The 232,860-nt window shown below is 42.6% G+C and overlaps 1 protein-coding gene, 1 long non-coding RNA gene and 1 other non-coding gene across 3 annotated transcripts; 2 read left to right on the forward strand and 1 right to left on the reverse strand.

Annotated features, from left to right (window-relative positions):
• The first annotated feature begins 14,689 nt into the window (after positions 1–14,689).
• trnav-aac (transfer RNA valine (anticodon AAC)) lies at positions 14,690–14,762 on the forward strand. The gene has a single exon. It is a non-coding gene; the product is annotated as a tRNA-Val (tRNA).
• A 24,225-nt stretch (positions 14,763–38,987) lies between these two features.
• Positions 38,988–161,545, forward strand: ptch2 (patched 2). Its single transcript, XM_078560951.1, has 24 exons — positions 38,988–39,334; positions 41,381–41,573; positions 84,567–84,756; positions 85,841–85,910; positions 89,177–89,268; positions 95,038–95,233; positions 95,999–96,120; positions 101,241–101,388; positions 107,822–107,953; positions 109,436–109,591; positions 109,796–109,894; positions 110,752–110,877; positions 113,886–114,004; positions 114,835–115,237; positions 116,716–117,028; positions 126,746–126,888; positions 127,961–128,141; positions 130,340–130,620; positions 138,024–138,161; positions 139,339–139,481; positions 146,733–146,832; positions 150,834–151,109; positions 152,112–152,666; positions 156,192–161,545. The coding sequence occupies exons 1-23, from the start codon at positions 39,194–39,196 to the stop codon at positions 152,664–152,666; spliced, it is 4,317 nt and encodes a 1,438-aa protein (XP_078417077.1). The 5' UTR covers positions 38,988–39,193; the 3' UTR covers positions 156,192–161,545.
• Positions 161,546–178,981: 17,436 nt separating this feature from the next.
• LOC144692751 (uncharacterized) lies at positions 178,982–201,010 on the reverse strand. Its single transcript, XR_013579380.1, has 3 exons — positions 200,963–201,010; positions 190,134–190,395; positions 178,982–179,102 (listed from the first exon to the last, which is right to left on the reverse strand). It is a non-coding gene; the product is annotated as an uncharacterized LOC144692751 (long non-coding RNA).
• Positions 201,011–232,860: the final 31,850 nt, after the last annotated feature.

The following is a 232,860-nucleotide window of genomic DNA, read 5'->3' on the forward strand; positions in this document are numbered from 1 at the left end:
GACAAAGGAATCAATCATAAGCAAAGTTCCCACAACTACAGATGATACCAAAACAGGCAGTGGAATAAGTTACAAGGAATAATGCAACCAGATTCAGAAGGATTTGGATCCTTTAGTTAACTAGACCAATAAGTGACATGTGCAATTAATAGGTAAATATCAGATATGCAAGCAAGAACCCAAACGAGGAAGCCTATGTTAAATGCGATTAATGGTGCAATGTGCTGATTGTCTTTGTCAAGAGAAAAACTACTTTGCTGGCTTGGTACAAAGTTATGGGCATTCTTGTGCTGTGACTTTGTAGCCCCTGGGAAGCAGTTAAAGTAGCCGGGGATCATCTGGTTCTCCAATTAGTGTTTCTGAATTCAATCATCAGTGGAGAGACAAGTAGCACTTGGAAGTTCAATGAATAACTTTATAATGTACAACTGTATTATGATTAACATGGATTTGGCTGATTGGATTTTGTTTGTTGGACTTGGTTCCTAATCCTACATTTCAGGTGACTTTTCACCAAGTACCAGTAAAGCATTCTATTGATTGCCTTATCCATGGAGACATGCCACATCACTCCTTTCTGAGTAGGTCACATGACGCCTATTTGCAAGATTTCTCAGCTCTTTTGAGCATGTTTTCATAAAAAGTGGTAAAACTGTGTGTGTGTGTGTGTGTGTGTGGAGGAAGGGAGAAGTGTTTTAAATGTTGGCAGCCTGGAACAGTAATGATGAGCTGCTGATTCCTAGCTTAGAGTTTTATTTTATGGAGTTTGTTTTATTTATGTTCCTGTCATGTTTCCCCAATTGAAGAAGACAGTCAGGTGTCCTTGAGCTTTTACTAATGCAGTAAAACTTACAATTGGAGAGGTTAACAAAAAGATGATTCTCTTGCCTGTTTGTAGGGAATGGTTGACCTTCCCAAAAGAGCTCAGGCGATTGCAGCAATTGCCAAGCGATTGTTCAATCAAACTGTTGTTCTTAGGCTCCACTGAATATCTGTGTTTTTAAGTTGTTTAGAACTATTGTATAATTACTATATTTGTTTCTTCAGTTTTAATATGAGTAGAATGAAAAAGGCTCGCTTCAGATAGAGTCAGCAATCCTACATATATTTCCAGTTATTCCAGCTCAGCTCACCAATGCTCCTATTGTACCAGACATGCAACAAACATGAAGTTGAGATGCAGGAAATTGATGGATGGAAAGTTAATATGGGAAACCTTGTTAAAATTTATTAACAATATTCCGGAGTTCTAGGTAAATTGCAAGGCATTTTTCCACTGGAGGTGGAATACTTCCATAAGATGTAACACCTGAGTATTCAAACAGCCCCTCATTTCCACCTTTCAACCCTAAGGCATCTCTCTCAATATTTCACCCTCGCCGCCTCCTTCCCTGCCTTCAAAAATTTCCTTAAGATCCACCTGTTTTTATTCCTTTCTGAAATTCACTTTCCTGTTCAATCGACTGCCCTGTGCTGGGACAGTTTTCTATGTATTGAGTAGTATAGAGGTGGTATAGGAAGTTTTAATGGATGTCACTTATCTTTTTATTTTTTAATTACAGATAGGTTGAAAGTGAATTTTTGGAAACAATTTTAACACACCATAGAAGTCTCCAATGCTTAGGATGAAGTCTTCCCATCTGCTGACCAAGTGAGAGGTTCACAATCATGGAGGCCAGGCTATTACAGGAATTCCACCTTCCATTTGAGGATTAACAGTATTGCTCACTGCATGTTAGAATAATGCATGAAACTACACTTTTCTGTTATACCACCCAATTTTTTGGTTGGCCCCTGTCCATTTTGCAATCAGGATGACCGCATTCTAACTGAGGGGGTTGCTCATCCATTTTCCATTACATTTTACAATTAATGTTCCTATTTAGCCACTCAGAAGGGACTGGTCTCTGCCTGCTTGCCTGTGCTCAGAGCTCTGATGTGCAGCTGAGTAGCTATTGGGCACAAATATTTAGTGCCTTCATTGGAAAAGATGATCAGGCAGATCAGGGTAAAACTGGCTGTCGATTCATTATTGCCTGTTTTGTGCTACTGCTGAAGACTAATTACACTTCTTGAAGGTTAAGGCCATCTCTGTGTGCCTGTTCTTTTCCACTTCTAGTCTTGCTTACCCCTGTCTCAAAGACCAGCTTCCTCCTTTCCCTTATTTGAACAAATAAAACTGCTAGAGCATAGACAGAAAACATTTAAGGCTGTGCCATGCTATTGATCATAAGGCAATACTTTTTTGCAACACCATAACAATTGCTTGCAAATTTACAACCCATTTAAAAGCAGCAACAGCAGCCCTGCCTCTTCCAATAAGGAAACCAATGATACTGGGAGGTCATCCTGAATATCAGATTAATACTGATCCTGGAAAATATGTACGGGTCTGAGCATGATTCACATTGGCAGGCAGAAGATCCACCCCAATGCAAGTCCCATCGCAGAGGAAAATCCAGGCCCAATTAGTGTCCCAGCAGTGGAGAATTCCACATAAATGTCTCCTCTCAATCTGCCTTTAACTAGCAGATTAAAGGTTAAGACATATAAGAAATGATAACTAAGAAACATTGAGCTTCAAAATCATTCTATTTAATAACCATTAGGATAGAGGGTAATTTAACTGATTACATTTCCCTTTTAATTTTTCTTCTTTGTTAACATTTGTTTTGATGGGACACCACTGTTGGAATTCTCCCAGAGAAACAGAAGAGAATGAACAAAGTATGTTTCTGTCTTGTCCTGATGGTCAGTGAAGCCAAAAGCCATACAAATGAAAAGCAAATGAGGGAGTGGGAGGTGGGGGGTAAACTACACATGTAAATAGGAGAGCATTAAGGACATAGAGATTATAAGTCAGGGTCATTCACTATGCACAGGGAAATCAGTGTGGATGAACCAGCAGCCCACCCACATAGAGCAGTCAAGCCTAACCGCTGACTCCTGCACGTTCATGCTGCTCTCCACCAATTTGTCTCCAATGTTCTGTTTCATAAATAAACTTTCTCTGCAAATTCGTGGCACTTAAAGAAACATTGACGCTAATTCTCATACTTTTGAAGAGGCTACAGTCTACTAGGGAGTGTCTCCAAAAATTCATCACAATTGCAGAACATTACAGATTAACTTTAATTATTCCTGCTATTTAAAAATTAATTTGAAAGGAAATGATGAATAACTAAGAATGGTTACAAGATTGCAATGTATATTCCTGAATTTTTCCTGAAATTGATAAAAAGAATGCCTCCAAAATGGGACGGATGATTAATAATCATGTATGTATACTATATCAAGTAATTACATTGCAGAGGATATACAGCACAGAAACAGGCTATTTGGTTCAGCAGTCCATGCTGGTGTTTATGCTCCATTTGAGTGAGCATCCATCCACCTTTTCTCATTTAAATCTACCATCGTAATCATCTATTCCCTTCTCCCTCACATGCTTGTCTAGTTTCCCCTTAAATGCATCTATTCACTTGAACCACTCCCTGTGGTAGTGAATTCCACATTCTCACCACTCTCTGGGTGAAGAAGTTTCTTCTGAGTTCCCCATCGGTTTTCTTGGTGACTATCTTATATCGATGGCCTCTAGTTATGTTCTTCCCCACAAGAGGAAATCTCTCTGTATCCACTCTTATCACTCATCTTTCATAATTTAAATGTCACCCCTGAGGCACCTTTTCTCAAGAGAAGAGATTCAGCCTGTCAATACAAAGATTGAGACTATACTAAATATATATGTAGATAATCACTTGATCTACACAGACCTAGGATTGCCAACCCTCCAGGATTGACCTGGAGTTTCCAGGGATTGAAGATCAATCTCCAGGACACTGCTGTGTGCAATCCTGAAAAAAAAATCAAGACATTAAAAAAGACTTATTTAAATTTTCTTTGAACATTTCTCTTCACAGGATATAAAGTATTGAAAACAAGGGGGAAAAAAAGGCTGTTTGCCTGACAGTTAAGCATCATCCAATTGGTTAACGAGTCTTTTTGCTTTCCAATTGGCATAGGAAGACAGTGCGTCATAAGGACGGATGTGTTGGCCGACGAATGCCTGGAGCATGGGGCAAGTCATGTGATGAAACCTCCAGGAATACATTTAATCACAGTTGGCAACACTACAGACAACACTCAATCCATCATGCTTATTTTTGCAGTTGACTTGAATGATACAGTGGGTAAGTTAGACTAATATGCTTGGCAGTTGCTTTTGGGAGAGGGGTGCAGGCCAGGGAGAAATCTCGAAAGTTTTAGCTTCGCCTCTGTCGCGAGACAATTCTTTCAGTAGGGTTGAGGAATATTTAGATAGATTTATTAATGTGATTCAGGAATGCTATGTTTTGTTCACATTGTGCTATTAGGAACAACAATTGTAAATTCAGGTTTTTAGCCTACTGTTGAGGATATTATCATTTGTGTAAGTAGTTCATGGCAGTAAGATAACTTGAGGCTGCACCCTTGTGGAAACTGGTCAAGGGAAGCAGCCCCTCATGAAACTAAATAACATGTAAACTCATAAGAATGCACATGTCTGTTGAAAAAGACTCCTTAACAGGCCAAATATCTTTTCTCCTCCAATACTTTATTGTAATCTTGAGTCTAAAAGCCATCCAGACCACTCCTGGATGTTGGAGACGGAAACCTGAATAGACTCCTGGGGTCAATTTTAACCTAACATGCTTGGTGGGGAACTCACCAGATTAGGTGGAACACTGGTTTTGTACCCAGCCATTTTAAAGCCAGCATTGCACCTGACCCTATGGATTTTCCAAAGGACATCTTAGCTTAAAATTACCTCAATTTCAAAATGCATATTTAGCATTATGCATTGTATTAAGAAATTGTGAAAATGTAGGGCCATAACCTCCGAGCTGCCCAGCATTGGATTTGGGGGTTACCCCAAAAATGCGCTGGGGAGTCCCTCTAGGAAGTTCCCAGGTAAGGGTTTGCATGGCAATTGCTTCCTCTGGACAATTGCGCTGCACTGGGAACCATCTGAAAATGTGGTTTAAATCGCAAACTTCTGATGGTTCTGCTGGGGCTATACCAATAGCTACCCATAAAAAATTAGAAGAATTAAAACCACTTCTAACTTCTGGATAACTACTGTAAAGACCCAGACCAATAGCCCCATGGGACTCCTTCCACAGCTCCGACCCCCCCAGGGGACTCATTGGCTGCACGCCTGTCAGGGTTGGGAGTGGTGGGGTTGGGTCGGGTGCAGGCGGATGTCTGGTGCCTATGATGCTATTTAAAGGTAGTTGATGAAGAGGTGCACTCTGATTGCAAACATCAAACAAGCTTGAGCTAAAGAACTTAAAGAAGGAGTGAGTGGGCTTCAGGATTCTCTTGATGCTGCCCTAGATGCCCTGGTGCAGGCAGGAGAGAGGAGGAAGGACACCCTCTTCCCTCTCTGAGCATGTCAGTGCCTGGAGTACACAGGACATGGCTTTAATGCCACAAGAAATGTTATGATCCAGCCAGAATTATTAGGTAAGAATGCTGCTCTCATACTCACTGCTCCCAGCCTCCTTGGTGAAGTGGAGGTGTCTCATAATTTCATGTGGGAGAAGCGCTCCCTGAATAGATATCACTCCCTGTGCGGGGCCATCTTTCTCCTCCCCCTCTCTCTAATGGCCGCTGCTCCTGCTCTTTGGTGTCTTCCTTGCTGCTGCTGCTCGTCCTCCAGCCCTGGAGGAAGTCCTATATGATCACCGTACTTGCAGCCAGCCTATTTCTCAGGCAAGCAACAACAGTGCATGACCAGAAAAATCTTTCTCGATGTAGACAAAGTGAATTTTCCTGAGTGATAAAACACAGCAAAAAAGGTCTTGATGTCAAGCAGCAGCCCGAAATAAGAAACTGCAACTAACCTGTACATACTGCATTGTCCCTTTAAACCAGGGATTCCAAAACTGTGGGTCACGACCCCCAGTGGGGTCGCAGAGGTTACATTCGGGGTCATGAGCTCCTCTCCCCCGAGACAGCAATGACGACTATGGAGAGCAGACTACCCAGCCTGGAGACTCTGGTGGAACAGCCCTGGATCAATGTTGCCAAACAGCAAGGGATGAACAGAGAGTCCAAAGCACCCTTTAACCTCAGAAATCACTTTTAGTGGCAAGTGCTGAGTGGGCCGGGATGCTTGTGCACCAAATTGGCATGGACAGATAAATGTAACTCAGTGACTGACTGAGTGTGGGAAAAACCGGAGGTCATGCAACTGAGCCAGGAAAATGAGTGGCAGCTTCAAACTGTTTCTGCTCCTGCCTGCCTGTTCTACAGGCTCCTTACCCTGGGATAGCGACTCTGCTTCAGAGGCACTAGCAACTAGACCAGAAGATAGGGAATTTCCCAACAGATGGGGAACTCAGTAGGCCATGTAGTGCCTGTAAAATGGATATTGTGCAACTTATTTCCAGCCCTTCGTTTGTAGGCCAGTAAAGAATGCAATGCATGTTTGCTATCTCTTACGTATGGAATAAGAAATTTGTTTTACATCTGTAAGATAAACTAACTAAAACTGCTTTTTGGCAATTCTGCCTGTTGTCATCGTCAGTATGGATTTGCTGTAACAATAACAACTCCTTCACTCTGATTGCCTCTAAACATTCTAGAGTGCCAACAACTGAAATAAACAAGTTGCTGACACTAATACAACTGACGCTCAAAAACATACAATCTGTAAGAAACTTGTGAGAATACTATTCAACAGAATAGAAGCAAACGAACTTTCCCATTAAAGTGAAGTCCTAATGACAAGCACTCATACATACTGCATCATCTTCAGTGAGTAACCAATAACAGTTGATGATTGCCTCTGTACATTCTGCATTCCACGTGGTTCAAAAAATACAAACTATCAAACTCCACATTTGTCAAAAAAAATTTAACTATACAGCATAGGTATATAAATAGAATACTACAGATGAATTATTGCATGCCATGTTTATTCCATGAGTGAAGCCGACCTGCAAAACTAAGTTATGACCTTATCATTCATTACTCATGAAAATAAACACTACATTCAACAACTTCAATTATGGTATCCATTTTATATATCTTTGTAGTCATTAAGTGATGTAACATTAAGTAATGCAGAATTACTACTGAGTTTGTATAACTTCTCTGAAGTTTTGAGTCCTCTGGTACAATAGTGACCATGTTCAGATTAGGAAAGATGACTAACTACTGCTTGAATGCATTCATAGTTTGATCAAAATTTGAGAATATTGAATGAGTTAGATCCCGCAATTTTCATGACCCTACAAATCTCTTTGCCAACGTAGTTTCTTTACTGTATGTTCTTCTATGTTATTTATTACTGCATGTCTTAATTTTCCTTAAGCTACCAGCCAATACTTACTCAAGTGCATGTACCACAAATCTTAGCTAAATTCACACTGCTTAATCTGACAACATGGTCAAACTGAGTTTGACTGGGATGCACAAGGGTGAGCTGTCATGTAGAACTGTGTTTGTCATTATGGTCAAGTCTGGTTTTGGGGCATAGAATTTAATGGTAAACAAAAAAAAAAACAAAGCCAATTAAAATTATCACTACATCACTTGACTAAGGTCAAGTGGAAAATGGAAATGGAAGGGAAAGAAAATGTTGATGAGGAAGAACACAATTTTGCACCAAATTCAAAGGGAACTTATCTCATTCACATTATTTTACATTTGTTTCAGTGCAGAATATCTTTGGTAGCACTAAAATCTGTAGCACTCAGAATCATCCCAAGTTCATTCTGGATCAGGCTACAGATATGCTAGAATCTGTTTTGCGGAGTCCATGACAGAAATCAGGTTGCCCGAGAAATTGGAAATGCCCGAGTTTTCTAGTGAGAGTGCTAATGGGACACGAAGAAGAATCCAATTTTACAACCATGGTGTAAACTAGAGTAGGAGAGATTATTATGGTTTTACCAGAGTGAGCATATTTTGTGCATCGGGGCACTGCAGGATAACGGGCTTTCCTGGTACATCTACTGTATAAATAAAGCATGTTTCAGGGACTGCTCACACTGCAACTAATCTAAACAACAAGGAGTGGAAGAAACGATCTATTTATGCCAGAATCCATCTGGTGCTGCAATGCACAGTTTAGATTCACTGGAATGTGTCAGGTTTGAAAAATGTTTACACATTATGAGTATGCTAGAATGTACCCTTGTTAACCATTTCACTACTGAAGCCATTTTTACATCAGGCTAAAAATAGAACATTGGACAAAAATCAAAATGACTGAAGTGTGCTGCAATGTAGAGTCATGGGTCCCAGGTTTGGGTCTTCCATCCTCCATGCCTGTGAGTTTTATAGTACTATACTTTAATGGGAAGCTAGATACTTCTTTCAAAGAAAGAAGGAAAAATTGTAGGTAAAAAGTAAACCCTACTAGCCTATGCCTTTCTGTCATGCTTTCACATGCCTCATTATAAAACGGCACAAGATAAGAGAGATAGGAACAGATTTCCAGCCATTGCCTAAACTGTTACATAAGAGGTTAGTGTGCAAAATTAAAACACATGGGATTGTGGGGATAATATATTGGCATGGATTGAGAATTGGTTAACAGACAGGAAACAGAGAGTAGGAATAAATTATTTTTTTTCGGAGTGGCAGGTGGTGACTATTGGGGTACTGCAGTAATCAGCCATTCACAATATATATCAATGATTTGGGTGATGGAACCAAATGTAATATTTCCAAGCTTGCTGATGACAAAACCAAGTAGGAATGTGAGTGGTGAGGAGGATGTTAAGAGGCTTCAAGGAGATTCAGACAAGTTGAGTGAGTGGGCAAATACATGGCAGATGCAATATAATGTGGATAAGTGTGGAAGTTATCCACTTCGGTAGGAAAACAGAATGGCAGATTATTATTTAAGTGGTGGTAGATTGGGAAATGTTGATGTACAAAGGGACCTGGGTGTCCTTGTGCACCAATCACTGAAAGCAAGCATGCAGATGCAGCAAGCAGTTAGGAAGGCAAATGGTACGTGAGGACTTGAGTACAGGAACATGGATGTCTTATTGTAGCTGTACAGGGCTTTGGTGAGACCACACCTGGAGCATTGTGTGCAGTTTCGGTCTCCTTAGCTAAGAAAGGATATATTTGCCATAGAGGGAGTGCAGCGAAGGTTCACCAGACTGATTCCTGGACAAAAATAAAAATACCTGGAAAAACTCAGCACGTCTGGCAGCATCTGCGGAGAGGAACACAGTTATCGTTTCGAGTCCATATGACTCTTCAACAGAACTAAGTAAAAATAGAAAAGAGGTGAAATATAAGCTGGTTTAAGGGGGTGGGGGGTGGGACAGGTAGAGCTGGATAGAGAGCCAGTGATAGGTGGAGATAGCCAAAAGATGTCATAGACAAAAGGACAAAGAGGTGTTGAAGGTGGTCATATTATCTAAGGAATGTGCCAATTAAGGGTAGAAAGCAGGACAAGCAAGGTACAGATAGCCCTAGTGGAGGTGGGGTGGGGTGAAGGGAAGGGATCGAAATAGGCTAAAAGGTAGAGATAAAACAATGGATGGAAATTGATTTAAAAATAATGGAAATATGTGGGAAAAGAAAAATCTATATAAATTATTGGAAAAAAAAGGGGGATCGGAAAGGGGGTGGGGGTGGAGGAGAGAGTTCATGATCTGAAATTGTTGAACTCAGTATTCAGTCCGGAAGGCTGTAAAGTGCCTAGTCGGAAGATGAGGTGCTGTTCCTCCAGTTTGCGTTGAGCTTCACTGGAACAATGCAGCAGGCCAAGGACGGACATGTGGGCATGAGAGCAGGGTGGAGTGTTGAAATGGCAAGCGACAGGGAGGTCTGGGTCATGCTTGCAGACAGACCGAAGGTGTTTTGCAAAGCGGTCACCCAGTCTGCTTTTGGTCTCTCCAATGTAGAGGAAACCGCATTGGGAGCAACGAATGCAGTAGACTAAATTGAGGGAAGTGCAAGTGAAATACTGCTTCACTTGAAAGGAGTGTTTGGGTCCTTGGACGGTGAGGAGAGGGGAAGTAAAGGGGCAGGTGTTGCACCTTCTGCGGTTGCATGGGAAAGTGCCGTGGGAGGGGGTTGAGGTGTAGGGGATGATAGAGGAGTGGACCAGGGTGTCACGGAGGGAACGATTCCTGCGCAATGCCGCCAGGGGGGCTGAAGGGAAGATGGAAATGGCGGAGGATGATCCTTTAAATGCAGAGGCTGGTGGGGTGATAAGTGAGGACAAGGGGGACCCTATCATGGTTCTGTGGGGGAAAGGAAGGTGTGAGGGCAGATGCGCGGGAGATGGGCCGGACACAGTTGAGGGCCCTGTCAACCACCGTGGGTGGAAAACCTCGGTTAAGGAAGAAGGAGGACATGTCAGAGGAATTGTTTTTGAAAGTGGCATCATCAGAACAGATGCGACGGAGGCGAAGGAGCTGAGAGAATGGGATGGAGTCCTTACAGGAAGCTGGGTGTGAGGAGCTGTAGTCAAGGTAGCTGTGGGAGTCGGAAGGCTTGTAATGAATATTGGTGGACAGTCTATCACCAGAAATTGAGACAGAGAGGTCAGGGAAGGGAAGTGTCAGAGATGGACCATGTGAAAATGATGGAGGGGTGGAAATTTGAAGCAAAATTAATACATTTTTCCAGGTCTAGATGAGAGCATGAAGCAGCACCGAAGCAATCATCGATTTACCGGAGAAAGAGTTGTGAGAGGGGGCCGGAGTAGGACTGGAACAAGGAATGTTCCACATATCTCATAAAGAGACAGTCATAACTGGGACCCATGCGGGTACCCATAGCCACACCTTTTATTTGGAGGAAGAGAGAGGAGTTTAAGGAGAAATTGTTCAGTGTAAGAACAAGTTCAGCCAGACGGAGGAGAGTAGTGGTGGATGGGGACTGTTTGGGCCTCTGTTCGAGGAAGAAGTGGAGAGCCATTAGACCATCCCGGTGGGGGATGGAGGCATAGAGGGATTGGACGTCCGTGGTGAAGAGGAGGTGGTTGGGGCAAAGGAACTGGAAATTGTTGATATGATGTAGGGTGTCAGAGGAATCGCGGATGTAGGTGGGAAGGGACTGGACAAGGGGAGAGAGAATGGAGTCAAGATAGCAAGAAATGAGTTCCGTGGGGCAGAAACAGGCTGACACGATCGGTCTGCCTGGGACAGTCCTGTTTGTGGATTTTGGGTAGGAGGTAGAAGCGGGCCGTCCGAGGTTGGGAGACTATGAGGTTGGAAGCTGTGGAAGGAAGATCTCCAGAGGAGATGAGGTCAGTAACAGTCCTGGAAACAATGGCTTGATGTTCAGTGGTGGGGACATGGTCCAGGGGGAGGTAGGAGGAAGTATCTGCGAGTTGACGCCCAGCCTCTGCGAGGTAGAAGTCAGTGCGCCAGACAACAACAGCACCACCCTTGTCAGCAGGTTTGATGACAATGTCAGGGTTGGAACTGAGAGAATGGAGTGCGGCAAGTTCAGAGAGAGACAGGTTAGAGTGGGTGAGAGGAGCAGAGAAATTGAGACAACTGATGTCACGCCGAAAGTTCTCAATGAAAAGATCAAGAAAAGGTAAAAATCCAGAGGGAGGGGTCCAGGTGGAGGGAGAATAATGGAGGCGTGTAAAAGGATCCGTTGAACAGGGAGAGGACTCCTGCCCAAAGAAGTGAGCACAGAGACGAAGGCGGCGGAATAAGAGTTCAACATTGTGCCGAGCCCGAAATTCATTGAGATGAGGGCACAAGGGTATGAAACTAAGTCCTTTGCTGAGCACTGAACGTTCAGCATCGGAGAGGGGAAGGTCAGGGGGTATTGTGAATACACGACCGGGGCTGGGATTGGAAGACAGGATGGGGACAGAGGGACAGGCAGGGGTGGAGGGTCCTGGATGGGTGTTGGTGTCAATGAGTTGTTGGAGCTTGCGTTCCTTTGCACCTGAAAGAAAGAGACAAAGTTTCTTGTTGAGGTGTCGGATGAGACAAAGAATAAAATGAAACTGGGGGCACGCGCAACTTTGAAAAAGGGTGCGGCGGTGCTGCTGGAGGGAGAGGTCGAGTGTGTTCATATGGCGGCGCATGGCACTGAGTGTGGATCTCAGAATGCGATGAGAACAGCAGTCTGAGGAGCATTGTATGTCCCGGAGATACCTGTAATCCTGGGTGGGTTCAAAACATGAGGGATGGAACTTCAGTTGAAATCCATGTGGAGATGGAGACAGTCACTGAGGAAGGAAATATGGCTGTGAAAGCAGGTTTCAGTAAACACCTTGTCAAACACCAGGAGAGAAATGGAAAGCAATGAAGGTGAACAAGGCAAAAGAGAGAGACAGAAATCCTGTCGGAGAGAAGAGCAATACTTCTTCAAGGTAGGCATTCCTTGAAGAGAAGTGGCAGTCAATTAAACAGTAAGATAAAAGCAAAAAGCTACGGATGCTGGAAATCCAAAACAAAAATAAAAATACCTGGAAAAACTCAGCACGTCTGGCAGCATCTGCGGAGAGGAACACAGTTAACGTTTCGAGTCCGTATGACTCTTCAACAGAACTAAGTAAAAATAGAAGAGAGGTGAAATATAAGCTGGTTTAAGGGGGGCGTGGGACAGGTAGAGCTGGATAGAGGCCAGTGATAGGTGGAGATAGCCAAAAGATGTCATAGACAAAAGGACAAAGAGGTGTTGAAGGTGGTCATATTATCTAAGGAATGTGCCAATTAAGGGTAGAAAGCAGGACAAGCAAGGTACAGATAGCCCTAGTGGGGGTGGGGTGAAGGGAAGGGATCGAAATAGGCTAAAAGGTAGAGATAAAACAATGGATGGAAATACATTTAAAAATAATGGAAATATGTGGGAAAAGAAAAATCTATATAAATTATTGGAAAAAAAAGGGGGATCGGAAAGGGGGTGGGGGTGGAGGAGAGAGTTCATGATCTGAAATTGTTGAACTCAGTATTCAGTCCGGAAGGCTGTAAAGTGCCTAGTCGGAAGATGAGGTGCTGTTCCTCCAGTTTGCGTTGAGCTTCACTGGAACAATGCAGCAGGCCAAGGACGGACATGTGGGCATGAGAGCAGGGTGGAGTGTTGAAATGGCAAGCGACAGGGAGGTCTGGGTCATGCTTGCAGACAGACCGAAGGTGTTTTGCAAAGCGGTCACCCAGTCTGCTTTTGGTCTCTCCAATGTAGAGGAAACCGCATTGGGAGCAACGAATGCAGTAGACTAAATTGAGGGAAGTGCAAGTGAAATCTTCTTGAAAGGAGTGTTTGGGTCCTTGGACGGTGAGGAGAGGGGAAGTAAAGGGGCAGGTGTTGCACCTTCTGCGGTTGCATGGGAAGGTGCCATGGGAGGAGGTTGAGGTGTAGGGGGTGATGGAGGAGTGGACCAGGGTGTCACGGAGGGAACGATCTCTGCGGAATGCCGCCGGGGGGGGTGAAGGGAAGATGTGTTTGTTGGTGGAATTATGCTGGAGTTGGCAGAAATGGCGGAGGATGATCCTTTGAATGCGGAGACTGGTGGGGTGATAAGTGAGGACAAGGGGGATCCTATCATGGTTCTGGGAGGGAGAGGAAGGTGTGAGGGCAGATGCGCGGGAGATGGGCCGGACACGGTTGACGGCCCTGTGAACCACCGTGGGTGGAAAACCTCGGTTAAGGAAGAAGGAAGACAGACTTCCTTCATGATATCTTCATGATACCTGATTCCTGGTATGGCAAGATTGTTGTATGAGGAGAGATTGGGCTGACCTAGGCCCATATTCACTAGAGTTTAGAAGAATGAGAAGGGATCTCATTGAAACCTATAAAGTTCTGACAGGGATGGATAGACTGGATGCAGGGATGATGTTTCCTCTGGCTGGGGATCTAGAACAAGGGGGTCACAGTCTCAGGATACAGGGTAGGCCATTTAGGACTGAGATGAGAAATTTCTTCACTCAGAGGCTGGCAAACCTATGGAATTCTCTACCACAAAAGGCTGTGGGGGCCAAGTCAATGAATAGATTTAAGAAGGAAATAGATAGATTTCTAGACTCTAAATGCGTCAAGGGGTATGGGGAGAGAGCGGGAGTATGGCATTGAGGTAGAGGATCTTCCATGATATTGAATGGCGGAGCAGGCTCGAAGGGCTGAATGACCCAATCCTGCTCCTATTTTCTATGTTTCTATGTTTGTGAATATTTAAAGGACGATAATAAAATAAGAATCACAACTTATTTCAAAATTACCTTTGATGCAAACACTAGAATTAAGGACAATTTGAAATCTTGTAATGTCAATGATTAATTTCACTGATTGATACTTGGCACTGCTACGACTGTATGAATGTGTTAAGTTTATATTATTGGGTTTCTTCCATAAGATATTTTCCTTGTAATCATCATCAAGGCCTACACCCATCAGTGAACCTCATGTCACCTATGAACCAGAGTGCAGGGTAGATTTTAATTTATCTGCTACCAAGGTGTCCAAAGATATGGCATTAAATTCCTTTGACTATCTGAGAACAAAGAACATTAAAGTTGCATTTCTGATAACAACCCACTGATACAAAGACATCCACAGCATTTTCCCTCAAACACAGATGCCAGACAAATGTAAAACAGCCCCACAGAATGCTTGTAATTCAGTTGAATGCTGGATGTATGATCAATTCTAACCCCTTTAATTGATCTATGAAATGAGTACACCATCCAAGGGCAGTACAGCAGTTTCTGTAGTGTAGTGGTTATCACGTTCGCCTAACACGCGAAAGGTCCCCAGTTCGAAACCGGGTAGAAACATTATGAAAACTTACTCATTAAATGGTGAGGATAATTTGCATCGTTAAAGCTTATCCAAGGGCAGTGACAGCAATGATCAATGCAGATCAGATCATGTGGTGGCATATCATACAGTAATGCAGATTCTCTGTAGCCTCTGGAAACAGATAAGGCACTAACCATTTCTAACATTGTGTGTGCTATGACCAGCAAAAAGAAAAGTAAGAATCCATAAGGACCTTTAAAGTTTATTTTCATTGACAATGTTAAAAACCTGAATATTTTGGGGTGTTTTTTAAAAACTGAGAGAAAATTGGAGAAAAGTAAGAGTCCAAAAAACCAAGATAATTTTTAAAAAATTTTCACCATCATTAAACCTCAAGAAAAGAAGCAGGAGACTAACATGGTGAAGTTAAACTATATTATAACCCAGAATAATTTTGCAATTCATGGATATCATTTTTATGGTCTCAGTGGCAGTTCCTAAAGTAATGCAAGCTTTCATGGTTATAAATTACTGTTGAGCTAACTGAGCAGTTAAGTACATTTATAGATAAAAGGAAAATACTGCAACTGCTGGAAATCTGAAACAAAAAAAAATAGCTGGAAAAACTCAGCAGGTCTGACAGCATCTGCGGAGAGAAACACAGTTAACATTTTGAGTCCAAATGACTGATGAAGAAGAGTCATTCGGACTCTAAACGTTAACTGTGTTCCTCTCCGCAGATGCTGTCAGACCTGCTGAAGTACATTTATAGTATTTGTGAATAGTCAATGCAATGCAAAAATGTAATTCTAAAATTAATATTTAAAGTAGCACATTACCACCATAGTATCATGATTCAGAAATAATTTTAAAGATGACTGAAATATTAAATGATTGACCCTGAAGTTTGATTCTGCATGGTGAACAGTGATCATTATGTGTGTTTTGACATTATGGATGCGATGTGTCAACTATTGATTGCTTCTGAATTTCAATGTCTTGGTTTCAAGCCCCACTCCAGAGACTTGAACAGACAATCCAGGCTAACAGTTCAACGTAGTGCTGTCAGAGGACCTTTCTTTCAGATGAGATGTTAAATCAAGACCCGTCTGCCCTCGGAGATGGACATAAAAGTTCCTACGGCACTTTTTGAAGATAGCTGTGGGTGTTCTTTCAGTGTCTTGGCCAATATTTATCCTTCAACCAGCACCAGTAAAACAGATTACTTGATCACAATCTCATTGCTGTTTTGTGGGATCTTGCTGTGCACAAATTGGCTACCTTATTTCCCATATTACAGCAGGACTGCACTTCAAAATGTACTTATTTGGTTGTAAAGTGCTTTGGGGCAACCCAAGGCATTGCAAGTGCTGTATAAATACTAGCTCTAGTCTTCCTTCTTTGCCAATGTGTTCACATCTCAGTGCCTAACTATTGTTAAGACAGAAATGGGAAGTTTTGTTTATTTTCCCTCCCCTATTCGAGGCACCATCAGTTTTTAATAATTTGCCATCCAAACAAACATATCTGGAAATTTACTAAACTGATTTTAAAGGCCCCTAATAATTCATCAAGGGCAAAAATGATCCATATTTGTCACAGTGGAGAATAATTTATGTAGACTTACTTTATCCTTTTTCAGTCCAGTCGCAGAGAGATAGTTCTTGGGTCAAATGACTCCTAAATTGTCTAAGTGAAAACTGTGGCCCTAAAAGTTTGCCCAAGTTCTACTGGTTTCCTATCATAAATTCAGTGGGAGACTGGCAGAATCCCCTTGGAAATTGCATAAACTGATGAAAATGGTTATCTACACAACTCCTTGATGATCAAACTGGTCATCCACCAAAATTCCGATGAAAAATTGGCAGGACACACAGAATTTCAGAGCCCATTAGATAATCTAAATGTGATTAGTGAGATATTAAAGATATAGAACAAACATGTGCAAACAGTGGAAGGTGAAAATCATAGAGAGGTCCAAACAAATCAAAAAGTGAGTAAATAGGCAAAGGAAGAAAGAAAAAACTACAACCAGACTAGATCTAAAAGTAAAAGAGAAAATGCAAATGTGGTGGATCCTCCAGTAATAAGGAAGAAAGTGGTGGGTATAGCTAAGAACTGAAGTTAACAAAGTCATTATTTAGTTTTAGTCAATTGGAATTCTGAAATGAATGACAATTGATTTAGTCCATTGGATCTTTATCCAATGCAATCTGTATAGTGTGAATGAATGAGAAGTGACTTAGCCCATTTGAATTTAATATATTAAAGGTTTAGTGCTTTGAATTTCAGTTTAATAAGTAGAAAGCAGTTTAGTCTATTTGGATTTCTATATAATGAATGAAATGTGAGTGTTTTGATCTTCCTTGGAAGTCTCTGTTTAGATCAGATCAGCTTTTAGATGACATGCTTCTGACAGGCTATTTATCCTCTGTTCACATCCAGTTACAATTTGGACAAATCCACATGTATAATTGATTCCTTTATTTGTTTGAAATGAACAGTAGTGTCTAACTTTAACTGTGAAGAATAGTTGTTGTACAGCAACAAGAAGTTATATTTACATAGCGACTTTAACGTAATGAAACATCCCAAGTTGGTTCACAGGAGCGTTATAGAACAAAGTATAACACTAAGCTGCACAAGAAAATATTAGGGTCAGATCACCAAAAACTTGGCCAAAGAGGTTGGTCAGTTTTAAGGAGTATCTGAAAGGAGGAAAGCAAGGTAGAGAAGCATAGAGGTGTACTGAGAGTATTGTAGAGCTTGGAGCCCAGGCAACTGAAGGCACAGCCACTAAAGGTGGAGCAATTATAATTGGGAATGCACAAGGTGCCAGAATTAGAGGACCACAGATATCTTGGAGGGTTGTGGGATTGGAGGAGATTACAGAGATAGGGAGCAGCATGCCATGGAGGGACTTGAAAACAAGGATGAGAATTTTAAAATCAAGACGTTGCCTGACGAGAGGCTAATGATAGTCAGCAAGCACAGCTCAAGGTGATAGGGGAATGAGACTTGCTGCAAGTTCAGACACAGACAAGAGTTTTGGATGATGTCAAGTTTACAGAGAGTAGAATGTGGGAGACAAGCCAGGAGGGTATTGGAATAGTCATGGCCCGACATATCCCCTACTCTACCATTAGCATCAAGCCACAAGATCAACCCTGGTTCAATGCAGAGTGGAGGAGGGCATATCAGGAGCAGCACCAGGCATACCTAAAAATGAGGTGTCAATCTGGTGAAGCTATAACACAGGACTACTTGCATGCCAAACAACATAACCAGCAAGTGATAGACAGAGCTAAGTGATCCCGCAACCAACAGATCAGATCTAAACTCTGCAGTCCTGTCACATCCAGTCATGAATGGTGGTGGACAATTAAACAACTCACTGGAGGAGGAGGCTCCACAAATATCCCCATTCTCAATGATGGGGGAGCCCAGCACATCAGTGCAAAAGATAAGGCTGAAGCATTTGCTACAATCTTCAGCCAAAAGTGCCGAGTGGATGATCCATCTCGGCCTCCTCTGGAGGTCCCCAGCATCACAGATGCCAGTCTTCAGCCAATTCAATTCACTCCACGTGACATCAAGAAACGGCTGTAGGCATTGGATAGTGCAAAGGCTATGGGCCCTGGCACTATTACGGCAATAGTACTGAAGACTTGTGCTCCAGACCTTGTCATGCCCCTAGCCATGCTGTTCCAGTACAGCTACAACACTGGCATCTACCCAGCTATGTAGAAAATTGCACAGGTATGCTTTGCATTCAAAAAGCAGGACAAATCCAATCCGGTCAAATATGGCTATGGGTACCCGCATGGGCCCCAGCTATGCCTGTCCTCTTCACCATGGATGTCCAATCCCGCTACACCTCCATCCCCCACCAGGATGGTCTGAGGGCCCTTAGCTTCTTCCTTGAATAGAGGCCCGAACAATCCCCATCCACCACTACTCTCCTCCGTCTGGCTGAACTTGTTCTCACACTGAACAATTTCTCTTTTAACTCCTCTCACTTCCTCCAAATAAAAGGTGTGGCTATGGGTACCCGCATGGGCCCCAGCTATGCCTGTCCTCTTCACCATGGATGTCCAATCCCTCTACACATCCATCCCCCACCAGGATGGTCTGAGGGCCCTTAGCTTCTTCCTTGAACAGAGGCCCGAACAATCCCCATCCACCACTACTCTCCTCCGTCTGGCTGAACTTGTTCTCACACTGAACAATTTCTCCTTTAACTCCTCTCACTTCCTCCAAATAAAAGGTGTGGCTATGGGTACCCGCATGGGCCCCAGCTATGCCTGTCTCTTTATGGGGTATGTGGAACATTCCTTGTTCCAGTCCTACTCCGGCCCCCTCCCACAACTCTTTCTCCGGTACATCAATGATTACTTTGGTGGTGCTTCATGCTCTCGTCGGGACCTGGATAAATTTATTAATTTTGCTTCCAATCTCCACCCCTCCATCATTTTCACATGGTCCATCTCTGACACTTCTCTTCCCTTCCTTGACCTCTCTGTCTCAATTTCTGATGATAGACTGTCCACCAATATCCATTACAAGCCTACCGACTCCCATAGCTACCTCGGCTACAACTCCTCACACTCCACTTCCTGTAAGGACTCCATCCCATTCTCTCAGTTCCTTCGCCTCCGTCGCATCTGTTCTGATGACGCTACCTTCAAAAACAGTTCCTCTGACATGTCCTCCTCCTTCCTTAACCGAGGTTTTCCACCCACGGTCGTTGACAGGGCCCTCAACCGTGTCCGGCCCATCTCCCGCGCATCCGCCCTCACGCCTTCTCCTCCCTCCCAGAAACATGATAAGGTTCCCCTTGTCCTCACCACCAGCCTCCGCATTCAAAGGATCATCCTCCGCCATTTCCGCCAACTCCAGCATGATGCCACCACCAAACACATCTTCCCTTCACCCCACTGGCGGCATTCCGTAGGGATCCATCCCTCTGGGACACCCTGGTCCACTCCTCCATCACCCCCTACTCCTCAACCCCCACCTATGGCACCTCCCCATGCCCACGCAGAATATGCAACACCTGCCCCTTCACTTCCTCTCTCCTCACCGTCCAAGGGCCCAAACACTCCTTTCAAGTGAAGCAGCATTTCACTTGCATTTCCCCTAACTTAATCTACTGCATTCATTGCTCCCAATGCGGTCTCCTCTACATTGGAGAGACCAAACGCAAACTGGGCGACCGCTTTGCAGAACACCTGCGGTCTGTCCGCAAGAAAGACCCAAACCTCCCTGTCGCTTGTCATTTTAACACTCCACCCTGCTCTCTTGCCCACATGTCTGTCCTTGGCTTGCTGCATTGTTCCAGTGAAGCCCAACACAAACTGGAGGAACTGCACCTCATCTTCCGACTAGGCACTTTACAGCCTTCCGGGCTGAATATTGAATTCAACAACTTTAGATCTTAAACTCCCTCCCCCCATCCCCACCCCGTTTCTTCCCCCTCCCTTTTGTATTTTTCAATAATTTATATAGATTTTTCTTTTCCCACCTATTTCCATTATTTTTAAATCTACAACTAATACCTTGTCAGTGTTTCCACCCCACCCCCACTAGTGCTGTACCTTGAGTGTCCTGCCATCTATTCTTAATTAGCACTTTTCTTAGATAATATCACCACCTTCAACACCTCTTTGATCCTTTTGTCTGTGACATCTTTTGATTATCTGCTCCTATCACTGCTTGCTTGTCCCTACAGCCACCCCACCCTCAACTTCTCTCCCCCCGCCTCCCACCTTAAACCAGCTTATATTTCACCCCTCTCCTAACTATACTCAGTTCTGTTGAAGGGTCATGTGGACTCGAAACGTCGACTCTTTTCTTCTCCACCGATGTTGCCAGACCTGCTGAGTTTTTCCAGGTAATTCTGTTTTTGTTTTGGATTTCCAGCATCCGTAGTTTTTTGTTTTTATCTCCGGTCAAATACTGCCCCATCAGTCTACTCTCCAACATCAGTAAAGTAATGGAAGGGGTCATCAACAGTGCTATCAAGCAGCACTTGCTTAGCAATAACCTGCTCACTGACGCCCAGTTTGGGTTCCGCTAGGGCCAATCAGCTCCTGACCGTATTACAGCTTTGGTTCAAACATGGACAAAAGAGCTGAACTCCTGAAGTGAGGTAAGAGTGACTGCCCTTGACATCAAGGCAGCATTTGACCGAGTTTGGCATCAAGGAGCCCTAGCAAAACTGGAATCAATGGCAATCAAGGGAAGAACTCTCCACTGGTTGGAGTCATACCTAGCACAAAGGAAGGTGGTTGTGGTTGTTGGAGGTCAGTCATCTCAGCTCCAGGACATCACCGCAGGAATTCCTCAGGGTAGCGTCCTCAGCCCAACCATCTTCAGCTGCTTCATCAATGACCTTCCTTCCATCATAAGGTCAGAAGTGGGGATGTGTGCTGATGATTGCATAATGTTCAGCACCATTCATGACTCCTCAGATACTGAAGCAGTCCATGTCCAAATGCAACCAGACTTGGACAATATCCAGGCTTGGGCTGACAAATGGCAAGTAATATTCGCACCACACACAGGCAATGACCATCTCCAACAAGAGAGAATCTAACCATCGCCCCTTGACATTCAGTACCGTCACTGAATCCTGCACTATCAACATCCTAGGGATTACCATTGACCAGAAACTGAACTGGGCTAGCCATATAAATACTGTGGCTACAAGGGTAGGTCAGAGGCTAGGAATCCTGCAACAAATTACTCCCCTCCTGGCTCCCTAAAGCCTGTCCATCATCTACAAGGCACAAGTCAGGAGTGTGATGGAATATTCCCCACTTGCCTGGATGAGTGCAGCTCCCACAACACTCAAGGAACTCGATACCATCTGGGACAAAGCAGCCCGTTTGATTGGCACCGCATCCATAAACATTCACTCCCTCCACCACCAACGCACAGTAGCAGCAGTGTGTACCATCTACAAGATGCACTGCAGGAATTCATCAAGGCTCCTTAGACAGCCCCTTCCAAACCCATGACCACTACCATCTAGAAGGACAAGGACAGCAGATAGATGGGAACACCACCACCAAGAAGTTCCCCTCCAAGTCACTCATCATCCTGACTTGGAAATGTTTAGCTGTTTCTTCACTGTCGCTGGGTCAAAATCCTGGAACTCCCTTCCTAACAGCACTGTGGGTGTACCGACACCACATGGACTGCAGCGGTTCAGGAAGACAGCTCACCATCGCCTCCTCGAGGGCAGCTAGGGATGGGCAATAAATGCTGGCCCTGCCAGCGAAGCCCACATCCCATGAATGAAAAAAAATATGTCCAGTGGTAACAAAGCCATAAATGACGGTTTTAGCAGCAGATGAGCTGAGACTTGGACAAAGTTGAGTAATGTTACAGAAGTGGAAATAGGTGATGGCACAAATATGAGGTCAGAAGCTCATTTTGGTATCAAATGTGATACCAAGGTTGTGAACAGACTGGCTTCATCTTAATGTTGTCATGGAGAGGGATAGAGTCAGTAGCCATGGAATGAGGTTTGGAGTGGGAACCAAAAACAATGGCTTCCCTATATATAATTGAAGGAGATTTCTGCTCATCCAGTGCTGGATGTCATATAGGCAGCCTGATAATTTAACAACAGTGGAGGAATCGAGAGAGGTGGTGCTGAGGTAGAGCTGGGTGCTGTCAGCTTTTATGTGAAAACTAATATTCTGCCTCGAATGATGTTGCCAAGGGACAGTATGTAGATGAGAAATAGGAGGGGGCCAAGGATAGACTCTTAGGGAATACCAGAGATAACGGTGCAGGAGCAGGAAGAGAAGCCATTGTAAGTGATTCTCTGAAAGAAATCAATGAATTGAATTATTTTATCTATAACCCAGGAGACGGCATGGCGAGTGAGTTTAAGATTAGAAGACTGCTGTTGCTATCCCATAACTTGTAATAAAAAAAATACCATGGCAGCTTGAGTGAGCTAAATAAATGAACAAGAGATACTTTGACCACACAACCATAGAGCAGAGAAAATCTATCAGTAACAATAAAGGGATCTTTTAATCAAGAGATTAACTGTCATAGATTTAATTTGCTTTTAGGAGCAGAACGATAACTTTTTTTGTACTTAGTAAGAGGTAGGATATCAATGCTGGGGAATAGAACATAGGCATTCAGGGTCAGCATGTAACAGTCCCATGTCAATGCCCCAGATTTTGTGAAAGGATTGACAATGAAGCTGTCAGGGTTCACTGTCATTACTCCTTTGAAACTGACAGCAACTTCTGAAGCCTGCACATGTACAATTTAAATGTGGGAATCCAGAGACTTCTCCTTAGAGTGCAGTGTAGAAGCCCATGCAGACTGCAATTAATTTGAAATCACTGAACTGACTAGGACCTTCCTTTATACTATTAGCCTTTCCGTAAAAAACCTTGACAAAGCTATACCTTGTTGAATGATGAGTAACTGAGTCTTAAATGGCATACAAAGTTCATTATTACAGCTGAAAAACCTCTTTAGCCCTGAAAAACTATCTTTATGTTTGTGGAATGTCACATTTTTCCAAATGACAAAAAATTCCCTATGTTTTTAAAACAATATATTTTTCAAGGATTGTTTATTATATTTTGGCTTCTACATTAATCCCATGTATATGGCCCAATCATTTATTTCACTCTCTGTAAAATAACCTTAAAAAATGAAGGATTGATAATTAGTGCATTTTAGTTCCTGATTTGCTACCTGTGAGAATACTTCAATGTGAGTGGCTGCTTACCCTGCTTGGTAACATCCCTTTGACTTGGTGCCAGATTCAAACTAAATATCAGGAAGAGGGCAATGTGAACCACAAAGATCACTAGATCTTTATGAGCAACTTTCTTTCTTTCAGGTTAGCAATGAGCACCATCACTTCGCTGCTGAGCAGAAAATCTGGCTATTGAATTGTTACACAGCCAGATATAAAAAAAAACTCCTCAATTCCTTCCCAACTGTTTCATCCCAATCTCCTGCTCCAGCACTTGTACTTGAGCACCTCCTTCTCACCCACTGTAACATTGTAGTTTTTAAAGAAATTTTATACACTCTCAATACAACTTTGCTGCTCCTCCCCTCCCCCAATCCCTTCCCCTTGCCTTCCAAACAAAACTTCTGAATAGGCTCCCCCATGCCATTTCTAGCTCATACTGTCCATGAGACCCTCAGTCTGTTCCCAAGACCCCATTCTCACTAAACTCTGACTATCCAGTTTCCCTTCCAGGTTCCCCAGCCAGCTGACATTGCAAATTGTTGCCTCACCTCTGGCATTGTCGTCCTCCCTTTCAAAACCATCACCATTGCCCACTTCTTCAAAGAAAACACCTTCGACCACTATCTCCTTGCAAGCTACCATTCTATTGCCAATTACCCTTTACTTTCCATAGCCCTTGAACATATTGTCACTTTATAGCTTCCTTTCTCACAACTCCATGTTGGAATGTCTCCAATTAGGTTTCCACCCCTGCCTTAATCAGAGTCACAAATTACATCCTCTGTGACTGGTGTGCACTCTCCCCCTGCATCCTAGAGGTGTCAGCTGTGGCTCAGTTTATAGCACCCTCGCCTTTGAATCAGAGGGTTGTGGGTTCATGTCCCACTCCCGGAAACCAAGAACTGTGATTGTACTCGAAAGAGTTGCAATCTGTGACTGTTGATAACTCAAAAGAGTCTCCCCCTGCATCCTCCCCAACATCTCTGCAGGCTTTGACACAGTTGATCACACCATCCTCTTCCAATGCCTCTCTTCCATTGTCCAGGACTGGTGAACTTGCTTGCTTGGCTCTAATGCTTTTAGTTAGGTATGGAGAAATGAAGCAATATTAGTTAAATTGAGTTGAGGTACAGATCAGCCATGATTGAATAGAACGGCAGAACAGGTTCAAGGAGCTGAATGACCTACTCCTGTTCCAATTACCTTACCTATCCAATTATAGCCAGAGCATCTCTGGCAATGGTTTCTCTTTCCACCTCCCGCACCATTACATCTGGAGTTCTCCAATCATCTATCGCCGGCCCCTTCCTGTTCTCCATCTACATGCTCCCCATGGTGATGTCATCTGAAGTCATTGGGGTGAATTTTGAATCTTTCCACCTGGCGGAATCAGGTTGGTAGCACCCTGAAAAATGCCAGCAAAGACGCTGCTCACTTCACTTAGCAGCTGTCGGTACCATTTTAAGCTGGTCCTCAGTTTCAGTGGCTTAGACGCTGTTTTAACTCAGCAATAAACTAATAATCTCAAAAGAAATTTCCTTGACGTGTACCAGCAGTTCCTGGGGGAATTGGGCTGCCTGCCTACGAGTTATCGCAACTATGGAGAAGTTGCAATCCAGCAAGTACTGCATTCTGAGCAGTGGTTGTAATAATTTTTATTAATTATAATTTATTTTCTTTCACTATTATGCTTCAAGATCCATGGTATAGACAATGTAACTTATTAGTAAAACTGAAGCCCGTGGGATTAAAGGGGCAGCTGAGGGACAGAACGCAGACAATAGTGATGAACAATTGTTTTTCAAACTGGAAGGAAGTGTGCAGAGGTGTTTCCCATGGATTGGTGTTCGAGCTGCTGCTCTTTTTGATGTATTTCAATGACCTTGACTTGAGCATACAGGATCTGATTTCCAAGTCTGCAGATGACATGACACTCAGAAATATAATAAACATTTAGGAGGATATTAACAGACTTCACGAGGACATAGACAGACTGGTGAAATTGGCAGACACATGGCAAATGAAATTTAACACAGGGAAGTGTGCAGTGATCCATTTTGGTAGGAAGAATGAGGTGAGGCAATATAGACTAAATGGTACCATTTTAATGCGGTTGCAGGAACAGAAAGACTCTGGGGTGTACATATGCAAGTCTTTGAAGGTAACATGACAAGTTGTTAAAAAGACAGACAATCTTTGAATGTATAAATAGAGGTACAGTGTTCAAAAAGCAAGGAAGTTATGCTAAAAGTTTATAAGTCACTGGTTAAGCCCCAGCTATTGTGGCCAATTCTGGGCAACACTCTTTCGGAAGGATGTCAATGCCTTAGAGAGGAAGCAAAGGAAACTGACTAAAATGGGACCAGTGATGAAAGATGTCAGTTACGTGAAGAGACCAGAGAAACTTGTTCTAGATAGATCAAAAAAAGGAGACTTAATAAAGGTGTTCAAAATGTTGAACACTTTTGAAGAGTAAATAAAGATAAAGAGGGTTGTGCAACTTTGGAACTCTCTGCCTGAGAAGGTGGTGGAGGCGGGGGTCATTGAATATTTTTAAGGCGGAGGTAGATAGATTGTTCAAGTGAAGCAGCATTTCACTTGCATTTCCCCTAACTTAGTCTACTGCATTCGTTGCTCCCAATGCGGTCTCCTCTACATTGGACAGACCAAACGCAAACTGGGCGACCGCTTTGCAGAACACCTGCGGTCTGTCCGCAAGAAAGACCCAAACCTCCCTGTCGCTTGCCATTTTAACACTCCACCCTGCTCTCTTGCCCACATGTCTGTCCTTGGCTTGCTGCATTGTTCCAGTGAAGCCCAACACAAACTGGAGGAACTGCACCTCATCTTCCGACTAGGCACTTTACAGCCTTCCGGGCTGAATATTGAATTCAACAACTTTAGATCTTAAACTCCCCCTCCCCCCATCCCCACCCCGTTTCCTCCCCCTCCCTTTTGTTTTTTTTTCAATAATTTATATAGATTTTTCTTTTCCCACCTATTTCCATTATTTTTAAATCTACAACTAATACCTTGTCAGTGTTTCCACCCCACCCCCACTAGAGCTGTACCTTGAGTGTCCTGCCATCCATTCTTAATTAGCACTTTTCTTAGATAATATCACCACCTTCAACACCTCTTTGATCCTTTTGTCTGTGACATCTTTTGATTATCTGCTCCTATCACTGCTTGCTTGTCCCTACAACCACCCCACCCTCAACTTCTCTCCCCCTGCCCCCCACCTTAAACCAGCTTATATTTCACCCCTCTCCTAACTATACTTCAGTTCTGTTGAAGGGTCGTGTGGACCCGAAACGTCAACTCTTTTCTTCTCCACCGATGCTGCCAGACCTGCTGAGTTTTTCCAGGTAATTCTGTTTTTGTTTTAGATTTCCAGCATCCGCAGTAGTTTTTTGTAGATAGATTCTTGTTAGGCAAGGGAATCAAAGGTTATTGGTGATAGATGGGAATGTGGCAGTCTGAAACACATGATCATTAGCCATGATCTTATTGAATGGTGAAGCATGCTCAAGGGGCCGAATGGCCTACTCATGTTCCTATTTCTCATGTTCTTATAAACTGTATCCATTGGCAGAAGGGTTGGGTTACCAGGAGGACATAGACCTAAGCTGGCAGGCAAAAAGAAACAGATAATATGAGGAAATGTTTTGCGACACAACAAGCTGATATAATCTGAAATGCACTGCCTGAGAGGGTAGTAAAAGCATGTTCAGTAATAACTTTCAAAAGGAAATTGAATAAATGCTTGAAAAGGAAAAACTTGTTGGACTACGAGGAAAGAGCAGGGAAGTAGGACTAATTGAATAGCTCTTCAAAGAGGCAAGATGAACCAAGATAGCCTCTTCCTCTGATTCTACAAATTATTACAGCCTTGGTTCAAACATAGTCAAAAGAGCTGAACTCCCAAGGTGAGGTGAAAGTGTCTGCCCTTAACATCAAGGCAGCATTTGACCGAGTTTGGCATCAAGGAGCCCTAGCAAAACTGGAGTCAATGGGAATTGAGGAAAACTCTCCGCTGGTTGGAGTCATACCTATCATAAAGGAAGATGGCTGTGGTTGTTGGAGGTCAGTCATGTCAGCTACAGGACATTACTACAGGAGTTCCTCAGGGTAGTGTCCTAGGCCCAACCATCTTCAGCTGCTTCATCAATGACCTTCCTTCCATCATAAGGTCAGAAGTGGGGATCTTCGCTGATGATTGCACAATGTTCAGCACCATTCGCGACTCCTCAGATACTGAAGTGGCCCATGCCCAAATGCAACCAGACTTGGACAATATCCAGGCTTGGGCTGACAAGTGGCAAGTAACTTTCGTGCCGAACAAGTGTCAGGCAATGACCATCTCCAACAAGAGAGAATCCAACCAGTGCCCCTTGACATTCAATGGCATTACCATCGCTGAATCCCCTACTATCAACATCCTGGGGGTTACCATTGACCAAAAACTGAACTGGACTAGCCATATAAATACTGTGGCTACAAGAGCAAGACAGAGGGTAGGAATCCTGCAGCGAGTAACTCTCCTCCTGGCTCCCCAAAGCCTGTCCACCAAGTACAAGGCGCAAGTCAGGAGTGTGATGGAATACTCCCCACTTGCCTGGATGAGTGCAGCTCCCACAACACTCAAGAAGCTTGGCACCATCCAGGACAAAGCAGCCCGCTTGATTGGCACCACATCCACAAACATTCACTCCCTCCACCACCGACGCACAGTAGCAGCAGTGTGTACCATCTACAAGATGCACTGCAGGAATTCACCAAGGCTCCTTTGACAGCACCTTCCAAACCCACAACCACTACCATCAAGGAGCACAAGGGCAGCAGATAGATGGAAACACCACCACCTGCAAGTTCCCCTCCAAGCCACTCACCATCCTGACTTGGAAATATATCGCTGTTCCTTCACTGTCTCTAGGTCAAAATCCTGGAACTCCCTTCCTAACAGCACTGTGGGTATACCTATGCCACATGGACTGCAGCGGTTCAAGAAGGCAGCTCACCACCGCCTTCTCAAGGACAACTAAGGATGGGCAATAAATGCAGGCCCAGCCAGCGAAGCCCATATCCCATGAATGAATTTTTAAAATTAGAAAGTCATAAAGTCATTATGGCACAGAAGGAGGCCATTCAGTCTTTCAAATCAATGTCAGCTCTCTGTAGACCAATCCAACTAGTCCCATTCCCCTATAGCTCTGCAGACTTATTTCCCTCAAGTGGCCATCCAATTTCCTTTTAACATCATTCATCATCTCTGCTTCCACCACCCTCATAGGCAGCATGTTCCAGGTCATTATCACTCACTGCGTAAAATTGTTCCTCCTCATATCACCCCTGTATTTCTTGTTCAAAATCTTAAATCCTTGTCCCCTAGTCCTTATACCATCAGCTATAGGGAACAGCTTTTCTTTGTCCAAACGTCAAACAATCAGATAATATATACTTTGACAAAGATGGCTGTAGTTTCCTTGAACACCAGATGATTAGACCACATTGCTTGCTGAACCTGGCTAAAATACACAGAGGACCTGAAATTCTGCAGGATTCTGCAAAGTCAGGAAATGGTTATTCTCAGTAATGTACACTGTTCCCCTAAGGGTTTAGCTAATCTCTTACTAGAGTTATGGAGGCCAGTGGAACCCCTGTCGAATTTCAGGGGCTATGTTTTTAACTAGTAATGAAGAGAATAATATTGTATATTCTATCAACTGTTTCAAAATCTGCTGAAAGATTTACCTTTTTAATTTAATACTTGCAGATTGTTTCATGATATCAGCCAGTTGCAAGTATAGTGTTGTTATGATTTGCTGTTAGGCTACCAGTTTGTCCACAACAATTCCTAAAATGCATTGTAATTCTTAAAATTTGTCAAGACAACCTTTTTTTTTTAGCCAGTACACAGCAACCCCAACAAGAAAAGGCACAGTTCTGCACTTGATTTTAGGGAATGAACCTGGGTAAGTGGAAAGGACATCTGTGGGAGAGCATTTTGGTGGTAGTGATCATAATTAAGTTAGATTTAGTGTAGTTATGGAAAAGGATAAAGATAGATCAAGAGTAAAAGATTTAATTTGGGGAAAGGCCAATTTTACTAAGCTGAGGTGTGATTTGACAAAAGTGGACTAGAAACAGCTACTTGCATGTAAATCAGTGTCAGAGCAGTGGGAGGTGTTCAAGGAGGAACTAAAGAGGGTTCAGATCACATATGTCCCCAGGAAGAAAAAGGTGGGACTCACAAATCTTAACCCCATGCCCCCAATCCCCCAGATGTAGATGTACAGAGTAGAATAAGGCAAAGAAGAAAGCGTATATCAGATGCCAAGAGCTCAATACCGCAGAAAGGAGTGTAGAAGGTACAGGGGTGAAATTAAAAAGGAAATTAGGAAAGAAAAGAAAAGGCATGAAAAAATATTGGCAAGTAAAATCAAGAAAAACCCAAAGATGTTTTATAAATATATAAAGCCAGAGGATAACTAGGGAAAGAGCGAAGCCCATTATAGCGCATAAAGTGTAACTTGTGTGTAAAGGCAGAAGAAGTGGACTTGGTTCTTAATGAATATGTTGCATGTTTTCACATTGTACTAAAGGAGGAGGAGGGGGAGTGTGAAATATTGGATGGGATAAACATAGTGATGGATGAAACATTAAATTGTTTAGCATCTTGGCTGGAATTTTGTGCCCCCCTCCCCCATCTCCTCAGGGCAGGTCGGCAGGTTTGGGGTCATAAAGCTAGGTGCCATGGCAGCCACACAGTGCCTGTTCCCTTCTTGCCTCTGCTGGAATTTTACCCACTGCAAGGGAGCCATCAAATGGCCCACTCACCGCTGGGCTAATTGAGACCCTGAGGTGGCCAAGGAATGGCTACTTAAGGACCTCCTCCTGCTGCCGCTGGGATTTTAGTAAAACTTGGCTGACTTGGTAATGGGCTGGAAGGTGGGGTGGTGGGAGGGTTTTGCCTCCTGTTTGAATTGAATCTGTGCATTTAACAGTAGATTAATCTGCAGGCCCAGATAAACTGCACCTCAGGCTGCTGCGGGAAGAAATAAAGAATACTCTGACCATCATTTTCCAATCTGCATGTGGCTACAGATGTAGTGCTAGAGGACAGGAGGAATGCTAACATTGCACCTTTACTTAAACAGGGAGGAAAGGATTGACTAAATAATTACAGGCCAGTCAGCCTAACCTCAGAGGTGTGCAAATTATTGGAAAATAATCTGAGAGACAGTATAAATTGTCATTTAGAGAAGCATGCATTAATCAAGGGCAGTCAGTATGGATTTGTTAAGGGAAGATCATGTCCAACTAATGATTGAACTTTTTGACGAGATAACAAGGAGGATTAAAGAGCATGGTGCATCTGATGTAGTCTACATGGATTTTAGCAAGGCTTTTGACAATGTCCCACATGGCAGACTGGCCAAAAAATTAAAAGCTCATGTGACCCAAGGGAAAGTGACAAATTAGATCAAAATTGACTCTGTAGCAGGAAGCAAAGGGTTATGGTAGGTGGGTGTTTTTATGACTTTAAGGCTGTTTCCAATGGGATTCCATGGCACTCAGTACTGGGTCTCTTGTTGTTAATGGTATATATCAATAACTTAGACTCATATGTAGAGGGCGCAATTAAAAAGTTCGCAGATGATATGAAAGTTGGTCATGTTGATAGTGAAGAAGAAAACTGTAGAGTGCAGGAAGATATCATTGGACTGGCAGAAAAGTAGAAAATGGAACTCAATGCAGATAAATGTGCGGTAAAGCGGAGAGGACAACCTACTAAATGGTGGGACATTGAGAATTATAGAGGAAGAAGTATAAAGTAAGTGGTAGAATGATTAGAGGGGAGTTTGAAGAATAATGTTTTCACTTAGAGAAGGTGATGGGGTTCTGGAAATCACTGCCTGAAAGGGTAGCAGAGGCAGAAACCCTCTTTGCATTTTAAGAAAAGTATTTGGATATGCATTTGAGATACTATAAACTACTGGGCTAGGGACCATGATCTGGAAGGTGGGATTAGACTGAACAGCTCTTTTTCAGCCACATGGACATGATGGGCCAAATGACGACCTCCTATGCTTTAAAAATTTCTATGCTTCAACATTTTTACGTTTCTAACAACTACTGGTAGCTCTTAGATGATGAAAATCATCAATTTTGTACATAGGCAACGGTGTCTGCTAATTAGGCAATACTAGTCTGTATTATGAAGAGCCAGGAGCAAAACATGGTTTCAAGATTAATTACCAATAAAACTGAAGATCCTATGTCTAAAAAGTCAATAACTGGTGATGTAACACATTCACAGAAGTAGAGATAGCATGATCAGTTAGCATGTAATTGCACTTCTTGCACTCTTCAGAACTCTCAAGAGATAAAAAAAAATCAATCAGTTCTTCATTCCTACTGACCTTCAGTAGCTCCCAGTTCACCAAAGTGTCCAAATTTTGTTCCCGATTTTTTGATTCCATCCTTTTGAATTGCCTTGATTATATTCATTTAGATTAAATTAACTACATCAAGGGCAGTATACAATTGTAGGTTGTTATTACAGAATTCTACAAAAAATAGGGCCTTCCAACACATTGCTCCCCTCCTTTCCTGACGGCACTGATCTTGCTGATTTATGATTCCATGGTTACTGACAACCTTCTAATACATTACTCAAGTGGCCATGTTTCATGTGTGATTCTTGATCATAATTATTAGTGGACTTTTGAACAATTGAAGGCATCACAGTTGGACTCACTAATTTGTTCTGCTTACTAGCCCAGTGGCTGAGGATAATTGCGTTACCCCAAATGCTGCTTTGCCTGAGCTGCTTTAATCCAAGGGAGAACAGGAGTTGAACTTGATACCATCTGGTTTATATGGCTTAGTACTACATAGATGGAGCCTTTACCCGTTACACCCCAGAGGGTGGTGACCTTTTGTTTTACATCATGCAGATTAATTTCTACTGTTAGGAATTGATTGTGCAATTGTCTGGTTTGAGGCAAGTTTATAGAGAACATTTCTGGCTTCATCTTTATAATGGATGACATATTCCAAGATTGAGTGGTGTTCTGAGATTAATTCGCAGTTTATGATTAAGAGTGAGTCAGCCTCAGATTTATGAGAATAAATAGTCTTAAGTAAATTGCTAAAAGACTTCTGCCCAAGCGTGCTGATGTGGAGAACTGATGTGTTAATATCCCATTATACTCTAGAATGATGAGGTCCACGTCTTTGCAGGTTCCAATTTAGCATAAAAACAAAAAACTGCGGATGCTGGAAATCCAAAACAAAAACAGAAACAGAAATACCTGGAAAAACTCAGCAGGTCTGGCAGCATCGGCAGAGAAGAGCACAGTTGACGTTTCGAGTCCTCATGACTGTTCTGTTGAAGAGTCATGAGGACTCGAAACGTCAACTGTGCTCTTCTGCGCCGATGCTGCCAGACCTGCTGAGTTTTTCCAGGTATTTCTGTTTCTGTTTTTGTTCCAATTTAGCATGTCACCAATCTTAATTGAGAGAAAGGGGCAGTGAGTGAAAGTACAACATTTCCTCACAGGCAAGGGTGGAGAAAAATCTGATATAGAGACACCCTAGGCCAAGAATGACTCAACAGCAGCACTGACAAAAGTTGATCGATCCTTTTTTGATTGAAGGGAGTATATCTAAACATAGATGAAAATAACTTTAAAATGATGAAAATTTTAACTTTCAAAAAAATAAGTTGCGCTTGTACTTGATTATTTTCTCAGAAAGAACAAGGAACAGTGTATTATGTATATAATTAATAAAGATGAGAGCTTAGACGAAGGTTTAAGCAGTGATGGATTTATGGTGTTTGTTTAAAACTTAATCTACCATTAAGTTTGGATGCCTCCAACTATCTAAAGTTACATTTCACTTTGCAAAGATTGCTATTCATTTTCTTAATTCTTAAAAAATCTATTTTTTATCATTCACTTTTCGACTCCATGACTTATTTTATAATCTATCCCAGATCGATGGGATGATAATCTCTCTTTGCAGCTTGTAAATGATTCTGAACTAAATGAGTCTGTGGCAGCCTCAATCCAAGTGGGCATAGGTCCATAGCGCTAACTGCCCATAATTCAGCTCTATTTGGCATTAATTGCTAGTGTTACTCAGAGAAGCCACAAGGATGACTGATGTGGGAAATGGAACTGTCACACTGGCACAGTAGGAGATGCTTCTTTGAGGCTTTGGTTGTACATTATTGAGGGAATTGACCTCCCAGCACTAACCTCCTTCATCTTGATGAGCACACACGTTTGGAGATTCTGTTTCCTTAAGCTTTCAGCCTTGTAATCACTCCCACATATGCATTATTCTATATTTATTTATCTCTTTTATGTCTCCACTCATGTTTCAAGCTATTGCTGATGGAGACAAGATGGGCAGAAAACTTGCCACATGTGCTTGGTGTGGGCAGCTCGAACTGTTCTAAAGTATCCACCATTAACTGCAAACAGGAAAAAAACGATACATTTGCAAAGTATAGTCAGCACCAGTAGGAAGAAGAATTATAATTAATCGTAATTTGACATTGCTTTGGAGCTACCTTCACTGAAACAATCGCCAAATATTGCTGAGCTCAGATACCTGACACCTATTATTTACAATAGCCACAGGGCTCATTTGTACTTAGCTTAGCAGAGAAATACAACACTATTTAGACAGCAGTAGCTCAGTGTTAAGGCAAAATTCACATGTAAATTCAAGCCTATAGAACTTTAAGGAAACATAACCTTTCTGACTGAAAAATGGTTTTCATTTACAGCCACATAAACATTGCAAAATGGCCTAAACAAGAACAAAACTATAGCATAGAATATTCCTATGTATACCAAGAGGACAATAAGTCAATAATCAGAGGTACAAACATGTTTTTGTATGGGGGATTGTGACCAACAATTGGGCACACAACAGAGGTAAGGATCAAAGAGATAGTACCATAAGTTGTAATTTATGAGTTGTTGAGGTGGAAGCCTTAATACTACCCAACTTTAAAAAAATATTGAAATGCAAATGTCAGTAAAGTTCTAATTTACACTACATAGACTTTGAGGGGAGTACATTTACATTGAGAAAGGGAAGATTAATAATTGAGCATATATGATGTAGTTCTGGTGAATATGGTAAAGCAAAGGAGAAGCAGAAACTCAAAGTACAGTAAAATGATTTTCTGGTCAAACTAGAAGCATCATTACTGCCTGGAATCAGTCTTCAGGATTGTGCACAATTCAAATCACTCAATAAAAGTTACGGACACCGTCCAGGACAAAGCAGCATGCTTGATTGGCACTCCATCCACCAATTTAAACATTCACTCTCTGCTACTGAGCAGCAGTGTGTACTATATATAAGATGCACTGCAGCAACTCACCAAAGGCTCCTTCAACAGCACCTTCTAAACCTGCAATCTCTGCCACCTAGAATGATAAGGGCAGGAGACATGTGGGAACACCACCCGGAAGTTCCCTTCCAAGTCACACACCATCCTGACTTGGAAATATATTGCCTTTCCTTCATTGTCCATGGACCAAAATCCTTGCACTCCCTAACAGCACCGAGAGTGTACCTACACCACATGGATTGCAGCAGTTCAAGAAGCTAGCTCACCACCATCTTCTCAAGGGCAATTAGGGATGGGGAACTGATACGCACATCCCCTGAAAGAATAAAGAAAGCACAATCTTCCTTTTATTCAACACCATATACACAATATATTATGAATGTGAAGTATCTCAATGTGTTTAACCAAGTAAAATTGTAACATGAGCAGTTTTAAAATCAAATATTAAATGCTTAATTATAAAGGTTTTCTTTAAATTATTATAAACACGATTTTAAGTGACTTCTTCCTCCTCATTTTTTAAATGTGATCATCAACTATCTAGTTCCAAATTTTTTCCTTCCATTTGCTGTTTACATTAGCTGCTCCAGTTGTTTGATGTCAGCCTTTAGCTGTAACTGTCAGGAAAGATTGGTAAGAGTGAACAGATTGCAAACATATTAAAACATATGGAACTGTTTATTTTGCAGAAAGGCATAATTCAAAATAGATTAGATTTTTAAACCAATTTGAGTGATTGTTAATGATAATAAATGAGACTTGACAAGGCTCCAAAACTTCTACTGAAGAGAGAGGGGCTATCTGTACCTTGCTCGTCCTGCTTTCTACCCTTAATGTCACCTACTAGCACATTCCTTAGATAATATCACCACCGTCAACACCTCTTTGTCCTTTTGTCTATGACATCTTTTGTCTATCTCCACCTATCACTGGCCCTCTATCCAGCTCTACTTGTGCCACACCCGCCCCCCCCTCCTTAAACCAGCTTATATTTCACCTCTTTTCTATTTTTCCTTAGTTCTGTTGAAGAGTCATACGGACTCGAAATGTTAACTGTGTTCCTCTCCGCAGATGCTGTCAGACCTGCTGAGTTTTTCCAGGTATTTTTGTTTTTGTTCTGGATTTCCAGCACCCGCAGTTTTTTGCTTTTATCAGAGAATACGCCGTATTGGGTCCCTTGTATAGAACGTGGGGCACCATCCCATCTAAAAGTCCAACCATGTGCTCCTACCTTGAGAACTCCACCCATTTTCAGCTCGACCCAGTTTGGCCCCTACTGCCCCTTTCAACAGCTGTGCGATCTCACTTTGGCTAACAAAGCCCCCTCCCCACCTTCGCCCCTTTTCCTCACTCTGCTCTGACAATTTTCCACTTACTTTTCCCTGGTGACCCCCCCTCCCCTAACTCTGCCACTTCTATCCTGGCAGCATCTCCGACAAAGCCCCTATAAACCCTCTAAACGAGTACCGTGTGGTAGTCCTGATCACACTCGCGGCGCAAAAGACTTCTCCCAAATGCCTTGTTCTGATAACTTTCCCTTACATGTTCTGTTCCAATAAACCCCAATTACATTCTGACCCCAATAATCTTTCGCACTCCCCTCGTTCCCCTCTTCCGCTCTGCTCCTGGGTTATAACAGCCTGATAGCTTGGCCCAGATAATTCCTCAACCTTATAATCACTCCCAGATAGCTCATTCTAAACTCCCACCACGGGTTTAAAGTTTGATTACCATGTTACCCCCGCAGTGTCGGGAAACGCTTTTTTGACACAAAATATAAATTGAAAAACGTTATGGCTGTGAAAATCTTTCGGAACTGCCCCCCCCCACCTCCTCCGCCTCCGTCAGTTCACCGGAAAATCCCAAATTCGCGCGCGTAACGCCGGCGGAAAGGGGGCAGCTCTGAAGAATTTCTCCGACGATAAATGAATTGACTAAATGATCTGCAATGCCCCGAAGAGGTCGCTGCGGTAGCTGATACAGGACCTTTTAGCTACATAAGAGGCTGCCTGCGATTGAACTCAATCTAGCTGGGTCTCCAGTAAGGTTAACTGGGGAGCATTTGGAGCGGGTCAACGCGTGTAGTTTGTATATAATATATATATATATATGTTTAATTTGTAGCTGGATCATAACTTCGCTTAATGTTAAGCAGTGTGTGAAATCTAAAAGAGAACGACAATTACGAAAAAGAAAAGCAGTTGCTCCAATTTCAGGTTTTATTGAAATAATACAACCGGCTCGAGTTTGACGCTTTTTAAAGCCGTGATTTTTGTTTTGCTCCCAAAAATGATAAAGGCTGTTCACGTAAATGAATGCAGGAGTGAAATATCTAGGAATATTGACAGCATTGTAACACATATGTTCCATTACAAAAGACTCCGCTGAATGGTGATGATGCAGGGGTGGGGGGTTGTAACATAATTTAACAGGGTCTGTGAAACAGCCCCACAGAGGACAAGATTTTACAATAATGCTCCTTCTGCTGTTACATTTTAACACGACCGTGGATTGTGCAGAAGCAAGTTAGGAGTAAACCCACGTCCGGCCGAATCTCCCGTCAAGCCCCCAGTGGAGACAAAGGCGGGTTTGGAATAACCACCTGCTATCTGCAATCCTACAATACATCCTTAAAAGACAAACAAAAGACCTTAAAAATCTTAAAGAAGACCATTCATTAGATCGACAAAGGGGAAAAGAAATAAATTATCATAATTAATCCTATCAGTGCTGGTGGGTGGCATGCTGTGTGTCCTTTAAGGTAATGTTGGACACTGGTGATGTTAACATACACACATGCTTTTGTGGAAACAGGCAGTCAGGGGTTCCACAGGATTTTAGCCGCTTGGTAAACAACCTTCAGGGAAGGAAAAACATAGTGCAGCTGCTGGCTGTAACGAAAATAACATTTTCTGAAGTCATAGACAACGCATACATTTATGTAAGATTATATAGCGTCTCCGCGTATAAAAAGTCTCATTATAATGTCTGAAATCAAAAGTCGCAAGTAATTCTCTGTCTGATTTGAGCTTTTTAACACACGTCCTTATTTTAAAACTCCCTATCACAGATTTATATTGTGCACCTCAAAATCCGTCTTGGACAAGGATATTGATATTGCTCTTTTGAGTAATATTAAAGACTTAAAAGAATGTGCTCTACTTTTATATATGTTTTTAATTGTTTTAATTAAATTGTTGCATTGCAAGATCACCACCACCCCCCCCCCCCCAGCTCCGTCTCTCATTTTCTCTTCATTATTATCCTTTTTTATTCCTCGGCCACTAAAATATTCAGATCCCCAGTCTTCCAAATGCCTGGATGCAGTTTCACTACACGTTTCCCTCATTCATTTTCGCTCCACTTTATTAACAGCATTAGCAATGGCAGATCTCTGGACAACATTTGTTCAAATCTAGTTGCCCTTGGTTTATTTATGCAGCCTCCAGAATTCGACTGGGACCTCCCCTGCGTTTGTTGGGTTTGGTTGGGGTGGGGGGGTTGGGGGGTGGTGTGCTCGGGTACCTCACGAGGCAATTCACGGCGTTTTATATATACATACATACATACCTAATATAAATACACATACACAGACTTGTGTGTGGCTGTGTGTGTGTGTGAGAGAGAGCGAGAACGGCTGTTCCCACTACTTTCAGTTTTGTAAAAAAATAAAGAAACTCTCTAACTATTGGCAAAGATAAAGACCTTTATGTGCCTCTATGCCGAACGTATATATATGACCGTCTTCAGCTGGCAGCTTCAAGTATCAGATGCGAAGCTTGGCATTTATTTTTTTAAAATGCAAGGGTTTTTGGAAAGCTCCGTATGCAGAGGTTCTCGCTACCTCCCATTGATGCTCCTGCAGCCTGGGTGGTCCGTCCACTTTGGTGAGCTGTTGCTTAGCAACTAGTAATAGTAGATGTTTGCTAAGTAATTTGCTTCTTCCTTAGCCAATGGGAATCCGGTCGAGAGGACTTTCCATCAACTCTTTTTGATGGGCTGGAGGCGGGTTTTTCTCTCCAAATGTTGGATGTTTGAGATCAGGGATAGGAGTAAAGATTGAGCTGAAAGAGGGGTTTTCTTTTTTTTTTATTCCGTGGTGCTAGAAGGACGCTTAAAAGGGAGCGAGAGAGAGAGAGAGAGAGAGAAAGGAAAAAAAAAGACTACACGTGGATGTAGAGTCGAGATCCTCAAGGATTTCTGCGCGAAATGTTGGAATGGAAATATCAGGCTTTCGCTCAGGAAGGGACTAGGGATTCTCCAGCTGGTTTTCTTGTCACTTTTGGGGGATTATTACTGTTGTTGTTGAGCCGAACGATTTGCGACTGGTTTCCAGCGACATGGCTTCAGATTCTAACACTCCCCGGAACGATGGAGCTCTACCCCCGAGGTACAGTCACCAAACCCCGGCCGCTTACTCGGATCTGCTGCGGAGACCCAGCTACTGCCACGCTGCTTTTGCATTGAAACAGATCTCCAAGGTGCAGAAAAAAAACCGAATATTCTTAATTGTTAAGTTTCTCCCTTGCAATAGGAAACATATAATAAATAATACAACAATGACACGAGAGGTCAGCAGGGCTCCTGCTAAAGTTGATAAGAGTAATATCGAGCTGGCATCTCTTCTAATTCAAACGCTTCATGTGAGATTTATTCTCTTATTTTAGAAACTGCACGCCCCCCAGCCAAAGGAAGTGTGGTCGGATGAATGAAATTAACTATAGGAAAAGTTGTCAATATTTTCAGAAACTGCGTTCTCTCTAAAGGCGGGATAGGTTTATTGATTGAGTGTGTCTCCAGTTAACAGGCAGTGCAGATGTTGGTGAAGACGGTGCCTGGGGTTTATGAGTGGGGTGTGTTTATTACATTATATGTGTGTGTGTACGTGTGAGGAAGCGTACACAGGTGTGCATGTGCCTGTATGTGTGCCTCCAGCCTGTGAATTTCCTTGTGTGTAATTGACCTGGACATTGCGATGTTGCGGGTCCTGAGAGCTGTTTTTTTTATATTATTGTCTGGCAGTGTGATCGCTGAACTTGAGGAAACCTTGGAACCGTGTCAGCGTTTTTGATTGACCTAAGTGGAGGCTGTTACTCGGGGAAATGGATAACAATCTGTGGTGGGATGAGAGCAAGTTTCTTACTGGGGAAAGGGGGCAGTGAAGGAAGGAGAAGCGAAAAGGCAGATTGTAGAGGAGCCTGACAATTCTGAAGAGCGAGACATGGCTCGAGCCAATGAGCATTTGATAAGAGTTGACGGAAGGAGCAGCAAAGATGTCACAGAAGAAGAAGCATGAGAAAATGTCCTAGAGTCAAAGGCAGAATGGCAATAAAAATGAAAGGATAGACGGGCAGAAGTGAGTGAGGGGCGAAGGGGGGGGGGAGGACAGAAGGAAAACAAAAAACATTAACTAAAAGTTACAAGAAGAGTGGAAACGATGTAACAATTCAAAATAAATAATGAGTAAATAGTGACTAAAACTACTGGAGTGTGAGGTTAGAGTGAGAAAAATAAAGGTAAATGAGGATATAAAAGGAAGAGAGGGAATGAACGAGAACCATGGAATAAGAGGAAATGGGAGAACTGAAAGGATATGGTAAATGGAAAATTGGAATGTGAGGGGAAGCATTGAAGGAGAAGGAAACAGAACACAAGGAAAAGATCAGCAGTATGAAATAACCAATTATAGAAGGAAGAAATGAAATGAAGAATGCAAGAGGCATAAGGGTGATAGGGTGTGAATTGTACTGAAAGGAGTTATGTTTCTCCCCAGTGTCTACTTTGTAAGTGCCACTGACATTTATATCTTATTCCCCATAACATTATTTTCTTTCATTATTTACTAAGCAGATCTCCCTATTTCTAGTTGCTATTTAAGTCAACTCCCTTTTTCCATATTTATGTCAATTATCTTTCCTAATGCTTTCTTTCATTGCTCTTTGCCTTTTTCTGTCTGCTCTTCTTTGCTCAATCACGTTCTGCTTTTTCCCTCATTATCTTTGCCATTTCTCCTCTCGCTTTCTCTGTACCTGACTGCCCCTCCCCTTGCTTGCTTTCCAATATCTCTCTACCTTCCTTTCTTTCCTGTATCCTTGTTCACATTATCTGCTCTTTTCCTTCTTTCTGTCACTCTCTCAGTATCCTTGCTTTCCATTTACAAATTCCTTCTCCTTTTTGCCCTTCCTCCTGCCTTCCCCTGTCTCATTTGCCCTTACATTTCCTAAGCTAATGTTACTTTTTCTCTCCCTTCATTTCACCACCTCCTCATAATTTTTCTCTTTCCCCTCTCCTTCCTTTCCCTCCCCCATTCCTCTCTTTTTGTTTTCCTTTCTCTGTACCCATCTCAGCTCTTTTTGATGCCCATTCCCTGTCCTTCCCCTCCCAATGTCACTTCATCCTTTGCCATTCTCTCACTCCCTGCAGCCATTCTAATCTTCTTTCTTTCTCTGCTTCCTTTCTTCATTTCCTCTTTCCTTCGCCCAGTGAACCCCCATGATCTGACACTGCTCTTGTCTTTTTTTCCCTAGGGGAAGGCAGAGGGGCGGCGAGCTCCACTATGGCTGCGAGCCCATTTCCAGTCCCTGCTGTTCAGGTTGGGCTGCAGCATCCAGCGGCACTGTGGCAAGTTCCTCTTCATCGGGCTTTTGGTTTTTGGAGCTTTTGCTGTTGGCTTGAGAGTTGCCAGCATTGAGACTGACATTGAGCAGCTTTGGGTGGAAGGTAAGTCAAAGCTAAAACTGGCAAACAAATACAGTAAAAAGAAACAAATACCAGTGCAAATAGACTGACAGCATTCCAACATTTGGAAACCCTCAGCAAGTGGCTCAGCCTGACTCCAGTCAGCCCTTACTTTCGCCATTATCTTTTCTGTATTCAATTTTTTCATGTTCAATTTTCTTTTAATCCAAATGCATCTAAACTTCACAGTATTTACATTGTGTTTTATCAGAAATACATTATTTTGTTTGCAGCATTCCTCTGCTTTCCTTCAGCATTTTATGCATTTTCCTCTAGCCTTCTGATTCTTCCATTCTGCTTTTGCCTCCTCTTTTTGATTAACTTTCTTATTGAATACCTTAAAATGATAGTTTACAATATGTAGTTTTCCTCATCTAATTATCCGTCCAGAACATGTTGGCAGCTTCTTTCTCACTATAAATCCCTTGAGATACCTTGCCCAGCTTCACCTATCCTCTTGCCCCATCCTAGTGTCAAACTCAATTACACAAACATGATGCTTGCAGAACCAGCTACATCACCAATACACATTCAGACTGGTTCTTCATTTCACTGCTGGTATTGCCATGATCAACGGTAATCTTTACTTGTAGACATATTTCCTTGATTGTTTATGCGAAGACAGGTAATACTTCAGGTTTTTGCGTGGTGCTGGTTGAGTTAAAACAAAGCTTTATGTATTTTGGTTGGAAGTACAGATGAGTTGAGGAGAACCAGCTCATGCAAGGTTTACATTCACAAGCAAATTGTTTTTATTGATTTGCACACAGAAGCAGAGAATTCTTGATATCTATGCTACATCGGTGAATGAGCTCAGTTTACTCTTCACATATAAACAGCACTGCATAAAAAGCCTGGGCTGTGAACTTGTCCAGGATTTCTTCAGGTTAAAAGAACCACAGGGGGGAGGAAGGGAGTAAATTAGAGGTTATCTAAAAATCTGAGGATGTAAATGTGCAAGGGCCCATAAAATGTTTTTTTAACTGGTTTGCTACTAAAGATTCCATCTGTTGTCACTCCCACCGTTATTCCAGGTTGTGGGAGTACTCCAGATGGTGTCCTTGTTGCAGCTGTGCAAGGAGTTGAATGCAAGGCAACAAGTGACATCAAAATGGCAGAGAATGGTGAACAAGTAATCAGAAATATAAAAAACTTTTCTCTTGTATTTTGAATATTTTTCTTCCCTGGTCTCATTGAGGGGAAATAGACATTTTTCACCGGCTACATGACATGTAATCTCTTCAAATCCTGTTTCTGTCAATCTTGTATCAATGCAGACATTAAACTTGCCTTCAAACCTTAAGCAGAATTTTGCTGCTCCAGGAAAGTAATTCTTGTTAACGGGACATTCTCATCTGGTACATTGTGTCACTAGGAGGTTTGACAGATCAGTGAACAAGAAGGTGGTATAATAAACCATACAATCCCAATGGTAATGCATTGTATATCACACCGGGTGTTATTAATTTATTATTGTTAATCTTAGTTTTAAAGAAGCCAACTTTAAAAAAAAAATGTCTACCACAACACCACATAAAAGGGTGGCATGTTAGTTTTCAAGGCAGTTTATTGAAGTGAGTGGATTAGTCTAAAATTGCTAGTTTGGGAACAATTTTATCATCAATCTACAGGTAACTAACATTTAACACCGAGACACACTGTTTCTCTCGGGTAACCTGAGAAAACGATTTTCGTCAAATTTCAGAATCTTGAGTGTTTTTTTCAGAAATAGGACTTCAGGCTTTCTAAAGACAATAAACATTTGTTAGTTCATTACATTCTTAAAATGAAAATTAAATTGCAATTTTTAACTCAATAACTTGGGGGAAAATTGGATACAGAAATACAATTTTGCCCCTCAAAGGGTTAAATGTGCTTTGAAACAGCCATGTTCATCTTGTGTAGCATTAAGCTTCCAAACTTCATTTACAATAACATAGTCATCTACTGGTAGAAATGTAGCATAGCTTTAGACAGCAGTAGTGAGTGGTTTATTGCAGGCTCTGCTTGCAGCCGTTTCAAGTTGTAAAATGCATCTAATTTGTCTAGTTTTTAACTGTGAAGCTACTTGTGTGTCCCTTTTCAGTCTCTTAACTCCCTTTCCTATTTTTCCGGTCTCTCCCACACTGTGCTGTTTTTATTTTAACATTTGTATGCTAATTGCTACCTTTGACTGAGTTTTTTTTCTCTCCAGGACTTTCTCTCTTCCCTTCCTGTGTGCTGTGCTTCCTGATACTCCCCCACCTCTCTCTCTTTTTCAGACAGTTCAGGGCCATGTGTTCAATTCAGTTTTCACACTCCAACCCTTTCTAAGCCCTGCTTCCCACTCCCCCCAACCCCCCAGTGAAAAAAAATTCTGCTGTTTTGCTCCCAGGAGCAGATGTGGTGTGTGAAATTTACGCCATTTTGAGCTATTGACCCTGCATGGAGTTGTGTATGTATGTATGTGTGTGCGTGTATGCGTGTATGTGTGTGTGTGTGTGTGGTCCCAAACTATTCTTGGACTCCATTCAACAATAGAGGGAACCTCTCTTACGAAACCTGAATGCCATTAAAGTTTACCCACCTGTTTGCACACAAGGTTTTCACAGCAGTTGGAAAAAGAAAAAAGAGGAGACTGATGCCTCTCCTAATTCTTTCATCTAGGATTTTTTTTTAAGTTTTTTTTCTAGAAACAACACCACAGGGAAGAGCAGCTGTTCTTACTTTTATGTTCTGAAGCACTGCATCTTTTTTTTTTCATTTAATGGGCTGCATTTGCAAGAACTGCACAAACTACAGTAAATACATGTTAACCCTTTGAGGAACATAGTAGATTTTTTTCAAAAATAAAATTAAAGTTTATTTCTTTTGACAATTGAAAAAGTGAAAAAAACTTTAAATTTTTTTTTTTGCTTTTTGTTTCTTGTCACTTCAAAATAGTGAAATGAGTAGATGTGATTAGAAAATGTGGCTATTAGCTTGCCATAACAAATGAACAATTGGGCTTTCTTAATATTAGTGTATTGGATTTTTAAAAATAACAAAGTTCTCTCAAACTCTTCATCAGGAAGGTGTTTAATAAAATTTTAAATTGTGGCTGCTTTTTCAATTGAGATTTATATATTTGTTTATGGTGTTTGGTGATGAATAGCTTTTTTGTTTTAAAAAATACTTGGTAGTTGAAAAAACACAGCAGAGAAATCATAGCTGGCACTGTCAGTGGATGAATTTTGATATGTTTGTCTCCCATTCCTGTGTCTCCCATTTTATCAAATACTCCATCAACAACTTGCATTTATGGAACATCAACATAAATGGGTTACTCCTATGTTAAAATAGCAGACAGAGGAATGTCATGCAGAATTGTTAAGCTTTTGTCTGTTAGTAGCAACATTACTTGGTATGCATGTATGTCAATATCTAGCACTCCTTACTGATTCAAATAGACACAGGTCATGCCAATATTATCAGGGAACTAAAGCTGAATTTTTATTTTTGAGATTGTTATTTTTAAAATGTTTGTCCCATGTCATTGGGCTTTTATGAAATGGGCTTGATGAATCCTGTAGCTTCTCCCCTGCCCCACCCCTTTCACTTACCTACCCACATCTCCCCAGTGACTCATTCACCTTGCAGTTCTCCTTTTGTGTGCGTGACTGTGTGTGAGCAATGACAATTTCCAAACGAGTAACTTTTTAAGAAAAGATTTTACATTGGATGAAAGGCTTCAGGATACAAAAAGATTGATAACTTATCACTCATATTTCATATATTTCATATAATTTTTCAAATTTCTAAATGCTCTACAGAAAATAGAAATAGCTTTGCGGTGGCTTATAATGTTTTGCTGCATTTGAGTTATTTTGGATGTATATTTGGAAGCAAAATACTTGTAATGAGAATTATTTGCATTCAGGATGACATTTAGAAAATAGATGAGAGTTAAAAGGGAGAGTTTCTATTAAAGTGAACAGATGATCTATATAGAAAATAAGGAAATATGTTTGCAATGCCATAATCTGTGTCATAACCATGGAGAGCAGTGAACTGCTTCAAAAGGTTAGAGTATAACTTAGCATATATAACATGAGTTAGGAACTATCAATGAAGGAGGATATTAATCAGATTGATTATATAATTGTCATTATGATTTTGTTTGCTCGCTATGTATTAGTTCATGTATTTTAAATTTGAATTGGTGTTTTATCTCATTTTCTGTCTTTGACCTTGTGTAAATTTTCCAGGGTTTTTCCTCAAGTCTTCTCTCTGCATTGTGCCCTGCTAAAGTTCTGACTACTTCAGATCATCCTCTGCACGTGCCTCACCATGTAGTCACTATGTAGTGAATACTATAAGAAGCTGAGGATGGCTCTAGAAAGTGGGTCAAACATCTTGGAAGAGTTTGCACACAATGCCAAAGATTGAAGTAAATTGGAATGTCAACTTATGCACGAATTTCAGTAAACCAGTAACTTTTTTCAAAAACATATATCTATGTAAATATTTCCAACTGAGCTTTAAAACAACACAGGTAAAGACTTTGATGAGTTGATATTTTGCATTTAAGGAACAGAGGCTTGTTTTGGTGAAGCTAGTTGCCCTTGCAATCCCCCATGGCTTGTTCAAAGGGTTGCTATCTGAATCAGGTTTAAGTGGTTCACCAGCCAGTTTCTCACAAATACTGCACTTTTCTGTTAAGCAGTGTTGAAAGGACTCTGGGCAAATCTTTGAGTTGATTACAATCTGTCTGGAAAGTAACCCGTAGTTTTTGTTGAATACGTGCCCAGGAGACCTCAGTGCATTGTGTATTCCCTTGCAGCATTCACACTGCTGCACAAAGTAAGATTTTTTTTTTATTGAGGGCAAACATATTAAGAGAATATTAAGGAGATCTCTTGTCACTTTGGATTCCATGGAGTTTAGTTTTCAATTTTGTTAAAATATTTTAAAAATATACGTGGGAACATTGTTTTTTTGGAAAGACAAGGCCCTATTTTAATTTTAATTCCGATTTTACTTTTAGCCATTAGTAATGCCAGAATGATATTATAATGAATGATCCAGTGTGTTCTCAGGTAGAATGGAGGACAAAACATGAAGGGTAAAAGATCAGGCAGAGGATTGTTATTACTCAATCATTCATTTTGTAGTTAGAACTACAAGTTGCATTTTAAAAATAATTAAAGCTGTAGTCAGGTGATACCATAAACTGTCAGAACAAATTTGGAATGATCGTTTACCTACAAACTGAATTGTGCAATGTTTTTTGAACACATTGTAATTTTTAAAAATAGAACTATGAGGAGTTTGCAGATGCATTGTAATTACATCTTTACTGAAACTTCTCCTTTGCTTGAGGCTGATGTCATGGTGGACAGTAAGAGATTGCAATTATGGTAAACTGATGATTTGAACGAGGGTGCTTTTTTAATATCTGATCTGTATTACAACGATATTGGGTGTTATTTCACTATTGTACTGCAAGTAGCATAAAAATTAAAAGCAGAAAGTGCCGGAAAGTAACAAGAGGTCCATCAGCATTTAGAAAAAGACACGTTACCTTGGAGCATAGCTTGGATGTAGGTTCTTCACTCTGAAAAATGGTCTACACCCAGACGTAAAGCAATCTTTTTTTTTCCAGTATTGTCTGTTTTTTATTTCGGGCTTCTTGCATTTGATAATTTTGTTTATAATTTTAAGCTGTAGCTATGATGACAGGTTATAATTGGTAGAGGTCCTATCATGTACACATAATCATAAGAAATGAGGCTATCCAACAGCTCCAAGAAACTGGCAAAGATGTATTGCAAATTTGGATGAGTTACATGTCATAATTCAGCATCAATCTTGGAAACATTCCTAATGCCACTTGACAGGTTCTTCCTAATTGGTTTCAACTAAAAGTTCACACACAAGCGCATGAGACTTTGTGAAAAGAAAGCTCAATAGTTCAGGCTCTTAATTGCTCAACCTAACCCTTTAGTTTCTTTGCTCGGTTCTAGAGTCGCCATGTTCTGTTCTTATTTTAATCTGAATAAGTATTTTCAAAGTATTCAGATGCTCAATGTGCTCTAAAATCCTCGCTAGTTAGCCATTTGAACTGTAATAACAGGCCTCTCTTTATCATCTGTATTTTAATTGACCTTTACCTAATATTTTGTCTGTAAATGAGGGAACCAGCAAATAGTTCTCATATAAATATCTTTTCTTAACAGAGTCTCAGGAATTGATTGCAATCTGATTTAGATTCCTGATCATTTTGCAGTCAGTTTTATACATAAATGCCCTTCAGTTCATTTGATCTCATCCTTGGGGCCTTCTGGGGGTTCCCTGATCTTTGAGTACAGAGAGGAATTTTTGACATAGGTTTCTGAATCGCATCTCGCAGTGGGTGTTGAAGGAAGAGAAAGATGGGCTGGAATATGGGTCAAGTCTAGTAACAAGTGACACAAACACTTTTGAGTCTGATGATTGATTGTCATTCCTAGTACGTAACATGACATAGTAGAACACAACAGCCCTACCTATCTAATTCTTACGGAATATAGTGAATTACAGTATTTCTTTGATTAGTCTAGAATTCTGGCTTCAAACACACTTCCTGGCAACTCATCCAGCTGTTCATTAATCTCTTACTGTGCTAGAAGTTTGATTTCTACAAGATGGAGGTCCACACCATAAAAATCCCCATAGCTCATTATTACCTTGGAAGTCTCACCCAGAAAGGTAACAAGGTGGCCAGTGTGGTGCTCTTCTGTCTATGCTTGTAGAAGCAACTTAGCATCAAATCTTTGTTGTGTGTGACCTGGGAGTGCAAGTGCTATTGTACGTGGTCTTGGGGCTACCATTTATTTTAAATCTTGGAGCCGGATTTTCGTGGCGTCTTCTGACTCTGTGGACCTTTAAAAATGGCAGGTGGAACCCAGATCTGGAAGCCCTGTGCCCATTTCTGACATTCAATTTTTGTTTATTGGGAAAAGGGGTGGGAGTGATTCACGCAGACAGGAAACACAAACTCAGCAGGGCCATTTGAACTCAGTGCTGAGTTCACACAGACATGATTCTGGCTGGTCTAAGGGCCTTAACCCAAAGTGTGGGAGTCACTAATTGATGGAGTAGATGCAAGCGCTCTTGAAGGGCAGATAAAGTCTATAACTGTCATGATCTGAGTTTTTTTTTAAATGCCCTGCTTTTTAGCTTTAAAAAAACAGGCTGAAGCTGTCAATGAGACTCTCTGCTGGACTGCTTTGACAGGTATAAGTTAGAAAAAAAAAGTAGCATCTGGTCACGCAGTTTCAATAGGGCTCTTTGTTGACATTTACCCAAGGGTAAATGTCATTATGTCATTATGAATGCTTGGCTGAGTTTCAAAAAAATGATACAATTATCTCAGCTGGAGGTTCTGAGCTTGCAGTTTGATTGGCAGCTTAACAAGGCTGTTGAAGGATTAGCTGCCTCTGTTGTGGCTACTGAATTGAAGTTTGTTTTTACAAGAGATAACCACTTGAGATTTGAAAGCTTTGAATGGATTTTATGAATGGGAGTTTTTTTCATTTATCAAGTGTGGAGGAGTGGGAACTACATTAGATTGTTAGAAGTCTATTTCTCATTTCCAGGTGGCTCCTGAGGCCTGTCCATGGTGTGGATACTGGGTGAGTGGCTATTGAAGTGGCACGGAGGGCATGAGGGGGCATGGGAGGTGGGTGGGGAGCATGAATTGGCATGGAGGGTATGAGGGGCCATGAGAGTGGGTGAGGGAGTGTGAGAGCTAGAGGGCATAACAACTTTTAAAACAACTGCGTGAAGACCCAGAAAACAGAGGTAGGCTATCTAACCAACCCACCTTGGAACTCACCCACCCTTGTGCCTGTCTACAATCTGCTCCCAGGGTTGGTGGGTCTGACTGTATCCTGCAGCCATTTCCCACCACCCCCACCACCGGGAGCTACAATCATCTGATTCAAGATACTTTTTACTGAGGCGGGTCCAACATTCCCGTCTTGAGCTTCCTGCTCCAGAAGCCAAAATCCAGCCCTTAGATTTTAAGCCTCCTCTTCTTCAGTTCTCTGTAAAAAGGCAGGTCTGACTCACAGTGCTATGACCTCCACGATGGTTAGGGCAAGGAAGCAGGTCCTGAGTCCACCCCAGCCAGAATGGGAATCAAAACCAGTGCTGTTGGCACCATTTTGATCCACACCAAAAGAGTCAACCAGCCCCCACAAGGAGGCTGTGGCAACATATACTTTTACGTGCATGTTGTAGCCTGGAGCTATAGATAGTAATGGTCGAGGCACCGATTTCTTTCCATCACGAGGCTGACCAGGAATCTCTCTCTTTCTCTTACCACCCGCCATTGGCATAAATACCTGTTTGGCCACATTGTGTATGCACCTTCCTTGGCCATGAAGGCCTGGTGTGGGACTTGAACCCAGAGCTTCTGGCTCAGAGGCAAACGCACCAACAGCGCCACAAGACCTCCTCTATTTCAAACCTATAAGAATGGAATACAATCTATTACCAATGCAAATGTAACGGAATTGACTTCTTAATCAACAGCAAATATATATTTATATATCAATTTTAACATAATAAAACATCTCAAGGTGCTTCACAGAAGCCTTATAAAATGAAATATGATAGCCACATAAGGAGATATTAGGACAGATGGCCAAAGGCTTGGTCAATAAGGTAAGTTTTAAAGAGCATCTTAAAGGAGGGAAGAGTAGGGGAGCCATTTAGGAGGGAATTCAAGACCTTAGGGCCAAGGCAGCTGAAGGCACGGCCAGTGCATTCATAGGGACCACAGTTGGCAGAATTTTGGGATATAACATTTTATTCCATTCTCTGACCTGTGCTTCCTTTGAGCTCAGCTTTCACATTGGAAGTGCAGGATTTCAGAAGAGAAAGAGAGACTGGAGAAGCTGGGATTCTTGGAGCAGGGCAGGTTAAATGGAGATTTAATCAAGGTGTTCAAAATGATGAACGATTTTGAATGAGTAACTAATGAGAAACTGCCATCCACAGGCATCTGATCGGTAACCAGAGGATACAAATTTAAGATGCTTGGAAAAAGATCCAGAGGGAAGTTGAGGAGAAATATTTTTACAGACCTAGTTGTTATGATCTGGAATACACTGTCTGAAAGGATGGTTGGTGGAAGCAAATTCAATAGTAACTTTCAAAAGGTAATTGGATACATACTGTATCAGAAAATAAAATATTTGCAAACCTTTGGGGAAAGAACAGTGGAGGGGGGCAAATTGGATTGCTGTTACAAAAAACAGGCACGATAGGCTGAATATCTCCATTCTATGCTATATGATATATCCAGAAATCAGGCCTATTTTTGGGCCCAGGCTAGATGTTGCAGAGGCAGCATGCACCAAAACCAAGAGGCCCAAGGATTTCTTAATTAATACATGATAGTATCATCAAGATCTGCTAACTATAAAAATCTATATTAACTGTGAATTACACATATTTGTGTGTCTAGTTAGTGTAATACAAAGGATGCATCTAGTGTACACAGAAGTCACACTCCACACGTCACTCTGTTTTAATCTTACGTTCTTCTGAATTACAGCTTCAAAATGACAACCACCTGCCAAGCTTCAAAATTCCTTAACTAAACAATTATACGCTGACTGACCTCAGCCTGTGTTTGTTTAAGAATTACACTTTCTGCCCTTAAAGAGACACAGTGCCACCTTAGCACAGTAATACATTGTGTGTTTCATAGCATAACACTCCTTTCCATATGAAATACTTCATTGAAGTGACTCCGAGCAGCACCCCACACGTGTGTGTATTGACTTCACATTGCTGATTCTCTCTTTTTCCCTTGCTTTTTATTTCTGTCTGTTTCTAGCTGTCTCTCTGTCCCTCTTTGTATTTCTTTCACCCTTTGTCTTCTTATCTGGATCTTTCTTTGTCCTGTCTTTTGTTCCTTTTGCTTTCTGTCCCTTTTCTTTTGCCTGCTCTTCCTTTTCGTTTCAATGCCCAAAGGAGCAAACTTGTGAAATGAGAAGGCTCAGTAGCCTGAAGGTGCACAGAAGCAGCAGCTAATATCCTAAGCGGCAACCTTGGTGCAGAATGGTTGTATGGCAGTGATAGGTTACCTTAATGTCTATTTTCCTTTTCTGACCAGTGCCCATGACAGGATTCCTTCTAATGGTTGAAACTTTCTGAAAAAGGATTCCTTGCTCATTGAATGGAGCTACCAACAAAGAGTGCCTCATATAAACTTAACTATAGATTGTGACTGTCTAAACCATATAGACTGAAACAAGGCCACTTAAAAGGCCAAGAGTTAAAGTGAGTACCTCAACTCCCAACCAGATAGTTAAAGTTTCAAGTAGTATGGCTACCTAGTACATGGTCATATTTTAAATTTTCTTAGTCATTTTGGCGAATTGTTTGTGTATCTCAAGATGAGGGATGTCAATGCTAAGAAACTGAAAAGATGATGTTTGTCTTCTTTTCCCCAGAAATATCAGCAGCATATATTGAGACAGTCGTAGCATGGGTTAGGCGAAGTGTAAAGAAATATGGTTCCAACAATCATTTAATCCCAACCTCAGAAAAAACTTAGAGTGGCATTTCATTTCTCTCTCTCGACACCCATGTGACCTTTGTGAATGAGATTCAGTGATGATTACTGTTCAGTTTAGCTGGAATTCATATTCCAGTTATGCATGCTCTTATCAGGTGAACCGCATTATTACAATATAAAGGCCAATTCAATAATGGTGGACTTGCATTTTAGGAGTACACCTCACTGTAATGGGCAAGTAAGCCCCAATGTCCTGTTCAAGGAGCATCAATGATAGCCAGCTGCACATTTAGCAAATCTTTAGAGACATTGCACAGAACATTTAAATGCCTTATTAATTGCCTCATAATTTTAAGAAAACCTACGTAAATTAGTCCTGTGCCGAAACCAGCAATTCATCTTTTTCACCTGTTCACTCTACCCAGCTTTGTGAAATGGAGGTTTCTGGGATTTCCTTCTTTGGTCTTTTGGAGTTTGATTCTAGAGATGTAGATTAGTTAAGAATATAGCATTGTGTTTAAAGCTCTTTTTTTTTGCTTCTCGTACAACTTTATCACCTTTCATGCACTACCTGCTGATTATAGTTGCAGCTGCATTATGCCATTTAGGACTCTATTTCCAGGTGCCAAAATTAAGTATGATGGCAGCTGACTATTCCTCAGTGAGGCCTCCTGTTGAGGCTGTGGTGCTGTTTCCTGTGCTGGAACATCAATGTCCTGCAACTTCTACCAGTACTTTGCTTTCTCTTTCCCCAACCAGTTGTGGCTGATCCTCTACCTCCCATTTGTTCAATCCTTTGAGGGAACCACTTGGATTGGGAAGACATGGAATCACCCTTTGAGAGAGCTGTTGGAGATTCCATACAGATGACCAGGGAACTGTGTCGAATCAGGCATTTGGCCAACATTTAGGAGTGTAAGCCCATCATCTGGGCTATCTCAGCCGATACTCCATTTCAGCAGAGGATCTAGAACAACATGGAGAGAATAGTGAAAATAAAAGCGTGTCACTTTTAAAAGCATTTAAGGGCATTTTCATGTCAGGATCAGCATTTGCATAGCGAGAATTTGGCAGATTATGAATATATACTTACAGCCAACCACTTCAGCGTTAGTCCCATTTTCCAGGCAATGTGTGGGTTAGTGGGAGGCACGATTGCATCACATCTGTTGGTCCGGAGGAGGGAGCCAAGAATGCAAAGATTAGAAGATCTTTCTTCAATTATTGAAAATAAAGCTGGGAATGGCCACAAAGCAGTAATTACATCAATTCTTGAATTCTCACCCATGTGTCTGTCACAGTGATCTTTCAAGGTGACATTATTCTATATTAGGTTAGTTTTGTGTCAATAGCAGGTATCAATGTTGACGTGTGTGTGTTGTGTGTTTGTGTGTGTGTGAGAAAATACATTAGATCAAAGCATATGTATCCTAATTCCTTATTAGGGCAGGTTTTTAATATATACACTGACTTTTAATAATCACTAAGGAGGGATGAAAAGCTGCTTACAGATGGTCAAGCATTGATAGCATACCACTGTAGTGTTCTGCATTTTAGTATAGGCATACAGAAAGCTTAGGAAAAGTGAGGATGTGCAAATTTAATTTGAATTTGTGGCTTTTTGGCAAAAAAAAAGGATATGTAAATGAGTTGTTGGAAAAAAAACACTGAGTAAGCAAAGAAAATGCTGGCCATCTGAGCCGAAGCATTGAAAGGTTTGGATGGAGGGAATAATAGAGCCAAGGGACCATTGTTAGAGAGAAGAAAAGGGAAGGCTGGAAGAGGAGATGGCTGCACTGAAGCCCAGTTCGAGGGGGTACTTGTTCAGTGTTAGATTTGCAACTTAAAGGAGCTTAAAAAAAGAGATTTCTCGATAGAGGCTGATGGTAGTCCAGTGCCTGATGTTAGAATCATCTACTACTTGGGATGTTTTGAATCAGAAAAATTCCATGTTTCTGCGGGGTGGGAAGGAATTTAATAACTTTTGAGTTTTTGATAAAGCAATATGTTATCTACATAAGATTATTTCATTTTGGCTTTGCTATCTCTATTTTGAATGTAACTAAACAAAATGAATGTGGAAAATGCTGATAATGCATGGCTGTTCAGGTCAGCATCTGTGACGAGTTTTTGCAATTGAACTGAATATTTTAGTACCCTGTCAACACTGGGATGGAGGGAACTAAACTAAGCACTTTTACGTAATGTAAAAGTTGTGTAAGCCTATCAAAAACTGCACTAAAATGGCATGAACTGACCCATGCATTTTTGGCATTGGATATAGAACACATACACAGGTTGTGGAGTAAAATCTCAAATCCATCAGATTTTTTGAAAATCTCAAGGTAAATGAATCCTTAATAAGAACCCTTTCTTCAAAAAAAGTTAAAAATTAGCCCCTTTCAATTTAACTTTTTGCCCAAATGATGTTGCAGCCCTTTAAACTTGCAGTCAAATTTGTCAAAAACGAATGGTCAATGGAAAAAGCTTGGATTCATCTCATGACATCATTGTGCAACAGATACTGCATGTTATACATTACACTAAACATTGTAACATACCATTGAGAATAGACAAACCCAGTGGGTGGTTGTCTACTAATAAAATGTAGCACTAGTCTTTTGACTCATACCTCTATAAAACCCCCTTCAACACAGAAACCAAATATTATCACAAAATTATTGATTACTTGGAAGTTCTGTACCTGCTTTTTATGATATTTCATAAAGGTTGGAGAATAGGTGGAGACTTATTGTCTCATTTACCTTTCAACTGATTACTTGTTATTGCGATATAAGATGCTCAGGACTTGAAGTGTTTCTGTTTTTGTAAGTGAGACTAAGGCACGAATGAAAAAGTGAATGGCTTGTGTTCCCTTGAAGATAGAAGATCAGGGGACCATCTGATTGGGGTGTTTAAAATGTGAATAGGGTTTTTTTTAGGGTTGATGCAGTGAAGCTATCTCCTCTGGTCGGGAAATCAAGCATGAAGGGACTTAAACTTCACATTAGAGCTAGGAGATTCAGCAGTGAAATCAAGAACCGCTTTTCAAAGGATAGAAGACATTTGGAATTCTCTCCCGCAAAAGACTGAGTTAACTGGAGTTTTCAAGACTGAGATTGATAGATTTTTGTTAGGTATGGATATCACAGGATTTGGAGCAAAGGCCGGTGAGTAGATTTGAGGTACAGATGAGCCATGACCTAATTGAATGGCAGAGCATCCTTAAAGGGCTGAATGGCCTAATCCTGTTCCTATCAAGTGTAGAACTGAAAATTATATTTCACAGGAAAGCATTGAGCTTTGTTTTTCATGATATTTAATGTAGTTGAATGCAATTTTCATTAGGATTTTCAAGCAGCATGAAAAACCAATGAAAGTTGCCAGGTGACACCACTTAGTCTTTGTGGTGGAACTACAGGAAGTGTCTCTTTAGTTGCCAGCACACACATGCAATACATGCCTGGATTTTCACTCCTGAGTTGGAAGCACAGAATCAGGAAAATTCTCAGCTCTGCAAACTCGACTTGGGAGAAAGTACCCCGGATAGTCGGATTTTCGTTCCTGGAGGTGGGTGTTAACGGGAGTCGGGTCCACTGTCCACGGAAAGAGTTCGGAGGGAGCCACAGTTCAGGGTGCAGAGGCCTGCCTTAGTGCTCCAGGACTTTGTCATGGCTATTAAAAAAACAATAAAAGAAAAAACAGCCCTCACCCCTTACACCCTATCACCACCCGCCCCCACACAATCTCCATGCCAGCCCATTCTACCTAATACCCCCCACCTGCCTCCATGGCCCCTCCTACCTTCCATGCCAACCTGTGCCTTTTACCCACATCATGACTCATTATAGCCCTTATGCTACCCTATGTCCCTCTGCTCACCCCCCCATGGCCCTTTATAGCCCCTATGCCAAACCATGCCCCTACCCACCACACTTTGCCTTAAACTCCCCATGCCAACTCACTCATATCCACTCTAGGCAGACCTCAAAACCCATGCTGAGATGAAATAAAATAAAGTTCTAAGTGACAATTACAGACTTTATTTTTATAAAACAAACTCTCATTCATAAAAAGCCATTCACTACATTTACATTCTTTCAGCAACATAACTCTTTATAAAAACAAACATTTCATTCAAGTGCTTAATCTCATAAAAAAACAAGCATTTGTATTCATAGCCCCACATCAAAAATTTTATAACCACTTGGGGCTGTTAATCAAACTGTGAACTGAGAGATACCCTACTGTGATGATAGGTTGTGAAATTAGACATGCAGCACAATCCTTATAGTGATAGCCCTCAGGCTTATGTCAACAGTCAGGGTGAAATAGCAAGCACTGATTTTTCAAAACTGCAGACATGTTTTAAAAAATGTAAAGGCCAGGAGATTTAAATGCCTTGTCAGCTTGACAGTTCCAATGAGCTTATCCATTTTTTACACATATTCATGTCTAATTTTAACAATTGCAAAAGGCACTTAACCTCACCCAAAGAGTGTCTTACCTCTCCCAAAGGTGTACCTGGTTCTATCCAAAAGGATACCCTACCTCTCCAAATAACCCTCGCAGCTTTAGACCTTTTCTTGAAAGCTGTAAATCCCACAAGTCATCTCACTAATGAAAGTTGGATCTATTTGAATGCAGCTTCATTTTCACATGTGAAGCAGCCTCTGTGAACCACAAGTGTGCAAACTACAACCCGGCCCATTCTCCTGCCACCATCCCAACCCCAGTGAAAATGCTGGGTTTTGGGAGTAGGACGTCCGAAATTGGGGCTCTAGCCCCATTTTGGCTAAACCTTCTCCATCTTTATGAAAATCCAGGCCAAAGAGTGTCAACAGCTTTGAGATACAATTTATTTTTATTTCTATGTGGTAAGTGAACCTAAATTTGTACCCAGCAAGCACCAAATTAATTATATATTGAAAAGTTTGGAAATACTCAGCAGATCTGGGACCATCTAAGAATAGACAAACAGAATTAACATTTCAGATCTGTGATCTGATGAAAAGTCACAGACCTGAAATATTGGCCCAGATTTTTGTGGTTGAGATGGGTATCAAGAGCTGGGAACTTTCCAGACCTCGCGATCCCGTCTCCGTCCTGGAGGAACCTACATGTTCTATTTTCATGTTGGGGAGGCAAGCATAGGCTTGAGGCGGGCCTGTCACCGCTGGAGGCTGGTGGGAAGCAGAAATGGGCCCAGAGGCAGAGGTGAGCCAATACTGATGCAACCCAATTTTGAGGCCTGTCTTCGTGAATGAGAACATTGACGACTCAAAACAATAAATAAAGCAATGCAGATCAGTTCTATGGCCCCGCCACCCCCTTCCCCCTTCATACCTACGCTCACCCTGTTCCCTTTCCAATTGGGAGCATGAAAATCTGGTTCGTTAACACTTGTTTCTCTCTCCACAGATACTGCCAGATCTACTGAGTACTTCCATCATTTCCCATTTTTCTTTTATGTCAGATTTCCAGCATCCACAGCATTTTGCTTTTGTTATTACATTAATGATGGTCATAAATAAAAGGAAGTGCTGTAGGTAGAATAGACACCTTCTGTTTATTTTTATGCCCTGATTTGTTTGAAGACCATTCTGGAGTGAAAGGGAAACAAAGGCAGAGGATTTTATTTACCACATAGCAGAAAGTTTTAACTGGTGCATTCACATGGGTGCTTAAAAATTGTGGCCTAGATTTCATCCTTTGCCCTTAGTTACATTTCTCTGCATTGTGCTTACCTCACATTTCAGAGGGAGGGCAGGAGACTGAGCTAGATACAGAAAGAAAGAGCTTGCATTGATATAGCATCTTTCATGTCCTCAGGAAGTAACAAAGTGCTTTACAGTCAATGCATTGCTTTTGAAGAACAGTCGGTTGTCATTTAGCAATTGTGTCAGCCAACTTATGCACAGCATGACCAATCAAACAACAGATAAGTTATATGAGCAGTTAATTTGGTTGGTGGCACTGGTTGAGGAATGATTGTTGGCCAAGCCACCAAGAGTATTCCTTGCTTTTATTCAAGACCCAGTGTAGGATCTTACATCCACCTCAAATGTACACAGTGCCACAACATAAACTCTCATCCAAAAGACAGAATCCTCAATCATGCAGTTTTTCCTCAACACTCCACTGCACTGTCACTCTAGTTTATGTGCCCAAGCCTGAACTAGAGTTTGGGACCAAAACCTTCCGCTCAAACTGAAGGAAGCTGATGCTAAGAGGAAGGTTTATGAGAGCAACATGGAGCTAGTGTCAATTTTGATTTTTCATCTTAGTACTTTATGGGGCAAATCACTGATATTTACATTGTGATCTTTCCTGACATGTAAAATGAGGACCGTGAATTCATGTCCTACCACTCTACGCTATTGGCCCCAAAATTCCACAGGTGGGGCCAGCATTTTGCCCTCCAACGTTGACCCTGTTGGAGTTTGCAGGGTCAGTGGGAGGGGAGCTCATTTGCAAGGTACTGGGGTGAGGTGGTAGAAATGCCACTTTGGTACTTCTTTGACTCCTGCTTGCCCCATGCCAGCAGAGATTTGGTTGGCTGTATGCCCTCAGAGGTTGGCGAGAAGAGGGTGTTTTGCTAATCCAGATGCATGCTAACAGAACTCCCACTTCAACAGTATTCCCTTTGACCCTCAAGCAAGAGAGCTAATCAAGAAGCTTTCAAAAAAGTTTCCATCTTTAGGGTTCTAGGGTGCTTGCCAGGCCTGTGGGGCCCACATGCCCCCTTAGTGAAACTAATGCACCTCACCTCCCTCAGAGTATTGATATGCTGGATCCACATCCAGGGTTTGGAGTGGGAGGTCCTGGTTTATGGTGTCCCTGTCCCTGGCCTATCCTCAGCCTGTTAATTCCTGTGTAAGGAGCTCACAGAAGTTCAGTCTCTCACAAGACAATCCAGAAAGCTGCAGAAATCATGAAGAGTCGATGTAACCAGTTCCCTCTCATTTCCTATGGGGTTTTGTCGATTTACTGCCAAAGCTAGAGCAGGATACTGGAAGACCCCCTGTGGAATTTTCCAGCCATTATGTATCAGAGCACCCCAATATGTTGTGCCAGCTTAGTAGAGCTTATAGCAATTTTCATATTAGGATAAAGATACAGAAAGATGCTGGTCCCTCTAACTCAACTAGGAGGCCTTGTTCATGCTAGTGTTATTAACACAGGTTGTAGCCATGGCCCATGAACTGTGGGGCACTAGCTACACAAATAAACTGTTGCTGAGGAACTGCATACCTTAGTAGCAGTAAGTATAAACAAAAAGTGGCAACCGCCTTGGGGGCTCCAGATAAAGATGCAATGAGGGGTTTCGAGGGAGTGAGTCCTTTGTGTGTTAGGAAAGGGATTGGTGGTGGCGATATGGTTCATTTCTGCTTCTGAGAAACAGCAAGAGATTCCAGCTGGAAGGCAATAAAGTAACAGCATATTACTATATGATGTGGTACAGTTAATAAACTAAGATTTAGGCCCTAACATTACCAGCACGTCAACAGGTATCAATTTGGCAATAGAGCTGAAGATGTGCATTCTGAATTCTGAAACATTTTATGCTACATGATCTTTATCAGGGTTGCAATGTACATTTGTTCATTTAAAAACAATGCAATCAATAATCAGGGTGGAAATTAAGCCAGATAAAAGGTAGAAGCTTTGCATTTTTACCTGTTCAATTGCATTCATTATTGGATAGCAGTGCTGTTTTTAAGGGGTAAGCTGTATTTTCCAGCTTTAAAAAATATATTTTATATAGGCATTTATTACCATTTATTTGTTCTCTGAAATGCAAGTGATGATCATCAAATACAACTGCCTGCCTTGGGATTTCACACCTGATTTTAAAAGGTATGAGTGGAGGTGTCGGTTATGAGAACTTTAACAACATATATAAAGATAAAGGTGGAAGTATAGGCTAGTCCAGCAAAGATCTCCTTGAACTGGAATGATCAAGTGCAAGATATGTTTGTGTGTGTGTGTGTGTGTGTTAAATAAGAGACCACAGATGAATTAGTTCTAAGATGAAGGGCAGAGTGCTCTGAAATTATTGAATTACCGTGACCCAGTGCATGAGATGGTGTCAGTATTTGGAACTACTGGCATATATCGGATTCTTGTCCGCTGATGAAATCCGGGTAGCACTCTATATATTGGGAACATACTGCAAGCTGGTCTGCTTAGGATCAGCTGTTCTCTTCTAACTGAGACTGTTGTCTGCCTGTGCATGTGGGTGGGACGACAACTTTGTTATTGCTTAGATTGTTTGACGTATCATCCTCTTAATCCCCCCCCACACCCATCCCCAATTCCACCCCTCACCATTGACCGTGTCCATCCAGAAGCGTGATGATCACATCCTACATCTGTCCTAGATTTTTAGGGTAAGAGTGTTGAGTTGCTGGCTCCTGCCTGATACCTGTTGTAGCTGTCAGATTGTCCCATCAGCTTTTATTTTTAACATGAGTTTTTTTAATTCAGGCATATTTTGTTTTAATTCTTCACCCCAGCATATTAATTGTTCTTAGGATGGGCTGGTTAACTGTCCATTACATCCTTTTTAATGTTGAATCCCATAACCTTTCACTTGGCAGGGCGGGTTTAGAATGAAGGACGCTATTTAAATGGAGCCTATTGGTCTCCTAATATGAAGTGAGTGAGCTTGCTTGAAACAGATTGTTTGGGGATGATAGGGTGGTTGACAGAACTGAGGAGTTTTCCTTCCTATTGCAAAGCTCTGACTGTCAGAAGATCAGGAAGACTGACTGGCATAAAGCAATTTTATTTTTTAATTCATATATTATTTTGTTAGGTAGTGGGAGTATCTTGGGATTTAAAAAAAGATAGTGAGAGAGAAAAATCAACTGTAACTTTTTATTTTAGCCAACATTTCACTTGCCTTGGTGTAAGGAACTGATCTGAGTTCAACAAAATCATTTTTTTCCGTGAATGAAGCCAGCAATGTGGAAAAATTTTGCCTTTCAGAGCAGGATGAATGTATATCTCAGCCACACATTAAGCCGCATTAGCAGGCAGTGGAGTGCTTAATGTGGCCATTTTTCACAGGAGCCAACAGAGGAGATGATTAGCATAATTAGTACAGGCAAGTCTATACATATGGAAATGCCAACTGCGTAAATGCCAGCACCAGTGGAAATTTATGTCAAGGCTGACAGGAGTCTCAGGGCTCAATAGTTCCCAGCTGTACCTCTTTGGGTCACACTGTCCTCAACCCAGTCAGGGTCTTTGGTTTCTGAATCTAAGTATGGGGCGGCTAAAGCCAGATGGAATTGAGTGCTTAGGCTTGTAAAACAAACTAGACAGCAGCACTTTACTTGCACCCTTAATCACTCAACTTCTTCCTTTCCTTCACAACTTTGCGAGATTTTAACTGCTTTGTATATAATCTACAACTCCCCAGACCCCGTCCTCCCCCCTCACCAACATACACCTTTTCCTTCTTTTCTCAATCCACTTTCCCTGTTTTTTTTTTATGTAGAGGCTTTGGTCTCCTGCTTTTGTTGTAGAGAATTCTTTTTCTCCCTCTGTTTGTTACAGAACATCTCTGACGGACATTCATGGTAGTGACAAAGCCTTGCATTCATTCAGTGAGGCTCGGTGAGACCAGCCTATTGGGCCTGAGGTGGAGCACACATCTGCTACTCGATTCAGGGAATGGAAAGATTTATTTTCAACAAAGCTTGTCCTAAAGGCCTCTCTCTCTCTCTCTCTCTCTTTCTTTCTGTCTTCTTCCCCTCAAACTGTGCCCCCTTCCCCCGCCCCACCTCCTCCCAACATTAGTCCCCTTAAAAATGTAGAAGGTGGTTCTGGGAAAGGCCCTGATTGAACAATAATGTAAAACAAAAAAAAAACATTCTGGCCAATACATGTTTTGACAGCACTTGGCTGGAGAGCACTTACAAGCCTCTTGGGTTTATTTCTCTCCGCCCCCCTCCCCCCTACCCCTTCTAACAGAAGGCAGGAGTGGCTTGGACAGGTATAAAAAAAGGTCTCTTTCAACTGGTCCACAGTGAGACTTCCTCCAAAGCAGCATGGGTCTTTTCAGTGAAGCCCTAATCCAGCTAATCCTACCCACAACACTTTGAAGGTGGCCTTAGCCATGTACACCATATGATTGGAAGAAAAGCCCGAGAGCAGGGCATGCAATTTTTTTTCTTTTTCCCGATGCTGCTAGATGACAGAGACACGCTTGTTTTTATTACCAATTAAAATAGATGCATAGCTTTAAAATAAAAGCTCTTGTGTCACTTGAAAATACTTTAACTGAGCAGTGTGGTTTTCCCAGTGACATATTCAGCAGTTCCTTACCACAGTAAAAGGGAAAATTCTATAAATGCACGAGAGAGTTATAATCCAACATGGGGGAGTGCCGTTAGTATATGCGGAACTCTGATCTAATTCACTTTAGGAAGGACACGAAGCCTTTAGAGAGGGTGCAAAAAAGATTTCTGAGAATGGTTGCAGAGATGCGAGATGATTGAGAAGGAGATTCGACAGAGGTGTTCGAAACCGTGAGGCGCCTGGACAGAGTAGGTAAAGATAAGCTGTTTCCCATTGATGAAAGTGTTGTGAACCAGAAGACACGCCTTCAAGAAGGTTGTCACAAGAAAAAACTTTTTTACGCAATGAGTGGTTACAAATCTGCAATGTACTGCCAGAAAGGGTAGTGGAGGCAGTTTTAATTATGACTTTCAAAAGGGATTTGTACCTGAAGGCAAAGCATTTGCAGGGATTCATGAAAAGGGCAGGGGAGTGGGACTACCAAAATGTTCTTGCAGAGAGCTGGCATGGACTTGAGGGGCTGAATGTCTTCCTTCTGCTCAGTAACCGAAACCATTCTATTACCCACTGATAACTTTAATTATAGTCATCTCCAGATTATTGCTCAACAGACTTGCACTGATCACAATAATAAATCTTTCAACAAGGCTTCCATATCCCTCTGGGGATTTGTTCATTTTCGGGCTGTCTGTTAGTGTTATCTGGATTGGTATGGAGAGCTCTGCCTGCTAATCCCCACCCAGGAGTTCCCAAGAAGTCACATTGGACACAACATGTTAACTCTGTTTCTCTCTCCGCAGATGCTGTCAGACCTGCTGAGTTTTTCCAGCACTACCTGTTTTCATTTCAGAGAAGTGCCTTGGTGTGTTCTTTCTCCTCCCACATGGGTGATTGAAGTAGCAGTTCTTTGGTTGTGGGCCATTCCCCCTTTGATAAGAGGATAGCAAGAGTGAAGATATTCTGTGCTATCATGAAGAATATAATTCAGGTTTGAGAAGGCATCCTTTAGTGGCAGCTAGGTGGCTGCTTAAGCCTCCTCCTTCCGTGAGCTAAAAATCTGAGCCTTTATTGGTTTATAGACAGTAACACATCAACTAAAGTGCTTTTAAACTTAAAGATTTAGAGTTCTGAAGTCACATCAGCCGCAGACTTTTTGACATTGCGTTGCATAACATTTACTACAGAGAAACAGGCCATTTGGCCCAACAGGGCCATGCTGGTGTTTATGTTCCACATGAATTTGTGAGCTATTTTGTTACCAACATAAAATGGCTGACTTGGTCCTGTCAGTTATGATAGCAGCACTGGATTTACATAGTTCATTTTTATTCAACCCAGTTGGCGTTCCATGCAAGCCTTCTCCCACTTTACTTCATCTAATCCTATCAGCATTTCCTTACTGTCTATAGGGGGTGCTAAAAGCACCAGAAATGAATATGTAATGAAGACAAACTGAGGAAAATCAGACTGGTCCTGGAGGGTGTTATATAGGGCTGGATTTTCATTGTCTGGGTGGGGGCAGCTGTGGGCTGCACTTGGGCCAACCGACTTGGGAAATGTTCAGAGGCCGCCACAGGCTGCCAGGTGCGGAGTTGGCTGATTGAAAGGCCCACCTCGGCGTTGTTGGGACATCGTCCCAGTTATAATAAAAATAGGTCCTCACCCCCTGCACACTAACCATGCTCCATCCATGCCACCTCATGCCCCACACCCACCCCAAGGCCCATGCCAAACTATGCCTGCCAATCAGCCATTATGGGCCCCATGCCAAGGTATGCCCCCGCCCACAACCTATGGCTCCTCACACTCCCCCTTGCCAAGGCATACCCCCCCAGACAACCCCTATAGCCTCTCCATGCCCTCCTTGCCAAGTTATGGCACTTACATGCCCATTCACCCACTATACACTGTATAGAAGCAATTAGCCATATAGTGACAGTAGGATGTGTAAAAAAAACTTTTAAAAACCACAATCATTCATTGATAACTTTTCATTTTCTTCAGAAAAATCCTTTTTAACTACAGCCCAATAAAAGTGTCAAGCAGTCAGCCCCGATAAAGTATCAATAGCAGAAACTGTAAGCACTTGAAACTTCTTTATTTAGTGTAAATAAACATTGTGAAATTGACAGCATAGATCGGAAAGCTAGAGCTGTCAAACAATATTTTCCCTGGTGCTCAATAGGCTAATGGATTTCTGGGCTCTTAGCGTACATAATGAGGCCTGGCATGGGGGGTATGAGGGGCCATAGGTAGGTGGGAAGCATGGGGGGCATGAGGGGCTATTGGGGTTGTCTGGTGTGCATGCCTTGGCATGGGGACGTGAGGGGACATAGGGGCTGGGGGGTGGGGGGTGGGGGGGCATACCTTTGCATGGGGGATGAGGAGAACCTTTTGAACTTTCCTCTCAAAAGGTTCCCTCATGCAGACTATGGTTCATGACACCTCTGATCTGCCATGAACCACAACTCTTTGAGACACTGGTCCAAATCCATGAAAATTATGGAGGACTAGGGTGTGCATATTCCCGCAATAGAGTTCGCCAGGTCAGGACCCCAGGGTGCAAGCTTGTGACTCAAACCAGCCTGAACCCTTAGAAGACGCTCCCGAAAATCCGAAAGCCTGAGAATGAGGTTGGGAATCCCAGAAATGGGACCCGTCTGCCATTTTTAAACGGCTCCTGGATCATCCTGACTAGGTGAAAACCCTGCCCATAATGATTGGCAGAAGTACAGCTCTGGTACTATTTTGGTGCTAAATTCAACACAGGAGAAAATACACCCTGTTATCTCATATAAACTGCATAGCAAATCCTGGTAGTACTTGACAATGGAAAATCAAATGTAGCAGAAATGACACCTTCATGTGTGTATTTAAGAACATGAGGCTGGATTTTATGGCCCCTCTGGAGACAGGAATGAGGGAGGACCTGTAAAATGCTAAGGACAATGTCCCCACCTCAGCCCCACCACAACTTTGCCTGTGACGGGGGAGACATCAGGCAGCTCGCTCACCTGTGGGCCAATTAGGGCACTTTAGTAACCAATTTATGGCCACTTAAAGGCCTCATCTCGCCACCACTGGGAATTAACCAAAGGGGAGAGAGGGCCACGCCAAGTGTCCAGGCTGTCAGTTTTCCCTGCACGAGCTGGTGGTGGGCAAAGGAGGCTCGTAGCAGAATTCATCAGCAATCCACCCCCCCCCTTCACTCCCCTGTCATTCTCCAGCCCCTCTCCAGGTTCCCTTCCTCCATGGCCTGTCTACCAGGGTACTCAGCCCCCCACCACCCCCCCACCTCACTGGTGCCCTAAGCCTAGCCCCAGCAATGCTACCACACCTCACCCCCACTTACCTTTCACACCAGCTTCAGCTCCTTGGCATTGGGGACCATTGTAATCCCAGCAGTGCCCACGCTCCTGGTGATGCTGCTGGGACCAGAGAGCTGCCAGCTATTTGATTGGCTGGTAGCTCTTTGAGGCAGGGCTTGCTGCCCAGATGGGGGCATAAGTCCTACCTTAACCCGATTAGCGCCCCTCCAAGCATTAAGTCCCTGTGGGGCAGGCCACTGGGACTTTTTTGCCGGGGTGGTGGGGTGACTAGGCCTGGGGACCCTGGCATTCCATTAAATTCAGCCCAGGAGTAGATTTTATTTTTTTCATATTTATATCTGGGATTAAATGTGGTTAGAAGCTGTTTGAGCTTTACTTTTGCGGTTTATGAAATCATTTGAACCCCTCAATGAAATTATAGCCTTACAATTGCTGTCTGCTACTAATATTGCATTTAGGAAATGCTCTAAAGCCATAAAACTGAATGCATTGCTACAATCACTGACTGAATGACCAACTATACTTTTAAAAAAAAGAGAAAGAAAAGGAAAACCTGTGTTACCACCTGAGGAACATTTAAACTCTGACTACCCAGGACATTCGTGCCAGGAGGGCAGGGTTAAGATGAACCATCTAGACAATGGTTTTGAATAGATAGACTCCACTTTTGCAGAATAATATATTATAAATACTTATAAAACGGTATTATTCAATATACCATGAACTCATGTATGGCAGTAAATGTATTTCTGATTTCATGAAGCCATTGGAACTTTTTGCTGCTAGCTCTTTTCCCTCAAATTCATTATTTCCAGTAAAATAAACACTGTTCACTCAATCGGTAATAGTGTCATTCATCTCTGAGTGTGGATGGCATTGTGCTTCAATGATACATTGGAGGTAACTTTCACTTTGGACAATAGTATAAAATGGCCAATGTTAAATCGATCACCTCTCTCCTACTTTCAATATCCATGACAGTACAAATGAATAGCATAACTTCCCAAGAAATTGGATTCCAGGATCTGAGTCAGCTTGAGCCAGGAACGCTAAAAGAAATGTTTAAAATTAACTGATTTATGCAATTTGTATCTTAACACTACACAATTATTGGAAAAAGAAGGTAAACTGTTGAGGAGTAAATTTATATTGTGTAAGATTGCTTGTAAGCAAATGATGAGTGACATGATGGACTGACATTGTGTTATAAAAACATTGGTAGTTGAAGAATAGTTTGTGGTAGCAGTTGGAATTCCTTTTCCGTGTTCTGTCTGGACTGGGAATTTATAAGTAAATTTGGAGGGGAGTGGTTTGGCGCATTACAGTGTTATGTTTGGATTAGAATGGACAGCAGCCACCTGTGTTTGGTCTAGGATAGCGCGGTAGGACTGTCATTTTTATGTATCATTATGCTGTGCCATGGAGCAATGGGATACAGGCTCATGTGAATAGCTCCCCGGTCCCCAAATTCTTGATCTTATTTCTCCTCCCAGTGAGGGTGTACTGGGGACAAAGATAGCAAACTGCTTGAAACTTCCCTACAGGGCGGGAAAAAAGGTCGAATCACCTCCTTCTCCTTGCAATCCCTGGCATAGAATTTCCAACATACAGCAGTACAGCATTCCAAGAATCCTAGGAGCAGGTTGACTGCCTTTTGCATATTTCATGGTGAGGAATGTAATGCATGGTTACATGGTAGGGACAGAGGCTGAGTACCAAATGAAGGAATAAGATTCAGCTGTATGGTCTCCCATATAATCCTCAACAAATATAACAGACTCTTAGCAGTTCGATTAAACTCTTGTATCCTCTTCACTTACATTGACAGCTGTCTACTCTAAAGCAGTTACTGACAAGCCTGATTGGTTTATGGAAAGGATTGGAATAAATTGTGTGTGGTTGTCAGCAATTGTCTTAAACACATGAAAAGACTAATTCTTTGCAGTAGGTGCTTTGGTAATTTTGTTGTTCATTTCAGAGAAATTTTCAGGAGCTTGCCCCTGGAGATATTTGGGATTGAATTGTACTGAGGGACTAAAAAATCTGCCTAGAGATAGGCATGCCCCTGTGCCCACAAGTTCAAGGGACCAAACTGTGGATTATATGATGTGATAGAATGACCAGATTTTACATCAGATAGATGCAGTGCTAAAGAGGCTAACTCCAAGTAAATTAATGCCTCTACCTGGTTTAGAAATCCCAATACACAAACCATTCATTACTGTTAGTATAGAATTTCCAATTCTTTCAAAATACTAAATCCTGATACAAACCATGAATATATTAATTGTCTGTACTAAGTATTGATTCCACACTGCCAAATTCGCCACAGCAGCATATTAGAAGTCTAATCAGTGTTGTATGAAGTAACGCTTTTGTTAAATGTTTTCTGTTGTTTTTATTTAAATGAATTGCTGAATGAAAGCTTTAAATGAGCTAACATACAAGGATCTGCCAATTGGCTATTTTTATCTGGAGTTTGTAGAAATCCTGATCCAAGTGCAACATTTCTTGGCACAAAACAGTTCTATGATTATTAGGATTCAGCAGCAACTGTTTAATTTCTATGGTCACAGTGAAGGAAAGGCGGGGTCGGGGGAAGGGGTTAGACCGAGTTAACAAAAAATTAAAATTTCCATAGATGGTAATATCATATCAATGCAAAGCAGCAAGCAATGGGGAAAGGTTGCTGTCTAAGGCATAATACACCAAGAGGCTGGAAACTGTGCAGAACCCCTCGGGCTGTATGCCTGACAAGGAATGGACATTGTGAAGCTGATTGCACTGCCACTTATATTAATAGAGCTATGATTATTTATGTATTTTAACAAAGCCATACAGTCAAAGGGTTTAGCATTTTATTTGGTAAAATTAGTGACTACAGTATCAGAAAAAGCCATGGAACTACAAATCAGGAGAGATATAAAACAGGCCGTCACTTCACTATTACACAAAGTTAGAATTATCACCGAATAAATAAAATTGGATGAGTCCTGTAGAATTTGCTCATTCATAATGCGGCCAGATAGGTTGATTATCAACATTCAAATCCTTACAACAAATGCCAATGGGAGACAGCGCGGGAGAGATTCCTGGTCAGCCATGCAATGGAAAGAAAGTTGGAGCCTTGACCATCACTATCCATAGCTCTGGACCACAGCATGCATGCAAAAGTGTATGCTGCCACAGCATTTGGACTCCCTGCGTGAACTGTAATGCCCCACCAGCATAGAATTTACTGTAGCTTGCTAGCAGCCTCTAATGGCAGAAAGCAAGCCCTGATCTAATAAACTGGGAATGCAGTTCTTGAGAATTTGCCTCTGAACCTATGCCTTTTGAAACAGTGCAATGCCCATTCAAGTTTGTCAAAAAGTCTGAGCTGATGAAGGTGCATCTAGTGTCCTCAGACTCATAGACGTTTATAGCACAGAAGGAGGCCATTCAGCCCATCATGTATGCATGGGTCAACGAAGATCTGACTATACTAATCCTATTTTCCAGCACTTGACCCATAGCCCTGGAGGCTATGGCAACGCAAGTGAATATCTAAATACTTCTTAAATGTTACGAGCATTTCTGAATCAACCACCAGGCAGTGAGTTTCAGATCCACCACCCTCTGGGTGAAAAAATTTCTCCTCAGCTCCCCTCTTAACCTTCTACCTCTTACCTTACATCTATGTCCCCTCGTTATTGACCCCTCTACTAATGGAAAAAGTGCCTTCCTATCCACCCTACCTATGTCCCTCATAATCTTATACATCTCTATTAGGTCCCCTCTCAACCTTCGCTGCTCCAAGGAAAACAACCCCAGCCTATCCAATCTTTCCTCATAGCTCAGACCCTCCACCCCAGGCAGCATCCTGGTAAACCTCCTCTGCACCCTCCCCAATGCAGTCACATCCTTCCTATAATGTGGTGACCAGAACTGCATGCAGCACTGCATTTATGGCCTAACCAGCGTTTTATAGAGTTCCAGCATAACTTCCCTGCTCTTGTATTCTATGCCTCGGCTAATAAAGGCCAGTATCCCGTATGCCTTCTTAACCACCTTATCTACCTGCCCTACCACCTTCAGGGATCTGTGGATATGCACACCAAGGTCCTCTGATCTTCAGTACCTTCCAGGGTCCTACCATTCATAGTGTAATCCTTTGCCTTGTTAGCCCTCCCCAAGTGTATTACCTTACACTTTTCTGGGTTGAATACCATTTGCCACTGTTCTGCCCACCTGACTAGTCCATTGATATCCTCCTGCAGTTTACGGCTGTCCTCCTCACTATTTATCACCCTACCAATTTTTGTGTAATCTGTGAACTTCTTGATCATACCCCCTACATTTATGTCTAAATCATTTATGTACACCACAAACAGCAAGAGCCCCAGCACCGAGCCCTGCAGAACCCCACCTGGAAACAGACTTCCAGTCACAGAAACATCCCTCTACCATCACCCTCTGCTTCCTGCCTCTCAGCCAATTTTGGATCCAACGTGCCACTTTGCCTTGGATCCCATGGGCTCTTACTTTCTTGACCAGTCTGCCATGAGGGACCTTGTCAAAAGCCTTGCTAAAGCCCATGTAGACCACATCAAATGCATTACCCTCATCAACACTCCAGGTTACCTCCTCAAAAAATTCGATCAAATTTGCCAAACACGACCTTCCCTTAACAAATCCATGCTGACTATCCTTGATTAATCCATGTCTCTCCAAGTGCAGATATATTCTGTCACTTAGAATTCTTTCTAGTAACTTCCCCACCACTGAGGTTAGACTGACTGGCCTGTAATTTCCTGGCCTATCCTTCATTCCCTTTTTGGTGGCCAGAGAGGTTTTGAAAATTACTGCCAGGGCCCCTGATACCGCTTCCCTTGCCTCCCTCAACAGCCTGGGTCCTGTCTCATGGTCTCAAACATCTCAGCTGTAAAGCTTTTTTTAGGGATACTTAGGTTTTTGAGTTTGCATTTTCACTTAAAACTGGAACCCTAGATACTGCTGTCTTTTACTATAAAAATGTGTGCATAAGTTGTAATATAATTTTATATGTTATATAAAGTTTAATTTCTGTAAAACGACTCAAGTGAGAACAGGTTCATGTTTTACTTATGCAGCACACAGGAAGTCTTTTCCATTCATTGTATCCTGTAAACCGCTATGCTCAGATGCTTGGTGATTGTTGAGGTTTTACACTGACCAGTTTGGGTAATCTTTTAAAGGGATAGAGCCGCTGGGTCAGGGAGTTGTTCTGGAAGGCTCAATTAATTGAATACCTTTCCGCATCAGAATTGGTGACAAGTGCACAGCTGACAATATACTTCAGTGCTAACTTTCCCAGCACAGTTTTTGGATTGCTGTCTTTCCTTTAAAGCAAATTTCTTTAAATGAATTAGTTTCTGGCAGTAGAGAGGATAAAGCACAAATTCCCTAGGATAAAAACAAAAAACTGCGGATGCTGGAAATCCAAAACAAAAACAGAATTACCTGGAAAAACTCAGCGGGTCTTCACTAGGATGTTGCATGGTATGAAGAAAGGCTTAAACATAATTTGCTGCTTTCATTAGACCAAAAGAAATTACAGTGTGACTGGATAAAGTTGTTTAAAATGATGAAGGTGTGGGATGGAGTAGATAGACACAGACTGTCTTCAGTAATTCAGGGGTCTAGAATGAGAGGACATATATATAAGATTAAATGTAAGAGATTTATGACCCAGAGAAGGAGAAACTTTCCTACATAGTGTTTTGAGGCCATAGAAAATACTACCAGAGTTAATGATTTACTGGAGACCCTGACATCATTTAAGAAAAGGTTGGATAGTTGGCTGAAAGAAAGGAGGATAAATGAACATGGGAACAGAACAGGTACATGGGCTACGTACTGCTCATGTGAAGCCAAATGTTGGGCTAAACCTATGTTCATGTTATCATTTCAGTATAGTTCTGTGTCTGAAGCAACTGGGAATCTGTTAATGCTGTCAATCAAGTTGCTGTATTCACTACTGTTTTTTAAAAAAAATCTCACAAAGCACTATCTGTGTTGAGAGGAATAATTTGAAGTACAGTCACATGTGCATTTTTGATAAGTTTGTCAGTAACTGTCTGGTTTTTGTGTCATTTGGTACAGGAACCACAGTTGGGACTTTTCCAGAATTGCAAAATTAAATTTTAAAAGCCATATAACTTGTTGGATGTGCAATAGTTCCACAAAATAAAACACAGAACTGCCTGGTCTTATGTCAATTCTGGGATCAGAGATGAGTTAGGACTTCTGAGGCTGTAGCACAGTTTGATTGACACATTTTACAAGCAGCCTTATCTCTTCCTTCACACATCTGGTTGTAAATTTAAGAGGAATTCAGGTTATTAGAGGTGACGGGGTGGGGGCAGGGGCTGGATGGTGGTGTGAGTAATCCTAGACCCACTTTACACTTAGCTAGTGGAAGTACTGTCCTGCAGACCTCCAGGAGAGACGAGAAGAGATGCACTGAAATTAATCTGTAAAAAAGTTAAGGCAATCCTTAAGAGCTAAATCCACAATTTGACCATATTATAATACAAGAAACTCATGGCATATTAGTACTAGCAAAGATTAGTTGCCCAAATAGCCTGTTTCTCTGCTGTATATTTTGTGTAATTTTGAGCTGGACACTATTATATGACCATAAAGATATTGAAAAATCTTTTACCTTGCTGTAGGAACAGGAGTAGGCACTCAGCTCCTCAAGCCTAATCTGCATTCAATTTGATCGTGGCTGTTTTGCACCTCAACTCCATTTAGCTTTCATACATCTAAATGACAAAAATCTTAATTGATTTTGACAGCTCAAGCTCAATCAGTGTAACTCTATTTTTGCGCTTACCTGGAAAGCACCATATGACAGATTTGAAGAGTAAAATTGCTGTATCACTGCATGGAGCCAATATAAATAAACCAGATGTGTGGCAACTTTGTAAAATAATTACCAGCTATTAAGCAGTCCAATGGCACATCAGATTTCGTGCACCACTGTGTCCTGAACTACTGATTGATAGGGTGCCAGATCACATATGTCAACTTTCTAACTGTTGGGGAAGGTGCAAAGCAGTGGCTAAGTGCTTACCCACAGGAAGGAATGGAAAATTTGGCAGAGCAAAGTTCCCAGGTCTTCTCCTGTGTGCTATCTGACAGCTGCTTACTGAGCTGAAATGATAGTGCTGCTTGCCTATTTAATCAACTTCAATATAATCCATGGGGTTGGGGACTGAAAAGAAAGGGTCGGGGTTGGGGGGGTTGGGGAGGGGGTTTGGAGTGAATGGAAATTACTAAAGTTAATGTGTCAAAGCATAACAAAATTATTATAAACAGTAATAATGAGGGGGTGAATCAACATTCCAACATAAAAGCTAGAGCTTAATGCTGAGTAGAGAGCAACATCATAAGCAGCTGGTCAAAGCGCTTATTAAAAAAAAAGCTCAGAGTTCATTTTTGATTTCCCCAGTACAAAATATTTTTACAGCTCATTTGTCTATTGGAAAAGTAAAGATGCTGCCTTGTGTATTTGTCTTGGCTCAGCGACCCCAAGGCTCGAGTACAGCTGCAGTTACATTGCCGGCTTCATTAAGTCCCAGTGAAATTGCCAGATGAGGATTTTTGGTACTGTATTTTCAAAATTGACACCATTGACTTAAAAAAAAGTAAAAAGGAAATAGCAAACTGGGGAGTCCAAATCTGTTTAAGGTATCTGACTGAACCGTAATGAAAAGGAAAAAGAAAGGAGTAATATGTAGCCAATTTTTCTTTCTTGTGTACAGAGGAGGTGGAGTGATGTAAAACATTAAGATAAATGGCTGGCAGGAAGACAGAAGGCAGTTATTGCTTTCAGGGGTTTTGCTGGCATCATAAATGTCATCACTGCAGCACTTTTGGTAATATTGTTATTCAGTGCTTAGAGAGTGAGATTGAAACTTAAAATAGGCTTTTATTTTTAAGATAGGTAAGAGTAATCAGTTATTTTAGTAATGGCAGAATTCTTGAGAATTGAATAATACCTAAATCTCGTTCAGCCACTTTCCATTCTTTACAGTTGTGTACCAATTGGAGGTTATGTTTTTATTAACGCCTGCTTGCTTATTCATGTCAGCTGCTGTTTGTTTGACAGCAATGGTGATAAGAATAGGCCTGCATGGAGATACTAAATGTTAAAGTGCCCGCACTTAGTCAGAGAGCTGGACCAGTTTTGATTTTTACTCCATTCGGGTCCCAATCTGAGCCTCCTTCAGTGCAAAGCACAAAGCAAAGGTTGCAATCCTTCCTGGTGAGAAGACAGGGGCAGAGATGGGGTGAAGGGAATCATAGGGAACATGCACACATGGCACTTTCTGGTGGCTAATGGCAGGTGGAAGAGGGAGACTTGGAAGAGGTCTGGAAGCAGTCTGTCCCTGATAACACTGAGGCTGCAATGCTTGGAGAACTGAAAATGAGAAATTAATGAATTTAAAATAATGAAACAATATTTTGTGAAAACAAGTTACTTTTGATCTAGAGGCATGTAGTGTTGCAATAGTAATAGCAGTGTTTTTACATTGACAGTTGCAGGTGAAGGTGTAGACCAATCCAGCTGTTGGAAATGCAAGGGGTAGCTAAATGGATGGGCACAGCCCCATCCCCCTCCCCACCCACCTTTCCCAACACCAGCTTGCCTAGTAAAAGCTGCCAGGCTTCCCACGTGGGCTTCCTCCTGCCCCCGTGGGGAAAATAGCAGAGGGGGTGGGAGATGAGGCACTTAAGTGGCCATTGATTGGCCCAAGGGCGGGCGGGTTGCCTACACCCCTGTCCATTATAAACTGGGAGACAGTCTGGGGGTGGGCGGGAAGGTGCTGGGAAGACCACATGCTACATTGTATACATGATCCCAATCACCACCGCCCTCCCCCACCCGACCTTCAAACACACCATAAAATCCTGCCCAAGGACACAAACTAGAAACCTGCATTGCCTAGAGTAATTTCGGGACTGTAAGCATAACATAACTTTGGGCCCTCAGATAACAAATATAAACCCACTTGAGCTTAGCTGAACCCCTCAATTACACTACCACTTTGAATTGTCCTCAGGTATCCATTATTATATGCATAAACCATCTCATTCCCTTAAGTAGATTGCAACCTTTTAATCATTCCCAGACACCCGTTATTCTATATATAAATCATCCAAACATCTCAATTAGTCTTAAGCCTTGTAAGCATCCATTATTCTCTACATAAATTATGGCAATTATATCCTTCAAGCAGTAAAAATATTCCGGTCTCGCTGGTCATTTCTGTTACTTGATGTTCCTCTGGATTCTCATCTCAGCATTGTTAAAGCTTCCACTACAGAATATGATAACAGTCACCCTCTTTAGAATCTGTTGAAAGCACTAGAAAATCACTGCCTTTTGTCGATGGTAATATGCCGGTGTCCATTTTCTTATATTTTTTGGGAATTTATCAGTTTTTTGCTCATTTTCTTGCGTGCTTTCTTGCCTTGCTGTTTGCCGTTACTTTCATTTCTTTCCAGACTAGGTTTGGGGGTGGGGAGTTATTTCTATCACATTTAGTAGTTAATTATTGAGCAAGGCCTAGAGTAGGGGGTAAGCGTTGGTATATTTTTTGCCAGGGAGTTAAATTTGATATAGAATGGGTGAAAGAAAAATTGTTTTTGAAGGGTGTGATGGTGATATAACATTTTGGATCTTGACTCACTACACTGTAAATTGATAGATCAAAAGTTTGTATCCGTCATCTCCTAGCTTTAATCAAAAGTGGCATGGAAAGACACAGTGAAGTCCAGGGACTTTCTCCACAGAAAAGGACGAATGGTCACCTCTGGGATTATACTCTTGCACCATCTAGTTGGTGGAATGGAGCAGTATTGGTGGAGGTCTGAGACCAAGGGTTGAATTTTTCCTACAGAGGCAGGAAGCTGAAATTAGGACTGTTTCTACAGCCTGAACCTGCCCCCGGCCAGGGCAGTTGGCGGGGGGGGAGGTGGCGAAGTGGTGTCAGTCATCGGCTCAAGTTTCATGGTGGCACCCCCTTAATTAGCATGGAGACAGTTTTGGCAGCCAATTAAGGACCGTGAGAACAGGAATGGAGGTTGGAAACCAGCAGGCTGGCCCAGCAGGCACCAGTACTTTCATCAGCTCTCCACTCCCTCCTCAATCTCCCTTCCCGTCCCTGACAGGAACTGAAAATTCAGCCCGAATTCTCTAGCATGTTCATTTTATTAGTAGGTGAGCCTTCTGTTTTGTCGTTTGGTATTGCCTGTAGACAAAGAGGAGGAACCAGACTTGTCTTAATGGTGTCATAAACCACGCATTGGAAAATAGCATGTGACTGCAGGAACTAAGCCATTATAAGATAGGACCAGCTTCTCGTCACTCGGTTGGTTTTTAAGCTGGATACTGTCTCGCATTTGGTATGACAGGATGGGGTGTCAGCAAATTTTTATGTTTGGGTATTCTGGGTGGCCCAACTGGATGAACAGGGGATAGTAAATAACAGCAATTTTGTTCAGCCACCCAGTAATTAAATGGACAGCCTCCATTTTGTTTGCCTACACAGACTGCAGTTTTCAAAGTTACTAAAAAAATTCAGTTTATAAAGGCTTTACTGGCACATAATTCTTCTACAGTGTGGTTTTGTTAACTGTTCCAACCATGCTTTTGGCGAATTTAAACAAAAAGAAAGTAATTAAAGACAAAAAGTTTTATTTTACACAATCTTGGCAAAGTTGTATGTAATTTCCTTAAGTATGGAATTCTAAGAAGTGGCATGGCAGTGCAATGTGTATGGGGCCCAAAAGACATTGCCACAGACCTCATGCAGTAACTTCCCAAGTCTTGGCCACATAATCTTTGAAGGTGAGGGGTACATTTTCTGTGGTAGGAGGATTTGAGGTGGTATCAGTTGGAGGTCATGCACTTTAAAGCTCAAAAATGTTTTTCCTTCGGATGGGAACAAGTCACCTCCCAGTTTTGCCAAGCTATGATTGGTGCATGATACCCTGATAATAGCGCAAACTCCTTGGGCTACATCTTCCGGTCGGCGAGCGGGGGTGCGGGGCCCGCTTTCAGACATGTAAATGATGCGGTGTGATGTCAGGCGGGTGTCCCGACGTCACCCCGCGTCATTTACATTTCCAGGTCGGCAGGCACTTAAGGCCATTGATAAAGTAATTGACTCAATCAATGGACCTGCCTGTCCAACCTCAAGGTTGGCGGGCAGGCCGGGAGCCCTGGCGGGCTTCAGAAAAAACATGAAAATCTCATCCACAGGCAGGATGAGGTTTCATGAGGGTATTAAAATTTGTATTAAGTGTCTAAATAAAAGAAATTCACATATCCCAGCTCATGTGACAATGGCACATGAGGGGACATGTCAGTAATTTTTTTTCTCATCTTTACTCAATGTTTCAAACCTGAGCCAATCTCCCTGAGGCAGCACTTTGCTCAGGGAATACCCACCACCCCCCGCCCACACATGGAGCGCATAGCGCTTCCTGGCGGACGTCAGGCTGGGCGGGCCTTAATTGGCCCACCCACATAAAATGGCAGCGTGCCTCCAAACCGGGGGCGCCGATTGGGAACCCGCCCGCCCGCTCCCGCACATTCCCCCCAATGGGGGGAAAATGTTGCCCCTCTTTCCAAATTGAATACAGGGTCTTGATGGAAATTCCTTTTGTCAAATAGAAGCTGAGGATGGGCTCATCCTTTGTTAACAATAACAACTTGCATTTCTGTCATGCCATTAATGCAGAAAAATGTAGCCATGGCAGGAGGCCTCCACACTCCTGAAAATTCGGGTGTTAAAATGACAGAGTGTGCAAGAGTGCAATGGGTTCTGCCCAGACTCCATTTTAACCCCCCTTGCCCATCTGCACTGTCCCTGCAAGATGGTCAGGGTTACAGTCGGGGCTAACCTCCTTAAAAGGAGTCCTGGTAAAGGAATACTGTTAACAGGGTCTGATGGTAACCTGCCAGTTGATATCTTTGTTAATTATGAAGCAACTTGCTCCAAAAACTTTGTTTTACCCTTGTTACAGGGGTAATAATAGTTTGAAATTGTCTCGGTCTCATCAAACGAGGCTCTCTCCTTTGATGTGTTGCTTTTCAGATGGTTAATTTCCATCTTGCTTTGTCATGTTTGGTCTAGTTAATCAACGTTTTGAATTTAAGGATTCCTTCCTTTTTTAATTTGTAAATGTACATGCAATTAATTTTAGATCATATTGCCAAATTTAAACTGAAAGAGACTTCTCTCTCTCTCTCCTTCCCATAGTGAGCTACTTTTGATCAAAAGCGATACACAAAGTACCCATTATTTCCAGCATTTCTAATAAAATTAAATTGAGCTTATATTTACATGTAGGTCATTTTAAATAGCACACTTGAGGCTCCAGTAAAATAGAATGTACTTCATTCAGGGTCTGACTTCTTAGTGTGGCCTTGATTCATTTTCTGTACCAGCTGAAAAAAGAAAGTTATATTTGATGTGTATTTGTTTAATTGTAAGATATTTTATATTTCATCTTCCCTTTCCCCCCCCAATGCATGTCTTCCACAGCTGAAAGGGTTAACAGGGGACCTGTTCTCAGATCAGTGTCACTCTACGTTTGGCTGCTACATGTTGCACGACCACTGTCCCTGAATTTGACTATCCCTCCGATTATCCCTCGATTCCCCCTCGGTGTCACTCTATGAAGGGGTCAATGGCTCCCCTGTGAGGAAATTGGAAGTGCACACTTGTGTCCTGGCACTGACTCCGAACTCGGCTGGCCTTTTACAAAATTAAGCTGAAAATAACATGACTTGTCCAAATTTGAAGCTATTATTTTGCCCTTCTTTAGTGCCTCAGGTATCAATGCAGGTCCAATTGCGGAGACTGGGGACCCAATTAGTTGGGGGGGTGGGGGGGGCGGCAGTGCAGTTAAATTGGTGGGGGGGGCACAGTGGAAGATAGGGAGTGGCATGTAGGTCATCGTCCTGCTGCCATGCCACCTTGCCAGGAGCAGGGAAAGTGTCAGACAGCCCTCCCACACAGAATCCAACTGAGCCACTTAAGCAGCAAATTAAGGGCCTCTTCCCAATGCCACTGGTATTTAGCCAGTGGCGGGGGTTCCTCTGCCACAAGGGGAGACCACCAGGTAAACCCTGGTAGCTACCCAGTGGCTCGCTGGGGGGTGTGAACCTTCCTACTCTGGCAGACTTTGGCTCATGGAGGGGCTCCCAGTATCAGTGGCTGCCTCCTGTAGTAATGCGCTGTCTGCCCTTACCCCTCCCCCTCGCCAGGGCCTGCCTGACTGGCCCCTGCATCCTTGGGCACCACTTACCTAGCTGTCCATCGATGCACCCTCCTCCCCACGTGCAGTCCCAGCAGTGGCCCTCGATCCTGATGGTGCTGCTGAGCTGCTGGCCCTCTGATTGGCCGGCAGCTCTTGGGAGCAGGTGGCTGTCCTTAATAGGAATGCAGGCCCAGGTCTTGCTGACTGCCAAAATCAGGTTGCTGCTTGCATTCGAGCCCGCCACCACCACTAAATTCTGGCCCTCTTTTCTTTTGTAGAATTTTAAAAAAATATTCCTTCATGCAGGCTTCGCTGGCTAGGCCAACATTTATTACCCATCCCTAATTGACCTTGAGAAGGTGGTGCTGAGCCACCGCCTTGAACTGCTGCAATCCATGTGGTGTAGGTACACCCACAGTGCTGTTAGGGAGGGACAGTGAAGAAATGGTGATATCGTTCTAAATCAGGATGGCATGTGGCTTGGAGGGGAACTTGCAGATGGTGGTGTCCTCATGCAGATGGTGGTGTCCTCATGCATCTGCTGCTCCTGCCCTTCTAGATGGTAGAGGTTGCAGATTTGGAAAGTCCTGTCAAAGGAGCTTTGGTGAGTTACTGCAGTGTTGTAGATGGTACACACTGCTGCCACTGTGCGTCGATGATGAAGGGAGTGAATGTTTGTAGATGGGGTGCCGATCAAGTGGGCTATTTTGTCCTGGATGGTGTCAAGCTTCTTGGGTGTTGTTGGAGCTGCACTCATCCAGGCAAGTGGAGAGTATTCCAATCACATTCTTGACCTGTGCCTTGTAGATGGTGGACAGGCTTTGGGAAGTCAGGGGGTGAGTTACTTGCCACAGAATTCCCAGCCCCTGACCTGCTCTTGCAGTCACAGTATTTATATGGCTGGCCCAGTTCAGTTTCTGGTCAATGGTAACCCCCAATGGTAATGAATGTCATTGAACCAATGTTGATCCCCCCAGCTTGATGGTAATGGTAGAGCGAGGGATATGCTGAGCCATCAGGTAGTGATCAAATACAATTCTGCTGCTGCTGATGGCCCACAGAGCCTCATGGATGACCAGTTTTGAGCTACTAGATCTGTTCAAAATCTATCCCATCTAGCATGGTGGTTATCCTCAATGTGAAGATGGGACTTCTCTCCACAAGGACTGTGCAATGGTCACTCCTACCAATACTGTTATGGACAGATGCACCTGGGACAGGAAGATTGGTGAGGATGAGGTCAAGTAGGTTTTCCTTCTTGTTGGTTCCCTCACCGCCTGCTGCACACCCAGTCTAGCAGCTATGTCCTTAGGACTCAGCCGCTTGGTCAGTAGTGGTGCTACCGAGCCACTCTTGGTGATGGACATTGAGGTCCCCACCCAGAGTACATTCTGTGCCCTTGCTTCTTCCAAGTGATGTTCAACATGGAGGAGCACTGATTCATCAGCTGAGGGGGGAATGGTAGGTGGTAACTAGCAGGAGGTTTCCTTGTCCATGTTTGACCTGATGCCATGAAACTTCATGGGGTTCGGAGTCGATGCCGAGGGCTCATAGGGGCAACTCCCTCCTGACTGTATACCACTGTGTTGCCACCTCTGCTGGGTCTGTCCTGCTGGTGGGACAGGAAATACCCAGGGATGGTGATCATGGTGCCTGGGACATTATAAGGTATGATTTGATGGGTATAACTGTTGCTTGACAAGGGGACAGTTCTCCAAATTTTGACACAGAGCCCCAGATGGGGGAGGACTTTGCAGGGTCAGCAGGGCTGGGTGTGCCATTGTTGTTCCCGGTCAATTCCGGGTGAACCTTCCAGTTTCATCCTTTTTAAACTTCATGGCAGTTTGATACAACTGAGTGGCTTACTCAGCAATTTTAAAATTCTTTCATGGGATTTGGGTGTCACCAGCAAGACTAGCATTTGTTGCCCATCCCTAGTTGCCCTTGAACTGAGTGGCTGTCAATTTCAAAGGGCAGTTAAGAGTCAACCACTTTGATGTGGGCCTGGAGTCACATGTAGGCCAGATCAGGTAAGGGTGGCAGACTTCCTTCCCTAAAGGGCATCAGTGAACCAGATGGGTTTTTATAACAGTCGACAATGGTTTCGTGGTCACTGTTATTGAGACTAGTTTTTAATTCCAAATTTATTAATTGAATTTAAATTCCACCAGCTGCCATGGTGAATTTGAACCCATCTCACCAGAGCATTAGCCTGGGCCTCTGAATTACTAGTCCAGTGACATTACCACCTCCCCCTTGGGGAATGTCATAAACTCAGAAGCTAGGATTAGTGGGTGGGTGCGTAGAATTCCGTGGGTGGCCTTTCCACCTCCTGCCCTTGACCTGCCCACAATGTTACATTGGGTAGGTGAGACCTAGGACCTGCCCTCTCTATTCTTGAGACGCCTAAGTAGTCAACTGTCGGCCACTTAAAGGCTGCATCCTGCCTTACCTCAATTTTGAGGCCAGTGGGAGGAGTTCATGGGCAGGGGAAAGCCCAACAGGTTACAGAGCTCAGGCCTCAGGCCGGGAGGTTGTGGGGGGCACCTCCCTCAAGGACCCCCTTTCCAATTCAGACGCACCTGTTCCAAAGTCTGCCCCCTGCAGGCGCTCTCTACCACCCCCTCCTCCCCACCCCCCCAGACCTCACCTCCCTTCCATGCCATAAGAACCCCCACAATTACCTGGTCCTGGATTCCAGGACTTAGAATCTAGAGACTGCTTGTAGTCTCAGTCATGGCTACTGCTGCCACTCGTGCTGTTGTGGCCACAGAGCTGCCGGCACTTCTCTGAGGTGGGACTTCCATCCAAGTGAGGTTGGAAATCCCACCTCCAGCCAATTAACATTCCTCAGAGTGTAGTGGGGTTCCTGTGATCAACGGGTATGCATTCCTAGCCAACTCTTTGTTGGCAGGGTGAGAGATCCCACCATCCAAAAAATCTTGCCCTAGATTTTTGATCCTGTATGAGAGCAGTGACTGATTGGATAACAGTCTGCGTTTGATAGTAAGGGGGAATCTCTCGGTGAACATCTCCTCTATTTGTATGTCACGCATTACATCTTAAGAGATGATGAAGGAAATGGAAAGAAATATTAGCTTAGTATCACTGATCCTGCACTCCCTTTGGGAAGACCTGCTTAACAGGATTGTGCACTGGATTGCTAGGGTGCGATACTATTGCATAATTCTCTGACCTGTTGTCCCTTCAAGCATTGAATTGGCAATCTTGCTCTCTATGGATGCACCTCTAATACCTTCAAACAGATACTTTATAAAAATGAAAAGACTGATATTTCTATTTCTCCAGAATAACCGAGTGCTGCTGTACAAATGGAAGGTTTTGTTTAGGCTGTGATATAGATATTCATTGAGTAGGCCCTACCACCCCTCCAGGAGCCCTAGCATTAATCTGCCAATCAACAGCTCTAAGCAGACAGAGGTGTTTGGCTAGCCAACAGCAAGGCGAGGGAGCTCAGCATCTGTCAGGATATTAAAAATAATGCTTTATAATACTCGCTGTTTGTGGTCTTGCTCTATGATGCTGGTTTACCTCACCTGGACCTCTGCCAGCCCTTCAATTTGGACTGCATAGCAGACGAAAGCATGTAGGAAATGGAGCCGTACTGCGGGGAAGTGGGAGCCGGGGTAGTTATCGGGGAATGAAAGTGAGAGACATGCACCACGCAAGCCAGGAAATGTTTTACGCACTCCAGGCCAAGAGAGGCTGTACTATCTCAGTGTAGATTTTTATGAGTGAGAAGACAGCCCATTAATGTAATCAAGACTTGGACTGTTCCTCTTTTAAAGACACAGTGCTTTGTTTTCTTTGATACTTCTTTTACCATCTCGAGTTCAAGGACCCAGTACAAAGTGTGAACAGTCAATAATCTCACCACAGGGCTGAAAGAGAATTTGCAGTTCCTGATGAAGGACCAAGCACTGTGGGAAAATTACCAGTCTACATTTCTAATTCAAGGTCATTACAGGAAAAATATTTTATCTCTTGTGGGTAATAAACTTACGTGTTTGGAATATCTTTTCTCATTTTATGATCTTTTCTCTGCCTCATTTTACTTTACTCCAGTTGACCTAGTGGGAGGGAGAACCAATTGGCCTGGAACTGCATTTCAGCATAAATTATTATTATGCATATTTTTTAGAATACCCTCTAGAGGGATGATACTCTTTCGAGTTATCAACAGTCACAGATTGCAACTCTTTCGACTACAATCACAGTTCTTGGTTTCCGGGAGTGGGACATGAACCCAAAACCTTCTGATTCAAAGGCGAGGGTGCTATGAACTGAGCCACAGCTGACACCTCCTCTAGAGGGATGATGGTGGACAATATGCCATTGTTCAAATATAAATTATAAAATAGTCAAACACTGTTCAGGTCAATATGGCAGTCTACTTGAAAGAGCTTCTTTACTATTGCTACCTATAGTGTCATTTAACAGTTCAATTCTTCTTTAAGTGTTTTAACCATTCTGAGGGTACAAGTATGAAAAAAAAGAGAAACTAATTTTTTTATGAGTGGATTAAAAAGCTATGAAAGTTGCTGTAGTCCCAGAGGACCATAAGCTGGTCCCTCATTAGAGAGAGACGACTGGTGGTGAGTTTAACCTGAGGGTCACCACATGGATGACCTCAGCCAGTACAGGAATTAAATCCACACTGTTGGCATCATTCTGCATCACAAACCAGCCATCCAGCCAACTGAGCTAACCGACCTCCTGCTCATATGTAGGATGTCACTTTCCTCTCTGGATCAGGTGGGGGTGGTCAGGAGTCATTCCCGTCTCTAGATGTCCATGTTTTGCTGCTTTGGGCTGGGCTGTTGACCATGGGTAAGAACAAGCAGCAGTTCTGTAAGCTTAGCCTGCGGACAGCCCAAATGGTAGCTATGTAGTCTGCAGCAAACATGATTTAAAGAAAATGAAGAAGGGCGAATTTCGTACTTAAAAAGATGAGGAATGTTAGCAATGGGTGTGGAATATTTTTCTCCCAGTGTCACCATCAAATGTTCCAGGTCTTGAGTTAAATGCAGGGTATAATTCTTTAAATTCCATTCCACTAAATGTGTCTTAACCCCAAGATGAGGAGAGCTTCCCCATTAAATCATGCAGAATTTCTTTTTCCCACGGCATCCATCCATACCAATCTCTTCCATGGATTCTTGCCCACTAGGAACTGGATCAAGATTGTCTTAGACACATTTTGTTTAAGACTCTTACAAAGGAGACTTCCATTCTGTCAATCTAAACTAAATTTGATCCTTGTTCCCAAAGGTGAAAGTACAATTTTTAATCATGTGCACTCCCCTGACCCTAGCAAACATTTCTTAAACGAGAACTGATAATTGTTGACATGATTGATGCTGGAGTGAATGAATATCTTGTTGAAGAAGTTTCTGAGATTTATTGTTACAGTAATTATATGTCAGTCATATTATCAATAATATTATCTTAAATGTTTCTTTGTGTTTTTTTGTGCAGTGGGAAGCAGAGTGAGTCAAGAGTTAATGTACACACGGGACAAACTGGGCGAGGAGACGATCTTCACGACACAGATGTTAATTCAAACCTCAAAGGAAGAAGGGGAAAATATCCTTACTCAGGAGGCATTGCTTCAGCACCTGGTTGCTACGCTGGCAGCCAGCAAAGTACAGGTCTCACTATATGGAAAGTAAGAAAGTTGCTCCCATCACTTATTGACATGAAGGGCGGGTTTCAGGTGGTCAGAGAAGGCAGGACAAGTGTGAACACGCTTCTAATGAAAGGTCATCGACCTGAAACGCTAACTGTTTCTCCCTCTACAGATGCTGCCAGACCTACTATGTATTTCCAACATTTTCCATTTTTATTGAGGAATGCACTAGGTAACCTGGGTTTTAGGTATGGGATACTTGAGCTCATTTCAAATGTCACCAATGCACTTCCCGTCTGCTCTGCTCTGGGAAGGAAGAAGGTGCACAGCAACTTGTGGCAGGTGCTCAAGGGCCTCCTGCCATCTTCCAGATATATGGCAAGTGTTTTGGGAGGGCATGGCTCCTCTTGGCCCCATAAAGAAAATGTTTTCGCTAGTTAGATAGCCTCTTCATCCTTCCCACCAGTTGCTGGCCAGTTTCAACTGGACATCCTAGGACCCCAATTAGGATTTTGGCATGAGGCTCGAGCCTGAGTCCAATGGCCGGCTAATCCACTGTCTACCCCAGCAGTGTTGAAATCGAAGAATGGCAGGGTTTGAACAGGAAATGGAGCTGGTCAATTTTAACTCTCATCTGTCCATTCCTGCCCACCTGGCAGGGAGACTTAAAATGAGCCCCTCCATCTCCTTTTCCTATTTTTTTTTGGGTGGGGTTGCCAATCTGATATCATCCATTTACATGGCCACTGAAGTTGAAAATTCCACACATCATTCTGGGGACAAGAGGATGGCAGGTAGCCTAGTCTCAGGCTTTTGCTCTTCACTCAGTTGATTTCATAGGATAGGGATGATGTTCTTCCCTCTCAGTCATTCTGTTCTTGCCTTGACTCAGTAGCTGATGGCACAAGTGTAAACTTGTTCTGTTTATCTATATTTTTGGGGGGAGGCGGTGATCCTTAAACAATGTCATCTACAGAATATTTAATTTCAATTCCTAGCAGTACAATGTTCAAACACCCACAATTGTAAATAAATGTATATGCGCTTGCACTCAGTAATTAGCATTGCTGACTCCGTCAGTGTACTGTTTAACCAGGTCATTGCCCTTTAACCTTTCTTTCAGGTCCTGGGATTTAAACAAAATCTGTTACAAATCTGGAGTGCCTATCATTGAGAATGGGATGATTGAACGAGTGAGTATGACGGAAATTATAGTTTACTATCTCAAGGGTGTCCCTTTGCTCGCTGGAGCTTTTTGTTCTTATTCACAATACTCAGAACTTTCTGGTGATTATCAGAGTGAGTAAAATCAGTGCTGGGGAACCATTCTTTATCCACTGAATTTCAGCATTACAGTCCTGAAGTACAATGGACTTTCCCCTGCTCTATCCCAAAAGTGTGCCTTGAGCCTTTGTTATGCCCTGAATCGATGACCACATTGAAGTAAAGTTGATATGGTTCACTTTAGTCAAGTCATTTCTAACAAGAGGCAACTCAGAGTGACATTTAGCAGTAGAGTACCATTTGTTAGCTCCATATAACATAAGGCGATAAAATCTTCCAGAATCCAATGTGCTGGAACTATCTTTAGACTGTGCAACTATTAGAGCTAAAATAGAGAAAATCCTCTACCTTCCTGTACCTTGTCCAAATGGCTGGTATTCATATGTCAGCTTGCAAATTGAGTATTGACAGGCAGCATGATCACAGGGCGCATTGCAGGTGAACTCAATCATTTCCCCATCCAAACATCTGCACATACGTCTACTTCCAGCACAGTTCACTGGATAAGAGTCAAGTGTGGAAGCCATGGCTCATTTTTGCTGCCCTAACTCAAGGGTGTGAAGGTCAATTGTAGCAGTCTTCTTACTATCCCATAAGATCAGCTAATTTAGCAGTTACTGGAGATGAGCACAGTCTACCTTGTTTGTATAGTTGAGCTACTCACTAAATAAGCTTGCTGAACCCATTGGAAAGCCATTTAACCTCTAAACAATATTAGCAAAGCCCATAACTCTCAACTATATACCCAGAATCCCAGAATACTTTGTTAAAGACCCTGTGCCCTTTCTCCCATACCTTATGGCTAGCAATATCTTTGTCTTGAAATATAAATTTGCATGTATATTATTTATTATGCTGTAGGGCAAAAGGGTTAATTTAATATGGTGAAGTGGGTGGAGGGGAATGCAGACTTTTTTTAAGAAATGCTCCCATGTGGAGATGCTGACATAATATGACACTATGCTCTGTGTACAATGGAACTTGCATGTTGCTGTCAGGGTTTCAAAGCCAGCTAGTATGATCGAGACGTAGAGGCAGAAGGCTGATGACAGGCTGCCCTGATTTATGGCTAGCTAATGGTTTTGGAGTTCAACGTGGTCTCTGCCAACATAGCCTGTATATGCTCCAGCGGAAGAGGATGTTTGGCACAGATGGTCATTAATTATCTCCTCTGTGTTCTGTTCTTCCTCCTCCCCAACCCCCTCCATACACACACAACACACACACACACACACACACAAAACACACACACACATATTATTAAACATCATTCCAGCACTAATGGGTATAGTAGTTTACGAGGATCAGAAATCCTCTTGTTAGAATCACAAAATTAATACTTCACCATGTCTTCTCATATGCAAGGTCACTAGAGATCATTGTGGCCAGTTATGCCCAGATTTGACACTCAGCCAGACAGCTTTTGGCCAAATTCAAGACATATATAAAAGTGCTGTTAAGTAGAGATATCTCTTTTTTAGTACTCCTTCTCTTCCATGTCTAGTCCCATACCACATGTGGAAGAAATCTTTTCAAATTTCACCACCATTGGAAACAAATGAAGAGCTGAGTCTGTGTGTGAACAAGTTGCAGTGTGTGAAGATCCAGGTCTTGTCACCTAGCTAAAAAGGGCAGCTCCTTCAGACCAGAATAAGGTCTAGAAGTTGAAAAGCAGAAATTGCTGGTTATGAGCACATGTATCAAGCTCAACAGTGGTCTGTATTAAGGACTGTTCGAGAGTCTTCTGAGAATTTGAAAGGATCTCCCTTGCGGCCCTTGGGATGTAGCATGATATTACCGGAATGTCAGGAGGCAGTCCCCCACACTCGCACTGATACAGTAACAGTGGAAAATCAGGCAGCAAGTATAATGGATGGTTGAATCGCTACCTTTCACTTTTACACCCCCACTGATGGTGAGTTCTGCCCCATGACTCCTGCATTCTTCAAACGAGTGCAGAGTGATTGCCTCCTGGTTTCAAAGTAAAAGAGGATAGTGACAATAGAATAAATCATTTAAAAAGTAAAGACAGACATTCTGCCATTTTCTGTCAGTAAAGGAATTTCACCTAGCGCACTGATAAATTTGTTATTCGCCAGTTCGCTTGTTATGATGCTGGAGAGTGTAGTTGACATTATTCACATCCTTCTGCTGCGAGCCCAAAGTGGGTGTAAAGAGGCAGCTATGTGGTTGCCAATGGACAATGATTTCACATGGTTGGGGTGGGGGGGTGTTGTTGGTTTTGGGTTTGAGAGGGTCATAGCGGGTGAGAACTGGGGAGTCCAGGGCAACAGAGGCTCGGGCTTTCCTTGTGGGGCTTGGAGGAGCTCCCCAGCTCATTTCTGGCCCTACAGAGATCAATTTAAAACTTACCTTTTAGGGCTTTTGCTTCCTCTGTCGCAAATAATTCTGTTAAAAAGCAAGGTCCCCAAAAGACCGTGGGTAAATGCGCCACTTGCTGTGTTAACTGATCCATAATCTAACCATGACAGTCACACGTTCAGTCCCTGGCTGATGGTGAGTCAGTTGATCTCAGCCGTAATTGATACAACAATGGGCTTTGGCGCCCCTGGTGGAAGGAAGGGAAAATCAGCCAATGATGATCATTAGACATTGATCCCCTGTTGAATTACATGTACTTGGGCGAGAATTGGATCAGGTTCACCCGTGATGGATCTTCTGATTAAACAACTTATTGACATTTCACAGTTCAGGAAACACAGGAAAAATAATTATTTGGGATTACCATTGCATTGGAAGGGTACCTCTTTGTATTAATAATCTTGGACAAACTTGAGTCTGCCAGGATATATCTTCCACCAAACCTCAGTCTTCAACTACTGAGATTGGTTTAGCACTTTGGTAGTGCTATGACACTTTATCAAGTTTTCCCAGTCTTTGCAATTTACTGAAAGACTTAAGGTCAGTAAAGGCATTACATCACCTTAAACCAAACGTGCCAATGTATCACCAATATTTATGGATGGTATAATGTCATTTGCCTCTCCCAGTCACTAAAAATACTTTCCCTCAACAGTAGACCCCAAATTAATGGAAATCAGCAATCAAAATAAGTCTAAATGAATTGTTTTCTCCTAATTTTTCTGTTTCTATTGCTTTGTTTATGGTAATAATGTAGTAATATTTGCTCACTTGCTTTCCCTCCACCCTCTAGATGATTGAGAAGCTTTTTCCCTGTGTTATTCTAACTCCCCTGGACTGTTTCTGGGATGGTGCCAGGCTTCAAGGAGGTTCTGCTTACCTACCGTAAGTACAACTGCGTTAATTATTATGTTCTGGGGGTTTTAGGGATTGGTACTCTAAAAATGACACGCTGGACATTTCTCCCAAGTTTTTGGTCTGAATTAAAGTGGTGAGAGACTGAACAATGGCTTGCATTCTTCCCCTGCGATGTGGTTACTTGTCAGGCAGAGCAGAGAGACCCATGGGAATTCTTTGTCAACAGACGGTAACTGAAGTTATTCTCATGCTAATCTGAGCCTTATTGCTGCAAGTTGCCCAACAAATAAAATGTACACATTATTCATGCCACGGGCCCTATTTAAAAAATGCCCCTGAGAAGAAAAAGGCGCTCTTTCGATTAAAATCAGCTCACTTGACAGCATTCCATTCTTGAAAGATTTTTCACAGCTTTTTTTTTGTGTTTACTCTTTGGTGTTAAACCGACACTGACTCTTACTCTCCCAAATGCATCTTTTAAGTAAAACACTGTGGACGTGTGACATATTCAATATTTAGCATCTTTTTCGTTTGTTTCCTCTCTCCTTCAGAACCACAGAACTTTCCCCAATTCACTACTCCCTCCCCCACCCCACCCTACCCTACCCCCTCCCCATCATTGCCGAAGGATAGTCTGTGTGTGCCGTCAGCTTCCGCTTCAGTTCAGCCAGTTCGAGAACGCGAAAGAGAAAGAGAGAGAGAGAGAGAGAGAAAGAAGGAGAACAAAGAATGGCAATCTATTCTCAAAAGTAGAAAAACAAAAGGGCTTGAGAAGACTCACTCAAGCAAAAAATAGGAGATAAAGGAGCCTCTCTTTGGTTGCAGTAGAAGGGGTCGCTGGTATGTGGGAATCAGAAAGGGCTTGCTTCATGCGATGCCTCGCTCATGAATTATTGGAGTGTCATTCTGCCAGAGTTGGACTTTTTATCCCCCCTTGTCTTCTATTTGAGATGTCCTATACACTCGAGTCTCTCTTTCTGACAGATTTTTTTTAAGACCCCTTCACTTGGGGGAAAAAAAATCAAAATCATGGGCAGGCTTTAATTATGAGAGACCAATTGAAAAGCAGCAAAAAGAAAAGTGATAAAACAAGGGAGTGCCAATATCCAAAGCACATTATAATCATTTCATTTCAGATAGTTGGAATTCTGGTTTCAGCTTGGGTGGTGCTTTAACGCTCAGGACATCTCATTAAAGTGACAGCAAAATTTTATTTTGTGTTAAGCGAGTGTCCGAAAAAACACTTTACAAATTTCCTTTACGGACATATGGCCAACATTGAAACATCGAATTGCTTATAATCAGTAGCATTTCATTGCCATAGTGTCATAGATTCTTTGCAAGACCACTGGCTTACAGTTCTCATGGAAAAAGGAATGGTATTTCAGAATTCAATCCCCAAAACGCCCATAAACCCACAGAATTCCATGCAGTAAAACAGAGTTTGACTTATTCAGTTGTCTAGTTTATTTGCTACTAAACCTTAAACCTGTGGTGATGATGTCAGAGATTGTCAATTCTCTTGTGCAGCCATCACCAGGCATTATTAAGGCACAGAGGTCTCCCACCAGTCAGCATCTACTGACAGCCAGTAGTAGCAGGGAAATGCAGTAAAACACCTCTCCCCCTAAGTATCTCCGCGCCTTCATTTCTTTTAGTATATAGCATATATTTAAGATATTAAATAAAAGCAGATGGTAAGGAGCAAGTTTAAGATTGTTACCGGATCTCAGTTGTTAGATGACAGTTTGAAAGCTTTTGGGCGTCACTCTTTGACTTTGCACACTTTTATGCTTAAAATACTAGCATAAATCACACTGCAGTGCCTATAGCTCATCAAAGTAACACTTTATATTATTTACTTGAGTCACCAAGCATTTTGGTTTATTTAAATATTACAGAAAAAACTGAAATAAAAAGGACAATTGATTGACTTAATTCTCCCCACCCCCCTCCCACCCCACTTCCAGTTAAGTAACCAAGAGAGACCTGACAGTTCTGAAGAACTTTATTAGGTCTTGTCGAAATGGAGCGAGGCAGTCTGGGGAGGAGGGTGCGAGCTCCATATAGGAACCTCTTCTATCCTGCCTCCCTGAGTCCATTTTTCTGCTCAGCTCCCAAATGGTGATGAGCTGGCAGCAGTGGGTATTGAAATGCACTGAAATGAGAAGAAAGAAAGAGAGAGAGAGAGAAAAAAAAGACACTCTTTGTGGTGGCGGGAGAAAACCGTACAAAAGGATATTTTACAGATGAAGAGATTAATGATTTAATGTGGCTGAGAAGAGAGCTGTTACATGGTGAGTGGGAGGAGGAACGAGCACAATGGGGGAGGGGGAGAGACACAATCAAGAGTGGCAGCTAGCGTTGGAGACCGCAAGGCTCTGTTTGTGGGGCGTAATCTGATTATTTAGAGGAAAGACCTTTAATGAAAAATTAATTTGATCGGGCCTGACACATAGCCTGGATATGTGCAGGTGGAGAGTGCCCACTGAAGGAAAATTGGTTTATTAAAATGTCACCTAATAGCAGCAGAGTTTGAGATCTTAAACAGGAGGACACTAATCCCATCTTTAAAGAAACTCTAACAGTGGAAAAAGGATCCTAATGTTTTGCCACATCAGATAACAAAATACTTTACCAAAAGATTTTTTTCTGCTCTTCAGCTAATTGCCATGCATCTATTACCTTCTATAGGGTGATATTGTGCTGTGTAAAATGTTAGCATGTCTGTATGAAATTCCTCTGTTCACTATTTTAACAGAAACTTTAAAATACTAGATACGGCAATTTCATACAAGCACATTAGTGCATGTGCTTGCTAATTTTGAATGGTGAGATATGGCTCTGTTGATGTTTTATTTGTGTCTATATTAAGATTAATTTTTGCTTTTGATATTTCATTTTTTGATTTTTAATTAGTTTAGTTTTCCAGTGTTTTTATAGCTTAACACTCCAGTGAGCCTATTCCCTTAAATATAAAGCCTGCAGACAGTAAAGCTCACAAATGTAAGGCAGCCTTTTAAAGCCTCCATGAAGGGTCTGTTCCTCTCACTGGCAGGTTGCTTCTTATTGCAGTTTAGTCAGTTCTTCAACTAACAAGTTTACCTCATTAACTAGCCCAATATCATCAAGTCAGAAGAGGAGGAGACTGTCTCTTCCTCTCGTTCACTGCTTGAATTTAAAATGACGCAGGACAAACCACACGCCAGTAATATCAAGACATTTGAGAGTTCTCCAGTAATTGTCATGTCTCACTGCACAAAGTTAAGAAATACGAGTGGGCACCACGGCCTGATCAGGCTTTCCCTCACTTTGTTCCTCCATAATAGGATAATACATGGTCTTTTACTCTGCATCTGGCAATGATATAAGCTTAAAGGAGAAGGTACCACCATGGGTAAGTATTGTCAATAGGAAGCACTTACCCATAGATCACCTGTATGTATGTTGTAATATTTTGGGGGGAAATTAGAAGTGAGAAAACAACATTTTAATTTTTAAGAATATTTGTATTTGTAGAGTTCCCTGATTTATTTGCCCACTTTCTGTAAAGGCTGGGGCAGGTGTGGTTGGATGCTTCTGTAAAGTATCAATATCAGCAGTGTGCAAAGTGTCTTTAGAAAGTGATTGTGGGCTGGTTCTTTTCAGGGTAAACAGTCTCCATTGACAGAAGTTACCTGTCAAGTAGCTTTCTCCGTTAAGACCAGCATTAGAAAAGTGAAGTAACTGAAGCGAACAGAAGAACTTGCTTGGGGGTGGGGAGTGGCAGTGGGGGGAGAGCAGGGGAAGGGGGAGAGAGATTTCTGTTGGTTACCATTTGTAACCAACTTATATGAGGGGCATAGATAGGGTAGACAGGAAGGAACTTTTCCCCTTGGTGGAGGGATCAATAACCAGAGGGCAGATTTAAGGTAAGGGGCAGGAGGTTTAGAGGGGATGTGAGGAAGAATTCTTTCAGTCAGAGGGTGGTGGGAATCTGGAACTCACTGCCTGAAAGGGTGGTAGAGGCAGAAACCCTCATAACATTTAAGAAGTATTTGGATGTGCACTTTCGATGCCATGGCATACAAGGCTATGGGCCTAGTGCTGGAAAATGGGACTAGAATGGTTAGGTACTTGTTTGACCTGCGCAGACTCGATGGGCCGAAGGGCCTTTTTCTGTGCTGTAGACCTCTATGACTCTATATAAATGCATTCTTCATCCATGTGTTTTTGATTTCACTATAAGTAGTGGACAGAGGAAATCTTCCTGCACAGTAACTTAAACAGATAGTATCACTTCCATAAAGAGGGAGTCCTGTCATCAGTATAAATTGAATACTTAAAAAAATTTATGATTGGCAGTAATATTTCTTTCTGCAATGTCTGTTTTGTTGGTATTTTTGGCAGTAGGTATTTTTATTCACACATTAATTGGAATAACATCATCAGCGGAATTGACTTGGAGTAGCTGCTGAATTTTCAGTGGGGAGGTAATGAATTAATGCCCACAGTTAAAATGACAACAGATAAAACAAAAAGAAACAGAGGATTTCCTGGGTTAATGATAATTCATTTCTCGCTTTGTAATTCCTCCAGCGCGCCACACACACACACACTCACACACACACCCTTTCACTGATTCACAGTTTAAATAGCATTATCCCACAAAAATCAACAGCTCGACAGAAAAACAATTTTTAAAAGGTTTTGATGGTGAGACATGCATTAAAAGAGATGCTTTTTATTGAGACTCTCTGTGTAAATAACATCTGCTTGGTTATATTGGAAAATGTCAAAAAGCAACATTAGCAGAATCTTTGAACAAACTTGGCACAGAATTTGTAACCTCTGGCCACATATTCTGAAACTATCAATATAGTTCGCATGAGGATGGGCGCTAGGTACAGTATCCAATTGGATTATTTAATAGAATGTGGACAAAGGGCTAGTCAAAGGCTTCACCACTTGCCTACCTGTGAGGTGGGTGGTCATCAAGCAACCCAGAGCCCTCAACCCAATCGACATTCAGCTATAAAAAATATTTTTAAAATCATGGTTTTCAGTGTTCCATACACCTTGTGGATACTAGTACACCTCAACTCATGAAGCACGCCAGCCTTCGCTGATACACCAGGTCCCACTGGAGCTTGAGCAGTGCAGCTCCTTGGGAATTCACATTTCCTTTTCCATCTGACTATTATTCTGCAGGAGTCTCCCACACTAGACAGAGGCCTCATAGAACCAGGTTTAAAATGTATTCTTGGAGATCTGCTGGTCTCCTGTCAGGACTGTGGTGGGAGACCACCAGAACCCCCCAGGCCTTTTAGATCCATTGTCACTAGTGAGGGTAGAGGTTGGTTCTATGATGTTTGTTCTCAACTGAAAAACATAAGGGTTATAATGATTAATATTTTTTGCAATGTTGATAACTGTGTTTTCAGGAGAGTAATTATTTTTCTCTCTTTTTGAGTTGTCCTTCATGAAACTCAGTGCAGCACTCCATCTACTGGCTTTTATAAGAACCATCAAAGTTGACTTTGGCAGTCAAGACTGCTTTTTGAACTTTTAGCCCATTGGTTGAGCATGCAACAAATTGCCTATGACCTGTCCCATTCAACTTGAATGAAGACTTAAAGAGAGTTCAACCTGTGTGATAATTAATACAACCATTGTGGGGTTGCTTCCTCAGCCTGTTTCCAGTCTACCTGTTACAGATTACCTCAGATTTGCGCATCACTGATATCAAATGGATTTGGGGAGCATGAATTGGTTTAGTGAAAATTAACAATTTATGGAATGATTTTCTTTCAACAGAGGAAAACCAGATATTCAATGGATGAACCTTGACCCTGTGCAGCTCCTGGATGAACTGGGGCAATTTACGTCTTTGGAGGGTTTCAGGGAGATGCTAGATAAAGCTCAAGTAGGACATGCTTACATGGATAGACCTTGCTTACAACCAGATGACACTGAGTGCCCTACAACTGCCCGAAACAAAAAATCACTGGAGGTAAGCTCTTTGGTAATATATTTCTGTACTTTTGGCCTCAAGGAAAGTTTTGGTCTTTAGCAATTCCAGTGCTGAGCTTCACAGGCAGGGAGTAATACAGAAATTTGGGCACAGCCCCCGTGCACAAGGCAATGCAAATGCAGAAGAGCAGAATTTATCCTATAGTTTCTGACAGTTAGGGCCAGTGAATCTTTAAGTTGCGGAGGATCCCAATATTCAACATGACTTCCTTATTCATTTGAAGAGACCAGATGAAGTTTGTTGAATATTGGTTTCATTTCACTTCTTGGTCCTTGGGTTTTGAATCTAGGGAAGACTGATAGAGTGGAAACCTCTTTCTGACAATGCTATAGGCCTATGTTTGAAACAGTCTAAACCTAGTTTCTTGAGGCTGAGTCCACAGAGAAATCTGCACAAATTGGCAGTTGTGGGTAAGGGCGTCCATTCTGCATTGTTCATCCACTGCATTGAATGCTTGGTGAAGGCTCTCAGAACAAGAATTGGAACAGAAAATTGTGACTCTCCAAAGACCACTCAAATCATCGGCCAGTGCAGACACTATGGGCTGAATGGCCTCTTTCTGTGCTGTAACGTTTCTATGGTTCTATGGTGACTCTCTAGGTGTCTGCTTACATTTTTAAGAAAAGCTGTGGTACCTCTGTTCTCATTGTATGCCACTTGAAATTACAGCCTGTTACATGATTTGAACAATAAAAGGTCACAAGTTACCGATGTGAATTAAGCATGTTTTTTATATTGTTACAGGCTCCTAATATTCCCACAGAATTAACTGGAGGCTGCCATGGATTCTCAAAGAAATTTATGCATTGGCAAGAGGAGTTGATTTTGGGCGGTGTGAAGAAAGATTCTCAAAACGTACTGCTGAGGTAAGGCAAAAGGGAGAAGGAAAATTAAAGGAGTTAGAATTAGCCCTAAGTGGCACAATTAAGTGGAACTCTGAAACTGCAATTTAAATCCTTACCAGGCTGATTACATGAAAGTCTCTTCTTTTTTAAGAGGATAATAATTACGACGGGGATGAATTTCCTTGGGCGTCCTCCAATTGTTCACTGTAACTTCAGCAACATCCCCCCCACCCCCTGCCCTCTGAAAAATGGCCTAAAGGCTGTGTAAGCCATTTTTTCAGGGTGTCTGTGGTTCTCCTGCTAAAGTTACAGTGGGTGAACGGAAACCACACCTCCATTCCCACCTCCAATTTTACCTCCCAGTCATTTTAAGAAGTTTTTGACCATTTCCGAATAGTGCTGCACCTGCAATAGAAAACCATTTCTAATTGGTTGGCAATTACTGGGAACTGGTCGGGAAGGCTGAAAGAGTGGCTGGAGTGAGGAAAGCGTGTGTCACAGTGAGGAAGTAGATGATATTCTTTTGAAATTGCAGGGTAATGTACAGTATTTCTGGAATGCTTGAAAGTGCTCTGCTTTGTAGCTAACCTGTGAAACAAGGTGTTAAGGCATGGACAAGGTAGATGCGCTTTTGGAATGCCAGCATTCTGATCCACTGAAATATGGCCCTCTGCAGAATGAAGCCCCATGCTTCTGTCTCAAGCCAGTTACATAATCATTCCAGAATGACTGCCAGCCTTATCATCCAGGAAAGGATGTGTCCTTTATAACCGAAAATGTGCCCTTCCCATTTTGGGGGTGTTTCAGGAAGGCGCAGTTACAGTTGCCAGGTTATCAGTTGATCAGAGTTGACCCTGAGGCATTGCACCCACTTTGATAACATCCTGAAGAACACGCTGCTTGAATACTAGCCAACTACAAATAACCAGCTGGTTGTCTCATTACGCAAACACAGAATTATTATTTTCATTAATGTGGGCTTGCTTTGTTTTGGTCCCAAGTGGCTCTGAAAGGGTTAAAGTCTAAATCAGGCTGATTTGCCTTCCAATAACCACATTGCAAAGGAATTCCTTGCAAAGGCAATCAGTGCTGCCCTTTGACCTGATCTCTGGAGTAGCCAGCTGCAGTAAGTGGATGGTCATATAATCCTGCCTCTTACATCACTCTTTCATTCTTAAAGAGCGAGTCTCACCATCAGGTCCCTTTTACAGAAGGGAGGGTCTCGTCACTAGAACCCCCATTTAAAAAAAGGAGCCTCACCATTAGGAATCAGTTTAAAGAAAAGAATATCATCACTGGAATTCCCAGGCAGTCTCACCACTATAATTTCTTTTTAAAAAATCAAACCATTTCAAAGAATTATTTTTAACTTTAACATCCTCTGCCACTTTATTTCTGAGTGCCGATAATGTCATTTAGAAGAGATATGGTAAAGCCAACACAAAGGAGCTACGATGCATGGACTGAAATTCTAGGATTCCAACATTAGATGATTTGCAGGCGGTAATCTAGGCTGCCTGCTCCCAAAGACAAAAAGTTCATCTGAAATTGTGGGAATGGAGTCATCTTATAGTCAGAACACTGGGACCTGTAAAGGGGCTTCAGCAGCACCTGTCCCAATTTGCCTTGTAAATTCCTCTAAGATCTCACCAGGATCCCAGACTGAAGAAAAGGAGCTTCTTATAAAAATCTTCAGCTCCAATGGGAACCTTTTGCTCACAGAAGAGAAGTTATTGATCCCTCTGCGACTGAGAAAGATTATTGATCCTCACGGATTGAGAAAGGTTAATGATCCCCTCTGGGATCGGGAAAGACTGTCAATCCTCTCTGGAATTGGGCAAGGTTATTGATCCCCTCTGGAATTGAAGAAGGTTGTTAACCCTTCTGGGATTAACTCAGATGAACTCTGAATCTTGCAACAGTGTTCATTTCAATTCAGCTACTTCATATTGTAGTGTTCAGGAATTCTTCTGAATGAGGCTCTGCTTAAATGTCAAAGCAAAATGCTGCAAATGCTGTAAATCTGAAATAAAACAGGAAATTCTGGAAAAACTCAGCAGGTTAGGCAGCATCTGTGGAGAAGAAATGATTAAAGTTTCAGTTCATTAGATGCCTGACTATTTCCAGCATTTTCTGTTTTTTTTTCACTTAAATATCACCTGTGCTCAGTATTATAACAGTTTTATTTATCATACAGGAATACAGTGGAGGATGGCAAAGATGTTAACTTAATATTAAAAGTAATATTATAACATACTTTAATTTAAATTATTATAGTACCTGTGAAACGCTCACTTTAAGAACAACTGTCACCTTTGAGGCAATGCTAATTATAATTATGCAAAATATTGCTTTGTTTCCATTGTTAATTAATGGAAATAAATATTTTTAATGGAGTAATGGGGAGTTTAGTTTTGCAGTGGCATAGAATGTCACTTCTGTAAAACACTGTGTCAGTCGTGGTCATTTACCAGTTTGCAGCTGCTGGCAGAATCCCGTGAGTTTCTCTCTTCCCAGACTAATTAAGTCCTTTCCAGGGTTACCGTTTTACACCCTCCTGCAACATCTTCAAAAGGACACTGGTAGAAATTGGCAGCCAATCTCCCTGTCTAACTCCACACTGCCTGGAAATAGAGAAACCTAAGGACAGGAGAAAATCACAGATCATTTCAAATTATAAAGAGGAACTACTTTAAATCATAAAAAAAAATGAATGGACTGTTATACAATCCCAGTATTTTTCATCCTGTTTATTTTTCTATTTAAAATCAGTCTGAAATGAATGGGATTACAACAAAGTTGGTCCTTTGCCCAGAAATATGACCTGGGAAATCTCCATGGATGTGGCACAATCCCTTTAAACAGGCCGTGAACAACTTAGAAACATTACTTTGTGATATGATTTATGATATCCTAGTTTTGGTCTTTTGAGTTATGATTGTCAATGTGCCAACCAACAGGCTGCCCAGTAGCTGAAAGCACAAACTGAATTTGCACCTGCGACTCCACTCCTGTGAAGTTTCCATGGTGGAGCTGCCAGCAAATCATGATGCTATTCAGGTGATGGGAGGAGTCCTACTTTCCTGGCCCGCCATTGCCCAAGGCTATTATAGGTTATCTGACCTAAGTCTAAAGTTTCAGGCTCAGTATATGAGATTGTGCCTAAACAACATGTAAAAGAAGCCACAGTGGACCATTGAGAATAGGGACTTGTCAAAACTGTGAACTTGTTGAGAAGAAGAAATTCCGAATTTCAGTTTTCAGTCTGAAGGAGGAATCTTTTAACTTTCCAAGGCAGTTACATCAATGCTCCTTAAAATACTTTTCTACCCACAGACAAGTAAACAAAACAGCAACTTGTATTTATATAATGCCTTTAAAATAATAAAATGTCTCAAGGTGACAGAGACTATAATGAGTCTCCTTCTCTTAATTTGTTTTTCTTGCCCATTTTTTAGTGCTCCAATTCCCTCCTTGCTGGAGCACGCTTTGGGGCCAACAGATGTCCTCCTATATCTCCTCCAAGTTGCCATTACTCATATGCGTTGGCCCTGATAATGAATGTCAGTCACTTAGTGGACTGTGGTTTTACTGGATAGCAATTAAGAACTAGCTGAATATGGCCTATCATTGCTGAGGCTAATTGTAATATGCCTATTACTATCCATGCTGAGATTAACTAACCCACAGGCTTCCCTAGTATGCATAACTCTTCTACTCACTGCAAAAAATCTCAATGAGCCATGTGCAGTGTTTCACAATGAACCTTGAGCAACACCATTTATTTTTAAATTATTTGGAATTGTCCTTTAATTTTGCTTAATTGTCCTGATTGATATTGGCATTGAGTTCCACAGAGATTAGCAGCACCCCCGTACATTGATCAAGAAACAAATCTTCATATATGAGTGCCAATGGGCTTTTGGCTGTGGATGCCATCACATTCTGCCCTCACCTGACATGAGGGCAGGAGGTCATAAAATCCTGAGGTAAATTAATGGGTAGATGCTGAGAGGATGTTTCCCCTAGTGAGAGAGACTAGAACTAGGGGAAACAGTTTAAAAATAAGGGATGTCCCATTTAAGATGGAGATGAGAAGAATTTTTTTCTATGAGGGTCCTTGATCTGTGGAATTCTCTTCCCCAGAGAGCAGTAGAGACAGGGTCGTCAAATATTTTTAAGGTTGAGTTAGATAGATTCTTGATTGACAAGAGAGTCAAAGATTATAAGGGGTAGACAGGAAAGTGGAGTTGAGGCAACAATCAGATCAACCATGATTTTATCAAATGGCAGAGCAGGCTCGAGAGGCCAAATGGCCTACTCCTCCTCCTAATTCACATGTTGGTATGTATCACTGGATAGGGATGAGGAGTGGGAACCCTAGCTGATTTCTCCCTTTCATTGCCCAAGAGCTACAGGACTTTTCTATTCCTGTCCCAGTTGATGTGGGCTAGCTCAGCACCTTAAGTGTGGGACATCTGCTTTAGTACCTTAATGTGTAGTACATTTGCTCTCAAATCCACCAGGGAATGTGTTTTTTTTAACATATTTTCTTCTTGATTTCCCACACCATATAGCAGAGAGGGCTGGACAGGCAATCCATACTCAGATCTTTATCCCTCTATAACTGAGTGAGTGAAAGCATCCATACGAGTGACTCTGCCCAGTTTCTTTCCCACCCTATATGGAAGCATGTTGACCACTCTTTCCCACCCTGCATGCCACAGAACACAATGAGTGGCACTTGCTGTCATGTTGGTGCTCCAGTGTACTGCACCACTGCTGCTGAACTGTTCCTACAAAATGCAATACAATCACTTGACCTTAAGGCCACCCTGACTCTGAAATAAAAATATTGTTTATATCCCCATTATTAATAGAGAAATACTACAATGTTACTCTTTCCCCAAAAATACGGTCTTCATTTTAAACATTCTGTGATGTATTGTGACCTAGCATAGTCTACACATTGTGGCTTTCCTCCTTATTACATCAGTGACTGCACTTCAGAAATACTTCATTCATTGCGAAAATGCTTTGCAACATTCTGAGGCCATGAAAAGCGCTATAGAAATATAAGTCTTCCTTTTTATATATTTGTTAAATACACATTTGTTTGTTCTTTCCCCCCCTTACTGAAGTGCTGAAGCTCTCCAGACCATGTATCTACTGATGAGCCCAAAGCAACTTTATGAACATTTCAAGGATGATTATGAAATCCATGATATCAACTGGAACCAGGAAAAGGCAACGGCTATTCTGGAAAGCTGGCAGCGGAAATTTGTAGAGGTATTTCTCAAAGTGTTCCTCCCTATTCTTTGTTTGATGTGATGCTATGTAGTGGTGGAAATGAAATATGAAATTACTTCCACAAGTAAGGATCTTATCTTGCTTAGAGGTAGCTCAATGGGTCATCTCAATCTCAATAATAAAGAAACCACAACCCATTTTGTCATATTATTCTAATTCTTTACAGCGATCAGCCCAGTTTGGTTGATTGTTTCCAATGGCAGTTTTTAATTTGTTGAAAGATGGTGGCCTCAGAGGACAGTGGCCCTCTAAAGGGGATGGAGGGACAGAGGGACCTGGATGTACATGTCATTGGAAGTGTCAGGACAGGTTGAGAGAGCAGTTAATAAAGCATACAGAATCCTAGGTCTTATTAATAGGGGGAGAGAGTACAAGAGCAAGGAGGTTTTGTTGAACTTGTAAAAGACACTGGTTCGACCTCAACTGGAGTATTGCGTCCAGTTCTGGGCACCGCACTTTAGGAAGGTTGTGAAGGCATTGGAGAAAATTCAGAAAAGATGCACAAAAATGGTTCCAGGGATGAGGGACTTCAGTTATGAAGATAGATTGGAGACATTAGGACTGTTTTCCCGGGGGAAGAGAAGGCTGAAAGGAGACTTGATAAAGGTATTGAAAATCATGAGGGTCTCTACAGAGTAGATAGGGAGAAACTGTTTCCACTTGTGAAATGATCAAGAACGAGAGGGCACTGATTTAAAGTAATTTGCAAAAGAAACAAAAGCGACATGAAAAAAAACTTTTACACACAACGAGTGATTAAGGTCTGGAATGCACTGCCTGGGAGTATGGTACAGGCAGGTTCAATCAAAGCATTCAAAAGGGAATTAGACTGTTATTTGAAAAGGAAGAATGTGCAGAGTTACGGGGAGAAGGCGTGAGAATGGCACTAAGGGAACTGCTCATTTGGAGAGCTGGTGCAGGCACAATGGGCTGAATGGCCAACCCCTGCGCTGCAATAATTCTGTGATTCAGTTGTAACTGATTGACCATTGATCTGCACTGTCGAGTATATGAATAGGTAATAATATACAAATGGACCGGTTATTGCCCATAACTGGCTTTAATTGGTTAATTGTAAAGATGCTAAGGATGAGCCCATGCAAACTGTGTGTTGTTCACCCGCACTGTGAAATAGCTCTACTCATAATGTCAGCTTTGCATTGAGAGCAATGAATGGAATGACGGTGGCAACAACAACTTATATTTATATAACTCCTTTGATGCAATAAAACATCCCAAGGTGCTTCACAGGAGCATTATAAATCAAAGCCTGACACAGAGCTACATAAGGAGATATTAGGTCAGATCAATAAAAGCTTGGTCAAAGAGGTCAGTTTTAAGGAATATCTTCAAGAAGGAAAGCGAGCTACAGAGTAGAGATGTATAGGGAGGGTATTCCAGACCTTAGGGCCTAGGCAGCTGAAAACATGGCCACCAATAGTGAAGCAATTAAAATCAGGGATGTACAAGAGGCCAGAATTAGAGGAGCGCAGATATCTCAGAGGGTTATGGGGCTGGAGGAGATTACAGAGATAAGGAGGGGAAAGGTCATGGAGGGATTTGAAAACAAGGATGAGAATTTTAAAATCAAGATGTTGCTTGACCAGGAGCCAATGTAAGTCAGCAAGCACAGGAGTGAGCAGGGAATGGGAAGTAGCGCGAGTTAGTGCATGGGCAACAGAGTTTTGGATGACTTCAAGTTTACAGAGGATAGCATGTGGGAGACCAACCAGGATGGCATTGGAATAGTCAAGTCTAGAAGTAATAAATGCATGAATGAGGGTATCACCAGCAGATGAGCTGAGACAGCATGAAGTCAGGCAATATTATGGAGGTGTAAGTACACGGTCTTAGTGCAAAATAGAACAACAGAAGAGCATTGTACCATTCCATTATAGTAAACGTTGAGCAGTTTATCAGAAGGCAGTTCTAAGCAGTAATTTAATAAGCTGTTTAAAATGCCAATGACTACTAAGAAATGCTGCTCAGCAGTGGAGCGCATCGATCAGCAGTACACATCAGGAATTGCTGTCTCAATATATTGCTCAGTCAGTTAGAGTGATCATTTTGGCTACCAGCCAAACCAACGGTGCAACAGGATTTCACTGCTGTGGCAGACAGTGTGTATGTGGCTGTAATTTAATCTTGGGATTTATATGATATCCATAAAGTACTGAAACATTGCTTTTAAAGGCCCTCTAGACTAAATTATAGGCAGCTATTACTCATTGCCACCCACCCAGTGCTCTATATGTAATTATATCAGAACAGTTAAATGCTTAACAGAAATATTACAGATATTCAAAGTATGAAATTTACTTTATGAGGAAGTCGAGTGTGTAGGGTGAAGGAATGTGTTTGCAGGCATAAGGCTGTGAGATAGGGTGCGATGATGTCAGGTCGGCAATGTGACATCATCACGCCAGCCTTCCAAATTACGGAAGGCAAGCGGGTGCTGAAATTGGCAGCCCAACCGCCATTTTGAAATCACTACTAGTTAATAAGCAATTAAGTTTGCTAACAACCCAGTCGTCCACAATTTTTCCATGCCCGCTGCAGTTTTAGTGTCAGACGTGAAATAGTGTTTTACGACAGCTGTAACGAGGCGGCACAAGGGCAGAAGAAAAGGCCTGTCACTGGCACCATGATTGAATGTACCAATGGATTCTGCTAGAGAAGGTGTTAGCGTCTGTCTTTTTTTTTATGACATTGTTTCATTTTTTTTATTGAAGGCAGGAAGAAGACTGATACTAGAAGCAGGGGGCTGTTACAATTCTAGCTGTCCCTGACTCCCTGTTTGCAGCATTAGCTCCCTGCCACATGATGTCCCAGCCTGCATTACCGATTGGAGTAGAGCTCCCCTTTGTTCCTACTAATTGGCCTCCTTCTCGCTGGACAGCCACTAATTGACCATCCGACGTTTGATTAGACACACTGAGATGACGGGGTTGGGGGCAGGCGAACACTTCAGTTTCCATTCTGCTTCCCTTGCCCCACTGTGTGATGGACAAAATGGCCTCCACCTATACTGTAGGCTTGTAGACTGTAGCTCAGCTACTTCTTGATTTCAGTAGGAGGATGCTGCAGCACCAGGGAGGTTATTGTGATGCCATAAAGAGTGGGGTTGAATACAACAAAAGGCTTCTTTAATGCCTTTACTAGGACTAGTTTGGATTTAAGTGTCATTGAGAAATCTAGCTGAGAAGCCGTAGCTCACAGGACTCAACACGACCACAGCTGAAAATGCAGAAGTTCCATAGTGGCCTTATGGGCAAACGTGTGGTGTGCCGCTGAACATTTACAAGTCAGAAGATTTGAGTATTAATTCACAATCTGCACTAAGTTACTTGGCTTGAGCCAGAACACAACAAACAGAACTTGCATTTTTGTAATAACTTTCACACAATGAAACATTGCAAGATGCAACTAGGAGTTCTGGAGATATGAGCAGGGAGATGGAGAGAAGTTATGGGCAGTGACCCAGGGGCATGGTCAAAAAAGGCAGATTTTGCAGAAGCCTTTGAAGGCTTAGAGAGAGGTAGCAAAGCAGGAGAATTTGGGAAGAGAATTCCAAAATGTAATGACATGGTGCCTTAAGGGTCTGTCACCAATGATTGTTAGGCGGAGGGTTTTGCATAGTAAACCAGAGTCACAGGAGTGGAAAAGGTATTCTGGGACATTAACCTCTGTGCCCTTCAGTTAGGAGTGGTAAAGGCAGCCAAGATTCTCCATTGCTGACTCCTATTGTGTGACCCCTGCTGAAAAGCATACAAGTATGTACGGGGGTGAGGACAGAATTGTAATTGGTTGAGATGTCCTCCACAATGAAATAGTTTCCTGGCATTCGCTGCCTGGACTCACATTTGACCAATTGGGCAAGGTATGATTTCAGTGCCTTCAAGAGAAGGTTCCCAAAAAAAGCAAAGGAAAGATGAAAGAAATTGATAAGCAGCGGTTAGTTGGATAGATGCCCAACGTAGGTTTAAAATGCATAGAGCAAACCGGTCCTTAAGCAGAAATTGGCTCCTAGCGGAATGATTCTTAATGTGTGGGCTTTTATCAATATAAAGTGTGACACACTGGAAGCCATGTCAGTGTATATCAGAAACACTTCAAATCACCAGGAGTTGACCCTTATTATTAGTTGTATGGTGCGTAATGTTTATACTGAGCACAATAAAAGTAAGTAATAGCACTGAGAGTACAAAATTGAGCTAACAGGTTGGCTCAGTTTAATAAACGCCTCCAAGTGAGCTTCAGGGTTTCATTTCTATGGGAAAGTATTTTAAGGATTTTTTAAATAATAAGTAAAACAAACATGCTTTTCTCCTTTTTTTTTCTTCCATTGGATTCATTCCAGTGTGTGCAGGAGAATTGTTTCTGTAAATGCTGGAATTACTTATCAGGCTGATTTCCATCAGTCTGCAGCTGCATTGTACATGGAGTCAGATTCTGGGCTTCTGACAGATGGAGAGTTATGGGAACAAGCTGTTTGGTGATAACTGACACCCAGATGCTGACTGCAAGAAGACCTGAGGCCTATGAAGCGCCTGCTTGGAAAGGGAATTGGGTTGTGATGGGGTGAATAACAAACGTGGAAGATGTTTCACTGAATCCCAAGGTTGTAGTCCTTTTGGCTCTGTGCAGCTTAGGTGGTGAATGACAGGAACTTTGCTGTTCTCTAGAGACCATGTGATCTCACCTGACCTTTGACCATAATGATCTTTGGCATCTGCAACCATTATTCTAAGCTGTCAAGAGTCAAAAATAATGTATAAAATACATGTTTAAAAGGAGCACCCCAAGAAAAAAGAAAGATCACCGAGATGGATTGTCAAATTTGGATTTGGATAAATCCTGTTAAATAAATTGGATCACTCCATGACAAACCTCAAGTTTATGTTTCCTCTTTTGACAAGACATGATAATCGGTTAAAATCAGAAGCTCCACAGGAATGCGGTATTCTCTGATTTCCTTTTAAAATTCTAGATTCAAATTCAAATTTTCTCGAACTGTTTATTTGCTCAAATTGCAAGAATTTACTAACCTAAATAGCATTCCGTCCTCTATATGCTGTCTGCAGTTTCCATTTAAGCACACTACAGTTGTAGGTTTTTTTATTGAGTTATTCACCCTCCTGGGTACTTGATGCTCTTTTTTTTCCCCCTTAGCTTACTTGTCTTATTCAAGAACAGGCTCCAAGCCATTGCAAGTGGATCTCTTGAGCAATCAGCAAAAGCCAACAACACTGGCCCAGAAAAGACACTGTCAGCAGCACAGTTGATTCTGGGAACTCAGTGGAGTGGAGTAAATAACCCTGCACTGGTATTCCAAAGTGCTGATCCACAATGGAAAAGGACTTAAATACAGCCCATTTAATTGAAGGAATCTAAGAATATTTGCTCTGAACATTTTTCCGTAATTGGTTCCATTTTTTCAAACGTTATACAAATGAGATTCTTTAAAAAAAAAAGGCACAGGTAACTGCACTGTTGTCACAAATGCATCAGGAGAGTACAATTGAGTCTTGATTCCAAAATGATACTCCCAACAGTATTAGTGAGAGACCAGGTCAGGAAGATTGATTCTTTGAAAGAATTGTTGTAGGATTAATTTGGATGTTTGTTTTGGAACATGACACTTCTTCGTCGTTTTATTGATGTTGAAAACTAAAGCCGGAATTTTATGTCGCGACGGGGTCATAAAATGCGGCGAGCCATTCTAAACTCCATTGACTTCAGCAGGGCCGTAAAATCCCACTGTCGTAAAATTCCACCCTAGGAGTTATCATTCGCACCCTTGAAAAGCAATTTTATTTCCATGATGGTTTTGTGGGTGGGTTCAATGTGCAGAGTGTTTCTGAGCCATGCAGAGCAGGAAGTTACCCAAGTTGATTCATGGCCTGTCTTGAGTTAGTAGTGTCAGCCAAGGCAGTAGTGAATATGGCACAAAGAGCCCCAGTGCCCTCCTCTGAGAGAATGTTGGCAGGCTGTTCCTTCATCGTTACCAATTAGGTGTCCAGACATGGACATCTTTCAGCTCAAGTCTTTGCATACAATCAGTGGTGAGAATGCTGGCTGACATTTACCCTCCTTCCAAACCCAGAACATTGAGGTCAATTGTAACATATCAGTTCTTACCCTGGTTTAGCTCAACCAACTCACCAGAGGCCAGAAATTAAATCTGGAACCTTCTGTTGCACATGGCTCAGTTATGCACTTCTTTTACCAACTAACCTTCTGAGAAGCCCTTGCTCCTCGGGGAACAATTGTGAGTCTTTGAATTTTAAAGGGAATTTCTTCACTACCAAGTGAAGGTCTTAAAATATTTGTTTCAAATTTTTTCATGTACATGTTTCAAAGATGCAGTAACACTGCTATATTTAGCTCTCATTTTAACTTTTACTTGCAGGTAGTGCACCAGACTGTGCCTCAGAATTCCTCCCAAAATATCCACGCCTTTTCCACCACCACCCTCAATGACATCATGAAGTCTTTCTCCGATGTCAGCGGTATTCGAGTTGCTGGGGGTTACTTGCTAATGGTGAGCATGTTTTTACTTCTAGATATCTGTTTAAAGTTAACATCAATTCTGACTGTAATGGTATCAAAAAGTTAAAGAAATCCACAGGCATAGAGTGTACAGTTTTGTGGTAACTTGACTTTTGCGCCTGTAACCTAGGTGTAAATTCAGCTCAGATTGATACTGTTAGTGTTGCAAGTTCAAAAGACATTCATCATTTATCAACATCATCTGAACCATTAGATTTGTAACATTCTTAAAAGGCAGTCTAGTCTGTGTATTTATCTTGAGCAATGTATTCACCTTTCATATCAGTACCCTCTTCCTGTCTCAGCTTTCCCATTATAAATTCCAATATCAATTTTTATGATGCAATTACATGCTTCTGCTGGTGGTGGTGTTGCGGTGCCTCATATTTTTGCATCACCAACTCCTGAACCTGTACTTCAGAGCTCGATGCATACATTTGGCTATTTAACTGAATAATAGAAAATGGAAACATTTCTCTAAAAACAAGGACAGATTATATGACTAAACTGGGGATTGAATTACATGTGTGTGCCCTGATCCAATTATCCTCTACTTGATGACCTGTTTCGCTTCGGTCTTGACTTTTCATGTGCCACATATGGGAAATTAACTAGTTTTATGTAGTTCAGGGTCGTGGGTAACATTTTAAAGAAAGCAAGAGCTTGCATTTACAGAACACCTTTCATGTCCCCAATACATCCCAAGGCACTTTGTCATTGGCTTCCTTCCATCTGCACTTCAATGATGTGCATGCAGCAAATCAAATTGGTTGGGGATGGGGTAGCTTTATATGGTGCATTTTTATTTCAAAAGTGCTTCACAGCCAATGAATTACTTTGAGGTGTAGCCACTGTTGTTATGTATGCAAAGGTGGCACCAATCTCCAGACAGCAAGGCACCATAAATAGCAAATGAATAAAATAATCTGTGTGGTGTTGGTTAAGAGATAAATATTGTTTGCCATCATAATCAAATAATATCTTCAACAATGTGGCACTCGCTCTGTACTCTGTTAAAGTGCCAGCATAGATTACACGCTCAAGTCCTTGAGTGATGCTCAAACCCCCAACTGCTGACCTGGAGGTAAGGTTGCTGCCATTGAGCCAAGCTGATGTTTTTTTTCCTATGTTAAGCAAGATATTTGTTTCAACTAGTAATGGAAACCAATTACCAAGACTCTTACCTATAATCACCTGATTTGAATTGAAGCAATATTGTATCATTCGATTTAAATTCCAGAACTTGCATTAATAAAGCACCTTTCACAATCTCAGAACATCCCAAAATGCATCACAGCCAATGAAGTACTTTTGCAGTGTGTTCACCTGTAATGCCGATCCTTACCTGAAACATTAACATGTCTCGTCTCTCCACAGTTCTCCGCTGACTGACTTACATTTATTTCCAGTTTATGTTTTTGTTCTATTCTTTGTTCATTGTACACGCTGATTGTTTTTTTTCTAACTCCATTAGTTGGCATATGCCTGTGTGACCATGCTGAGGTGGGACTGCTCGAAATCCCAAGGGGCTGTGGGTCTAGCTGGAGTCCTATTGGTGGCATTATCAGTAGCTTCGGGACTTGGGCTGTGTTCACTCCTGGGCATTTCCTTCAACGCTGCAACTACCCAGGTACAATAATTCTCTCTCTCACTCTAGCTCTCCCCCTCCCCACAGGACCACAGCTCAGTGTTCTTAAAATGGCTTAATTGTCACTGTTGGAGAGGGGGGGTGAGATAAGTCATCTGCTTTTGTCATTGAAAGAATTAAGTGAATTTTTTGCAGAACAGGATTTATGTGTAATATTATTCATTTCTTTCCATCTCCTGGATCTAGGTATTACCATTTCTGGCTCTGGGTATTGGTGTCGATGATATGTTTCTCCTGGCTCACGCATTCACTGAAACTGGTCAAAATAAGAACATTCCTTTCAAGGTAATGACTTGGGTGTGGGGCCCGCTCGCTGACACGTAAAATGTCACGGGATACGTCGGGCGTGTGTCCTGACGTCACCCTGCGTCATTTAGATTTTCAGTTCGGCTGTGTGCCGGCCGAACTGCCAATGGCCTATAAAGGCCATCAAAAAACTAATTAACCTGATTGATGGACCTGCCCATCCAACCTTAAGGTTGCTGGACAGGCCGGGAGCCCAGGTGGGTCTCAGAAAAAGCATGAAACCTCATCCACGGGCGGGGTGAGGTTTCATGAGGGTTTTAAAAATTTTAACAAATGTTTCAATAAAAGTTATGCACATGTCCCAACTCATGCACAAAAGAGTGCCCACTCCTGCACTCTCCACACCCCCCCGCCCCCGGCCTACATTGGTCTATAAACTGTTGGAGTATGTTTCTTTGAATGGGTTAGTAAATTAGAAGAAATGGAGAATCCAACTTATTTACTGATAGTCAGGAGTACCTTTTATGTTAGCTTTGTAGAAGTGCTTATGCCACGGTTCTGACACATATCTTGCACTTTTGGAGATGGCCCTAATGTAAATGTGCTGAATTCACATGACTGGGCATTCCTATCAAAAGCTCCAATTTAATGAATTGAACAAATTCCCATTGAGATTGTGACTGGATTCCACAGCCAAAATAAAAGCAGCAAAAACTTTAAACTTGGAATTTATTAAAGAGAAGGATTTCTACATGTGAGTCTAAATACAGATGTGAATGTTTATGGTTTTATGTGTGTGTGTGTACACTTGCTTAGTCTTGCCCGAAGTATGATGGAACTTTGCAGTTTGAAACTCTTATGCTGCTTTTCACTGATTATTTTATTTTGTGCTACAGGACAGGACAGGGGAATGTTTAAGGCGGACAGGAACCAGTGTTGCCCTCACATCCATTAATAACATAATTGCTTTCTTTATGGCTGCTCTGATTCCCATTCCTGCACTCCGTGCTTTTTCCTTACAGGTAGGTTAATCCTATAAAGTGCTTTGATTGCATATAAAGTGCCTTTTTATAGATATCTGCAATATGTTTGTGTATTTGTGCTGTGGGGGAGGGGTCTGGGCAAGGTGGGGGGGCGCAGGGGTGATGAGGGTGGATTAGGGCCTCTAAATTCTTTTGCTCCAGGTGTTGCACGCTTCTTTGAATTTATCTTCACCACCCCTGTTGCTTACCTGCAGATGCCTGTTGCAGAAGGGGCTTCACTGCCTGCTAAACAACGAGGCAGTTTGTCATTAGCTGTGGGGGAGGGGTGGGGTTTGGCTTCTCAAAAGTGGAAGAGAAGAAAGTGGTGAATTGATTGAAACCCCTTGCGATGAAAAGAAGAAAAGTAGCAGTTTTGAAAGATTGGCACGGCAGCAGCATAAGTACTTGTTTTCCTTGGCACTGCACAGGATTTGGAAGTTCACACATCTTTATACAAATGAGAGGCTATCAAGGGAACCAAAATCAGGCACAACTTTTCCCGTTTTGACTCCTTCCTCCTACAAAACTAGTCAATTTCCACCTGAGCAGGTCAGATAGTTGGACAGCTTCCCAGGGGATGCCTTTGGATCAACTGCCGGTTAGTTGCAACTTCTTGTTGCAGCAGTCTCCATAAAAAATATTGCCAATATTAATTCTCAAAACATTTAACTTCATGGCAGCAAGTAGTAATCCCCTTTTGGAAACTGGCTACTGCAATTAAACTGTTGGCTTAATTGGAGTCACATTGGAGGCCAATATAAAGTGCCCCAGAGTTAACATAGTTCACTAGATTAATAATGTAATATTTAAAAAGGTATCTATCTACAGACGTGTTCAAAGATGGCACTAAAAAAAAAAGCAAAATATTGCGCTTGCTGGAAATCTGAAATAAAACCAAAAATGCTGGAATCTCTCAGCAGGCCAGGCAGCATCTGTGAGAAACAGGGGTTGTTTCAGGTTGATGCCCTTTCAGCAGAACTGGAAAAAGTTACATGATGTAACTATTTTTAAACATATGGGAAAAGGGGGGGAGTAAAGAGCAAAAGGGAACGTCTATGATAGAGTGGGAGACAGGAGTGATTAAATGCAAAAGGGACGATGGTGCAAGGCAAAAGGTGGTGGTAATGGGGCAAGTAAAGAAGCAGAAGATAGGTCCAGAGGAGGCATAAATGTTCATAAACATTACCGTCACCTGCTGTCCAAGGAAATGGGAGCGGTGGTTATGACCTAAAAGTTGTTGAACTCAGTGTTACGGCTGGAAGAATATAAAATGCCAAATCAAAAGATGGGATGATTGCTTTGCTGGACTCTTCGTTAAATCCACAGGCATCGCCCTGAACCTCTGGTTGCTTACCACTTTTATCATCCGTCCTACTCCCACACTGACTTCTCTGTCCTCGACTTCTTACACTGTTCCAATGATGTTCAGCACAAGCTTGAAGAGCAACACCTCATCTGGCATGATGTGTGACAGTGAACTTTGTAGCCTGCAATTCCGCGTGTGTAGCGATGTCATTCGGTCGCAGGCTACAAGCACAGAAGAAAAAAAGCAGTTGATGTTTATCTTGAGTTTTATTTGAAGGGGCAGTCAATGTGTGAATGATGTGAAATAATTCAACAGGACTTTAATTGTTTTTAAGTTAGATGCAGATTTGTTCTTTTGAAAAAGGGAGAATTCATTTTTTCAAGGGTATGACCAAATAAGTAGTCTTGTAAGCTATCAGATCCTTTTGGCATTGATATTAAAGTTGAATTACTACTTATTTCTTTGGAGAGATTAAATAATGCTTTATTTTCCTTTGTAAAATTGTCCTTGAGAGGAGAACTGGGAAGCATTACTGTCAAATGGTGTGAGTCATCTGTAGACGAAGAGTACATTCCATTTCCTTTTATAAAATTGTTTTTTTTTTGGAAGGAAAGGTTAAGGAAAATGTCATTGAATGCTCATATGAAATTAAATTAAATTTCCATTAAGTAATTGTTTCTTTCTTCAATGTCACCACTGAAAACAATGTATTTGTTTACATGCTAAATGCTGTTATATTGAAAACACAGTCCTACTGGCCAACTAACTGGTGGCTTAGCAAAGCCTGGGAGTCACTGATTGAAAACAATACAATGAGAATTAAGTAGCAAGAACCTGACAGGCTCGAACACTGGGCCAGCCTTTAAACAGGCCTCCAAGTTGCACAGCCTAGGTAGTTGGCATAAATGATGGGATATATCATCTACAAGTCAGCTCCAGCTATGTGATCTGCCTGAGCTTTCTGGGTGGTCCAGGAGATAATAACGTATTATAATGTCTGCCTCGGGCAACCCCACCCCCTCCTTTTTCACTTACATCAGACTGCTGTGACCTTAGGAGTCTCCTTCAGATTAATGTTTATGTAGAGGAGGGGTGTGCAGAAGGAGGCATTTTTGAGGAGGGGGGTGATTTCTTGCTTCGAATCCTTTTACTGATTTAATATTTTCTTTGGCTTAGTACATGGATTTAGTGAGGTCTGGAAGTGGGTTGTAGTACAACTTTCTTAAAACTCAAAATATCTTGGTTAGAAATCAGAAACTGCTGTTCTCGGAACACTTTGCCTGAGGCCTAGGGTCTACAGTGAAGCTATAGGTTTACAACTGTGCTTCTTTCAAATCTTAAAGGGACAATCGTAGCTAGTAAGCAGTCTTGCAAGACAGCATAGCAATTAGTAAGTAAAACAAGAGTGCTCTGAGCAAACAACACCAATTCCATTTGATACTATAGAAATATATTTTACGTAGTAACAAAAATAATGCCAGGTACAGTGTGGAAATACCTCTCTTCCCAATATAGGGGCACAGAAGGGGAGTTTTCATGTGGGCTGCTGATTTGCATTAAGAATGAAAGCCTCTCTCCTCACATCCCCCACCTCATTAATGTCTAAAGCTTTTCAAGGTTCTAATTTTACAGATTTTGAAATCTAACCAGCAGCCTGCACTTGTATTAGAATATTAATATCTCCCATTCCTGCCCCTCACAGGCTGCGATAGTTGTGGTGTTTAATTTTGCTATGGTGCTCCTCATCTTTCCTGCCATTTTAAGCCTGGACCTTCATCGGCGGGAGGATAAAAGGCTGGATATTTTCTGCTGCTTTTCCAGGTGAGGATTCCTCTTAGCATAAAGTTCTCGGGTACGATTGTCGTCCTCTGTAAGGGCTGAGTGGTGGTGGGCTAAGGGACTGAATCACAAAAAGGAAAGATAAGAAAGATGTAGGAGTTTTTGTCTATGCTTACCAAGACATGGCGGGGATGAAATATGTCAACGTCAGTAGTGCAAAATGGACTAAGAGTGAAGCAGCCACCAATTGCACAGTGCTCCTAATTGCATTGGCACCGTGTATGGTATACCATTGATTCACTAACAAACCTTCTGCGCTACCAGTATTCACTTGTTTTACCTCTGCTAAGTTCCTAATGTTGACGAGGTGATCAAGGGAGGGAATAAGAAAAAGCTAACAGGGGCGGAAAGTTCTCTTAACAGCTGATCACTGAATTGCCTGGAACACATTGTATACTTAACCCTTTAAAACAGAGAATGGTATGCAGCAGTATGTGAAGACTGCATCATTTTCTTCTGGTAATCAATATTCTCTTTGTCCAGACACCATTGTGAAACATTCTGGACTTTAGCATCCACCATAACATATGTTATATACTTGTGAAGGGATAAAAATGGTACAAAGCTGCTTTCAGCAACCATAAAATAAATATGCGGAAGTGATTTCCAGGGCAATTAATTAATTCAGGGGATGGTTAGGAACCATTTGAGTTTAGTTCCCATGGCTTATGATGTCTGAGTTTGTTAATAATATTACTAACTCATAATTGTTCCTAGGCATGCATTGGTGCTATTCAATGTATTGCTATATATGATGTATAATAATATAGGTATAGGATGAGCTACATGTGAAAAAGTATCTTGTTTTTCAGTCTCTGCTCTACAAGAGTGATTCAGGTCCAGCCACAAGAGTTTGCAGATGCAAATGATAACCATAATTTCCATCCTTCTCCATATGGTGGGCCAACATTTACCCACAGTACGCAGATCACTACCACAGTCCAGGCCTTCACACAGTGTGATCCCTCCGGGCAGCACATTGTCACCATCATTTCTCCAACTTCGCGGATCTCTTCAACTCCTTCCGTTATCGTGCCCCCAGATCACATTGTCTCCCAGGGTATGGACCCCACTAGTTCTACTAGGGACTTGCTGGCCCAGATGGATGAGGCGAAAGCCAGCAGGGACTGTGTTCAGATGCCCTTCGTAAAATGGAACCTGGCAGATTTTGCACGGGACAAGTACGCTCCACTTCTTCTCAAGACAGAATCTAAAGTAAGCAATTTTCAGCTATGTTTTTATTTGTATTATTTTGAAGATCATATCTCCCCATACCACTGCCCCCACCCCCCAGTGTAGTGTTTACTGATCTATACAGATGAGAAATGGTTGATCACTGGTTTGTGTTCAGTTATCTAATTTCAGCCAGAATGGCAGTGGGGAACCACATTTAACCTGAGGGTCACTGGTAGAAGATTCTCATTCTTGCACAGTGTCTAGTGAATGCCTTTTGGAAAGCAAGCACACAAGAGCTTTGCATGTAGACAGCATTTGGCTCAGCTGGAAGGGTTCCTATGTGAAGATTGGCCATTGGGACAAGGCACTGGAAGCATGAAGAATGATATCTTAGTGTTAGTCACTGCCTTCAGAGCAAAGGTTGGGAAGAAAATCAGGGTAAGAGGGAAAGTGCCTGAAATGGACCAGTTTTTAACAGTTTTGCACCAAGTGTTAGGATCAGGCAATGCCTACCCGGGTTTGTCTGGGTCAGGTACAAGTTTAAGCTTTCTTCGTCTCTGACTCGACAACATATCTTAACCCAAAATCCAGAAAAGCATTCTTTATTGCTCCAACATGGCCTCTCTTGAATGAGACTGAAACTGTCCGTTTAGTACCAATCTACAGCCAGGTGGTTTTAAGCAGTGACCAGTGGCATGGATTTGAGGCTGTCATTTACTGCACTAAGGACTAGCTCACAGCCAACAAAGAAAGATACCTTTTATGACCTGTTTTAAAACACAGATCCCAATGATAAAAGGATTGTACTGCCATATGGCCGCTATATGCTTTTCATTTTCTAAAGAAAATGTATATGTAATAATTATTATTTCTCTTTTTCACATCTCCAACTTGTCACATTACAATTTTAACTGATTTGGGTACAGACTTCCTGTAATGCAAATGTACAGCTTGCAATATGAGAGCTAAACTCATGCCTCACCTTTACTTCCTTTTCTGTCATAGACACTGATATCAGGCACCTGGCATTTGGGGAAATCACTAAAAGTAACTCTTTCTATTAACACTTGATCCCACTTTTTGATTTCATCACTCATTTGTAAATGCCTTTCTCTTCCTTCCTGCCTCTGCAGTGTCTTCCTTTGACTGATAGGGAGAGTGGCTGTAGGCTTCTATAACATACTTGCCACTTCACGCGAGGAATGTGTTCCAAGCACAAATAATTCTAGTGTGGCACCACTACAATTCAATACAATACTCTACAAAAAGCAAAAGACCTAGCTAGTCACACTAGCTTCACTCTGTAAGCTGCTCCAATTGGTTTACAGCAGCTCCCAGCAAAAACAACACTTCATGCACACAGCAGGCTCCACTATTTTTTCCTCTCTCCTAAAAGTTCAACGACAAAGTAAAGTAATTTTTTAAAAATGTGAAACTTTATTACTCAGGATAATGCCATCTGTTGAACATTGATTTGATACTTATTTATTAATTTATGATTTTATTTAACAATCCAGGTTGTCGTGCTAGTCCTCTTCATGGCCTTGCTTGGGATGAGCCTTTATGGAACTACAATGGTTCATGATGGGCTGTACCTTACAGACATTGTTCCTCGTGAAACCAAGGAGTATGATTTCATTGCAGCCCAGTTCAAGTATTTCTCCTTCTATAACATGTACATCGTCTCCATGGGAGGGTTTGATTATCCCACATCCCAGAAGTTGCTGTACGACCTCCACAAGAGTTTTAACAGTATTAAATACATTGTTCGTGAAGAGAACAAGGAGTTGCCCAAAATGTGGTTGCATTACATTCAAGACTGGCTGAGAGGTAAGATTTCAAAGATTCTCATACAGATTTAACAGTGAGCTGTAAAGTATATGAAAATTAGTATACATTGTGTCAATGTCCACACAGAAAACAAAAATAGCTTGTGTATGTGAAATGCAGACAAGCCTCTACCAGTAGCTTAGGGTTAACAGGCACAGCCCCAGTCTATAATAGTCTGTTCCTAATCTTCTCATTCCTATATTCTTTGTCATAATTCTTATGACATGAGCTTGTGTATAACATCTGTTAAGTACCACACTGCATGGGGTACTGGAAGCAAGGGTGGGGGAGGACTGTGCTTGCAAAAGAGTATAAGAATGGATGCAATGGGGCTTTGTGTCGACATAATGACAGTCACTGCACTTCAAAGTAATTCATTGTATACAAAGCATTTTGGGTTTTTTTTCCCCGAAAGACACATGTGCAAGTTTTTCTTTGTGGCATACCACAGCAGTGGGGTATGTATAATGCTGAACTGTTAGAATCCTGTGATGTTTTGTAGCTCTGGCTAATTTTGACTGCTGAAGCCTAGTGATGCTCCTTGTGCTGCCATTGGAGTACTTTGGCCCTAATAGTATGTTGTGTATTATGCAAATGGTAACTGGGTGGCATGAAATGGCACTGGTCCTAGCGACACATCATAGTAATAACACGTGTTGTTGGTCTTTATTTCTTATGTGAGGGTGTATCAAGTAATGCTTTCATAGCAAGAGGCTTTCCTCAAACAAGTAGCCAACAAAAATTATAAATCATAAATGAATAGAAAGCAGCAAAATCTATTTGCAACACACTTACAACATGAGTCCTGCTAACTTACTTGCCAACAAACATGTCCATTTTTTCAACCCACTCATGATTTCAGCAGCAATATTCCATATTCAGAATTACACATTCAATTTCATTTTAAGTACCTTTGCGTCCAGTAAGAAGAATCGCTCCAACTCACTGACACCACAATATTTCACTCCAGTCCCAATCATTTCGCCCATCCTTATGTCTCCCTTATTCCTGGCCAGGTTTTGAGCTGATAAAATATTAGCAAGTTTGCTGCTTGTGACATTGACTCATTCATTGCAAGAAGACTTTCGAAGTCAAGCTGTTGAAAGCCTTTTTTTTAAAGTTGGAGGAGGAGATTTGAAATGACCGTTTTCCTAAACTGCGACACATGCTTGTGATTTCCCCCTTTTTTTATTTGTTCATGGGATGTAGGCTTTGTTGGCTGGGCCAGCATTTATTACCCATCCCTAGTTAACAAGGTGGTGGTGAGCTGCCTTCTGAAACCGCTGTAGTCCATGTGGTGTAGGTACACCCACAGTGCTGTTAGGAAGGGAGTTCCAGGATTTTGACCCATCTTCGGTAAAGGAACGATGATATATTTCCAAGACAGGATGGTGAGTGACTTGGAGAGGAACTTCCAGGTGGTGGTGTTCCCATCTATCTGCTGCCTTGTCCTTCTAGATGGTAGTGGTAGTGGGTTTGAAAGGTGCTATCTAAGGAGCCTTGGTGAATTCCTGCAATGCATCTTGTAGATGGTACACACTGCTGCTACTGTGAGTCGGTGGTGGAGGAAGTGAATGTTTGTGGATGTGGTGCCAATCAAGTGGGCTGCTTTGTCCTGGATGGTGTCAAGTTTCTTGAGCGTCGTAGGAGCTGCAGTCATGCAGGCAAGTGGTGTTGGAGTTTCATGAAGCCTGGCATCTTGTCCAGGTTTCTGTCTGTTGCTGAGTTAAAGCTGTCAACATTGCTCCAATAGAATAACTTGAAAAAAAAATACTGACCATGACTGAACTGACTAGCACAAAACAATACCTGGAGCTTGCAGACTATGAGAGCTCATACTTTGATTTACTGAACTACAACACGGCTTACCCTATTCTAATTGACAAAGGCTATGGGGCTGGTTTAAATCTTTAAGCCAAAATTTCTAAAGAAAGCCCCCTTTCTAAAAACTATGGATTTGTAGGCAAGTCCAGCACTAAGAACAGCCTGGTCCTTAAACCTGTTATGAAAAGTGCCAGGCGAGTTGGTGCCAAGTGCCACTTTATTCTTTAACCCAGTATTGTAGTGGTTTTTGCTTCCTTGGGCACCTTCTCTTCTTTCGTCTCCCCGACCTCTCGTTTAAAATCCTTGTGTACTGTACTCTCCTCATTAATTCCATCAATTTCCCCTGTCCTGTAAAACATTTTGGACGTGTTTTACTTAAAAGCGGCTTTTATTCTGAAGAGGCTTACACTTGACCTGCTGCATCTCAAACTTTGGAGATGTGGCTTTTGCATGTAGATTTTATTTTAATTCTTATAGAGGCTTAAAAGAAAAAAGATCAAGTGGACGCAGATATTGAAGAAATTGCATCATACCACCCATGATTTGCACCCTTGTATAAGAATGTGGTGTTGCAAGACACTTTCCTACGCTAACGATTACTGACTTGTTCTGAATGAATAACTTGATGAGGTTCCGTGCTAGTCAGTTGCCAAGTCTAGATATTTCTGTGTCTAATAATATTGAATAACTTTTCCATCACATAAGGAATTGGCTTGAAAACCTGAGTGTAGACGATTGAAAACAAAAGGCACTTATCTTGACAAGTAATTATTTTTTTCTTTTTCTCATGTAAAATCAAGTGCCATTTTAATTCTATATTTATTGATAATGTAGTTGCATATGCTAACAATGCAAATAGTGATTGTGCTAATGTACAGACAACTATGTAGGTGGTCTAAGTGAGATTGATAGGTCATTATTGGCCGATATAAGTGAGAAAGATGCATATGATGAAAGAATAGGCCTTTTACATTTCTCCTCCAGGTACCAGGCCCTAAGAGGGCATTAATGACCATTGACACCCATTGAATTGGTCCATGTTTATGCTTGGCAAAGTACTACAGTGGTTTACCTTCTGCAGTATGGCTGACCAGGAAACTCTCCTGCTATCTTACCACCTGTCATCAGGCATATTGGAAGGATTTCCAGGCTGCTGATCAACAACCTTTTTGGCCACACTATGAACACACCTTCCATGGCCATCAAGTCCCAGGGTGGGTTTTGAACTCGGAGCTTCTGGCCCAGAGGTAGGGGCGCTACCACTGTGCCACAAGACCCCCTTTGCCTTTTACATTATAAAACCTAGACTGACATTGGATTTACTTGTCTAAATCGGTTGGCTTATCTTGTTCAGGTGACAGCAAAGACTAATTTTTCATGGTTCTCATGAACTGAAGAAATATTTACCAGCTCTACTTTCCCCAGTGTCTACAGAGAACATAGCTAGTTGGAAATATAAATTGGAGTGGGAGGCCCACTCCCCTGACACCAGCACTGTAAATGCAGAAGCTAATAAGAAAGTGATAAACACCCTTTACACACATGAGATTTTGAAAAGCAGGAGAAACATATGGGATGAAAGTTAAACCCCTGCGAAGCACAGGCACATGGAATGAAAGCAAGGCCAAGGGACACAGACCCAGTATCATAACCCTGCTACTACCACCAACCTTTGTTCTAGATGCACTGGAATGAAATGGAGTGGCACTAATCTCTCCTGTGGTCTGGTGGTTTTCTCGATGTAGCCAGAGTCAGCAACAACTTGCATTTATATAGTGCTTTCAAAATAGTAAAACATCCCAAGGCACTTTACGGGAGTGTTTTTAAACATTTAATAAGATACTAGGACAAGTGGCCATAAGCTTGATCAAAGGTGTTAAATAATATCTTAAAAGAGGAGAGAGGGATGACGAGGTTTAGGGAAGGAATTACAAAACTTTGGGCTTTGAGCCCAATGATGGGCTGAAGGAAGTAGGGATGCATCAGAGGCCAAAATTGAAGGAACACAGAGTTCTTAGAGGGCTGTGCAAAGATAGGAAGGAGCAAAGCCACGGAGGGGTTTGAACATGCAGATGAGAATTACAGAATTGGGGCATTCTTGGATTGAGAGCCAGTGGTGTAAGTTATGATACAGGTGGAAGAATTTTGTCTGAGCCCATGTTTATGGGGGGCAGAAGTGGGGGAGGCTGGCCAAGAAAGCATTTGAATATTTGAGTTTGGAGGTCACAAAAGCATGGAAGAGGGTTTCAGCAGTAGGTGGCCTGAGGCATAGGCAGAGAAAGGTGATTTTATGGAGGTAGAAGTAGGTGATCTTTGTAATGGGTTCAGCGGTTGCCATATATGTGACAACGGGCCTATTGGATTTCGTGTAGCTAAAGGGAAGTTGCAGTGGCCAGAAATGAAAACAGTAGTTGCAGCCTTCAAGGAACTGAATGCATACAAGCTTAAAAAAAACAAGAGGGAGTTTGAGACCTACAAAAGCACATAAGTGTGAAGAAGAAAGCAAGAAATACTTCCAGTGAGACTAAAAGGTAGACACACCTACCAGCACAGAGTGAATTTGGGAAAAGAATACACACAGCATGAGAGAAATGGGCAGTGTAAATGAACGTTGCAGGGACAGCCTTTACTTTCAGCTGGCACTGATCCAGCTTGCTTTTAGACTTATACAGAATGCCCTTATCTGCATGCATGTGGTGTTTCAATTCACAGTTTTAATTGTAATGATATACAGCTGTGACTCAACTATCTGAACAAATTTGTGGGTGGCATGTTTTATTGGATTATGAAGGCTTGTAGATAAAGAAGTCCAATTTCTATAGAGTGAGATTCAGATGAGTTGTATAAAATTGCATTGGATCCTGAAAGCTTCTGAATTAATGAGATGTGGCGGAGGGGTTAAGGCCAAAATTTTTCAGTCAGCGTGTGGAAGAGGTTTGAAGTTGGAGCAAGAATCAAGATATTATTAAAGCACTGTATACACAACAAACAGTAAGGAATCACTAGATTTATATTTTTATTTTTCCTATAAATAAACTGCATTTTTAAAAACCTCAACAACAGCCAGTTATCATTCCAATTGGAAAATATGATGCCACAACATTTTCCAGATACATTGGGCAGTCAGCTGATTTAGTAATCTTTTTCTTTTAATAACCTGTATGCCTTAAAAAAGCCTTTGGCTTCAACAAATTGTTTTTATAAAGTAAGAGTAGATCCAATGATGTCTGATGACCTGAGATATCAATGCAATTCACACATGGTTCTGGGTCCTTCACCAACAGAAATCAGAAAATGTGCCTTCTCTGATGTTCCCTTTCCATTTTTCCCATAATAGCACATGTTTTGTATGCGTCGTAAATGTATTCATAGTGAATGTCAAATTAAGAGTAATATAATCAGGACCTACCCTTCTCATTAAAAAGCAGCCCATCTTGGGTGTGAATTTATCAAAATCGACTAGTACTTTAAGGGTTAAGTTCCAAAAAAGGGAATGAACATTCTAACCCATTGATGACTGGACCACGTTTGCATCTGAGAGGGTAAAACAAAATAGGGTCACAACATGACTGTTCAGCAAATCTCCAAACCAAAAATATAGCTTGTGTTTTGAACATTTTATTTGATCATGCAGACACACTCAGAAATGAGTATTCCTTGAGCTGATGCTTGGTAGAGATTCTATTTTTAAAAACACAAACATTACAGAGAAAATGTAGACTTTAAAAGGCTGTTCTCCTGTGTAATTTGCTGATATTTTCTTTGTTTTCCTGCTGCTATAAAATAGATAAATGTGCTGTCCTTTATCCAAAGATTCGTTTGCTTGCAGATCAGATGCATGATTCTTGACATCTGAGATCCCTTATTTAGAAACCTGAATCTTGTCAGCTTTGAAGGAGAGTTATCCAATCCCTCGCAACTGATAGTTCTGTAATATTGTTTGCTGATAGTTGTTGGGAGTTTTTTTTTTTAAGTGCTATGTATCTAATACCGATCCACGCCACCACTTTCTATTCCTCTCCAATATCTTTTGAAGTGTTGTTCATTTTTTTCATGTGTCCTATTGCCCAAAACATGGCATCTCCTCTTTTTTCCTAGCCTATCCATGGGTGAGCTCATTGGTGCCCTCTGGTACCAGTAAACATCATTGTTCTGAGGTGCTCACCAGTATAAACACAGTTGCCTCCGAGCTCTCATGAGTATAGAGCACAGAAATTTACTCTGAAGAGCTGAATTCCCTTCAGGGCTGATTGGGGCAGGGGAGGAGAAGGGAGGGCAGGAAACACAGTGACGCCTTTCTCTTTCCCCAGTAAACTTACTCATATTACATCCTGATGCCTCGAGGGTTTGAGTTGATTGCAGTTGTGAGATTGAATGACAAGGTGTGTGTACATTTCAGCAGAATCTCTGACAAACACCCAACACTTTGCCAAGGACACACATGAGGTGGGATCATTATCCTACCTCAGCCCTCTAATCAAAGATGCTCATCAGAATCTCTGTACAAAGCAGATTAGCAACTTTTAAAATAAATTTGCTTCAAAACTTCCTTCAACTGTTTTGGTATTTGTGTGAGGTTTTTTTTTTAAGCAATACTGTTACCTCAATACAATTATTTTTCCATTCTCCCTCCCTTTCCTCTCACATGCACATACACAAACTTTATTCCCTTGATGAGAAATGCTTCTCCATTGTACCTAGCCACAATTCAGACCTCACTTTGTTTGGTGTAATGTTTAGTTGGAGGAGCCATACAGAGTCCACATCTGGAATGCTGAAGCTGAAAGCACAAAATCCTTCCTCCACCCTCCATTTCAGTCAGCCTTCTGTTGTCTTTTACATTCACATACTGAACTCACCATCATGTGTGCCCTACTCTCACCAGAGAAATGCTTAAACTGAATATAAAGATAACTCATGATACAACTGCGGCCTCCTCATATACATAACATCTTGCTTGATTTAAAAAAAGATAACTTAGCTTGTTCTCTATACTCTTGACCAATTATTCATAGGTGTGCTAACACCGTAGCAAATGACAGCTGGGTGGCTTTTTACTTTTTCCTTGACAGGCACTTTGGTCTAATATTAGGCAGGTACAGTACAGTAACTCCCCCATGCTTCTCTTAGTTCAGACACTTACTGAGTGCAGCTGCAATCCTCTCTGAAGCTTCTGGTAGCCAGAAATGCTCAATTTTTGAAACCCTTGACCCACATCTCCCAAGAGTTGCACCAACATTTTTTTTGTACCTACGTTGTTGACAGACAATGCACGGAGATTCAACTGAGTTTTTTTTTAAGAGGCAAGTCTTTGAGAATCTCTGGCATCCTCCCATCACTCTCTCCAATTCTTTCTATTAAAATCTTAAAGAGTTCAAGCTTAAAAGTGAAGTTTCTGTCTGCCAGTTTAGCAGACACATGCTGTTATGGGACAAAATGGTACTTGGCCATTTCCTTTCATTTTAGGAATCATAGCAAAACTGTTATTGTGAATGCAGATATCAGATTTTTAAAAAATATACTCCATTCTTTTCCACCAATGAAAATGTTTCCATAGTGGAATCTTCCATTCTTGGCAGGTGTCTCACATGCTGTCTAAAGAGTGCTGAGACACCTGCACTGACTCTAGGAGGAAGGCCCGCCATATCTTCTGCCCATCAGGCAGTTTATTGGACAATGGCAGGTCTTCCTTCAGACAGAGGGCTCCAGAAGACAATATCCTGCGCACCAAGAACTGTTGGCAAATCAGAATCTTGCACTCGGCAGCACCACGGAGGAGGCTGTGGCTGTTGCCAGAGCAACACCTGCCCCCTGCCCCCCACCCCCCACAGGGTCCCAGTCCCAGGATCATGGAGCAACCCAGGGAAAAGATGTGTATTGAGGCGGAGGGGGGGGGAGTGTCCCACAGGGTGGAGAGGGGGGCCATGGGCTCGGCGGCAAGGGCAATAGGGTGGCTGTCAGTAATTACATGTCCATGTCCTCGATCATTCACAGGTTAGTGCAGATTGAGGGATCCTCCATTGACTTCAGCCGATCATGCAGTCCGCACAGCTTTACCAGTTGTGCAGGCCACATGTCGGCAGGCCCAACTGAAGCTGGGAAGATTGCAGCGGAGGCGGGAAGGGGCCCTTAAGTTGGCCTTAATTGTCCCCTTAAGGGACTCACGTGGAAGAAGGGTGGGAAGGTCGGCCATGAGCCTTCCCGCCTGGGGCTTGCTTTTGGTAGAGGCGGAAAGGCAACGGGTATCAGTCCTGATGTCAACTTACCAAATTTACAGGCGCCTGCCTCCTCCCTCATCACCTGTGGGGGAGAAGATTCCATCCCATATCTTAGCTTATTTCATGGTATCAGATAATTAACTCATGCTGTGGTTATAGATGGTATGACATTTTTATATGCCTTGAACATCTAATAGGTCCAGGCCTAGCAAATTTATCACTCATGTATAATAAGGATATTCCCTTGGCTATTAACATCAAATTATGCTAGGAGCTATGAGGGTATCCTTTTATCATTACAGTATTTGGGGGAATAATTCTCTGCCACTGAGATCGGGATCTGAACAAATAGTAAAAACATTGACCTATTTGAGCATTTTACCATACTTAGAGAGTGTCAGAGGCACAGACAGAAAGAACTAGAGTGAGAAACGGACACACAGATGCAAAATAAAAGCGAAGTAAAGATTCTTGAATGTTCAAAGGGTTCGCCAGATGGAGTTTACTGGTTTAAAAAAATGCTTTTGTCATAACCGTAACAGATTGAGCAGACTATTGCTTTTTGAAAGACAGTATTTCCTTTTCTGTTGGACCACACAGGGTATCATTCAACGTACTAAAAATAAAAATTAAACTTGCACACAGTGCCTTTTAATACACCCCAGGCATTCCCAGATCTTAATTGTGGGTTTTTTCCAGTGATGTTAAATTACTGCTTTGAAGCGTTTTTTTTAAGTCACTAGATTAAATGGTGGCAGCAACTGAATTGTTCCAAAAAGTTTTGTTTAAATCATTTTGTCATATTTATTTTTACATTTCAGAGAAAATCTTGGTACTTGCCAGGGTAAGGGATGTCAATATTGGAGAATGGAACTTGTCCATTTTTATTACTCCATTTCAGTGCCAAGCATCTGCAGGGTGGCGGCAGTGCAGGCTAGGCACAGGATAAAGTTCTTCCTACACTATCCCAATACAGACAATTAACTGTAGTGCAGTGTGGTGTGCCTTTCTATCAATCTGTAGTATATTAAATGTCTTGTGTAGAATGCACACTTTTTGTAAGTGTTGCAGTTAACTTTCTTTAAGACTTCTCTCCCACTCATTTTTCCCACCATAGTTTGATGCTACCCCTCCTATTGTTCTAAAATAGCATCTCCTCTGACTCATGATGAGATTTGCTAGCATGAGTTTACATATATGTTTATTTTCATATAGCTGGTGCAAGATTGCAGCACATCTATTGTAATTAAGTGGCTGATTCTCTAGTGGGTGAACAATCCGCTCTGCCTGATAACTGCCCAGGCAGTGAAGAAGAAAACCTACCCCTCTGAGATCTATTGGTGCTATCTGAGCTCCCAAGATGTGGTGTAACGGCCTGAGCAACACTGTTATATGTTAGTTTACATAAACCTATACTGAGTTTGGCAGTCAATTCATTCTGGAGGTCCCATTATGGAGATAAGCTTTGATAAATATAAATCCAACAACAATGGGTATAGAGCATTCATCTGGGGATGGGTCAGTTAGACTGCAGATCTACCACATCATTCTATCCCCAACCATGTGCAAAGAGGAACTCTTTGGAAGTTAAGATTAAAAACATTTCTCAATGGCGTTATAGTAGCTAAACACCATTCCTTCTGACTTCTCATGTGCTGTTGACTTCATCACCCAGGTTTACAGGCTGCATTTGACGAAGACTGGCGGACAGGCAAAATCACCAGGGAGAGTTACCGTAATGGCTCAGAAGATGGAGTCCTTGCTTATAAATTACTCATACAAACTGGAAACAAGAAAGAGCCCTTCAACTATAACCAGGTGAGCCAGATTTCGGAGATTGTCAGAACAAGCACCATTGTCATTTTGTAGGTCTCAGTGGGCTAGCTTAAATGGAGTGAAAATTATCTTCACTGTTAGAATGTCTGAATGAAGGCTAGTGTCTTACTTTACGATTTGAATGGCGCAGTTAAATAGTGCAGGACCTGGGTTTGAATCCAGTCCTAATTTTTATTTAATTCATTCACAGGATGTGGGCTTGACTGGCTGGGCCAGCATTTATTGCCCATCTCTAGTTGCCCTTGAGAAGGTGATGGTGAGCTGCCTTCTTGAACCACTGCAGTCCATGTGGTACACCCACAGTGCTGTTAGGAAGGGAGTTCCAGGATTTTGACCCAGTGACAGTGAAGGAACAGTGATATATTTCCAAGTCAGGGTGGTGAGTGCAGATTACAAGGATATCCAATGTAGGAAACATCACACTGGTGCCTTGATAGCCTTCTAAGACTGAGGTCAGGGCATATGCTTGAAGCAAAGTAGAGGGAGCTTTATTCCCAATCTAGTTTGTGATGATAGTGAGTGATGTGTTTCACAGTCACTGTGAGCTTCTGGAACTTGCTTTAATCACCCTCAGGGGTTGGAGAGGAATTTTCCAGATTCCTTCCCCCTGAATTAGAGTTTTCCCTCTGGTTTTTCAGGAGATTACGTGGTTCCTGCTGAGAGTAGGGGCCATGGGGATTATGATCATCATGACTGCAGTGGACAGACTCGATGCATAATCTGTTCTTTTATTGTCCATCATGTTTATATGATGCAAAAAGAGGAAGAATGTTCCATTCCCCATCACGAATATTCCTCACTCTGCTGGGTACAAAAGTAGGCTACTCACAAATCACATATCTCTGTGAACAGAAATAGAAACAGAATTAAACCCTGTCTAGTTCCAGACTTTAAAAGATGAAAGCACCACTATTTGTGAATACAGGTTCACTGTTCCATTATATCATGATCTCTGTGGCTGGCTGGTGTTCAAGAATGCTGGTGCACCATTTGATCCATGTATCACATTAGGGTAAAAGAGGCAATAACAATTTCCTCATCTTCTTTATTATAGTTGACTTCAAGGAAGTTGGTGGATGAGGATGGAATCATCAATCCTGACACCTTTTACATCTATCTCACAGTGTGGGTCAGCAATGATCCACTGGGTTATGCTGCATCTCAGGCTAACTTCAACCCTCACCCACCTGAATGGATTCATGACAGATATGACACAACTGGAGAGAATTTGAGGAGTAGGTATTACGAAGTGTACCAAAGTCTGTGTGTAACTGAGCAAAATGCCTCGTCTCGCAGAGATCTCTAGAATATAACCCAGAGGGTGTGCTGCTAAACCTTCCCTGTAAACCTCTACCACTGGGAGTGTGAAAAGAAAGTTCATGAACAGAGCGAACAGAAGCTCAGCCTGGTTTTCCATCCCCACCTGTATTTCTCTCGATAGCTGTAGCCTATGATTTATTTAATAATGACACCAGCAAAGGAATTTCTTGCTTCCTGCACGCACACTGCAGCTTATTCTCATTATTACTTTGCCTGCTCAACATGCTGAATTTATTTTATGTAAGTGTTATATTGCTGTCAGTGTTACTGTGGGGTGGAGTGACTCAATCCTTGTAAAAACAGTCAAGCTGGCCAACTCTTCACAACCGAACCACTGGAACAATGGTGGTGGCACAGTATATCAATGAATCATTGAACTGCATTCTTGGGGTGATAAGGCACAAATGCTTGCCTGCACTTTCCTTTACAAGAAAACTTAGCCTAGAGGAGGATGAGGTGACTGAAGTAGGGCTAGGAGAATATGAGTTCTCTGAAACAAAAACAGAATTACCTGGAAAAACTCAGCAGGTCTGGCAGCATCGGCGGAGAAGAAATCAGTTAACGTTTCGAGCGAAACGTTAACTGATTTCTTCTCCGCCGATGCTGCCAGACCTGCTGAGTTTTTCCAGGTAATTCTGTTTTTGTTTTGGATTTCCAGCATCCGCGGTAGCTTTTAGCTTTTTGTTTTTATCTATGAGTTCTCTGAGGCTGTTCTGAATAACTTATTTTTAAAGAGCAGGGACTCCAGGGTGACTCTGGTATCGAGATTTAAAATTAGGCTGACTGCGAGGCATCATAGTCAGGAGACAGTGCTGGGTGGCACAAAGAGACCTGAGTGCATCTTGGAGTCTGGCAATTTTAATGAGATTCTATGTAAACTGGTTTCCTGTCTGTCTCAACAGACATCTGCTCCTATCAGTCATGCCCTCTAGGTGCTGATGGGTTTCTCTATTGTTGCAATGCTGCTGACCTTCTTTATCTAATTAGCAGCTAACACCTGTTCTGAGCAGTCACAGCCAGCAGCGAACAACCACATGACCCATTTCCAGAGGTCATCTGGACATGCACTGACCGTACCAAATGGTCATGTCCTGTGTACAGCGTTCAGATGTTCCATATGGCAGTCATACCAGATCTAATCCTTGTCAGCAAATCTATTTTGCAGCAGCCTTGTTCCACCTGCTGCAGTCAATGCATAAGAACATCAGGAGCAGGAGAAGCCCATTCGGTCCTTCAAGCCTGCTCTGCCATTCAGTAAGATCATGGCTGATCTGATCGTGGCCTCCGCCCCATTTTTCTGCCTGCCCCCCCAATAACCCTTGACTCCCTTGTAGATCAAAAATCACTCTAACTCAGTCTTGAATATATTCAATGACCCAGCCTCCACTGCTTTCTGGGTGAGAGAATTCCAAAGATTAATGACCCTGTAAGAGAAGAAATTCCTCCTTATCTTTGTCTTAAATAGGAGGCACCTTATTTTGAAACTGTTCCCCCTCATTCTTGTTTACTCCACAAGGGGAAGCATCCTCTCAGCATCTACTCTGTCAAGCCCCGGTTACTGTATGTTTCACCTCTCATTTTTCTAAACTCCAGTGAATATAGGCCCCACCTGCACAATCTTTTCTCATAAGACAGCCCCTTCATCCCAAGAATCAACCTAGTGAATCTTCTTTGAACTGCCACCAATGCAAGTAAATCCCTCCTTTAACAAGGAGCCCTAAACTGTATGCCGTATTCTAGGTGTGGCCTCACCAATGCCCTAGCTGTAGCAAGACTTCCCTACTTTTAGACTCCAACTCCCTAATATAAAGGCCAACATTCCAGCCACTGCTATATAAATTAATGAAGGATGAGAATGGACCCTGTCTGTGGCTATCTGAAACTAGGGTATGTAGAATCCAAGTGATGTTGCTACAACAACTACATTTCCTGTACTGTATTATAATAAATTAAGGACATGCTATTAACCTGTAACAGTCTTTGGGAAAAAACCCCACTGCAGTATGGGTCATGCTGTACAGCTTCACTATGTATCATGGATGTTCCCATCTATTGTGTTTAATTTTTTTCACCTCATTTTAACTTTTTTCTGCCTCCCTCCTCTTTTACCTAGTTCCTGCTGCTGAGCTTATCGAGTTTGCCCAGTTCCCTTTCTACCTGAGCGGCCTGCAGCAAACTTCAGATTTCATCGAAGCCATCGAGAGCATCAGAGCAATATGTGAGGAGTTCACAAAGAAGGGGGTGCTCAACTATCCTAATGGTTACCCTTTCCTGTTCTGGGAGCAGTACATCGGCCTAAGGCACTGGTTTCTACTCTCCATCAGCATTGTGTTGGCCTGCACATTCCTGGTGTGCACTCTTCTCCTGCTCAATCCTTGGACAGCTGGCATCATTGTAAGTGTGTCTCATAATTAACTGTGATGGTCATCATGAGGGGGCAAAGGTGTTATACATTCTTCCAATATTATTTATTTCAAGATGTATCAATGTTGTTCTGAGATTATTCATTTTGTTCAAACACTTGACCTCTTTAAGAGTTACATTAAAAATTCTCTGACCACAAATGCGTTTAGGTGGTTCAAGGTCAGACGTTGGTCCTTTTCATTCTTGTACATTTTTCAGGTGTTTTTTCTTCCCTCTTCTCCACACTAAGCATTACCCCAGAAGAGAGGTTAGCCAAACAATCAGTTTCTAGGTATCTCCCAGTGTTTCTTTATTACCCGTAACTGTTGGTTGTTTGTTCAGCAATTTCGCTTAGGAACTGAGAATCGCACATTAAAGAGAAAAACCCAAGAGGGGAGTTATTTAAAAAAGAAAGTTACACAACTATATGTCCAGCAAAAAGCACAATCAGAGGGCAGAATCATCTGCTCCCGTTTGCAGTGGGCGTCAGCGGGCAGGAGTGGAAAATATCAGTGCACAAATTGGTTTTATGTTGTCGCAAAACCAGTTTGCGATCATCTGCTTCACCTGTCAATGGCGGGCTGCGTTTCCCGCTATTGCACGTCAGGAACCTAATTTCAATACTTTAGCATCTCATTATGAGCCTGGCTCACTGGAATCATTCCCCCCCCCCACGCTGATCATCCGGGCATGCGGACGTATTTCACAACTGTACATAAGCGATGTGCACCTGGCAATCTGCACTTCACTCGGGACTTTGAGGCTTGTTTGCCTATCTTACTTCGGGCAGCACTCATGGTCATTAGCACCAGGCTTCACATCATTTTTAGGGGGGATCATGGACAGGTCTCTACCTACCAGATCAGCCGTAAGGCAGGGGTAGCTTTTCAGTGGCTGCAGGGCTAGGGCTTACTTGAGGAAGGGGGAGAAGTGGCCTCAGGCAAGGGAAGAGGCTGCAGGGCGAGGGCTGTACTGGGGAAGGGGGGTATCCCAGGGTGTGTGTGGGGCACATGTTGATATATGCAAGTGGCCTCAAGATGGTGAAGGCTGAGGAGGCAGCCTCCAGAGGGGATGAGGCCAGGTGGAGATGTGGGGGTATGTGTGTGAGAGAGTGAGTGGCGATGTCCCTTGAGCTGGCAGTGTGAGATGCCAGTGAATGTGTGATGGCCTTTTGAGTGTGTGAGTTTAGAGTGATGAGATGGTTGCCTTTCCCTGGCAGCATGGACGAGATCATTCACCCTCTTTCTTCACTGGGTGGCCAACCTCAGCTCTGCAGAGTTGGCACTGACCACCCACAGCCACCAGCTCCCAAGGCAGATCGATGAGCTTGCTGGACCTCCTGCAGCCAGAGCTGGGAGTGGAGGACATCACTGCAGGCCTCCAATAGACGGGTCACTGAACTCTCCTTGGCTTTCAGGGTCGTGTCTTCGCTGGAGCAGTTCTGGGCTGCAAGCATTGAGAACTGTGTGCGTGGCTTCAGTTTAGATATGGCATCTGGAGTGAGGAAACAGTGAGGTAAGGGTGTGGCAGGTGATTCAAAGGCCGTCCGCCAATATTTCCTGTGACTGCATAATTAATGAGGTGGAAAGCGGACAATACGGCGCGAAAACCCGCCATTGTGGCTGGCTTTTCACGCCCGCTACCGCACATAGTACAACTCAGGGACAATTCCACTCTTAGAGTCCTAGAATAGTGCAGCACAGAAGCATGCAATTTATAATAAAATCAAGTCAATATTGCCAGTGCTACATAGCTCACAAGCACAACCAGCAAGAATGAGTTGTGGTGGGTTCTTGTGTGTGAGAAAGAACATGTAGAACTCGCCATCACTAGCAGGATAATCTTTCAGATCTATTCGCAAATGGCGTACTGGTGTTACCCTGAGTTAAAACAAAGTCCTAGAACCCTATGTGATGAAGTTTATTATATTAATTGTTCCTATTATGCACATGCAAAATGTTCAATTTGGTTTAAATTTGTTTGCTATATTGATCCTGCAATTGGTGGAATATCCAGATGTGATGAATACCCCTCTCTGCGGCATGTTTGAGTAAATAACTTGCTTTTCACATGGTCAGGGTCCAAAAAATCTTTGCAATTCAGAGCTTGCCCTTGATTTTCTGTAATGGAGAATACAGTAGAAAATCATAATCAAGACTACAACCTGATAAACTTGCAGGGCTACAGGGATAAAGCAGGGAAATGGCACTGGCTAGATTGCTGTTCAGAAAGCTGACATGGTTTCGGTGGGCCGAATGGCCTCCTGTGCCATAATGACTCTATATGCGTTATGACTATGACAACCTTGATGTAAAAAAAAAGGTTCTCTTTTCATAGGCAGACAGAGAAACACAGCTTGGATGGAGCCTTTCCAATAGTTCCTGGAAGGGACAATGATGACACTGGCCATCGTATCCTTTGAAAAGACATATAGAAACTAAATTATCAATATTTGAGCAGCTCGGGTTGCCAGTCAAGATGTTGTAATATTTGTTCATCAAGCACGTTGTTTATTGTTAAAAGATGAACCAAGGCTTGAACAATGAGTAGAAGTTTACAACACAATTCCTAGAGAAAGTACAGCACGATACCTTCATTTTTATAATTTTACTAGTCTCTGAAGAATCGCTGACAATTGCCAATAAATTAAATTGTAAGGGATATTGTTTGAGGTTGATGGAGTACAGTGGGAAGTAATCTTTTAAGAAAACAGTGATAAAATAGTCAGTGCTTAAGGGACCCCCACATCCCTGTCTGTTTGAATTTGGGGAAAGGATTGTCCTTGGCTTGACCTTCATGTGCTAAATCAATCCATCAGCAGCTGACAGGCTATGGCAGCAGAGTGGCTGAGAAGGATTTTATAGTAAGGAGGGGGAGGCCTATTGGCCAGGAGGGGTCACCGCAAGGCATTTTTCCAAACCCCAGTTAATAATACCATGAAAAGCAAACCTAGCTTCAAGAGGAAACTGCCGAAAACTGATTCTTTTGGAAAGGAATCTGTGTATGTACTTTATATTGACAAATGTAGAATGAATAATATTTTGCAAAGCCAAATGTATCTCTGTTCTGGCTCACTGGGAGAACTGTTGCCTCTGAGTCAGATGTTATGGGCTCAAGTCCCACACCAGAGACTCGAGCACAAAATCCAGGCTGACGTTCCAGTATAGTACTGAGGAAGGAGCTGTCTTTTCGAATTGACGTTTAACAGATGCCAATCTGCCTTCTCAGGTGGATGTAAAACATCCCATGGCACTATTCAAAGAAGAAAATGGGGTTATCTCTGGTGTCTTGGTCAATATTTATCCCACAACCAACATCATGAAGAAGAACAGATTATCAGATCATTATCTCATTGCTGTTTGTGGGATCTTGCCGTGAGCAAGTTAGCTAGTTTCCTACATTACTATAGTTTGAATACGTTTCAAAAGTACTTCATTGGCTGTAAAGCCCATTGTGAAGTCCTAAGGCTGTGAAAGGTGCTATATAAATTCATGTCTTTCTTTAGTGTGTAACAATGACAGCAATTGCTCTAACATAAGGAAATCTGCCAAGGTGCTTCACAGAGGCATAATCAGACGTACACAAGTTATACAGTTACACATAGATACAGCTGTGACTCCACCTTGGATTATATATTTTATGCATTATCCTGTAAAAGAGAATATTATTTCTCAGCAAAATCTTTTAGTCTTTTCAGTCAGTTGCTTTGTAACACTGATATAGTTATCATATTGTTGCAAAAGAGCTCCTAATACATGAGTTGGAACATCATGGCGAATTGACAGTGATTACTGAAGAACATGAGAATTTTTAGGAATAGAAACCAGTCATTAGGTACAACAAGCCTATTCCTTTTTGTCACATCAGCCTGATCTATCAATTATCTCACCATAACCCTCAAACACTCCTTTCTCTAATAACATACTTTGTTGTATCCTTTGTTGAATTCCTTTTAACTTTCTGCTTTAACAGCCCTTCTCATTCCACAAATCTGTTACCTTGCTGCCCAATGGCTCAACGAGTCTACCCAGTGGGTAAATGAGCCACAAATCACAGCCCAGTTCCCTTGTCACACCACCACAACTTTACCATCACCTGCTCCCTGTGCTTGCTAAAATACAGAAATTGCAACAAGTTTTTTTTAAGTGCATGTGGTTCATACTGAGTCCAAAAATGGAAAAGAACAAATATCTGAGGTTAAGTAACAAGGATGTAAATGAATTGCGGACCTTTGGATGGTGTTCACAAACTACTCAAGCTTTACATTTGAAATTTGTGATTTCATCTCAAACCATGACCAACACCACTGAACCGCCCCCCTCCCCCCACCGACATCCTTCATTCAGTTACTGCCTTGTATTTTACTCCCAGGGATCTGTTAGATTGCCCCTTTCCTTAGCTGATGGGCTTCAATACAGGTGGAATTGTAATGTTGAAAGCCTCAGTTTGTTCAGTTGACCACGAAACATGCACCAGCACCAAGGTTGAAGGATGACCTGTCCTTCAATGTTCCTCCTCCCCTTGAGGAGCAGATCGAGGCCAGCTTTTAGTTTGACACAGCTGAGATTAGAATACAATAGCGGGGAAAGGGAAGACCAGTATGTCTTGGATGTGAATTTTTTTTTCCAATTTTAAAGTACAGACACATTGCCATGATAATATTTTTCTTTAAAAATCTGTTTTTAAAAAACATTTCGTTGGAATTTTAAAACATATTTTGCTTGTCAGCCGTGGTTCAGCTGGTAGCATCCTCACCCCTGAGTCACAAGGTAGTGGGTTCAGGTCCCGCTCCAGAGATTTGAACATAAAAATTTAGGCTGACAGTCCAATGCAGTTCTGAGGGAGTGCTGTACTGTCAGATCACCGTCTTTCAGATGTGATGTTAAACCGAATCTCGTCTGCTTTCTGAGGCAGACATAAAAGATCCCAGAACACTGTTTCAAAGAACAGCAGGAAAGTTAGTCCATGAGTGTCTTGGCTAATCTATATCCCTCAATCAGCATCAGACATAAAAAAGAGATTATCTGGTCATTAAAACATTACTTGTCATGGGAGCTTGCTGTGAACAAATTGACTGCTGTGTTCCCTATATTACAATGGTGACTACACTTTGTTGGCTGTAAAGTGCTTTGGAACATTGTGCAATTGTGAAAGATGCTATATAAATGCAAGTCTTTTTTCCTTTTTGTTATTTGATGTTTAGTTACAGTCATGATAATGTCCTTTATAACAGTGAAATGCTGGAAACTCATCCATGTATGGTAATCCTATTCAATTTCATTATGAAGGAATTTAGTTATCTATGCTTCCTTTTGCACCAGTCAAACAACAGGGTGTGCGTGACAAAACCTGCCTTGTGCTGACTTCAAAGCAAGAATCTTATCATAACCTAGGTATGGGGAAGCTAAAAAAGTAAAGACAGAACCAATTTTCATACAGGCACACAAAACCTTGGCTGCTCACTGCAGTCATACAGTCAAATGTGCAAGATTTGAATGTGTGGAATAAAAAATAGAAACAAAAGGTTTATTTGTCCCCATATTAAAGGTGGTAGACATTCCCTGTAAACATTGAATCACGGGAGGCCTCTGTAACTCGATACCTAACAGATGATAATGGCAGCAAGGTTCAGAGAGAATGCTTGCTTGCTGCTAACCTCATCTTCTCCAGGTCTGGGCTAGAGGGGACTGGAGGAATTTACATTTAAATAGCTTGCAGCGGAAGATAAAAGCACACAATATAAACAAACCCCTTGCTCCAGCATTTTCTTACAAAAGGGCAACACCTTTCTACTCTCCCCTTTTGAAGTTAACCCTTAAAATAAATCCTCAAACTTAGACAGAGCTTTCTCTGATTCTGTCAATGAATGAGTGCCTTAGCTGTTTCAAACATTCAAAGTATTGAAATGTTAAAACCAACATTATGACTTTCCTCTTGCTATGAACTTTCCACTGGATGATGTAATTAATTAAAGCGATAATGTGAGAATTACTGCAGTAATTCAATCCTTGGCGTCATCAGTAGAATAACCCATTGAAAGCAAAGGGAGCAACATGTTTCTGTCAAATTATTTTACCACCCGCATATGTGAGAAAATGTGAATAATTGAAAATAAAGTACTCCCTTTGCGTCTTGACTTACATATTTGTCATAACACACAACCTATGGATAACCATTAATGAACATTGTCCTCAGATCCCATACTCTTTTTCATCTTATTTTCTATAGTTCCAAAGGACTGCATTATATGCAGGGATAGTGGAAGGAGGGCTACATAGTTTGACAAACATAATATCAGACAGCCAAGGCAAGATATTTGCCTAACCTGATATGATTTTTAAGAAACAGCTCACCACTTTCTCCACCAATTCTATTCTTATGTAGCAGTATACAATCCTTTGTATTTTGTGATGGTTGTTCCACTGATTAGTTCCTCAAATGAAACATCTTCAATTTTTATTCTTGTGTCTAGCAAAAACTATTAGCATTTCTTCTCCATTTTCTTAATTTTTGTGATTTGAATCCTTGCTCTTCATGGAAATTGTGATTAAATGTAATAAATTAGCATTGTCATTTCACTCACCCATCATACATACATATGGTAAAATGTCTTGTAAGGCACTTTACCCCAGTGACACTCACCATTGCAGATGGATATCTTGCGTTCTGAGGTCGGGCGCGTGCCCGACCCCAACGCACGTAAAATGACACGAAATGATGTTGCGTGTGTGTCCTGACGTCATCACACTCGCATGCAGCATTACGGTCATCAGGCACGCGCGGGAGTCGGAAGCATGCCTGCTGACAGTTAAGTGGGCAATTAAGCCCATTAAGGAGGTCATTGTCAGCAATTTTATACAGCCAGTCCACTTTTATGTATGCTGGATGGGCCAAATGGCCAGATGGCCTTCACATTTTCACCAGAAACCACATCCAGGGCGGGATGAAATGTCTGGGGTTAAATAAAATAAAAAAAGACATTTGAGGTTTGATATGTTATGTAATCTGTTGCCAAGTGCTTGCATGTACAGTATTGTCACGGTTCGCTGCAGTTTATTGAGCTCATTTCATTTTTAAATTATTGCAGCTCCCTGAGGCAGCTCCATAGCAGCCGTCAGCCTTCAGGGGATGCGAGCCCACACTCTCCTTTCTCTCAGTGCCCGCCCTCTTCCTGCACCCCCCGGCAGCGCTGAGCCTTTCTCAGCGCGCGTTTCATGCTGGCTGCACGTTAATTGACCAGCCAGCTTGAAATTGCGTTCGATGGCCGATCGCGGGCGGAAGGACATTTCGCATCCGCATCTAGGCCTGCCAATCACGTGCACCCGATGAATGCAAGATTCAGGGCTTGGTTTCTGTGCAAGTCTAAGATCTTCACCTTCTCTGTTTATCTGTAGGTATTTATTCTCGCGATGATGACAGTGGAACTCTTTGGAATTATGGGACTCATGGGCATCAAACTGAGTGCAATTCCTGTAGTGATCCTGATCGCATCTGTTGGAATTGGAGTGGAATTCACTGTCCATGTAGCTTTGGTAAGTAGCTCACTACAGCCTTGTGTATGCCTACTAACAAGAACAACTGCAGCTCTCCCAATGCAACAACTTTTGCCTATAGTCAGGTCTTGATCTGAAGCTTTGACTCTCTCTCTCCAGTTTATCTTACTCCAAACTCTTGTGCATTCCCCAATCCCTTTGCCCTATCATTGGTGACCAAGCCTTCTGCTATCATGGTCATAAATTCCTGGAGCTTCTTCCCTAAACCCCTTGGCATCTCAATTTCCCTCTCCTCCTTAAAACTTATCACTGACAAAGCTTTTAACCATCCATCTTAATATTTCCTTCTTTGGCTCAATGTTAATTTTTGTCTGGCATTACTGCTGTGAAGCTTCTTGGAAGAATTTTCTACTTTTAAAGCACTAATTAAATGCGAGTTAGTGGTGCTGATGAATATGTAAATTTAGACTGGAATAATTTAGCTGCAGAATAGTACTGTGGGTGTTCCTACAACACATGGACTGCAGCAGTTCAAGAATGCAGCACACCCCCCTTCTCAAGGGCAATTAGGGATGAGTAATAAATGCTGGCATAGCCAGTGACATCCATATTCCATGAACAAATAAAAAGAAGATTTAATATTGATGCCCATTGTAGATACAACAATCTAAGAGTAAAGCATTTTCCTTTTGCAGTGAGAGAAGTAATAATCTGGGGTATTTAGCAGATTTATTTAAGCTCATGATAAATCCTGTTAAATTTTAAACAATGTTACATTATTTTTTCTTTATTCTTTCATGGGATGTGGGCATTGCTAGCAAGGCCAGCATTTGTTGCCTGTCCCTCATTGCTCATAAGGCCATTGCAGAGGACAGTATTGAGTCAACCACATTGCTGTGGGTCTGGCATCACAAGTAGGCCAGACCAGGTAAGGATGGCAGATCTCCTTCCCTGAAGGACGTGAGTGAATGAAGTGGGTAGTTGTCATGGTTACTATTACTGAGAGTAGTTTTATATTCCAGATTTATCAATTGAATTTAAATTCCACCAGCTACTGTGATTTGAACCCATGCCTCCAGAGCATTAGCTGGGCCTCTGTGACAGTCCAGTGACATTACGACTATGCCATCATCTCCCCCTAAGTGTTTAAGTGCATTTCTTCATGTTTGTATAATGTGACCATTGATATAAATATGTATTATTTATTACACTATAGGGTTTCCTGACTGCCATTGGGAATAGGAATTTGCGTTCAGCTGTGGCACTGGAACACATGTTTACACCAGTAATAGACGGGGCAATCTCTACACTACTCGGGGTCCTGATGTTGGCTGGTTCTGAGTTTGACTTCATCGTTAGGTACGTTTTGAACAGGGTCCCAGTAGGGTCAAACTTTTCTCTAAGATTTCTCTTTTCCATTATCCACCACGAATAAGAGAGATGGAAGAAATATTTAGATTTTTTTTCAATTTCACTTTTTATTGTGTTTTCCCTGAACCTTACGTTGTTAAATACTATTCCCCAACCAAGAAAGTGCACAAAGAGAGGCAATTTTAACCAACTCACCAACCGAGAGGGCATGCAATGGTGGAAATTTTAAACCAGCTCACCTGGTGGAAAGCTAACAGGGTTGGGTGGAGTGCCACATTTACACTCACCCTCATTGACTTTACTGAAGTGTAAAATTGGGAAGAATGTAAAACCAGTGACATCCCCAATCCCATCGATTTCCTGACTAGTGAGTTGGGTTAAAATAGCCCATTATGACTTTTATCGGGCATCTATCAATGCAGCTTTCAACCATCCATTAGAAAGTAGATTGTTATGGGTTATGTCGATTTTCTTTTTAAGGTTCAGCTTCAATGGGCAGAATTTAATGCACCTCCTGGTGGCGAGTTTGGAGGTGGGGCGTAGCATTTAATCAGGTGGGAGGGTGTGCCGTAGGGACCCCACTACCTTCCTGCCTCCGTTTGACTAAGTCTGTGCAAAATACAGAGGCTCCATTCAGTCTCTCACTTCTACTAATGAATTTCAGTGTGGATACTGAGCATGTAGGAGATTGGAGCTAAATCTTTTCCTCATTTATCAGTGTAATAGTTCAACTGTGCAGATTGGCTGGCTCGACAGGAAAGTAGTAACATGTTCAAACAGTCAGTGAAAGTCAGGTTGACACTGGGGGTTGTTAATGACGTTGTGTTCTTGTAGCACTGTAAAAAAACATTAGAAGTGTTGTACTCTTTTAGCCCTGGGGAAATGTTAATGCCATTGCATTCTCGTAACACTGGAATAATGTTCGAAGTGCTGTGCTCCTGTAACTGGGGGGGAATGTTAGCAGTATCATGCCTCAGTAACTCCAATACATCAGAAAGTGAGAACATAATCCAATCTAATGATTGCGGGAGCCAAATACAGAATTGTTGGCCACTTGCCACCCTGGGGTCAGTGCAGCTCGTTCCTGCACATGGGATCCTGCCTCTTATACTGTTTCAGTTTGTGTTAGTCAATATTGGCTTGTGCTTTTACTGAATGCAATTGTGTCTCCAGATTGGGGACTGATCAAGAAGGTGGATAATTACACCATGCTTGTGATGTTAGAACTGGAATATTCAGGGGGGAAAATCAAAACATTGTATGTATTAGCTCTCTCACCTCATCTCAAAATTGCTATGCTTCCCCCACCCTTCCCCTGTCAGAAAGGGCTTAGCCTTCATCTGCCACCTTCTCTTGCCCTGTGCCCTTTCTTCCTTGGCCTGTTTGTGCACTTGAAAATGGCAACCCGCCATTTGGGAGAGTAATAAGATTGATCAGTGAGATTTACTGTTGACTTTGAAAGAACCAGATTCGTCTACAGAGCTGAAAACATAATGTTGTGGATCAGCGATTCATATTCTTTCAATCCCCACCCGCCACCTCCCCACCAAATCAAAAGGGTGATAAAGATAGGGTGAGGCAAGTGCTTCCCTACAGTGAAGGAAAGTGAACAACCCTGGTGTATGGTTGGTGTTTCCCCTGCATTGCCTATAATAGAGAAATACAGTGAGATTTACACTGGTTTGGGAATAGACTACCTACAAGCAATCTTATCTGTGGAATGGTTGCATTATTGGGACTGTAGCTAAATAGAGAAGAGTAAGAGAGTTTTTAAAAGGACATGTTTTAAAGGAATGATGCAATCCCTGAAATATGCCTTATCCTCAAAGTGATACAGGATCAAACCAATAGAGCACCTCAAACTAATGCAGCACTGCAATCTAACGCAGTACTGCGATGATCATTTCAGGGTTAAATATTCTTTTGAATGTCAACATTAATAAACTGTACTCTTTTAATCATTCTAAAGATATAATGAATGTCTGCAATAGAGTTGCTGAGGTGCTGAAGCTGCCTCTAGTGTCTATAGCAGATTTGATGTCCATATGTGATAGTGATTTAAGTCTTTTCATCACTCCCTGTAAGGGTGATACTCAGCTGTCATTCCTGTTCATTTGATTGATGTAACCTATGACACTGAGTAGATATCCAGTCCATAAGTGCTCCCAGAGCAGAAGTTAGACTGGAACATGCTGTCTTCCGGAGGGGCCTGGGATTAATGTTCTGAGTCTCAAATCCACTGCTTTGAGTAAGATGGAACTGGCGAGGTTTTGAATGTTTTAGAAATTTTATAAGCTAATTATGAAATAAATTTTAAGCTCATTTTTGTTTTCTCCCTGTCCCTCCTGTATATGCTTCCCTTCTTCCTATAACCATGCACCCAGGTAGAGCTGACAATGCTATTTTACTACAGCCTTTCGTCAGATGAGCCTCAGTGGCTACGTGACTCACAGGACCCAAAATTCCTTGAGACATGACTGTGACTCTGGCAGAACTCACTAGGAAACAATGTACACCCAGAGTTTCTGACTTGTTTTGTCAGGAGCAGAACTTCCACCATACCCTAAAGGGCAGATGTTATCTGGGGACAGGGACTGGGTAGGGACTTTTTTGGGAATTTCTGGGAATTTCGGCTCCATTGGTGCAAATGGGACCCAGCATATATCTCTGATGACCAGTACGCAGGGAAAGGAGAGGTCTGAAACCAGATGAAATTTGTCACTCTTAAAATCCAGTCCCAAGCTTTAACGCTATCCGGCTGTCACAGATATCTATTTTAAAGGTTGAAACTATTCCATGTGCCTTGCCAAAGAGAAATGTCAATTAAGATTTTAGGATATAAGGGAATAGCAAAAACAAAATAAAGATAATTTGATTGTCATCTCTTCCTGCATCCACTTTTTAATATGCAGCATGAGTCATTCACAGCATGTTTAGCGAAAGAAAGATTTGGATTTATACACTGCCCTTCATGACCTCACGGCACCCCAAAGCCTTCATGGTCAATGAAGCACTTCTGAAATGTTATAATGTAGAAAACGCAGCAACCAATTTGCAGACAGCAAGCTCCCGCAAACAGCGATGAAATAATCTGTTTTTAGTGTCGCCTGAGGCACACTGGGGAGAACTCCCCTGCTCCTCCATGAAGTCGTGCCACAGCATCTTTAATGTCTACCTAAAAGGGCAGTCGGTGCATAGGTTCAGCATCTCATCCAACTGACAGCTCTTCCAACAGCACTGCACATCCTCAGTAGAGCCGGGGAGTCCCAGCCTGGGCTATGCACAAAGTCTCTGAACATTGTTGATGTGTGCATGAACGCACACCTTCTGAGCGGTACCACCGAGCCGTGACTGACACACACACACCATGGATCCGTATATTACCGCCAAAATAAAACACGAGAACTGCAGGTTCTGCAGTGTAATGAAGCCTGTTAGTTCAGTAAAAGCACATTTTATTCATAAACAGTACAAGTAAATCAGTTGGCTGGTCACAAAATAAATGTTAAAATCAAGTAAAATCCTGTGCCTATTTTGTGGAGGGGAGGAAAGAGGTTGAAATTCCTGATGAGGTTCAGATGGCAGAACGAAAACCAGAATGTGAGTTAATGCAGAGTGGCATTGCCAGAAGATAGCTAGGCAACCTCGTCCCTATCCCCCGTTGATCAGCAAGATCGGCGGAGAGGGGAAGGATCTTAAAAGTGAAAATTTCACACAAAATAGGAAAAAAATATTTTGCACCATGTATCATTCAGAAATGATGAGAAACAGGGAATCTATTTTGGAAGTCCAAACTGTCATATTTCATTTAAACATTGAACTAAATGAACCACAAGGTAGACTTTCAGTCAGGGAGGTCTTGTTTAGAGAGCCAGTCAGATAGCGTGGGTTAGTGTAAAGAAGTTGTTGTAAATATTTCTTCTTTGGTGCATGCACCATAAACAGCTGAACAAACTCTGCATTTTTCAGCAAGCCTTCCTCAGAATGGAAAAGATTACAGAAAGCATAAACAACGAGATTCTGACATGCTGCCTACATGGAGGTCCTGCACAACAGACCAACCGATTGATTTTCAGACTTAAGTAAAATAAATAGAAGATGGTTACTTGTCTGATTGCAGTAACAGGAGGGCCTCTCTTGTTGTTATAAAGGGCAAAAGAGGGTGGCAGTCAAGGCTTCAGTCCTTTTCTTCGTGTGGGGGTGAGGGATATCAGCCAACATGGTCATTTGCCACTGTTAAACACCAAAGTCGAATTTTGTTAACCCCACAGCCCCCAAGAAGGGGTAACACACTGGACTGAATATTGTAGCAATGACCACTCTGGGTACTGCAACTAATTAAACTAACTGAGCCTTAGAGTCCTAGGGAGAGATTTGCACCTTATGATTCTCCAGTGATTTTTGATCTAAATCATCGGGAGTGCACAGGGGTAAGGGAACAGGCTGAGGCAAAGCATTTACTTCTCTCTGTTATCAGTGTCGGCAGAGGGCAAACACTGAAGCAACAATCAATACAAAATAAATAACAATGTGGAAAATTCAGTCCAGTGAATTTTCTGGCAGTAAGTGAGGGAGGCAGTAAAATGAGAGGGAGTTGTGTTTGGATCATAAAATAGAGTGACTGAATTTGGCTTTTCAGCAATATCACCAAGAATCCTCTGCTAAATGATTCACCAGCAGTTTTGGAAGCCAGGACCACAACTATTTTTTTAAACAGGGTGAGAAAGGCGATTGGCACACAGGAGGGACACGTGGATTGGGTTCATTCTGCTTTGACCAATGCTTTTCCTGAAATTAACTGCAGAAATTTGTCAACCCTTGTTAGCAAGATTATAGTTGATGCACTAATGGTTTGAGAAGGGTATTATCTGCCGCTACCACTGGCCTTTACCCACAAACTTCCTCATGAGATGCCAAGGGGCTTTAGCAAATAAACAAGTCGTACAAGAGGTTTCATCACCAACCCCTCCTGCTCCCCCAAACATATGTAAATGTAACCAAGCCACAGTGGAAACTCGTAAGCCAAAAAAAATTGTTTTCAATGAGGCGGGGAGACAGATCCTGAGGCTCCATCGGAGTTGCGTGCCATTCCTGTGAATTCCAAGCAATGCATATTGTTGCTTATCTTACTGTGCTGTTAAATAAACACTTGGCCTTCCTCTGCACACATGGGGCTCAAAGGCTTTAAAGCAGAAAAGACTAGTAGAAAGGTTACTGCTGTTCTGCAGCTGTGCTTGAGTTTCTAGTGTGCAGCAATTCCTGTGCTACAAAAATGGGTTAGGCTCCTGTGCATTTTAAATGATCAAACACTTGAAATAAAAGTTTATTGAGGATAGGTCACTATTAAACCAAACAACAAAAAGGGAGGATATAAAATCCGCCATTGGCTTCATCTGTCTTTCAGATGAGATATTAAATCAAAGCCCTGGGTGGCCTCATTTCACAGGTAGATGGAAAAGATCTATTGGTAATTTCGAAGAGAAGCAAGAAGGCTCTCTTGGCCAATATTTATCCCTCAGCCAGCACACAAACAATAGATTATTTGGTCATTAATTCATTGATGTTTTTGGGAGCTTAATGAACCCAAATTAGATGCTATGTTCCAGCACATTACAATGCATGACCTGAGGTTTTGTAAGGTGCTATATAATTGCAATTTCATTCTCTTAAAAAACAGGCAATCTTGGTCTTGGAAAGAGAGGTGGAAAGGTTTAGGAATGGAATTGCAGAGTTTAGGGCCTAGGCAACGAAGGCACGGCTGCCATTGGTGGGCCAGTTAAAATCGGGGATGCTTAATTGACCAGAATTGGAGGAACGCAAATATCTCAGAGAGTTGTAAGGCTAGAGGAGACTAGAGATCGGGAGGAGTGGGAAGCCATGGAGGTATTTGAAAACAAGGATGCAGATTTTAAAAATCGAGGAATTGCTCAACTAGGAGCTAAGGTATGTCAGTGAGAAAAAGAGTGATGAATGAACAGAACTTGGTATATGTTAGGACACGGGCAAAGTTTCAAATGACCTCAAGTTTACAGAGGGTTGAATGTAGGAGGCTGGCCAGGAATCTGTTGGAATAGTCAAGCCTAGAGGTAACAAAGATATGGGTAAGAGTTTCAGCAGCAGATGAGTAGAGGCAAAGGTGAAGCCGTGGAGTGTTATGGAACAAGAAACAGGCCACGATAGTGATGGCGTGAATACATGGTCGAAGGCTTATCTCAGGGTCAAGTATGATACCCAGCTCCTCCTTGCAACATTTAGAAGGGTCTAAAATGAGGATCCTCGAAAGAAATAGTAGTGAATCTTGGGTTCTGTGTATGAGGAGAGATATGAAAATGAAGGGATGGAAATTTTCTTGAACATAGAACTGAATCTCTCTCCTTCTTTCACACACACGCATGTACTCAAACAGTGCAGGAAGTACCAAGACTGTAATGATAGATGAGCCTGCCACTGGGAATAGGGCTAAGCCTTTTGCTGAGGAATTTCACTTGAAATCAAGCCAAATGTCTTAATCCTTCTAAGTACAGTGAGGAGTTTCTGTGGAGGCCCTTTGCTCTGTAATTAATGAATGCCTCCAGACTAACAGGCCTGAAACGGGAAATTGGCCATAATTATTCACAACTTTTACCAATTTACTTACACAGCAGGAGATGTAGTTCAAAGCTGACCTTGGGATATGCCACCTAGTTTCACAATGCACAGATAAAAGATGTACAATTGCAGAACATTCTAAAGGGGGTAGGGGGGGAGTGGAACGAATGTTTGTGGTACACTGGGGAAGGAGACTTAGAGAATGGTAACAGCTTCATGTAGCAATAATCATATTTTCACATCCCAAGGAGCTGATCATCAGTTTAGTGAGGATGGACGGAGTTGAGCAGTTTCATTTCTCTCCTATTTTCCCACGAACCACCCAAGACGTGATGGCAGCTTAGTTTTCCGTTTAATCACCGAGCAGATTCTCATCAGACGTTTCACTGCTTCTGATGTTTCCATGCTTCCCCTTACCCACTAAGCTAGAGATAACCCCATTCCATCTTCCATTCTTGCTTTGAACTTCCATCTCTTTCGTTTTCCCTTGATTCCGTGCCGACTAAAGTCCTCGTCACCCAACTTCCCTTACTGGTTTGGAATTACCAAGTTTGTGCTGGACCTTGATGAGTGTAAAATATGATTAAAATAAGAAAATTAAAGCAAAATGAGAGTGTTCTAACAGTATAAATTCTTGTTCTCCATTTGCAGGTATTTCTTTGCTGTTTTGACCATATTAACAGTTTTGGGTATCCTTAATGGTCTGGTTCTACTTCCTGTTTTACTATCAGTGATTGGACCCCCAGCTGAGGTAAGCATAGCAAAGTCTTGATTTACTGAACCTCCTTAGATCTATTAACAGAATGAGCCACCCTTGAAACAAGTGCATGAACATGGTCAGAAATTTACGTTCCCCCATTGGAGGGTTTCCAGGCAGGGGGGCCCGTAACATTCCTCAGATGGCCTTTCCACTGGGCTCCCACCTGCCCCAACCTCTCCCCAATTTTATAGTGGGACAAGTGAGGCCCAGGCCAGTCCGCCTGCCCTTGCCCCAATTGAGGCACTTAACAGGCCAATTAATGACCACTGAAGGACTGTTTCCTGCTCAGCTTCAATTTTCATGCTGACAGGAGGAGTTCAGAGGCAGGGGGAAACCTGGAAAGTAACCATGCTCAGGCCTCAGGTAGGAAGCGAGGTGATGGGGTACTGCCATCAACAACCTGCTTTCAACGCTTTCAACATTGGGCGTCCCTCCCCCTCCACACACCCCCAACAAGTTCTGGCCCCTGCGGATGCTGCAACCTCCCCAGCCTGTCCACCAACACTCCCAACCCCTCTCTGCCCTGAGACCCACCGCCCACACCTACCTCGTCCTGAACTCCTGGGACATAGACTCTGGGGAGTTGTAGTCCCACTCCTGTCCATTACAACTAAAGGCGCTGCTGGGACTAGAGAGCTGCTGGCCAATCAGATTAGCTGGCAGCTCTCTTTGGCGGGATTTCGTCCCGATCAAAGTACCATTTCCAGTCAATTGACGCTTGATGGAGTGTTAAATGTATGCGGGACAGCTGGTATCGGTGGGGGCTGCATTCAGCACTGACTCTTCAGATGGCAGGAAGCAAAACCCTGCCATCCTAAAATTCCGGGCCCATAATTCTGGGCGTCATTAATTGAGCAAGTGTTTTGTTGCGGCAAGCACTATCTTGGGGTAGAGTTTAACCCTCGTAGCTAAAACGCACTGACTGACTTACGGCCAATGCCATGTGCAGATCCCACCATTTCTGATTTTCATCAGCGCTCCTGGTCAGGCGGCTAAGGTACCGGCCTAACCACAGCAGGGTCCATGTTTATGTATGTAGATCAGAGTCTGACGATGGCCTTGGCTGACTACAAGTTTAAACTTCAGTCAGAGCAGGAAGGTTGCTATGGCTTTCCTGCGAGGTGAAGGCTGAAAAAATGGCCAGAATTTTCGGGCCCCGCCCCCAAATCGCCGACAGGAAAATGACACAGAATGATGTTGGTAGGAACCCCCTTAATTAATGCCAATTAAGGCCATTGACAGGCTAATTAAGATCATTAAAGACCTGCCCGTCCAACCTTAAGGCTGGTGGGCAGGTCAGGAGCCCCAGCGGGCTCCTGATAATACATGAAACCTCATCCACTGGCAGAATGAGGTTTCATGTCCATTTTTAAAAAGTGTAATAAAGTCTATGTCATTTTCATTAACATGTCCCATCTCGTGTGACATTGTCACATGAGGGGCATATGTTAATAATATTTTAACTTTTCTATTTTTTAACTTTTGTGCACTGTCACTAATCTCCCTGAGAGAGCACTTAGTCTCAGGGTGCATAGTGCTTCCTGTCAGGAAGGCCGCTGGGCGGGCCTTAATTGGCCCGCCCACTCAAAATGGCGGCGGGTCCCGTTTCGGCAGCAGGGGTCGGCTGTCCGCCCGCCGCTGAGCCGATGGGGCCCGCACGCCCACCAAGGGCAAAATCCTGCCCAATAGGATTGGTAGCTGGGAGGCCATTCAAGAAAAGTTTTATATCTTTCTTTATGGGGGCAAAGAGGCGCAAGAGTGCTTCTCCACACAAGGCTTCAAAAGGAAAATTTAGACCCCTCCTACCTTGGATGTTACTCCCCCATCCACTGAATGCTCCCAGAAACCCTGTACCCACATTTATTCGAGTGCCAGAGGGGGCAGCTTGGCTGCCTGATTTTTCAACAGCGACATATATTGGCAAGACTCTTAATATCAATACTGCAAAGTCTGGATTAAATTTTTGACAGTCAGTATTTGTCTTTCTCTGTCATGCCCCACACTCCACTTAGGTTGTTCATACAGCTTTCAGCACTGTACAGTAGCAACTCCTCATTTTGCAGTGGTAGCAGGAGGAGCAAAGGTAGAAGATGTGTGTTCGGATCTGACTAGTGCTCCAAACAAAACATGCAAGGCTCGTTTTTCTTGGAGGCTTGGATATTTCCATCTGCTCTGCATCGGCTCCGGACTTCCCTAATCAGTAATAGCAGGTTTCATTTGGCTGGGTGCACAGAGTTAAATGCAGGAAGCTCGTTTTCCTAATGATTGAAGCCCTGGATTAGGCATGTGCCTGAAAAGCTATCTCTCAATTAGAAATTGCTTGAAACCTCTTTTTGACAATTCATTTGCCCCCTTACAAATAACACTATCTGATATAACACACAGCTCTCCTTTAATACTGTCTGATAGATACCAACCCTGGCCTCACATACATTCCTTATAGCTCCTTCTCCAATTTTCTGATGCTTCATTAACAGCTGTAGAGTACTCTACTTGTATAATACACCCAGTACAGCATCCTGATAAACCGCATGTTCTAAAACCACATGTTCTAATGTAAGAAACAACTCTCTGTGCAACACTATGAGGCATAGCTCACAGCATTCGCCATAATATTTTTATAATACTCTGATATATACAAGACTGTGATACAATGTGCATATATTAGTACCTCAATAATCGAGAAAATATATAAAATACTTGCTTCTTCACTCACTGTGAAAACCTCAATATAGCACTTTCCACAGTTTGATATACTTCAACCAATCTGTCAGCAGTTTCATTATAAGAACAAATCTAGATGAAACATACTTTCAATAGCACACAATTTGTACCTTTACAGATGTTCTAAATTGGCTTCTCTGTGCCACCTTATCCCAGAGTCCCATGCTATTGACTCTATTCAAAGTTTGCCTGAATATTTCCCAAACAGCAAATACAAGTTGTTTTTTAGAAGCAAGTTTGCATTTGATTAACAAGATTCAGGCTCTTTTGCATTGAAAACTGAGTTTTGTGTAATAAGAGCTTCACCCAGTAAAGGTAATTAATATAATTGGAAGCAGGCCCTTTTTATACAAGTTACAAATTCATGTTTGTTGCAAATCTGCTCCATAAGCGCAGTAGTTGAGTAACCCTAGACTGGAATTTTAGTCTTGGGGTTCAGCAGACTGTCCCAGTTGTGACCTTATCTGAACCCCATAATTAGATTAAAACCTTGTAACCCATTCCCGGGTATCCATTATTTTGTATGCAAACCATGTGAAACCTTTGTTGACCCTTTGTTGACATTAATATTCTAATCATTTCAGAGTATCTATTATTCTGCAAGTAGCATAATACCAGAGTGATTATTTTGAATGTGCAATGACTATTCGTTTGACTTTATCACTAGTGGGCTCTCCTTCCTTGAGTAAAGTGTGAACAAGGCTGCTACAATCTTACCAACACAGAACTGGATAAAGAACAGGGACAGAATGCTAGAGTTCTGATGCAGTGTACCACCGCATTGGTGGTATATAGATGCAATTCTCAATACTGCTCATTTCTCAATCTCAGCATGGTCACTGTGGAGTCTTGTGCCCAAAGCACTGACACATAAGTCGGAGCCTTGGGCACAGGCTGCCTATGCACTCTCTTGGCTGCACTTGGTTTGTGGCGTTGGGGCTGAATTTCCTCAAACTTCTTCTATTCCGTAACTGTAAGGCAAAAATTCAGCTGAAACCCAATATGCATGCATGAATGGAGGTTTCCACTGAAGGAGCTTGCAGTACCTCATCACCTCCCTGCCAGCCCTTCTCCCTTCACCACCTCTCAGGAGTCAGAGAAAAGCAAAGACAAAAATAGGAGATGTGTATCTGAAAATCAAAATTATTGAACGATCAGACATGGAGAATAATTAGAGGTCCAGGGACATCTGTACCAATAATTTCTCTTAAAGCTGTCAAGAATGCTTATTTTTATTCATCAATCTTGTTTGACCCCCTTCTCTCTAGGTTACTCCAGCAGATAGAGGCAGTCGATTGCCAACCCCTTCAGTTGAGCCCATTCCACCACCCATGAACCATCATGGCTTCTATGTCCGTTCATTTCCACGTCAGCAGAGTACGTTTTCTGAGTCCTCTGATTCGGAATATTACTCAGAGACTACAGTGTCTGGGGTCAGCGAGGAGGACCTGCCACACTTTGACCAGAGTGCATACATCATCCCACCAACCCACTCACAGATCCTGGTGGAGTCTGGAAACAACCCTAACTTCCCACGAGTCACAGTAAGTACCTTTCTTTGGATTTTCAGTTTCCTATTGGCATTTTGATAGGAGTCAGAAAATGGCAGCCTTTGGAAGTGACTGCATTGGTGAGTGTTATAACTGACTAATCATATTGACCACAGCTTTTGGTAAAAGGCCACAAATAGAATTTAGCTCCTTTTCCACAGGGAGAGATGAAAATTTGTTACTCTCCAGGTTATACACATGTATTCTTGTGTCCCATATTTATTGGTCTACATCTGCTGTCAGTAAATGTGCAAGTACTGGATTCAAAACACCTTATTTCTATTCTAGCTGCTTGTCAAATGAGAGATCCACTAATCAAATTTTTTTGGGGGGTAAGGAAAAGTGACTAGGGTATTTCTCCACCCCACCCTCTGACCTCCTGTGTCACTCATGGCACCTTCTGGAGCAACAACCCATGTGAGCGTTTCTGGTATCCAAAGATATATCTACGTGCTTGACTACCTTACTCTGCTATCCTAAAAAGTTTGAATCAGGGGTTACATTTCAAGTCTGTTCTTGTCAATCATGCGGATATATATATATGTAAGATTGATTAGAATTGCCCATTAATAGCTAGTAGAGCTAGCTCAAGATATCTCATCATGCATTTTACTTTGAATAATTATTGTCTAATAATAAAAAATGTCAGTCTATAAGTTCTGCCTTCATAAGGCTGCTATGGAAAGGATCTCAGAGTACCACCCTCCTTCAGCAGGACAGGTTGCAACTGCAGAGCCAATACAGAGCTTAAAAATCCCAATGACTGATAAGGTCGTGGTTTCAGAGGCCTGTATGATTTTTTAAGACAACTGCATGCAGTACTAGGCTGGCAGCTCACCACCAACACCCTCTCAAGACCAATAAACACTGGCCTTGCCAGCAATGTCCACATCCCATGAAAGAATTTTTAAAAACTGATGGAGTCATTTTTTAAATGTTAAAACTTTGTTTAAAAAATATATGCAGACAATATTGTTTTTTAATGTTCCCCAACAGATCGTGAAACCATACAAAGAGCTTAAGGATTCCTCATACCGGAAAAATCACATAAACTCAAAAGGACAACCTCAGCCTACTGTGGATTCTGTTAGTTCTCAACTAGCCTGGCAAGAACCTAAAGACTTACAACAGGCAGCAGGAGAAGGGAGGCAACAGGTCTCTAACAATGGACTGCACAACAGAGGCACTGCTCAACCCATCCAGCCTGTCAACTCCTCTAGGAGTCAACAAAGGTCTCGGAACAACAGGACTCACCATCCTAGGACTACACTTCCAGCATACTCTACCAGTGTGCCTGGACCAAGTAACCCTTTCACTATGGTGACTGCCACAGCATCAGTGACACTAGCTGTGCACCCAAATGTACCACAGACATTTAAAGGGTACACACATGAAGGGTTCGAGGACAGTGAGTCAGACTGCTTCGAGGAACCGCACATACCCTCCTCGTATGTGAATCATGAAACAACGACAGACTCCAAAGTGGAGATTTTTGAACTTCAGGATGCTGAATGTGAAGTAAAAAGCAGGGAAGCCCCAAGAAGGCATTAGGTGAGTTATTCTACTTTTATTGGAAAAGCAGCCAAATAAAAAACCATGACAGAGTCAAAATTTCTCATTTTGACCTTAAATACAGTGTTGAATATAGGTGCTGACTATACCCTTTTTCTCCCCTAAAATTAAATTGTGATGTTTGGAAAACCAATACAAAGTTAGAATGGCAAACTTATTTTTTATTATGTTCCCATTTCACATCAGCTTGCCCGGCACTCACACGAATAATCTATTTTCTCCCACCTTCATATTGCCTTCCATATGCTTCAGGGAGAGGAGCTAGAGTCAAGCTATGGGAGAGAAGATGCATCAGTGTTCCTTCTGTCTGATGATGCTGATGTCATTGCAGGAACTGCCTTTGATGTCGGGTTATATGTACATCCGGTGTCTACTGGGTTCAAGCCACAAGCTCCCTCTTGTGCTGCTATTCGAAGAGGGAGGGCTCATTTAATGCAGCCACATTTTTTTCTCATGCTAGTGACAACATCAACGACCATTCCTTTGGTCAGGGCTTAATTAGGCTAATGGTCAGCATGTGAATAGGCTGGATGGTCGCAATTAAATTTCTGAAATCCCAAGCTGGGGTGCTGTTGAGAGCATCTATCTAAACCGTCTTTGCTGTTATTTGGAAAGGCAACAATTCCCCTTGGAACCTCTTCCTGATGGGAAGTCTGCTGTTCGGCCACAAACCACAATGTTCTTCATGCCATACTGTACCACCTCCTTCATTGAGTTGCAAATGTGTTTTGACACTTCAAATATCCACTCTCTGAAACCCATAAGATGAAATTGTCTTCACTGCCTGTACATGCTCCCCAAATCACAGATCCAAGAACTTGGCGCACACATACAGACATCCGAGAGTGGGGGCTGCAATGTAGTCAGGAGCAGGAACTCTAGCTGATTCATTTCTCTCTAATCCAGTGGGACATACAAACTAGGAGCAGGGGTAGGCTGCTTGGACCTTCAAGCTAACTCCATCATTCTATCAGACCATAACTGATCTGATTGTAACCTCCCGCCTACCCCTGATAATCTTTCACCTCCTTGTTAATCAAGAATCTATCTACTTCTGCCTTAAAAATATTCAAGCACCCTGCTTCCACTGCCTTTTGAGGAAGAGAGTTCCAAAGACTCATGACCCTTGGAGAGAGAAAATTTCTCCTCATCTCTGTATTAAATGAGTGAACCCCTATTTTTAAACCATGACCCCTAGTTCTAGATTCTCCCACAAGAGGAAACATCCTCTCCATAGCCACTTTGTCCAAGCCCCTCAGGATCTTAAAGGTTTTGATCAAGTCAACCTCCTACTCTTCTAAACTCCAGTGGATATAAGCCTAACCTGTCTAACCTTTCTTCATAAGATAACCCACCCATTCCTGGTATTAGCTAAGTACACCTTCTCTGAACTGCTTCTAATGCATTTGCATCTTTCCTTAAATAAAGAGATCAAGACTATACACAGTACCCCAGGTGTAGTCTTACCAGTGCCCTATACAACTTAAGCATAACCTCCTTACTTTTGTATTCAATTCCTCTCACAATATTTCCTAAGTACTTACTGCACACTAGCCTTTTGTGATTCATGCACTAGGACACCCAGATCCCTCCACATCTCAGAGCTCTGCAATCTCTCACTATTTAGATTATATGCTTCTTTATTATTCTTACTGCCAAAATGGACGATTTCACATTTGCCCACATTATACTCCATTTGCCAGGACTTTGCCCACTCACTTAGCCTATCTATGTCACTTTGTAGCCTCCTTATGTCCTCCTCACAACTTACTTGCCTAACTATCTTTGTGTCATCAGCAAATTCAGCAACAAGATCAACTGTCCCTTCAACCAAGTCATTTATATAAATTGTAAAAAGTTGAGGCCCCAGCACTGATCCCTGTGTCACACCACGCATTACATCCCACCAACCAGAAAAAGATCAATTTATGGCTACTCTCTGTTTCCTGTTAGCCAGCCAATCTTCTATCCATGCCATTATATTACCCCTACACCATGAGCTTTTATTTTCTGCAATAATCTTTGATATGGCACCTTATCAAAGCCTTCTGGAAATCCAAGTACAGTACATCCACAGCACTTGCGACTCCTTCTAAGACCTCCAATAAATTGGTTAAACATGATTTCCCTTTCACAAAACCACATTGACCCTGCCTGATTGCCTTAAACTTTTCTAAGTGCCCTGCTATAACACATTTAATAATAGCTTCTAACATTTTGCCTATGACAGATGTTAAGCTAACTGGCCTGTAGTTTCCTGCTTTCTGTCTCCCTCCCTTTTTGAATAAAGGAGTTACATTTGCTTTTTTCCAGCCTAATGGAACCTTCCCCACATCTGGGGAACTTTGGAAAATTAAGACCAACGCATCAACTATTTCACTAGCCACTTCTTTCAAGACCCTAGGATGAAGTCCATCAGGATCCAAGGACTTGTCAGTCCGCAGCTCCAACAATTTGCCCAATACCACTTCCCTGGAATACCACTTCCCTGGTGATTGTAATTTTCCCGAGTTCCTCCCATCTTCCATTTCCTTATTTGCAGCTATTCCTGGGATGCTATTCGTATCCTCTACAGTGAAAACCAATGCAAAATACCTGTTCAATTCATCTGCTATCTCCTTATTTTCCATTATTAATTTCCCAGATGCACTTTCTATAGGACCAATGCTCACTTTGTTAACTCTTTTCTTATTTAAATATCTATAGAAACTCTTACTATCTGTCTTTATATTTCCAGCCAGTTTTCTCTTGTACTCTAATTTTCCCCTCCTTGTTAATCTTATTGTCATTCTTTGCTGTTCTTAACACTGAGGTTTGTGGTAACTCAGCATTATTGACCTTTTATCAGATCAGACTCCTTCCTGGTCTATCGCTTAATAACTCATCGGATACATTTGCTCAATCAAATGAGGCAGCTTACAAAAAAGAAGGAAAGCGTCCCTTGATGTATCCTTACTAATTTTGTATACTGATTCAGATTTGATGTCTGGGAGTTTCATTCTGTTTTTGGTCTGCTTTTTTTTTTACTGACGGCAGATGTGAATGCGCTGTGTGCTGTCGGTGCACAACATTAAAGGCATTGTGCAACATAATCAGAACCTAACAAAAAACTTTCATGGCTGAGGAAAATTTTTTAAAAATCATCAAAAAGCTTACCTGTCATAATTTTCAGCAACATTACAGAAGTTAACACTTTTAAGATAATCCTTTTAAAAATAATAAGTACACCTTAGCAATTAAGAAATATCCTGGCTATTGATTCTAATATGGAGATTCCATCAAAATCCAAGAGAAATAAAAGTAATATTGTTTTTTCTCTTTGTAAGTCTGTGGTTAGTTTTTAAAAAAAAAAACTTATTTGGACATTATAGTTTTAGTGATTTTAGACATTGGTGAAGCTCTGATTAATATTGTTAGAGATGGTGCTGATTGTAACATCAGTTGTAACATATGTGCTTGGCTTTATGTTACTGATATTCTTAACATTCACCTTATGACCTGCAGGTCGCCTCAAATGAATGTGGCAGCCAAAGAATGCTTACATTCCCTCCACATCCCGATGTCCTCCGGCTCAAGAAACGTGTAAAACTGCCTATGTACATAAACTTCAAGACAGAGACGGGAAATTTATATTAAAATATTAAGTTGCCGTTTAAATATATTTTAATACTAAAAAAAAACAAAACAAACCTATTTAATGATGTACTGTATACTTCTGTATTATATACTGTGTAAAGCACCAGAAAATTCAGAGGCAGAGTTCTAATGAATGGTAAGATGTGTAGTCTGTGTACAATGAAGAGAGTTTTTGTAACGTTTGGTTCAGATAAATGATAATTGCTTGATTATTTTGCTGCTACTCTTTTAAAACTTAAAAGTTGATACAGATTAAATTTGCCCCCCAGCCCCGCCTACCCCCTCCATCAAGACTTTCTTTCTATGCAAATACCTAGTCACCATGAAAGATGTTTTACCAGTTCCAACAAATTACCATGGTTACAGAAGCAACATGCCTTTCTCACAGGCCTGTGTATAGGAATGCTTGGATTATACGATAATGTTATTAAAAATTCATTTAACGGTCTTAAATCCTGATATAGTTTTTAAAATTCTGACCATATTTTTCAAACACAAGCTTAAGATTTTTTATGACAGCTAATGACAATACTATAAAATGATTTTCCACCCTTTCCCCTCCCAATGGATGATGTCAAGAGCGATCAAGCCAAGTGTGGCTGTAATTAAAATGTGACCTAACCAGTGTACTAGACTTTTAAGAACATGGGGAGCAACATAAAATTAAAGTCAGTCGTTGTGATGAGGATTATAGAATGCAATTTCAAATAGGTGAGCTGCTACCAATTATTGGTCATTTAGGATGATTATAACAAACCTTCTTAAAGTTGAATACTGGCACGACTCAGTGAGTAACTGAGCCCTACAGACCAGAAAGGTCCCAGCTTCAACCTTGGCCTGCTGGCCAGGGCCATGGTAGGAGTGGTAGAATTAATCTCAGCACTGTTGAATTACGGAGGGGACCATATTAAGCTTTTTTTCTTCGCCTCTCTCAGGATGTTGATTCCTTGCAATGGCATGGTTCTGTGGGTGCTCTTTAATACCTTCTACATTCTTCCATGTGTGAACAATGACAGTTGAGTTTCAGTAAGCTATTAGACATGGTGATCACAGCTAAGTTTGATCCTCCCCTCGTTCAGTGGTCACACATGTAGAGCTTGCTGAAAAGTTATCCAAATTGGAACCCTTGAGGTTTTTCTGACTTAACTGACTTTCCCCTAGAAAAAAGACTGAGCAATGACCTGATCGAGGTCTTTAAAATCATGAAGAGGTTCTGTAGAATAGATATAGTAAAGATATTTCCACTTGTGGGGGGAGTCCAAAACTAAGGCCTATAAATATGAGATAGTCATTAATAAATACAATAAGTAAATTAGGAGACACTTCATTACCCAGAGAATGATGCGAATATGGAGCCTGCTAACACATGGAATGGGTGAGGTGAATAGCGTAGATGTATTTAAGGGAAATCTAGATTCGTACATGAGGGAGAAAGGAATAGAAGGGTATGTTGATAGGGTGACATGAAGGAAGATGGGATGAGGGTCAGATGATACATAAACTGTGGTAGAGCCCAGTTAGGCCAAAGGACATGTTTGTATGATGTAAATTCTATATAATTCTCTCATTAAGCCAAGGGAGCTAGGATGAATTATATCAGCCTCACATTGATCATAGCTAATTTAACACAAACAGTGAATCAACATTATGGTCCAAATAGCTCATGAAACCAGTGCTTTGATCAGTTCAGCCATCAGGGCAGCTTTAACTTTTCTCCAGTTCTGCAAATGTCATGCATCATCCCTTTCACACACCCTCCAGACCAAGAATTTGGATAGGTGTGTTCTTAGCATCTCAGTGTTAATCAGCAGGAGATGTATGATTCCAGCATTTATAATTCAGTTTTCATTGATCACAACAATTTTATTTAGTGATTCGTTTCAGTTTAATTGGGCAGTTTGTAAGAGTTTATTAGTGATGCCCTCCTTAGATTGAGGACGACTGACACTTGTGTAGATTTCTATCCTGTTGACACTGGTTTTCCCAGTGCCATCCTTTTTAGTCTAATAAAAACAGTTCCATTGGACGGAATTCTACGCTGGTGGGATTTTACAGTCCCACTGAAGTCAATGGACTTTTGAACGGCTCGCTGCATTTTACGGACCTGTCCCCACCGCCATAAAATTCCGTCCATTATGTCTGTGAGAAACTGCAAACTTGCACCCATGACCCACCATGCCATGTGAGTACTTACTTGAGGCTATTAACCGAAACAGCCCCTCAGGTTCTGTTACATCCATATGAGATATACATAATACAGCACTCTTTAAAGGGGCCCTCTTCCAGAATTCTGCTTCCATTCCCTGTTGCTTTTAGCATTTGATCTTCCATTTGCTCAAAGGGTTTGCCAGTCACTGTTTAATCCAGTAACGATTTGCCTAATTTGTAGACATGCTTCTAAACTATTGCCAATACCACATTGAAACCTATTGCTATGATGTACATGACAGCCTTCTCCAAACTTAAGCAATCTGAATTTTCCCTCCTGTCTGATAATGTTTAGAAAGACATTCCCAAGTGAAACAAACAATGATTTATAGCATAGGGAATTTTGGAAATCAACACGCAATCTTCCAAACCATGATTGATTTATTTTAAAAATAACAAAAATATCGACATCCTAACTGTTTGAATAATATTGGTCTCAACAATGGCGATAATGTAAACAGATCTAACTGTAGCCAACTGTTTGAGTGTCCATTAGATCTAATTCAGAAGAAGCCCATCTTTAACACTCAATGGATTAAAATACTGAAGTTTAGTTTCGACCATTGGGGTTTGTTCCATGCTCAAATCATTCATATTGCATGAATTTGATTTAAATGTCACTTGTGTCATGCAGCCTATTGTATTCTCATGGAATATGCAGCTAATATAAGCACCAAGTACTCTGTTTTCTAACCAGACTGAAGAGAATGGAGCCTCATAGCCAGTAAAAATGAATGAATGAAAGTGTTTTAATAGTATTTTTTGTTGTTGCCAGTGATGTTATATTTATATTTTTGTACAATATTGAAAAAAAAACGGTGTTTGTCACAGAGGTATTTACCTGCAAGGCTCTGGATCGTGTACTGAGTCACATGGTTTGAAACCTGTAGGATGTCACAATAAACTACATCAACATAACTTGATTTTGCAATTTGTTTAACACCGGCGCCGACTTGAACTGGCTGATCCCAACTTTGCTGAAATAATACATGCTAGGATTTGTAGTTGTGTGTCTAACCACAGCCAGTTCAGTAAATGCAAATTTTAAATTAAATTGTTATTTTGTTTTTTCTAATTTTTTATGAATATGTTTGAGGCAGAATGGGTGCTTCAATTTTCAACATTTTTGAGGGCCAATTTTGGGAATTTATCTAAATTGTTCTTTTATCTAGCTTTATTTACATTGATTTTACCCTGCTTTGAGGCCAACAGGTAGTGCACCCTCCACCCTGGGTGGCCGTGCAAAGACATGCCAACGGCGGTAGCAGTTGAAGCACAACACGTACTAGAACCCCTTACAAATTTCACTTCGCCCGTCAGTTGCTCACCATTTATCCCATTTATTCTTTGAAATTATTCACTAAAATAATATCTCCTCATTTTCAATTTCCAAGAAGAATTGAAATTAAACAATGTTATCTTCCCCAATAAGGTCAAATAAATGTTTTTTTACTTTGAATATTTTCCTGAGGTAGAACACCAGAATATAACTGAGTGTGGTGATGCAGCCCAGTTTCTTAATGATTTTAATAAAGATTTTAATAAATTTAATCTTTATAAAGTTAGCACAGTGTACTCATTTAACAAGTGTATTGCCTGTCATTTCCCTCTACTCTAGTGGTGTTCAAACTTTTCTTTAGGCAAGATTCCCCCGGAAATACAAATTCTTTGAGACCACCTATCCCAAATTCTGAAAGCTATGTTTAGCTTTGGGTTGCTAAGACTAAATGCTGAAAATGCTTTTAATACAGAGCAACAGCAATATAAACTGCATACCAGTAAGCCATGAATACAGAAATCTGATGATTTTATAATCCAAAGGATCCCTCACTAAGCCCTAGGGTTCCAAGGCCCCAGTTTGAAAAACCTATATTTCTAGCCATCTTGTACTATCCCTGTGGAGGGCTACCCAAGGTTCAATGGCTGCAGAACCTGGAATAACAAGCAATTACCATTCACTGTAGCGCTGCATAAGCAGCTTCCACTCATAGTGCCTTCTCCCAAGAAGGTTTTTGAGTAACAATTTGTGCAACATTAAAGTGCGGGAATGAGGGAGCACTGAGAAACCATGTTAATTGTAAATACTTCATTTTGCCATTTAAACCATAGAAGATGCAGCGTAGAAAGAGACCATTACATCCGCCGATACTAGCTCATGATGTAGCACCGTTCAAACCAGTAATGAGCACAGTTGGTGATCCAGAGTTTTAAGGGTTCATCTCTGTGATTTGTCTAATCACTGCCAGTTCAATAAATGCAGGGAACTTAACTTTTGTTTATTCTAGACTTTTTGTAAATGTATTTGAAGCATAAAGGGGCTGCTTCAATTTAAAAAAAACATAAGTGTACAAATGCTGTATCTTGTCTAACATGTGAGGGGGAAAAGAGATAAACGTGTTTTTTACTGCAGAATCCAGTAGAGAATATGTCTTATCTCTTTCTGTGAAGTAAGAATCTTGTAAATTGTAGTTACTGTAGCAGGAAAGAAAATATACCCTCCACATGAAAAAAAATCTAATCTGTTCATGTGGGCTTTTTTTGGTTGATGGGTATATATAATCAGTTAAAATATTGTATGCCATATAAGTTATTTATATAAAATTTTTATTTTTGTAGTTGTACAGAAGTAGCCCTCTGACTGAAGTATATTTTTAAAGAGTAAATATATATTATTATATTATATATTGTTCATTGGGTTCATTACTAAGGTCTGGTGGCACACTTTCTAGTACACACATCTGCAGAATGAAGGATGTGTACTGAACTGTTACTGTCTGAGTTGTCAAGATGTTTTGTTACGGCTCCCCACATCCTTCCCATTCCTGTTAATTGAGGTGATCATTTGGACATCCAGACGCTGTGACCAATAAGCCTGCTCCTTGTGACTGTTATACTGCCATGTTTAGTCTCCAGCACAATAGGAGATTAACTAACACAATAAAAATAAGCATGAACCATTTAATCTAATGGTTGTCCTGTGTACTTTATTCCATTGTTCATCAGCTAAATAATCCTCAAATTTTGAAGCATACTTGATAACATTCATTATTTTATCCATCAACCTGCATTTTCCAATTATTTTTCTCCACATCTCATTTTTCCTTCATTCTGTAAACCTTTGCTCAATCGAGAACAGAAATGGTGTTATGTCTGCTGGTATTATTTTTGGACTGCCACTGAGTGAGGAGAAACCTGTGGTTGATTGCTGTTTCGTTTTATTCTCCTAACCTTTGGGAAAGACCTTCATGTTCACCCAGCTGCTATAAACACACAGAGGAATCTCAGAAAATTAAGAAATTCAGATGAAAATTGAGGCCATATTGAAATCAGCAACATTACTTCAAAGTTATAAAATATCTATATCTCAGGCCACTAGTGTAGGGCAATCATATATTCATCACATGTATTTCACTCTGAATTGATCCTAATTGTCAGCCAAATACATGAAACAGGGCATGATAGGAATTGGTTATGGTTAAAGCCAAAGTGAAATTCAGGATCAGAATCAATCCAGACGGTAAATATATTACTTAGGCTGTAAACTCCTTGCTCCTGCAAGAGAAATGTGGACATTCCTACTTGCATTCAATCGTCAAAGTTGGTGATTTTTTTTTTTCAGACTCCTTTTGTGAGGTTGGATCATGCCTCTGGGGAACACATCCACCATCTGGTTTTCAAATCCAACAAGATTTTGAGCAGTCAGTAAGATTCTACATCAGTGATGCTCTCTCTGATGGATCTTTACAGAGAGCCCTGGGACAAGTAGCTATTTAGCAGTTGGCAAGAGTGACATTTTCTGTCCTGTCCATATAACTGTATGCTTTAGAGGTGCGGACAGAACAACTTATAGTGCCAGGTTGTGACCATTTGCTTTGAAGTCATCTGTTTGCCAAGTGCAATTCCTAGCAATGAAGAATAACTGAACTTGCATTTATATAGCAAGTTCCACATCCTTGGGATATTCTGAAGTACTACACAGCCTACAAAATAATTTTGAACTTAACTCACTTTTGTAATTGAGGAAAATGCAGCAGCCAATTTGCACACAGCATAATGTAAAAACAAAATACTGATGCTGGAGATCTGAAATAAAAACAGAAAATGCTGGAAAAGCTCAGCAGGTCTGCCAGCATCTGTGGAGAGTGAAATAGAGTTAACATTTTGAGCCCAATACGACTCTTCTTTGGAATACAGCATGGTTTCACATGGACCAATGAGATAAATGATCAGATAATCTGTTTTAGTGATGTTGGTTGAAAGATAAATGTTGGTTAGGAAACCAGAAGAACTCACTGGTATTCTTTAAATGTTATCACTGAATCCTTTATGTCCACCTGAGATGGAAGATTAGGTCTCAGTTAATTTCTCATCTGCAAGACAACACCTCTGACAGTACAGCACTGCAGCAGTGTCTCACGTTTCCAGGTGCTACTCCAATGGAGAAGAATCCACTCATAATTGCTGCAAAAATAAGTAAGCCAAGCTATGACCAGAGTTGCCCATACATTTAATGCCAGATATTCTGTTAAAGGCAATAGATTGTTAAATAATTCTCATGAAAAAAATCAGATGCGACTGACAATTAGTCAATCTGCCCTTTCTCTAGGACACTCCTACCATAAAATGGTTATTAAAAAAGGTATATTATAGGCTACAAAGAATAGTATGTTGGTAAATTTAACATAAGCTATTTAATCCTGCAGCCCTGCTGAATTTCAGAACCTGCTTGACTTCAATATAATGGTTTATAGCTTCATTGAAAATGCTTGATTGGATTATTGGCTCGTAGCTCACTGCAAGGCATCTGTTATCCTTTGACCTTTTCACACATACCCTTTACATACCATCCAATTGTCCAGAACTGCTCCACAGCTGTGGTGGGTAATTACTTGGAAGCATTCTATTAGTTTTAGAAAGAGTACTACAGGATTAGTTGTCATTCCTGGCATACCCACCACAGCTGACATTCAGCCTGCATACATGGTGTTCTTAAACATCAATGTTCCCTTAAAACTATTAGCAAAATATATTGAAAGCAAATTAATCGGAATAAAATTCAGCTAGTCACACTTTTGCACAGCCCTTTATGGCCTATATGGTGTGGGGGAGGGAGGTGTTGCTTCCTGTGTGAATGGGATTCCAGATACATCCTTCGTTCATTTAGATTTTGTTCACTCAACAACAACTTGTATTTATATTTTAATGTAACAAAACATCTCAAGGCACTTCACAGAGTTGTCATGAAGCAGCATTTGATACCAAGCCACATAAAATATTAGGGCAGATTGACCAGATTTTGGTCAAAGAGGTAGGTTTTAGGGAGTGCCTTAAAGGGGGAAAGAGAGGTGGAGAAGTTTAAGCCTGGAATTCTAGGGCCTAGGCCACTGAAAGTGCAGCCACCAGTGGTAGAACAATTAAAATTGAGGAAAACTCAGGAGACCAGAATTAGAAGAGCGCAGATATCTCGAGGTTTGTGGGGTTGGAGGAGATTACAGAGATAGGGAGGGGTGAGGCCATTGAGGAATTTGAAAACAAGAATGAGAGTGTTAAAATTGAGTTGTTGCTTAACCAGGAACCAATGTAGGTCAGTGAGAACAAGGTGATTGGTGAGCAGTTCTTGGTTTTGGATGATCTCAAATTATGGAAGGTAGAACATAGGAGGCTGGCCTGGAGTGTGTTGAAATAGTTAAGTCTAGAGGTAACAAAGGCATGGATGAGGATTTCAAAGGCAGTTGAGCTGAGTCAAAGGTGATGATATAAAAGTGGAAATAGGCAGTTTTAGTGATGGCACAGATATATGGTCAGAAGCTCATCTTGGGGATGTTGTTGGGGGGTTGGCGGGGTGTGGAGAGGGTGGATGCTAGAGGGGCTAGGGAGGGGAGGTTGGAGGGGGAGAGGGGAGGTTGGAGGAGGTGTGGGGCAGAGGTTGGAGGGGGTTGGGAAGTAGGAGTTTGGAAGGTGTGAGGAGGAAGGTTGGAACATATGGGGAGGGGTGAGGTTGAAAGGGGTGGGAAGGGAGGTTGAAAGGGGTGGGAAGGGAGCTTGAAGGCGGGTGTCACTATTAAGGTTTAGTACCACAAAATTCATACTGTACACTTCTCAAAATTCTCTTTTGAATTTAAACCAGCATATAAATGGCAGTCTAAATTTTTTATATGCCCTAAAATAGACACAATTCTGATGACATGCTGTTTTGATGTACCAGAGGCTTGAGAACCTTAGGCCTCATCAAAATAAATGTAAAAAACTAAAAACCAGGAGCTACATTAGTTGCTTTATTATTATTGCCCATTTTGTTACCTTGCAAAGCCTGGAAATGAAGTTTCTATTTGTCACTAAGGGATTTCTTAAAGAAAGGTTTTTCAAATTTCTATTCCAGCTTAGGTTCACCCCACCCTGCACCATCCTGTTTAAAATCTAGCAGAAGGTGGTTGTACTGTGGGGCTAAAATTTCTCTAGGGGTGAGGATTCTTGATAGTCCATTGTAACTTTGGCAAAAAGATCCATTAAAATCCCAGAGAAGCAGCATAAAGGGCTTTTACCATCAAGGGTCTTTACAGAAACCCAACCCTATGACTTAAGTGCTTCTAGAAATTATTTATTTTGGGACTTTCACATTTTTTTGGTGTTGAGTTTTTTATTAATTAATTTGCCTCTTTCTCTCTCACCTCAAACAACAATTAAATTAAAAAATATATATTATTTGCACATTTATTTAGTACAAATGTAATGCAACATCATATGGAACCCATGGGTAGGTTGTAAATTCACAATTGGATGACAGTGGGTTGGTGCCAGAGAAGTAAAAATGTTAAGGCTGTATTAGCTACAGAGTTAAATTGTTTTGTAAATGTAATGATTCCTTTGTAGCCACTTTCCTAACATCAGTTGATTGCCCTGTGATTAAATATCTTTAGAGACTCAGCATTGAGCCTCCAATTTCACCATTATACAAACACTCTACCTACCTTGTGCAGGCCTAATGAAAGAAAGACAAAACCTATATTTATACAGCACCTTTCACGATGTCACAAATAATTTTATGGCCAATTAAGTACTTTTGAGTTGTAGTCACTGGTACAATGTAGACAATTATCAAATGGCAGACCATACTCCAGGGGCTGAATGGCCTATTCCTGCTTCTAATACATATGTTCATGTGTCATCCTGGATGGAGATGAGCTGGGCTAGATGCCCTTTGTAATCCATAATTATCTTGCAAACAAAGGGTGGAATCATGGCTGGAGCTCTGTTTTTTTGCTAATGAAAGTTTATTGTGGGCAGGTTTTGTGAGGTGAAATTGCCAGGACAAGAGTGCATAATGGGCTCATAGTGAATCAGTAACCTGTTTTACATTGTACATCATTCTCAGGAGTCCTTTCCATTGGCTTCAATCTTGTCTTTTTGTCTACTTACCTATTATCCCACTCTATCTGAGTGCTTTTATGAGTTTTTTTAAGTATTGAAATATCATGATAAAGTTGCGTTGCATAGTACATATCGAAAATATATTGTTGAAGCAGCAATCAGCAGAGTCTTCAGACTTGCTGATCAAGAAAACACAGATATAAATGTGAACCATTCAGTGTTTGTCCTCTGGCCTCTTAAAAGTTGTGTCACACAGAGACACCTGAGGGCTCCAATGCTTCTCACTGGCATTGAAGATCTATGTTGGTCAATCATTCCACTTTGTTGCTCAGGAGTCATTTGATCGTTCTACCCCGTGAGGTTACTGACAAAATAGAATCCAATTACACCCTTTGTATGATATAATTATATTGAATAATATCATGTACCAGGCAGAAGGAAGTCTTCTTATACTTCTACAGAATGAAAAAGATCTTGTGCACAAGTACTGAATCTTTCCCCCAAATATGAATTTACTATCACCATATCCACATGGTGCTATGTGCCGAACATGTTAATGAGGGCTGAGGCAGCCACTGAAATCAGTGTTATCATTTGCACATTGTTATAAGTAACTAGTGGGATATTTTCCTGTCAAATTAACAATATTGCATGATGCTGTTAAAGTAAAATTTGTACTCTCTGGTTTGTTTAAAGTTGCGGTGGGATCATCTATAGGGTGCGCACAAACTAACATTGCACAACATCTTTGCTGCTCTTAATATTAATGATCCATATGCTGCATATATGTCGGATGACATTTGTAACTGAATGCCAACAATGGCGTCATCATTTCACTAGGACCTTTCTGTATTTGTCTGGTGAATTGATTGGTGAATCATGAAAGGTGAAAAAATAACATGCATGATTGAGGAGGAGAGTTAAATGGGGCGGGCTGGTGGGGAAGAATAAGGGACCTGGAAACAGGAGAAGCACCAGGGCCCATGATTTCTCTCCCTGGCCCTGATGAGGTAGAGCTGGGTGTCATCAGCGTTCTTGTGAAAACTAACTATGTGATTTTGGATAATGTGCCAATGGGCAGTGTGTAGATGAAAAATAGAAGGGAGCCAAGGATAGAACCTTGAGAGTCACCAGAGGTAACAATGCAGGAGCAGGAAGAAAAGTCATTGCAGGTGATACTCTTACTAAGATTAGATAGATAAGAATAGAACCAGGTGATTGCAGTCCCATCAAGCTAGACTATGAGTGAATTAAGGAAAGCCAGCGTGTATTTGATAAGGGCTAATTGTGCTTAACTAACTTGTTTGAGTTTTTTGATGAGGTAACGAAGAGGGTTGATGATGGTGATACTGTTGGTGTAGAGTACATGGACTTCCAAAAGACATTTGAAAAAGTGCTGTACAACAGACTTGTGAGCAAAGTTAGAACTCAAGGAATAAAAGGAACAGTAGCAACATGGGCTGGAATCTTCCATTCTGTAGCCTAAGCTTGATGGTGGGTGTGGAAGTGGAGTGATTCCCGTTGGGGGCAGGATGGCTGCGCATGCATCTTCTGTCTTTCATCTATGCTCCTATGCATCCATGAGGAGCTCACCGGATCTCACGGCAGGGGTGGGCAGGAAGTTGCCGTCCCTGCTGTTACCTCATGGGTTTGAAGGTTCAGGTACTATATTTAAAGGACACCCAGACAGCCATTCACTCACTTCACTGCAGGCCAGGAGCATCAGTCTGGCTGTCATTCTAGATTCCGCTGAGACCAGAATGTCACAGAGAAGACAACGTGTGGCCCCATGGTTCAGCGAAGCCTCCCTGGAGATTCTCCTCCAGGCTATCCAGGAAAGGCAGGAGGTGCTGTTTCCCCAGAATGGCAGCAGGAGGCTCTCCTGTCTGACCACAGCAGCCTGGACAATGGTTGTAGCAGAGGTTAGTGCCCATGAGGCCCACAAAAGGACCAACCAGCAGTGCAGAAAGAGAATGAATGATCTGCTAGACTCCACCAGTGTAAGTGGCGACATCTATTAACTGCAAACTGACACTCATAAGGGCATCAGGCAGTCTAAGTGTATGAGTGTACAGGGATGGTACACAAGAGTTTCGGTTCCTGCAATCACCGGCAGATGGGACATGTGCATTGAACGTATGCCAGCCACATCATGCTCTCAACTTTCTTTCAGTTGCAAGACATCTTGCTTGTTAATCACTCACTGGGGAGGGCTTAGCAGCTGCCATAGGTATGCATGCTCCTGAACTGCTCATGCAACCAATAGGTTGCTGCACATCCTTCTATCTTTTTGCAGGACAAGAACACCCACAATAAGTGGGAGCGGTACGAGACTGGAGACAGCATTCCAGACATTAGAGTCCTCACCCCGTATGAGGAGCAGGCCAACGAGATAGCCGGGGAGGAGCAGGTCCGTGCCTGTGCTGAGGGTGAGATAGGACTCCCATAGGAAGCCAGTGAGGATGCCTCCAGTCTGCAGTTGTCAGCTGTGCCCACAGAGTAACACATTGGTACAATTAAGGAGCCTGTTTAGGCATTCACTAAATCGTTTTTTTCTCTATGTCAGGTACCAGCAAAAGAAAAGGGAGGCCTATAATGGAGATTAGCCACAGAACCAGCTCCAACCCCACCTCTGAGGAGGATGCCTCAGAAGCCTCAGAGGATGCACTGTCGTGGCATTCACCTCCACCCTCCACCTGTGCAAATACGCTGAACTCGGTGGGTCCATGTTCTAGACCAGGTCCGGGGTCACAATCTGGTGAGCACATTACACGGGTCCACAGCTGGCAGAGGAAGTGACAGCTGAGGTCCCTGACACTCGGAGGACTGATTGAGACCATTCCCCTGCTCAGTCCCATGCAGATGACGAGCCTCTGGATTGGGCCCCATGAGACATGTTGGAGATGCAGAGACAGACAGGGGAACATCAGTCAGAGATGCTAGAGGCCATGTGCAGACTGGACCGAAGGCTGGAGAAGTCCATCCATGTTCTGTCTGATGTTGTGGTTCCGGCATGTGAGCGCTTGGCTGCCTCCATGGCAAGGGTGACGGCCACCTTGGAGACCCAGGGCCAGCAGAACAAATGGTGGCTGCCGGGAATGTGCTCGGGCTTGCACTCCACCACTCTAGCCATGGGTGCAGTGCAGCAGTAGTTAGGCAAGAGGGGGATGGGACACCTCAACCTCCCTTCAGGTGCCCCGTATCCTCAAAGTGTCAGGGAGGTGCCATCAGGCACCCACAGGAGGAAGGAGCACAAGCCAGGAACCTCGGTGGCTTCATCCAAGAAAACTCCAAGGGTGCACTGCCAATCCGCCTCCCCTCTGCCGCAGATCTCCAGCATGTCTGGCTGAGGAAGGTGCACTTGCACGTGAGCAGGAGAACTTTAGCAGGCCAAGGCATTCTGGGCCTCAGGCCGTCAGAAGACCCCTGCCAAAGTCATCACAGTCAGCCAACTGCCTCCACCTCAGCTGCAGATGCCGAGGCTGCACCTAGGCGTAGCGGTAGGCAAAGGAAAATTAAGACGTTTTGAAGGCACAAAGGTGGCACGGGTATACAGCCACTGTATATAGTTTTGGCACTTGTAAATATGTGTTCACTTGCACTGTTTGGAAGTTTCCTGGGTTCCATCTTGCTGCTAGTTGTTTCAATGGTCGCAGGCATTTAAGGGTGTGGAACTTGGACCCCCATCAGAGTCCGATAATGAACTCCTATAGATTTTCTTCTCTCGCATATCAACATAGTGATTACTCAATAATCCCATGTGTGCATGATTAAGCACTGGCCATCACTTGCGAGCGTGCTGCCTGCCACACATCATGCAAGCTGTTACTTGCAGCTCACCATGTTCTGACCTCAGAAAATGTGTTCAGCAAGGTCATTGCAGCTCGTGCTGCTGTTGCCCTGTTGTGAGATGTGAGTGGGTGCCACGAGTACTCAGGGGGAGTTAAACCTGCTATGTGAGTGGCAAGGAACACTATAGGTGCAGTTCCAGGTCTGAGAGAATGAAGCTCTGCACCAGGCTTGCCCAATGCTCGACCTGCTGACCGGGTGTGGCCCACGAGGCCCCCACATGTGGACCCCCCAAGTCAATTTTCAAAATGCTGGTAAGTGGAGCCAAGCGCTCGCATGCCGGAGCCACAACATCAGACAGAACGTGGATGGACTTCTCCAGTCTTCGGTCCAGCCTATGCATGGCCTCTGGCATCTTTGTCTGATGTTTCCCTGTCTCTTCATCTCCAACATCTCTCTTATTGCCGAGCCCATCTCCATGGTGCTGACCAGGGGAACAAGTGAACCTATTAGCAGCAAATGTGGGAGAGAAGCAGTCTGTGATTGGAGGAGCAGCAACACTGGCAGCAGCATGTGCTCCAGAAAATGTCATATTGGCGGGGGGAAGACAGAGAGAGGCTGGCTGCTGGGCTGGGTAGGGGAGAGAGAGGTTGGCTGCCAGGCTGGGCGGAGGAGAGACTGACCACCGGGCCAGTTAGGGGAGGGAGACATTGCCAAGCTGGGTAGGGGAAGGGAGAGGCTGCTGGGCCGGGACCAGTGGGGAAAGAAGATGCTGGATGCACTGGTGTGGGTGAAGAGACTCGCTGCTCAGGGGTGTGAGTGAGTGGGTGTGGAGGAGAGAGAGAGAGAGAGAAGGTGGGTGAGTGAGTGTGGGGGTGGGGAGAAGGAGAGAGCTTGAGTGGGTGTGGGGCAAGAGAGAGAGAGAGGGTGAGTGAGTGAGTGTGGGGGAGAGAAAGAATGAGTGAGTGTGGAGGAGAGAGAGAGAGAGGGTGAGTGAGTGAGTGAGTGAGTGTGGGGGAGAGAAAGAGAGCAAGTGTGGAGAGAGAGAGAGAGAGAGAAAGGGAGTGAGTGAGTGTTGGGGAGAGAAGAGTGTGAGTGAGTGTTGGGGAGAGATTGAGTGAGTGTGGGGAACAGAAGTCCCGTTGGCGGTGGGTGTCATGGTGGGCGAGGGTGCGGGGGGGGGGGACAATATGGCGAGAAGGGCAAAAATCGGTTTCACGCCATTGTGAAACCAGTTTGCAATCGTCCACTGTGCCCCTCAATGGCAGGCCACGTTTCCTGCCAACCAGCGTTGGGGACGTAATTTTAATATATTTGCATCTCATTATTGTGCCCTCATGCCGGAATCATCCCCCTACATCAAATTTGCTGCCCACGCTGGGCTGATTTCAGAATGGCGTGCTTCACAACTGCCTTTAAAATGTGTGCACCTGGCAAGCTGAACTTCGAGGGGAACTCGGAGGTGAGTACACACAACCTTCTGCAGTGCTTGTGAGCACTGCCCGTAGGACATCAAGGAAGAGGCACCGCCCATGTTGGAGGGCACAGTCAAGTCACTTTTGCCCGGCTGGCTTTCAGTGCGGTGCCAGGACAAGGACCTCCAGTGCAGGCCAGGCTGGGGGTGGGGATGGCAAGGCAGCACAGACTGAAGAAAGTACACAAGCACATGCTAGGCTTGGGGGTGGAGGATGAAGGGGGCTTAGATAAGCGGCCATGCACTTGGAAAAGCTTGTCAAGCGTGAGCATTCTTCCGTTAAGCAGCAGCTCCATTGACATGCTTGGAGTCGGGCCTCTGAAGCTTTACTGCCCATGCAAGCAACGCAAAAGCATGAGTGTGCCACCAAATACTCCAGATCCATCATGGTTCAAGCTAACAGTGCAGCCTTGCAGTGTGGGTGGGGACAATGCCTGCGCCTGAGCTGAGAGCACAGCATACAGTCCAGTGGCTGAAGCTGGCACCAAACAGTTAAATGGATTGGGGGGGAGGTGGGTGGGGTTTCCGACAGCCATGAAGCGCACAACACACTGGCCATCCAAGTGGTGGCCAGCACTCTCCTGCAGGCTTAACCAAGAGAGGTTCTTAGGACAGATATAACTAGCCCACGCATCTCTCTCTTTGATCCTGCAGGAGCAGAACATCAGGATCATAGAGCCTGGTGATTTAGTGGTATGCCTCATGGCTTACAGGGAGCAGAGAAGAAGAAGGAGAGTGCGGCGGAGGCAACTGGCTTGGCAAAGAGAGGAGCATCTCCCTCAAGATGAAGGGGCGGCATGGCCTGCTGCTCATGCATTTCCATCACTGAACCCCCCCACTATCAACATCCTGGGGGTTACCATTGACCAGAAACTGAACTGGACTAGCCATATAAATACTGTGGCTACAAGATCGGGTCAGTAAGTCACCACCTGGCTCCCCAAAGCCTGTCCACCATCTACAAGGCACAAGTCAGTTGTATGATGGTGTACTCCCCACTTACTAGGAGGAGTGCAGCTCCAACAACACTCAAGAAACTTGACACCATTCAGAACAAAGTAGCCCGCTTGATTGGCACCTCATCCACAAACATTCACTCCCCCCACCACTGACGAACAGTAGCAGCAGTGTGTACCATCTACAAGATGCACCACAGAAACTCACCAAGGCACCTCAGGCAGCACCTTCCAAACCTATGGCCATCTAGAAGGACAAGGGCAGCTGATATATGTGAAGACCGCCATCTGGAAGTTCCCCTCCAAGCCACTCACCATCCTGGCTTGGAAATATATTGTCATTCCTTCACTATCGATGGGTCAAAATCCTGGAATTCTCCCCCTAACAGCACCGTGAGTGTACCTACATCACAAGGACTACGGTGATTCAAGAAGGCAGCTCACCACCACCTTCTCAAGGGCAATTAGGAATGGGTAATAAATGTTGGCCTAGCTAGCAATGCCACATCCTGCAAATGAATAAAAAACATTTTTTTAAAAGCTGAACATCCACAGAGAGCCATCATTCGCAGGTGCCTCGCTAGACCCAGGGTCTATGGACGGCGCCTGTCATTCCTGCAGATGACTGAGATCCAGTGTCGACAAAGTTTGTGCATGTCTAGGGAGCTGATCGGTCACAGATGCAACTTCCTGCAGGATTTAGCACCACGGGGTCATGGAAGACATCCACTGCCAGTGGCTGTGTAAGTGATTTTTACACCCCAACTTTAGTTTGAAATTCATGTTTAACGTTGTGCCAAATCTCATCTTTCTGAAATTTGTTCATTGGCCCCTTGAGTGAGAAAAAAAATGGAAATGTGGCTCCCCAAGTGAAAACGTTGGACAAGCCTGCTCTACACTTCTTCTTAACAGTAGAAAGCTAGAGGCTGCCTTACGTGTCTGGAGGAAGCTGTGGTGGGTGCGTTCAATTGTTAATGGTCTTCCTTGGTGATTTATCATTTTGAGATAACATGCAGGTGAACGTTGCAAGTAAGAAGGTAATGGGCAAGTTAGAGTCAGCTCTGAAGAAGGGTCATACGGACTCAAAACGTTAACTGTTTCTCTCTCCACAAATGCTGCTAGACCTGCTGAGTTTTTCAACATTTTCTGTTCCTGTTTGGAATGGGCAAGTTAGCATTGACTGCAAGAGGGATTTGAGTGTAGGATTTAAGAAGTGTGTGTGCAGATGACTAAAGTCTTTGTCAAACCTCACGTGGAAATTTGTTTGACCTGCTTGTCTTCTTAAGGGTGGCAGTAAGCCTTGCTTAAAGGATTTTCAATGAAAGTGCATTGAACATCATTGAAGGACCAGGTTCTTAGTCCATGAGGTGAGAGAGAGTTAAAGGGGCTATTTGCTGGACTATGGCAAGGAATGAAAGGCCACATGTGGAGCACCAGCAGCTCTAACAGGGCTCTGCAGAGTCCATGCAAGAAAGATGTTTATCTTGGCTGGGGTGTCCACAATGACAATCACAGTCTTGCAGAAATCCTAAGGCCATCCATGACTGAGACTTGTAGGACTCTCTACAATTGGAATTTCCGGAGTGATTGTTACTCAGCAACCCATAATGCAGGTCTTCTTCTTTTCCTTAGGCCGAGGATGACTTTCTTCCACTCCAGGGTTGTGGGTCCTGAGATGACTAAAAAGTTCAATACTGGGTCCACACACTGTGCCACTGGTGGGGCAGGTAGTCTTTGATGAGGCAGGTGGGTGGGAAGCTCATATTTTGGTACACCCCTTCCTCTGTTTGCATTTGGCCTCTACCTGGGTCTGCTGAAGATGCTCAAAATGGTTGGCACCTTTGCAGATGCTTCTTCTTAAATACAAAAGAAATACTAATAAAAACTTAAATAAGGGCAATTATGAGGGCATAAAAGCAAAGCTAGCTAAAGTCAACTGGAAATTTAGGTAAAGGGATAGGTCAATAGAAATGCAGTGGCAGACACTTAAAGGGATATTTCAGAATACACAGAATAGATACATTCCAACGAGAAAGAAAAATTCCAAGGGGAGGACCCACCATCTGTGGTTAACTAAAAAAGTTAATGACAGTATCAAAATTAAAGGAAAGGTATATAATTGCGCAAAGATGGGTGGCAGGTCAGAAGATTGGACAGAATATTAAAAAAAGCAAAGAATGACCAAGAGATTAATAAGGAGGGGAAAATTAGAGTACGAGAGAAAGCTAGCTGGTAATATAAAGACAGATAGTAAGAGTTTCTATAGATATTTTAAAAAGAAAAGAGTTAACAAAGTGAGCATTGGTCCTCTAGAAAATGAATCTGGGAAATTAATAATGGAAAATAAAGAGATGGCAGATGAATTGAACAGGTATTTTGCATCAGTCTTCACTACAGAGGATACAAATAACATACCAGAAATAGTTATAAATCAGGAATTAGAAGGCAGGGAGAAACTCAAGAAAATTACAATCACCAGGAAAGTGGTACTCAGCAAATTGTTGGAACTGTGGGCTGACAAGTTCACGGGTCCTGATAGATTTCATCCGAGGGTCTTAAAAGAAGTGGCTAGTGAGCAGTTGTATTGGTTTTAATTTTCCAAAATTCACTAGATTCAGGAAAGGTTGCATTAGATTAGAAAATAGCAAGAAGCTATTATTCAAGAAGCTGGGGGGTGGTGGTGGTGGGGGGGGTGGGGTTCTGGACATGAAAGCAGGAAACTACAGGCCAGTTAGTTTAACATCTGTCATAGGAAAAGTGTTAAAAACTATTGTTAAAGATGCTGGAAATCCAACACAAAAACAAAAATACCTGGAAAAACTCAGCAGGTCTGACAGCATCTGCGGAGAGGAACACAGTTAACGTTTCGAGTCCGCATGACTCTTCAAAAGAACTAAGCAAAAATAGAAAAGGGGTGAAATATAAGCTGGTTTAAGGGGAGGGGGGTGGGTGGGGTGTGGGACAGGTAGAGCTGGATAGAGGGCCAGTGATAGGTGGAGATAACCAAAAGATGTCACAGACAAAAGGACAAAGCGGTGTTGAAGGTGGTGATATTATCTAAAGTAATGTGCTAATTAAGGGTAGAAAGCAGGACAAGCTCCATCCCCCACCAGGATGGTCTGGTGGCTCTCCGCTTCTTCCTCGAACAGAGGCCCGAACAATCCCCATCCACCACTATTCTCCTCCGTCTGGCTGAACTTGTTCTCACACTGAACAATTTCTCCTTAAACTCCTCTCACTTTCTCCAAATAAAAGGTGTGGCTATGGGTACCCACATGGGCCCCAGCTATGCCTGTCTCTTTATGGGGTATGTGGAACATTCCTTGTTCCGGTCCTACTCTGGCCCCTCCCACAACTCTTTCTCCGGTACATCTACGATTACTTTGGTGCTGCTTCATGCTCTCGTCGGGACCTGGAAAAATTTATTAATTTTGCTTCCAATTTCCATCCCTCCATCATTTTCACATGGTCCATCTCTGACACCCCTTCCCTTCCTTGACCTCTCTGTCTCAATTTCTGGTGATAGACTGTCCACCAATATCCATTACAAGCCTACCGACTCCCACAGCTACCTCGACTACAGCTCCTCACACCCTGCTTCCTGTAAGGACTCCATCCCATTCTCTCAGTTCCTTCGCCTCCGTCGCATCTCTTCTGATGATGCCACTTTCAACACCAGTTCCTCTGACATGTCCTCCTTCTTCCTTAACCGAGGTTTTCCACCCATGGTGGTTGACAGGGCCCTCAACCGTGTCCGGCCCATCTCCCGCGCATCCGCCCTCACACCTTCTTCTCCCTCCCAGAAACATGATAGGGCCCCCCTTGTCCTCACTTATCACCCCACCAGGCTCCGCATTCAAAGCATCATCCTCCGCCATTTGTGCCAACTCCAGCATGATGCCACCACCAAACGCATCTTCCCTTCACCCCCCCGGCGGCATTCCGTAGGGATCATTCCCTCTGTGACACCCTGGTCCACTCCTCCATCACCCCCTACTCCTCAACCCCCTCCCACGGCACCTTCCCATGCAACCACAGAAGATGCAACACCTGCCCCTTTACTTCCCCTCTCCTCACCGTCCAAGGGCCCAAATACTCATTTCAAGTGAAGCAGCATTTCACTTGCACTTCCCTCAACTTAGTCTACTGCATTTGTTACTCCCAATGCGGTTTCCTCTATATTGGAGAGACCAAATGCAGACTGGGTGACCACTTTGCAGAACACCTTCGGTCTGTCTGCAAGCATTACCCAGACCTCCCTGTTGCTTGCCATTTCAACACTCCACCCCGCTCTCATGCCCACATGTCCGTCCTTGGCTTGCTGCATTGTTCCAGTGAAGCTCAACGCAAACTGGAGGAACAGCACCTCATCTTCCGACTAGGCACTTTACAGCCTTCCGGACTGAATATTGAGTTCAACAATTTTAGATCATGAACTCTCTCCTCCATCCCCACCCCCTTTTCGATTTTCCCCCTCCTTTTTGTTTTTTCCAATAATTTATATAGATTTTTCTCTCCCACCTATTTCCATTATTTTTAAATGTATTTCCATCCATTGTTTTATCTCTACCTTTTAGCCTTTTTCGATTCCTTCCCCCCACCCCACCCCCACTAGGGCTATCTGTACCTTGCTCGTCCTGCTTTCTACACTTAATTAGCACATTACTTTAGATAATATCACCACCTTCAACACCTCTTTGTCCTTTTGCCTGTGATATCTTTTGGTTATCTCCACCTATCTGGCCCTCTATCCAGCTCTTCTTGTCCCACCACCCCCCTTAAACCAGTTTATATTTCACCCCTTTTCTATTTTTGCTTAGTTCTGTTGAAGAGTCATGCGGACTCGAAACGTTAACTGTGTTCCTCTCCACAGATGCTGCCAGACCTGCTGAGTTTTTCCAGGTATTTTTGTTTTTGTTAAAGATGTTATAGCAGGGCACTTTGAAGGAGCCAAGGTAATCACTCAGAGTCAACATGGTTTTGTGAATGGGAAATCATGTTTAACCAATTTCTTGGATTTCTTTGAAGAAGTCACATGTGCTGTGGATAAAGAGCTTCTATAGATATTTTAAAAAGAAAAGAGTTAACAAAGTGAGCATTGGCCCTATAGAAAGTGAATCTGGGAAATTAATAATGGAAAATAAGGAGGTGGCAGATGAATTGAACAGGTATTTTGCATCAGTCTTCACTATAGAGGATACAAATAACAGACCAGAAATAGTTGTAAATCAGGAATTAGAAGGGAGGGAGGAGTGTGGATTAGAGGTTGAAATCAGATCAGCCATGATCTTAATGAATGATGGAGCAGGCTTGAGGGGCCTAGTGGCCTACTCCTGCTCCTAATTCTCCAGTTTGGGCAGTCTCGAGCAAGAGATTCCCATAGATCGGCGGGGATGTTGCATTTTGCAAGGAGGCTTTGAGGACGCCCCTGAAAGATTTCCTCAGCCCTCCTGGTAACTGCTTGCCATGAAAAAGCTTGGAGTAGAGGTGAGGCACTCTCAGTGGGTGGGCTCCAAAGTAACCTCGAAACTTTTCAGCATGGTAAAGATGTCAAGGGAAATGGGTTTACTATGGGCGAGTGATAATTGTGGGGGGCAGGAACACGATCTTCCCTGATCAATCTGAATGGAGGAGCGATCTTGAAGGGCCAAATGGTGTTCTCATTCTGCTCCTTCCTGCACACCCATATATCTGGTTCTGCCTGAAAGAGCTCTCTGCCAGGTCAGCACCCCTCTGGGAGCAGATGTGAGGGTGACATGAGTGCATCCCTGCCGAGGTTAGATTTGACATTGCTTCAACATTGCAAAGCACACAGACTTTGTGAGCGCATGGGAAAAATTTCATTTCTACTTACAGGGGCCCAAGGTTGTAGGAGAACAAGGTGCTGTGCAGGTTCTAATGGGCATATTTGGCACCAGGGCTCTGTATATAAGCACAGTTTGGTGCATGCAAAGGATGGACTAAGACCCCGATCCTTCAATGAGTCCAATGCACTTTGGTTGCAAACCCTTTATGTGAGGTCTACTCTCTGGGGAGCCCTGCCTGAGTGGTCCAAACATCTAAACCTCATTTTTAGGAGGCCTATGGTCTGCCTCTTGTACCTCGCCTCAGCTCACTCTGCAGATGGCAAACTGGCACATCAGTCAGGTCTTCTGGAGGCATCCCTTGTTCCCAAGGAGCCAGCCCTGCAATTGCTGAGGTCCTTCAAAAGTCTGAGGAACCTGGGAGTGGTTCAGAATTTAGGTGTCATGAGAACTCCCTGGGAACTGAGCACAAACGTGCAAGATTTGCCTTCTGTGAACACATATCAGCTGCATGTTCAAAGAGTGCAAACCTTTACTATTGATTAATGTGACTGGCTGTTGCCAGGGAGCTCTCAAAGCTACATGTGCTCAGTCAATAGCCCCTCACATTTGTGAGAAACCTGAGATTGCTGCAAAACCAAATGCTTTTGCAGCCTGGCTTTAGGGATCCAGTTGGAATTGGACAAATTGGTGTGCTCTCCTGAACAGAACACCTGTCACCTCCAGGGTGCGCTTGTGTGCCGCTGACTGGGAGATGCCACACAGGTCTCCAGTGGAGCCTGGGAGGAGCCATTGGCAAAGTAGTTTAAGGGAGCGATGACCTTTAATGCCACTGGCGTGGGATTGCCTCCAAGACTTTGCATAACAGGTCGTCATGGAGAAGCTGGCAGATGCAACCACATTCAGGACATTCAAAGGTGCCTTGGCATTGTCTTTCTCTCCTCTGTAGATAGGTGCAGAGCCTAAGATATACCCATGATCAGGCCAGTGCTCGCTGTTGCAGTGGACCTTATCAACAACATCCTGACCTGCTTGAGGCCTTGCTACCTCTTGCTGCTCAGACCGTTGCTCCTCCTGGCCCTGGGCCAACCTGCGACAGGCCCTCCTCTTCCTCATCTGGATGAGAGCCAGTCGAGAGCCAGGGTTGCCTGGAGTTGGCATCATCCAGGCCTCAGTCGATCTGTAAACCAATTGAGGTAATAAATTTAGTAAGCATATTCTTTACTGGTGAGGGTTTTTTACTGAGAGCTTTGTGCAACAACCCTCCCTCTGACTCTATTCCCCATGCCTCTGCAATCCTCGGGACTCTATAGAGACTTTGGCAGCATGGAAAGACTAAACAAATAAGCCCTTTTCAGCCATGACCATTCACCCGGGAGGTTGGAGGTTTGGAGTCGGGAGTTTTCTGCCCTCCACCAGTTGTGCCCCTTGGAGCCATTCACCCCCCCCCCGAGCTCCCTTCATCCCTGTCTCTGACAGCAGAAGATGGCAAATGGCAGAAAATGAATGGCAGCTGTAGACCTTGCTGGGATCTCAATGTTATGAGACCTATGAGTCAGGAACAAACTTGTTGCTGCCTGGGCTTCACCATAGAAAGGAGAACAAAACGTGGTTGACATCCAGTTGCCTCATGATTATTAGGGTGCCCCTTTAGTCAGCCAGTTGTGCTGACCTTGAACTCCACCCACCCAAAAAGACCCTCTTCCCACTTCGAGGTCTTGCAGTTTTACATTGACTGCATTGCATTGATGAGAATCGAAAAATAGCATGTGTTACTTTTGAGACTCACTCCACTATCTTCTACCCAGCCCCATCACCGACCAATTTCCTTCATCACCCTTTACCGACCCAACATGACCATTCTTCTCCTCTCTGTCCCCCTTGAACCTCCCCCCAGTTACCCTTGCATGTATTACCATCCACTTCCATTTTCTTTCCCTCCCTCTGAGACTATGCTCATTACTCTCCTTATGAACACCCTGACCCAGACCCCTCCCATTATCCGAGCCACTTGTTTTATCCATTTCTATGACTCTTCCATTAAACCTTCAGCTACCCTACTATCATCCTGGATCTGCCACCCTGCTGCATCCCACTCCTCCATCTCACTGTGAATGTTCCCTCTGCTGCCCAGTACCCTCAGTTCAATGCCCAAGACTGGCATCATTGGAGGCAGTCCAGAGAAGGTTCACTAGGTTGATCCCTGGTATGGAGGGATTTTCTTATGAGGAGAGGTTGAGTAGGTTGGGCCTGTACTCATTGGAGTTTAGAAGAATGAGAGGCAAACTTATTGAAACATATATGTTTCGGACACATGCCCGACGTCACCCCACATCATTTTACGCCTCGGCGAGCGGGCCCCGCCCTCGCTTGCCAAGCCGAAAATTCTGGCCATAAGATTCTTAGGGGCTTGACAGGCTAGATGCTGAGAGGTTGTTTCCCCTTGTGGGAGAGTCTAGGACCAGAGGGCATAATCTCAGAGTAAAAGGTCGCCCATTTATGATAGAGATAAGGAGGAATTTCTTCTCTCAGAAGGTAGTTAATCTGTGGAATTCTTTACCGCAGAGAGCTGTAGAAACTGGGTCATTAAGTATATTTACAGCTGAGATAGACAGATTTTGAATCAGTAAGGGAATCAAGGGTTATGGGGAAAAGACAGGAAAGTGGAGTTGAAGATTATCAGATCAGCCATGATCTCATTGAATGGCGGAGCAGGCTCGATGGGCTGAATGGCCTACTTCTGTTCCTACATCTTATGGTCTAAACCCTTTGCCTTCCTCTTGCATCCAGTCTTCTTATACCCTAGCCCCCCTTCCAACCTTTACCTGCCTCCTGTGTCCAGTCTGCTTCCCACCCTACCCCTCCTTTTGCCTGCCTCCCTGTCCAGTCTTCACGCAGCTTGTCCTACCAGCACCCGATATGAGTCAAGATTTGTGAGCAGTCCATGAGAAGGCCAAAGCCCCAATGTCTTCTCGCCTCAAAGTCGTGGAAGATGTGAAACTTGTTGGGTGCATGCCACTTATATACATTTCTAATTTCTTGTTTGCAGGGAACTTGGAGGGGAACTTAATTCCAGCAAGGCGGCCTTTTAATGAGCATACATAACCTGCCAATGCATGCAAAATGGCTTCCTGACATTGTTCGTTTAAACCTTTAAACCACCTTTAAAATCCCGAGAATTTAATTGCTAAAGTCCATCCATCCTTCGGAAAAATGATTTTTGGCCTCCTGCCAAATTACGTTCCCCCACCCGCCAAGCTTCTCGCTGCTGGCGAGGCCGGAAGGTTCCACCCATGGATATGAAATTGGCTGAGTGACAGGAAACAAAGAGTAGTGGTGAACTATTGATTTTTTCAGAGGAGGAGGGTTTACAGTGGACTAATTCCCAGGGATTGATGTTAGGACCCCTGCTCTTGCTGATATATATTAATGACCTAGACCTTGGCATACAGGGCACAATTTCAAAATTTGCAGAAGACGTGAAACTTGAAAGTATTTGTGAACCACAAGGATGAAAGTTTAAAACTTCAAAATGACATTGACAGATTGGCGGAATGGGCGGACAAATAGCAGATAAAATTTAATGCAGAGAAGTGTGAAGTGATTAATTTTGGTAGGAAGAATGCAAAAAGACAATATAAAACAAAGGGTACAATTCTACAGGGGATGCATAACCAGAGGAACGTGGGTGTATATGTCCATAAATCATTGAAGGTCCCAGAACAGGTTGAGGGGGTGGTTAATAAATCATATGGCATTCTGGGCTTTATCAACAGGGGCATAGACTACAAAAGCAAGGAAGTTACTTTAAACCATAAAAACACTGATCTGAACTCAATTGAAGTATTGCATCCAGTTCTGGGCATCACCCTTTAGGAAGGATGTGAAGGCATTAGAGAGAGTGCAGGAAAGATTCACAAGTATGGTTCCAGGAGACACATGATGATATTCAAAAGCATTCCACTCATGGCATAAATGATGGCATTCTTCAGTGATCAGCAGCCAACTCAGCCTAATTGGCCACATTGCCACATTTGTGGGCATTGCCACAGCTGTCCTGGCTATGGCCGTGCTGGGTCCCGGTCAGCAGAAAACCAGATGCACAGCTGTATCATTTTCTGTAAGAACACCTCCTGCTAATGTCCATCACCGTGACAATACTCATTATTTGCAGCCTTCTGCCTGCCTCTGGGCATGCTGCATTGAGCATTTATAGGGATAATGATGTGGAGTGGCAGAAAGAGCAGCTTCCATTGTGTGGAACACCACCTTCACAAGTGGCCTTCAAAAAGGGGTCAGGTGCTGGATAGGCCCATCAGTTGCCTGCAGACTTGTATTGGTATATTAGGTTACCCTGCTCTTCAAGTTTGTCTCTCATTTTTTTTAAATAACCCACCCTTTTAGCCTTGGCAAATACTCCTAATGGGTTAAGATGCCTTTTGAATCTTTACAAAAGCTTCAGGGATTTCTGCCACCCTATTATAAAATATCATACTTAATTATTTCCTTCCCTTTAAATTTCATCTGCATACAATTTTCCTGTCCATATACAAGTATTCCCTATACCTGTCTAAATCTGCGCTATAAATAATTATACAAAAAGACTGACTCAGGAAACTTGAGTGCCGTTAGCACTTGGACACTCTGGCAGGGTTAACAGCAGTTCTCAAGCATTTCAAACTGATTTCCACTGTAGGTGTAAGCTAGGCCCAGTGTGACTCTTCTCCAAACCTTAAAAAATTATTCCCTACCTCACCAGCTTATACATTAAGAACATGTGTGGGGTTGTAACGAACATAACATAAGAACATAAAAAATAGGAGCAGGAGTAGGCCGTTTGGCCCCTCAAGCCTGCCCCACCATTCAATAAGATCATGGCTAATCTGTCCAGGCCTCAACTCCTCTTTCATGCCAGCTCCTCATCGCCCTCAACTCCCCAATATTTCAAAAATCTATCTACCTCCTCTTCAAAATACTTTCAGTGATCTGGCTCCACAACTTTCTGGGGTAGAGAATTCCAGACATTTACTACCCTCTGAGAGAAGAAATTCCTTCACACCTGTTTTAAATGAGTATCCCCTTATTCTGTAACTACGTCCCCTAGTTTGAGATTCCTCCACTAGTGGAAACATCTTCTCAACATCTACCCTGTCAAGCCCCCTCAGTGTCTTGTACGTTTCAATAAGATCACTCCTCATTCTTCTAAACTCTAATGAATAAAGGCCTAACCTGTTTAGCCATTCTTGATAAGTCAACCCCTTCATCCCAGGAATCAGCCTAATGAATCTCTTTTGAACTGCCTCCAATGCCAGTAGGTCCTTTCTTAAATATGGGGACCAAGGCTGTACACAGTCCTCCCGGTGTGGCCTCACCAACACTCTGTACAGTTATAACAAGACTTCCCTATTTTTAAACTCCAACCCCCTAGCAATACAGGCCAAAATTCCATTTGCCTTCTTAATTATTTGCTGCACCTGCATGCTGACTTTTTGTGTTTCATGCACAAGAACACCCAGATCCCTCTGTGCTGCACTTTTTTGGAGAGAGAGAGACAGAGAAAAAGACGGGTGGGTTGGGTGTGCAGATTGTACAATACAACAACTGTACGGAGCAAAGAGTTTGAGAATAACAAATGGCATAGAATGAGAAAATGGCAGTCTGACATTTGCTGCTGCACTAGTTTTCCCTGCCAACCGATGTGGCAGAGTTCAGTGAAGTGTTTGAAATGGGCTGTTTCAGGAACTAAGCCTCACTGATTACAGTGAAAACATCATTTTAAACACTGGGATGCAGTGCTGCGTGACAAGTTTCCTGGCGCCTGTGACTGTGTTGAGAAATACATGGCAGCCATTTATTTTCAGAGTATGACATGCAGTTTCTTTTAAGTGGATAGGTTACCCTCTTCCCACACACAGAGAAGTGACTCTCCAGCTTCCAAGACAAGTGATTGCAGTTTGTCACATAATTTGACCCAACAAACAGATCTTTGAGTGACATGCTTTGACATTCTTTAAAAGCAGATGGTTTAATCTAGGTGGTACAATCTTTTTTTAAGGAGCCAGCTTGCAGCCTCAAACATTTGCTTCTTAACAAAAATGAGGGAGAGACAACAAAAGGACAGACACTTGATCTCCAATCATTACTACTTGGGTGGTCGGGTTGAAGGACTATTATTATGCTTGGAAGAATGGAGCCTGATTACAGACAATGAGTTGATTTTGCCTCTGGGTAATTATTTATTTTCTCTCCCTCATTTTGCTCCTCATTTCCTTCCTGCTTTGTTTCTACGCTTATTGTGATGTGTGACAAAGGCCGGGTTTGAAACACTCACTTGCCTTACCATCCACAGTGGATTTCAGTAAATAGTGATTAGCATTAGGGAACTGCAGTAGAACAGTGAGAGGTCTACGTGGTTTTGCATAGAACATAAAAGATCACCTGGCTTGCCAGCAGCTGACAGCTTTTTTGTGTGCATTTAATTTAATTATAAATAGCTGCCCGTAACAGACAAATTGGGATCCATGGGATATTTACTTTTACACCATAGGCATCAACAGAATTAACCAATTTATTTTTAAAAAAATAAAACCTTGAAGCAAGATGCAAAATTGAAAAGTTTCTCCAATTTGGTGACAATGTTGTGAATGGCACATCATTTGCCTTGGTTGGTGATGGAAGGTTTGCTAGCATATCATATACTTCTGGGCCAATATACATTAGCAAAATTGCTTCCTTGCTCTCAAGACTTGCCTTATTCTGAGTATTGAGCTCTTCACTTTCACCTTCAAGTTCCAAAATGATATTAGCTCTGAAAAACATGTCCTTTCTTTCAATATAGAGACTGAATGGTTCTTGAGCTTGCTCATATATTCCTAGCCTTCTGATGTATCCTATGGGAACAGCCAAATTGCCCCATTCCAAATTCACAGAGACCCAGTAAAGACTTTAATGTGGCTGCTTGTAGTAGTGATACCTAAAACCGGTCCAGTAAGCGGTTGAAAATACTCTCTTAACCAAATGAGTACTTTTAATCCGATACATACTAGGGCTTTACAGCATCTCATTCACCGAAGAGGCATTCTGAAGCACGGGCCTTGCACAGCCCAGCTGAAATCTTTGCCATCTGAGCAGGTTGGTCACCGGTGTAAAGGGTTAATGTGAATAGACAGTCTGCATCATCTAAGGAAATCAAGGGGTATGGAAATAAGGCTAAAAAGTGGAGCTGAGATAGAAGTTCAGTCATGGTACTTAATGGCAGAGCAGGCAAGGGGCCACCAACTCTGACTCCTATTTCTATGTTCTTGACATCAGGAAAGAGGTAGAATGGATAGAATATATAGGGCTAAAACATATTGGGCAGAATTTTACGTTCGGCGTGTGGGCACGCACCTGACACCCCCGAGTGTAATATGACGCTCAGGCATGCACCCCGGTGTCATCGCGCACTTGCGCGATATTTCATTTGGCGGGCACACGCCAGAGTCGGCTGCGTGCCTGCCAATAATTGAAAGGCCTATTCAGGTCATTAACAAGATAATTAAAATCAAATTAACGCTGCCCATCCAACTTCACCGTTGGCGGGCAGACGAAAAGGCCAAGCGGCCTTTACATTTTTTAGGAAGCCTCATCCACGAACGGGATGAGGTTTCCTAAAGCAAATAAGCATTAACTAAAAACTTTATTTTTGAATTAAAAACATGTCCCAGCTCCTGTGACAGTCACGTGAAGGAACATGTCTTTTTTTTAAAATTTTTACTATCTTTATTAATTTTTTTAGAAGCACTTCAATTTCTCTGAGGCAGCCCTGTGCCTCACGGAGATTGAAGTGATCTTTTGCGCGCATGCATGAACTGCGCGCCAGGCCCGCTCTCCCTCCCCCACCCCACCCGCACAGGCAGCGCTGAGTGCTGCTGCTCGTGATCCATGCAGGGCGGGCCTTAATTGGTTCGCCCGCGTGAAATCGCGGAGCGGAGCCGATCGCAGGCAGCAATCGGGAAAAATTCTGGCCATTACGTTTTGAAGTTAAGCAAAATAGTGGGAAGGAACGGAAAAGAGGGCGAGCAGAATTTAGCAATTAAAATTAAAAACAGAATATGTTGGAAATACTCAGAAAATCAGGCAACATCTGTGGCGAGAGAAACAATGTTTTAGGTTGATGACCTTTCATCAAAATAAACCATACCCTAGTTTTGAGATGTTTTATTAATTATGATTGTGTCTTAAATGTTCATGTTAGTAATGTGAGACTATTATCATAGTAACAAATCAGCTCCTGACATTTGAATGATGTTGCTATAACAATACATCTCCTCATTAATGTCAATTATGGTTCAGTGGTAGTTTTTTCACTTGAGTTAGAAGGTTGTGGATTCTTGTCTCATTCCAGTGATTTGAGCATGTAATCCAGGCTGACATATCACTGCAGTACTGAGGGAGTGCTGAGTGTCTGAGGTATCGACTTTCAGATGAGACATTAAGTGCTGTTTGTGGTACCAAGACTGCCATGTTTGAGGGCAAATCAACAACTGACATGTGAGGGGCTTTCAAACGTCAGTTGATAAGAATTCAGGACCGGCATGTTCCTGCTAGGATGAAGGATAAGTATGGCAAGTTTCAGGAACCTTGGATAACGAAGGATATTGTGAGATTAGTCAAAAAGAAAAGGGAAGCATTCATAAGGGCTAGAAGGCTGGGAACAGATGAAGCCCGTGGAGAATATAAAGAAAGTAGGAAGAAACTTAAGCAAGGAGTCAGGAGGGCTAAAAGTGGTCATGAAAAGTCATTGGCAACCAGGATTAAGGAAAATCCCAAGGTCTTTTATACATATGTAAAAAGCAAGAGGGTAGCCAGGGAAAGGGTAGGCCCACTCAGGGACAGAGGTGGGAATCTGTGTGTGGAGCCAGAAGAAATGGGAGAGATACTAAATGAGTACTTCTCATCAGTATTCACCAAAGAGAAGGACTTAGTGGTCGATTTGTCTAGGGAAGAGTGTGTAGATAGCCTGGATCATGTTGAGATCAAAAAAGAGGAGGTGTTAGGTGTTTTGAAGAATATTAAGGTGGATAAGTCCCCTGGGCCAGATGGGATCTACCCCAGAGTACTGAGGGAGGCAAGGGAGGAGATTGCTGGGGCCTTGACAGAAATCTTTGTATCCTCACTGGCTACGGGTGAGGTCCCAGAGGACTGGAGAATGGCCAATGTTGTTCCATTGTTTAAGAAGGGTAGCAGGGATAATCCAGGAAATTACAGGCCGGTGAGCCTTACGTCAGTGGTAGGGAAATTATTGGAGAAGATTCTTCGTAACAGGGTTTACTACCATTTGGAAGCAAATGGGTGTATTAGGGAGAGGCAGCATGGTTTTGTGAAGGGGAGGTTGTGTCTCACTAACTTGATCGAGTTTTTCGAGGAAGTGACAGAAATGATCGACGATGGAAGGGCAGTGGATGTTATCTACATGGATTTCAGTAAGGCCTTTGACAAGGTCCCTCATGGCAGACTGGTACAGAAGGTAAAGTCGCACAAGATCAGAGATGAGCTGGCAAGATGGATACAGAATTGGCTTGGTCATAGAAGACAGAGGGTAGCAGTGGAAGGGTGCTTTTCTGAATGGAGAGCTGTGACTAGTGGTGTTCTGCAGGGATCAGTGCTGGGACTTTTGCTGTTTGTAGCATACATAAATGATTTGGAGGAAAATGTAACTGGGCTAATTAGTAAATTTGCAGACGACACTAAGGTTGGAGGAGTTGCAGATAGTGAAGAGGATTGTCAAAGGATACAACGGGATATAGATCAGTTGGAGACTTGGGCGGAGAAATGGCAGATGGAGTTTAATCCGGACAAATGCGAGGTAATCCATTTTGGAAGGTCTAATAGTGGAAGGTAGGAATTATACAGTAAATGGCAGAACCCTTAAGTGCATCAACGGGCAGAGGGATCTGGGTGTCGATCCACAGATCCACAGGTCACTGAAAGTGGCAATGCAGGTGGATAAGGTAGTCAGGAAGGCATATGGCATGCTTACCTTCATCGGCAGGGGTATTGAGTATAAAAGCTGGGAAGTCATGCTGCGTCTGTATAGAACCTTGGTTAGGCCACACTTGGAATATTACGTGCAATTCTGGTCGCCACATTACCAGAAAGATATGGAGGCGTTGGAGAGGGTGCAGAGGAGGTTTACCAGGATGCTGCCTGGTCTGGAGGTTATTGGCCAAGAGGAGAGGTTGGAGAAACTTGGATTGTTCTCACTAGAGCGATAGAGATTGAGGGGCAACTTGATAGAAGTTTACAAAATTATGACATGGACAGAGTAGATAGTCAGGAGCTTTTTCCCAGGGTCAATTACTATGGGACATAGATTTAAGGTGAGAGGAGAAAACTTTAGAGGAGATGTGCAGGGCAAGTTTTTTACGCAGAGGGTAGTGAGTGTCTGGAATTCGCTGCCAGAGGAGGTGGTGGAATCAGGTACGATAGTGGTGTTTAAGAGGCAGCTTGACAAATATATGAATAGGATGGGAATAGAGGGATACAGACCCCAGAAGTGCAAAATGTTTTAGTTTGACAGGCAATATGATCGGCGCAGGCTTGGAGGGCCAAAGGACCTGTTCCTGTGCTGTACTTTTCTTTGTTCTTTGTTTGTTCTTTGTTTCTTACATTACACCAGGTACCACACTTGAAAAAGTAGTTAATTGGCAGTACAGCGCTGTGAGTGCATGAAAGGCACTATATAACTGCAAGTCTTTCATTCTCTTTCCATCACAGCTGCAGCACCATAAACAGTGGTGGTTGAAATATAAAGGGGAAGATGCACCTTAAGTTCTTCAGGAAACTGTAATGATAGGCCTCAGACGCCTAATAGAAGTTGGTGATTGGGACCTGAGAGAAGGAAAGTTGTCCTCCTTGCAAAAGTGCTTCAGTCAACCTTCCAACACTACTCCTGGAGCCATCACTACCCTTCTTCCTAAACCTCTGCAATAGCAGTAGCGAAAGACCAACCAAATTGGATAGGCTCCAGACCCTTCCTCCTCACTGGTTGTTACATGTAGTGGGGAACTCACGGCCCTCCGTGAGGCATAAAAATCAAAGCAGGTGCTGCCAACAGCAAGGATAAAAAGGATAAAGCAATAAGTCTCCTTGTCCAATTTCCACCATGATAGAACCTGATTTTGGATAGTATGGCTGAGGACATCCCTGGGCCCACAGACTGTCTAAAGATTAATTCCTGCATTTTACATTACTACCTTAAAGCCACATTTCCTTCAGTTAAGCACAATGATTAAGGCAACAACTGAATCAGTTATTAAAGGAGAGAATTTACAAAAATAAGGCAACCTGACATTTCAAGCTTCAAATCCTAGCATAATACATATATTCTAACCGTAGTAGGTTTAAGTACCTCATAGCGTAATATTCTCTTTTGCAGTCATGGCCACAATTATTCAAAGGTTTGATCGGAAAAGCATATACCCAGCTCAGACCAAACATGCCTGACTACAGCTGCGAGTATTTTACATTCCAACAACCTATGTATATTTTAGCAAGTTGCTATTCTAGATCTTTAAAAATGCTTTCATTCAACTTTTCTTCTTACACCCATTAGTTCTCTGCTTGAGGATTCCTGAACTGCCTGATTTGCTCTTGAACGCAACATCTTTAAAACCTATTGGTTTCTAAAAACATAGAAAGGTGAGCCCTCCCCAGCCCACCCCCTATCTCTGTAGCAGCTTTCATGCAGGTACAGGATTATTTTAACCCAATTTACTTTGGCTATTCTTCAGCGAGCAGTAAAACAAATCACAAGTCTAAAAACGGTTGTTAGGTCCGCATGAGGACTGTATGTACTTGCATAGAACACAGTGCTCACGAGTGTAGTGATTCATTTCTTAAAGCTGTTATCAAACTTCATCTTTTTGTTCAGCACTTTCAACCCTGCACGGATGCCCACACGAGTTCCAACATATTAACTTAAGATTGGAATCTCTCTGGGTGGGCAATTGTGGACATTTATGTCCTGCCACCCTACAGAGCAGAATATTAATAAGTACCTAGTCCACTATATGTCCTATCCATACATACTGTAACTGCAAGTTATACATAAGTTTTGGGCAGTCACAGAATCAGTGAGCCAATAAGAGAAAGGAAGGGAGACCAGCACAGGAACGTGTCATTTTTGACACTGGAGGAAAACCCTTACATGGTATTGGCATTTGCTTACTTCTGTTGATCCTTCCATGACAAATTATTGCTGATTATTGTTCCAGTGATTTTAATCTAAATTAATTATTGACAAAGTAGTTTTCTGTTTCATTTTTCTTTTGTAAATTGCTGACAGGATACAGTTGTTTTGATGTGTCCAGCTGAAGCTGATGATGTTGCACAGGGTTGGGAACGTGCTCAAGCAAATTTTCCAAATCCAAAATTATCCAGAGCTGGTGCCTTCAAAGTTTTCTAATCAATTGATTTGAGATAGCTTTGGCCTATTAAAAGACAAAAATCAGAAAGTGCTGGTCAGGCATTATATGTGGAGAAAGGAAAACATGTTTCATTCAGAGAGACTCGAGAGCATAGGAAGACAAAGTTGGGAGAATTATTGTTGTCATGTTATGAAGGGAGGTTTTGTGGTGCAGCATAGTGTCCCTACCTCTGGGCCAGAAACTCTGGGTTCAAGTCCCACTTCAGGACTTGATAGCCATAGAAAATGTGTTCCAAACAGGTTGGTTATTGGTCCATAAATCCTTCCAAGATGCCTGATGGCAGACAGTAAGAGCAGGAGAGCTTCCTGGTCAGCCATGCTGCAGAAGGCAATGTCAAACCACTACAGTACTTTGCCAAGCATAATCATGGACCAATACAATTAAAGTCCATAGTTGCCAATGTCCTCTTGGGGCATGGTACCTGGAGGAGGAGGAGTCATGTTATCTCAATTTCCTCCTTTGACATTTATCTGGGTCTTGCTGTTTGTTTAAAGCGTGTAAGACAAGGTCTTAAGAGCATGACTTCATTGAAGGTGTGTGTATTTCAATTACAAGAAGTTATATTAAGTTTCATATAAGACTTGTGCAATCAGTGTGGATCTGCAGACTGCTGAAAAATGTCTATCTAGATAAACATAACAAAGGCATTGCAAAGAGATACTTTCTCCCACTCAGTTTACGTGCAGCATTCACTACAGAGAAGCTGGAAGATCTATTGTTCACAGATCACACAGGAGCTGGATGTCATTGACAGAGCAAAAGTAAAATTTAAGAGGGATGTATACTATCGATAAGCATCTGAAATTCCAGGCAAAAGAACATCAGCGCCTCCATCACCATAAAAGCATGTCTTGCTCTCAGACTTTGACCTTTCTGCTGCATCAGGCATAAAACATACTCAATTTACAGCACACGTGTACAACAGCTGACACTGAGACATACACAAACTGTACAGAGCCAGACATGACTGAATGATTCCCCTTTTATTCAATATGTACCATAACTCTTTAGAGAAATGGATTGGGCTAATGTGGCATTTTGCAAACAAGAAACCATTTATTGAAAACATGGAATGCAAGGTTCCTTGGGCACCACAATGGAGCATTTGAAATATCACCAACAGGACCGTCAAATGTGCAAAACAAAAATTACTACAACAATTTTCCTGCCAACCCTGCTTGCCCACTGCAGGTGAGAACAAATCCTCAATTTTACCCATAATTACAAGTGTAGACTGGTGAATATCAATACACTAGGCTTTGCTCAATTCCTTAATCTTGCTAGAGTGTGGGCACAAGAGCTAAACTCTCCAGTTGTTTTACAGACAGACTGCTTTAATGCACTATGCGTTTAGTGCCTTTCCTGTTTATTTTAACTGTATGCACTTCTCCATTTTCTAGACTAAACTGTACATCTGAGAAAGCCATAAATATTCTGCTAAAATCAGGCTTAACGAAGTCTGAAGTGAATTCTCACTACAAACAAAATTAAGTTTACAAAAAACTTTAGAAACAAACAATTCAAGGTTTACTTCCAGATTTAGTGTTCTAAGTTTCACATAACTATTAGCAGTATTAAAAGAAGCATTGTTAACCGCCTCAAAGTGCCATAACATAGGTCTTTGTGTCTATGATTCCCCCACATCAGTGAGTTCCCAATCTCAGCCACCTTACTGTGGACAAGAGATAAGTGGAGGACAAACACTTTTTCAATATCTGTGTTTTTCATATTGGTCTAGGAACTGGTCACCAGCCCTCCATCCTTTTAACCATGGATGACAGTAGTCAGGGGGCACCAGTTGGCTAGACGGCTAGCAGAATGATGCCAATGACCCAGGATTTGATCCCACTTCTGGCTGAGATAGAACAGGGGCTTGCCTCCTCCCCCTGTAGCAAAATCACAGCATAAACAGTGGCTTGGCGACCCTCAAATATTCAAGAATGCTACGTGGAGAAGATAGTTGCCATATATGACAGTGTGTTATTTTTCAGTCAAATGCTTTTAAGTAAAACAAATGTAAGGGACTAAGACCTCACACTGTATATTTTTATAAAATATATATAGATATCCTCATGGCAATTTGTAAAATTTTAAAAAACTGAATAAAGATCATTAAAATGGCTGAAACTGTGTCTGTCTATGACCCTAGAACACAAGAAGCCAGTTTGCAGTTTCGGAAACCTCTTACCTCGTTATCTGAGGAGCTATTAATGATCACATGGGATGGCACAGCCTCAACTTCAAAGGGAGCTACATGAAGGCCATTTGTAGTTGTTAACCCAGGCTGGCCAGCAGAGATGGAAAGTCAACTAAGACGATGGCCTCTCAAACCTTCTTTTTAACCCATATTGGCTGAGATGTTATCAGCTTGGAACATAAAACCAATTTTCTGACATTGGATAAATATCCTTTGCTGAAGAGATTGTGGAGAGGTAAAGTCATGTGACCTGGGCCTTTGGCTTGTGGAACAAGTAATATTGCCTTGCTGAACTGAAAAGCTTAGCTCATCTGCTTTTAATCACCTGGCTGGCAGCCTCACCGAAAAGGAGCTCTACCCAGGTTGAACACCTGGCCCCATCTACACTGTTTCTGCTGGAACTTCTGTACCATCACCTATAAGACTGATTCATCTCTGCATGCCTATCTCATCATGTGAAGTAAACACTACTGGAAAAGTGAATTCTATAACATCGGTTTTCAGCCCACCGACCTCTGTGAAGGAATACCTTATTGGACTTTGATTCTGGAACCCATGTGAACCAATATTTATTTTCTCTTTTGTCTCTGTACTGTAAATCCTTCTTTTCACCATCCCTCTCTTTACTGTCTGAGTGTGGAGGTGATGTTGCAGCCCTCCTCCTGCATTTTGAGTGTGTGCAAATAACTAACCCTTTGAGCTCATCCTATCTTGAGTTTGCTGTGGGGTTATTACTAGAAAACTAGATCACACAAAAACCAAGGGGTTGGGATATATGCCACCGCTTATAAAGAGGGAAACAAATCAAAACACCTTTCTGTTTATGGACAGGTAGCGAGAGGAGAAATTAATGCTGTTTAAAGTAACTCCCCCTCCTGCCCATGACACCAAAAAAAACCTGTGAAATCACACGATAGCCCAGAAATAATGGTGGTGATTGTGATGAACACTTAAGAAATTTATTACAGTCCAGGTGTTAACTTGTTTATTTGAGTTATATCACCTCTAGTATTGCTAACAGTAATTTCAAGGCTTTTTTGTGCTAAGAAAAATGTACAATCTATTCGGCAGACTTTTAATTTAGATGGTCCAAGATTTTACTCCTGATGGAAATAAAGGAAAGACTAGTTTAATAAAGAAATATATCAGAATTTTATTTTCACGGCAACCCTTTCTGCCATATGCACTAATTCAAGAACCTATTCACCACTGTTGTTAGCACTCTCACCACAAGATTATGGGTTCAAGTCCCACTCCAGAGACTTGAGCACAAAGATCTAGGTGCAGTACTGAGGGGGTGCTGCACTGTCAGTGGTGCTATCTTTTGGATGAGATGCTAAACTGAGGCCATGTTTGCTTTGTAGATTGGGTGTAAAAGATCCCATGGCACTATTTTGAAGAAGAGCAGGGAACTTATTCCTGGTATCCTGGCCAATATCCTTCAATGAACATCTCAAAAACAGGTTATCCAGTCATTATGACACTGCAGTTTGTGGGAGTTTGCAATGTCCAATTTAGCTGCCCGGTTTCCTACATTACAATAGTGGACTACACTTCAAAAGTACTTCCGTGTCTGTAGAGCACATTGGGATGATCTGAGATCGTGAAAGATGCTATATAAATATAACTCTTTCTTTCAATCATTCTTCCCACCCAACTAATTGATAAAACAGCTGAAGTACCACAAAATATAACAATTGGGGTAACAAAATTTTACCAAATATAATATATGCAACATATTTTAAAAGAATTTTGTGTACCTTTTTTAATATCTCTTGGAGCACGTATAAAGACACTTCTGGATATAAATATTTTTACCTCTGAGGAACAAGGTTTTCCACATTCTCACTGATGTGATTGGTGAATGAAATTGTGCAAATAAATAAATGCACCATATTTTCTCTGTTCCACAAATTGTTCACACTTGTCTTTGGTGACCAATAATATGAGTATGAGTAAGATCTCAGCCTCTGATTATGCTCCCCATTACACTCTAGAAGACTTCACAAAACTCTCCTTTTGACTTTTACTCTCTTCTTCTGTTCTCTGCCCAAAGGCAGGTTCAACCCACAGCACCACAATCTTCAACATGGGTAGGAGAGGAAGCAAGTCCCTAATCCACCCCAGCCAGAACTGGGATTAAATCCCATTCTGTTGGCACCAATCTGGTTCACATCAGCCACCCAGCCAACTGGCACCCCAATGAGCCCAAGTTGCTTTTACATGTATGCTGTAGCCTGGGGCTATGGATAGTGATGGAGGCTCCCATTTCTTTCCATTACACAGCTGACCATGAATCTCTCTTCTGCTTTTACCGCCTGCCATTAGCGTTTGTTTGAAGGATTTACAAGTTGATACTCAAACTGTTTGGTCACATTATGAATGCGCCTCCCTTGGCCAGTAAGTCCTGGAGTGGGACTTGAACACGGAGCTTCTGACTCAGAAGCAGGGATGCTATCCACTGCGCCACAAGACCACCCTTTTACTCTCGATCATGCACTAAAATGATCTGCTCAATTATGTATTATCATTTGGCTAGGAGCCAAATGTTTGGGGGGGAATTTTTACCCCTGCCAGGTGGGAACAGAATGAGCAATGGCTTAAAATTGAGGGAAGTACTTACCTACCCATGGCTATTTTAACTGCTGGTACAGCCTAGGCAGCCTACTACAGGCAGGCGGAAGTCTCGTGAATGTCATCCAAATCTGGTTCCAATGAGGCACATGGGACCCCAATGCAATATAAGTTCCAAAGATATTAATTCTGACCATTGTGACTTGTGCGGATTTGTTCTAGGAGCAGTAGACTAGGAGGTTAGGATCTAGAAGCATTCAGATCAGGGGTACCTGCATGCTATTGAGCTTGTTGGATGTGAGTTGCCACTTTTCGTACAGATTATACTGTTTGTGCTTACTCACTCTCAGTAGTAAGTAGTGAAAACCTCTGGTGAATGGCCTTTTTGCTGCATTGTACTGGGAAGAGCAGGAGAAGCAGCAGGAGATCCCTCAATGTACAGGAGGAGCTGCAGGTGGGCGTCTAGAGAATCACAGAATCTTAACAGCACAGAAGGGGGCCATTCGGCCCATCGTTTCTGCATCGGCTCTCCAAGCGAGCATTATGACCTAGTGCCATTGCCCTGTGCTTTACCCATACCCTTGCACATTGTTTCTATTCAAATAATAATCTAATGCCCTCTTGAATGCCTCCAATGAACCTGCCTCCACCATACTTCCAGGCAGTGCTTTCCAGACCCAAACCACTCGTTGCGTGAAAAAGATTTTTCTCATGTCACATTTGCTTCTTTTGCAAATCACTTTAAATCTCTGCCCTCTCGTTCTTGATCCTTTTACGAGCAGGAACAGCTTCTCCCTATCTACTCTGTCCAGCCCCCTCATGATTTGAACATCTCTATCAAATCTCCTCTTAGCTCCTTCTCTGCAAGCAGAACAGTCCCAACCTCTCCAATCTATCCTCATAGCTGAAATTTCTCATTCCTGGAACCATTCTTGTAAACCTCTTCTGCACTCTCTCCAATGTATTCACATCGTTCCTATAATGTGGTGCCCAGAACTGTACACAATATTCCAGCTGAGGTCTAACAAGTGTCATATATAAATTCAGCATAACCTCCTTGCTCTTGTACTCTATGTCCCTATTAATAAAGTTCAGGATACTATGTGCTTTAGTAACTGCTCCCTCCAGCTGTCCTGCTACCTTCAATGATCTATGCACATATACACCCAAATCTTTCTACTCCTGCACCCCCTTCAAAATGTCACCCCTCAATTTATATTGTCTGTCCAAGTTCTTCCCACCAAAATGCATCACCTCACACTTCTCCGCATTGAACTTCATCTGCCACCTATCTGCTCACTCCACCAACTTGTCTATGTCCTTTTGAAGTTCCACACTGTCCTCCTTGCAGTTCACAACACTCCCAAGCTTTGTATCATCCTCAAACTTTGAAATTGTCCCCTGCACACCAAGATCTAAATCATTAATACATATCAGGAAAAGCAAGGGTCCCAATACTGACCCCTGGGGAACTCCACTACAAACCTTCCTCCAACCCAAAAAATATCCATTGACTCTCTGCTTCCTATTTTTCAGTCAATTTTGTATCCACGTTGCTACTGTCCCTTTTATTCCATGAGCATTAACTTTTCTCACAAATCTGTGGTGTAGCACTGTGTCAAATGCCTTTTGAGAGTCCATGCACACCACATCAACAGCATAACCCCATCAACCTTTTCTGTTACCTCTTCAAAAAACTCCAGCAAGTTAGCTAAACATGATTTCCCCTTTAGAAATCCATGCTGGCTCTTCCTTATCAACCCATATTTTTCTATGTAACTACTAATTCTACGCTGAATAATTGGTTCTGGAATTTTGCCCACCACTGAAGTTAAACTGACTGGTCTGTAATTGCTGGGCTTATCCTTACAACCCTTTCTGAACAAGGGCGTAATGTTTGCAATTCTCCAGTCCTCTGGCATCACCCCTGAGTCTAGGGAAGACTGAAGGATTATGGCCAATGCCCCTGCAATTTCTACTCTCCCATCCTTCAATATCCTTGGATGCATTTTATCCGGTCCCAGTGCCTGGTCAACTTTAAGTATTGGCAATCTATTCAACACTTCCTCCTTTTCAATTTTGAGCCCATCTAGTGACAGAGTTTCCTCGTTTGTCACCATGGCCGCTGAGGCATAGAATATAAGAGTAGGGAGGTTATGCTGGAGTTGTATAAAACGCTGGTTAGGCCACAGCTAGAGTATTGCATGCAGTTCTGGAATCCGCATTATAGAAAGGATGTGATTGCACTAGAGAGAGAATGCAGAGGAGATTTACCAGGAAGTTGCCTGGGCTGGAGAATTTTAGTTATGAAGAGAGATTGGATAGATAGGGAACTTTTCCTCTTGGTGGAGGGATCAATAACCAGGGGGCATAGATTTAAGATAAAGGGCAGGAGGTATAGAGGGGATGTGAGGAAGAATTTTTTCACCCAGAGGGTGGTGGGAATCTGGAATTCACTGCCTGAAAGGGTGGGAGAGGCAGAAACCCTCATAACATTTAAGAAATATTTGGATGTGCATTTGCGATGCCATTGCATACAAGGCTATGGGCCTAGTGCTGGAAAATGGGACCAGAATAGTTAGGTACTTGTTTGACTGGCGCAGACTTGATGGGTCAAAGGGCCTTTTTCTGTGCTGTAGACCTCTATGACTGTATGACTCTATGGCCTGGGTAGCATCTACCTCCTTGGTAAAGACAGATGCAAAGTATTCATTTAATACTTCAGCCATGGCCCCTTAGTCCATATGTAAATTCCCTTTTAGGTCCCTAATCGGCCTAACTCCCTTTACCACCCTTTTACTATTTATATGTCTATAGAAGACTTTAGGACTCCTCTTTATGTTGGCTGCCAGTCCTTTCTCATAATCCCTCTTCACGTCTCTAATATGCTTTTTCACCTCCCCTCTAAACCTTCTGCATTCCTCTTGGTTCACAATTGTATTTTCTACCCGACACCTGTCATAAGCGCACTTTTTCTTCTTTATCTTAATTTCAATCTCCTTTTTCATCCAGGGAAAAAGCAACAGGTGAGAGAGCTCACACTCAGGAGGACTGACTACCCAACAGGTGTATAGACCATCAGTGGCCACTCAAATAATGCCTTCAAGTTAACCAGATATTTTAATGGAGCAAGTTTCCCTTTATAAGCTCAATTTGGGAAGACATATATAAGCAGTGTTCATTCCAGCGAATGGGACACTTTGGGTCTTGAACTTCTTACAGGTTCCATGGGCGGAATTTTACACTGGTGGGATTTTACGGTCCCGCCAAAGTCAACGGACTTTTGAACGGCTCGCTTAATTTTAAGGCCCCCCCCCCGCCTCCCCCTTTGATGGTGCCATAAAATTCCGCCCCATGTTTGTCTAAGCTCCATGCTTGTCTATCAAGAGGTTGTTCTCTTTTGGGGTACAACTGACTGATACAGTGTGGAGCAATCTGGGGTGGGTGGCATAAATATTTCCGTGAGGTAAAAAAACTCTGATGTGGGCCCCATAAAGATCTCTTTCTAAAACCACAGTTAAGCTTAATAGCTGTTTACATGAAAAGGGGTTAAAAAATGTAATTATTTTCTGTTGCACATTTTTCCTTCTATCTGCATTGATTGAACCTAGTATGTGGCAAACTGCTTGCTTCTGGGTGGCTATGTCAGTCTGAAGAGTGACCACAATGTGTCTATCAGCTAATAACCTGCTAAAAAGACTAAGTTAATACCAGCTTCCAGCAGCTGTTTGTTTTAAGAAGCTTTGACAGCTTTGACTGTGTGAAAATAGTGAAATATTTTGCAGGGACCAGAGCACTGCCAGGCCAATTCGAAACTTGCATAAGTTCATGTTCCAATGCAGCTTGATGTTGTTTTAAGTTTCTGACAATGAAGAGCATTAAGGAGAAATAAACACAAGATATGGGCAGCCTTTTATGACTGACCACAAATGTGCATTCAAACAGACTATTGTTACCTCTGGGTTCCAAATTTGAATGCAGGTCAGAGATTGGAGGAGATGATCTGAAATCATCATTGTTTTAGCGTATTATCTTTTCACCTTTCGGACTTCATTGTCCATCAAACTTAGAAAGTTAGAATCAAATTCTCCATTTTCTAATAGGGCACTGGGTGGCACAATAGCTATAGGATTGTCCTTTTATCAGTGGGATCTTGATTGAAATTCAACCCAGCAAGAGGGAATGGAGGCCTCTTCTCTGACAGCTATTAAGTCACAAATTAAATGGGTTCAGGTAGTCATCAATCCAGATCCCAGTGGACACAAAGCAGCAGCATTAAGCAGCTCTCAAATTTGTCGCTAATTGGTACCAATTTGACAAAGAAGCCATAAGTGTGGGAAATTAATGAGGCACCACCTTGTAGCCAAACAAAGGATTGTTAAGCATGTTTTCACAACATGTGATACACTAAGCTAAATCCTATTAAAATGCATCATCACATCACTTGTGCATGATGTCCCTATAACTAAATGAGACTAGACTCCCCAGACAACTAAAAATTTGCCAAAGCTTTTTATAAAGACAATGTTCTCATAAAAGGTCAGACTAACAGACCTAGAAATCTGATTCTGCTATATCTGTTTCCAGGCGTAAAATGGGGGACTAAAGGTCCAACATATTAGGCAGCGCACACACACTGGAAGTGTGCCGCTACCATATTGGACCAGGTCACTCAGTATATTCAGATTCTGTGCCAGAAGCATTTAAAATACTTCTTACAGTTTTAATTAAGGATCCTATAGTTATTTTGTAGGATGCTTTGTGAAATTTGTTTACTCCGGCATCTGACTCAACATGATAAGTTTACCTAAAAGAAACCTTGGTGTTAATAGCCAGTAAGAACCCTGTATGTGCAGTTTTTAAAGACCTCATCCACTGCATACAAGCTACTTGCTGGTTTACTCAGACTGTTGGTTAATTTCTGGCCTTATTTTGTTTGGCTATTTTCTGCGTTCCACAAGTGAATTCAGACTCTGGAAACGACTTTGTGCTGGTGCTGAATTGCTTTTGTCTGCAGTCAGGAAATGTTTTATTGCTGTCATGGGTGGTCTAGTAGGGCTGCTTCTAGGGCTGGAGGATGCAGAGAAACAGTGAAGGCTACAAGAGGGATCAGGAGCTGGGTTTCTTCGCCCAAAGGCCCCTTGAGGCCCTGTTTTGGCCAATTAATCCTTTGACCCTGGTTAACTCTTGATTCTAAGGAATGTCACGGGTGAGATTTCCAATGCAAGCCCAAAGTTGGTGGTGTACTCACAGTGCCCACCTAAAACCATAACCAAGAGGTGTAAACAGTTTTCAAGCTTGGATCTTTTTTAATTTTTCCATTGAGCTGCAGATGACAAATGGGCACTTCACTGCACAGGATATACTGCCAGCTTCTGTTGGGTGGAAGATTGGAGCCCAGGGAGACAGGACAAGCTGGCAGCAGGTTGGAAGAACCTTGTGGTACCAGAAGGAGAGCCAATGTTCCTTCCATTGACAGCATCACGCCCAGAGTCTTTGCATAAACTTATGACTTCACTCAATAGACCCAAAATAGGAAAAGGGAGCAATATAACTGGGATAACTAACTTTAATTTTAAACTTAAAAGTTTAGTTTCAGCCTCCTCAAAAAAGCTAATGCACATGTATAAGATTTTGAACCATCAGATATCAGATATGAGTTCACCCGTAAATACATTTAAGCTCAGCTTTCTGTTTAAGAAACAATTTAAGTAATTTACAGTCAGGAATTTTCGAATTCCACAAACAAGAAAAGTAATTCCACAAGAGAAAAATGTAAATTTATCAAAGAGCTCATACCACCATTAACTTGGAAACCTAGCAGAACATCTCAGGCTTCTTTCCAACTTCAGAGGTGCCAAGCGGGCAAAACGATGAGAAGCAGTGCCCTAGGCTGAAAGAGAGAAAAAAAAGCAGCAAAATATGCACATCAGAACTTGCCCTCCTGGCTGGTCTAAAGCAGCATTGATGGATTTGGAGAATATTAATGATTTCCAACCTCCCTTTCCTTTTAGTTAAAAAAGCCAGGAGGCATAGTCCTGGATCCTGTAAAATCAAGACAAGTGGCAACAAAGCTGATTTGCTTTCTTCTTCTGTTTTTGTTTCTCTCTTCCTCTTGTCAAGGTTCTGCCTCATGCAAATCCAGAGTGAATATAAACTGCCACAAATGAAGATTTTTAACTTCTACAGAGACCAGAATTTTACCCTAGCCCACCAGCAGGTTCTTAGGTGGGGGTGGGGGGAGAGACCGTAAGTTGAAGGGATGGGATTCCCTCTGGGTTTCTGCCCACCACGACCACACAGCGATTTTACACTGGGGTGGAGAAGGCCTCAGACAAGAAGTCTAATCTTGCCCCATTTGAAGCCCTTAAGTGGCCAGTTGGCCCCTTAAGTGCCATTTCCCACCCAGCCTCAATTTTTAGGATTCAACTGGTGTGGGGGAAGGCCAAAAATCTGCAGGGTTAAAGCCCTGTTCTGAAGTCGGCCCCCCCCTTCCCCCCTCCATCTTAAGGTCCAGTGGCCTCCTGACCTCCCACACCACTGGCCTCTCCCGAGACCCCGATTGCCCCCTTCACGTGTTTCCCCGCCCCACCTCCCACCAAGGCTTTCCCTACCCTTCCCATCCTGAGATCCCTTGAACTTACCTGGGCCTCCGCTCCCCAGACCTAGGCTCCGCCTTCCTCTTGAATGTCCTGTTCTATCCACTGCAGATTGGCTGGCAGCTCTCCATGGCATGACTTCCTCCCAAGTGAGGGGTGGAAGTCCCGACTGCAGCCACTTATCGCTCATTCGAGCATGAAATGGCGGCAGGGCACCTGGAGTTGGCGGGGATATGTTCCTGCCATCTGAAAAATTCAGGCCAGAGTTACAGTTGCTTAAGGAAGGCTATTTCTGTGCATTTTTCTGGGGTAATCAGGCACTGAAAGTGTCTAAGATAATATTTATAGTATATTAAAGATGTTATGCTTGTATGCACATCCCGTGGTAACTTTTACCTTTTTAAATTTTTACATCCACATTTATAATGGAAATTTGCTTGTGCAAATGTGTTTCACTCTAATTATACCTGCCCACCAGTGGTGGTGCTGTAGCATCTTAAGTTTCGCATCTTAATCCCTTAGTCTATATGGTGGAAAAAACATCAAAGGTCCAACCAACTCTCCTTTTTTTCCCAAATTTGCTTAAATTTTGCTAATTAACTATAATTAATCATAAAATTAAGCACTATATTAAAATAAGGACAGAATGTATGACTTCAAACATGGGGGACCGAACCACTGCTGCACACCCTGGTCTAAATACCTCCTGCACTCCAACTTGCCTTCATCTGAAGACTACATTTAGTCTTATTTTCCCATGTGCAACAGGAGATTGGCCAGGTTAATTAGACACACAAATGTATTATTGAGGGATTTTTTAAAAAGTGGCAAATTAAATAGAATCCGTTTCTGGCTTAAAATTGGTTTCATCAGTCATTTAAACTTGACTGCCCTCTGTGTATATCTTTCATCACTGTCCCAATGAGAGCAAAGTATATAGCGGGAATAGAAGCAGAAAATGTTACCAAAAAAGAAGGATGCAAAGATAAAATGAAAAAGTGAAAAGATCAAGGTTCACTGAAACTAGAAACCAGTCTAATCCTGCTAACTGGGCCTGACCTCTGCCAATATGAAGCACCAAGAGACACAGGATCTTACACAAAACAATGGAAAACTAACAGCCTCCATGGAAAAATCTATTTATCGTTCCTACATGCCTCACCACTGTTACTCTGGTGGCTGTTTTCCCAAATTTCCTTCTCACAGCAATACAGTCAAGATCATGATATCTTTATAAGGGGAATTATGAAGGCTAACATGTGCCGTGGAACTTGGACACAGCTTTGTCACCGTGATCCCCAGTGTCACTGTGATTCTGGTGTCTCTGTGATATCTGTATTCTTTTTAATTGCGGCATTTTAACTTTATTTTTTAATATCTTAACAACACCTTTAAACCAAGAATTCGACTATGTAACCATCTTCCTTTATGAATCTACACCATCCCTCGCATGACCTGTGTCACTTGTGAGATCATGGGGAGAACTCTGCACTTCAGGGTTGAGTTCTGATGGTGAAGAACCTTTGTCTGTCCTTTCATATACATCCCAGCCCAACTCATTTTCCAGAATGAGGACTCAGTGTGTAATAATGACAGACTTCTGGCAGAATTCCCACTCTACCCTAAGGAAGCCATTAAACCTCTATTGGTGCTGTAGCAGTAGGACTGAGGCACCCCAAGACCCACTGAAGGCCTTGGCACAGACGAGGGCTTTCAACAGCTAAGCCACTGGGGACAGAGAGGAGAAAAAAAAAGAGCCTGCGACAAAGCTCTATCCTTCCATGAGATGAGGTTAATACCACTTCCCAGGACCCATCAACATCTTCCCCGTGGCAGCACCCAGAAACAGTCATAACTTGGGTAGAAAGGAGAAAAATCCACCAGAGCTCAAGATCCAGTGCTCCAACCACTACAGATTTGTAACAGATAGGCAGTGAGCAATTCCAGTAGGGGCAAGAAGAGGGAAATCCTAGTGGGGGTGAGGAGGCAGCAATATGCCTCACTATCTAATTATCTTGCTGGTTACACTGCGATGCTGCTGAATTTTTAGCAGGAACAGGGTGGAAGACTTCCACCCCCCACCCCTCCTCCGCCCCCCAAACACGAGCTCATATTGTGTGGCATTGTGGGCATGAGACCATCGCCTCCATTCAAGGCCACCCAATGTTTGATGAATGACATGCAGCACATTTTCTGTCAAGGCTTTTTAGAAGCCAGCAAGCAGTATGGTGCAGCCCATTATTAAGACAATGTGCAATTACTGACAATTTCAATATGTATTTGTTAAGCAGAGATGTTCTCGAGATGTCAGTTGAAAAGAAACCTATATTTTTGTCTGGCTTGGTGACAGAGTGATGCCTACCATTACCCACAGCAAACATCCTCTGTGATACCACATTAATCATAACAGCAATCGTAACAAGTTAATTATTGTTCTTATTAACCAAAGCCAGACCAAACATGCTATTAGCCAGAAGTTTCCTTACTTATTAATTTTGTTTCAACTTGATCTACATAATTTCTGATTATCCTCAAATTTATGTGGGTGAGCAGTGATTCAGTGCAGGCAGCAAGAGAAATATTCACCCTACCACTGATTCCACTTATTTTTATACTTTTACTTTGGCTGCACCTCCCTGTCATCTCAATTTTTTTCCCCCAGAGAACAGTTAGTCACAGAGTAATAGAGTCCTAGTGGTCTACAGCACAGAGAAAGACCCTTCGGCCCATCGAGTCTGCGCCGGTCAAACAAGTGCCTAACTATTCTAATCTCATTTTCCAGCTCTAGGCCCATAGCCTTGTATGCCATGGCATCGCAAGTGCGCATCCAAATACTTCTTAAATGTTATGAGGGTTTCTGTCTTTACTGCCATTTCAGGCAGTGAGTTCCAGATTCCCACCACCCTCTGGGTGAAAAAATTCTTCCTCACATCCCCTCTAAACCTCCTGCCCCTTACCTTAAATCTATGCCCCCTGGTTATTGATCCCTCCACCAAGGGGAAAAGTTCCTTCCTGTCCAGCCTATCTATGTCCCTCAATTTTATACACCTCAATCTCCTCTGTTCCAGGGAAAATAACCCCAGTCTATCCAATCTCTCCTCATAACTAAAACTCTCCAGCCCAGGCAACATCCTGGTAAATCTCCTCTGCACACTCTCTAGTGCAATCACATCCTTCCTATAATGCGGATTCCAGAACTTCACGCAATTCTCTAGCTGTGGCCTAGCCAACGTTTTATACAGTTCCAGCATAACCCCCTGCTCTTATATTCTATACCTCAGCTAATAAAGGCAAGTATCCCATATGCCTTCTTAACCACCTTATCTACCTATCCCACTACCTTAAGGGACCGGTGAACATGCGCACCAAGGTCCCTCTGACCCTCGGTGCTTCCCAGGGTCCTAACATTCATCGTGTATTCCCGTGCCTTGTTTGTCCTGCCCAAGTGCATCACCTTCTCACTTATCCGGATTAAATTCCATTTGCCACTGATCAGCCCATCTGACCAGCCTGTCTATACCCTCCTGTAATCTAATGCTATCCTCCTCACTATTTACCACCCCACCAATTTTTGTGTCATCCGTGAACTTACTGATTAACCCTCCTACATTCAAGTCTAAATTGTTTATATATACCACAAACAGCAAGGGACCCAACACTGATCTCTGTGGAACCCCACTGGACACACCCCTCAACCATCACCCTCTGCTTCCTGCCACTCAGCCAATTCTGGATCCAATTTGCCAAATTGCCTTGGATCCCATTGGCTCTTACTTCATTATCAGTCTCCCATTCGGGACCTTATCAAAAGTCTTGCTGAAGTCCAAGTAGACGACAACAAATCCATTGCCCTCATCTACACACCTGGTCACCTCTTTGAACAATTCAATCAAATTGGTCAGACATGACCTCCCCTTAACAAAACCATGCTGACTGTCCTTGATTAATCCCTGCCTCTCCAAGTGTAGATTAATTCTGTCCCTCAGAATTGCTTCCAATAGTTTCCCCACCACTGAGGTTAGATTGACTGGCCTGTAGTTCCCTGGTTTATCCCTTCCTCCCTTCTTGAATCACAGTACCACATTGGCTGTCCTCCAATCCTCTGGCACCTCTCCTGTGGCCAGAGAGGTATTGAAAATTAGTGCCAGCATCCCTGCCAACTCCTCCCTTGCCTCACTCAACAGCTTGGGATACATATCATCCGGGCCTGGAGATTTATCTACTTTTAAGCCTGCCAAACCACTTAGAACCTCCTCCCATTCTATGCTAATTTCTTTAACTATATCACAGTCCTTCTGCCTGATTTCCATACCCACGTCATCCCTCTGACTTGTGAACACCGACACAAAGTATTAATTTAGAACCCCACCTACGTCTTCTGGTTCCACACACAAATTACCACTATGGTCCTTAATGGGCCCTACTCTTTCCCTAGTTATCCTCTTACCCTTAATGTACTTGCAAAATAACTTTGGATTTTCCTTTATTTTACCTGCCAATGTTTTTTTCATGCCCCCTTTTTGCTCTCCTAATTTCCTTTTTAAGTACCCCCCCCGACACATTCTATACTCCTCTAGGGCTTCTGCTGTTTTGAGCCCTCGGTATCTGCCATAAGCCTCCCTTTTTCTCTTTATCCAATCCTGTATATCCCTTGACATCCAGGGTTCCTTGGATTTGTTGGTCCTGTCCTTTGTCTTCACTAGAATATGTTGGCCCTGTACTCTCCCTATTTCCTTCTTGAATGAGTCCCACTGCTATGATGCAGATTTACCTATTAAGTAGCTGCTCCTAGTCCACTCTGACCAAATTATATCTGATTTTATTAAAGTCAGCCTTCCCCCAATTTAGAACTCTGATTTCTGGCCCATCCTTGTCCTTTTCCATAACAACCTTGAATCTAATGGAGTTATGATCACTATCTGCAAAATACTCCCCCACTGATACCTCTACCACTTGCCTGGCTTCATTCCCCAAAATTAAGTCCAGAGTCGCCCCCCTCTCTTGTAGGACCTTCTACGTACTGGCTTAAAAAGCTCTCAAGGGTGCATTTTAAGAATTCCGCTCCCTCTAAACCTATCACACTATGACTAACCCAGTTAATGTTGGGGAAGTTGAAATCCCACACTATTACTACCCTATTATTTTTACACTTCTCTGAAATTTGTCTACATATCTGCTCTTCTATTTCTCTTTGACTGTTTGGGAGCCTGTAGTACACTCCCAGCAATGTGATTGCTCCCTTTTTGTTTTAAGTTCCATTCATATGGCTTCATTTGAAGAGCCTTCTAAGATGTCATCCCTCCTTACTGCTGTAATTGATTCCTTGATCAATATTGCGATACCCCCTCCTCTTTTACCTCCTTCCCTGTCTTGCCTGAAGACCATATATCCTGGAATATTGAGCTGCCAAGCCTGTCCCTCTCTCAACCATGTCTCTGTGACAGCAATGACATCATACTTCCAAGTGTTAATTTGTGCCCTCAACTCATCTGCCTTATTCATCAGACTCCTTGCATTAAAATAAATACCATCCAATCTTGTCAAACTCCCTTGTTCTTTAACTGGCCTATAATTCCTATGCCTTCCAGACTCACTTGCACGCTCTTCTAATTTTGGCTGTGCATCTCCCCCTGCTGAACCTCCTCTCAGGATCCCATTCCCCCTGCCAAGTTAGTTTAAACCCTCCCCAACAGCACTAGCAAACCTCCCTGCAAGGATGTTGGTCCCATTCCGGTTCAGGTGCAACCCGTCCACATTGTACAGGTCCCACCGCCCCCAGAAACTGTCCCAATGTCCCCTCCTGCACCATCTCTCCAGCCACACATTCATCTGGACTAACCTCCTGTTTCTATACTCACTAGCACATGGCACTGGAAGTAATCCAGCGATTACTACCCTTGAGGTCCTATTTTTAATCTGCTTCCTAAATTCTGCTTGCAGGACCTCATCCCTCTTTCTACCTATGTTGCTGGTACCAATATGTACCACAATCTCTGTCTGTTTGCCCTCCCCCTTTAGAATGCCCTGCAGCCATTCATTGACATCCTTGACCCTGGCACCAGGGAGGCAACATACCATCCTGGAGTCACGTCTATGGCCGCAGAAATGCCTGTCTGTTCCCCTTACTACCATGTCTCCTACCACTATTGCTCTTGCCCTCTTTTTCCTCCCCCCTGCCGTGCACCTAAGCCACTCACAGTGCCAGGAGCGTAGCTGCTCTCCCCAGAGGAACCGTCACTCTCACCGTTTTCCAACACAGAAAAATGGTTCTCGAGCGAGATGCACCCTGGGGATTTCCTGACTACCTACCTGACACCTTTCTTCTGACTGATGGTCACCCATTCCCTCTCTGTCTGCACTTCTGTAAGCTGTGAGGGTGACCACATCTAAAAACGTGCTATCCACTAAACTCTCAGCCACAAGCACATCCAGCCTTCAGTTACCTTGCCCAAATGGCCACCTTTCTTGTGTTGCTCTGGATAGCAACCGTCAGTAGGTTATTTTACTGCAGAAGCAATTACAGCAAAGTCTATTCCAATCTCAACCAACCTCCAAACTCTCTTGGCAGAAGGCTTGTGTGGAGCATGGGTTCCAGCATAGACAAATTGGGCCTGTTTCGGTGCTGTATTGTCTATTATTAAACACTATGACATTTCTGGGTATTGATGAAAAATAGTGACTCTGGGTAACGTTTCACCACCATCTCCAGCCCAGAAACTCTGATAACCATAGCTTCCCTCTTCCTCCGCTCCACATTGCCCCAGCTGATGACAGTTATCCCAAGACTACAGTGTTGGGTTTCCTTGATCTATATGGCATTTCAAGGGAGCTCCCCTGGTTTCCCCTCCTGCTGACAGATGAATACTGTGGATGGAAATTTACGGCAGCGGGATTTTACATTCCCACCGAAGTCAATGGAGTTTAGAATGGCTCGCCGCATTTTACAGCCCCATCCCCGCCATGATGGCGCCGTAAAATTCCAGCCTGTGGCTCCACAACTAAAGAAGGAAAAAACAAAGCATACCTGGGAGCAAAATCTTTTCATTCTTCATGCCTTACTGTTTCCCTTTAAATAAGAGGCTAATGCACTTGACAGAAAATGCTTACAAATATCACAGAGCTGTGGCTACGAATAGGTCTCATTTTGCTGATTGATTCTTTCAGATTTATTGATGAAGCTTGTTTGCCACCTACTGTTCAAATATCAACCTGAGATATTCAAACCCTGCCAGATCTGCTTTCTGCAGATTATTTACTCAAATTTTCTGTCAACTTGTCCAACATGGAAAGGCAAAAATTGAGCAGTGTATTTAAAGGGAGGGGGGGAAGATTCCAACACAAAATGCTATTACAAAAATAATGGCATCCCTTGCCTTTGTGTGTAAAGCTGCCATTTCCTAATTTGTAAAAGGCAGAGCCCTTTCAAATGGCTTTGCGTGAATGCAAATATGCATTCCTGCTACAGCTGAGTTTCACAACTAGGCATTCACTTATCGGACATACAGAATCTACCCCTCAATAACTACCACAGGAAGTTACACTCAACTTGCTCCATATATGGATTCCTCATGCCCCAATGAGAATGAGCTGATCCTCTTGTAAGCAATTTTACTTTCATCAAATCCAATATACAACAAAGATGGCAAGAAGATGTTTAGCTGCTAAGATTATTTGAGTGAACTGGAGAGGTGTAACCACAAACTAGCATCACCTGAGTGAGATGTCTCGTGACTAACCAGAATCAATTCAGTGAGATATCTAACCTATTATCCTATATCTTTTACAATGACGTTTTATGGGTTTCCTAATTTAAGTATATGTAGTTTACAAGATTATCTTCATGGATCAGAGAGTGAAAAAGAAGTGATTCAGATAAAAATTGTTCCTGTTATGAATAAGCTTTTTCATGACAAATTGAACTTGTTCTGAACTGAAATTTACTGCATCCTTCATATTCTTTTTTCAACAGTTTACCTTGTAGAGAATTCATTAACATTGCGCTCTAACCCACTTTTTCACCACATTACTGAAACAAATTGTTACTTTTTTCATTCAGTGAAGATGGTGATACCCACAGACCTACAACAGTCAACAACAGCATCAGCCCACCCACATTGTGCTGCTGTAAAGGCAGGATTAGCCCTGCTAGCTTTCTCTTCCCCCAAGTCATAAGCCATCTAAAGTGCTCCTTCTAGTGGTCTAGCTGAGAGCCAGTGAGTAATTTTTAAATATTTTGTCAAATTGTCAATATTCAATAGTTGCTGAAAATGAGATTCAAATATAGACCATCTGACTTTGAGATAATCACTCTCCCAGGATAACTATTGGATTTCTAAAACTTCTAATGTTAGAGTTACTACATCCTCTGAATTAAAGCCCAGCACTCTACCACCTAAGTAACTTAACTGTCTCTGTATGACCTCACCATTCAACAGCTTGGACTACCCAGCTTTGGGAGCCTCATACTCACAGTCTCTTTTGGTATCAGGTCTTTTGACAGAGAGTTCAGTACTCCACTAGGTCTTCTAAACAGAGCCTGTCGCTTTATTAAAACAGTAATAATACAGACAGGGGAGGTGGTTTTAACTCTACCCACCCGGCAGAAACCAGGCTCGTGGGCATTTAAGATCAGCCGGGAGACATATACGCCAAGGCTCCGCATCTTTCTTGCAGCCCTCTCTTGTATGCACGCAGGAAGGACACCCACCTGAAACCAGCAGAGTCCTTCTTTAAATATGAAGGCCAGATAATGCCCTTGCGTTCCTACAGGAATTTAAAGTTGTGGCCTGAGTGAGAAAGACATTGAGGTTTTCCTGCCAGGTGATGATAGCAGGAAGAGGAGCCAACACACTTGTAGTTTCTCTGAGTGAGACCATCAACCTAGTGATATTGGTGTTATAGTATGGGAAGCTCTATGCTGTGGACTCAAGTCAAAATAGAACGGAATTAAATACTGCCCAAACTCATTGCACGAAGCACTCTTTTTACAGGCAAAAAGAGGATGTTTCATCCCTCATTGTGGAATATCAATACTCTGCAACTCACAATTCCAACCAAAAAGATAATTTTAAGGAAACATAAATGTGTAAAATATAACTTCATCAAAACCTCATTCCGGTAACCCATCAACACAGGTATTTAAATTATAATCAAGGTGAGGAAACTGCAGATGCTGTTTCTGCGCTGTTACTGCCTCTGATATGGGTGATAGGCATGTTAGACTCAGAGATACCCTATTCACTTTACTGCATGTCTACGAAACAAACAAATCAACGTACCAAAACTCCAAAACTCCCTTTGGGAGGGGATTTCACAGGGCACCTCTGACTGCTGGCTGATGGCAAATATAAACAGATCTCAATTGTGCTTTGTGCAGGTTTTGTGCAATTTAAACAAGGCAGATTCAGTACCAAGGGAGTCAGATTATATCATACAACTGTGGTTCTGTAATATGAAGGGGCATGAATGAGCTGGTCTGAACGATGGAGCGATGAGGTAACAAAAATAGATAGAAGATTAAACAATCATGATTTATGCTTTATTACTACATACTTTTTACAGGAACAAGGATACAACATACAGTACCCTCATTTAAAAAGAAAGGAAAGCTAAGCTTGCCTGTCCTTGAATGTTCAAATTATTTGAAATGATTACAGACATGTATGAATGCACAAACGGGCAGATTGAGTTTCTTCAGGTTTAACGCATAAAAGTAAATATGAAGAGTCTGAGTACTGTTGAGACATTATTTAAATTGTTAGCTCCTGTGAAATAGTAGACCACCCATAAGAAAACAATTCAAAGCCAAACAGTAAATGTAATGGGCCTCAAAGCATCTGCATCAACAATTCTGAAGCCAAACCAGATACCTGCTTGGCTCCAGTCTCAGTTTGGGTCACCCACCACAGTAACACCAAAAAACAGACAGTTTTGGGTGGGTTTATAAGCTATTTTAAGTCAACATTTAGATCTGGAAAAGAGAAAAAAACAAAATAAAGAAGGAAATATGAAAATAGAGTGCAATTACATGGTTTGAATAGATTATGTATATCGACATAATTTATCTTACACCAATGTTAAAATGCTCCACCTGTCAGACCAAATATGTGGCTTAAAATTTTAGATTTTAACAGGTTAAAGGCCATTCCTTTACAAATAATTTTCCACTTAATTCCAAGCTACTATTGACCCAAAATAGCCTTAAAAACTGGAGGATACTATCTCCACACATGCAGCAGCAGTTTCCGAACCCCGGTCTTGTGATTTGTGTATGCAACTAATATAGATATAGTCATACTAATGCTCTGCCTCACCAAAGCACTACAAAAGAAGCAACAACCATGTAACAGCATTACAGCATTATAACTGATGCATTTCAACACATGCAGTGCTGAAGCTTGCTCACAAAGAGCACTGTTTATTCCTATTTCACGTACATTTTTATACAATGCACCTAACGCATCTGGGATGTACAAGACAGCTAATAGCCCTCAGTAATTTAGTGAAAAATAATCCTCCAATTGCATAAGAATGCAGAAGACCCAGAAAGTTTTAGCACTGATAGGTTAATCTTTGCAAGGAAAACAAGGAAAGGAAAATAGCACTATAATTGGAAATATCTACAATGATGGGAGAAATTTCTTCAAAAAAATTTTTCATTGATAGAACACTTTGAAACTGAATTACCTAAGTCAGGAATACTTTATGATGAAAGCATTTGCCCTGCCTTAACCCCAATTTCAGAAGAGCACACTCTACTGCACCTGTGTGTATTCATTCTCATCGCCCCTTCCCCCTCCACTGCCTCACACCTCCCACAGTAGCCATCTTATCATCTCTCTGAGTGAGCTTTTCAACTTGTGCCAAATTGTGGGCATTTTTTGGGCTATGGCTTTGTGCCCATTAGGAACTGGATCAAGACAGCCAAGGCCTGTTTCACAAAGAATCCTTACAGTCATCAATGAGAGGAGAATTTCTTCCACTGGTCTGGCCTGCTTTCAAACCCAGGTTCTAGAGGTAAAAGAACGTTGTGCTAACCCACTGGGCCACCCAGTTCTTTTTACCTCCATTTTTTTTAAAACCAGCTTAGCTGGAGTGCTGCAGTGACACAATGACAACATCTGTAGTATAGAAGGAAAGGAACCTATGGAATTGGTGACCACAATATGACTAAACTGAACATCATCTGGCAATCAGCAGCAAAGGCACCAGGACAAAAAATATTTTACTTGAAGAAGGAAAACTCCAGAGAAATGAGAAATGCACTAAATAAATTAACTAGGATTATAACTGCACGACAAGTCAGTTGAGGAAAATAGAAAATCTTCAGCACAATATTGTTGAATTTGGAAAGATAATTAAATACTTAAGAAAAAAAATGTGAACCAAATCAACAGCCCCTAAAATGGATGAGAAGAGCACTTGAAACAGGAAGAACAAATAAAATCAAATACACAAAGTTGTCTTAGGGTAAATTTTAGGGGGAAGACAGGGACAGAAATTTGTTAAAACAAGTGAAAAGGATATTAAAAGCAAATGAAGAGACCAAGATATATTAAGCACAACATTAAAGTGCTCTTCCAGTGCAAGAGTAAAATAATGTGTAGGGGGAAAGTCTAAAAGCTAAAAACAGCTGTGAAACTATGGAAGAATTTAAATAGTTAAAATATTAAATCAATATTTTCTATGCGTATGCATCAAAAAGATTAACAGTAATTTGCTATTCCATTTTCATAATACTCCAGTAACCACAGAGGATGTTGAAGTCAGTGTGGAGGAAGTACCTTATAAGTTGAAAGGACTTGAGACTAACAAATCCCCTGTTAAAAAAAAGCCACATCATCGAATCATACGGTGCAGGATTCCATGATCAAGAAAGAATCTTTACTATCATCATGAAAGAATAGCTCAGCTCTGGTTTGAGGACTGGAAGCAAGAATATCTATGATCTATATTTGACCAATCTCACCCAGGCAACGACAGGCCTAACAACAGATAAAACCATGAAAAATATTAGCAGGAAAAGTATCAGGTTGGCATTGGGTTGGGGGCCTAGCAGATGAAGGTCCTAAATTTCTTGAGGACACTACAAATAAAGTGGACACTGGAAATCTCTGTGATACACCACTTTTGAACTTCTAAAAACTTTCAGAAAATTTCACATGGGATACTTTCACTTCAATGTTGCCTTTATTTTGTGGGCCCGGAGGAGTAGAAGTTTTTCCTCCTGGCCCAATAAGGTACCCAACAAACCCCCACCAACCCCCATGATCTGACTGCTTCCCCCCATCCCCACCATCAAACCCCACCCAACCAGCATCTGCCACCCCCCCCAACCACCATTGGACTCCATCCCGACGATCAGGACCACCCTCCTCCCCAACCAATATCTGCTCTCCCGCGAAAATCATCTGCTCTCCCTGGCCATCATTGGACTGATTGGGGCCTCCCTCCCCCCGTGATGGGGCCACCTCCTCCCCCACCCCCCTCCTTCTCTTAGGCAGTCCCTCTAGATCCAGGATGACTTGCTTCCACTCTGGTTCAATGAATTCTGAGAAAGCTGATAAGTCCAAGGTGCAATCTGCAGACTCTGCCACAAGCGGGCAGGTGGCAGTTGAAGGGACGGGTAGATGGTTTGCTTGGAGAATTATGCTCTCATCCCAATGCCTCGACTTTGCTTCTGCATCTTCCTGATGAAGTCTCTCAATGTGTTTGGTGCCTTCCTGAATGAATCCTCTCCATTTTTGTTGGTCACAGACCAGGGACTCCCATCATAAGGTCAGAAGTGGGGATGTTCACTGATGATTGCACAATGTTCAGCACCATTCACAACTCCTCAGACACTCAAGCAGTCTATATCCAAATGTAGCAAGTCCTGAACAATGTCCAGGCAGAAACTCACCAAGACTCCTTAGGCAGCACCTTCCAAACCCACGACCACTACCATCTAGAAGGACAAGGGCAGCAGATTAATGGGAACACTACCACCTGCAAGTTCCCCTCTAAGCCACTCACCATCCTGACTTGGAAATATATTGCCATTCCTTCACTGTCGCTGGGACAAAATCCTGGAACTCCCTCCCTAACGGCACCGTGGGTATACCTGCACCACATGGACTTCAACGATTCAAGAAGGCAATTCACCATCACCTTCTCAAGAGCAATTAGGGATGCGCAATAAATGCTGGCCCAGCCAGCGATGCCCATACCCCATAAAAAACGCATTAAAAAAATGTCGGCGGGCATATTTGACCTCTTCAGGGGTGCTTTGAGGACATCCCTAAAGTGTCCTCAAAGTGTCTGCTGTCCTACTGGGAGTCTCCTGCTGTGACCAAGTTCTGAGTAGAGCAGTTGCTTCGCGACTTTGATGTCAGGCATACGAATGACATGTCTTACCCAGTGGAGTCGGTTTTTAGTGATTAGTACCTCAATGTTGGGCATGTTGGCTGGGGGAGGATGCTGCTGTTGGACCACCTTCCTTGCCACAGGATTTGGAGGACCTTGTGAAGGCATCACTGGTGGTGCTCCTCCAGTGCTTTGAGGTGCCTGCTGTAGCTTGCCCAAGTCTCCAAAGCATATGCAAGTACGGGGATCACTGCTGCCCAGTAAAGCATGACCTTAGTCTTGGGTTTGAGATCCTGGTCCTGAAATACTTTTTTCCTCAATCAGATGAAGGCTGAGCTGGCATATGGTAAATAATAATGAATTTCATTGCCTATGTCTGCCTTCATTGAGAGGACGCTCCCAAGATACAGGCATGGTCCAAATTTTCGAGGATCTCACTGTTGATCTTAATCAATAGAGGAAATGTTTTGCTGTGGGAGCTGGTTGGAAGGGGACATTAGTTTCTTGGGTGTTTAGTGAAAAGTTCATTTTCTCTGGTGCTTAAGAAAAGTCGACAATGACCTGGAGCCCAGTTTTGAGTGAGTGCACACACAAGTGTCATCTGCATACTGGAGCTCAATGACTGAAGTTGGAGTGACTTTGTTTTTGGACTGAAGCTGGCGTAGGTTGAACAGTTTCCCATCTGTTCTGTAAATTATCTCCGTGCCTTTGGGTACTTTACTGGAAGTGAGGTGCAGTATTGCAGTGAGGAAGATAAAGAAGACGATTGGTGCAATGACAACCCCAACACCAGACCTACCTGAACCCCTTGACAGCTGCCTTGTGAAGCAGGAATCTCCACTTGAGAGACCTCCATTCTTCCAGTCAAGCTTCCTGTGATCACAGAAAACTGACAGAAAAAATTGTAAAGAAGCCCTGCAGTTCAAAACTGTAGGACATTCAGGAAACCCAGTCTTCTGTTTTCCTAACCTCACAACAGCATCTCTGCATCGAACTTGCCTCTGGTCAAAATCAGGCCAAAGTGTCAAGTAACATAAATGCCACATAAGCAGCAGGCACAGCGGCAGCCTGAGAAGGTAAATGCCACTGTTACCAATTTTCTAAATGGCAGATGTTGCGAGGCTGTGAGGTACTAGTGAAGTAAGCTTAAGAAGTTCCTGCACAGCATCCTGCACTGCAACCACTGTATAGCATTGGTAGAAGAGGTAGAAACTGAGTTCAGTGGCAGGTGTTCCAACAAAGAGGACTGTTATGTCCTGGATGCTATCGGGCTTCTTGAATGTTGTTGTGGCTACACCCATTTGGCTCAGTGATAAATTTTACACCACACTCCTGATTTAGGAATTAAAGATGATGGATAGACTTTGAGGGGTCAGGAAGTTAGCCATATGTTGTGGATTACCCAGCTTTTGTCCTACTTGTGAAATCTTGGGCCCATTAATATGATCAATAGCGACCTCCAGGATATTGATAATGGGGAATGGAGAGGTGGTTGGACCTTCTCTTGGAGGCTGTCATTACGTGGCTCTTATGTAGCACGTATGTTATCTGCCACTACTCCATGAAAGGTGCTATATCAATGCAAATCCTTTCTTTTTAACAGGGCCTCACCAGAAGGCCATGCGACATAGATAATATCTATTGATGATTATGGAAGGAGGGAAATCCAGCTTGGATTATGTGGTCCCCAAGGCTCAATGATATGAGCCTAGGCAGGCCATAAAAATTAAGAAGCTTGGACACTTGTTCTGGAGCTTTATTCCCTTACTGAATGCATGTGAAAGATGGCTCAACCTGTGCCAGGTCACACATTAAAATAGATTAATAGAATATCATGTAAATACTAGGGCTACAGTAGCATAGTGATTATTTACTAGACTAGTAATCAGAGACCTGGACATACGTTCAAATCTCCCCAACAGCTGGGAAATTTAATTAAATAGAATCTGAAATGAAAAGCTATAGTCTCAGTAATGGTGACCATGAAACAACCAGATTGTCATTAAAAAAAAATTTAGTTCACTAATGTTCTTTATGGAAGGGAATATGTTGTCCTTACCCAGCCTGGCCTATATGTGACTCCATTTCCACAGCAATGTGGTTGACTCTCAACTACCCTCTGAAATGGTCTAGCAAGCCTCTCAGTTGTATTCTAGAAAGTGGCTCATCACTACCTTTTCAAGGGCAATGAGGAATGGACACTAAATGCTGGCCTTGCCAGTGATGCTGTATTGTGAATGAATAAATTGAAAGATTAATTCATGTTTTTTTCTATTCCCTTAAAGATTTAAACAAAATCAGTAGCTGTAGTTCTGACTCTCCTAAGGAAGGGATGTAGGTAACTGGGATTACACGTATGTGTAGGGAGTAAAGAAAGTTGTTGAGGATTCCATAAGCCTTTCCCCATTGTCATTTTCTTTATGCCAAACAAACGACCAGGCAAGTAGAATTGAAATATGACAAATTGTAGTTTACTAGGTTTCAAGGGCTGGAAATGCCCTGCAAACTGTATCTTGAGACACAGCTTTGAACCTATTTAAACCTAGAGATTTGAACCTGTTCTCTGTATCCCTGGATCATTAATCCAGGTTTCTGATTACTAGTCTAGCTACCTTAAAGAATAAAAGTGCAACATTATTGCCAGCACTGCCACTGAAAGCGAATGTACTAGGTTCAGGACCACCTCTCACCACTGCCTTCACAACATCTTTTGGTCTTTTTGAGGTGACTGTCAAACAAGAAATCATGGGATTAAAACGGCCATTCTTATCTGAAATTATCTTCTGGACATATGGAATAGTCTTCTGGGTAGGGTAGTGAATACTAGCTGCAGTTGAATGACAAGAAGGAATGCCTGTAAGAATTTTGGTCATAAACGGATGAGGTAAGATGGAACAGATACAGAATAAAGCTTCCTTCACTTTGTCTCAACAAGCTGTATTACCTCAGCATCTGAAGAGTCATCATTCCAGTCTGCTTGGTTACAGAGCAGTGGTGTTGGTGGTACAGCTGGGAAGACAAAAAAAGAAAGGTAAAATATAAATTAAAAGTTGTAAAGAAAATATTGGTTAAAAACATAAGCTTGCCTTCAAAATGCAGAAACATGCTCTAGCTACTTTAGATATGGAATCAATACAAAAATGTGTAAAACTCTGATGCTTTGTCCCAACAATGCATCTTAACCCCAAACCTCAGAAGAACACTTCCTACTGAACTGGTGTCAGATTACATTTCCCACACTGGTTATGCTTGTTTCTGTCTCTTGTTACTTTTTCACCTGTGTAAACAAAGTATCAGCTTTTATGGCCCCTATCAATGAGACCCAACAGAGAGAATAATAGCTTTTGAAGGGGCAAGTTTAATAGAGTAATTACATTGAGTATTCAGATGATGCCCTTAATTGCGAGAGTGAAAATTGAGCAGTTTGTGAGGGCTGTCTAACTCTGCAGATGAAACCATGTTTACTTTAACTCACTGCCCGTTAACTGAATGACAATGTATGCTATTCAGTCACTTACTGAAGTTGGATTCATATCAGGGAAGTGGGGGAGTTGCTAATGCTGATGTCAGTCTGTGAAGGAAAACAAGCCAATGATGGGAGCGAGGGAGCAGCTACTGAAAAGATTCAAAGAAAATTTAGCACCAAGAAGTTTGGATATTGTGTAAAGGCTGTACTGCTCTCCCCTCACCCACCCCAGGGAGGGCATGTTGGAAAATGGGATTGATCAACTAGGATTCCACCCCTTTCAATTGCAAGTCAATTACGGATGTGATAAGGGCATAGGGGATATGCTCTTCTTCCTGCCCTATCTCCTGTCAGTAACTTGGAGTGATGTATGGCTGGGGAGGGGGGTGAATTGACAGGCTAAGCTGGGAATCCAGTCAGAGATGCCTCTATCTGGCCCAACAGCCGAGAGATCCCACAAGGATCAATTATTATGGGGGAGAAACTTGAAAAATGCTAAGATAAAAGCAAAATACTGGGGATGCTGGAAATCTAGAACAAAAACAAAAATACCTAGAAAAACTCAGCAGGTCTGACAGCATCTGCGAAGAGGGATACAGTTAACGTTTCGAGTCCGAATGACTCTTCATCAGAACTAAAGAGGTGAAATATAAGCTAGTTTAGGGGGGGGTGGCAGGTAGAGCTGGATAGAGGGCCAGTGGTAGGTGGTGATTGCCAAAAGATATCATAGACAAAAGGACAAAGAGGTGTTGACGGTGGTGATATTAGCTAAGAAATGTGATAATGGGGACATTAAGGGTAGAAAGCAGGACGGGCAAGGGGCAGCTAGCCCTAGTGGGGGTGGGGTGGGGGGTATTGAAATAGGCTAAAAGGTGGAGATAAAACATTTAAAAATAATGGAAATAGGTGGGAAAAGAAAAATATATATAAATTATCAGAAAAAGGGGGATCGGAAAGGGGGTGGGGATGGAGGAGAGAGTTCATGATCTAAAGTTGTTGAACTCAATATTCAGTCCGGAAGGCTGTGAAGTGCCTAGTCGGAAGATAAGGTTCTGTTCCTTCAGTTTGCGTTGAGCTTCTCTGGAACATTGCAGCAGGCCAAGGACAGACATGTGGGCATGAGAGCAGGGTGGTGTGTTGAAATGGCAAGCGACAGGGAGGTCTGGGTCATGTTTGCAGACAGACCGAAGGTGTTCCTCAAAGCGGTCACCCAGTCTGCGTTTGGTCTCTCCAATGTAGAGGAGACCGCAGTGGGAGCAGCGAATGCAGTAGACTAAGTTGAGGGAAGTGCAAGTGAAATGCTGCTTCACTTGAAAGGAGTGTTTGGGCCTTTGGACGGTGAGGAGTGAGGAAGTAAAGGGGCAGGTGTTGTACCATCTGCGGTTGCATGGGAAGGTGCCGTGGGAGGGGGTTGAGGTGTAGGGGGTGATGGAGGAGTGGACCAGGGTGTCCCGGAGAGAACGATCCCTGCGAAATGCTGCCGGGGGGGTGAAGGGAAGATGTGTTTGATGGTGGCATCATGCTGGAGTTGGCAGAAATGGCGGAGGATGATCCTTTGAATGCGGAGGCTGGTGGGGTGATAAGTGGCTGAAACCCAACACAGCACAAACTGTCATCAGGGGATCCAAATTTCAGCTCCCACCTAATTCAGTCACCCTGCACTCCATGTTTTGCACTCTTGTAGGCTCCATAAAACCCCCGCAACTCCCTTTTAAAAAACTAATTGTTAATTCAATGTTCAAGTAAACTCTAAACTCCACATTGATTATTATGATTATGTTATCATAAATCTAAACTCTCGGGTGAATTTCCGATTCTGGTGGGGCGTTGAGTTAAAAAAACATAGTTTACAATTATTAAACCTTGATTTGAAAAAAATACAAATATATCCATCCCAACTCCAGGCTCTGCTTGTGATGTCATTAGGATTGATTGGATCCTTGAACACTTTAGTCTGAATTTTCATGCAGACTGAGAGGTTCTTAGTTGTAGTGAAAATGGCACTGGAGGTCTGGGTCTGGAAGTCCCACCTCCGAAACCCGCCCACACCATTTTTGCAGCAGGGGTGAAAATGGGGTGAAACATCCATGGTTCGTGGAGGCAGTTGCACATGTTAAAGTGCAGCTGCCTTCAACCTGACTTGATTTTTGTTTGTGAGGTGTTCAAAACATGACTTGTGCACTTCAGACCTAGCTGGAGAAGGTTAGCAGAGTTCTTTGGAGAGGTAGGGTAGGTAGGGTACCCTTTTGGTGAGGTAAGGCACCCTTTGGAAATGGTCCTGGATACCTTTGGGAGAGGTCAGGTGCCATTTTGGAGAGATAAAGTATCCTTTGGAAGAGACCAAGTATCCTTTGAGATTGTTAAAAGTAGGCATGAATGTACATAAACTCATTGGAACTGTCAAGCTCATTGGAACTGTCAAAGGGAGCTGTCAAGATGTCAAGGCATTTAAAATCTTCCCTTTAAATATTTGAACAAAAGTGTCTTCAGTGTTAAGAAAAAAGTGTGTGTTATTTCATTCTGTCTGTTGACATAAGCTGAGGGCTATCATTATGGATTAGTGCTGCATGATTGATTTCATAACCTATCATTATCATAGTGGGGTTCCTGTCAATTCACAGTTTGACTGATAGCTGCAAGTGCTTATAATGTCTTTGAAGTGGGACTATGAATACAAATGCTTGTTTAAATGAGGGATTAAAGGAAGTTAAATGTAGTAATTTTTTTTATCAATGAGTGTTTGTTTTTTAAACAGTGAATTAATCTACAGACACTTAAGAACTTTATTAAATCTCAGCTTGGGTCCTGAGCTCTGCTCATGGTGGGTAGAGGGACACAGGTTGGCATGGAGGGTATGAAGGGCCATGGAGGATTGGTGGGGGCAAGAGGCAGCATGAGAGGGCATGGATAGGGCATGGGGAGTTTGCTGGGGGGTGTAATGGGGTGTGAGGGTTGTTTTTTGTTTTATTCTTTTTTTCCCACAATGCCAGAGCATTGAGGTGGGCCTTTTCCACAGCCCACCACCACACTCCAAACTCTGTCCAGGGGCTACGGGCCCAACTCCCATTTCATCCCCACCCCAAGAATGAACTCCGACCATCTGGGGGACTTTTTCCCGGATCAGACTTGTGGAAACAGAAATTATCCTGACTCTGTGTTCCCCAACCCGGGGTGAAAATTCAGGACTTTGTAAAATGTTCTTTGTTGGATGTCAGCTGAGCACATCTGCAGTTAGCCAGCTGTGGCTCAGTTGGTAGCACTCTTGCTTTTGAGTCAGTCGGCTTTGGATACAAGTCCCACTTCAGGAAATAAGCGCAAAACAAGGTTGATGCTCCAGTGTCCACTTGGAGTTGTTGTCTTTCAACTGAGAAGTTAAACAGAGGCCCTGTCAGGTGGATGTAAAAGATCCCACAGCAGTACTTTGAAAAAGAGCTAAAGAGTTATCGTTGGTGTCCTGGCCAATATTTATACCTCAATCAATATCACTAAAACAGTTTAGCTGGTCATTATCACCTTGCCGTTTGTGGGAGTTTGCTGTGCGTAAATTGGCTGCCACATTTCCTACATTACAGCAGGCTACATTTCAAAAAGTACTTAACTGGCTATAAAGTACTTTGGGACTGTTTGTGGCTATGAATGGTGTTATATAAATGCAAGCTTTTCATTTTCTTTTGTTTTGGGCACCTGGGATTTCTGGACTTTTTGATGACTTTGATATATCTTAGATTTGGAAATTTTGAAAGTAAGTACCCTGCAATAATCAAAGTCTCTTGGTGGTTACAATATTTTTATTATTCTAGGTGAGCTTCATATTTCCTGTCTAGAAATATTGCCAAATTCAGGGATTTCAACTTTTGTAATGACTGGTCTTTCTCGATTTCTGCGATCATATCACCAGTGTTCCTCTTTTTTTATTCATTTACAGGATGTGAGCTTCGCTGGCTGGGTCAGTATTTATTGTCCATGCCTAATTGCCCTTGAGAAGGTGGTGGTGAGCTGCCTTCTTGAACTGCTGCAGTCCCTGTGGTGTAGGTACGCCCACAGTGCTGTTAGGAAGGGAGTTCCAGGATTTTGACACAGTGACAGTGAAGGAACGGCGATATATTTCCAAGTCAGGATGGTAAGTGGCTTGTAACTCTGGGAGAAAGGATGCCATGCACAATTACTTGATCACCTCTGTCACCTGCATTGTTGGTTCCAGAAGGCACTTCTGATTCATTACATTGACCATACAGCTTTGTACCTTTTTTTAACTCTACGGTCAAAATGTGTTTTTGAATCTCTTGTTCAATGATCATTTCCATCTCTTTTCATCAGCCTTGAGCCCTGCTCTGCTCTATGTGGCTGACTTCTCATTCTTTGAACACCATTTGCTCATATTCAGCTTCATTGTCAGAATTCTTCCAATTTTTGGTTATGTTTTTGATTATCAAATCAGAATATTATTTACGAAAGAACTTCCATTCCCTCAATGTTATCTAATATTTGTGACATTATGCATTGGAAAATTTCTGGAGCTAAGGTGATCCCAAAGGGTATTCTGATACACACATAGCTGCCAAAAAAGCCTATTAAATATGTACAACTTTGATTAGACTTCATGCAATGGTACTTGTCAGTACGTGGTACTTGATTTTTTTCAAGGCCTATTAGGGAAGAGCAATAAATGCTAGCCTTGTCAGCAACGCCCACGTTCTATGAGTAAAAAAAATACAATTCACATGAAGTGAGCTGAATATTTTGACAGGCCTGAATTTTACCCTTGGCGGCCGCGTGCATTCGGCAGGCCTGGGACAGGTCTTGACACAGGCCCCCACCCGCGATCGGCCCACGACCACGATTTCACGCTGACTGGCCAGTTAAGGCCTGCCCAGCATGAAATGCATCTTATCAATGGTCGGGAAGAGCCAGGCGGGGGCTTGCGGGCACTGGGTCCAATGGTGATCCGGCAGGCGGTTTGAAAATGGCACAGGCAGCTCCATGAAGGCTGCCAGGGAAGAACATATCTTATGTGTTCTGGAGACCAAAGTTTTGGCCTCAACAGTGACTGGGGACACCAGGTCGGGTGGGTACTTCCACTCCCCCCCAACCCCTGGTTTCAGATGAGTGCCTCACGGTTCTGTTGGAGGAGGTGGCTGCCAAGAGAAACACCCTCGTTCCCAGAGATGGAAGGAGGAGGCCACCGCACCTGACCAAAAAAGCTTGGGAGGAGGTGGCAGCCGAGGTCAGCAGCCACGACATTGTGCGGCGCACATGGGTGCGGTGCCACAAAAGGTTCAATGACCTGCTACATTCGGGAAGAGTGAGTACCATGTTGGCATGGATCAGTGTGGTGAAGTGTTAAGGGCTGGCCGTCCCCACCTGGAGATCAGGGGTGTTAGAGTCTAAGTGCCAACTGTCAATGATGTCGGAGCTGGCCAAGGGGGTGAGCACTGGCTGCTTGGACTGAGTGCTTTGCGGCTCGAGGGCCATGATTCCGATGTGTCCTGCCAGGTGTTCCTCAGGTGGGGTTGGCCAGGCTGAAATGGTGCTGCCGGTAGGAAGTGGACTAATCAATGCTACTCTGTCCCTTCAGAAGAAGACAACCCATAACAACATTGAAAGTTTGAAGACAGGCAGAGGCCCCCAAACCTCCTAATCTTGACCAGATTTGAGCAGGATGCCTTGGAGCTGCAGAGGCGCCATGCACCTCGGTCAACCGGCCGCGGAGAGGCTGGGGTGTCAGACGAAGGTAAGATTGCAGTGCACAGAGGTGAGAGTTTCAGATGGTGCAAACATTCTTGTGTCGTCTCTTCATTGATGGGAGCCTCAAAACTTGATTCCCCATTGATCGTTGAAAGACGATGGCACCATGATGCAGATCTCCATTGTCTCACCAGGGTGTGTCCCCTGGCATGCACAGTGACAGTGTGATGTCTTTAACTAATGACATGTCCTTTTTCTCCCTTAGATTCACCAGCACGCACCCGTTTGCAGGACCCCGAAGAGCCACCCCTGACGCCAGAGGACCGCCGGGCTTCAGCAGCGCCTGTGTCACATCCGCTTTCTGAACCAGGCACCAGCGCAGATACCAGCACCTCAGTGGACATTAGATCTTCAGCTACAATGTTGGTGCACAGCGGTGAGGGCACTTCACACTTGCTTGAGGTGCAGGCAGAGGCAAAGAGTGCCCAGGGTGCCAGCAGTTGGAGAACTGCTGGAGACCAAGACGATGCTGAGTTGAGGGCAGATGATGAGCCTCTGGAGTTGTCCATTAGGTGGCAGATGCTGGATGTCCAGCGAGATGTACAGGAGGATCTGGCGGAGATCCATGAGGATATGCATGCCATGGTCTCTGTTGTGGAGGAGTCCATGCAGAGCATAAGCACTGTGTTGACCCTCATGGCGGAGTGAACTGCATCTTCCATTGAGAGAGTGGCGACTCTCATGGAGAGGCAGCTCCAGGGACAGAATCAGGGGTTCCTGGGGTTGTGTTTGGACCTGCAAGCCCTCGCACAGGCAATGATCTCAGGTGGACTGTGCCAGTGTGGAGATGGATGAGGCACCCTGTATCCCAGCTAGGTGCCCGTCCATCAATGGCGAGCAGGGTGGTCCAGAGCTGCTTGTCAGCTCTGTGGGCTCCTCTCAGGGTGCTCTGGGCGACGGCAGCAGCTCCTCCGCCCAGTGACCATCACATCTAATGATTCTGCGATGACTGGGGAGATGCCAGCCATGGCACTGGCCGCTTCCTCCCAGGCAGCACCAGCACAGGCTCCACTGGCCAGAGGACAACCGCCAAGGTCATCAAGGCCAACAGGACAGCAGATTCAGCAGCCTGCCTCCAATGTCGCTGCCAGCAAAGGGTGGGGGGTGGGGGTGGGGGGGTGGTGGTGGTGGTGGAGGGGTGGCAACAAGAAGTAGCACACGTAAGCACGGTGATCTTCTGTCCTGTAATCTCTTGTTTATGTTTATGGGCATGGAAATCAACACGAGAGGTGGTACTGTTAATTTGTTTTGATGTGAAAGTTACATAAATTTTGTTTTTGTCATTACGGCCTGAGTATGCTTCACCTTTTTTTTTGGTGCAGGGTACGCCAGTATGTAATGCTGGACGTGAGTGGCTCTAAGCTTTATTGCACAGGCACCGAGTGGACTTTGGGTTCAAATGAAAGGGTCATTTCTGACATTCGAGATGGAGGCGGCAGCCCTGGCATGAGGTGGAAGCAGATCTTTGGCAGCCTAGCTGAAGGAGCTTTGGATCCTCGAAAGGTACAGCGGTCTGCCTCCATGCCCTCAACATTCTCCTCACCGTGCTGCTCTTCTCACTCACTACTGGATTCATCCTCTGTAGCCTATGGAGCTGTTTCAAGATCCTTTTCCTCCAGTGGCCAGTCCTTGCCAGTGCCAGGTTGTGGAGAGCACAGCATGGAACCACTATCAGTGACACCTGCTCTGGGGGGTATTGTAGTGCTCCCCTGAACGGTCCAGGCATTGGAAGCACATCTTCAGGAGATCTATGGCCCTCTCTATCACCACCCTTGTGGAGGTATGACTCCTATTATAATGCTGCTCTGCCTGGGTGGTGGAGGGGCATCATAAGCCACCTTTTCAATGTCTAGCCCTTGTCACCGAGCAGTCATCCATCCAGTTGGGCTGGAGCACTGAATAGTCTCGTCACCTGGGAGTGTCTCAGGATGTAAGCGTTATGGGAGCTGCCAAGATACCTTGCACGGACTTACAGAATTTGTGTCCTGTGGTCACAAACCATCTGGATGTTCATGGAGTGGAATCCCTTCCTGTTGAGAAAGGCTGACTCGCTGGCGCCTTGATGGCCACATGGGTGCAGTCGATTGCACCCTGGATGTAGGAGAAATCGCTGCAAACTCTCTGGCTCGCTCAGCCTGGCTGGCCTCGTCTGTATGGAAATGAATAAATCTCATTACCAACCTTAACAGAGCTTCTGTCACCAGTTTGACGCAACTGTGGACAGCTGATTGGGACACTCCACACAGATCTCCTACTGACTCCTGGAAAGAGCCGGAGGCATAGAAGTTGAGGATCACTGTGACCTTCAGAGCCACTGGGGTTTCCACCCACACTGTTGGAGATGATTTCAGACCCAATCATATGACAAATGGAGGTCACAGTCTCCCTGGAGAGGCGGAGCCTCCATCGGCATTGCACCTCGGGCATATTGAGGTAACTGCATCGCTGCCTGTAAACCCTGGCAGCAGGATAGTGTCATCTTCAGCGACCCCTTCTGCCTTGGACTTCCTGCTGGCCCTGCGCCCCTTGTGCCTGTGCCTCTCCTCCTACAGGTCGCTCCCTGGAAGCTGCATTGGGACACCTGGCCTCTTGCCCCTCTCTTCCTCCTCAGAGGAGGTGCCTCCAGCGGAGAGCACAATCCCCATTACAGAGTTACAGGAGGCTGTCTGATACCTGGAAGGATCATAGAAACATAGAAACATAGAAACTAGGAGCAGGAGTAGGCCATTCGGCCCTTCGAGTCTGCTCCGCCATTCATTATGATCATGGCTGATCATCCAACTCAATAGCCTGCTCCCGCTTTCTCCCCATACCCTTTGATCCCTTTCGCCCCAAGAGCTATATCTAACTCCTTCTTGAAAACATACAATGTTTTGGTCTCAACTACTTTCTATGGTAATGAATTCCACAGGCTCACCATTCTCTGGGTGAAGAAATTTCTCCTCATCTCAGTCCACATGGTCAAAATTCTCCGGGGGCCTTGGAGACACCAATGAGTCCTGAAATGAAGCCTGGAAATGCTAAGAATGATGCTCAAAACTGAGATGAAGCTGTCAAGTTCTAATGAGCAACCAGCAGCAAACTATCTCCTAAACCCCTCACTACTCACAATGGCAATGCTGCTGACCCTTCTTATCCTGCCCTTGGATGAGATTTTGAAAAATGTGGGCTGCCATCTGCCCATTTTGCCCATGCGATGAGCGCAAAATTGCACGGGCAACATAAAATCAGCATCAGTTGAGATTTTAATAGCCTTAAGTGGCCTTTTAATTGATGGTGGCCACGGCTCCAACACCCACACGTGCCCGCCAACCTGAAAATTGTGGGCATGCGGGATGACACCGAGGCACTTGCCCGACGTCTCCTCGCGTTATTTTACACCCGATCGGGTCGGACGCACAGCCGCCCACAAGGCGTAAAATTCTGCCCTTGATTTCCCTATGTTCCTCACTGAAGAATGTTCTCTTTCTAAACGTTTATTTAAACCTTCTAAGTCAGGCACAGTTTTATTTACTTGTGTGTTTGTCTCAATACCATCACCACACTGGCTTGGTTCTTTGATTTTCTGGCCCAGATTTTCTGATCTTGTGAATCTCCTGGGTCAGACTCATTTATGCGGTGCCAGGCCTATAGCAGTATTTTGGCACTTGTTGTTTGACCAGCCTCTTATGGGGTGGTGGGGGCGGGGGGAGATTGCTATAAAAATAATTTCTATTTACAATTTTTCAACTGTACACCTCACTTGGTGCAATTGATTGCTCTGAGATTGCCTCCTCACAGCATTCCTTGGTGTCTGTCTCCAAACCATCCCAGAACAGGACACACATAGGAGAAAAATCTAGGCTTGTTCACTGTGCCAAGTTTCTTCATTCTATACCGTTCATTATGAATCTATCACAATGTGTGATGATTGACAATTTAGCATCTGCCTTTAGTGATATGCTCTGCTTTTCTGTTATGCATCCTACTCCTTTAAATGCATCAACATAATGCTCTATCACTTAGTTATTTATTATTAGTGACGGCATCTTTTTTTTTTGATCAATCTTTACTGGTCTCACGTTTAAAGTTCAAGGACTGGCTGAATTTACTGTTCCAACATTTGAATCTTTAATGTGATATTTTCCTATTGGTTTGATATTGTGGCCAGAGTCACCAACTTTGCAGCGGACCTGCTCAATTTTCTATTTTACTTCTAATAGATTGCGTCCCTGTGTCTGGCTTAAAATCAGCAGCTCCATTCATAGAATCATAGAATGGTTACAGCACAGAAGGAGGCCATTGGCCCACTGTGTCCATACTGGCTGTCTACGTCTGTGCCTTGAAGTCAATTGTCCATTCAACATCATCTGTTTGAATTTCCTCCAAAACCAATTATTCTCACTCTTAGGCTGCTCTTCCACTCTGTGAAGTTTCTTATTTTATGATAATAAAAGCAAAGTACTACCGATGCTGGAAATCTGAAATAAACATAGAAAGTGCTGGAAAAACTCAGCAGGTCTGGCAACATCAGTGGAGAGGGAAACAGAGTTAACATTCGAGTCCAATATGACTCTTTTTTTATTCTTTGCTTGACAAGCATGGTTTTACTTTCTCTTTGCATACTTTATCAAAATGGCTTTTTTTCCCCCCATCATACATGTTTGAGTCAATGTTTGACATTAATTTTCTCCCAGGTGCTTTATTTACCAGTGCATTTACAACCCATTATCTGCTGTTGGTCAGCTGGACCTGATTTTATTTTTTGGTGTGTCTCTTCCTCTGACATTATTTATCAAACAAAATTAAATAGGTGCACTAGTTGCATGTTGCTGGGTTCAGGTCTCTGCAGGTGAATTGCTTTCTGTAGACCGAGACATTGGGGATTTCTTTGGGGGGTTTTATCCAATAGACCACTGTAACTTTGGCAGATCCATGAGAATCCTGTTTACGTGGTTTATCCGGGGTTTTGGCAAAGGTTACGTTGGAAATTCCCAGCAGGACTATTTTTACTTAAACTGACTCTGACTTGACCATCTTGCATTCTGACTACAATTCTGTCTTTCATGACACTGTCTGCAAGGGTTGTCTGTCTACTAGCGTTGTCCTTTTTTCACAAGTCTTTTATAAATCAATCAATGGCTTCTACTTGGGTTTGAAATTTCATATTCATTGTATCTGTTTTGTCCATAACATTCATCCAAGGTGTGAAACATTCCTCAAAGTTGTCCATTATAATCCCCATCCCCTCTTTATCATGCATAGCTCACACCCAGTAAAGTGCACGTCTGCACTTTGTATGTTTTATTTCCTAAAGCTGTTGCTTTTGGTTACAACTAATAATGATATTTCTATTATCACTACGTTTCCACAATATTTCCTTATGGTCTCATATTACCTGGAAGTCTTAAACGTTTCAGTTTTTCCCCCTTGTATTGACATAATATATAGGTTTGTAACCTATCTGAACAACTCTTAGGGGGCTGCAACATGTCTCAAGCTTTTTTCAAAATGTTTGGTTCTTTGAGCAGCTCAAAGTTATATATCAGTCTCATTTCTGACAACTAGATGGTTTTGTGCAACATTTAGACTCCAAATTTCATGAGAGGTGCAGCCAACTTCTTCTGCAACTCTCTTTGTATCATATACCTGTTGATTTTGGAATTTCCTAGTCAGCTTCATAAGAGATGGCAGGGGGCTGGGCAAATTGGATTAGGCCCGGTTTTTGGGCACGGAAGTTGCAGCATGCAATTAACTGTGCTCAGTCCGCACATGCTGCCTCCTCATTCCAATGTTTGCAGCATGCCACCCAACGCACAGACTGGCTTCATGTTCCCGTGTGACTAGCACATGTTACAGACAGCCTGTAGCTCTCAAAAGCAGCCTGCCCCTTTTACAAAGAAGCTGCACTCATTACACAGAAGCTGCTGCTGATTGTCTGGGCAGAAATTGGCTACAAGCAGAACCACACCAAATGGAGCAACAGACAAGTGAGAGGGCTCCCAGGTTTTCCGATGAGACGCTGGAGGCATTAGGAGGTGGAAAGGAGGAGACAAGCAGTGTGTCAATGCTGTGCTGTTGGTCTCTCTCCTCTTTCTGAGGCTGTTGTGGCTTGATGGGCAACAATTCTTGGGTGCGCGAAAGGAGAACATCAGAATGGGAGATTTGAGTGAGGAAAGAGGGATGGTTTTGAAATCAAGAGGTCCACAGTCACACGGTTTGAAAGTTACTCATCGTGCTAGATAGCAGAATGAGAGTGAGTTCTGAGCTCAGCTGAGCAGGAACATACCATCATCCTTAGTGTTCTCAGGAACACTGGATGACATTGGGCTCTGTTGCAGCCATCCCCAAGATGCAGAGAACCAACTACTCTGTAGGGCTCAGGAAACACAGGAGTCCTTGGACCCACTGGCTCTGCTTCTGCTGCACTCCATTGTGTCCCTCCTTTTCCTGCAAGAGAGAGGGAGGAATGTCAATGACTGTGTAGCATTATGTTCGGGCGATGTGCCAGTCAAAGCCTTATTCCAATTTGTTCATGGATGTGAGTGTCCTGGCTAGGCCAGCATTTTAGGACCTTTCCTAATTGACATCGAGAAGGTGGTAGTGAGTTGCCTTCTTGAACTGCTAAAGTCCATGTGGTTTGGGTACACCTATAGTGCTCTTAGATTACAAGACTTCGTCTCCAGGTAGAGGCAAAGGCAGTAAAGGTCTTGGTAAAGGGGGTGCTAAATGGCACCGGAAGGTCCTCTGAGATAATATCCAGTGAATCACTAAACCAGCCATTCACTGCCTCGCTTGTCGTGGAGCCGTTAAACACAGCTCCGGCCACATTTACAAGGGAACTTGCAGGGTTCTCAAGGTCTTCTTGGAAAATATCATCTGGGACTCAGTCACCTATACGGAATATGCTAAATACAGTGCTCTTAGGAGGGGAGTTCCAGGATTTTGACCCAGCAACAATGAAGGAATGATGTATTTGTTCCAAGTCAGGTTGGTGTGTGGTTTGATTGAAGGGAAACTTGCAGGTGGTGGTGTTCCCATGCATCTGATGCCCTTGCTCTTCTAGGTGGTAGAGGTTGTGAGTTTGAAAGGGGTTGTCAAAGGAGACTTGGCAAGTTGCTGCAGTGCATCTTGTAGATGGTGCATGCTGCTGCCACTGTGCACCAGTAGAGAAAGCAAATGTTTAAGATGGTGGATGGTGAGCCAACCAAGTGGGCTGCTTTGTCTTGAATAGTGCCAAGCTTCTTGTGTGTTGTTGGAACTGCACTCAACCAGTCAAGTGGAGAGTATTCCATCACAGTCCTGACTTGTGCCTTGCAAATGCGGATGGGCTTTGGGGAGTTAGGAGGTGAGTTACTCACTGCAGAATTCCCAGCCTCTGATCTGCCCTTGTAGCCAGAATATTTATATGGCTAGTCCAATTATGTTTCTGGTCAATGATAACCCCTAAGATGTTGATGATGGGACATTTAGCAATGGTAATGCCATTTAACGTCAAGGGGAAAGTATTAGATTCTCTCTTGTTAGAGCTGTCTGTTACTCGGCACTTGTGTGGCGTAAATGCTACTTTCCATTTATCAGCCCAAGCCTGGATATTGTCCGACCTGCTGTATACAGACACAAACTGCTTCAGTATCTGAGGAGATGCGAATAGTCCTGAACACTGTGCAATCATCAGTGAACATCCTGACCTCTGACCTTATGTTTTTTTAAATATATTCGTTCATGGGATCTGGGCATCGCTGGCTAGGCCAGCATTTATTGCCCATCACTAATTGTCCTTGTTTGGAGGGCATTTAAGAGTCAACCACATTGCTGTGGGTCTGGAGTCACATGTAGGCCAGGCCAGGCTGTTGGAGGAATTGTCATTGATGAAGCAGCTGAAGATGGTTGAGCCTAGCATACTAGCCTATGGAACAACAGCAATGTCCTGGGGCTGAGATGATTGGTGTCCAACAACCACAACCATCTCCCTTTGTGCTAACTGTATAGCTGGAGGTATGTGGAGACAACAAAAAATAGTTGTGAGGTTGGCACATTGAGGGTTGGCAGTATATGAGGGTGAGGCGCAGTCTCTGGATGTTATGAGTGCCAGGGAGTGAGTGAGTGATGGGGGTGGGGGGTGGAGGTGGGTGGGGATGCATTGAGACTGAGATGCTGGGGGAATGGTGGGTAGCAGATGTCATGTGAAGATGCATTCATTGAAATTGACCACCAATGTGAGGTCATTGACTTCTTGTGCCAGACTGTGGGAGTCGACTTCCCTGGTCAACTGCCCACGGTCTCTTCTGTAGAGTGATCCTCAAGGTCCTCCTTGCCCCTGCAGGGCCATGACATCTTCCCTCCTGCCCACCTCTACCGCTAAAGCCTCCAACACTGCATCCATGACCCTGCGTGTCCCATTATCCTTGTTTAAAATTACACCAAAGTATTCAGCAGCCTTCCCTTCCCTAAAGGGAAGATGCACTGTATGAAGCTGCATGCAGCCTCATACGATGCATCTTCACTTTAGAACAGGCTGCCTTTAAGAAGAGAAGGCTGTCTGCACCATGTGCTATTATTGA

Source organism: Cetorhinus maximus, chromosome 17 (assembly GCF_964194155.1).
Source record: "Cetorhinus maximus chromosome 17, sCetMax3.hap1.1, whole genome shotgun sequence".
Classification (NCBI taxonomy): Eukaryota; Metazoa; Chordata; class Chondrichthyes; order Lamniformes; family Cetorhinidae; genus Cetorhinus; species Cetorhinus maximus.

What these genes read in the sequence shown, in the direction of transcription:
- ptch2 (XM_078560951.1), top strand. Translation starts at nt 39,194, where the DNA reads ATGGCTTCAGATTCTAACACTCCCCGGAACGATGGAGCTCTACCCCCG. An exon ending in TCCGTGCTTTTTCCTTACAG is followed by an intron (nt 110,878 to 113,885) that starts GTAGGTTAATCC and finishes TGCCCCTCACAG; the next exon opens with GCTGCGATAGTTGTGGTGTT. An exon ending in AACTGGAGAGAATTTGAGGA is followed by an intron (nt 128,142 to 130,339) that starts GTAGGTATTACG and finishes TCTTTTACCTAG; the next exon opens with TTCCTGCTGCTGAGCTTATC.